The following is a 288,358-nucleotide window of genomic DNA, read 5'->3' on the forward strand; positions in this document are numbered from 1 at the left end:
AAGACACTGAGACTACTTCCAGCAAAGGGATGAGCTTTCCACATGTCCTTGGGAAGTAAAATTTCCTGTAACTTCCACTGAATGTCTTTGGCAACCTGTGAGCCCAAAGGCACACCATCCTGATATGGTTTTCTTTTTTATCAGGAGTCTGACTGGCTGTTTTTGTGTTCTAAACAAAAATCCTCCAACCCTCTACCATCTCGCCTACATGCAACAATCTATACAGTACCTACCTCCACCTACCATTAAATAAACATCCCACCATCAGTCTCATAGAATGCTGACAAGCTCTGGAACAACAGATGAGTAGACACAGCTGTTTTCTACTTTGGAAACAAAAATTAACCATCTTGACATTCTATCCTTAAATAATAAATAGAAAATATTTATTTTACAGCATTTTCAAGATCATTTTGACAAAAAGGCAGTTCTCATCAAGCATTTGACAGACAAAAGAAAGAACTTTTACAGGAAGCTTCATAGCTCATACAACTACATACACAATGTGAGTTCTTACTCCTTAGATATATTTATGTGTATGTTTCCAGTTTTAACAATTACAAACTAAAAGCTAATATACTGAATTTCAAGAAAACTCCTACTTGTTATATAAATTACATTACAGTAATAAACTCAGTGCTTAATATGTTCAAAATAGGTAGATATGAAAACATAATACCTTGCCACATAGTCGTCTCCCCATCTATACAAGCCTGTTATATGTTGTTTTTATTCTTTCATCATTTCTTCAAACATTGGCTTCCTATTACTAGCCCTGTGCTACCGACAAAAGACATTTTTGGAAAAAGCAAAAGAAAACTTATTTTAAGACTATAACAAGACAGAATTAATTGCCATTGCAGTGATCAGTAAGGAAAACATGGCATTTTCTCGTTGTCATGAGTAATCGGCATTATAAAAAGAAGAAAACAAAACATAAGCAACAACAAAAAATTCCCCCTAAATGCTCCAAGCAGACAAAAGTCAACCAACTGACCCTCAGGTGGCTTTAGTTCATTATAAAGTAGAAACATCAATCTATTGACAAAGACATAACTGTGCCTTTGGGTAAGGTCAGTTCATGCTTTCCATATCAGGAAGACAACAGCAAATGGCTGCTAGTCATACTGAAAGCAGCAAACAATGTGAAAAGAGGGTGAGGAAAAGAAGACTCCATCCCATTTTGAGCACCAGCCAAACCTCCCAATACCACTTTATTTCCACCAAAATAAAGAGCTTTGGATCTTAGGAGGAGAATTGATGACTGGCACCAGAACTTAAAATTCAAGTGAAAGAGGAAAAAGAAAAAAAGAAAAAAAAAAAAAAAAAAAGAAAAAAAAAAAGAAAAGAGAAGAAACATGAAGAATTCAGAAAAATTCTGATAGAATATTCACAAGCATGGTTATAAACATTCCTTTAAAATATCTTTGGAAATAAAGTTTAGAATTATGAGACAGATCCTCATCTAAATTCAAGAGCGCAAAGTTCATAGCAGCTAAAATCCTGTCCTGAATGTGTGTAACATTCACAGTTATTACTATCTGATTGATAAATATGTTCAAAACACAGCAACCAAAGCTAGACTTTGATCATGCCAGCCATTACGGAGCTGTGGATTAGGTCCATCTCTAGGAATTATATGAAGGGTAGAGGAAGAGGACTGAATGACAGAGTACAGCTGCCTACAATTGACCTTTAAGATAAAACATACTATTCTACAAAGAAGAAATGAAACTGTATGGAAAAAGCCCTAAAATGAACGTAACAAAAAGATTAAAAGAATGGTTTAGAATAGATGTAGGGAACTGATCTACATGTTAAGCACTCATGAACGTTCCTGCCTGAACGTGATTTTATTTTTAACTATCTGAAGCAACAAAAGTATGTCAAGTACATTTCCTGTCTTGGCTTTATAGACTTATACTGGTATGTGCAAGATTTCAAAAAACAGACTTTTTTTTCCATTAGTAACCAAACGCACAATGTAACAAGTTCTCAATGCACTGGTTATTAATACCATAGGTCTACATCGTAAAATATCTGCAAAATAAAGCACCCTATGATAATAGGAACTACTGTCTCAGCTCGTATTTCAAAAAACACGTATTAGCAGAGCATACAAACCTCCAAAGATCTATTGAATATTTGTAACAATGCAATATAAAATATGATTGAAACATAAAAATATTCATAGTATATTTATAAGACAATCTTCCAGTGGTAGTTATTGGACATTACATTTCACACGTACTCTTCACACGCATACAAAGACACAAACATACGCCCATTCTTGCTTCAAGACTGACTTTAAAACCCCCAATAAGGAACTGCCTTTCAGAGTAGTAGTTGTTGCTCTAAGTATACAGCTATATTCCAAAGCATTTGATTTCATAGTAACACAAAAGAATGATATAATCACATGGCAAGTGTGTTGTATTATGAAAAGTCAGTCAATAAATATTGTTCTGCTACAGTAAATGTTGTGTAACAGTTTAGCCAACATGGTTTGCAATCATATACAAAAGGGCAGTTTTCTCAAGCCTTTATCATATTACAAGTACTACAGCAAGAACCTCTCAAGTCTTGGTAATCTTCATCACTTTGTTCATAATTGGCCTTAAAAAACCCAGATCCCCCAAAAAGCAGCCTCATACAAATTTTTCCAACAAAAGTCATTAAGAGCCACGTGTTTTCACATTATCTCAGTTCCCCTCACCCAGCAGGTTACACATTTACACCTGCAGAAACAGGAAGAAATGATCTATGCATATATATCTTGTACACAGGCAGTTTTGCTTCTCCTCACCACACTGCCCCTTCCAGCTCCTGGACCTGCTGGCACAGCAGGCAGGCTGCAGTCACCATACATGCTAAGGACTTCTTCCAGGCTGCACTTCCCAGAGTCCTCTTCCAGCACTGCCAAGAGATGGTGTGACTAAGTGTATTTTCTTTTCCAGTGTGTTTATTCTTTTTTTTTCTTTTTTTCTTTTTTCTTTTTGCTATGGAAGTTGTCCATTGGGTTTGTGCTTTGATTTTCCTATCTTTTGCTCAAAGTACAATAATTTAAGAGATAGAGAATGTTAAGCCCTCAGAATGTTTTTTTTTTCTTTTTTTTTTTTTTTTTTTCCTTTGTTCTTTTAGTGCAGGATAAAGTTTTTGCTCTGTCTTGTACAACTCTGCTCTCCACTCCTTCTTCAGCACCCCTGGGGATACACCTCCCCAGGCCCTAACAGCAGGCAGCTGCTAAAGTCCTTCGAGCCACGTCTCCTGCAGCAGCATCCGTGCTCTATAGGGTGGACGAGCTCTGCTTATAATCCCTCAGGATGACAGAAGCATAGGTCATGTCTGGGGGCGTACAGAGTACTGACTCCGACACTGGAGAGCTGGGCACGGAGCTGCCCGAAGCCACTGAATCCCGGAAAGGGGATGGAGGTGTCAGTGCCGGCGAATCTTCCAGGGTGAGCTTGCTGGTCGCCGGCTCCTCCTCCTCCTCATCTGTGCTCTTCTCGTAGACATATCCCTGAATGAGCTTCAGCTTCTCGCTCTCCGCTTCCTCAGCTGGAGGAGACAGGGGCTCCCCACTGAAGTCATCTGCCTGGAGAGGCAGCAGGGGTGACTGCTGGGGAGGCCGCGCGCCGTTCCCCGAGCCACTGAAGTCAGGGATACCAGTGGCCAGCTTGTTGACCACCCCTTGCAGCTGCTCCATGAGAGAGCGGGGCTGCAGGGGCAGGTCCTTGGGGGATTGCTCGGGCAGGAAGAGACACGTCTCTTCTGCTGCAGCCTGCAAAGGCGGGGTGGTCGCCACCCGCCTGTGAACCACCATGGAGGGGCTGCTGGGCTGGTTGAGGCGGACGGGCTCTCTATCTTCTTCCTCCTCCACGTTGTACAGAGTCTTGCTGCTGATATCGGTAAAAGTCAGGCTCTTGCTTTGGCCGTGGTAGCTTTTAGTGAGGGGTTTGATCACAGCTGTCTGATTGCACCCTGTCTCCTGGTTCTTCACATGCACTGAGAGTCTGTGCCACATGTGCTCGCCCTTGGAAGCTTGTCTTCCACCTGGTTCAGACCATGACACAGACTTTCCATTAGAACTATGAATAAAATAAAGATGGGTTTATTTGCATTTACATTACACAGACACAGATAACATAACAAACAAGCCTATATAAATGATTTCTACACCTCATTAAAAAGCCTCTCTTCCCTTCCTCCCAGTTCTTTGTGACCTGTCCTAAATACTACAAAAGGAAACAACAGCATCTTTTAACAGTAGCAATTTTCAGAGAGGCAATTGGCACTGGCTTTATGCCCCACAGCCACCCTGCAAAGCCCAACCCACAGGAAGGGCAATAGGAAGGCTGGCTTTGAGGATTCTCGGCTATTTCACTTTTTATCAACGTTTGCTCACTACAACTTGCAGAGGGGACAAGAAAAAGAAAACTAACATCACAGGAAGAGCTTTAACTAAGCCTGTTTTACAGCTGATAGGAAATAATTCCAAACTGTTGGAAGAAAAATCACCTACAGCTTTGTTCTTCAACACTCAGGATAGCAAGAAGAAGCATTAACAGCCTATTCTTATAATTCCTCATACCCCTCACAGTTAGGGGCAAATTAGCAAGACAGAAATGATAGACACCCAGGGTGTCCATCAGGTCTTGGGCAGCAGCATGCCCTGCTCTTCCACCTGCCCAGCCCATCTGTAGGCTCCATCTCACCTTCCAGTGTCCAAACGAAGTCACCAAGCAGCACTCCCCACTGGCATACACTGCCACTGCAGGGATCTTTCACTGCACAGCCAGGGCAGACAGATCCAAGCTCTTCCCCGGTAGTCATTATTTACAAATCAGGATAAAATGTTGGGATTGAAAACAGTTGGTTTGTGTGGGTGGAGGAAAGAGCAACAATATGACCACGGTGAGTTGAGCCCTCTGACTTCTCATGTGGGCTGAATTCCAAGACCTGGGTGTAGAGCCAAAGAACCTGAGAATCAGGTTCACAGTGTAGGAATGATGGTGCCTTTACATTTCCTTGGGCCTTGCAGAGAGCAGCACTCAAAGCAGAGCAGCCTCATTAGCAGCTGGTGGGACAAGGAGCTGAGTGGTGTTTCAGTTGATCAAGCTATTACTTAATTGCAGGTCATGCAGTAGGGATCATTCAAAAATTATAATATGCATCACCTGGGTGGGAACCAAAGGCTAAGGAGAAATACCGAGATTCTTAGTAGGAAGCAGCCTTATCTCAGGGTTTCAACCCTCAGGGAGCAGAAATAAACAAAGGATTACATTTCAAGCCCCATGATTGCAGCACAGGTGGGAGGCAATCTGAGTGGGAGGCTGGCACTGCTGCCTGGTGGTGCTGCACACACCAGAGGAGATCGCTTCCCTTTCATACCACCTGCAATGTTGTTCTGAGTATTTTGCCTTTTCTTGTTGTGAATCCTGCTCTTCTGTTTCTCAGGCAGTAAATAATTACCAGTTAAATTTAGTAAAAGTATTATTGGCCAATCTTGTGGTAATTGGGAAAAACTGGGACAACGCAGATAAACGTTATACTGGCAAAAGGGAAAAGGAATGTATGTAATAACATGGCACTTCTTTTCCGAATGGCAAATAATGCTAGAGAAAAAAAAGAGCATTGAGGAGGAGCTCAACTGTGATGTTCAGCTCCAGCTCCAGACTCCGGACCTTGATTCACCATCTCAGTGGGGACTGGCTCGCAAGAGCAGACCAATCTAAAAAATTCATAACTCCGCCAAATGTGTAGTCAGTAGAACCTGGAGCTGCTCATGTTTAGAGCTTTGACCAGGGGGGAAAACAAAATAACCAAATTCCCAGCTGAAGAAAGTAACCTCCATATAGTGATTAACAGAAAGATAAGAATGTTTAGAAACACTTTAATTTTGATCAAAAAGAGCCTTGATATGACACTTTCTTGAAGTGTTATTGAGATAAGAAAATGAGTCTAACTATTGGGCGTGAACGAGTTTTAAAGTAATATGTTAACATAGCAAGATTTGCAAACTCTTCATACACAGAGAAGAAAATAAGTCAGGTGCTCAGATACTGTGCTTGGATACACTAATTTGCTCATGCTGTAGCTCACAAATACTTCAGAAGGTTTTTCTGAGAAAACTTGATGACTGTCTGTAGGCTCCTAAGCTAAGTCCACTTCTGCAATATTTACTTCTTCGCATCTAGCTCTGGTGCATCATCTCACTTCCAAATTCAACCTCACACCATCTGTTTAGTATCTATCTAACTTTGTTTCCAAGATTTTGTATTTTACATCAAAAGCAAGTGCTGTTATTTTAAGGAACTTGCTACCTCTATCTCCTCCTCCTCCTCCTATTCAGATGATTTTCTTCCCTCCCCCCCTCACTCAGATTCTGCTCTTGTTTCTTTTGTAGCACTCTCCATAACATACTTAATGGAGCCCAAGGCAACAGCTGTACTTGAATCAAACTGTGCTGGGACTACAATACCCACATATGAACAAACCACTTAATCAGGTTTCATCTGTTACCAGCTTTTTGTGCAAGGAGAGCTAGTGCTGTTGAAGTGCCTTGCCTCTGCCTGCTATGCCTCTGATAGCCCTGTGACAAACAGCTTTAGAGACACAGTGGCTCTCATTGGGGTTATTCAGGGGATTTCCACGGGGAAATCTCTTTTCAATTACTGTTCTCCTCAATCTCTCACTCCAGCTCTCTCTCTCTCAACTTGCTCTGCTTGTTGTGCCCTTGCACCATGAACCTGCCAATGAGTTTGAGACCATGTCACCACAGTGCCATGGAGATACATGGGCTTTGTCTTGCTGGGCAGCTGGCTGGTAGTTGCATTTAGATTGATGTGTTTGAGCAGAATTAACAATTAACCTGCAAGAAAAATGCTTGCTACCCTGAAATAAAGGCCAGTCAATTTGAATGATATTAACTGACATCTAGGAAAGATGTAAAGATAGGGCTGGAACTGCTCAGACCCAAACTGCGTAGTGGTTTGACAGAAATCAGTTCACCGATGTGAAGAGGTCATGGCAATCCTGACTGCATGGCCACCATTTGCTAAGTGATCATTACACCTTTTTTGAAAGAAGCCTTAGAGGCAAAAGGTAAAAAAATCAAAGGTTTTTTCCCCACTCATATAATGTGGGAAAGATTGCTTTTCCACACAAAGTCATGAGAGAGCACCAAGCTGAATCATGGTTATAGTATTGAAAATGTAGTATTCTGTGCCCAATCTGGAGCTGAAAAGAGGAGTCTTCTTGCTTTTACCAGTACAACAGTTATCTGTTTCATGTATGGCATGCATTTATTTACCTTTCCTAACATTATCTATCTATCATACAATTTACTATAGGATTTAGGCTTCACACTTAGTGCCTGTAGCAAACGCCTTGGAGTCTCAAGAGATCTTAAGGTGTGCAGTGTGACTACCCAGTGTACTACTCCAAGTATTATTCCTTCAAATCTTTACACCTAGTCTAGATGTCCAAATAGGTCATTGGGTCTCCTATTAACATATAAAATGGGCTTGATTTTTCTTTATAGGCAAAAACACACAAAATTCAGCTACTGTTTCTCAGTCTTCAATCACAGCTTTCTATGGATCTTCTGTAATTTAAAGGGCATAGGCACTAATACATTTGCTGTGTGAATTTTTATTAGATATATGATCTCTGTGAGCAATTCCATTGCTATTTTTCATTGGTAATTCAAACATTGTTTTTAATACATTCATCAACCTTTACAATGCTTTCTCCAGGTGACTCTGGAGTAGTTACTATTCAGAGCTTTTCAGCTGATGACAAGAAATAAGCCAGAATTTCTGACATTAATAGTTATTTGCAGAAAGTCTTTAAAAGAACTGATATGTCCAAATCTGAGGCAGTAATTCCTGCTCAGCAATTCCTCACTTGAGGACATGCCTACAGCTTCTTAGACAGCTGACTGTTTCCATTGCTGCCCCCCAAATCTTATACTTGCTTGTGAGTAGAACCGCTCCAGACTGGAGTTCCATCACAAGCAAAAAAAGAGTTCTGTTCCTGCCAGTGCCTGCGGAATCTGACTTTGTTGTCTTCCTTGATGCAGTGTCAAAACTGGGAATGTTCGCACAATAGGTGGTTCCTCCTCATATGGTAACACCCTGAAAATGTTTTACTTCAGCCATTGGTCAGATGAAATTTCTTCATATCCTAGAGACTGAATGTACATGAGGTGAAAGGCAATTGCCAACTGTGAGAGCCAGTGCTCTGAGGTAACCTAGCCAATGCAGCTCTTAGAACCTATCACTTCTCACCAGTGAAGCAACAGTCTGAAATCCAGAGTGTAGAGAATGATGTCCGTTCCAACCTATATGGCTGAATCTTTTGTCTTTTTTATTTTGAACTTTTTGTGCATTAAAAAAAAATATATCTGTAAATGACACCACGCAAAAGAGTTAAACTGAATAGTATTCCCAGGTTGCTTCAATGAATTTCAGTTCAGGAACACACTGAGAAATGGCTCCTCATCATATTAACTTAATGCTTGTCACTGCCAGCATGAAACAGCTGGGCATACAGTCAAGCAAAGTCCCTGAGAACAAAAAGAAAGGGAGTTTTTTTGACCTGTTAGACTTAATTCCCCTCCTTCCTTTTGGGATGCTGGAGTTGCATAGGTTATTATCTTCAAAGGGCAAGTATGTAAGATTAATTTTTTTTTTAAAGCAACAGCAGCACTCAACCAGCAGAAGCAGTTACAGAAGAAATGATATGTTCACTTGATTTCGCTAACAGACTGAAACTTTGTCCAAACCTAACCTTCTTGTAATCACTACAGTAACTGTTTGTAAAGCCACAGATAGAAGGCACTGGGATAACCTAGTGGTAACTTCTATTAAACTGAAATTTACAGAAGGGACATGAAACACAATGTAACAAAAATCCAATAGATTTTATCAACAGGAATTAGGTTCTGACCAAAGTTTAAAATATTTGATCAGCAACCAGATGAGGTGTCAGGTACTGCCTAGTCAACAAATGATGTTTTACCCTTCACGCGTCATGGCACTATTACCCCTGAAAACGTGCTGTAGAAATCAGCACGAGCAGGTTTGTCCCCACACACTTCTACAGAGATAGTTAACCTGTGGAAGCAGAGAAAGAGAACAAAAAAGAAAAGAAAAAAAAGAAAGCTCCCTCCAAAGGCTGTGCATGGGACAAAGCCTTTCTCAGCCCAAATAGGAGATGTGAATGCCCTCCAAAGCAGGGGAGTTCCTACTGCGCCTACAAAAAAGCAGTTAGCCATCAACTAGCTTTCCTCAGCTCTGCAGCAACATAAGCAGCAGGAATAAACCCAATCAGAACTCTGCCCTGCTGCAGCCTTACCACTCCCATGACTCAAACATATTAGTCCAGAATTGAAGATTAGTACCTCCACTGCAGCACACTGTAGGTGTTTTGCATCCATTTCCAAGGTCTCTTCCATCATAGTATCCATGAACTTCAATACAGCCTCAGTAGCATGTAATTTGGTTAACAAGGGGAACTGGTTTTCCTCCAGGTTAGTGATCATCCCCTGTACTAAGGGAATCATCTCCTCTGAGCTTTTTAGCAAGCAGAAGCAGGCAACCCCACCATTCACTGTCAGACCTTGGCACATTGATTAACACGTTCCTGCAAGCCTGATCTTTCTAGCACAGCTTCCAGGGCCTCATCTCTTTCCCTAACCCAGGTTTAACTTTTTTCTGTCTCACCCAAGAGCAAGAGAATCATCACCCACCGCACTCTCAGTCTGATGTATGCTCAGGTTTCTTACCAGACAAACATCACTTTATATCACCTAGAGGGAGGGGGCCGGCTGTTTAGAAAACAAAATCTCAAACCAATTTCAGCTGTACTCTATTTACAATGTAATTTCCACATCAGTGATAAGAGAGATTACATCACTGATAAGATCAGTGAAGAGGATCTTGCAGTAGTTCTCATAGTCTGACTCCAACTCTTTTTGTAGTGCTGTGTAATTAGAGCAAAGTTTAACCTCCCACTGGTATTTCTGGAAATGTAAATGACTGAACTAACTTTCCTTTGCCTCTCCCCTCGTTTTTTTGTTGGTTTTTATTAGGGCAAAATAAATTGCTTGCCTTGTACGTGGGACAAAATGTTCCATGTTAATTAGAGAGCTACTTTAAACGTGTTATGGAAACAGCACACAGAAAGCAGGAATACAGAAAATGCAGGAGAAAATAATGCTGTCAGAGGCAGAGCCTGCTGAAGCCTGAGGTTGTGGGGAGGGGGGGCAAAAGCCCAGGGCCTCATTTCTAATTCCCTGCCTTTCCACTGCCTTGTATCAAGTAAACCTTACCTTGTTACTCCTTCCTTACTTACTCTGCTGCGAAAGTTAAATGTTTCTTTAATCAGACTCACACACGGGCTTTCTAATATACACAACCCTATTGACAAATTTGGTTTGTTTGTTTGTTTGTTTGTTTGTTTACTTTTGACTTTCCTTCTCTCTTTTTAAATTTCAGTGGTAATACTGTAGAGCTAGAAGTTGTGTTTGGCCTGAGCATGCTCTGATGTGATCCATGATCCTACCCACAGGATCCTGGGTTGGGTCAGAAAACTTTTGGTTCACCAAGCTGTGGGGTTTTTTTGTCATATCAAAATGACTTAAAATAAATTAGTGCAAATAATTTGAAGAAATATATTTGCAGAGCTCTGTTAGCTTCGGCAATATGAGGGTGACCCCAAATTGTAAAGGAGAGTTGCAGGTCACAAACTGCTTATTAAGTATTTTCAATAGAATAACGAATAGGTACTGCAGCGTTGCTTGGAAAAAAGAACTTATTCTAATAGATAATGCAAAACTCAGGATAATGAACAGTTTGTCCCAAGTCACAGACAAATTATTGCAGCATTTAAGAAATGAAGATGAAAAACCTGCAAATCAAAGTGTAATTAAAAGGTGCTCTTAAAAGTAAAATAATAATATAATATGTTTATTTTTGTGTTATTTAAAAGTTAAAACAAACAAACAAAAAACCACCAGTAAATATTCTAAGTAAACACATCCTTCTGGTTCCTATTATGATTTTTTAAAGGATTTCAAAGTTAGAGCACAGGAAGTGCATGGTGTCATACTTCACTGGTATCAGTGAAGTACATCTGTGTTATCTGAAGATGTGCCTCATGCTGCACGTTTGAAGATAAATTCACAGCAGTGCACTCATTGACAATACCTGAAGTGAAACATTTTTTCAGACGAATGGTGTTTTCCTTGGAAAGGAACACAGCTAATACAGCTTGAAAACTGGCAATTACCATGTATTGTGCAAAAGAACCTGGAAAGCTTAGGAACATACAAAGAAAATGACTGAATTAAGTTATTGTATGATAAGTTTATGTGAACGTAACTAAGACCAAGTAGTCTGTAGGACTGGCAGGCTGTGATGATCAACACCCTTCAAAAATATTCCTTCAAAAGAATCACTGCAGAAAGAAATCTAGAACTGCTGTTGAATAAGAAATTAATGGGCTTAGAGCATAATAACCAATGAATTTTGTGTTCCCCACTCAAAAGTATTCACGCTACAGAGATTCCTTTTGGAATTTATAGGAAATAACTTCTCTTTAAATGCAGGTTAATTTTAATTAAGATGGTGGTAGGTTTGTCCTTGCTTTCTGTAATCTTTCCGTGGTTCTGTAGGAACCACATTTTTAATGAAGAAGATACTGATTAACTTAGTGCTATATAGAGAATAGCAACAAAAACAAAACTAAACAAAAAACCATAAGGAATGAAGCAGAGCATCCGAGGGAAAGCTGAAAGAGCTGAATACACTCAGTTTGGTGCAACAAGCCAGTATCAGATTTTAAATATCTGAAAAGGAATTAACACAGGGGATAGAAGATACTTCACATAATATTTATGTGCAAAGTGAAAACCTTAAGCTCTGTATGGCAAAAAGTGAGTGGCTCTTGCAGTTTTATAGCAGTAGCAGTCAATGTGGTCTTTCTCTCACTATCACTCTAAGAATACTCTGATATAAATTCCCAGCTGTTTAAATAGTGTTCAAAGAGCCATCAGACTTGCTTTAACATGCTGCTAGTGGTAGGGCAGCATTTTGAATGCAACCTTAACCAAGTTGCCACAGGAAGCTTAGTCTTGAGGCACCCCATTTGTGATGTAGAGCACTAATATGCTGTAGGAGATGAACCAGCATGTCAGGGCTGTGGGTTTTCTGGGTGTATCTGAAAGTTTCCATGGCAATAACTGCAGCTTCAGAAGAAAAGAGCCCTGGAACTCAAAGCTAAGCTTCCTGAAATTTTATTGTGGTGATCAGTTGTTGTTATTCTGTATTTTCATGGCTCTGCATTTCTGGATATCCACAAGACCATATGGAGAATAGAGATTGATGTTAACACAATAATCCTAAGTACTGAGTGCACTGAAAAAGTGAGTTTCAGGTCCCTACACCTGTCTGCCTGAAACTGGAAGGCAACACCCTTGCTCATTTCTAGCACACTGGGGCAGCAAAGCATAGGGCTTCCACAGAAAACCCTGACTGATGAGCTCCAGACTTGCTGACTGAGGCCCAGCCATTATGTCAGTTGGCAGTGATGGACAGCTGGTGCCATGCCAGTTAGGTAGCTGATTAGGTCAGCCGAGCTGCCTGGTGATGGAGAACTCAGGCATCCCTGGTGGAAGATGCACCCTTCACCACCACAGTACAGTGCTGCCAGACCTCTGAATGCATCCTCTGGCTGGAGGGAGGGGAAAGCCCTAGGGGCAGCAGAAGGGAAAGAAGACAAAACAAGCTCCATGTTTAGCAGGTTTGAAAAGGTCACTTTTTAAAGCCTTACTTGTCTGTATAGCTACCACAAGTGTTTGAAGTCCCATTGAATGCTTGGAGTTGCACCAGAAGTGTTTCTCAGGACATCATGTGGATGAGGATTTTTTTTTTTTTTCTGGGTTGAAAAAAAAAGAAATCCCAAGCATTGCCATGCAAACAGCAGGACCTTCAACCTTCCCCATGCTCAGGAATTTTCTTTGTTGTATCCACTCATTTTGAATACAACTTGTTGCATTCATCTTTCTTTGCTTCCTAATGGTTTGATGCAGATTTCATCACCTATTTCTCCAGACAGACAACTGGTAATCTGTGCCCTGAAAATCTGCACCACTTGCTCCACGTCAGAAAATGGCAGCTTCTATCCAACAACAGAATTCTTGTACTGCTCCTTACACTTCTTTTAGAGAGGCAAACTTAGCTGCTACACCAAGTATGTTGTGCAATGCAAATATTTCTTCTGATCTGTGAACCAGAGGGGCAGATTTGACTTGATTGACATAATTGCAACCTGCCCACAAGTAATGTAGCCTGTCAAAGGTAGATATGGGGCTACAGTGTTCTGTGGCTGACTAGGTGAGCTCTAAATGCTGGGTATGTGTCTCAGGAGCAGACTTGCACCTCAACACTGCACAATCTTCCCTGGGGCAGGGAGCAGGACTGCTTCACATCTGCAGTTTATCAGATGGAAAGGATCATAAATCTGTCCTGGAAAATATGGGGTGAGGCCTTCCTGTTTCTGCAACAGCTAGCATGTTATCTTCACTGGATTTGTGTTTGCTTGAGAGAGGGCAGCATTTGCACTTCCATTTTGGATTGGCTACACTTTGCTACTGTTCATTCAATGGAGAATATTCAGAATCTGAACATCTTTCAATATCTGTAACAGCAAAAAATCGTCTGCTTTTCTTTAGAGATATGTTAGAACAACTCTTTGTTCCTAGGTCAAATTCTGCAGCTTTTATTTACACGTGCCTGCACATCATTTCCCTGCTCTCTGATGCCACCAAACCAGTGTTTTCTGTGTTCCTTCTGCTGGCTCTGCAGCTGCAGCTCACTAACCAACCCGGTTAGCAAGAGCTATGCACAGCAAAGGTGTCTTGCCATGAGACAGCCACTAGATTGTTGTTTAAAGCATGCAAGGTAATGTCATCTCCATGCATAACCGCAAAGAAAATAAGATGGCTAAATGGAAAAAAAGAATATAAAATTAGTACAAAAAAAAAAAAAAAGAAAAGAAAGAAAGAAAGAAAAGATATAAAGATGCAAAGTTGTAGGCATTTACAAATAAAAGTGACTTAAAAAGAGTAAAAGCTGCAAAAAAGTTGTTGTCTCTTCATCACATCTGGAAATCAGACTAAAGGCATTGTTTGAAACAGGGGACATAAGCAAATTTCCCATCTTTGTTGGCATGCACCACATCTGTCCCATCATTAAACATGATAAACCAATGAGAAAGAGAAAGCAAGGGGTAAAACCACTCTTTTTCATGCAGCTTCTCTTACACATTCATTGCAGTGTGGGATTTTTCAAAGCTGCACATGTGCCGACGGACACTGGCTGGTGGGCGAGAACTCTGGCTGCCTCTTCCTGAAGATTGAAAAGAAAAAGACACCCAGTGAGTGGTTATACACATGCGCACACATGGTGGTTATACCACTCAATAGGGTGCCTGTCCCTGCCCTACATCTAAGGTTCATTGTGGTCTTTCCTATATTTTCTCCTCTCATTCCTTGGGCTGGTCATCTCAGCCTCCATCTGCGTTAATCCCTGGCTCCAGCACGGTGTTGTGTAAAGCGGGTCCTCATGGCGTTTGTCCCCATGGTTTTTGCTGAGCACTGTTGTGTTTTACAAGCCAGATGACAAGGACACTCAGCTTCTGTTCTTTTTTTTTCTCCATGTCTCTTATTTCCACAGCCTGCTTTGCTGAATGTTTCCTTTGTCAATATATAGCTTTCGTTTTATGGGATTTCATTGTATGTGATTCATTTTTCTCACTGACACGTTGGTATTTTTGAAGTGGACACAAAACAAAGTGTCCTAGCTACTCTATCTACAATGGTAGTTCCAAAAAGGATTGCAGACTGCAGCTTTGGACATGAATGTAAGACTTTCTACTTTCTACTACATCTTCTCCTCTCCCTTGCCCTGTAAAATGGATGCAAGCTCTCATTTATCTTCCTAAGCATCAATAAATATATATATGTACACATGCGTGTGCTTTGACAAAAGTGTAAGGTATTTTTGCACATGGAATGTATCAATGAATTTCTGCAAAAAAATAAAAGTTGTCATTTTATTGCAAATAAAATGCAAATAAAATTCACCATTTTTCCCCATCAAACAAACAATTATCGTGCATGCTTGCCAGACTTCTGTTTACCTTAAACAGCATATTCATGGATGGTATGTGCACGCACTACATACTCAATACAGCTGCTAATGAGCCAAAAAAGCCATTCTTCTCACCACATACTAAAGCACAGGAGCACAGCATGATATACACAGAATACATGCATACCCATTTTGGAGAGGTAGATGCCTTGAGATGACTTCTGAACTATTATGAATAAAACAAAAATAAGACATACTGCTGAGCAATTCTGTAAACTTCTGGAATAATTACATTCCTTACCAGGAATAATGATCTCTCTGAGATTTGACAATGTAAAATTTGGAACTTAGCTACTGTGCTCTCTCCTGCACCCTTATTGAAGTTACAGAGATTATTAAGCTTCTTATTAAATCCCGCATTTCTACAGACCTTTTCTTCACCTACTGTCAAAACGAGAGTTTTCTACTGTCTGTGCTTCCTTTGTAAAAAGTCACAAATTAGTAGTTTATTCAGACATGGGAGCTAATTTGACAAGACATGTACTACCATGCAGTTGATTTTATAAGAGGAAAATATATATCTGAACGTATTCCACACACACACAAATGCTGTAGAGGGCACACAACCACAGACAGCCTTGCTCAGGGACCCTGGAACAGGTGGGAAAGTGCTCTGAACCTGGCTCTTTGTGAGACAAATGCATATTACCTCAGCTAGTAACATATCCTGTTGCTTCTGGCTTTCTTAGCTGCATCCCTTGTTTCCCACCCCATACTTGTTTTTATGCAGACATTTCCCCAGAGTGAGTCCACAGCATTTTGGTCTGTATGGGCATTTCTAGGTCTTGCTATGAAATCCTCATATGTGAAAGGAAGAAAGAAGTCTGCTTCCTTAGTCCAAAATACCTCCTAACCTTTAAAATGCAGTGAACTCTTTCCTTTCTGCGGCTGCAGATGTGCTCCTCAGTCAAAATAAAAAACAGATTACATGTATAATAGCATGCAAGCCCCTAAATGTCTCAACCAGATTTGCATTCTGCTGGGGCTGCTTTTGAAAGTGCTGCCATGCTCCATTAAAGCAGTGTTTTGCCCTTTGTTTGGGGTCAAGGGGGATCCTCATATCATGATATAAAGTATATATATAATACAGATGGCAGCTCTAAATCTCAAGATTCACACTTCAGTAGAATTTGGAATCATAGTGAAATTTGGATTTATAGTGTTGTGGGAAATGTAGTGCATGTGTTAATTATAATTCAGTGAATTATTCTGCAATTATAAATCCTTGTCAGCTGCATAAGTAATAAATGCTTTGTTAGGATTCAATTTGAAGCACCCTCATAGGCTTGCTTTGCCTGTCTAGTAGTGTGTAGCAATACTCTATTTTTTTTCATTCTATTTCTAAATATTATAATGCTTTCTCCTTTCTTCCTCTATGTTTTGTAGGCAGCAATGGCATTTCACACACATTTATGCCATTACCAAAAATTAGTTAGCCTGCCTATCTTCAAAAAATGATGGTGAAAGGGCCTTTGGGGATCCATCTTCCAAACAATAAGTTTAATGCCTGATGAGCCAATGGCACTTATTGACAGCCTGAGCCCAGAGACAGGATGGATCTTCTGTGTGTTTGAATGAGGAGTTGCCATACCATAATCAAAAAGTCTGAATGGCTTTCTGATGAAGTCCTGGGTGCAGTAACAGGGAGCCTGTCAGAGGAAGCAGGGTGGCAGTGCAGGGGCTTCCTGAAGGAAGAGGATTCATTGCTTTATTTTCTGTTCTTTGAAGCAGATAAATATTTCTAGCAAGTTGATAAGAAATCAGGCTATGTAACAGAGCTGCTGAAATCTGCAGTGAAGAAAGTAAAGGATGTGAGAGAAGAGTCACTCTTGCTACTATTTTTTCTCTAAAGCGTAAATGAATCACACAGTGAAGTGAACAGCTGTGTCAGGATTGTAGGAAAGTGTAAATTGCTCCCTGTAACATTTTCTACCTGAATAGCTACGAAAAATTCACCTTCTGCCCCGGAATTACTCTCTCTGTCCATTCAGACTCATTGAACGGACTCAAATTGATGAATATGTCTGGCATCGAAGATGATATAAATGCAGGATTGTGTAATACCTACTGTCTGAAGCCACAGCCAGAGATCTTCCATGCTAGATGTTGCCTGAGCAGTAAGAAAGGCTTATATATTTTCCATAGTCAAAAACAAAGGAAAGCACACCCTCGGGTTTTATGCAATCTAATATGAAAATAGTGAGCATCAATTACATTAGGAAGATAGCAAGGGAAGGGGACATAAGAGAAATGACAAGGGCAACATACTGATACATTTCTTAGTTTTTAATAATGTATGTACAACCCCTAGCCTCACTGCAGGGAGGGAAAATCCCTGTGCCACCTGTCCTGTGGCAGATTAGTGAAGTTCCTGCTCCAGCATTCGGACTGTCTGCCCTCCTCAACCCCAGAAGCAGCTCAGTTACAGCACAAACCTTCCAGCCTGCTGTTTCCTTCCTTGACCCTCTGGCAGCCTACAGGGTGACTGGGAAAGTAAAAGTACTCTGTACATTAAATTGGATCAGTAATTGCTCAACAGAACACACATCCCAAATTCTCTTCTCTCTAAATCCAGCTTCTTTCTCAGTAGGAGCATGTTCAACTTCTGATGTTTGTGTCCTTGAGAGCTCAGGTCTTACGTATGGTTGTCATGGCTTGATCAAAAGATATCATTTAAAAAAAATAAAAATGCAAGCCTGTGTCCTTCTCTTCCTAAAAGAGGACTTGAATTTCAATGCCTTTTGTAGGAGGCATGATCTGACAGAAAAGTTCTGCAATATATGTCATTAAGGCAATAGATGAAGTCAGGAAGATAGACAGGTTTTCAGTACAAATTAATTTTTGAAACAGAAGGTTAGAAATAATTGCTCTGAGCTTTAACTTAATTATCCTAATCAATTGGTCAGTGGCAGTTTTTGGAAAGAAATCATTAATTGCTGTGGAGCAGAGAGAGCTGTAAGTAGAAGGGAGCTCATAGGGTCATTTGCCCTTGCCAGGCACAGTGAGACATGCAGGTAATTATTACCCACAGAGGACTGTGGGGTGGGAGGGATCCTTTAGTGTGCTTTTTCTGAAGTGTGGGCATCTGCTGAAGAGGGCGGAAGGGTCACTGGGCAGTCCCAGCAGGATGCTCAGAGCAACTCAATAGAGTTGCACAGCAGAGATGCAGCTAAGGCTGCCCCTGGTATCACTGCAGGCCAGCACAAGCCAGCTGTGTGCCTGGAAGGACATCCAGCTCCACCTGCCCCTCTGCGCCAGCACAGCCCTGGGTCGATTGCTCAATGAACTGGCAGAGCATGATGGGGACAAATAATATGGATCACAACTGAGCCTAAAAAAGCAGGAGGAAAGATCAGTTCCCTGCTACAGTTCACAGCAGCCAGACACTCCTTCCTGTGTAAGTGAAAGGGTGATGTGGCATAAAGAAGGCTTTGGATATCATTTCTGGCTTAGAATAGCTTAAAGCATTTGTGGATTTACAGGCTATGATAGCCCAAATAGCCACATGTAAATCTCTTGGCTGTCCAGGACAGCAGCAGGAAGCATTTCTGAGGTAAGATATAAACCTAAAAGCTGAGCTTTGTGTATATATGAGATCTTGGAGAACATGAGAAAGTAAAGGAAGACTGCTTGCTGCCTGGGGATTGCTGATATCCCTGGGACCACACTTCACATTCACTTGAACCCCTGTTGCACACCTGTGAGCCCAGCCTGTGCCCGTACAAACCCCTGAGAACCTTGCAGATCTGCTGGCCTGTCCCTGTTCTCCCACAGCTTCAACCTGCTTCTGGGGCGCAGAGCTGGGGGCACTTCCTACTTGCTTGACCTGCTCATCAGGCTTCTCCTGAACATCCCTTGTCAGATTAATTTAGGGGGTAGGGACTGTGAAGACACTGGGATTTGTTCTGTTTTTGTTTTGTTGGTGATTGTATTGGTTGATTTGGGGATATTTTGCTATTTAGCTTCTGGTTAGTTGGCTGGCTTGGGGTGTTGAAGACACAGACGCTAATGGGGAGTAAGTTCCATTTTTTGAGTAGCCCTTAATCTGGGAATATAAGACTTGTAAGCCAGCCCAAAATGCCTGGACCAAACCATCTGAAATGATCTAGCTTGTGCAATAGAAAGAAATGGCCAAAAGAGAACTTGAAAAGGACATAGTCTGCAGAAGTGGAATGAAAGCATAACCAGAGCGTGAAGCAAGAAAGCATCAAAAGCAGAAATTCCAGGCTATAACACACTGTGAATAAGGAAAGATTTACAGTTTGCAAATGCTCTGCTAGGTCCAAAGGAGAGGGATGTCCCAGCTGGAAGGCAGCTCACGGATGGGCACTTACACTGAGCCTGTGATTCTCTGGGGAAACCTGGGACTAATCAGAGTGAAACTGCAAACAGCAGCAAGCCATCAACTAGCAAAAAGCTGCCAGAATCAGATTGGGGGCACTTGTTTTGCTAGAGGTTAAGATCAGCTTTGACATCTCCAGCTGTGGTGCTGCAACAGAGCTGAGCTAATCTAACGGCTTGCTGCTGAAAGGGACAACTCACACCCTGTTTCCCAAACTAGGGACAGCCTCCCTGGTGCTGACATCAGTGTTTATCTGACCTCGATGAGACTGAGCTGAAGGACAAACCACCAGACAATGATTTGGTGTTGTTTTTATTTTTTTCCTTCAGTAAGGTTAATTTTGTAAGCTGGAAGAAAAACACATCCTGCACATCACAAAGGAAGAGCTGCAGAACAGAGAAGGGGAAACAGCTTAAGAAAAGATAGCTGAAGCAATAAGCTAGAGATGGTAAATTGTTTTTAATGCAGTTATAAGGATCCTGGAGCTTTTAGTTTTCAAGTGGGCTTTAAAGTGACAAATAGTGTGATTACTTCTAGCCTGCACAATTGTTTGCTGCTTATAGTGATAATGTCTTTTAACCTATGCTTGTCAGGTGTGGGAAGCTGAATACCAGAGAACATATATGCTTTGAAGAATTAGCTGACTTGCTATTTTGGAATTAAATGCCCTTTAACAACTCCAGCATGGAGACAGAATATTCTATTGATACAGTTTACTTTGCTTTCCTTTTCAGCCCACATTTAATGTTTCTTAGAGCCCTGTGGGAAGCTAAGGGGACATAAACCACATTGTTGGACACAATTATTAGTAATGCTTTGACAGTGAATGTCTGTTCTGTGGAATTCCAGAGCTGGGACTGGAAATCCCCAGCAAATATCTGGTAATGCTAATTTTGCCCATTTGGAGTTCTGATGATGCTGATCTAATAACAGGGAGAACATAAAAGAACGTGATCAGATCTCTGCTCTGAATGTGAACGGTACTTAGTGCACTTGGGGCAGATGGAAAACTGTATCAGGAGATGGGCGAAAAACACATACAAACCTACTGGCTAAAAAAATAACAAAGTCAAGCAGGAAGCAAAGATAGAGATTTTGAAATTCCTCCTTATTCTGTTTCCAAACTCTCAAAACACCAGACAAAAACAGAACAACTTTCTGTTCTCTTCAGAGAAAACAGCAGTGGTGTAGGCATTTAGCAAAGAATACATCCAGATTTTGGAACAGTGCAGCAGGAGTCAGCCTCGGCTTTGCCATACACCATAACAAGTACCAGGCTCTGCATCTCCATCTGTGTTTCATGAACATAAGGAACGTAAACATTTTGGATGGCATTAAACGTTGAAGGAGGTCATACAGACATTTGTAAAGAAAGGTGCCTGTATTTTTTGGAGTATTTTGTGGAAAATGAGCTTCTGCATGTGGCTGGTTAATCTGCAGTATTCTGTAAAAGCTGAAATTTAGATGCTGATAAGGCAAAAATGTGTGAGACCACAACCTGAACAAAGGTTGATGAAAATGGTAAATATTCATACATACTGTTGGGTATACACAAGCTGAGGCAGCTTGGCTTTTGTTTCTAAAGCTTATTAAGACTCCCATTTGCCAAAACTACTTGTAGCCCCAAGAGTACAATAGTGGGAGGGCTAACCTGGGCTACTGTTGGTGAGAATTCTTTTTCTAAACCATCCCTAGGATAGGGAATAGCCATGGAGAGCATCCTAAATTTATAGAAATCATAGAATCCTTAGAGTTGGAAGGGACCTTTAAAGGTCATCTAGTCCAGCTCCCCTGCAATGAACAGACTTGCCTTGAAGGTGTCCAATGACAGGGAGCCCACCTCATTTCTGGCAGCCTGGTCCAGTGCCTCAACAACCCTACTGTAAAAGGAATTGCACAGACAACATAAGTCAGGATGGACAGCTTTTTGTGCCTAGGTGACAACAGGTATCTTGAGAAATTTGCTCCCTAAAACATCAACTATCAAGTCAGCATGTGGGCTTCATCACACAGCACACAAAATGTATATGCTGGTGTTTTCCACCAGGGGCTTCAAAGACGTTTCTCTAATGAAACGTAGAGCGATATAGAGACTAATATTTTATAATCAGTACTAAAACCTGCTCAGAAGATTTTCTTTCTAACTGTGTGGAAGACTATGCATGCCTGACCAGGGAATTCTAGTTCTTTATCCGAGACAGACCACTGTCTCTCTCTGGGCTTATGCCTCACCTAAAGTTACAAAGGTTTGCTGAAAACCAAGTGCTTTGTCACCAGGAGTCTGCTGCATCTGCAGTTTGGCTTGCAACATTTGATTATGTGGGGTAGCCCTGAGCTAAGAAGTGCTCACTGCAGGCAGGCATGATCTTGGTAGACAAGTCAGAATGTGAGATCCCTTACACATCAGAGAAAGAGGTGACATAAAAGAGCACTGTCCTCTTTGGGACATGTGTTTTTGTGTCCCCAGGCACAAAAAAAGGATTAAATAAATTAACAGCAGTTCTGCATTTCACACTAGCAACTTTGTACTGAATTCTTAGTATGAATCAAGAATATCTTTCAGACTACATCTTAAATTTAGGGGAAAAGAAAAAAATAACAACGCTGCTTTATCTGTATATAAGAGTTTAAAGTGCCTGTATCTCTTTATATCTTTACCTCATCCAGAGAATATCTGAGAGAGAAAGTTGTACATCCTTTGGAACCTGAATTATTTTTCACCTCTAAGTTAGCTCAGAGCTGTATGAAATCACAAGGCTCAGAGATCCCCACAGAACAAACACATACAAAATATCTCGTGTTTATTCTTGCCAGTATCTGTACATAAACTATTATGTGTTCACAAAATTTCACAGCTCTATTTGCTGCTGACGGAAAGTGAATAACTGAAGCACACAGCTGACACATCATACCTTTGCTGAAGGTACAAAGGAGGTAAAATACAATGTTGACTTAAAAATCTTAAAGTAGCCTCTCAGAGACTTTTCATGTTAATTCTTTATTCTGTTCCCATTAAAAACTCAAAAAAAGCTAAATCAAGTAAATAAATGGCAAATGCACTTTTAAAATGCTATTTCATATCTTCCAACCTAAGGCCTTTTTGTCCTAAGTATGCTGTTGTGGGAGCTGGAGTATAATACAGGTAATGTAAGGAAATATCCAGGCTTTTGAGTACTTAACAGGATGCAGCCTTGAACACTTATTTATTTGACACTCCAAACAGGAAAGGATTCCTTACTGTTCTTACAGAGAGAATTCTGACCAAAACAATGTGAGATAATGGTGCTAAACAGATAAACAGCATTTGCTTATACCTACATGCTAAGACAACTGTTTTTATCACTCACTACTGAGTTGGTGCGTTTTATAGCATCCTAACTGGATTGTTTTGACAGCAATTCAGAATAAGAATGCAATAAATAATATACACAAATTCAAAAATACAAGGAAATGTAATAAGTGATCCAGTCAAGCAAGAAATTAAATTACAAGTGGTGTTCCTACTCTTGTGTTTTATGCCAAGAAAAATTCCAGCCTCCCTTAGGCTTTCTGTAGTAGTGTGTTCACTCCCCTTATGTCAGGAAGCAGAGAAAGTGGTACATAACCATAAAGTTCCCCTCTGACATGACTGGGTATCTATGCATCGTTGTGTTCATGTATTGGGATTCATTATAAAAGCTGTGTGGTGCTACAGCAGTGCCCCAAAGTAAAAAAATTTTTATGATTCTGCATCCTGAGAGCAACAAAAGAGGAGAAGGTGCTGTATTTAGAAGTTCCCCATTACTCCTTTGGTAAGAACCATTCAGAGATCATTCCTTGGGTTTATTTCCTGTTAAAATCCCCCGGATGAGCAGAGTAGAGAATAGCCACGAAAAGACAGTGGCAAAAGCCCAGGAACAGAAGGTTCTGAGAAAGAGAGGGAATGATGTAAAATCTTACACAACAGCCCTTTCACCTAAAGGGAATAACCAAATAAAGCCAGTGATGAAGAAGAAGCAGCAGAAGTATGGCTGGCTCTCAGAGTACAGATACACTGCCCCGTACACTAATTCAGTATTACTTGGGTTTTATCTGGAGGGGGGCTTGTGGGGGGAGGAAAGACTATGCACACTGCCCTTACTAGGAGACTACAGAAGAATCTCACCTCAACATTTCTATAATTTATTTCTTTTCAATGTGACCTTGGCTACCTATGCTTGATCATAGGAGGAAAACCAGATAAATAAGCCTAAACTGCCAGGTGTCTTGCACTGCATTGCATGTAAGCTTGTACTTCATGAGAATCATTCCAATGGCATCAGATACTCGATTGTGCTCTCTTGTCTTAGGAGTGACATATAATTGGCTATGCATGTGCTGGGATGCTCTTTAGGTGGGCTAATTGGCAAGGAAAACTTACAGTGACTCCTTCAGCATTTTCCTTTATTCCTCTTTAGAAGAAAAAGATAAGTTCTGTCTCCATACTTGTTATATTGCACAAATACAAGCAGACATGCATCTTGGTGTATAATTTGGTGTACACATTTGCCATGTCTGGTTTTTAAATGAATATAATTTTTAGCATTTATTAAATCACTAGAAATAAAAAGTGTGGAAGTGACATCTCAGACTTATCACCTGTTTTATGCTTTTTCAGATACTTAGGACTGAACTACATTGTTTATATTACAGCAAATGTAAATTCAAGTTGTGTCACACTATTAGCTATAATTGGATTTCTCAAACTTAAAGGACAGTTCTGCAGTGAGGCTAGAAGATACAGCTGTTAGATTCTTAAGTTTTAGACTCCCTTACTTGGTGTTCCTTTCCAATTCTTTCACATCAATTCTAAGAACCCCTTTGGAAATATGTAACTGTCTTCTGGGAGCTTTAAATATTCACTTAAATCAATATGCTGACAAGGACTGAACAGCTTGACTGAGTTTGTTAAATTTTCTCATTTGAAATTCACATCACATCTATGAGAGATCAGGGTAAGAGCTGCTGCCTGTCACAGTGCTGTGTCCACAAAATCATTAATGTTTTAAGCCCAGTAAATAGCCCAGCAAACTTACCAACTGCTGAGAGAGAGATGCTTGGCATTAAAACCTTCAGTCATCCCTGTAAGCATACAAGATGCTTTCCCCAAAAGGTACTGCAGCCCCAGAAAAGGGTGAAGGACTTAACTACACACAGAATCTAGACAACCACTGGGAAGGGGTTCAGCAAGCACAGATAGAGGGTGACTTGGACAGGGCCAGGTGCAGCCTGCATTCCTTATGAGATCTGTGGCACCAGGGAACCAAACCAAAGCTACCACTTCTGCATCTGCCCAGCACCAGGAGCAGCTGCCCTGTGATATACTCTGGGGGGGACCAGAGACCAACAGATCTGTGGTCATGATACCCTGACATGGGGCTGAGAGCCACACAGACACACATGTACAGCTGAGGACCAGCACTGTGATCTGTACCTTGCACCAGAAGCGAGGCTTAGACTTCACAAGTTTATTGCTGAGTTAATGAGGAGATCAAGCATACAATGACAAATGAATAATTTAAGTAGACGACCTAACCTGCCCTGTATTATTTTGTTCCACTATCTTTCACTCACCCCCCCCAACCCCCCATTTATTCTTTGCATTAATTGCAACTAGCAGGAGATCACAACATCTCTGCTGCTTCAACAGTCTCTTCCATAAAGCCTTAGCAGAACAGCTGTGCACACACTGCAAATATAAATCTCTTCTTGAAAGTGTCTTGAATTTAGTGTGCTCCAGGTTCTGTAATGGTAAAAATAAAGGGCATGTCATTACTGTGGATGCCACAGTACTTGTGAAGTTTGCCCACTGCATCGATTTAATATTCTAAACTGTAAACAAGTTAGTTAATTTCCTATTAGATTCAGTGACGATCTCTATCCTTATTTGGATGTGCCATTGGCAGATAAAACTACATGAGAGATAAATCTGTAAAACAAATATTTAAAGATAACTCTTACATGCTGCATGCTACATTTTGCAGGTTAGGACAGAAGAAAATATACCATATTGCACACTTCTCAGATTTGGGCTTATGTGCTAGAGTTTAGAAATATATTCTCTTTCATAGGAGAAGATGCAACGAGTAATATTAATTCTCCTTGAACTTTCCACTAAGTCCTCTTGTTTCAGATTTTTCAATGCATTTTATCCAGAATGAAATATTCTCTGCACAGCTGTGCCAAATTGAGATTGTTTTTGTTTGATTTCACAGAGGTCAGGACAAAATCTATTGTCTTCCCTTCACTAAAAGTTTTTTTCTTATTATTTTCTGTTACCACTTCTCTCCCTTACCCTTTTGCCTCCATAACCCCTTACTTAAGATATCGACTGCCTGGAGTAGTAACTTGAGAATGAGAAAAAAGAATATTCCCAGCCATTTCCTTCTGTGATGAGACACTTGATTTGGATCAACTGAGAGGATGTAAAAAATCTGCACTGATTTGACTGAAACTGAACATGTTGAACATTTACTCTCTGTTTCTGGAAGCTCCAACTCCTGCCATGCTGCACAGTACATTTGCTTCCTCCCACCACCACAAACACAGTGAAACAAAATGTCCTACCTTCTGATTGTAGTTATGCTAAGTATCCCCTTGCTGTTTGTCTGTGGGAGGCTTCGAAACAGGAGGTGAAGTCCAAAAGCCTTTCTGGACTCTGAGTTGCCAAGTGAAGTGAGTACCAGAAAAACATGGCATACTATCACAGCTTGTTCAAGATAAAATAGCAACTCAGCAAGTCTTTTTAAAGAGGAAGAGTAATTCATGAACACCTGGAGATAATTTTATAACTGGCAGGACAAAGAAAAGCAGATGGTTCTATAAGCCCTGTTAAGGGAGTATATGTATTACTAGAGGTAGCTGAGAAACTTGAATCTCAGCTAAATTTCACAGTCCACATGGAGAATGGATAAAGATCAGAAACAGAAAGTCAGGGGCAATGTACTTGGGGATGTCAAGTTGTTTGAACCCTTTTATTGGAGAAAAATACAGTCCTTTCGAGAGACCTTTGGCTTAGGTCATTCTCTGGATACTGCTTAGAGAGCAACCTGGAGGCATGGACAGACAAAATGTCAAAAAACAACAACAAGTGCTTAGAAATATTTAAAAATAGTCATTCATTTTTCAGCTTAGGCAGCTGGAGGAAAAATAATTGAATGCAGATATATTAAAGTTAGAAGGGGGTGTAGAGATGGCTCAAACAAGCGCTGACCACACAGTGAGTCTTTGCCAGCTGGCTTTCCCATCATCTCAAATTTTGCCAAATTTTGCCAAATCCTTACTTCTTCTGATTCAAAATGAACTGTCCAGACCTGGAAGAATTTGAACAACTTATACATGAAAACCAAAGCAGTTGCTTAGCATTACCATCAAACCTATAGCCAATTACCCACAGAGAACTTATTCCATTTCCCCACGTAACAGGAAGTGTGGGAAAGAGGTGAGCCTTGTTGTAAGCCTCAAGCTCTATCTAAAGTGCACATGTGGACTACAGAAAAACAATGCCAGAGATCCCGCTCCAGCCTCCTGCATGCCAAACAGGGCCCATTTGAAGCAATGGCTAGAGAAGGCTGGAGAATCCTGAAGACTGGCATCTTCAGTATCACTGGTTATTTTTTCTACGTGTAGACCAGAAAGGAGCACCAGTTCCTTGGTGATTTATGTTGTAGAAGAGTTCTGGAGGCAATTATGGTGAAGATGTAGGGAATACACTTCCAATTCTGCTGCACTAGATAGGTAGGGCTGCATTCCTCCTTAGTCCTCCCTCCTACATATCTGCCCTTGTTTCTTACAGGCACTTTATAGGAATGCTGCTCTTCAATATGACTGACCTTCACAGACCAAAGTAGCATTTGTGTTCAGTGATCAATGATCACAGCAGGATCCACATCACAAAGTTACAGTCTCACAGCTTGAAAAGAGATGAAAAAGACTCTCCTAAAAAATGCTGCTATGTCATCATCCTGTAACAGACAGGATGGATCTTGTAATGTCACCAAGCAGCACACTCCAGCAATAAATGCTTCCACACAGCTCCAATAAAAGCAGCAGAGATCACTCTCTCTCTTCTGATGGAGCTGTTCCATTTTTAATAAATATTTAAATATTCATTTGACAAGAGGAAGAGACTGACAGTATCTTAGTACTGACGACATTCACAAGGGATCTCTCAGACCCAGATTCAAACCGTCTCACAGAATAATACAGAGCATATCTCCAGGGTTTGTGTCAGAACTTTTTTCTTTTTTCCAGAACACACTGCTGGTCAAGAATGGAGAGAAAGGGGGAGACTTGCCCTGGAACAGAGCAATGTGGAGCTATAGGGTATTCACTTGGGTTCTGAAGGAGATGCTCTTAAACTTACGTGAATACCTTGACAGTCCTAATAACTGTTGTGGTATAATTCCCTCACAGTTTCTAATTTCATCATTCCCATGTAGGGAAAGAAAAATAACAAAAATAAAAGTCTTTCTGGCACAAAGAGAATCCTTCCTGTCAAAATCCAATTCTCTGAAACATTTTAAGGGGCCATCATTTTCTGATGTACCCCACTGGAAAGTTCCCAACCACCTCTGTTTAAATTAGTGCTGTCAGTAACTGCTCACAGTTCAACTCAACCAAATAAGAGAGTTCATACCCTCAGACAGCACCTCCAGAGTGCCACAGATAAGGAAAGGCAACAGACTTCCTTATGTGAAGATCAATGTTACTGAACATCTTCATTGGAACTGTGCTGGTAGTTCAGCTGAGATAGCCATTTTCCAAAAGGATATTCTGACCTCTGTATCAGCATTAGATGTAGTGGGAGGTATTCTATTGACTAACAGATCCCATGTTAATAGACTTCCTTAGTTAATTCTTCTGCACTACTTTAGGAATGAGAAAAGAAAAGCTGGTTGGTTTGCTCTGCTTCCAAAGATACACTAGCTAAGCTAACTGCACAACATTGCAGGCAAGTGCAAGGTTTATATCTGTTTGACTTGCCTCTGTAAACATAAACGGGTTTCCATTTTTAAAGTCAACTCAATTTAACTCCACTTCTACGCACTAGTTTAATGTAAGTGAATGCACTTTTCCATTTAGGGGGAGGGACTGGAATTCACTGGATAAGCACACAGGATCAGTGCAAACAGGAAAAGAGGGATGACAAGGTAATGAAAAACATGAAAAATTTTCCTGGAGACAGCTCCTGCTAGTAGTTTCAGTTGTTTCAAGTCCAATTTCAGGAAAGATGCAAGGATACATTTGAACTAGATAGATTCTTTTAAAGTTCTAGCAAATTGGTTTTCTCAGTATCTTTTTGCTTTGCAAAGGTGCTGGATCCTGGACATCAGACAAAAATAAAACTCAGAGCAAATAGGTATTGAGTTGTTAGTCCAATTCTGTGGGCTTCCTGGCTACTGATCACTCACACAGGCTCAGCAGAGGTCAAGAAATCCTTGCTAAAATTTTGCAACAAAGAATTTTCCTAAAAGCTCGGGGAAGATTTGTTGTTCTATAAAAGTGACAATGATGAAGAGAAGCATGGTTTTCAAAGAGGAAGAAATATTTTCTCATATTGCCAACTGGATTCTAAGTATAATATCTTTGGATTTTTTAAAGCATAGTTTTCTTTCAGGAAGGTAGAAGAACAGTGAGTACAATAAAGAATTAGTTTCTAAGATACTCATGATGTAAAATACTAAATAGATCTTTTTTGACAGACATGCCTTAAAGCATTAGCCAGAAGCTACGCTGCAGACACACCACCCTAGTTTCTTATAGACATGTTAAGATCACCTCCAGTGTTCACAAAATGAGAAGAAAGCAGATGAAGCTCCATCTGAGCATGGAAATCAAGCTAATGAATTAGAGATTTTTAGCAGTGCACCACAACAGCAAGTCTGTTTCCTTGCAAGGGGGCCTCTTATAAATGCCTTCTACTCCCAACTCTATCTCTGACTGGCCTGGGAGTTGAAACTCCATGGAACAGTGAGTTGTGTGTTTGGGTTGCATATGTACCCACTCATTTCTTTGCCAATGTATTGTATGCTATTATTTTCAACCTTGCCCTTCCATCTCCAGAACATGCAAAAATCGTTCTTATGCAAACAAAATCAAAACCAGTGCATGCCACTCAGAGAAACCTACCTGTCCCAAAAAGACAGAAATTAACTGAATTTAATTCAATCAGGAAACTCAGAAATGTGGACTACACTGGTTCATTATTATTTTGATATTTATTTTAAATTGTGAGGGGGAAAAAAAAAAAAAGCCTAAGTTCATGTCTAGCCCTGCTGAGCTTCTTTAAAGATGAAAATGGGATAAGATTATAAGAAGCGTAAACATTGAGAGCGCTGCTCACGGGGAGATGTTGGAAGCAACAGTTGTCTCTCTCCCTCTGCTGCAGTCTGGCTGTTTTCAACTTTTAGCAAGGGGAAAAATAAGCTTAACAGATGAGAATGCAAACCCATATTCACCAATAGTGCAACTTTACACACAAACACTGGGTTTGGGAACACGGACAAGTTTACACTGCTGATGATTAAGAGACTTGCTCATAATTCTGAATATTAAATAGAGCATAGGAATAGTATGAAAGGTGCTTTTGAATGACAATCAAGTGGACTGTAACAAAACATTACCTTACAAACTAGTCTTGACCTCCAGCTTTCACAAACAAACCCCAGTGGCCTCAGACAACTACATGCGATTTGCAACCACTCAAACACGGATTTCTGGTCCCCTTTCCTAAAAGGCAGCACTTATACCTCAGTTTGGAGAGTAATGCAGAGCAACTGTTCATAGGGGGTTGACTCCCCTTTTATATGCAGAAAGAGATTGAAGAAGATTAATTTGAAAGTTAGTTACTCTCCCACTGCCTGACCTGTGCTAGAGGTAGAGGGAGTTGTATACAGAGCTGCCTTTAGAGCAGTGCAGAAAATGAGAAACAACATATCAACATCCATCCAAAATTTAGGTCTAAGGGATCATTTCTACTTTTTCTGCTACATGTGAGATGAAAAACCATTACATACCTTACTATTCAGCAAAATATGGTCAACCAAGATAGGATGGCAAAGAGAGTGACAAATAATACAGAGAGATGTATACCTGCAGTCAAGCACTTACTTTGGATTTCCAGCCCCTGGTTTCTTTCTCCGGAATATGTTGAGGAAAGTGTTGGACTTGCAAGGTGCCTTGCCATCCCCGACATGCATACGCACCACATCTGAGGTGGTAAAGGCACTGCGAACATTCCTTTCAGGCTTGGCTATGATGATGTACATCTTAGGAGTGAACATGCACCCCAGGGCGACCGTCACACTCAGGCTCACTGCAAAACAAGTGGTGATGATCTTGTAGTTGCTCCCAAAATAGATAGGCACAAAGGCCAGCCAGATGATACAAGTGGTATACATGGTGAATGCAATGTACTTGGCCTCATTGAAATTTGCAGGCACATTGCGAGTCTTGAAGGCATAGTAAGTACAGCTCATGATAAGGAGTCCATTGTAGCCCACGGGAGCCACGACACCCAAGTTGCTGGTGTTGCAGATAAGGTAAACTTCCTTAATGCTGGGGTAGGAGAGGATGGGCATCGGGGGCTCCAGGATGATCAGCGTGACCACCAGTGTCAACTGCACACTGATCAAGATGGAGGCAATGACCACTTGGGCCCATGCACTCATGAAGCGTGGCTTACGGGTACAAATCTTCTTTTTGCTACCTGCCAGAATGCGTGCAATGCGGTTGGTTTTGGTCACAAGGGCAGAATAGCACATGGCAGAAGACAGACCCACCAGAAGGCGCTGGAGGTAGCAGGATATCGTGGTGGGTTTAGCGATAAGGGTGAAAGGGCAGACATAACCCAGAAAGATGCCAGCAAGGATTATGTAGCAGAGCTCCCGACTGGAGGATTTGACAACAGGAGTGTCCCTGTAGAGCACAAAGATAAGGGTGACAAACATGGTGACCAGGATCCCCAGGCAGGAAAAGACCACAGCCACAATAGATTCTATATTGCTCCACTGAAGGTATTTTACAGGAATGGGTTCACAGCCTGCAGTGTACAGAAAAGAAACAGAGTATTAGAAAGTTATCTGCTTGAGGAGAGAACCTTTATTTCTGGCTTCCAGTATAATCCAAACATTAACTTTTGCCTATATGTCATGGATTATTAAGACCACTTTACAAATGAGTGAACCACAACATAGGAGAGATTAGACAAGAGACTTTTTAAAAAACAGCCATCAGTTCTGAGTGAGTCAAACATTGGCTTATGATGCTACAAAGAGAAATGAGATTTACAGCATTTCTTCTAATATTCATTGGAAGATGTGCTGACAAGCCCAGTGTATCAAAGGCAGGGCTGAGAACAGATCACAGACAAACAGCACCATCACTTAATTTCAGCAGGGACAGGATTATTGCTAATCAGAATGACAGTGTTTAGCCTCCCCAAATTAATTTAATATTTAACAAAATGCGAATAAAGACACAACACATTTTTCTGAGGATGATTTTGTAAGAAAAAAATAAAGTTGTCTTTTTTTTAACTCGTTGCTGAATCTCAGTAATGTCCTGATATTGTTAAGCTAAAAGTCACACATAGCCCTTCCTCAATATGGTGCATATCAGCAGAAATCATGCTGTATGAATTAAAAGCTTCTGACACCCAGAATTCTTCTCAATCTAGGTATATCTTCCATGTGATGACAAATATATATGTACATATAATCAGTGTTACTCATAACAAAATGTAAAGTCATCCCTTTTCAATACAGAATAAGTAAATTGAGGTATAGATTGGGGCTGAGCAAACAAAACTTTGTAGTGACATCACTATCAGAAAGAAAAAGGAAAAAAAAAAAGGGTTTAGTTGAAATTATTAAAAAAAGATTTAAAAAAAGAGTAAAAGAATCAGCCTGAGGCAAAGTCCTGACATGGAAAATTTTCGGCATAGAATTTTAATGTCTTCCAATGTCCTCTGCATAGAAAGAATGCCTTATTCTGAACTCTTTGTATCTAAAAGTACTGTTCTTTCTCAAATACAGGTAATGCTATGCATTACCTGTAACATCAAGAACAGTAAGAATGACGGCGCATGCATCTGGAAGTTGTATTTTATAAAGGGAAAGAATTTTGCTCAGGATTCAGGCAGGCAGGGAGAAACTGTTCTTCTAACCAGTATTTTTGTGCTGAAATGTAATCATAGAAAAGATTTTTACTAGAAGTTGGAGCCTCTGACCACTGGCTGCAGCTGCCCAGAGAGGGCATTGGCTCTTATTTTGATGTAAAAGTGAACCAACTGTTATTTGATTAATACATGCAAAGCTCTTTCCTTTAACAAGAAGCAAATCTGTGGTTGCTGGAAGTCTTACATTTTAATGTGTGCTTAGCAACGTAAGCCATACTCATTCTGTCTTAAACAACATGTTCAGAGACATAGCCCTGATTCAGCATGTGGGTAAGTATATTGATCGCTTTAAGCTTATCCAGTGCAAGGTTTTAGAAACCTGTTTTGTTATATCAGTGAAGTTCCTGTGCACCAGCAAGCCCCAAGAGCCACATATGCTACAAGCACTGCAAAAAAAAAAAGTGCCTTCACTGCTTATATCAGCGAACAGTTGTCGGTTGTCAGCATCTGTGAAGGTGGATCATTTGCCAGCTTGGAGACAGTGGGCTCAGCAAACATGTTGAGATATCTGAGTATACTTACAGATTACATACATTAAAAATATCATGAAAATTTTTAAAAGCAGATGATCAGCAGAAAAAGCTTCACTGTTAAGTTTCTAGTAAAAAGCTGTTTGGTAGTTTTCATCTATTATTGCCCTTCAGTTTAACTATGAATCATTTTCCTGAGTAGAAAACTAATCCATTTTCTTTTCTTTTTTTCTTTTTACTTTTCAGAATTATATTCATGCTGCAAAACCAATACAACTCTCCAAGATGTTTTCTGAGGTCATTAAAGCATCCCAGGTAATTAATTTCACAATAGCTTTATAAAACTTCCTCTCCTATCTTGTTTTATTGCTTGTTCAAAGTCAAGAAAACTGGGTTTACTAGCATGATATTCCCTGTTCTTATACAGCTTATGATCTGTAAATGATAGCCCTTCTTGCCACAAGACCTTAAGGTACTACTGTTAGCAGCTTTCTGTCAAGTTAGGTTAAATGTACAGTTTATGTTATTTATGGTGAGAAGTTCTTTGTGTCTGCTGACTCCACTGATGACTTTTTTACGGGAAGCAAACAAGAAAAAATATATTTAAAAATAAAATTTAATGTCAGGAAAGGAATGCTGAGCTGCATAGATTGGTTTCAAATGGAAAGAATGGGCACCTTGAAAAGCATGTCTTCGGAAACAGGTTAGTATGCAATTCATGTTTCCTAAAAGGTTGAGTAATTTCAAAGTCTATCTGTAATGGAAAATTGTGAATAAAACAGCATACATCTTTAGCATTTATGATTTAAGGCAAAGGGAAAAACAATCTGGAATGTGAGATGTTAATGTCTGTGTCTAGAAGCTGCAGTCACTGGCAAGGTATGAATACAACACACACAAAAAAAAAATAATTATAAAAACATATTTGATGGGGGAAAAAAAAGGGGGGAAAAAAAGGAAAAAAAATAATAAATCTATAAAGAAAAAAGCATTTCAAAGTAAAAGGTTCCAGTGGAGAGCCCAGCAAAGCCCAAAAGCCAGAGTTTGTCTAGTTCAATTTCCCTTTGCTAAAGGGCAGGATACTAGGAGTTTCTCTATATAACTTCATAATTTCGACTGCAATTAAAGTAGATTGTTTAGGGCTTAAAAAGAATCTTTCCCCTCAATTAGACAAAGTAAAGAAGCTGTACAGAAGCAGTCTGCCATTTTGAAGTTCTCTAGGAAATCAGTCAATGGCTATACCATCATTTGACTGATGCTACTGCAATTTTAGGACAGCAGCAGCCCGGTCTCCTTGCTGAGCAGAAACACAAATCAGCAGGTCACTTACTGGTTTCATTAAAAGTTAATAGATTGCAACATGCCCCTGAGATTTTTTCCAGCACTCATGTTTTCTTCATCTCCTTTCAGCAGTGCCTGTCATTTTGACATGCCCCCTTTTGAGCTATTTTGGGCAGCTGGTAGCACTGAACCATATTCACTCAAGTGCACATTGATCTCTCACCATGTTCTTGTTCTGCCTTATTGATTAAAAAGAAGTTCAAGCTTTCTTCCCTGAACAGTAGATACAAACAATTCTGCAAACTTCCAAGACTAACAGAGCATGGTTCTATATGGAAATCCACTTTAACACTAGCAGATATGGGTGTCCTAGACTGTGGCACTGAATCTCATCTTTTATAGCAATCAAGACGTATAAATCTGTATACTGTAGATTTTCTACAGTTTAGAAAATCAAGATTTTTATCCACAACTGCAACCCATACAGAAGGTATTTTTTAAGGACTCCTCTCCCTACAATACATTTACATGAAACTTAAAAGAACAGAGTGATCACTGAGATCTCTGTATCCTGACAAATACTGCTATAAGAGGTTCACTTGCATATCACAGTAAGAGAGGGCGAGGGACTATTGAGTCAGTTACAGGATATAGACACACACATCTGGGACATGACCACAACTTATTTTCCATTTAAAGACACTAATACCCAAAGCAACAAACACACAAACAAACAAAAACAAAGGAAAAAGAAACCTAACAAGATAGGCAATGGCTCATTTTTTCCAGGTTTTTGTTAGTTAGTTAGTTTGTTTTAGTGTGTGTGTGTCTGTGTTTTATAACACATTTTTAGCTGGAGAAGTAGGCAGTTTTCCCTTCCAGAAGAAATCCCCTGGAAGTTCATTTGTCTTCAATGAATTTGCTTAATATCACTACACCTATCTGTAATACTGCAGTAACATTTAGTTGCCACCCAGTTATATTAAAGGACAATGATGTGATAAGTTGCACAGCTGCTCTTCAGCTACACAGTCATATAGTTTCTTTGACTGTGATACCCTGGCAGTGAAAATCTGCAGATGCAACATGGTGCAAGGTCTTTATAAAGCAGCTTCCAAGGTCAAGGTGGTACTTATCAGAGCATTACATCTATTTCCTAGAGGTAATGGTTACTATAAAGCTCAGAGAAGGCATGGGCAGTTCATTCTAATGGGTGCAAAATAAGAGAATGATGCCATAGCATATGACTCATTTAAAGCATATACACGGGGAAGACAAATTCTTGCTCTCCCTTTCCAAATTTTCTCTTTCTTTTGTCTGTCTTTCTCAGGGTTATGTTGATGTTCCCTTTGGTGGTTGGCGCAGTGAGAATGATCTTTATACCAAAGGAAATTCTGATAGTTATTGAAAGCTCAGAAATTCCAAATAAAGTATTACTAATTGCATGATAGAATGAGCAGAAAGCGTATCAAGTCAATCTGACAACGATGCTCTGAGCTCTTGTGATTATCACTGCTAAAATTGAAGCAAATTCTGCTACGTTCATTACTATTTTTAGCAGCTTTATTAATACTTTTGTTAACTGAAAGGGAGGAACAGAGAGAGTACATCATTTTGTCTTGGTACAGATTTCTCTGTCTTTATTGTCACGCTGTTGTGCTGAGCCAAAAGATATGGCACATTGCAACCTAATCTGCCCTAGATTCTGTGTTTAACTTTTTTCCTTTAACATCTTTGCATGTTAACATCTTACTCTTCAATGTACACTATTCTTATGGTACTCTGTCAAAAGGGAATGAATGTTGAGGGACACCTCCATACCTGTCAGTTCAGCATTCGGCCACCAGCCAAGTTCACAGGCTTTACAAGTGAATTCATCCTGAACAAATTCATTCTCTTTGCAGGCAGTACAAATCCAGCAGCAGCTCACTTCTCCTTTCCTGATCACCTGGAATGCAAAACATACCCTCAGCAAGGATCCTGTATAAGACAGCACAGAACTTCCCACAGTAAAACTACGTACTGCCTGTGTTGTTTAAAATATGACAGGATTTCTGCATGTGGGACATCGCAAACAATAAGAAAATATTTGTCCTTATTCTGTATCTGCCTCTCTGTGTTACAAATTGTATTCAAGGATAATACCTTAGGACAATCTCATTTTGTTTTGTGCTGGTATTTGGTATTGCGGTGTGGGTTTTTTCCCTGAGTTTGAAGTACAAAACCATTTTTCATTTTGGTACAGTGGCACAGTGTTACATTTCCAATCCAACTTGAGAGGAGGTTTAATCTGGGAGATGGCTCAGGTCAGCACAAGTCATTCAGCCAACACTTAATATCTACTGCATAGTAAAAAGCAGTAAACAAAGTCAAAGGTTAGAACAAAGAGTGATTCATGCATTTACATATATCTTATTGTTATATATATGCACAGATACAAGCACAGGCACTCAAATTCTAATTTACTATGGAGTTTCTTTGGGGTTCATCACATCAGTGTAGATAGAAATTAAAATATGAGCAAATTAAAAATTAAACTAAAAAGGATGTATTTTGTTCTAGTAGAAAATAAAACCAGTATGTGGTGACCAAGGGCATGGTGCAGAACAGCTTTTCTAGATACAAATGCCCCCAAAAGCTGCATCTTTCTCTCATGTGAATGCTGCTAAGTGCAATGATTCAATGTCAAAAATTGTTTCCCCATCTTGTCTGCTACTTTCACTACACAGGGGATGCAAGAAAGGTTAAGGATGTCCTGAGTTCCAACGAAGACTGCCTGTGTCAGAAAGGAGGAATCCAACCTGCGCTCCAGGATCTTTGTATCAATCAATATGAAGAGTTAAGTGAAATGAAAGTTTTTGCTTTATTAAATGATGGCTTTGTGGGCTTTTGTGTGTGTGTGTGCGTGTGTGTGCGTATTAACATTTCCTCCTGAATTCTGCGGAAGCTGTCCAACAGATTTCAATGGGAGCTGTAGCTGGCATTTTGTACGCATGTTGTTTACATATATACACGTACACAAACTGCACAATCTCAAAAACAGAGAAAAGATGTTTTGGAGGGCAGTAAATACCAGTACTGCTTCCCCGCCAGGTTTGATGGAGTATTTCACTAAGCCTTTGCCAAATAATCAATCACCAATTGCTTATAGCAGCAATATACAATTTTAAAGCTGCAAATATGCCTAATGTACAAAATTAAAAAGAAAAAAAACATATCTAAGGTGGTATTTCTGAATGGGCTTCTTGCTGTTTAAAACTTACAGCATCCATAATATTTTGATAGTGATAGAACATGTCTTTATGTCATCCACACACAGCAGGTGGCAAAATATTTGTAGCATGATTCAAATGTTACTGTTTGTAATTTCATTTTTGTTTCCATACCTCCTGTTGTGAACATGAGATACAAACAGGGCTTTTCTTTTTCTTTTTCTTTGTTTTTTCCCACTTTTTGTAGATGCTATTGTTGAAACAAAATACTGAATTCACTTGGTTTACATTATTTTAAGGATTGGTCCCCAAGTGAATCCCAGCCACTGACCATTATAGACAATGACTAAGTGAAAATTTTCCTCTTTCTCACATAAGGTGAAATTTAATTCCTGTCTTGTTATCCTGGAAGATTCTGCGTCATTACAAATGGCAGTTTTAGAAAGCATAGGCCTTTGCATGCGATGGTAAGAACAAAACATTGGTCTAAGAGTTTTTCTGTACTTTAGGTTTTCTCACAGAATCAATCACAGAATGACCCGGGTTGGAAGGGACCTCAAGGATCATGAAGCTCCAATCCCCCTGCCTGGCAGGGCCACCAAACTTCCATAAAAGAAAAGAAAGTTCTAAGTAACATGTACTTTGTCTTGAAAAATGATTGCTTGAGTTTGGTGAAAGATCAATGCCAGGTAATTCAGATTTTTTATGGCAAAAACTGTCTAATGCACACCTTAATCTGCCCCTTCAAGCAAGGCTCGCTGCACACTGATCGGACCATCCCACTTTTGTTCATCTGAATCCTGTAGTCATCAATGTTGAGGACACCTTCATGCCAAGTTCCAATAAGGACATAGTCATAGCGGTTGGGTTCTATGTACTGGAGGTTCATAATGTCATACCTTCAAAGGAAAAAATAGAAAGAGCGTCACTGTCCTGCAATATGAAAGATAAAATTTTACTATGGACTAGAGTTTCCCAGAAATACCAAATGCTTTGGCATTTCCAAAAGAATTGCTGTAAATAGTGTCTCATCTCCATGTTACCACTGAGTGCCTGTCCCATTTACAGAGAACTGTGGGTAAAAAAAAAACCTATGTGCCCAGGAGGAACTGTACACCAAAGACAGCAAACTCTGCTAAAAATTCACATATAAGCACTGTTTGGATGGTGCATTGTTCAGCCATTTTCCAGAATCATTATCATTCACTTGTTGGCTACATACAGGCTGTCTGCAGTATAGCTCCTGCTGTGAACCTTGAAGTAATCCTCCAGTTAAAATACTAACAAACTGATAAGTTAACTGTAGGCATAGTTGCATTATCCAGTTCAGTGAAATTGATGTGAAAAGTTAGCAACTCAGCCACAGTATTAACTTCCTTCCCATGGGCAAGTAGGACAAAACTTCCAAATATAAAGGAAACATAAAACACTGCTACAAAAAGCATTTTGCTTCCCTACCTCCATCATTGCCTCCCATTCGTAAGGCCTAACAAGTATGCACAACCTTTACTGCTAAGAGTTTGGTTCCTTCTTTTACTAACAGAATGTGGTTTGGGCCAAGCAGTGATTAATTGTGGTGATTTCATAGTAGGAAATAAGCAAGCATTTGAGAATGTATAGAGGAGAAAGCACAGAGAGGAAGAAACGCAAAAGAGGATGAACAAGTCAGATGGCCTCTTAAGATGAGAGTTAGGTGGGAGATATGCGCAGGGTAGGTAAAAGAAGGCTGCAAACCAGAAATCAGCACTGGAGCTAAAAATCACAAAGCATTTTCAGTTTTACAAGTCTGGAATTCACTGTTTTGTTTTTCCTTACTGGATTGTCTCAGGACAGAAGATTCTTTAGTTTACAGTGAGTACTGCCAATCTGTACGCACATTTGGAATAGAACGTAAACAAAGTACGAGCTGCAAATAAAACTGGAATGTTTGGTTCAGGGCAAACAGGGAGAAATATCCAATGATTTCTCTTTTCCCTGTTGAGGTTCAAATGTGAAAATTTCAACTCAGTAGTTCACAGAGGAAAGGTGCTAGAATTACTCTCTAGATGTCCAGTTTTGTTAACTGAATCTTTGAGATCTCTCTAGTGAAAGATAACTTTAAAAAATGTCTACTTAAAACCGTACTTAGATCTCAATCTTGCAAATACGCATGCGCAGACAACGTTGGTGCCACTGCACAGATTCACTGATTCACACTGCAAAAGGAACTCTCACCACTGAATTCAATAGAGCTCCAAACGGGTGCAGAAAACAGCTCTGCAGCTGTGTGGTTGGCAATAGGCTCTTAACTGAGGAGTTGCTAGGAGGAGGAGTAAATTTCAAAGTCAATAGAAAAGAATTCTTATTTCCCATCTCTTACAGAGGAATAACATACAAAAGCATGCTTTCTTCAGCATAGCAAGAAGCAGTAAGAGCAGGGTGCTTTATAACGTATATTCAATAATCACGAGTAATTGAGCAAGAATGTACATGGTTCTTTCTAGCAAGCACAACCTACTTGGTTTTTAGTGTGACCTTGAATTAGACCAATACAAAATAACTTACTACAGGCTGGAAAATGAATACCAGAAGGAAAATAAAAGATTACTAAAACTTCACTTTCTCTTAATGAAATTTTCAAGCCTTTACAGATTGTTTTCTTTTTGACCAAAATATGAGGCATAGATTAGCATTACAGTAATATCAGTCAAGAGCTCGAAAATTCAAGGATAATATTCTATTTTAGGTTGAAAGTCATTCTTATATTTTCTGATAACGCTGTTCCCTTTTCTATAGGTTATATGTCAAATAATAAAGTATGAAGACCACAAGATCTTAAGTGGTCTTGCATATAACAAGTTGTAGTACAATGCTTGTAGCTTTGATACGTAGCTTGAATTTTAAGTGGAAAATGTAATCTAACAAATACATTTGCTACGGAGACATGTGTAAGTTCGTCATCCTTCTTTCTTTACTTTAATAAAAAAATCCTGCTTTGAGTAAGGACAAATGCAGTGTTTCAATACCTCCTCCTATTACCATCCCCCTGAGTAGACATATACAACTTCAAGAGTTTTTACCTATGTCCAAGTTAGAAATTATTATCCCAAAATAAGTGAGTTTGACAAGAGTTGTGATCCTCAGAGAAAGTGAGGATCATGGAGGCAGCTGGATATCACACACATACGTCTGTATTTACAGAAGGTATAAAAACCTTCTGTACATAAGTATATGTACTGCTTTTTTATGTAAGCGCAACCTCTCACATGTATTGGGAAATGCCATGATCAGTGAGTTGGGATCATACAAACAAGTCATTTTTGAGTTGAACCAGACTGAAATAAACTCTGGTTAGCCTGAGATAGCTGAAGTTAGCTTGCTCAACAGACATAACATCCATGTTGACACTAAGTTTGGTATCCTGGAGGGCAGAATGGCAAACAGCAAAGCTGAACAACGCTAGGATGTAACTGGCCTAAACAGCTACCCATTGAGCCATAGTATGTGTAAAAAAAACACCTGTCTCTGCCCTGCATTCCTTCATATATTTTGATTTCCACATTGTCATGGTTTTGAGTGTTTGTACTATGAATTGATAATTTACTCAACAGCTACTGGAGAAAGATATATGAGTCTACAACTAAGTTTAGTTAGGGCAAAATGAACAGCAGTGTTTTCCTTAGCTTGTGAATGCATGAAAGGCTCAGTGTTAGGGCTAGAGACAACTCCTGTCGTATGTCCCATGGTGTTTTATGGTCAGAGCTCTATGCAAATTGTCACTGTGAAGTAGGTTTCTTCATAGTAGCCATCAAGTAGGAGTAGGCATACCAGAACAGACAAGACCTCAAGATGTCATGAAATACATACATCTGCCCTCCGCCCCTTGCAAAGGCCCCAAAACAGATGTGGTGTGGACTCCTGCATTCCTCATTCCTTCTGCTGCCATTCTGAGAATCTGGGTGACATGATTAGTTTTGAGAAAGTAAATGGGATGTACTCAGTGAATGTCAAAAGTTCAGCAATTTTATAAGCGTATTCTTAATAGCAGTAGTGGGAGCACATACTGTTGTCTATTTTCTGGAACTATATCCAGGTCATTTTTACTGGAGGCAGTATCGTCAGTTAAGTGACTGCATTTGTGACCTTCTGATAAAGCTTTGCTTCACAGTGTTGCATAAATGTTCTCCAAAGAAAAGTTTCCTCACAGAAAAATAAACCTTTCAAAATCGCCTCATAATTTCAAATCTCACTTTGATAAAAGCTTGAAAGCATAAATTGAACCTGAGAGAGAAAAAAAAAAAAAAAAAAAAAAAAAAAGTTCTATAAAAGTTCTATCTGAACAAATGGTTAAGCTTTGACAGATCTGTAAGGGATTCAAAACAAGGAATTGTATGAATGCCAGGAAAACATAACTGCCGGCATCTCTACCTTTTCTAACCATGATTAATGTAACAAGAGGGGTTATGAGAGACTGTTGCTCAAAGAAACTCACAGATCTTGCAAACAATTGCTGGCTTCTATGAGGGAACATTGCCTTATTCCATCTTGTGGAGTTGATTTGTTTACATGATACAGTAACATAACCTCAAAAAACTTATTGCATATTTATGATACCTTCTTGCACTGGCACAGAAAAGCCGACAAATCATGCAATTTCAGATTGGTCTACTTCTGATTTATTCAGGTGCTGTATGCGATGTGTGGCTTTTCATTTTGCTTCGGTATAAATGATCTTTTGGTTACATACAGTGGTTTGTTACATTCACTTGCCTGCAAAGACCTTTTCTTTGTAGGGCTGTGGCAACACTACTATGAATCGAGAGTCACATACACATGGGCATAAACTACTGCTGGAGCATAAAGATACAACCTGCTTTTCAGATCACACTGCATGTATACATCATCATTCATTAATATGATATTGCCCATGCCATAAATACTACAGAATGATACAAGGATTACAGGGTGAATAACAAAAAGATTGATTGAGCTTTCTTCACCAAACTGTGAAAATATAAATGGTGAACAAAAATTACCTAAATTAACTCCTCAAATTCTAAATAGGTGAGGGAAGCAGAAATAAAAAAATTAAAAATGAACCATGCCATAAACTAAGGAATAAATTTTGTCATTGAGACTTTCTCAAAAAATACCCCAATATAAACCCTTCTATATTTTGAATTCAGTAACAGTTTGTTCAAATTCTGGGATTTGTACTGATGAGAGCTGTGAAAATGTTCTCAGGTGACAAGATAATAAACAAGATTTGAGCTAAAATTGGAAAATTACATTTAACATCAAACTACATAGCTAAAAAGTAGACAAAACAGCATATGCAAATGCTTTTATGGACATAAATAACACATAATAAATTTAGAGTTATACTAAGCAGTATTTTCTCAATGTTATCTCAACTCCATGTGCTAAGATATGATTTATACATCTGCATCAAACGTACAAGTATGTGTAAGAATATAAGGAACTGCTTGCCCATTACTTTCAAAATCTGGCCTGGCTCATCTACATTTTATCTAAAAATATGGTACAGTATGCAGTATTCAATGAGAAACAAGACCAAATTGATGAGCTTTTTCTTATTCTAAATGTAATAAGCCGTTTAAATGCATTTATTACTGAATGCAACAAGAATGGAAAGAACAGTAGAAAAGTTCATTAGTTTTGATAACAAAAGGTAAGAATAGATAAAAGGGTTACTTTAAAGCTACCATGTCTTGCAAGTATTCTTTGAAGGCTGCAAATTCTTGTTTATTCCAGAGCACTGCTTTTGTGCAGTATTGGCACTCAGATGCATTTATGCAATAAGCCCAAAGATGGAGTGAGAGAGTCTTTTATAACACTCAAATAACTCAGTAGGAAAACTAACTTAAATGAAGAAACCTCTGAGCAGAATTCAGTTAATAATGAATCATGTGCACCAGCAGCTGAATTATATTTATTTTAAGTCAACAAATAAATTTGTCTGGGAGGTGCCTCACTTAAAATAGTTGGACAGAGCCCACAAACCTAAGTAAAGTGGGAAAGATTTGTCAGCTGTCTTCCACGAGAGAAATCAAGATGATGACCAAGTCCATAAAGTTGATGTCTCTCTCATTGCTTGGGTGCACACTGTGTCTTCCAGGGGGAGAGGAAGGAGGGAGCGTTGACAGTAGCAGCTACAGAAAGTGGAATCTACTGGACCCCACTTGAAAGAAACACAGTACTTTCTGGCAAACACAATTACTTAGCCTGCCTGACCTATCTTTGAATCCTGAGACAGCTGAATTTATCTGAAGCTAGTTAAGGAGAGCACACAGTAGTTCAGCAAGCAAAACTACATACTTTCTAGCATGGATGCACCACTGTGTCCTGGGGCACATGGAGCAGCTGAGTTCCACTTGGAAAAGGATATGCTTTATAGACCTAACATTAAAATTTCAGCAAGCAAATACTTCATTAAACTCCAGTCACTTGTATTACGCACTGTCCATATTAAAGCCCTACTGCCGAGCCCATTACTAACTCAGATACCAAAAATCTCTGAGATACACAGTCTGTCCTCACCCAAAACACTAGAAATATTACAGGCTTTAACGTAACTCTTATCCCAACAGAAGCTGCAGTTATCAATATATCACGTGTTATCATTGTTATTCCTTTCTACTAGTAAGACTCACCCAGACTGCTCTGTTTCTGTCTCAGAGTGTACTTGCTGTATGCTTTAGCAAAGCAGCCAAAGAAATTCAAACCACTAACAACACCCACATCCCAGTATCTGCTATAATATGTTTAGATGAAACTTTTCCTTACCTTCCTGGGGCATCTCCCTTTTCATCAAACCAAACTTCTTCTCCAGAAACACCAATGAATGTGGACTTGAGGAGAAACTCCAAGAGTTTGCTGCCATCAATTGGCTTCATAGCATCACACAGCCCAACATGTCCTGGACAAAGGGAATGATGCATATTTTGGAGTCCATGAGCCATAGCATATATAGCATTGATGACAAATCCCATTTTACTGTCCTGAACATAGTTTTCTTCTAGGCTTTCATTACCTAAAATAGTAAAAATAAAAACATTATTATAAACATGAAAACAATGTGAAAATATGAAAAAGCAGTAAGAGATTGAAAGGTTTTCATAAAAGCTTTAGAAGAATAAACAACTTGTAAGAAGGAGATTAAATTTACATGTACATATTTGTCAGAAATCTTTAAATCACTGAAAGTGAAATGAAATGGCTTTAGAAAAAAAGCACAACTTAATGAAACTGTCAGCTTTAATTTGCTGTTATTAGAATTATTGTTTTTCATTAAACACTGTTATTTATGCTAAAAAGGGTTAAACAGCTCAGCATCAGAAGGATGCAACTTGCTTAAAAGTTTGGCTTTTCATCACATTTGAAGATTTTTTATTTTATTTTATTTTATTTTTGGTTTTGAGGACCAGTATAACAATGTCCTTCCAGTGGAAGTAAACAAACAATGTAAGACAGCACCACTTCTCAAGTTATCAGAACTATTTATGTTAGTTGAAAGTCATAGAGAAGCCAATTTCTTGTTTGCTACAGAAAGTCTAAGGAAGTTTGTAACACTAAAAGGAATTTTACATAACTGCAGCTTAGAAGCCGGCATGAGCAGACATACAAGTCTCTGTCCACTGACCAGAAACAATGTGGCAGTGAAGTCTTTCCTCTTGTGTAGGTTTTAGCTCCGATCTGCTGATGCTCAGGCTCTGCCAGAGGGTGCCATTTGTGGTTGCATCTCAAGCCAGACCCCGTGGGGGTCAGGTTGTCCCCTATTTCCCGTCACAAGCTGCTGCACGCTGCCAGTACTAACCCTGAGTCACAGAGGCCTGAACCACACAGGTCCTGAGGGCTGGGGGAACAAGAAACCTCTCTGTTTTGTTTCCCATCCCCTGAGTCATTCTCTCTCAATATGCTCCAAGTTGCAAGATGCTGTTGTCTGTGGGCCTCCCACATTACTCAGTGTTAACAGGCGTTTGCAATCCAGTCTCTGGTACTTAGACACAGTAACACCTTGTCTGTGCTAGGGAAGTAGGATGTGTGAGAGACTAGGTGATAACTGACACTTCTCAAGCCCAGGTTGGAGAAGGTAGCTGTCATTCTAATACAAATAAAAGAGGAAAATCTACAAGTTCACAGAAACTTTAAAGTTAATAAAACAGCTCCTTCTCCTAATTGTGTATTGTGTGTCTTTCAAACCAGATAATGAAGACACTTCTTACACTCATCCTTGGGAAAAGCTGCTCTGGAAGGACTTCTCAGCTTCTTTGCTTACATCTGCTGATTAGTCCCAAAGGACTAACACACTGTGAATTTACCAATCTTGCCTTCCTGTAGACAGAGAATGAACATGGTCTCCATCCTGATGGGACAGAGAGGTGGAAAGCTCCTGAGCTCAGCATTGCAGTTCTCTTTGTCATGAAGCCTGTCAGTAGCAAATAGCTGAAGAGCAGACTGATGTAGGTTACAGCACTCAACTTTTTTCTGCCCAAGAGTTTATTTCAGTTGCCTCCCTAATTTGTCAATTAATTTCAAAAAGTATAGAAACAAACACATCAGTGACCTTTGCAGGAGATAATGACAGTATCCATGTACTTTTTCCAAGACAAATGTTCAGATGGCTGCCAGAAGTAAAAACCTAAATGTAGCAGAACTTGACAGTTTTTGAAATGAAACTTCTATCTTCAAGTATGTGTGAACACAGCAAAGTACAGATTTGGTTTCTCATATTTCAGTATAATATGTGTACCTCCAAAGAGAATAAATATTTGATGGTAGGAGGATTTGCTTTTGAACAATTAGATGTGATCATCACGTTGGCTTTGAGGCTTGAAACGCACAGTGATCCACTGCAGAGATGACTGCTTTTCTGCACTTACAGAAATAGTCGTACTCAATTGAAAAGTAACATGCAGAGCCTAATCTGGTAAGGAATTGTCCCCATATCAGTAATATAAATGTCCCTATGTGTAAATAAGAGATTTTACAGTAAATTTTCTATGAGAAGACATGCTTTACCTAAACTTAGCTTCCAGCTGGTAAAATCAAATTTATTTCATTTTCACCATCACAAGTTATTGATATACTTATGTGTATGAGCTTGTAAAAATTCACTTATAAGAATCAGTAGGAAACAATATTTTTAAACAAGGGAGATAATGTAATTATGTTAAGTCAGAGAAAAAATAGAGGCAATCAATGTTCAATTTGGTTTTCATAGAACAGCTTTTTAATAAATGTAAGAACTATGTTATATTTGGTGCAGGGCTTCTCTGTAAAGCAATTATTTTTCCTCAAAAGGTCTTTGAAAAGTAACAAAGAGAAAAGCAGAACTCTGGACTGAGAAATTTCTACTTCTCTTTTTCCTCTCGTCCTCTGGAAGAAAAAAAAAGATCATTGATCTACAAAAACTACTCTGAACACTGTGGTAAAGTAACATTAAAAACATTAAAAACAGAGAAGTACTTTATTATCTTTCTTATTTTTTTACTTTTTTGGGGGACCTCAGTTTTCACTAAGAAAATTGTAACTGGATTAACTGAAGTCACTAAAATTAGGTCATTAACTTTCTGAATGACATTGAAGAATTCAGGTCTCCTACATTTCATGCTCATTTTTATATTGCATGCAATGCAAATCTTCCCTTAATCGTTTCCTTTTATGAGTTCCTCAAAACTTTGGGTCATCTTATTTTCTTTGTAAGTTAGATGAAAAAGAGGGATGTGAAAATAAAAATAATCTTTAGCAACAACACACTCTGGCTGCACACAATAGAAAAATGCTCCCAGCACTGCTAGAAATAATAGCCTTGGTAAATGCAGAACAGAACAAATTTCATGAAACTCAGTGCATTTCCTTTCACTGTAATGTGCCTCAAATGTAACTAATGTTATCTTCAGGTGGGCTTTTAGGAGGAGCTGAAGGTAAAGCAACCATTAATGTCTAGTGCCTTTGCTGTGAAGCAAGTATGGTGCTATCAGCATTCTCAATAGCAGAGAGAGTACTCATGCAAATTCCACCTGATCAACTGAAATTAAGAAAAACAACACTATCAAAATTACAGCTAGAAGTGACCTAAACTTACAGGCATAAGGTAATGGTAGGAAAAGTCTATACTGGTGTTCTCAACAAGAGATTAAGCAGAAAGGGCTTCTTGTTTGCAGTTCTCAGAAAGGTTATGGCAGGAAGGAGGATGGAATAGAAAGAAATGTAGAAACATTTTGGTTGAAGAATCAGATCAATAGCTAGCCAGTTGGTAAATTCTGAACAAACACACACGTTTGATAAAGAACACAGTCTGTTCACAGATGACTCTTGATTAGAATAAAAGCCAAAATCTGTTGAATAAAACTATTATAAATGATAATTTCTGAATTAGACAGATATTTTTTTTTTCCCAGACGTCCAAATGAAGAGAAAATTTAATGTCACATAAAAAGTGATTTTTTCCATTGGTCCAATTTGACCAATTATGAAAGTAATCATCTTTTCTGACAGTCCTGAAAAAGGGCTGAAGGCCTTAGAAGTAGCATACGTTCCCTTCCTTAATTGTAGTGGTCAGTCCTAGGATTGAAATGCTTTCTGGGTATGCAATATGAGATTTTAGCTTTGTTGCCAGCAGCATGGTGATGGGTCACATTTAGTATAGAGCTCATTTAGACAAAGAAATTGTTGTGGAAGGATAACTAAGGCTGAAAAAGGAATGCTGAAAAAATGAAAACTGCCATACTTGGTCTGTGTGCACAATAGCCTGGCATAAAACCATGCCAAAGAGAGACAAGTGTTCCCCCCAAGAGGATGCCAGGGGACAGAGCACAGGTTATACCATGAGCTAGTAGAATAGCACCCAGGCTTGCAATAAATTTCCCCTTGGTGTTAAAGAAACCAGGAATGCAGATTTCCTGCCTTCTCTCTTAGTTTCAATGTGCACTGCCTTAACCAGTGACTTGGAGCAAACATGTCCATCTGGCTCTGTATAAATTTGTGCAGAGATATGGTAGTGATATGACATGCCCTTGGAAAAAAAAACAGAAGTCACAAATCTTGTGGTGTCCCACATTACAGAAGGCCTGACAAACTTGGATCACAGCAAATTTGTGTCATAGGATCTTGCAGGGGGAAAGGCAGAAGGCCAATAGCTAACCTGATAGGTTATTTGAAATCTCAGTCACTAGAAATTATTTTGGTAACTAAATGGCACACGAAAAGTGATGAACAGACTGATATCATTTTGTGAAATTCAGAGTACTTGGCTCCTTGGAAATATTTGGCTACTTTTATTTGGATGCATAACCTGCTAATTACAGTTTTATCTTTGGATGTATAGGAGAGAAAATGCAATGAATTCTATATTTCTATTTTGTCACTGAATCCTTATTTTTTTATCTATCAGATTTTTTTTGTTTGTTTGTTTTTATTTTTTAAATCACATTATGAAGAGCCAAAATAAATTCTATTCTTGCAAAAGGCTTCATTTTCTAAGCTCATTTAGCAGTGCAGGTATTTTACAAACGTTGCCAGTTCTTTCATTCTTACACTCTGTTTATGTTATCTAACATCTCTTGTGTTATCTAACAACAAGGATAACAACATAATTATTTAACGAATTTCACCTTAAGGCATTGCAAAATTAGTACCACAGATTATAATGCCTCTAAATGCAATTAGTACAAACATGATATGTTCACTACCTGCACAGTAAATGACTTGTTCTCTTCATACTATCTTTTTAAAACCAAATGCATTCTGTTCATTAGTTTTATATGGCAATGGAATCTGAATAAAATCCCCATCTTTTGATGATTCTTGTTGGCTCTTCTGCACTCAGTATGTCCAAATGTAGTCAGAGGTAACAAGTTAGATTCACAGAATTTCATTATTGTATATGAAAACATCCAAACACCCACCTCTTTCAGCCCACAGTCAAGTAAGCACTGAGAATAATTACTAAATCTGTCTTTTCAGAAGCAACTTCTAGTTATCCAAGCAATTCCAGCTGTATCTGCCTGCTTATGAAAGTGAGGCCAGAAAATGTTACTGAGTGACCAGAACAAGGAACTGCAGATGAGGGCTGTAGGCTCTGTTTGTACTTTTCTCAAAGGCTGTGCAAGCTAATAAGACTGCCAAAATATTGTGGAAAAGTAAATCTTTTTCATAGCATCATAGAATCATAGAATGGCCTGGGTTGAAAAGGACCTCAAAGATCATCTAGTTTTAATTCCCTTGCCATGGGCAGGGTCACCAACCACCAGACCAGGCTTGTTTTATCTTCTTACCTGCAAAAGCAACTCAGAAATAAAAAGGCTTTGTTTCAATCTGAATTTAAAAATTATTTCAGTTCATTCAGTTTTCATGACACAGAACAATGGACTGAAAAATTTGTCACTGACCATAACAAGTATTTCATTTAATCTACAACAAACAATCTCAATCATGCTGAATCATTTTTTTTTTTTTTTTCCAGTATGGTTTCTACTCAAAAAAACACCAGCTTTTTTATTGTTTTCCAACAAAGGTGGATCATGTGTAATGGTCGCTTTCGACTTCGGTGTATCTTTGCTGCAGGGAGGCAAGTTCAAGAAGCAACTACATACAGAGAAGAGTGGGTCCTGACTGACAGCACATACAAGAGGGATGGTAGAAGAGCTATCAAAAAGACATAAAAGAGGAACCTGATTCCCACTGTAGTATGAACTGTTTGTTGGAATGGATGTAACTCTAATGCTTACCAGGCAAATATGAGGAAGGATGTATTATTTAAGAAAAGGGATCTTTCCCTAACTTCCTCCTGAACATCATGTCACCAATCTGTACAAAATAATGCTGTGCTTTCTGTAGAACAGCAGGTGGCTCTGCCATTTGGCAAGAATACAGAAATCTTTTCCTGGGGCAGATAAAAGGAAGAAATATCTCACAACATGTGGATTCTACACCAGATTTGAAAACACACTGATAAACATTTCAAATTGTACAGTACTCATGAAGAAATAAATGGAGTTCACAGGGTTGCACACTTCATTTTCAGGATGTCATTAAATCAGAAAAGGTTCCATTTCCACTCTTCAAATGTTTTTCTTTCTTTTTTTAATTCTCCTAAGCAAAGAGATTCTATTCACACAATTATATTTGATGTACAGTTCCAGTTACCAGTTCAGACACCCTTCTATTTTCTTTCTGAGCACAAAGAAGTCTATGGGTCTCCCAGATATTACTGCAATGACTGATGAATGCTGCTTTTTAATTGAGATTGGTTTACTTCTAGTTTTAGATAATTCTACAGAGAGAAATTAAAGCAAATCAAAGTGTGAGCATTCAGCAGAAGCTCCTCACATATTTTTTTTTCTCTAAATTGTCTACCAAAGGCATTAACTGGATGCTTACTGACTCAATGTTTATATGCAAGTTATTATATATTTTCACTAATAAAGTAAGACAAATAAATAATGACTCTCTCCTGGAGAAGAAACAGATTGTGCAAATATATGAGGCTGTTCTTTCCTTACTTTCACCTACATTTTTTCTTTCACAAATGACAATTCAATGGCTAAAGAAAGCTCAAATATTAATCCAGCTATCAAGAGACACAGGTTTCTATTCATCCCAGGTGTCTACTTCAGAAGATCAGTTTCCTTTTTAGATACACTATGCACATACACTTTCTGTGTCTTCAGCTTCCACGCCTGTTTTTGTGAGGATGCCACATAGTCCTTCAGTGTTCAAAAAGATATGTCTATCTTTTGTCCCTCCCTGTGTGTTAGAAGCAGTAAGGAAATCTTTAATTAAATTTACTTTCTTAGTTCTCCATATCATGTTATGTAAGCACATTAGGGCTTTACGAGCTTAATGTCAAGGAGGCTGACATACACAAATACAGCAGTGCCACAGTAAAGCCGAACTATTATGAGTGGAAATGACTATGCAAGCTGCTGATTCACTCATTAATCAGAGGCCAGAGAGTCTCAGAGACACTAGGCTCTGAGCAATAGAAAAGGGACTCAGCAGTGCTGCCAACCCTGAACCACGATTAACTCGCAGATCCAGACCACACACAAAGCAACTTAGGAGAAAAAAAATAGGAAACAGATGTCTTTTTAACTGCTCCTTTCTTCCCCAGTCTGAAAATTTGCTTAGCAAACACAGGAGCGTGGAGCCCACCTCCCAACCATTTCTGCTTCCCCCCTTGGACATTCAGACTCTCACACAAAACAATGACTTCAGGAAAAGAAGATTTAAAACATAAACACCACATGATAAACCACATAAGTCATGTTCACACTGTGGGTGACAACAAAGTTATGTTCAAATGTGCCAGCACCCCAGAGAGTAGAGCTTTTCTTTTACATCTTCTTTCTACTTACACAAGGACATAAGCAATGGATGAGACTGTCATTTCCCAAAGGCTTTGTGACTCTTGTCAGTAAGAGTCAATAGAAAGTGGTCGCAGTTGAAAAGCTGTATGGATATGTGCCTACAGAAAGTGTATATAGCAAGAGCAGGAAACTGGAAAAAAAGGAGAGAACTTTCACTACAAGTTAATATATGTGGCACGTGGTCTGTAGGTCTTGGTCTAAGTATTATTTATTTGTTTGTTTGTTTTGGAATTAATAGACTGGAAAACAAAAGAGGAAAGTAATGATTCCTATTTGAGATAAATCTATTTCTGTATCTTGGACTCTGAGGCAAACATAGGTCACGTTTTTCAGTATCAGTTCAAATGGTTTGAAAGAAGCATCACTTTGTACATACAGGTTCTCCTTTTATCGTCTGCCTTCATACATCAAATTGAGACACAAGGCTGCGATAATGCATGGAAAATTATGAATTTCCATTATTATGTGCATTCTAATAAAGAAGCTTGGAATTCTATCATGAACAGGGTAAGTAAAGGGTTATTTAATTTACTTTATGAATAGAAAACCTTCTGTATCTGGCTGCTATCTTGTAGAAATTCATTCCCAAATTAATATTGTCATTTTAAGACTCATAGAACTGACCAGGAATCTGGAATGAAATGACAGTGGTTTATTAGTACCTAAGCTCAGATATCCAAATGTAAAATGAATGGTCATATTCAAGTTTTTAAGCTATAAATCAGTAAAACTCTACTTGTGATTCTGATCTTGGGGAATCCATCAGTTCAGATGCAGTTTAACCTTAAATTCTACTCTCATTCTCATTAGAACACTCACTAGAAGTATGTGCCTTTTAATAACATTAAATTGCCTGCTTATTCCAGAAATACGCAGCAAAGGAGATAAACTGGAGTGATTCCATTGTCTTTCTCAGAGACATACAATAATTATTGTGAGGACTTGACAAATAATTATTATGATTAATTTTGTTTTTCTTAAAAGCTGGACTGCATACAAACTGCCTGTAAAATGACCACAAAACTTTCTATTATTTATTTGAGATTATTATTTAACTTCTACAGCAAGTCATTAATTCTCAGATCCTATTTTAATAAGAAATGAATATTTCATCTTATAAACAGGAATAATATATGCCTACAGATTTTTGTTGTTGTTCTCTGATTGAATAGCTTGTACATGTAATCAGCAAAGACACTGATTTCAAATCCAGATATAGCATCTGATATCCATCTTATTTTTTCATTAGCTGACTAAAATGTAATGCCAACAAAGCTCAATCTTTGTGTTTAAAGGATGTAGGCAATAACATGATTATTTTAATGGAAGATTCACAAAAGGTGTGAATGGAAAGGAGGGCTTTTATCCTGCCTGATCCAGAACAGGCCATATTCCAATCTGGCACTGCAATCCCCCCATCCCAAGATATTCTTTGACAGCTTTTTCTTTGTTTGTTTCAATTCTTTTCCCTCTGTTCCCTTGCTTGGAAATACGATAGCAGGGAATTCAATTTGTTACTCCTACTGCATATACTGTATCTGTTTCTATCATTCTCAGTCCATTCAAAACTCTCCCTAAGCCCCTTTTTGAGATTCTGCAGTGTTCTACAAATGCCCTCAGAGTGTTCTTAAATCCTCAGGCACTATTTAAATATGATTGGTTATTATTGCAGTGACGTTGTTCTTCTTGCTTTCTTTACAAATTGATTAAGCTAACTTCTTCCCCCAGTGCCATCCTGCATACCGATCCAGTCTCTCTAAAGGCAGGATTTCACAGAGGACATTTTCTATATGGCATGTAAAGAAACAAAAAAAGAAAATTCAACCTTCAGTCTTCCCCTTTCCCTCAGGTAACTATGCAACCTTGCTGCCTTACTTGCACACTTCATTAAAGACATATTTAGAACTACTATTCTTAACGTATCTGTTATTTGGAACAAGTCTAGCAGATAATGAGTTGCTGCTACTCTTACAAGAGGCAGGAATGAGCACACTTAAAATCAAACTCAAAAATGTAAAGAAGTATTTGCAGCTTTTGATGTACTTTAGCTAGCATCAATCGTGATTTTCACCATTAATAAATGAAATTTTTGAGTCAGATACCCTCACAGATATTCAATTATAACACGCAATGATGGAGAAAATAAAAAGCAGAGAAAATAGGACTGATTAAGTTTCAAGTGTCATTCTATTCATATGAAGCCTCAGACTTTATCTGAAAGAGACAGAACTCAGTTATTGTTCTGCAGCTTCCAAAGCATTAAACATCTTGGATATTTATATCAGGAACCTGAACACATGTTCAGGCCCCTAATTAATTGCCTTGATTAATACCTGAACTTCTCTCGTTGCTATTGACTTCCATGGGGATAATGGGAGATCAGTATCCTTAAAAATCAGGACAATCTATCTAGGTCTCAGAGCATGTTCTTCAGGAGCCTAATTTTGAGCTTCTTTGTTAGAAAATGCTAGTTTAGAGTTGGAAAATAGGCAACCTTCATACAAAGCATATTTATTTGCAGATAGATCTCTGGAATAATTACGCCAGTAAAGAAATGCTATAAAACTGCTGGCTGAGTTAAACAGCATTCTACCTCCATGTAAATGAGAAAAGGAAAGATAAAATCTAACAAAACACTATGAGGGTGCATGAAAAGCAAATGGCCTTGTTTCCTGATCACTTACCAGTGTTATTTCATCGCATTTATTTACAGATTTGATTAAATGGTTATATCTAGGCTAATTGGTCTGATAGGTGACCTGCAGACATACACATGCACAATGATTTCTAAGACCAAGTTAATTCATTTCAATTATGTGCTTTTCTTCTCTCCATGCTACTTGCACAAGTTCAAAGCAGCTGCAACAGTCCAAGCAGCATGGACTGCCCTGTTGCTCCCCAGGCACACCAGACAGGAGCATGGAAGAGACACGAGGGACCATGATTTATGTTTTGCTCCTTTTCAGCTCTTGTTGGTTCACTCATGGAATGGAGAAGGCTGCATGTCACAAGCCTACCTGAGGATCCCAGTTGACTCTGGCTGTTACAATCCACAATGGAAAATGTAGATCTAAATACTACATTAAGAAAACTTTTGTTATATCCCACTCTAACATGAATATATATTTTTAGACTGTCTTCTATGCTGTTTTCAACAGCACGTGTAGAACAATTTTTATGGATTCCAAAAGAAGAAAAACAGATTTTTCTTGACAAACTGTTTAAAAAGTATTTTTAAAAAATGAAATATTGGATCAATATAGCTACTTTTTCCAAAACACAGAAATAAGAAGCTAGGAACAAAAACCAGACAGTAGATAATGTCTTCTCTTAACAATGCCTATGATATATCACAGAAAAGAACATTATTAACAGTCCTCTTCATTAATCCTTATAAGTTGTCTGTAATTGTGTCTGGGAAATAAAATGAGTCTACAGTTCTCCAGCCTTACCTGCTGTAAGAAAGCCTTGGCTAAATAGTGTAGAAACCAGAGTTCTTTCAGACAGTTGTCCCATACACATTTTATTTCACATGCCTGAATAACTGATATCAGAGTTTTCACCCAGCTGCGGGATGAAGCTTAGAATGTCCTGTGTCATATTGAGGACATAAAAAGTGACATAGGACTCAGCTTATTTTCTGCTCCAGAACCTAAGAATTTAATTGGAACCCAAAATAGGGGCAAAGGAGGGTGAGTCACCGGAGACATAAGGACACATACTGAGAAGTTCATGCTACGTCAATATTTTGATTTCTTCTGTTAATGAATGTGTTTAATATATACTGCATCAAGTAACTTGCAAGCAGTGACTATTATGAAAGAGTTGTCTGCTTAGACTCTTTCATAAGAAATTTTCTTAAATCATAATTTTCTTAAATTTTCTCTTAATTTAGTTTTATGTATCGTACTATAATTAACTCCCACTGTAGATGCTTCTGCTAATGCAAAGTCTCATGGCACAGGGTTCTCTGTGAAGCAGCTTTGCAGATGTCAAGATTAGAGGAATGTTCTATGGACTCCATCACCACAGCAGAACAAACCCTAATAAAGTCTGCTGGATTTGATTTGTCCAACACACAACATAACCTTAAACGTTCTGAAAACCACTCAGATCAGCTCACATTGGAAATTTATTAATTCTTTAAAGAAAAGATAGAAACAGTCACGTACGTGGCTGAAGTGCTCTGTCCTCTGATATGACTAAATCAAGATGCAATGCTATTTCATATAAATTGGTCAGAATTAAAACACATCTTAAGAAAAAAGACCATGATTAAGAAAAGTCCTGAACTACATTACTGGTGGACAAGGATGTACACTGAAAGGGGAATTATGTAAGTACAAAGCTGTCTAAGAATGGGAATAGGTCAGCCATCAATTTTCTATTTCCCCATCCAGTGTAGTAAGTGAAGTCACAGAGAACATCAGAGAAAAACAAACCCTATGACAAACTTAAGTACAGGCTCTGCAGACCTTCTAAAAATACATTATCCCACATCAGAAGGAAAAAAAACAAACAACAAACCACTCACCTCACTAAAACTATACTCAATCTGTTTATGTCTGAATGAGCTAGGTCCTTTTTTAATAGTTGGTGGCAAAAATGGCCAACACTTAAAGATGCTGTTTAGAGACATCTTAACTGATCTGGCTATCTTGTTGATTTAGTAGTTTGGGCATAGCATCCCACACACGTAACTATGCTGCTCTCCGACATAAGCAAGTGTCTTCACATAATGTACTGCTCTGTGTGTTCTTGCATTTGTCTTTGATTTCTAAAGCATCTCTGCATTGTGCTCCCTATCTCTTTTAGACCAGGTCTATACAAAGCCATTTGAATGACACAAGGTCATCATGGTGACAAAGCAAACTGCAGTTTTTTAATAGGTAATTTTTGTCTCAAGTCAGCATTAGTCATGTCAAAGTATAAACACCTTTTCTGGAATATCTACTTCTCCTTATAAACTATTTTCTGCTATCATTAGTGTGTTCTGTCCCTAACTGGGCATGATTTGAGGATGAGAACTGCTGAGGTATGATGTAGTCTTATGTCCTTTCCAAGAGAGCGTGATGAAAGATCGAAAAAGACACAACTTCTCAGTACCGAAGTTGATGGAAGAAGGTAGCAGCCTTTCCTTGGCAGGAATGAAGGCCAGCAGCATCCTGAGCTGTACTGACAGCACTACATGCCTGTTGGATACGATCACTTCACCAAACAACCATTACTTCCACCCTAGACTTTTCACTCATTAGGCTGCATTTAAACTGTGTACAGTTTAAGGACTTCCTAGTACGGAAAGACACTGATAATCTGGAGCTCATTCAGCAGAGGTCCATCAAGGCAGGTGCAATCCCTGTCCTGTGAGTTTAGACTGAAGGACCTGAGCTTGTTCAGCCTGGAGAAGAGATAGCTGAAGGAAAACCCAACAACAGCACTCTCATATCTCCAGGGAGGATATTAAGAAAAGAAGGACAGGCTCTTCATAGTAGAGCACAGTGGGAGTATGAGAACGTGGACATACATCTTGAAACAAGAGAGGATGAGATTGAACATAAGGCCAAACTTTTTCAAATCCTCGCTGTGGAAAAGGTTTCCCAGAGGACTCTGCTGCCTTCATCCTCAGACGTTTTCAAGTCTTCGGTGAATAAAATCCTGAAACCCTCAAAGCTAAACTTATGCCTGATCTTTCTTTGTACAGGAGGTTGAACTACAGCCTTCTTAAGCTACCTTTCAGCCTGAGGGATTACATAATTCTGTGACTTTGTCTGCACTCAGTCTGATTGTTTGTCTTGTACCCAGACACGAATTAGCAGAAAAAGTAATCTTTATGGCATGACCAAGGTATGAGTAAGCATCCAAGGGAACTTGACCTGCAATCTCCTTTGGAACAACAAAAAAACTACATTTCTTGTTCTTGTCCACCACAAACAGGTTCACTGATAAATAATCCTTCTCCTCAAAAATCAATTAAATCAATGAATGAATCATTGAATTGCCCACTTTGTACCACTTCACTCTGTAGAAAAATATCTGTGCTGATTGCTTGTCAGTGTATTCTGATTTCCCAGCAGATGAACTGCTGTGAACACAGTCTGATGTTTGTATAAGTTCCATAACAAATTTCATAACTCTCTTGTGGTGCAGAGGAGTATTCATCCTATCTAGTTCACATAAGCTGCAGCCATTGTATTATCTGCCAAGAGGTGAGTAGGCATTCTATAAATGAGCAGTGAAACCTCCATAGATGTGTTTGAATTGCACTGCGTTCTACATCATTTCTGCATACATGAGAACTGGATTTAATTTATGCTTATTATTCATGCTTGTCAGGTCCAACAGAAAAACATTCGTAACTGTAGTTTTGTGAGGAGAAAAGGACTTCTATTCAGGCTATTTCTATCAGCTCAGAGAGGAATAAACCTCCTAAAGAGCTGCTGGAAAAGTGCTTGTCATTGACAGTACAGTCTATCACCATATCTTGCTGTCAGCATACAGTCTCCTAGATGTGGAAATGGCTGATTAGTCTGATAAATAGACACAAGTAGTGACTGCAGCTTGGAGCATTTCTGGAATTGCGTGCCAAGGGAGCACAGCATCAGGATTGTTCTGAGATAGGTATTTTCTTAACATCTCAAATTCAGAAGCTTTTTTTCTGGTAGTGTTAAAATGGACTACACTGTTCTGATTTATCATCTGAAGGCAACGAAGAATGTTGTGAAGTTCTGAAGCTCCCTATGAGTCAGTGGCCCACACAGAGATGCAGGACATTCTGGGTTTCCTGAAGAATGCAGTTAGTCACAGAAAACATTGATAATTCAGTAGTGGACTGTTTATTTAAGAAGAATAACTCTAAACTGGAAGTGCTTTTGGCCTTCTAGAAATCAAGCAAAGAACAAAAAAAAAAAAGCACAAGAAAAATTCTAGACTTCAATATTATGTCGTTGGGAAGAGTATATGCTCTATATCCATGAAAAAGAGAAACAGCAAGGCAGTCACTTATGAGACTCATTTGGCTATAACATTAGCAAAGAATGAGTCAGAAATAGATCCCACTCATTTGGTTGCTACCCAAACAGGAAAAGTAGGGTGCTTCTTTTTAATTTTCACAAGAAATAAATAAATGTTCCCAAAAGAGCAGGTTTTCTTCTCTTCCCAATAACTTGTGCTACTACTATATAGTACTAGTTCATCCAAATAAACTATCTTGCAAATGTGGTCAGTCTTAAGATAGATCTCACAGACTGCTTTGCAGACTGGGATGCACTTGGATTTTCTTCCTTCTGGCTGTTCTTCTTTCCCTCTTAAAATATACACACAGTCTTCAGTGTAACATGAGAATTCCTGAAGGATGACATCAATCTCCTCAGTAGCTGAGTGAAAGAATTCATACAATAATTTCTGTCATCAAGGAAGAGGAATTTCTAAGAACTTGCTTTTGCCTTGTTTTCTAGAGTCTGCAATCCCAATCAAGTGCTGACTCAGTGTCCTAGAAATTGCAAATGCAGCAGCTGTAATTGCTTGAAGAAAAGTCCTTGCCTATCCATGAATGCTGAAAATTGAACTTCACATTCCAGTGCCAATTCTGAATGAATTACTCAATAAAATAATTAGTTTGTATGTGAGAAAATTATAATGGGCAAAAAGTAGTTGAAGATACTCAAATACAAACTGTGTAATTAATCTTCTTTTCAAACTGGATAGGACCAAGAATTCTGAATCTTTCTGAACAAGGTAGTTGGAGAAATACACTGTCTTCTAGGGCTTATGGTTTTTCTTAGGGATCCCACTGATGGGTAAATACAAAGACACTATGCTCCCCTAGACAACACAAGTATCTTTTGCCCTTGGTATTCTTTTTCATTAGAGAGCTTCCTGAGATGATGTCTCTCCAGAGACTGAAGATGAATCTGAGCAGACTACTACCTTTGAATCAATTTCTGTTTATACAGAAGTGCAGGTGTGCTGTGTTTTCAGTAATGAGTACCAGTGCACTTTCAGAATACAGAACAGATCAGGACCAAGACTTAGTCACAATGAATGCTAATAATGTGCAAGGAGTCCTGTGAGCACAGGGGACTCAGCACTTTCCATAATGCGAGATCCTGTGTGCCTTGTTACAGGAATACTGATGGCATACTGTGAGATAAGAATGAAAGCTCTCAGCTATAATAGAGTTGAAAAGCTTAATACCAGGGTTCAATACTTGATACCTTTCCTGGGGCAATGGAGTAGTAACAACAAGATTTTAATTTGTGGTGTAATGAAGTCAGAATGTAGTCTATTGGTGTTTTTTAGTGGATTTCAAATATTGCTGTTTATTTTTTGAGCTTTATGGCCCTCCTTTTCAAATCTGTGCATTCAGCCTTCTTTGTGAAGAATGTGAGAGGCAATTCAGATTTTTCTTTCCCCCAAATGCTTGTAAAGAGGCCTGTCTCCAAATTTGTGAGCGGTAAAAAAAAAAGAATTTTTTTTTTTTTAACACTGCCATACTAAATCTCCTTGGAGAGGAAGGCTCCACAATCCAGCTTTGGATCTGCTAGTATTTTAAGTGGCATCGTTAACCCTGCAGAAAATTCAGATAAAGATATATATGCGGAAAGCTGTTGTGAAGAATTTGTGTGAGTGTGTGAAGTCATCAGTCAGCTTTGTGCTGGTAAAGAAAAATAATTTGCCTGCACACTCTCTGGGGACATGCAGGTCTATTGATTCTAGTGATATGCCATTATTTGGAATAGATACCTGGTGGTGTTTTTCTTTTGTGATTTCAGGCAATTATGAACTTCTCAGTTCTGCATGATGATCCTGAAAGTTCATCCTCAAGTTTAAGAGACGACTGCTTTTGAGAAAAAGTACTATATATTTTGAAGCTCCATGCAAAAAAATTTAGAGGTTCTTGGAGGAGGGAAAGATGTTAAGAGTGCCTGAATTATGACAATTAACTATCCGAGTGTACTGATGTTTTAGTATTTCACTAATACTATTAGAATGTCTGACACCTGTTGCTTGAGGAGCACAAAGCACCGCAGCAGGTTTGCACCTGTACCACAGCAGAGGATGATAACCCTAGGACATCTTCTCTGATGTTTAGTGCCTTCAGCCCTGAGACGTCCTAAAAAGTTTGTTGGTGCTTGTTTGTTTTTCCATAAAGCAGCCCATTATTTTTTCCTATGAATTTTGTTTGTCGATTTTTCTCTGAAGTACAAATCTGTAGCATGCGGCCTGTATCTGACAACTCATCTACATGCAGAGAAGAAGTAACCCATTTAGTCCAGTTTGAAATCACTAGCTGATATTTGCCTTTGATGTGGCAAAGAATTATCATGTCAGTCCTGTCTACAGTTTGGTTTTATAACTAAATGGAGACTGAATAACGCACTACCCATGCTTACAGCTGCTGAGATTCAGCAGAAATCAGACATTTTCTTAAGTAACAGCCTGAAACTTTTTCACAACCAAAGCAAAACTATTTTAATTCTAAGTTTCTTAAGAAAGAAATCTATGAATTTGCTTTGTGCGTCCATCATTCATTCTTTCCTTAGTAATTTCTGCCCTTGTTGACCTATGTTAACTCCTTTCTATGAAGTGAAGCAGTCATAAAGAAATATAGATAACACAAATGAATATTTTGGTAGAATGCAAAGTTAATAATTACTCTGAGTAAAAAATATCAGCATAAACTCAACTATTACTTAGTCAATATGTCTTCCTACTAGCTCCCGAGAGCTCTGATTGGACCCAGTCAGTCTGCCAGTCAGCACATAATGCCAGTTGAGTCAGTCACAGTATTTGTTGATATGACTCATTTGTTAATAAGAGAACTGAGGGGAATATAAAGGTAATGTGAAAGATTGGAAGGTGTTGTTGGGAAGTACTGATGGAAGAGATAAGAACTATAAATACTGCAAGGAGTTAGCTTGCAATTGAACAAAGCAGTTAGGGACATAAAGTATAGGACAAAAATCAATGTGAAGTCAGATTTCATTATTACTGTTCATCACAGGGTAACTTCCTTATTAAAATGTATTCTTTTGACTGGAAATGAAATATTTATCAACTACAATTAAATACGTCCAAAATTATTCAATAATTATTTTATAGAATAGCAATCACATCCATCTAAATTTACCAGTACATTTAATCTTCCTAAAAAATAGTTAATTTCTCAGGTTCTGACATGAAGGAAAAAAAAACTGTTTATGAGCAGATACACTTCTCTTACTCATGAGCTAAGTATTGCTTCTGTTTGTAGGACACTGATGTTTAAATAAGTGCTACGTAGTGAGAAAAAAAAGTATGTGTTTTAATGGGTGAAGAAAAGAAAGTGTGAAACAGATGATCTCCCAGTTTGAAGACACACTGATTTTCCTTAGTATCATAGTATCGTGCGAGTTGGAAGGGACCTTAGAGATCATCGAGTCCAACTCCCGGGTTTCGAGCCCTCTGTGTAGCGAAGTGGCACTTCTACCCCTGCGCCACAGGGGGGATTCCGAACCCGGGTCCTCCAGTGCCGCAGGCAGCAGCTTAAACCACTGCGCCACTGGGGGCAAACCCTTAGGTTTGTTTTTTTTTTCCCGTATAGTATTTTCTCTGAATTTCCTGATTGTCCTGATGGTTAGAAAAGATGATTTTGGAACAAAAGGTTTCAATTTGTTTAAACTTTTCTTAAAATTTAACTGTTACTTATTTTATTCAATTCATGGCCATGCAGCCATATTACAAATTTAGGCATTCATCTCAGCCTCAGTGTAGACATAAAACCTCAAAGTGGAATGAGCTGCTTTTATGACAGAGCAGAACTATATTGAGAGGAATCTGTGCTAGAAATTTTCCTCCCAGAGTTCCAATTTCTATATTTACAATTTGGTTCTCACTTTTCACCATGATTAATAATTTATAAGCAAACAAATAAAGCTTTCCCCCCCCCCCTGCCCTGAGCACACATTCAAATACAAAAAGAGCTGATAGGTTACCAGTGCAGTTCTTCTGGAAGTTGGGATTCTCCAGTGGGTGTCCAGGGATGCGACACTGAAATCTATGCTGCCAGAACTCAGGAAACCAAGGATTGCGGGTATTGGTGTCCAGACGCAGTTTCAGATAGTAGTCATCAAATGACAAGACCTCTGGAGATTGCAGTTTGATAGTGATACCTCCATTTGCTTCCTGTTCATAACCTTCAATGACTTCATCTCTGTCTGCCCAACCATCACTGAAAAGAAGCAAAAATACCTTATTATCCAGAGACAGAAAACTTGTTTTGAAAAAGCAGCTGGCCAAAGGCAGACCAGAATCCTCGGAAGCAAGTAATTAGAGGAAAATCTAAAAGCATATCTAAATTCAGGCAGATGGAGAAAGAAGAAAGCGCAGTAATAGAGACTTGGAATGAGCGGTCTGACTGATTTCATGCCAAGCCCTCATTAACTCATCTGGAACGAAGAGGATTTATCTTTGTCCCCTTGGAAAGAATTTTTGGGTGTAGTTTCAGGTGTGATGTCTCCATGACTGAATCTCTTCCTTTTTCAGGCTATCCTGTGATGGTGGAAACTGAAAGAATTAATATCAATTGAAAGGAAAGTACTCCAGGATCCTGGGATTTCTTCTCAGCATGTGTGGACTGTATAGCTAGCAGAATAATTTAAATCAAATATGAAGTGAGAAAGTGCATTGTGTGTTGGAAGAGAGTAGAATATTCTATTTATCAAGAACTTAATAAAGCTGAAAAAATTCAAAAGAAAACCACATGCTATTCTCATACTGTATGGGATCCGTGATAACATATTTTTTTATTTTTATTTTTTTTGTCTTATAAATTTATTTATTTTAAAACAATGTATTTATATTTCACTTCTCTGTTTATTCACTTAAGAGACATTCTTCAAAACCTGAGGTTAAAACATTCTTGGAAAAATTATTTCATGGAAAGTCTATTTTAACGGGTTTGAACAAAGTCAGTTTTGCTTATCATCTGAGTTTTAGATTAGTTTTGTTTTTTTTTTAACTAGACATCTGTTGATTTTATGTCATTCTCCAGCTTTTATTAGGGTCTCCTAAGAATAGTGGTATTATAGTCTAATTTAGATGCAAATTTAAGTCAGCCACTGCTTAATTTTAATGCATTGGTCATCTCATGAGAGAAACAGGTTATTCTGGCACCTCAGATCCAGCTGTATCCATTCAGAATCATGTTGAAGTACTGCTGCTGTGAAAAGCAGCACTTTCAGAAGAAAAAAAGTGACTGACCATTGAAAAAAAAGTCCCTGTTTCACCCAAAAGTGACTTCATCCTGACCTCTCTATAGAAGACTTTCACTCAGCCTTGAGAAGAGCATTAGAGTGCAGAGCAAAGCCAGAGACATTTATAAAACGCCTGGCATAGATGTGACTAGGATTCCAAAGTGGAAAACATACAAGATCATAATCAGCAAGCTCTGTCACAGTTCTAGAGAGAGGTAAAGTGACTGCATTGGTTATCTGCAAGTCTGGTTCCCAGCCACCAGACTGAACAGTTGCATGATTTCGCTGCCATTTATATTGACTGCTGAATCTGGGCTGCAAGCACTTGGAAAAAAATTCAGGTCTCCATGGAAAAACAGGAATGCTCAGTGCTGAGTACCTTTTGTATGGGACATGGAATCCAAACCTCTATTACAGAAAGTAATTTCAGACAGGAACATCTGGCAGCAGACCTACTGAGCAACCAATGGGCTGGAAACTTGCAAAGACGCACTGAAGACCTCTCCTATGAAGACAGGCTAATAGAGCTGGGGCCCTTCAGCCTGGAGAACAGAAGGCTGCAAGGTGACCTGATAAAAGCCTCTCAGTATCTAGAGGAGAGCTACAGAAAACAAGGGAACAGACTCTTTAGCAGAGTCTGTGGTGACAGAACTAGGGGAAATAGCTTCAAGCTCAAAAAGGGTAAGCTTAGATTAGATAAAAAGAAAAAAATCTCTTACAGTGAGGGTGGAGAGGCACTAGAATAGGTAACTTAGTGATGTTGTCAATGCGCTGTCCCTGGTGACTTTCAAGGTGAGGATGGATAAGGCCCTAGGCAACCTGATCTATCTGCGACATCCCTGTTCATTGCAGGAGAGTTGGACTAGATGGCCTTCAGAGGTCCCTTACAGCTCTAAGGTTTCTATGATTCTAAGATGGCATTACATAACTAGTTTGAGCCAGAGTTTCATCCTTGTTTCCCCTTTGCCAAAGCTTTGCAGTAGAAGCAGCTGAACTATTTGAACCACTGCCAAAAATCTTCATATAGCCAAGCAGCACGAGATACATTCACAGTATTCATGTTGTATTCCATATGTGGTATGAGAGAGAAGAGCAGAAGGTGCAGAGAGTAGCTCTCCTGCAAAGGAGGAAGCAACCATTTATGAGTCCCTTTATGCAATGGTGGTGGACATGACATTGAACACCAAAGACACTCTACACTGTGTCTTCAGTGTCCTGTTCTGTCCAGATCTTGTCTTCGTACCACCATAGCCCTAGGGATAACAGCATGGTATGATCCTGACGTGACAGCTGCCTTTGATTTGCCACAGAACTGCACAGAGTCAGAAGGCTAAATTCTGTCCATTCCCGCTTCCTGCCCCACTCAGCTATACTGAGTTTTAGAGAGCGAAAGAAACCACAGCTCATCTACTCCTCACTTATGCTCAGTGCAACTAATAATACAGAGCACTCTTACTGCCTCATAGCAGAACACAATCTAGGCAGCCCTAGAAAGGAGAGAAAACTTGCTGGATTTCACATAATGAAAGCTATCGCCTAGCACCACAGAGAACAAAAAGACACAGTATTTATTTCTCTTTATGTGGGGGAAAAACAAGTAAGAGGTAACTGTCACAGTATAAGTAATTGAGTCCTAATTGCATGATTACTTCATTATTTGTCACAATGTTTACGGTTTGCAACCTGTAGACTCAAGCAGAAATATTACTGAGTCAAGCACATTAAGTAACCCAGCCATTTTTTACAAGGCTTTCTAGAAATGAGGTAGTTTCTCTTGTGCTTGGATTCTTACCAGCCAAACTCTGCAAGTGATTTATTCTCACTCCTTTGCAAGTTTGCCTTGGAAAATTGCCACATTCACTCTGAAAAGCAAAGAAAAACAATTCTACAAAGGTTATTAAAAAAAAAAAAAAGCAAACAAAGAAAAAAAAAAAAAAAAAAAAGGTGTATTTCAAGTTCTTTGAGTGCAGCTGATGGAAAACTCACAGATCATCACCTAATATTCCTTCAGTCTCCCCCAAGAGACCTCAGCTGAGGTCTCTTCGTAGCTCCAACTGTTTTTGTTCCTTCTTGGACTTCCTCAAACTATTAAGTCAACCTCATAAAGTTTCATTCCTAACCAAACGTGAAGAAAAGTTTCTGAAATCAGGAAAAAAAAAAAAGTTCATATGTGTTGAACATCATATGGAAGCTCTGCTCTAATTTCAGAAATGTCAAGGAAGCAAAAAGAAGCCCTCTGGTCTCTGAGGAGACCCCTGCCATTCTAGCAGCCTCAGGCTAGCAGTGCTGAGAGATGCCGTAGGGCCATGCAGCCACATCAGCATCTTTAGGAGAGACCTAAGATCTTTTTACCATATCTAATTAAATTTCTTTTTCCTGTGAAAAAAGGAATTAAAAATTAATTTAAAAAAATAGTCTAGAAACTGCATCTTCAGTGCTACATGAATAAATGGATGGTAATGCAGAAGGCAGGATGACAAAAAGACTTTTCTAAAGCTGAGCAACACCTTGATTCTGAAGCTCAGAGTGTGCACGTCAATGTCAAGAACATAAGACTAAATTGAATGGAAAAATGAAATTTCATTAAAAAAATAAAATCAAAACACTGCATTCTATTCCTTTGTTGTCAGAATCTAGTACTTCCCATTTACTTTCCTTTTCCATTTGACTGAGTACAGAATAGCACTCCATGTTACAGGCACATCTCTCCAATGTCCCTTTAGTGAAAATTTCAGGGTGTAGCCCAATATCCATCACCCGAATTGCCTTTCCTACTGACTGTGGTTATTGTGAAACTATCTAGCCCTAAAACCTGTTGGATACCTTTTGTAATAGCTGATCAGAAACTCTGCAAGGGGGTTTTAAAGCATGAAGACATAAACACTGAGGGAGGGACAAGCATGCGGATGTCAAACCAGCAACCAGTCTGTTCACTGATAGGAGAGAAAGAACCAACAGCTTTTGTTACAGCTTTGTGGAGTTTATCACAAGTGAAATGGCCATCAGTATTCTGTAAGCTTCTCTTTGTTTAAATGCCGATTAGTGGCTAACATTCATAATGCCAAATCCAAATTTCATCACTCAGTAACAAAATCAGGCATGAAGCGAAAAACTTCAGTTACCCTGTCTAGCTTCAGAAGTCCCATTTCCATTACCTCTGTTTGAGACTGAAGAAACAAAGCTAATTTTTTCTTAACCAATTTACCATTCTGTTACTATGGACATCTCTGAATTATGGTTAAGCACCATCTTTCTCTGTTTTCTGAACGGCAGTCATGTATATCTGTGTGACTGAAACACTAGAAGAAACATAATGAATTCCCAGTTTCCTCTACTCTTCCAAACATGAGCACTGTTAGCTGCTTTTCACAAGGGCTGATGAGATAACCAGCAATCAAGCATTCTATTTTCACCTCCCCAGGACTCAACTCTGCAGTAGCAGTTTGGCTCTGCTTCCCAGCACAGCACTTGGAGTGTTACTGCTTCAGATGCTTTTCCCAAATAGACAAACACACCACACAGAAACATACTATTGTTTATGAAGGTTACTTGGAAGTTGCTCTTTGATGATTGTGGAAAGTAGCATTCTTTCATAGGTAAAGAAAACAAAACATATTTGTCAATCAGGGAAACTGACTGGCACTTTAAACACTGCACCCTTACAGGTTTTGATTTGACAGATTGCAATTGATTTGTGCCCATGTGTCTGGAGCATTGAGTTGCTGGTAGATTTGCCCTTTAGATTTACCCTTCTGTACTACCTAAGGTATTGTTTTCTTGAAAAGTTTGTGTTCATGGTAACTTTTTTCTTCTGTACTGGCCAAGTCTCATAAAATAAATAAATTAAGAGCACAAAGCTCTTCATAAATTCCAGGTGAATTATTTTCCTTGTAATTCTTCTCTCTGGTACAAATATTCTCATGACTATTATGAGGTGAGATATAGCAGATATTCCCCTCAATTAAGACAGCAGGATCTCAGGTAACCATAACTGTCACACAGACCAATCAGACTTGCTGTTGTATCCACAAAACTAAAGCACATGTCAATATAGTTTCCTTGCAAAGTACATACATAGAGTCACAAAGCACATTTTGGAAAGCTTTCTTACCATTGCTCTCAAGGCCACCATAACCTGCTGCTATATTAAATTTCTAATAGATTTAAATATGAGGACAGTTCAACACTCAGACAAAATGGCCAGGACATTTTACATTTATGTCAATAAATTTACTCTTAACGAAAGTCATTGTATGCTGATATACTTCCATGTTTTGTTTGGAAAGTGCTTTTTGCAAAACCATCTGAGTAGTGAGAAGACATTGCCTATTTAGAAGAAGCTTACTTAGAGGCATTTCAAAATACTACAGCCCTTCGAAGAATGGTAAATGGAGTTTAACTAATTTCTAATCTGGTTTTGATAAGTGCCAATGCTCTTGGTGCCTGATCAGACCCAGAAGACTAGAAAGACTATTTCTCTCTCTCTTTATAAAAATTCTCTTCTGACAGTGCCCTACTGGAAAATTCAGCATGGATTCTAACCTCTGTCTTTGGGATATGACTGCTGTGTATTCTTCTGACAGAATGTATGAAAATACAGAGTTCAGCATAAAACCAGCCCTGAAAATACCTGTTGTACTAGGTGGAATAGGCATCTCCACAAAAGGGGCAGTGCTGCTACTTGATATGAGCAAAGATAGCAGAAATTGGCTTAGAGTCATTAACAAACATTATTCTAACTGGCTTCTTGGCTACCCAATTCTGGGAGTAGACTTTAAATAAATAAATAAATAGTCTTGCCTGTTTGGTATAATGGAAAGAAAAAAAAAAAACACATAACTGAATATGAAGGAAGACAGAACTCTTCTCTGGCAAAAATGAACTCTATAAAAACATTCAGTGTTTGTGTAATACAGGCTTCAGACAGAGGACATCACGTAAGGAAAACAAAGACCATCTGATATTCAGAAGTCATCAGCTAGCAAAGTGTTTTTCCCTCTTTAGCTTACACATTGTAAGTCAGTCCTACTGACCACCATCAACTGAAAGGTGCTAATCATTACAAGCATTAGGTCAAACCTGAAAAGCAAAAGGCCATTTTTGCACTCATTCATTAATCTAATTCAGCAGAAGTACATACTTGCATTAAAGTTAGAAGAGCTTTCCTCAGCCACAAAGCCATAAGCTCTTTAGCATAGTTGTACATGTTTGATGAATCCTGGCAATCTTATCAGATTAGTCCATCAGCTAAAAATATGCCTATATATCACTGCCAGCAAGATCAGGCTGAAAGGCTGCATGTTGTTATGCTATAACCTGAGTCTTGCTGAGCATTGTCCAACCTCAAAACAAGAAGAATAAAATTCACTACATCTTGTCAACTGGAAGAAAAACGGGATAAACAGGCCAATACTCTCACTTCTGCAAGCACAGGCAGGAGACCACAAAAACCACTGAAACAACTTCTTGGAGAGCAATGGAAAGTAAAAGGGAGAGAGATCATGGCCTTGACAATTTCCCTCACGCACAAGAAAAGAAAAGATAGAAAAAGAGCAATTAAGGATCATTATTAAGTGCCAAACTATGCAGTTACTGATTTTAGACTCATAATTTACATAGGGCTACTGTGTCACTGTGGATTGTAGTCCTGTTACAGAGTATTAATTGAAGAATATGTCAAAACTTGCAGGGACATGATGAACATCTCTAGAGAGACCTAATGAGATTTAGGAAAAGCCCAGTAATATTTATCCATTAACTCTGCTGCCTTTAAGACAGGTATGTGTTACCCATCACAGTCGGAACCCAAATGTCCTACAGGAGGTGCTACTTTGAGTGAAACTGAAAGATGAAGTCTAAAAAAATCCCCAAGGCTACCTTCTGTAAGCATTTAGTCAGAATTCACAGTACATTTTCTGTTCATGTCAGTTTCATTTCATAGCACTGCATATGTAATTTTTCACTTCCTACCTATGGTTATCGATGTTGCACAGTCGTAGTAGCATATTAGTTCCTATATTTTCCACCAGCACAAATTGTTGATAAGAGCTTCCAATTTTTATGTAGTGAATCAGTGGATTTTCTGAATGACACTCTGTATAGAACCAGAGTTAAAAAATGTCATGTCATTATGTTTCAAATTATTATTATTCCCTTTGTGTGAATTTTCAGAGGTATTACTCTGCTCATATTATAAACAAAAAAAAACAACAACAAAAAAACACCCTTAGATTATAACCTCATGGACCATGATGGATTGCCCATTTTGTAAATATATATTTAGGAAAGGAAAGTTAATTATCTGATGCAGTGCATATATTTGCATGCAATTTGCATAATATAAATTAACTGCCTATCATGATGACTTTATCTTGGGGAGTTTTTCATGTGAAGATTCATGACACGGTTGGCACATACACCTTTTTGTAAATGCAGTGGCTTTGTTATTGCAGAAAATGTTTTCCCATTCTCAAGGGTGCACAATGGTGCGTATCTTGGAAAATCAGCAACCATACGTGTATTCTCTAAGGCAAAAGCTCATTTTGAAAAGGTGTACACATGCTTCCACCCCAGAATGTCAAGGGGAGTGAACCCTTGCTCTGAGTATTTGAAATTCACAACATGAGACATCATGTATGCAGTGCCTTTTCCAAACAAAAGTATATGTGCAGGGAGGAGGAGAGAATCTCATTTAAAAAACAAAACAAAACAAAAAAAAAAAAAAAACAAAACGCAAATTTAGGTTGCCTTAATCTTAGTACGTGACATCATAAAATGTCATCCTGGGCTCCAACAAGTGCAACCAAATCCAAGACTTTAAACAATTTATTATTACACTGAAATTTGACAACAAAGTTTTATCTTTTATTTTTGTACCTGATCATGGCAATATTTTTGTCCCCTTGCTGTTACTGTGCTGCAGATTGCAAGCAAGGATACTTCACAGCAGAATGAATACTGGTAATAATAGGTTGCTTCTGCCACAAAGAACTCAAATGTTGCCCATTTTCTGGAAGTACAGTTAGAAAGTGATATTATTGGTAAGACTTCCATTCTGTCTAAAAGTCTAGCAGATTGAAGTTTTTTGCTGTGCAACCCTGCAAAACAAAGCAGAACAGTGTGCTTCCTACCATTGATTCAGTCACCTACAAACTACTCGTGTCTCAGGGCTAGATCTGAAAGACTGGGAAAAAAAAGAACCAGTATGGAGGGAAAATAGCCTAGAACTGCATGGACAGGTATACATGCAGGAGTGCAAACAGGTATGGCCCTTTCTGCTCCATTCCACTCAAGCAGACTTTGATGGATGCTTGGATGTGATTCTGTTGTTCTTCCTACAAGATCATCATAGACATTTTCCTTAACCACAAACCAAAAAAGTAGACACATTTTCTTTTTTCTCCCCTTGCTTTCTATTTTGAGGTGCTGAGGAGCAGAACAGGAAAACATCTTAGTGTTATATTCTGTTTTTCAGATAAACAGTGTTCAACCCAAATAGACCTTGAATTCCAGACTTTAGATTTCAAGACATGTTGATTTTTTGTACATTAGTCCAGAATTTTTCTTCTGTGGTGAGTATTCTTATGTGAATCCCTCAAGTCACCCTCAATGTAATCCTCCTATATGACAATGCTTAGGAGAAACATATATGGAGTTTATAGTCTTTTTTTGAAATCACATTTCAAGTATGCAAATCTAAAGAAGACATCCTACGTCTAGTATCAAGTTGCTTTCAATGGTTCGTAGACACCCTATTTTAAAACCTTGTCCTACAAGATTTCTGGAGTGGCATTTCCACACTCATTTACACACATTTATGCAAGAACTGCTCATTTCTTTGGTAGCTCTTAGAGAAATAGGTAGTGTAGATAAAAGCACACTATCCACTCTATACCAAAGTATATTGTCAGGGGTTTCAAAACATAATTCAAACAAAATGGAAAACTAAAGATGAAGCATGACAGAATCACAAAACTTGTGAAGCGATTAAGCAAAGTTAGAAACAAACACTGCTACAGTGCTAGGCAGCTCAAGAACCATGTGCAAATCAAGAAACCAATGAAAGATCTGAATGATGAATTCTCTTGAAAATTAAGCAATTTGTTCAAAAACAGTTACTGAATGTAAAATCAGTTTAATATCATGAGCAATATTTCTTAAATAACCCACTTTGTTCAGGCAATGCTGTTATGCTTGACCTAAACTGCAATTGTATAGAGCAACTGCTATAGAGCACTTGGAATATATTTAAAAATATTGATTAATTCGTCTGCACTTAATGCTTTCCTAACATCATAAATGCTTATTCAAGTAGTAGCTACACCATTTGAAATAAGAAATCTAGGTACAAACTAAGTACAATGCACCAAAAATCACCCAATCATCCTCTACTCCTTAAGATTATTTGCCTTATCAAGCAGAGGTACAGCAGAACACTAATAGCTTTTTAAGTATTTGGGTGTACAGGATCCAATCCATACTAAATCAAAATATGCCCAGAATGCACCCAGAAATGATCAGGTATTTTGCTCAGAGGAACCACTGAAATGCACAATCTTGCTTAAATGCTACTTATAAACTGCTGTTCATATTGTTCAGGTGTGACACATTCTAGGGATCATGCTGACATCCAGAGGGTCAGGATGGCAGATAACCACTGATGTAAGGAAAAAGTTCATACAGGCACCTGCTGAAGCTGAATAGCATTACCATTACAGTGTGTCCTACAGTAACCTCATTTTATGGCAGAGAAGGTACAGAATAGCTGTAGTGAGATGCATGCTTAAATATAGACTTTGCATACAGCAGTTCCTGTCTAGCAGTCTGGCTATCTAGGAATTAGAAAAAGCACTTGGTGAATCACTTCCTTCCATTTCAAAATAATGATTAATATGCAGATCTATCCAAATGTTTAAGAGAACGGCAGAATATTTTCTAAAAGCTAGAAGCTAAAAGCTTTCACTGTAAGCTATGCTAATCAGAAAAGCATATTGAACACAATCACAAAAGAGAAAAAGTATTATTCTGCTATAAGCATTAATAAAATTAGTGAAGTCAACAGAGGTACATTTATAAAAAGAGTAGTGGTTTGGCAATATCTTGAGCAGCCAATGTGTTCTTACAAGTATTTGAAACATGCTTAAAATTGGAGAAGTAAACTGGCTGATTATACTTTCTATACGGTCAAGACAACTTAAAACTAAGCGAGTGTACCATTGTATAAACTACTAACATTTCATTATACTAATCATTATGTAGAAATGCAACAATCAAAATAACTTTGAGAACACCTCAGTTCTGCAAGGGATCTAAATTTCCAAATCACCAAATGAGTGCTCAATATAGTCAGTTTAACCTTCTGGATGGATGAAACAAAGTATTATTCTTTGTTAATTTTGGACTGGATTTCGGGAGTGTAGCTGTTTTTCCTTCAAGTTCTCAACTTACATCTGAATTGCAAGACATTTTCTAGGTGTCTTTTCCATCAAGAGATGGTACCAAGAAAGCTGTTTGGCTTCGTTTTAATCCCTGAATCATAAAGAAACTGCTCCCCGAGTTAGTTTGTAACTGTGTATCTCCCTCTGCAACAGTTATCTGATGTCCTGGTACTTACAGTACTTATAGAAAAGTTTTACTTTTAGAAACTTTTAACAAACAGATATATATTACTGATACTGTAATTTTCCAAATAATGTAACTACCAATACAGGTGGGGGGAAAGAAAGAAGTATATTGCTACAGGATAGTCAGTACTATTTGAATATAAATAATTCATAATCTGTTCAATTGGTATTGATCCTACTTGCAGTTGTAAGAAAAGATTTATCAAAATGCTGATTTTGAGAATATTTAGGAATACTGATGAAAAAAGAATATATATATATATTTACAGTATCTTTATGAAATGCAGTTGTGTGTTTTTTAATTTACTTTTACTCTTACATTGGAGTCAAATTGTAGTGTTTCAGCAAATAAAGGCTTCTTCAAAATCAGAGGGGTTTTTTGCTACATAATTAGAAATAGTAATATGTTTTCAAACTTTGTACACTGAAGTCTGCACAGTGGTTATGATATGGGGTGAAGGCAGGGAAGCTGAACAGATATTAAACCTGTAATAACCACAGATATAAGTCAAAAGGGAATTTGCATGAATGGAAATGAACTCTATTTGCCAGACAGTTTTCCTCATGTGACACTTGCCCCGTAAGTTTCCCACTTAGGGCTGACTTACTCTCTCCTGCATAATGACTCCCACTATGGCCAAGCAATCTGTTTTCACTCATACTTTTCTGTCATGAAATCACAAAATCAACAAGGTTGAAAATAATCTCATCTACTCATCTATTGTCTCCTCAGTTACTTTTCCTTTCTGCACTGCATGACCTCTGGAGACTGCATTTTAGTTCCTACTGAAATAGTGCAAAAGTAGAAAGATGCCACATTATTTACAAAGAATTAACATTAAAAGAGTGGAACTGCATTAAGTAGTTTTGAGAGAGGAAGAACAGAACTATTCTGCAAGACTGATCTAGACTGAGATCACAACAAGAATGTTACTCTTTGCTACACTGACATCAAGTTTAACTGCACAACACGATGCGTGTACTCCAACAGATATACTAATTTTAGATTGGTTTATTGCTAGCTTTAATCTTATAATAAATACATCTGCATTCTAAACGGAAAAACAAAAACGTAAGTACATCTCTAAAAGAAAGGAATTCAGTCTGTCACTGGTATAGCTAATGCTTGAACTGTCTAAAATATGAGTGGTAGAACATCACAGTGTTTTCAGTGAGAACTCTGTTAGGACTCAGTAACTGCATTTTTGCACATGGAATGGAAGAAAAACTAGAGCTCTGGAACTAAAATATAATTCCCAAAAAAGCCACCCTTCTGTCATATTATAATCAAGTATAGTGGTTATATACGTGTGCCATGTAATTCCACCAATCAGGAAAAGAGCAAGGTAAGAAAGGGCTTTGGGAAAAAGTGCTGAAGTTAGAAGACAGGAAAGCAGCATTTGCTAGCATGGTTTACATTATTGTTTTGGGTAAATCTCTACCTCAGGACTGAAATTCCACAGGCATCACTGAATTCAAACTTGGGAATATAATTCTTTATATCCAAAGAGAGGAGAGGCATTTCTTTGTTATGTTGCTGTCCAACCAATGGCCGGAAAATAGTAAAGATTATTTTGCAGGGCAGGTTTGACAGGGAACTGTCCAATGGGAATTCTTTTAATAATATAACCTTCTCAAACAGCATATTCAGGAAATCCTTAGAGAAACACAAAAGAATATAATAATGAAGCTCGGTAACAACAGATTCATTTTTCCCTTTCTTTTTTTCCTTATTGTTGTTTTAAAATGTAAGCTCATTTAAAGCTAACAAGCTCATTTAACAACAGTGGGGAGACATACTGCTACTCCTTTCTCTACTCCCAGACCTTTACCAGTCTCCCTTTCCTAGCATAAACCATCCTGTATTTTTTCACTTTGACATTAGGTGCTTTGCAAAGAATTTTTGTCATTTATTTGAAGTAAAAACAAAAATATTTGCTAGTAACCCCAACATTTGATGAGAACAGACTATGAAATCACAAGATATGCTTACAGATTAAGAGATATTGGAATACACGGTATATACGGCTTTTCAAGTCTTCACAATGTATGTATTTCAATCCTCAGATATTTCTTTAAAAAACATTAGAGCTACACAATTTACATTAAAGGAAAAACCATACTGTAACATGCCTTCAAGAAATAGAACTGAATAGAAACACAAATAATCTATAAACCAGATATACACAAAGAAATGCACTTCTACTTCTCCTACCAAGACTGGAGAAACATTTCAGGTCTAGCAGGTCTAGGAAAAACTACAGAGTTTTATTCCATAGTTTGCTCTAGTCAGTTTTCCGGAAAATCTATTCACAAAATAAATAAATAAATAAATATTCATCTAACATACACCTGCTTCTCTGTGCTGTATTGATAGTAACAAGTCAAGTTTTGCATCTTCGAAGTAAAGTCTCTTTGATTTCTTAGGCTGGTTCTACAGTTTTGCAGGCCAAAAAGCCAGGAACCCATTTTCTCCTTACTTATTCAACATTTAAATGGAAACATACTTAAAGCATCTGAAGCAGCCACTGGTGTGCTGGTACTATAAAGGAACAGATTCCTATATCCCAAGAACAGCATGGCCTTAGGAATAGTGTAACCATATTTATTTTCTCAAGTTAAAAAGAAAAATAAGATATTTTTCTTATTTCTGAAAATTTCTTTAGTACCAAGAATACATCTGTGATCTGACATCTAAAAATTATGGTGAAAAAAAACACAAAACAAAAAGAAATGGAAATACTGACAGTGAGCATTCTTACTCTTCAGAAAACTGCTTCATGTTCATGTGGAAATAATTTTGTTGATTTTGAAGCTTGTTGTTCACGCAGAAATATATTCAAAAAACCTTCTCATGACTTTCTTTCCATGGATTTGTTAGAATGTTATTCTATCCTTAAACCATCTCCATCAATATATCTTTATTTAGTAATGTTCTTACACACAAAATATATACTTGTGTCTCTCCGTCTCCTGCCTAACAGTTTATATTCTTAACATGTCTGTTCATTCATTTCTACATTTCATTTCTTTCCCTTATATCAACAGTTATATTTGAAATGCCCTTCAATATGTTTTAGATTTGTGCCTCATCCTTATTTCCCTTGAGACAAATTTAAACAGCATCTAGTTTACTCATTTTAAACTCGTTATTTTCTATCTTTATTCATGAGTTTATTTCCTTCCTGCTATTTATTTTTCCTCATTGTAATTGTATAAGCCTCTCTGATTTCTCTTAACACACTAGCTATCTCTTTCTATATGTGTTGTAATTTCCTTTCTTCGCTCACTGCTCTTGTTTGGCTTACTGTCACATCCTTCTACTTGGCAGAAAACAAGAATGCAAAAATAGCCAGGCTGAACAAATCATTTTCTGCAGAATACATAGCACCTTGTTAATATGCATTTCTTACATACATTTGGAAATAATTTCTCTCGTAATTTATATTGCAATTTCTAAGAAAGAAAAAAAAACAAACACAAAAAAACCACAAAAAAAACACTCTCCTTGGAATTTCAGTATTTAATTTGAAATAATGCAAATTAGAAACAGTTTCTCTAATACATGTTTGATTTAATCATCAGATACTTAGTACGTGAGTGGTTGGAAATGCTGAGCTTACAAAAGATGTAGAAGCAGAGTAGGCATTAATCTTTAGAGGACTTAACCTTTTTGTATTATTACTTCTGTGTACTTTTTTGTATGCATTTGGATTATATATTTCTACACACTTGCATTTAGTAAAGAAAAATTGAAAGTGTGTCATTTCTTCCAGAGCAGTCTTTATGTTCCCCACCTGCACAGGGATCTTTCAGGCCTCTCCAATGAGCTCTGCTCCTCTTAGCTCACCAGTACCTGCCTCAGCCTCTGCAGAAAGTCATCAAGCCTTGATGGGTGCCAGAAGAGCAGGGGAAGACGAGAAACTTCTGGACTGAATATTGCTGTGTGACACATTTTTAGTAGAGGTACTGTACATGGAACCAGATCACTGCCTTCACCTCTTGGGTTTTGTGAATTTGGCTCTTTTTTAGTGTAAAATGGCTTAGAAAAATGAAGTGACTGGCTCTGAATATTTTCTTTTCAGAACTTCAGTCATTGAGCCAGAAAAAGAACCCCAATGCATTAAGATAGTGCTGTGCTTGGTAGAAAGATCCTTTCACTCACTGTCTCTTTCCTCAGAGAGATGGCAAGCTGAGGGTTTTTTTCTGTGGGGTTTGTAGGGTTGTAGATTATTTTGCCTCTCTGCCCATAGCATCTTTAAAATGTGTATCGGCACACGTCACGTTATCTAGCGTGGCTTTTGGATAAGTTGTGATTAAGTGCATGGTCCCAAGGCTTCCCTGTGACACTCCCAGTCCTGCTCCTTCTCAGGTTTGCACTCATCCCCATGGTGAGGTTATCTGACCTGGAAGGCGCATACAGGGACTTTGAAATGGTCCAGTGTTTCTGGTCCAGTGTTTGTAACTGAGGAATATTAGTTGGACTCAAATAATAGGTAAACTTGTCACTACTATTCAGGTGTTTTTATAAACTTTTCATAAAAGAGGTGAGAAGAAAAAAAAAAAAAATAGAGTCTGAGACCAAAATCCTGAAAGTTGAAAGTCTAATAAAATAGTGCATTTGACAAGACTGTGAAATAGAATCCAAGTCATAGAACAAGTGTTAATCTGCACTCTCCAGTATATGTTCAAAAGAATAGCTAAAGAATGTAGTACAAAGAAAATAATCATGCCCAGTCTATTCCAGACTTCAAAAATTAGAAGACAAAGTAGTATACAAAATCAGAGAGATGGTAAAATCTCTGGGAAAATTTGTACCAAACTTGACAGTCCTTATTAGTAGCTGTCAAGTACTTGTAAAGAAGACCACACAAAGATACTCAAATGTCAGCTTGGATGGAGACTTTCAAATCTTACAGCACTAATCGTGTTCTTATCTATCGGTACGCAGATGTAGACATTTTCAGATGCTTTGGAAAATGGCTAATGGACAGCATTCTTATGGAGTATGCTAAATAGCAGGCACTTATAAAATTGCAATGACCTGTGGATCAGCAGAGAAAAAGAGTAGGTGTTAAAAGTTTCACATAATCATTTAAGAAACACTAGCAATAGCAGGAACTATTCATACAGCTTTTGTGCCCATAGCAGAGGTAGAACTGGTTTTGACTGCAACATAAAAGGGTTTTCTTCAGTTGCAATCACAATATTTGAAAATATAGCATAAACCAGGAAAAGTACTGATAGAAATTTCCTAAGGATTAGTTAATTCTTGAAAATAATGAAGTATAATGTGCACAGAAATACTAAATAAAGTTCATCTCAGAAATTATACTCCAGAATTATTATTTGGGTACCATAAGTCTACATGAAGGCATTTATCTCAAAGTTTTCATGGGAAGCATTACATCTGTATTTGCCAGATAAAGAGTCAAAATAGTTATTTCTGATCATGTTTTACCACTCAATAGGCAGAAAAGTTGCAGAAGATTGTGGATTTCAGTGAGTGCCACATCAAGTCTCAAGCAGTCCAAAACAGAATAGTTAGGTAAAAGACTGTTCATGAGCAGTTCTACAACAGATGCACAGTTAATGCTGATGAATGTGTGAGATGACAAGGAAGAATTTCAAGTATTTACTGGCTTTTAGTTGCCAAGTGTCTGAACCTGGCTTGACCCAGTAAGTGCTTCTTTTCTTCTCTGGTCCAGCACAATACAAAAGTTTAAACACTTCAGTATGACAACAAGTGAGCTGTTTTCATACTCTACTAGAAATATGAGTGAAAGCTTAGCAACTCATTTTTTGCTGTTTCCCAGCAAAACTCTTATACTTTGCCCTCTATGTAGCATACTTGACTTCTGCCTCATGAATATAGCACATCAAAACTCCAAGAGGGAAGACTGTATCTGTATGCAATGTAAGTGTGTAATTTTGTATACAGCTGTAGCTGCAGAGCCACCTGGACCTCAGTTACAAGTAGATGCCTCACTCCCCAGCAGCTAGAGCAACTGCAGCCACATCAGTAATTTCTCCAGTATGCCAGTACAACCAAGCTTCACTAGGTACTACAAAACATGCTACACTGATGTGACATTATTGGCAGTGATCAGACAGCTGTGGAAATGTGAAATTGCTTGGATTCAAACAATTCTGCAATAATTATACAGTTAATTCTCATTCAGAATTTTGGGAAATACAAAATTTCCACTATCTGTGCAACCACTTTAATTTTGTGGCCAACAAGGAAGGTGATTCTCACCTCACTGAGTGAAGCATAAACCACTGAAACTAATGAAGACACAGAACAGCAGAGTATAAAAATCTGTATCAGTATATCTATCTTTTAAATTCTTTTAAATTTAGGCTTCCAAAAGCTCCTCGAGGTAAAAGTGAAACAACAAAATAGAATAATATTTGTCCCTACCATTCACCTGCACTCAGCATTAACCTGCTTTCTAGTCTCTCTCTCCTCAGAGCAGTTTAGAGCCAAGGGGTTACATAATACGGCAAGTTGGTATTGAAGTACAGTAAACAGATACAGGGCAGATTATGATGGTTGCAGCCAGTGTGCCCTTTTGGCTTGAACAGGCATTTTACAAAGCCTTTATTTCCCATGAGCACAACATTTCCCCCATAGAGAATGTATGCTTAGATTGTATAGGGGATACAATACACCTTAATGCAAAAAAGAGTAGAAGAGCAGGGACACAATCATACAGTCTTGAGAATATGCCTATCCCTATCATGAAGAACTGCACTGGAACTTGAAAGAGTAAAAATTAAGATGACTAAAACGGAAAGACCTGAGAATATGGAATAGTTTAATCTTAAGACAAAAGAAGAATCTAAGGCCATGTTACTTGTGGCATTATGAAAAATAACTACCAGGCATGAACAAAAAAAAAAGAAAAAAAAAAAAAAGGGGGGGGGGGGGAAGCACTATAGCATTATTGGGCCATGTCAGGATGAGTAAATGTCAAAAAACCACCCAGTCTTCATCAGGGATCAGTAATAAAAAAAACATCTCCTGAAGGCTGAAAACAGTAGAAGTAGTAGAATAACCTTATAGGAATAAGTGTCCCACTTTTCTGAAAGTGACCGGTAGGATGATTTACTAAGATCTTAGCACAGAAAGCTGAAGATTAGAAAGACAGCATGTAGCCATAAGTGAATATGAACTGCACTAAAGATCTTAAAATACAGGATTGAGGAAAGTCAAAGAGTAAGTCATAATTCATTCAATAAACTTTAGATTTGAAAAGACAGTAAGCAAAGTATAGAACACCTATAATGTGATGGCATATTTAACTATCTATAACAAGTGCAGTAAGTTAAGAGGAAGTAAATTTCTTTCCACATTTTTGTTTCTCTATGAAAAAGATCATGTAACACTCAATTCTGTTTCCTCCTTCATTCAGCTGGATCTTCTTTAGCCTGTGGATTTTGTACCTGGAGGAGCTTGCCTAATCCAGTTCTGCAGCATTTCAAGGAACTCTGCTGACTTTGCTATCTCAGAGCAAGGCACCTATGTTCCTATCATTAAAGCCAAAGTGCTTCCAGGAGGCTGGTAGGAGTTTGAAAAAACTCACCAAATCCCTAATTATGGTGTCAAGGAGGAATCACACTTTTAAAATGAAGAAGACCCCAGTGTGCCCCCAGTGGCGCAGTGGTTTAAGCTGCTGCCTGCGGCACTGGAGGGCCCGGGTTCGAATCTCCCCTGTGGCGCAGGGGTAGAAGTGCCGCTTCGCTACACAGAGGGCTCGAAACCCGGGAGTTGGACTCGATGATCTCTAAGGTCCCTTCCAACTCGCACGATACTATGATACTATGATGATGATGAAGACCACAAGGTATGACCACCTCATGCCTACCTGCGCAACCTGCAGTAGGGAACCTGCTTTGGCAGGGGGTTGGACTCAATCTCTGGAGGTCCCTCCCAACCCCTATTATTCTGTGAAATTTGGAATTAAAGAACTTAACTTCCACAGTTATATTACATCTTATCAGCAGAAATTCCAGGGAAAGGAAGGAAAAATATATCCACTGAAAGAAACTTACAATGTGTAATGATCTAGTGTGTCTTGTCTGGTACCAAGAAACATCACACTAGGTTATGAAATACTGCATATGTTCTTAATCTAGCCACTGAAATGTGAAATTGAATAGAGAACATGCTTAAGAAGGAATATGTCCTTGTTACTGGTTATACATGTTACTATGAATTTATAACACATAGAACATCACAGAATATTTTCAAGATGCTAGGACAACATGTGATTATTTATTTACTCATCTTTAAACGGAATAAATTCCCAGAAAGCAAAAGTGTGAGTTCTAGCTAGGGACAGCATCAGTGTTCCTTCTGCTTTCTCTGTTTATTCCATAATACATGCTCACACTAGATCTTTTTCTGAAAACCAATAGTAACCACTTCACTGTGTGAAGAAGGAAATTGCCTCAATTTTCAAGGCTGCACTAATTCACAGTCAAAGATGAAGCCCTGTCTGACAGCCCAAAGAACCAAGAAGAACACAGATGGTATACATAGCAGTTAACTAAAATCTCTGGTAGCTACATGTTATGAAAGCATCACAAGTATTTCTTTGGATTAAAGTTTACTAAAATAACGCAAATCTCATCAGGTAGAAATGGACTTTCCAGACCTATTCCAGTACACATGCTTCAAACATAATTAAATGACTACAAAATATTGTAAAATATGATAAAAATTTTCTGACATTTTGTGATTATAGGCATTATTGCAGAGACATGCAATTGTCTCTATTGTTTGTCTGTGTGCCTCCGGTGGCGCAGCGGTAGAATTCCCGTTTGCAACACCAGGGGGCCCGGGTTCGAATCCCTCCCTGTGGAGCAGGGGGTAGAAGTGCCGCTCTGCTACACAGAGGGCTCGAATCCCGGGAGTTGGACTCGATGATCTCTAAGGTCCCTTCCAACTCGCACAATACTATGATACTATGATACTATGATGAATGTATTGTTTAAAACTTAGAGAGATAGTTCCAGTTTGGTAAGGACAAAGATTTCTAACTGTTATTTAAGCTGAACTACTTTACCAGTCTCAACTCAAAATCTGTAGCAAATATCTTCTAATTTTATTTATTTATTTATTTTTTTCCTTGGGGGTGGGGGGAGAGCAGGGGAGGAAGGGGAAACAACTCTCTGTGCTTATGATGCTAACGCAGTGCAGCTGACTTAGGACTCAAATCACAAAACAGAGCAAGCGTCCACAGGTGTGAAGTGATAAAATCCAGTCAGCTCTTTGAAGCATAACTCCTAGAAGACTTTCGGCATTAGTAATCTCTTAAGATTAATATGAGATTTCACATCAAATCAAAGCAAAACTTCTAAATAGATGCTAATGTATTAGGACATCCAAGAGCTATTAAGATTTTCAGATATGGTCATTTCATGTAAATAGCATCTGATAAACAATATAATCACAAAGACCAGGCAAAAACAGAATTGTCTGACCCAAGGATAAAAGAAGGTGTTAACTGACTCTCAGTGTTGCTTTTGACCAGCAGGGATCTTGATCTCTAATTCTGGTTCCTTATGCACACTCATTCCTGACACTTCTCTTGCAAATACTGAGCTTATTTTTCCTCTGTATTAATTATCAGTAACTTTTCCTATTCAATGATTTCTCATTTTAAGTAGCCGTAAGGTGAGAATAATACAAGTATGGTGGTCATAAGGTAGAAATAATACAAAGATGGTAATACAGGAATGATGTTGGTGATAGATACCCAAAAGGTTATCTATAGGAAAAACTCACCAATATGGATGCCTTCAGTCTGGCTGGAAAATGCTGAGGCTGGTTATCCAATCTCCACAAAGGAGCAATCTCAAAGAGATGCTACCTTAGTGGTCAGCCCTTAAATGAAGTCTAGAAGAGGTGGAGTCAAGCTGCACCCCTTCCGGGAGCACAGCTGAATTACCCTCACCTGTGCTCCCACAGCTGACCCGACACTTGCCTCAGCTGATTAATCAGAGGTTCAGGCTGTGATTACCATTTTCCCATACAGAGACAGAATAAAAACTGGTAAATAAACCAACCAACCAACTCATCCAGACTGAACATGAGAAAGCCCTACTAAATTGATCATCATCATTTAAGAATAGAGATTGCTTGAATTTTCTCAGTCTTCTTAATCCCACTAGAAACATCTTCTAGCAAATCCTTCTACCCACCTAGTACATCTGGAGCATTTACTAAAACTTGGACTGATATCTCTGCTTATTACTAAAATTGCTTGTTTCTTCCTATGGTAAGATTTTTTTATATTTTTTTTTTAAACAGTAATTTCTAACTTGGAAAAACAACTGCATGGACAGAAATTCTATTTGCCTGCTGTTTTCTTCCAGCTCTCCTTTTAGTTATATATTTTTTAAATGTCATCCTGAACAGTTTTGTGGTATAATAGTTGAGGAAAAAAAAGATAGTTTGCAAACTCCAAACTGGAGTTTGCAAGTAGGTACATTAATTTTACTGAATGGTTGTCCAAAAACCTGCCTGTAGTCAGTGTTGATGGAGGCAGCTGGGTGGTCAGTGATCTGTGTGCTCCAGCCCATCCTCCTTGCTGAGGTGCCAGAACAGGCTGAATCCCGTGGCAAGCAGTGATAGGATCAGAGCTGGAGCAGGGAGAATGTACAAGCAGGAGACTTCTACAGCTGGTCAAAAAGCAGAACAGGGGCCTCCATATAGTCAATGTTATTTACCTGAGATGGAATCACTGCTTCTGGGATTTGCTGGTATAGATACCTACAAATTAAACATCTGTCTCCTATGAAAAGATTTTTTGAAAGAAAAGCTCTTACAAACTCTAAACGCATCCCTACCAGTTATAGGATGCACTACTGAAACCTGCTCTGAAGGCAGAATTATGACTTTTCTCAGTGGTTAGACAATGGCAAAACAAATGCATGTCTGTTGTGTTTAAACTCTAGAAACAGATTCCTTTCCTTCCACTCCTTGCCCTGGCTCTCAGATTTTGCACAATAACAAGACACAAATGTAAGATCAGTTGAAGATGCTGTTCATAAAAGTTTATTTCAGTTTTAGGTTAAAGGTTGTATTAATTTTTTTATCCCCTTCTCACTAGGATTCATTTAAAAAAAAAAAAAAAAAAAAAAAAAGCCTTTTAGATACAAAAGATGGAAGACTGGTTTAGAAAAAGCTTGAACAAAAATAACACATTTCATAGGAAAGGCATTTCAGTTCCAATTCTACTTATGCATTTTTCTCATTTGCATAAACTACAGAATATGAAGAATTTCTTCACAACAATGAAATTATCTTCACAACACCCTTGCAAGAGAAGGGTTCAGTTCTCTTTTTTTAATAGAAACTGAGCTGAAACATAAAAGACAGTAAGTCAGTAGGTACAGACCAATATAGACACCTGATACAGACACCTAGGACCTGATTTTCAGACTACATGGATATAAATATATAGATACATATTGTCCTCTGTTTTCCATTGATTTTTATTACAGTTGAATGCACTCAGCACTTTCGCAATCTCATTCCAAGGGTTCAGAGCTCAGCCACCTGCTAAAATCTTATTCTAAATTACTCAGTATCACAGGGAATTTTGATGGATATGTGGTGTACTGGCAGATATATGGATTTTTTAAAAAATGTATCATAAATGATGGCATTGAACTGTCAAAAGCAACAGACTCTCAATCCTTGTCCTATTGTCCTCTATTTACTACACACCTGATGTTTTCTTCAGTATTCCCTGGAGCCAAGTTATGCCAAACATCAGTTTCCTCCTGACACAGCCTTGCTTGTCCCCAGGGGAGATCTGAAGCATGTAGTAAATAAGGCAGCATCTTATGGAGGAAGAACCTTGTGGTGAAGTAATTAAATATTGTGTTGTTACATATCTGTAGACAATCTTAATGTTGGCACTTCTCAACTTCCAGGTGATTTACTTTCTGACTTCAGGGTAAGCTTTTAAATTAATCCTCTGTGGGTGAATCTGTTTGTGTATATGTGTACACATTATGGATACTTTCTTCTTCCAGTTTCTGTACCTTTTCAGGATGCATTTTCCAGAAATGCTTTATAATAGACTACAATAAGCTTTATGTTATCTCCTCTTATGAAATTTTATCAGGAAAAGAAAAAGGGATGTGAACACAGCTTTGATGATTCATACATCTTCTTATACTTGCACAGTTACATCACAGATCCTCTTCTTGCTTTTCTTATTTTTGCAGTGATAAGGAAGGATTCTCATAACTAGAAACCAGGCTAAGTATATGGAGGACAGCATTAATAAGTATGTGACACTGAATATGTAGATTTTGCCCCATATTCCACGGGGAATCCATTTGATCTGTAAATACAGTCATTTGATGAACAACATGAGTTCTGGCAGGTCACAAAAAAATAAAGCAGAAAGGCCATATATAATGAAAATAACTGTCAGGATCAAATAATAATCCCTTCTTTTTATTTATTTATTTAATTATTTACTAACATGGATGAGATGCCTCCAGAGGCAATGACAAGTATTGATATGCCTAGGGGAAGATATAATTAGTAACTAACCCCTATATTGTTGGATAACATTTGCCCACTGGCCATTAAGGAACTTCTAATGGATTTGGTTTTGCTTCGGTGTTATTAAACACTGGGAATTTGACTCTATGCTAGCATTATTAACCAAGTATTAATACACTTCTGTAAGTGCATTGATTTGGTCTTAGGTAATATGATGCCTCCTAAGGATTCTTCACAGCCCTGATTATACTGCCTGCCAAGAGATACAAATTTACTATAGATTGTACCTAAATGCAGGTTTTATCAGCATCTGATTTGCTTGATATGCTTCATGACATCGACATGAAATCCCTTATCTGTCATTATGAGGTGAATGTTTATTCTGCCTTGTTATCAGCACAAGTGCACCTACTACTCTCTGCTCTAATCATCTTTATTATTTCTTTACTCATGCCAAGGGGTTTCTTCAAACTCTAAACAGCATGAAAGAAAAGTTGATGATGATAGAAAAGAGTAAATTTGGAAAAAATAAGTGAAATAAAATGGGAAAAAAGTACTAAGCAGAAGTAAATCACAGCTCTTAAGCTCAGATTTAGTTTTGTGTTCTCAGACATTGAAATTCTCAAGAAGAATGGTGTGGCTTTTTCCCCTGAAAATCTACACAATTTAGTAAAAGCCTCGACTCTAATTATCTCTGCGATAAACACAGAGGATAATGCACCATAGACCTATTGCATTCAGATAAAATCTGATTACCAAAGAAGTTAATGAGCAGATCATTCTAATAAGACATATGCACTAGAATACTCCCTGAGATTAGGAAGTTTGATTTCAGAATTCTATGTACAGTGTCTGCTGAGGCTTCCCTGGCATTTTCTGCTGTTTTACATGTCCTTAATGAGTTGGGCTTTTAAAGAATTGCTTCAGGAAGTGGCTACAAAATAGACTGTGCTTAGGCTGATACATTCATAAATTCATACTAAATATTTATCAAGAAGCAATGTCCAGAAATATTTTTTCCATTTGTCTGGATTGACTGTTACAGGCTGTTTGCATGACTTTGTTGCTATGTACTTCCACCTCTTCAGCACAAATTTAAAGCTGCTGGTCTTGACTAATAGTAATATGCTGAGAAGAAAATAAAATTGCATCCACTTTCACCAGTACACGGATATTTAAGGAAGGGATCCAACAGGAAATTACAGCAGATAAATGAACACAACTTTGACACACTGCTTACGGCTATGACAAAGAAAACGGTGCTCAGATAAGATGTATGAGTGAACAACCTTGCTCATTTAAAAAAATACACAGAATTTCTTGCTTTCTTTTGTTCATTATCAAGCAAAGTCATAAAAATCCAAGCACTCTGTGTGCTAAGTAACACCTTGTACCACTATCGGTTGTAAGCATCACCTTCAGTACTCCAACCTTTTTCTAAATAACAATATGGACAATAACTGATGTATTTAATACTAAACAGTGTCAATATACATAATTATTTTAATTTTACAAAACATTTGGAACGGATAAAAGTCAGAGAAGGATGTGACTACCAGACTGAACCGCTTACCTAACAATCAGAACAGAGCTTATGATTTTTTTTCTCTTGCTGACCTTTTCTTTTCTTACAGTAATGGCCACAGATCTACTCTGGATAACAAGAGTAACAAAGCCTAATACTTTGAATATACCCTATCATCTAGAAAATAGGTTTCCTCCCATGTTTGCTACTCAGTCTGTAGTGTGGATTTTCAAAATAACTTGGAAAATAAAGAGAAATTAAGCTATTGTACTTCCATTAAAATCACCAGGAGTCAAAGAGCTAAAACCTTGGGCACTGCTTTCAAAATGTCAGGGTGAGAATCAATTGAATAAGTACTGCTGCTATCTGGCAAAAAATCTGGATTTCAATGTAATTGAGACAGCATGAGTTCTCTCAACACTCAATTACAGTGGATAAAATCAGAGATCACCCAGTGCAATAGCCATCCCTCAAAATTACCTTTCAGGATGATCCCCAATATATGAACTCTATCTTCTGTGAACTGCCCTCACCACTCAGCAATCAAATGACTAAAACATGTTGCACTGTTGTACTTTCTGCAGTGGTCTTTGTGAGCCAGAATCAATTTATAAAATGGGATAAGTGTATAGAATTCTCAAGCTGATGAAAATGATTTCCTGATAATACCAGTACAGAGAGAAATTTATTGCTAGTTATTCCTTTCTTTATCTGGAGAAAGAATAAATAGAAAATAAAGACCCAGGAACCATTACAGAGTGATTTCCAATGAAGACTTAGCCCTGTAAATTTTTGTTACACAATTCCTGGAAGTTACTGTCTGTGCTTGAAAGAGAGAAAGAAGCCCACAGCATCTCTTTCTGGTTGAATCTGAACATGTTACAAACTTCAGACAGTTACAGTGATGCATGAGTTGAGTGTCAAGGTATATGCAATAGTGAACAATAGCATAACTTTTGTGTGACCACAAAGCACACCTCACATATGGTTTCAAAATGCTATGGAACAAAAAATAAACAATACATCTGGCTGAAGTTAGTTCTGCAATATTCTAAGGAGAGTCATAACAGCCTGTGTGCCTATCCCACAAAGAACTTAGTCTTCCTATTAGCCATTTTAACACATTAATCATTGAAATACCGAAATCTATAAATTATGTGGTTTAAATAGCCATTTTCTAGACCTTTCTCACTGGGAGTATATTAGATCTCTCTCTTAGGGAAGATGTTCTTCCCTAATTTATATAAGTAATGAATTTTTTAAATTTGCTAGCAACAACCTCTATATGGAGAAATCTTGACAGCAGCATCTAATCGAAAGCTAAAGAATTTAAGACGGTGAATCTGATTCAAAGCATTCATGAGTTTTTCTGGTCATCTCAGAGAGGTCTGGAACAGCCTGAGCCCAGGATTAATGAACAGAAAGTGACATTCCAATTATAGAGCTGCTAGTAAAGAGCGTGAAGTAAAAGAAATCAACACCAAGGTCATTAAGATGTGGGTTTTTTTTTTTTGTTTTTTTTTTTTTAAAAGTAAAATATTAACCAATAACCAATAATTATAGCTTAAAATGTGGATGTATCTCTACAGATTTCTCCCTTTTAACAACCGTTGAATGCAAAGTGTAAAAACTGAATACTAAAAGCAGAGAACTCTGCTGAATCAAAGTATGCCACAGCCACAAAAGTACCTATCCTACAGCAACAAATTCAGGAATTAGAAAATATTAATGAATTCTCATCACAAAATTTCTTCCAAGTATTAGCAATTTAGGACTACAGCAATTTTAAGACACATTTCCAAGTATGAATACTAAGCCATCTTTACATCTCATCAAGGAAGATGAACACTTGTCACTTCTGTTATAGGTCTAGTTCTGCATAAAACCTCATACAGACAGACATTTATGGCCCTGTAGAGACTCGCTGATTTCAGTGGTTTCCCTACAGACTGATTCAATAGACAGTTATTGCATTACAAGTTCAGGTTTCTGTTCAGCAGAATATTTAAGAACACACTCAAATCTGCACTTTTTCATTAGAGCACTTACCTTTAGGCATATACTCAAGCCCCTCTGGAATCAATATGACTTAAATGCTTTACTGATTATAGGTAGGTATCTCAGCTGTAGCACTGCATGTATATGCCAGCACACCACATTTCTCTTCTGTAGCTAGTAATACAGAATATTTATTGACACTGTGACTCAGACTACTAACAAAATGTGGGATTTGGTTTATATATATATATATATATATGTATGTATATATTTGACATAATATGTTTATATACATCCTTACTTTCCAAAACTTTGAAAACATTAAAATCTAATAGAGCATTTCTGTGATGGCTTTCACAGAAATTCAGTATGACAAAGTTTTCTATGGTATTGCTGTGCTGGACAAATTTGCTAGAAAAAATAGAAAGATGACCCATCAATTTTCATTGTCCACTGAAAGATATGCCAGCTCTCACATTCATTTAGACAAATATGCATGGAAATAGTTAAGAAACTCAGTAAATCTAAGATAGGATTTTTAAAGCTGATTCAACTTACTCCAGTTTTAAAGTAGAGTAACAGTTTTGAGAACACAGCATAGCTGGGATAGAAAATACAGTAAGACTAGGAGCGCTAATTTGAAAACACTGCCTATGACCAGTTAAATACAAAAAAATAGTTTAAAAAAAAAAACAAACACCAAACTTAAATTGTCTAATTTGAGAGATACTCCTCTGAACCTGCGGGTTTGAAGAAGTTGTAATTTCTATTGGTAAGGGAAGTGGAAGATACATAAAATACCACAATATTCATTTTGTGGTTTATATATTTTTAATAAAATTGGTTTGCAGCCAGAGGATAAGGATGCTACATCAGTTTGTGAAATAGAAAGAGCTTTGGAAAGACAGATGAAAACATACAAGAACTTGAAACAAATAATCCATAAGCCACTCAAAATGGAGGACTCTTTAAGGTGAGTCAGTTTTAAATTGAATAAATACACAGTGCAGTCAGGGCAAAACAACTGCCCTTTGTTCAGAATGAAGAATGTCAGAAGCAGTCATACTTGTCTATGTAATGATAACCTACATATCTACAAAAATCAACTGCATGTCACAACATAAACCAAAGGCCATGCCAAAAAAATTCTATTGAAATAGTTTTCCAGACTCCTAAGATTGCTATCAACATTTCAGTGTATCCTTTAATTATGTGGCATGTCATTTATGCTAGTGTTTTGTTTTATTTTGATGGTGTGTCAGCTGCAGCAGTAGTTGCATCAGTGAATAACACACAGAACTACAACTTACCTGTTATTGTCACAACACCCTAACTAGTATTTGGAATAGCTGAAACAGTTGGAAAAAGCCATTTCAAAACAGCTATGGCCCATTACTTGCTAATGCTGATTGAAGGTTATATTCTTGTGTCTCTTGCCTGTGTTGTAATGAACAGGGGTGACATTCAAGTGAAACAGGAGATCCTTTGCTATAAGTACTGACCAGCAGCCAGGAGGAGAATCCAGCACTCACACCAGGCATTGCTGTGTGGGTATCTGCAATTGCTGTTTCCCCTTCCCTAGAGCATACAGATAGCTTTTAGTAAAATTCGTACATAATACTTACGCAGTCTTGAAGACAAAAACATATTTGTTTAGGTTAATGGAACACATTTATGCATTAAGACAGCGTGCTTCAATGTTTGCAAAACAGAAAACAGTATGCAGACATCGCAAAAGACACAGTCTCTATCATTACACTCCATGAGTACCTTTCCTCTGCAAGCCTGAACAGTTAATTAACAGTTCTGTAGTCTGCAGGTACAGCTGAGAAGTCGTTAAGAGACCAGATTTTCTAGCCAATCACATTATAATCACAACAGAGGGAAAAACCCTTGTTTCTCTTAAATAACATTAATAGCAGAAGTGAAGCAGTTCAAAGTCTTAGCAAAGGGCTGAGACAGTTCCTAGTTGTGCATCAGCACTACTGGGGGAGCAGCCATCATCTTCTTGCTTCAGGCAGCTTGGCCTGCAGCAATCTTACCAGAACTGTAGGAAACCCTACAGTTAATAAAATCATTTTCAGTGGCTGAAAAAATAGATATCAACAGCTGATTTAACCCTTGAAGAGATAGATGAATCTCCATATCCACAGATTGGTTTTGACATACAACTAGCAACACTGAAAGTCTTTTTAAAAGTGTTTGTTTTGAGATCTTTGTGAGTACGCCATTACAGAATACAGTTTCCGTAGTCACAGAAGAAATATTTTTTTCAGACAACTAATATTAATTTCTTTGTCTTTTCTACATTACTTAACTTCCTAGAAGACTTATTTTTATTTTTCCTAAGTATTGTTATAATGAATAGAAAGGAACTAAGTAATCTATACAGTACATTCTGAAAGGATATCAGTACTTCCTGCTCTAAGTGTCCCTACTTAATCAGTGGTTGGACCAGATGGACCCAGTGGTTTCTTTCCACCTCAGCCAGTCTAAGTCTAATTCTGAGATAACTCTTGAATTTATTGGCTTTCTTCTTCTGCTCTTAATCCATGAGTATTCCACTAAACTTTTCTGAATAACTCTTGAAAAAACCTATTTGTGCAATACAAATTCAGTCTTTGAATATTACTTGGTGTCCTCCTTTTTCCACTACACAGGAAGCATCCAAAACCTACAGATGCTATAAAGAACATGAGATGACTTCTCAGTCTCTTAAATTGATTTTGTACTGCTGACAGCAGGAGGTATGTCAGCACAGTGCTTTCTCTGTGTTCCAAGAAACCTTACTATTAGATTGCCGTGTAAGCTTGCACAGTTCCTCAGGCTCACATCTGGCTCTTCCCTGTTATTATTTGTTACGTGTAGATTAAGAGAAGAACAAGCTACTCACAGAACTCATTTGGAGAAGATAATAAGAGCTTTGTTTAAAGTGCAGTTCATCTTGAAAGGACTGCAACAGTATTCCAAGTGAAACACAAGGACGCACCAAGACAGTAAGGTGCTTTTGCTTCTTATATTTTACAGATAAAATCCTATCTCAAAAGAAGGAAGTGTGATGAGCTATGTCATTCTGGCCATGCTAGCCTAAGCTATTCTTAGTCTTAAAATATGCCAAGCAAGCCCCTCAGCTTCATTGTTGAGTCAGACAAGAGCAATCCAATAGAAGTGTGTCTTCCTCTTCTGAGGCACACAGAGAAAACAGAGAGGACCAACAGTGAGATGAAATTAAGACAAGAAATGTTCGACATAGAATACCACTGGTATCAATAGAGAGTACTGTGCAATCAAAGGATGTAGGATCCTTGTAGCCTTCTATATACATTATACTTGTTTCCCTTCTTGTATTCTAATGACTCAAGGCCTTGCATATCATCATAGTTGATTAAGTCCCAACTAAATCAGTTGAGGACATCTAAAACTTGTAATACATTCCCTCCTAACTTCTACAATGCAGTAGACAGGTTTTAGTCATACACAGAAGCATTACACAGCAGTTTAAAAAGAGAAAACAGAGAAGGAAAATTACACTCAATAAGAAAAATCCAAAGACTTAGCTACACAAAATGTTGAAAATTAGGTAAACAGGTTCAAAGGAGGCTCTACAGGCTCTGTACAGGCTTGTTTCATTCTGCATGGAGCAGCAGGGAAAAGGCAGATCAGAGCATAAATCTGGAACACCTAAATCTTCAAATGGACTGTGTTCTCCAAGAGTGCCGATCAGCTTTGAGGCTCAGGTCAGTGAATCCTGCTCCATAATGGGGACAGGGGCTAGTGTGGTCTGCCACCAGTTTAGGCACAGCCTTAGCTGTCCTGCAAGGTGTGTTGCTTATAGAACTATGGGACAGAATAATTAAAACAAAAATAAACCAATAACCATAAAACAACACTGATCTCAGGTGAGACATGAATAAATGAGCTCTAGAGGCTGTGCTGTGGCTGAAATAAATTTCAGAATATGATTCTGGAAAATTCACGATGATTCGGCAATGAAGATGTGGCAGGGTGGGAACTGTTGATCCAGGCTACTAAACAGCTGACAAATCCATCAAAGAGCAATCATCAGCTGGTGGAATACATATAGGAAGAAAAGAAATGAACTTTGTCCTTCTGCTCTGCCCTTTGGAAAGGCAAGAGCATACAGACTAACATTTTCTTCTTGTCTTTTGACATCTTTGTAAAATGCAGAATCGAATCACCACGATTACAAGACTGGATACAGTAACTGTCTGCAAACACATCTGCATCAATAATTTCTGCTCTGGAGTACGCAGGTTCTCTCGGAAGTGACAAAGTCAAACACTTTTCTCACATTATTTACATCTCACCTGTTTATGTTTTTGTCTAGAGCTGTGTTGAAAAACTCTCCATGCCAAAAGCATCTGAATTAGTGGAAAAAGCAGTTCCCTACCACTGATGGCTCTCAGCCAGCTCCCTTGTAGCATCACAGAGCACGCATGGTGCTTAGATTTGGCATTGGGGGAAAATGTATGACCCAGAATTACAAGCTCAAATACCAAGAACTGCTCAGAGTGTACAAGCACTTACAACTCCCAGAAGTTGTGATTCATGGCATTTCTTGGGCATTGGCATGCAATTTTTATCTTTTCGGTATTTGACTGGAAAAACATCAGCAGTTTTTCTGCTTCCACTCTCAAACTTGTGGTAAACAAGTGAATTTATGAAAAGAAAACAATCCTCTTTTGTCAAACTGAATGTGTTGTTCCATAACATAATTGGTTGCTCCACAACAAGTATCACTATAACAGAGACACTCTGTGGTACCAAAAATGTGCTCAGCACTAGAATGACTCGTGGTCTGCAGCTCCAACTTTATTTTGTCTTAGGGCTGGAATTTGAGGGTTCACTGCTGTTCAGAGCTCCATACAAATGCAGCAGCCCACCAAAACTGTAAAGGCAGGTTGCTTGGCAACTGCTTTAAAGAGTGTTATTTGCTCTCAAAGAGACAAGCTGTTATTTCTTCCCTTTTAAAACAAAAACATAAAAGAACTAAGAAAAAGGAATAAAGCAATTACTTCACCAAATAATAAGGCTCCATTATACACACGTGGTGGTGATCTACAGGCTCTTCCTTGCTCCCATAGTATGTTTTCCAAAGGAGAATCTCTAGCAAATAAGTTGTTTTTAAGAGAAGTGCAGTCAAGTGGAACTACTAATTCATTCCATCTCAAAAAAAATAAATTACATGCCAGATGATATGCCTGACTAAAAAAAACCACCAACAACAAAAAACAGCTGTTAGAGACCAGTGGTCAAACCAGTTCAAAAATCTCCTTGAGTGCTTGATAGGAACAGCATCTGGAAAAGCTACAGCTCCCACAAGTCCTTAACACCTCCCCTCAATTCTTTATTGCCTAGGAAAGACAGTTGCAGGGTGCTCAGCCCAGCTCTGGTACTGAGCCCACAGCAGAGGCTTAGAAGACTGCAGCCAGAAGTGCCCTCTATGTGGTGTACACAGCTCCAGAACAGGTGCTGTTGGTGTTATGAGGGCAGGAAGCATTTACATGCTCTCACATATCTTTTGTATCTGGACTTATTTCCACATCTGTTTATATGTCACAAAAATAATCCAAACATAAACAGACTATAGCATTTTTTTACTCTGCTCCAAGCACTGCTGTGGAGGTGGCCCTAACCCTGTCACAGCAGATACAAACAGCATGCAAGTAATGCATTTAATGGAGCAGCAGCTACCAGTTGTACATCAAATCCTAGTATCCACCTATGTTGCCTGCCTCAAGCAATCATCTGACAGCAGCAATAGCAGTTCTTAGCTTGATGTAAAATGTAATAAATAGATAGCTCTGTTTTCTGGCTTATCAAAATAATCCAAAGACTTTACACAGGTTTTGGCATATATGATATTTTAAAAACAGGTTAAAGACACTAAAACACGAGTATATTTTTAAACACTTCCACTAAAATGATCTTGTCTCTATTAATGGGCAATTATCTGTCCTTTTCTATAAATATTAATTCTTTGGAGCTCACTGGAATTCTTGCTTTTGCAAGTAATAAGTCATAAGTCTCTGTCCTAATTGCATTTAACATCAAGAGGAAAAAAATTAAGCAAAATAAAATGTATTTTCAGTAGTATCATTAAAATAATAAGAATAAAGCAATACTTGCTTCCAGATCTTCATGATAAAAGCAAGATATTGGATAAAGAAAAGGATCTAGGAGAATTACAGAGATGCCAGTATGTGATTAGGACTCTTACTTGTCATGGAAAGGCTTAGATTCAGAATGTCATCCCACCCGGTGCACGGCTGGAATCTGAAGCAATATTCAGGATGTTGCCATGTGCAGTAAGAAACTGCATCATGCTGAGCTTTTCTTTTTTGTTAATTTGTTGTGTTTGTAATGTTCAGTTGAACTTTAGGAGTCAATGCTCACTGAGTAAACAAGATTCACAACAAAGGCTGATAACTGTATCAAGAAATCAGATGTCTTTTTAATTTATTTTTTGTTGTAGGTGTTTATATGTAATTTCAACATGGGAGAGCGAGAGGCCTGTCCATCTTATTGCCTTCAGGACAGAACATGCAAGTTTTTAAACACTGCAGAATTTTGTTCTGAAAATCATTACTGATGTAATGATTGCTTGGCTCTTTGAATAGTGGCTAACTCTCCAAACATTTTAGTCAACCTGAAATTACCAACCAAACCTAAATTAATTCTGTGTTGACTGAAGTTCCTCTTTTCTGTTCAGCTTATAATTTGCTTAAACCTAGGAGAGACTTTCAGTGGCTTATGCTCTGCACCATCACTATTTCAACAGCTGAAAAACTCTAAGTCGCTGGTGTCAACAACTACTGTTCTAACAGCACTTTCTCGTATATTTAGTAGGAACACCAATTGCTGGTTTGCAGAGGCTGAACTTTCTTGATAGTAAAAATGTGTGTCAAGGGAAAGACCACGTTATTGTTTCATGCTTGATTACTGCTGCATTGATGCTGGAGAAACAGTGAAGCCGGACTCTTTCTCACATCCCTTGTGCTCAGATTATGCCCAACAAAATAACACTTGAAAGCGAAGTTAGAAATGATTGCCTAAGACAAGCATGTCACGTCCATAGGTTCTACTACTTCCATCTGCTTCCCTTTCTTACTTAGCAAGTAAACGACATCTTGAAAATGCCTTAGCTGAATTTCTCATGTCTTACTGTTTTTCATCAAGCACCTTAACAGCACTAATATCAGCTATTACTTCAATGTGTAAAAAGATAAGTTACAGAAAACAGCCGCGTTGAAGGGACCGTAGAGTGATTCAAATAAGATGTTTACAGATTTGTTTGAGATACTCAGTTAGCATTGCAGAGTGGCATGAAAAAGAAAAAAAATAAATAAAAATGTGCAGTTCATAATGCAAATGCACTTAATTCTCTTGGAGAAAAGTCTTTGTAGGGTATAAGTTCAGTGCAGACTATATTCTAAAAGAAAGCACTCAAAGTACACATGCGCTTTCAACTGGCCTTCAGCACAAGGATATGTAGGTCACTCAAAAAATAATTTTTCCTGTTTATTTCCATGGAAACTACAATAGATACGCAGCACAATGACACTATTTGATAGAGCAAATTCTTAGCTACAAAACACCATTTTTCAACATACCACCTTTAGCTATACATTTTCACAAGCAATGAACAAGAGTCTGCATGCTGTGCTTGTAAAAATCTGCTCCAGCAGAGGTACCCACTATCACTATTGCTAAATGCACCAGCCACCACCTCACTGTGCTCACATTCACTGTTTGGTCTCCATAATGTCCAGCAAGTGTCAATGAGTGCCATTTTTTTCCCCACAGAGGAATTCAGTGACATACTATTGCTTCATGTGCACTTCCATGTCAGACTCCATTTGTCAGACAACCTCTGCTGCCATCTGTCACTCAGCAACAAAATGTAATGGGATATTGATGGAAAGGTTCAGCTACTACTGCCATACCACCAATATCTGTCTCTGATGTCATAAGCCAACAATAAATAGGAGGCATTACTTTTGGAGCAGTTCTCATACGTGGTTGGGGTTTTTTCCTACGCTTAGCATGCAAGCAAGAGTCAGCTATTTGAATGTCTCTGCACAATAAGTAAGGAAGAAAACTGCTGATAGAATTCATCTGTATGTGCAAGCAAATACATTAGAAAGGTTTACATTTGTGGGCTACTGCCCTTAAATATACAAGCAAGAAGATGGAATATACTGCAGCTTAGTATCTTTCTAATACTGACAGATGATGAGTGGTTAACAATAATCAGGTTTCTGTTAAGTATACCCTGCAGATGGTGAGAGTTCCCAAGTCTAAATGCAACAACCAGCCCAGCTTGTCTTCTGAAAGACTGAGTCACCTGAAAACACTGTATGACTAGAGTTAGCAGATTTCATTTAATCTACCTAGAAAGCTTTGTGCATGGTGAATTTTAATATCTGCTATCTAGCAAGGAAAAAAAAACAGTAATAATGGAGGCAGAGGTAGAAGTCAATACAGAGGCCAAAACTCATCAATTAAATCTGTCTGAATACACCCTATTACAAAGTACACAAATTGTGCTGCACCGCAGAAAATCTGTATTCAAGCGATGGACCTGTACCAATTTCAATTCTAAAGCTGGGCCACTGCAGCATAGGTCACTTTGACTGCATAAGAATTTATCTTCATTTATCTTTCTTTTCCCCCCCAGTAATTTTCCTGTGTAAGAATGCAGTACTAGATATGTCTTAAATATTTTGTACTTTCTTTGACGATAACCAAAACAGAGCCTATTTCCCATGTATTATATTCTCAAAGCATATGTTAAAATGACATTTTTGCTTGAAATTTACTCCTGCAGATGGGAACTAAGACGCAGTAACCTCAGAAAATAAATCATATGAAATGTCTTTCCTGATCCTGATCTGGTTCCAATAGAAGAAAGGAAGTTTTCTGATACACATTAGAGAAAGTTCTTAAATCACTGGTCCTGGAGATCCGTCATCACTCTTTGTATGAAAAAAAATATGTAAAGAAAGCCCAGCATCACTATTAAAGTCGCATAAAATGTGCATTTTTGCTCCAGAAGAGTGATATATATATATATATATATATGTATGTATGTATGTATTTGGCTTCTCATTTGGAAGTTTGTTTTCTCTCCTCAGAAAAATGCTTCATGTGATGAGAGAGAGCAGCATGGGTAGGCCTATGAACTTTTATAGCTGCGATTTCCCCACCAGCAATAACATCACTAGAAAAGCTCTTCACAGCCCCTGCTAATAGCACAGAATCTGCAATCATCACAACCAACTTTTAACTTGTTGAGGTGTTTTGTAAGGACTTAATTGTACCAGACATCAGCAAAACATAATGGTGCATATGCATCAGATGGGAAACCGAGCAACTGGCAGGCTGCCAGCCTTCTAAACACAGCAGTAGTAAAGTTACAAGGACATTTCAATTCAATTTTGTCCTAATCTAAAGCAATATGCAAGGGAGGTGCATGAGAGACTGTGGTGAGAAGCAATAACCTGCTTTTCCTTCTGTGCAAGTCATAACTGACTCCAATAAAGCCAGTGGCGCTTCACTGCTGTGATTCTGGTGTCAGTCAATCAGATGGCAGGCACCTTCATCCCTGGACATGTGTTTTTTTTTCCCCCATATAACAGTCAATAACTTTAGGAAAAACAGAATATGTGCTGTAGTTAATTTTTTTCAGAAAGTAATTTATATTTCAGAGCGCAGTTATTCTCAGAATCAGCTTGAACAAGTTATAGAGCCCTTTCCCAGAGCTGAAATTACAATGTAAATATGCATCTCTTTCAATTTCTCAGCTCTTTATAATGCATATACATTGTAACAAGGGTCAAATTCAGAGAACTTATATTGGTCACTCAAATTCCCTTCAGCAGGGATGGAAAAAACAAAAAAACAAAAAAACAAACAAAAAAAAAACAAAAAAAAACACAAACAAACAAAAAAAAACAAAACCAAAAAAAACCAAAACAAAACAAACAAAAAAAAAAAAACAAAACACAAAAAACAGAACAATTTAAGTGCCCAGGTTAGACTCCATATAGTCAGCAGAGGCATGCATACCACTGGTGAGTAATGGGAGGCTTCTTGGTGCATCCCAAAACAGCAAACCAGGAACAGACATCTTGATCCTCTTGGAGCACTCCTGCTTCAGGCCAGGGACCCAGAGCACTGCACTTGGAGGGCAGGGCTCACACTTGGCAGGGCATCGTGCACCTTTGCCCATCAACCTGCTGGTGAAGCTGTTTATGCAGGCAGCAAGCAGTGAGAGAAACTTGGGTTCTTCTTGTTTCTCAATCCTATATATTTTTAATGCTGTACGTATTTCCAGGTGTATCTCAAGCTGTGGGTGAAGCACATGAATGCCCTCAGTTGGAGTAGCTTCAGCTAGATCAAAACGTGTAGAAGAAATTAGAAGGAACCCACAGAGTTCTCTGGCGGTCCAGTGGCAGGGTGGGCTGCTCTGTGTATCCTTTGCTGTTAGCATGATCATCTCCAAAGCAAAATAGCAGTGCAAGATAGAAGTGTTTGGACAGAAAGTTTCAGAAACTTCATTTTCCTTTTAGCTGGAAATGAAATATCTGAATTGATCTGATGATGTATTGCTTCAAATTCTTTGTTCTGCTGTTTTTTTTCCCTATTAAACCAGAAGTGTTTTGACCCCCCAAAACACCTCAAATTGGTAGACATTTGGTTTTGCCTAACACATGTGTACAGTTGGTAGCTTTTGTGGGGGTTTTCTGTAGCAGTTTTCTTACCACAGAAGGCATGTCTATTAGCAAACACATAATGTACTCTTTCAGGAATGTACTCTGATTCCATCTAAAGCTTAAATCTTATGCTTTGATACTGTTTTGACTTTAAATGACACTCAATTTAAATTAGGTACTTTTTATTGAGGTACTATCCCTGGCTCCAAAATAGCTGCTGTACTTGCTGTCTTTCCAGGAACAGTCTGTATTTAACATAGATTTTTACTTCAGCTTAAACAAAAGGTAGCAACTGGCACTATTTTGTCAATAACAAAAAAATACATGTAAAGAAGAATGCTTGAGTCAACACAATGCATGAGCAATGATCTAAATAAGGTATGGTTCCAAAATACTGACTGCATCATTTTCTGCTGTAAATCAAATCCTTTGATTTGAGGGATGGAGAGGAAAAGAAGGCTGACACAATCCTGAGCTGATCAGATCCTGAAACGCACCCAGCCCCTCTAACTTCATACTGAAAATATAAGAAAAAAACAAACAAAACAAAACAAAAACCAAAACCCTGCTTCCATCCTCCCAGACTGATGTTTCATCAGACCATGAGGATGCTGGCATGGTGGTATGGCCCCCTATAAGACAGGAGAGTTCTGAATGCTGGACCAGGCTGAGGGACAGATGTGAAAAGAAGCTTCCCTGATTCCTGTCTCCTTGTAGATACCTGTTCTTTTTCTTTCCTTTCCAGATCAGAAGATTTGAGTTGTACTCTAGCTTGAAACAGAACCTACAGGGACCCTACTCTCTAGCCTTTCTTTGAATCCTGATATCACTTCTGAAGGCACATCCCAATCCTATTCTGCTGGGGCATCCCATTCTATTGGGGCAATTCCAGATGCTCCTCCAGTACTCAAAATGTCTATTTCTGTAAAGCCTGGATGAAATATCAGCACCACTTTGCTCTCTCCTACTCACTTGCCATTTTAATAGTGCCTGCAATACACAGCTAACTAGAAGCAAACAACAGAGCATAGACTTCTCAAGTGGACATCAGCGTGACTGAGTGAAAGCACCTGGATTAAGAAAGTGTCTGTAAAAGAATTTGAATCAAAATTAAATACTTGGCAAATCAGAGGCATTTCATCAACCAGCTGCAGCTCATTCCTTGCTGCTCTCTGGAATGAAAAGATGCTGAAGGGCTCAGTCAAGCAGAGTTTCTCCTCTTTCAGTCCACTACTATGAAGCTAATCACCAGAAATTCTGTTAAGGTGATACTGCAAAAAAGACTGCACCAGTTTTTAACTGTGCCTTTTGACTTATCAGGATGAGGCATTCAGAAATGTGCTGCTTCTGCTTCTCTTTTCAAGGATTTCTCCTGTTGACAGGAGCATTTACATGAGAATACAGAACAGGCACTGACTGACATTGTGTTGAGGCTCATCTAACTATCAAATTATGCTAGATTAGAATAGATGTCACTGGCATACATGAACATAGCACTCTCAGTAAAGCTTCTGCACTAACAAGTCTGAATATTTACAGAAGACTATTTAAAGGTAGGATAACAGTCTGCTCAAAATGAAGGATTTTTTTGGTTTTGTTTGTGTATTTTAGAAAAAGAGAAGTTTAAATTATTATGCCAGGTGACATCTGATCAGTTTTGTCCCATCTCACATTTCTGCTGAAAACAGGATTGAAAGTATGCTGAAAAAAGTTTTCCAGAAATGAGGGAGGTATTTTCACTCTATACTTTATTACTTCCTGTAAACAAATACACCAGTAAACACAAACAACATGGTGTGAGTGAACTTTAAAATAAAGGGATCAATTGTTAATAAAAATCTCGGTTGTTTTGGACTACTTACAGTCAAAATGCTATATGGCTGAATATTAAATTTTTAAGAGATGAGGGCAAGATCTGCAAATGTCAAAGCGACAAGCAATTCCTATTCCTGGCAAGGCTGGAGATGGTATCTGAAGTTCAAGAAGCAGTGAGGGGAAAAACTTGCCCAATATTTGATGATCATATAAAAGAATCTGAAAAATATATATACAACCCACCAACTGGAAACCATTTGATCCAAGGATAGTAGCTGATAGTTTTGTGGAGGGCGATCATACTCTTTGCATGGGAAGTTGGAAGAAGACATTCAGCAAATGACATTTTAAAGTTGTTCCCAGCCAGAAATGAAGAATTGTTTGAGATTGCAGAGATAATAAATTTGGATTAGAGTGTTCATGAATTGATATGGAGGGCTGTCACATCACAAGGATGGAATGAAAGTTGTCACCAAAGATAGGGTACTTAGAAAAGCCTTAATCAACTCAGGGAATATTTAGGTATCTTGGTAGTATAATGTGGAAAGTGCCAGGTACTGAGACACAGCATTAACTGCAGAATGGCACAATATCAATGTGGTGAAACACTCCTGAGTACTAAGGAATGAATGGAAGCAGTCCCTGCACAGTTAACAGTTGTCTTTAAGATCATGTGAAAGAACTCAAGAAGTCTCAGGGAACTAAAGAAGGATGAACACTGCATACTCTGAAAAGGGTGGGAGTAATAGGGAAGAATTTAGGGACTTACAAAACTGTCAGTCTAGCTTACTGCCCTGAAAGACACATGAACAAACTATTAAATGGACTACATGTAATCACGATATATGGGCACAAAGAAATAACAAAGTGACCAGAACAGACAATATACGTTTGTTAAGAACAAAAATTCTTGGACCAATCCATTTTCCTACTTTGACACGTTAGGTTATATTGGCAAACTAGAATGAAATATCACGTGTAAAACGCATACACTTTGTTCCCATGCAGGAGACTTTTAGCAGCCTCCTGTGAGAGACTCTTATATGCAAACTACAAGTATGGCCCAATTAACATTGTAGTCAAGAGTACATACAATTAATCCAAATATAGTACTTTTTATTTTGTTTGATTTTTTTTTTAAACCAGAATGCTAGTGGTTCATTATTTTATCTTCCTTCAGCTAAAATCTCAGGGAATTACCCACAGAACAATGACAGTTTACTGGATATGATGTAAGGAAGACAGAATCAATCATTAGGTGGATTGATGCACTTTATACAGAATAATGTCACCTTTACAGAGCAGGCAGAAAAAAAAATCCATCCTACTTCAGCTTTAAAGCATCCATCCTTAGATCTCTGCATTTAACACAAATGAACGGGACAATGTGGAAAAATGGAAAAATAAATAAGTAATGATAAAATAATGAATAATTACATATGAACAACTGGACTACTAAATAACTTAAGTTTTGAGGAAAGGCCCAAGAATATACTCAATGTATAAATACATAAAATATGCTAAAGACTCTTACCAGTTAACTGTGGAAATGAGAAGTGAGTAGCAGAAAGAAACTGGCAAAAAGAAAGCCTGAGATATGCATCACGAACCTCTGACAGTTCAGCCCACTTGGCTGTAGAACAGCTCAAAGTCAGTTGCAGAAACCAACAAAGCTACTGCTTCCAATATTTCAGCCCGGTCTGGCACATGCAAAAAATGTGCTTTGAAGAACATTTCCTTGCACTATCCAGGAAGCAGACTGCATGATTAACAAAAGTTTTTCAACTCTGAATTCTATGATAAAATGTACAGTCCTTGAAAATGCAACAAAGCCTTACCATTCTTGGAGCAGGTATTCTAACTTCAGAGAAAATTTTGCCTTTTAAGATTACGTGGGACCTGATGAGCATTTTTTCCTCTTATTGTGTTTATTATGAGAATTAAAATTTAGAAACATTCTATAAATAATGGTAAGGAAGAAATTCATGACCTGTGTTCCTTAGTCAGAAGAAAGGTGATATCTCGCAACTAATCTCAATATAAGCTTATTTGAAAACCAAAGATGAAAATCAAAGTATTATTAATGTCTGGTCTCTGATGGCAGCCATCAGATATGGAGAAAACCCAGAGTCCAGTCTGATGGAAAGCATGTATATAAGACTGATTGATAATTGACATTGCCAAGGACTGATGAGCATCTTAATTCTCCTTGAAGCTCTACAGAACTTTCCAGCAGAACCTGGCTATTTTAACACTGTTTTTTAGTGCATGAACAAGCAAAGATGGAAAAATATCCAACACTCAAAACTTCTTTCCATGAAGGGACTGTATGTATAGTATAATTGTTATCATACTTTTGGTAACTTCTGAGCATTATCAGTTTATTTTGGAAATATCCTTGAGCTTACTTATCTTGCACAGTTTTAAATACAGTAGATGCATACTGTCTATTCACAACATTTGCTGTGTTTTTTATTCAGTGCCATTTGTCTTCACTGTTATTACTTGTTCTGTAACAGTACAAGGTTTGAGCTTTCACTTTATGTGAATTAGCATTCTAAGTAAAGAAAAACTCTGAAATAAGCAAAAGTTGAAGGATATAACCATTAATTATGAGTTACCAAAACCAGAATTATTCTTTTTTTAATTGTTTAGGAACATACATGAATTGTCATATTATGGACACTTGATGTTTAGCATTTCATTGCTTTAGATTTTGCCAGAGATCAAAATAAGAAAGTATAACTGAAAAAATATCTTCAAGCATTGCAGTACACAAGGTGCAATAGCATAACTATTGCTGCAAGTGATATAATTCGAAATACCAGAATACTCATTAGCCAAAGCAACTAGAACAGGGAGGATCATTTTCAATTTACCAGATGATTTAACCCTGTTCTGATTTAGAAACACAGCTATGCATCCTACTGCACATAAAAATTTTGGCAGTGGTCATGAAGCACATAGTCTAGATCATCAATTTGTCTTTAAAGAGGATAACAAACTTTTCTCATCTGAGTGTTCAGATCCATAAAGACACTAATCTGAGATTTCAAGTGTAATGTGTCTTTCAGTGAGAGAGATAATCTCCTCTTGAACATAAATAATAGCAATGAAGAACATAAATCAGTACTTCCCCTGATATCCCATGGACTGAAGCACAAAAAGCATCTGCTGAAAATAAGACAGTAGCCTTAACTGAAACTATAAAGTGAGTATGGACAATTTATATCTTGGGTTTCTGATACCTTAGACACAAAGTTCAGTATTCTCCCAACAAGTTGGAGTTGTCTGATGCTTAGCCAAAGAAGAAATGTTTGCTCTTTTGGCCGATGCAGATATGATGATGTAATTAAAATGTCACTACTAGGAGTAATACATCTGTTATCTATCTTCAGCTTAAGGTCAGAGCAAGTGTAATGAATTTCAGCTGGGGAATACTCCCATTTTCAAATAAACAGTGAGAAGAAGTATAAGACAAGAGATGTACTGTAAAAGATGGCACTCTTTCATTTCTTTCAGAGGTTTAGTCTGGGACATACTGTAAAGAGCATTTATGATTTTAGAAGACTTAAGGCTATCATTTGGATTTAAAATACTTATAAGGTATCTGGTTCTTCAAAACAGAGCATATAATTTTAGAGAGCAGAAATAATGGCATAAAAAAAAAAAAAAGTGAGACAATTGCTGAAAAAGAAGTCAAACAAGAATTTTTAATTTTTTTGAGACATGAAGTTGTTATCTGTTTACATATACATGATATGACGGAGAGCTGCTATTGTTCTAAATTTAAAGTCCTTGAGCTTGTTCCCATTTTAGTGCATACGTCTGGTAAAGTTCATCTGGAGGACAACAGAGGGTAGCTTTTGAGAAGAGTCAGACTGCTAAAAGAAACTCTCAGACAGTTTGGTTTGAGGACAAGAATTAACCTGCAGCTTCAAGAGGGATCACATGAGCACCCAACCAACGGGACAATCCAGGCCCTGTTCTGCTTACCTCTCATTCTCTGAGGACAGAGAGGAGCAGGCAGCAGTTTTATTTGCAAATATATTCTTAGATCAGTTTGATTTTCATAACTCTATGATGCCAGACAGCAGCAGTATAAATGTGTATCTGCAGCAGAAGTTGATGAGCAGTAGCTGTCACTTGGAAAACAAATCCAAGTGCTGATGAGATACAGTTAAATATTCTGAGGGCAGTGAATGAAAAGGAAGTGAAAATAAGCAGCAGAATGGATTCCTGTTTTGAGTGATTATCCTGTTGATTTCTTATTTTATTCCCTCTTTCCTTTGCTTTTCCCACAACATTCATACAGATTCAGTTCACATCTTACTATAGAGCTCAACTCCTGGTCTGTCTGTTGCTCATCTTTCTTTGTTCCGCTAAATCAAACTGGTTTGATATAAACTTTCTAGTCAGTTGATTTAACTGTTTTAGGCCAAATTTTTTCTGTTGGTTACTCTACACAGCACCCTCTTGATTCTCCTTGGCTGTTTTTCTGTGCATTCCTTGTCACGTTACTTAGCTCTTTCCCCTCCATCAGACTCAGTACCCTACTTTCCCATAGCAAGAAACTTCACAGTTTCTCACTCTACCTATCCTCCTGCTAGCGTGCTGTCCTTGCCACACACATATACTCCCAGCAGCCCACTTCTGGCTTAACAAGTGTACAGAACGAATAGTAAAAGTTTTCAGGATACAGGAAAAGAAAAAAATTCTTCCACTATGCTGATTTTGATAAGCAACCTAATTTTACAGCTTTAACATCTTCCCTGTGTGTCATCTCCATTCTTCTGATTGCTTTCCCTATAACAGCATTTTTTTCATCTTTTATTAAGAGCTTTATATCAAAGATCACATCATGATGTTTGCATTTTGCCATTCCTGCTTGTATTCTCTTCCCTGGCTAGTGCAATAATAGAAATTATGATGGCTGAGATAGCCATCAAAAAAGTTCAGAATCACAATGTTAAGGTGTAGGTGGGGTCATCAGATTCAATATTAAGAGGAGACCAAGGCAGAAGAAAATTACTGAGCAGACTGAGAATATCAGTATTTGACTAGCAAATTGATTTTCTCAGAATGGGTATACTAAGGGAGGACATATCTGGAAGTGTCAAGTAGGCTTTTTTTTATTATAAATACTAAGATTTTTCTTAATATACTTATAAGAAGAGCTGAGTCTCAGTCATACAAAAAGTGTCTGGAGATCATACCCAACTGGGACAGAGAAAATTAAAAGACAAAACCCCATTGTTTGGGGGGAGAAGGAAGCATTCCTAGTCAAAGTGTTACGCAGCCCTTCCACATAAACTTAGCAGAAAATTATTCAATCATCTTGCTACAAAGTTAATAAAGTTTGATAGATTTTGTTCTAAATTTTGACCAACTCTTTCCACTTGTCAATGGTCAATGATAAGAGGAAAACGACAGAATTACATACCAAAAGCAAATTAATTCCTTTCAAAATCTGGAGGTAACCTGAACTTTTCATTTCAAAAGTATCTGGCAGAGAACAATACCACAGAAATTACTGTGTCCATTACCAGCCTCACACACTGTTTGGAAAGCTCCACCATCTTAGAGAGCCAAAAAGGTGCTAATGTGCCAGTGACTTAGTTTGAGTAATTACTTTTATAGGTCTTTACAGCTAAAAGTGTCTCCTAGTATTTACATATAGCACCACAAAAGGTTTTTAAAGTTCACTACAAACTCAAAAAATGCGTTCAGTAATTATTGCACATCCTTGAAAAGAGTAGAATTTGACAACAAAGACTTTTCTCCCTCTTCCAAATTACCACATACAGTTACTATTGTGACCAGTCAGGTATGAGTCCTTTTCTTCTTTGTAGTAAATTGTTAAAGAAGGTAGGAGGATTATTCATACTATCAATTAGATGATTCAATGTTTATTTGTATCCAGTATTTTCAATAAGGTGATATACATTTTAGCTGTTTTTTGAGTGATAACATCATTACTGGTCCACTGCAGTTGCTATAGAAACACAGCTGGATATTTCACAGGCCAAGCTAATGAAGATTTCTCCTTTCAAGAAGACATTTAATTATGGTCCGCATATTTTGTAGTAATTCATTTTATAAGTTGCTTTGAAAAGAGAAAATAAGAGCTTATGATGTCCTAGAAGGTATAAAAGTGCCATTTCATCCTATTAGTCTCTTCAAAAAATTTTCAGAAATACTTTCATCAAAATTGATTCAATTTCAATTATATACATTGTATTGAATCTACACAATCTCAGTGAAACATACTGGTTGGGATTCCATCTCATAGACTTTATTTGTATGTGTACATAGAGGTATGGTTCCTGATAGGCCTGTATTTAACCGAAGTGTCAAAGCTGCCACTGCAACCAAAACAAACTTAATCAGATGTAGACAACAGAAACTAGACGGTGGTTCAGACAGCCAGGAAGCACGTGTGCTGTAGGGTGACTGAGTGAATTTCTAGATTGTATTGGCTTGCTCTTCAGAAACTATGATGGCATCACAGACAAATGTCACACACTCACACAGGCACTTAAGTAGTCAAACTGTAGATATATCTCTAGCATATATAAGAAAAATATGATTTAATTCTTCCATATTAAAATAAACACAATAAAAGGGGCAATGGTGAAGGCAGTAGGAACAAAAATAGCTGCTTATTCCTGCCCTGCACAGTAAAGTACCACACGTTCAAAAAGAACTTGGGTTTAAATATGTGAACTCCCATGCGAATGCTCATGCACAAGGGTCTGTAAAACAATGGCCTTGCTGTGGCCTCCTTCCTATGTAGGAGAGAATTTAGTGCCAAGGACAGTGTTACTGCACAGAAGGCTTAACTAGGCCATGCTCTTAAAGGTATTTGTCACACAGCGAACAAGCTACTGGAAAGACTTCCTCAGCCCCACCATAACAGCTTTGGTCAACTCAGCTCAACCTTGGGTAATTTCCTTGGCCTAATTCAATTTGAAAAGAAAGATCAGTAGAGAATCAAGCACTATGTATTCCAAACTATTATGCCTTGAACAATTTAATCTCACTGTTTCACTAAAACAAACATTAAACACAATTGCCAAAGTACATTTATTTTCTGAGTTAAAAGAACAGTTCCAGCATAGACACTGACTTTTGTCTGTTCCAGAAATAGGTACCAAACCCACAAGAAATTTTTGCAATTAAAAACATCTGCACTATCGTTACTTAGCTCAGAAACCACTCAAGTAAAGACTACTGTTTCTTTTTTATTAACAGGTTTAAACACACATTAGGGACTGAACAAGCAACTTCATATTTCTTTCAATCACTTGTTACTAGAAAGCAGCTTATCAGTATTTTAAAGTGGGTGAAAAAAAAAACCAAAACCTTAATACAGTGTGATTTGAATGCCAGGGTAGTAGTACTTAATGGTTTATTAAGGACTCTCAAGCTTTAAGCCATTCTGCAAAATGCATCAGGCAATTATATCCCTTGCTTAAGGAGATTATATGTGAACTTCTATAACTGTGAAAAGAAATATATCCTACATGCAGTTTCATTGATTAAACTTGTCATTCTTGGACTGGTGAACAATTACATGAAATGTTTTGACTAGACTCATCATGACCACTTCAATAATTAAATGATTACCTGGACAACTGATGAAAAGACTGCAGTGATTTTTTATTGCTTTAGTATAAATGAAGCCTGGCAATTAAGATTCTCTCAGACTCTCCTACTGCGGAAGTCATGCAACCACTTCTATGTAGACACACAAATGAGAAATTCTGAACAACAGAATTTCAAAATTTAAAAAAAAAAGTGCCTAAAAAGACAGATTTGGAGAAAATATCAACTCAGCCTTAATTCCAAAAACGTGAATCCTGTATATCCATTTATTTACTATAGTGTTTAAGCAATGCTGTCTCCCAAAATGAATAGCAGGGAGTGACACAGCAGAACATGGGGGGAAATAAAAGCAATACCCCATTCCAAAACCTTTTGCAAAACATGTTTCTTCTCTAATTTAATTATAATCATCCAAATCCTGGCATTTCCTTTTTTACATGTATTGAAATATTTTCTTTATAGAGGCTTCTGCAGGTAACTTTTTTATAACAGGGGTTATTTAACTGAGCCACCAATGAACAGTGTTTGAAAACACCTGTGTCTGCAAGCAGCTTGTATGAAGCCACTCACATCCCACACAGCTCAACAATCAATCCAAATGCGCCATCTTTTTTCCTTTGTGCTGCAGTCCATTTTACACAGAGAACAAGAAAAACTTATCTATTACATTCAAAAACAACAGCAAGCATCAAAATTCACAATTCTAGAGTTAAACTAAAGCTAAACAAAGTAGGCAATAGTTACCTGATCATTCAATAATTGGATAGTTAGATTTAGCTGTAAGGTATAAATTTTTCAGGAAGAGAAATCCAGCAAAGCCTATGCCTTTAGTCAAGCATTAATCCTATGGCCCTTTACAAGTTACAGTATCACAAAATTTACTGAGCTAGCGTTATGCTTGACATCTGAAAACACAGAGGTAAACATATCTGGTAGTCTCTAGGGCAAAAAAAAACTTAATAAATGCTTTGTTTTCTTTAGTAAGTATGGATCTGAAACCTACCTATGAATGCCATACAGTACAGTGATAAAACAGTGGAGAAACGTACTTAAAGTTAAGCCTACTGACATTGACTTTTGCATATAAGAAATAAGATATGAGTCATGTCTGCATATATAGGAGGTTATATTTCTATGCTTGATTATCTTTTCTCAAAGCAACATGCCACATTTGTATAATATATGCCTAGTCTCTTTCTATCCCTTTCTGACCCATTTGCTCAGCCAAGTAATCCAGCAACCAAATCCCAAAGGAAATATCTAAAAAGGTATTTTGAACCCTGTCTTCAGAAATCTCAAAGGAGACTTGCTAATCTGATCTTCTATTTAATGATACATAGTCACTATATACCCAACACATTTCACTGTAAGATGCCACCTAAGTAAAGGGAAAGCTTTCATTCTACAGTCTGTTTTTTGAAGAAAAAAAGGCATGACAGTGCTGTTAAAGGCTCCCCCTTCTTGTATCAAGTTCTTGAATATTCTATTCACGCTACCTGAAAGAACTAGATTATTTTCACATTGTGGCATTGTCCTTCATAATACAGAAAATTCACAGGTGATATTAAGAAAAGTGAATAGTAAGAACAAAACACTCAGAGGAAACATCTTCCACACCCAAGACAGCTATCACTAACATACTCAAACTTTCAGGTATACTGTTGGTATGGCAACAAAAGCATTCATTGTTCTAAAGTAGAACTGATAACGTGGGATATGCTGCCAAGATAAAATTTCAGAGCCTCTCTTATTTGATTAGTTTTAAAGGTTGATGCACAATGATATATATTTAATAAAAAAAACAAAACAAAACAAAAAAACAAAAACACAACAACAAGAAAACCCTACAGGTAATTACCAGTCCACATAAAAGCAGTAAGAAAAACATAAATTATGTGGGATTGGTGAGGAAGCTAAGTTGCTCATACACATTTATGAACAGAAGTTGTATATAGTGTTGTCTTTATTTGGTGCAGATTCTGAAATTTCACAACAGGGGAATCCAACACTAATGTAACAAATCATCAAGTGCACAAATACCTTGTAGGTACAAATATTTCTTTTTAAGTATCAAACAGCAAAGTCATTTATGAAGAACAGTCTTCACCTCCAATTAACTTCAGTTATAGCCTAACATGCAAAATCCTTCTGAAATGATAAAACAAAATGTTCATGTATGTGTTCTCTGAAATATATGACACAAGAGAGACAACTTCATGTGCCATTAGTCTATCTAGCTTGTCTTTGCATGTCATAAACTTGCTGAACTAGAAGACATTAAAAACATTATCAAGAATCATTTAGCCCTCTTGCATTAAAGACCAACAGTCATCTTCATGCTTTGAGCTATTCTAAGCACACACTGATGCTTAGGAAGTTGCATTCATTTTCCCCACACAAAATTAAAAGCTTGTATAAGGAACTACCTAGGAACATCTCCCTCATGTTCCTCACATGACAATCTAATAAAAAACATTCATCAGTGCTGAGCAGAGCACATTCAGCATCCTGTTTGAGAGAACTATACTGTTCCATTTCTCAGGACGATCTGAAAAGCTGTGTCACCATGCTGATTCAAACTGGGTCAATATATATTTCTACTCAGTGAATGAGAGCAGTTGCAAGATTAAAACACAAAGTCCAGGGTAACCTTTTGTTCATCATACATCACCAGTCACTACTTAGCTCATTTTCATTCAACAGAAAAATGCTTTACTTCATTGATATGTTATTAAAGCATATTAGATGATGCAGATAATGTCAATTTGCTTTGTCGACTACTCCAGCAATGCAAACACTCCATGAAAACTGGCAAAAATATATAGCCTGTGGTGTTTGGTGACATACATCAGTATGCAAAGTCAACCTATCTTCACAGAAAATAAAATAATAGGCATTTCATCATTTTCAAAATTCATTTTCCCAAAGGAATTTAGTTCCATTACCTGTACAGCCTCAGTATGCGGGTGGGGGAGTCATTCTAGCAAGCTTTCTGGTAGGCTGCTTTAAGCGTCACTTGATTCTACATTCTGCAGTTTAGCCAAATACTTTTCTAGGCTCCTCTGACACAACACCTCTTGAGAGTAATCAACCACTTCCTTTATTAAATCATATAGTAAACTTATCCCTTAGTGGGCAGATACCATTTGTGAACAGTCAGTGAATCTCATTTAATGTGGCAAGGTCACATCTTCTACAGTGAACTAAATCATCCATCTCTTACTTCCTATTAGCCAAGGCCATTATTGTGCTTGACTTCACTTTGTATCAGCCTCTGCACACACCAACATGTCTCCTTCAGGTTTAACAGGACTTAAAGTCTTTAATTACTAACTGTAAAAGGAAAGAATTCTCCAAATTTTTAGAAAAGTTAAAGGTTTTTTGCAAATCAGTTCAGCATCTTTTTTTTTTTTTTTTTAATGTAAATGCAGTGTTAGAAAGCTGAAGCAATAGCGAACTCCATTTGCAATGCTAATTGTGTTACATTAAAAGAACAATATCACTTTCATCTTTTCTTATATCCTCATTATGCCAGAACTCTGCATTTTTTTCAGTTCATGCAGTGAAATACTCTTTTGTTAGTGGGTACACAGTATTAAGTCAGTTACATCAATTTATTCTGATAACAAACCAACTCCATGAGCACAACAATTAACAGAGGATCAGTTTCCTATATGGTTTCTGCATTCCTAGTTAACTTCCCAGTGAACACCTGCAAATTTTATGCTACCTCTTTCTTTTCTTTGACCTCACACTCAACAGAAACACCCCTAGTCAACCTCTTCCAAGCCCTTTCTTTGTTTCCTCAGTTCTTCCCATAGCCCTTGCCTACTAGCCAGGAAAGAGGGGGCCCGGTGCCATGTGCTGCTTCCAAGCCCCATCCATGCTGCCTGCCAGTCCAGGGGAGACTCCTCCTTGGAGAAACAGAGGGCAGAAGCGACGATCTGAGATTTCACTGTTTTTCCTGCAGTAAGGGCATTGCTTTGGCATTTCCCCACTGCACAGGGTACTGATTGGGGTCAGTCTGGTAGGGATTGAGATCTTGAAGAACTCTACTTCTCTGATAAATCTTTTTGAAACTGCCAGGAGTCTCAACGCTTTTTCTAGGCTGCCTGTTAGGCAGGCAGATGGCCTGATCAGCCAGCTTTTTTGTTTTCCTCACATAGAAGCTAGGTCAAGAAAAAGAGTGAATTTCTACTGCATTCATTCATTTTCACACTGACCTTTATGTCAGAAATTTCATAACTAGGCAGGATTGTCCATTAAGTAAAAGCTAACCTACCCTTAGTGCCTTCATCTGAACATGCACTAATGCACTACTAGCAAAGCTACTAACAAGGGCTGCTTATGGGAGCACAGAGGGATGGGCACTGCAAAAGCCTATTTCAACAGGAAAAAAACTACTTCTGCCTTCAATTTACTACCTTCTCAGAAATGAAGATTGCCGTGAACCAGTCCCTTCTGCCTCACCGGGGGTAAAAACAAGCTGCTGCTAGTCACAGACTCTGCTGGAATTAAACTCATGTATTTTTCACTGAACTAGAGCAGGTCCTAAATTCTAAAAAGCTACTCAAGGACACAGTCAATTGCTTTTTTAATTATTATCTTTTTCTGTAAGAATAAAAAGGTACATCTCAAAATGTATCTATCCGCATTCTCTTGCCCCAGCTATTTCCTTTGATGCAAAATATACTTATGATTTGGTATCCTTTAAACATTGTCGTGAGAGGCAAAGTAATCTTAGGGCTTTCAAGCAATTTCTTTTCAAAACCAATATCCATAAGAATCAGGTGAGGATATGAAGCTTTCCATCAGCAGACAAATCCAGTCTTCCTGTCAAAAGTGAAAGCTTACTGAGTAGATCATCATATAAATGGTTATTACTAAAGGTTTATTGATGTGAATCCAGTGGTCCTAATGAACCACAGATGCAGTTGATATTTTCTATCACCAAATCAGCAGGCCAAAGATAAGGGTCCTCTTTCATTTTGAGCACTATTATTGTTCAGTGTTGCACTAGATCTGTTTATTACATAAAGAACAGATTTTTGCTGTTTTCCCTCTGGTTTCTTAAGTGACAACTAACTTCACTTAAAAAAAAAAAAAAAAAAAAAAGGTTAAAAAGTAATATTAATATAATTATAATTAATATTAATATAAGGTATTAATATTAATACATTAATAATAATATTAATATTTGCAATTAGATTGCAAACATTTATTCCCTGTGATCTTCCATATATAACCAAGCTATCATTTGACTTTCAGCATGCTTTTACTTCAGGACAACTGAAGAAAACATACAGAACTAATCAGTATGCAGAGTTAACACTTAAATACACAGAGATCTTCTAATCTAGAAAACAACAGCAGATCATAAACACATTAATTCTCTCAATGGTCTTACAGATAAGACAAGAAAACATTACTAGATCCAGCTTTCAGACTGCATAAATAATAATAATAATGATCAGGCATTTACAGGAGTGATTTTGTCAGGGTCACAAAATAGAAACAATAGTGATTTGCTTCCTATGAAACTTCAGGTCAAAATGACCCTTCCCTAAGCTGAAAACACACAGTCACCAGTTTGAAAAACCAGTCAAAGAAAAGAAGTGGTATGGTTCTAAACTCTCTTGGGAAAAATAGGCCAATAATGTAGCACACATCCTGGTACAGCTGGAGTCATTGAAGGTTACTGCTTCAAAAGGTGCTGGATGAAAAAACAATGAACAGGTGTTTGTGTTGATGGGGACAACAGTGAAATCCAATATGTGTTTCTGTTCTCTTAGTAACCCTTACACAAATATTTTTCACGTCCAGTTTTAATGACCCTAAATGTTCTGAAAGTCAGCTATGCTAGAAATGCCAAGCAATGATTCAAAAATGGACTTTTTTTTTGAGGGACATGGTTTAGCGAGAACTATTGGTGATGGGTGGATGGTTGGACTTAGTGAAGCTGTGGGTTTTTTTCAACCTTGGTGATTCTATGGAAAAGTGTCCCTGGCTAACATAACAGCACCCTACAACAAAATTCATGATTCAGACAGTGTCTCATAACTTGGTTTCACAGAACAGAACACACAGAAAACACTAACCATGCCAGAGACATATTTCAAAACGTTAGAAGCCACAGAGCTTGAACATAATCATAAAGATCAGTCTTTAAAGTAGTTATATCCTAACATATTAAGAGGTTTTTCAAACATTCGATTGCATGTGCTCTCCATTGTCTACTTAAATGCTACATGCTGCCATAAATGAAATACCTACCAGACTGTTAAGAGCTAAGATTCATCTTCATGAAACAAACATGCATTTAGCCATGCATTTTACTTTGTCATAACCAACCATAATTAACATTTCTGAGCCTGTACTCACAGAACAACACTGCAATCCCTCCCCCACCCATATATGCTGACACATCAAATGTATTATCTGGGCTCAGCAAATCTTGCATCAGCTCCTGCTTACACATAATGGCCTGGTGAAAAAGAAAAGTTAAGCAACAACTGATGTGAAATAATCACAGTTGTGGAAGAAACTGATTGTTACCTAAACCTCCATGTTTGAGACTCCTGACAGGCACATTCCACTATAAGAACATGCTAATTAGTACATACTCTCTGGTTTTATCCCTGATACCCTTCTCAGCATGTAGAGAAGAGAAAAAGGAGTTGAAAATAAGTGTTAATTCACCTTATAAATTAACACATATGCATTGGGAAGTTGGGTATTTGACTATCTTCATAACACTTAGACAAAAACTAACAAAAAACCCCAATCTTGTAGCTGCATAAGAAATTAGTAGCCAATTAGAAGCTTGCATCAAATATCACATCTCTAAGGTGCTGATGATCAAGGTTTATTTTGCTGTAAGTATGGAGAATGTCAGCTGGAAATCAAGGAAGTGCTTAGCGTGACTTTCTTATACTGAATCCTGAAAGAGAAGAGAGATGTCTGGTGAGAGACAAAGAAGGAAGAGATAGGAGAAAGTAAGTTCTTGCTGTTTAGCAAGCCAAAAGTCCTGAAAGATGCAGTAACAGTAGCTGTTAGAGTTTGGCATTTCTTTCACAACTGTATTCCTGGTGCTGTGTATCCAGGTACCAGATTATTTCTGGATTCTTCTCGTAGCTGTTAAGATTCTCACTTAGAGCATGACATTTACAGAAGACTTTCAAAAGAGCTAAGCTCATGGAGAAAAGTCTAGCTTTACTTAATGATGCTGAACAGCCCTGAAATCTTTCCTGCATGGCTAAAATCCTGACCAGTGTGACACCGGTAAAATGGAAAAAAGAAATGATAGCTTTCCTCCTCAAAGTAGAGCAGAATCATTCTGAAGTATTTCTGAGCCAGCCATACGTGTCTACCAGACATGTATTTTGGCTCTAGAAGTTAATCAAAGAACACCCTGCAGAGAATCCCAATGCAGGGCAAGGGAACCTTGCCTGGGGATGTGGGATCTGGCTAGGTTCTCAGCCACTGACACTTTAAAGGGCATCAACAGCTTTTATGCTAGTGGCTGTCTGAAATATACTATTATATATATACACAGACTGAGGTATTTTCAGTACCAAGAAAAAACATCAAGCATTCAATATTTCCCAGACTTTGGTGAAACTGTAATACGATAGGACCAACCGGAAAGAGATGCTGCTAACTACACAGATAATGACACTGATGATACGCTGCCTTTCCTGTAAATATCACCCTTTGTTCTTCAAAGTAAAGGGCTGCTATTTACTTTTTTGTTGCAGCCAAGCTTCAGTTTTTCTTGTAGGTCAGAGCAGAAGATTAGTTAATTACACCCTTTATGACAGAAAGTCACTGATTCATATCTTCCTTTGTATTAGAATATATCTGCCTTTCATTAATTGCATCAAGTATGCACAGTCTGTATGCCGGTGTAAACAGAAAGCATATCATCTAATTTTCTAATACAAACAATAGATTCAGGAAATTAGTCATACTTTAAATTGATAAGTTAGGACACTGTTCTGTTAAGTAATTTGAAATGAGTATTCATGTCACAACTGATTGTCAACACAAATCCAAATTACTTTTCTATTACCACAGATATGAAATTAGTTCTCAACTCTGTAATATATAAGAATTCATTGTAAATCTACATACTTCTTTCTCTCTAAAATAGCTCTGTGAAAGCCAGTATGAAACATCTTGAACTTTTCAAATAAATATAGTGAATTCAAGAAGCTTATCATACCTCAGTAACAAGCTTTAGACCCATTGTTTGAGAAGCTTAAGGAGGGCTCTAGTTTTTAAACATAAGCCAGTCATTCAGTGCCACACCACAGAAATCATGATCAAAAAAGAGTCCAGAGGTATCAGAGAAAGAACAGCAGAGCATCCAGTTCTGCTGACTCTCATTATGGGAGTACCCTTGGGCCAGTGGGCCTCACTCCAAAAAAAGCAAAAAGAAAAAAACCAAACCCCTCACTCAAATTCAAATTCAGGCTCTGTTTTTCCTATTATTCCCAGTTTCAACTTCTTTTTCAGAGATTCCAGTGTACAACTTCATCTCCTGGAGACTCATATATGTCTTCAGAAAGAAAATACTCCCATCTCAGAACTAAATCCAATATTATTCAGGAGAAGAATATCTCGGCATCATAACTTTTTGTTTCTGTACTGGTAAAGAACTTGTGTGATACAATAGATAAAATAAAGATAGAATAATGAAGGGGTGTGAATTGCACACATTCATGCTCTCCAACATTAAGCTCATTTTTTTGAAGGAGCTTAAAAATGTGGATAATATGAAGAATGAGACTGGAGAAATGATGAAAAAGAACATGGCTGCAGTGGATATTTTCCTAGCAGAAATGTATTTGCTTACTAAAAAATGTTTTGATGTACAGACATTCTCTTCTTTCAAACCATCATCAGGTTTTCAGCCACAAGACACTCTGGAAACACAGAGAAAAACTGAAAGTCCAATGAACTTACCCTCAAAAAACAAACAAACAAACAAAAAACAACACAGCTCTTAAAATGTAAGACAAGAAAGAACTTGAAATCTTAAACATACCATACACTGAGTAAATTAAAAAAAGAGATATATAACATATGTTCTGCTTGTCATGAAAGACAACAGATGTCAGCACTATGAAATGTGATTACATAGATACTATAAGAGAAAGGAAAATGGCACACCAAAGTCAAAGTCTGCCAAGAAAATAATAAATAAATTTCCTACTTACTACAAAGAAATGTTACCTCATTTACATGAATTCATAAATCAAGTTAAAAATACAATTTTGATGTACTTGTAAGCAGGGAGCAAGGTACAAATGCAGTTTTAGTGCCCAATGACTACTTATTTTCAGAGGCCTCTTAAGATACTAACATTGAATTCTATTACTCTCTCCCATGGCTACTGTGTAGTATGAATACTTAGTTTTGAAAGTATAAAACAACAAGCCTATATCTAACAGAATTAATTTTGTGTTATACAACTATTATAAATATCTACCAGCTTTTGGATCAAGCTGATTTTCTGACCTTCATGACTGGAAAGTCTAAAGCTCATTTCTTGTTTATGAATTTTCTTCCCTTCTGTGTTTTCCAATCATCTTTAATTAGCCTGATTTCCCAGAACAGTACCCCTCAGCATTTTATTTGAATTTAAAAAAAAAAAATAAAAAAAATCAGCGTTATAGAAGACAACAAACATGAACTGACTGTTCTGAAAATTAAATAAATAAATTAGAAATTGAATTGATTTAATTTAAACATTTCAAAATTCTTCCAATAGTACATCCAGTCTTCAGGGGGCCAAATACTAAGCATGAGCATCTTCACAGCACCACAACCTGGGGAAAGTACTGCTCTGTAACATATTTCATTACAAATGCTATAGTCGGAATTAATTCAAATACTGGTATCATAAGAAGGCAAAAATTAGACCAACAGGGATATTAGCTTTGCCTGTCAACAGTCTCCACAGGTTTCCAGTGGCTGTAATCATTTCAGAACAGGGCTGTGAATCAACATGGAAGTTTAGTATGCAGGGTGCAGGCTCGTTGGGCTGGATTTTGTACAGTGAGACTATAGAGAAAAAGACAGGTAGTTGTAACACAGGAGTCCTGCATGAAGTAGAGTACAAGAATCTGAGGGGAAAACAAAGTTTGTGAAGTAGAAATGAGACAGAAAACAAGTGAAAAATCACCACGTTGACAGAGTATACAAACAGGCAACAAAAGGAAGCAAAATTGAATGTGGAAACATTCAGGGAAATGAAAGACTGACTATGTTGCCTAACAGTCTTTTAAAAATAAAGTTACACAGAATAAGAACATTGCTTCTGCTCCAGTATGGACAGCCCCAGTACGAAATGCAAGTATAGATGTGGGAAGCCCACCTGGGAGAAATAACGGTATTTCACAGAAGACTTAGTTAACCAAGAAAAAGTAAAACCAAGAAAAAGTAAAACTACACTAAAAAGAGACCTTCCAGCTCACATTTGCATTTCTAGGACCCTCATTCTACAAGAGAGTGGGTAGAAATGAGGTTGTTGCCTCCTCACTGACAAACTTCTGCCTCTCCTCAGCAGATGATGTACACAGAATCTTTCCCTTCACAGACAGATGGAAGTTTTTCATGAAAATCTGCTTCATTCCTATTCTGTAAACATTTTCAAACCTTCATGTTTGATACAGGAATCAGAGAGCCAGTTTTCTTTTACTGAACTTTGGGCACATGTTGCTCCTCTAGCCAGTAGAGTGCAAGCATGGGGAAAGAGGGATGGACAACCACCCCTAGGGATCAGCTCCAATAGCTGTAAGGAGCTCGTGGTGACTGCCACCCATCCTCAGGCACTGCTAGAAAAAGGCAACATTTAACAGAAGGACTGTGAGCCTGAGCAACCTCTTCTGGGTCTATCCTCTCTCTGATAGAGAGCTGTACATATCTTGAAGCTTTTCTGTTACAATACATGTTGGCAGATGCTTGCTAGGGAGATTTTTTTTTAGGAGTTATGCATTGTGCTATCCTCATGCATATATTTTTATGAGTGTTGATGAGAGAAACCAGCAATGAAGTATTATACATTACATTACATCCTCAGGCCAATCTCAGCAGCACTGTGTTTTGCACAGAACCGCTTCACATTATTACAGAAAACACCCTTTTGCCATTTAAGCCAAGGCATTGGATGCATCTTTTACCCCAGAGGGTTTGGACGTCTTCTAGATAGCTTTGTCATGGATCACTGAGCTCCTTAAGGATAAAGAAAAAGCTGACCTTCACTAAGGATTTTGAAGCTGTGTCACTATTCTGCAGGGAGCCAATGCAAATAGGAGATGATGGATTTGATGTGCCCATGGTAACCCTCACTGCTGAGGAAGTGTGTTGCAGTGTCTCTCACTCCTAAGGACTTGAATCTATATGATTATGGTGTGCTGCAGTAATTCACAAAGAAAATAATAATAATAATAAATAATAAATAAAAAACACAAAGTTTTGTATCACTGCCATTACCCATGAGAAGAGAATGGAGTCTCAGGCTACTGAAAACAGTGGGAGATTTTGGGATGTGGAACCACTATTAACAGGGATTTCAAAAGCATTATTAAAACTACAAAGAAACTGATGAATAATACATCTGCTAGAAATTACACTTGTGGGGAGATCAAAATTATTCACCAGCTTGGAAAGCACGGAGGGTTAAATATTATGACAATTTATTTTGACATTCTCTAGAAGAAATAGTTTCAATATTTTCAAAACAAAAACATTCAGACTTTCTATTTTGAAATAGCATATTTGTTTTGAAATTGACAACATTGTTCTGGATTTAACAAAAATGTTTCAGGTTGGCAAAGAATAATTTTTCTTCCTGCTGGGAAAAGAAGACAAACTATTAAACTCATATAAAGTTGTTTCAGCTCGTCATTACAAGCATTGCTTCCAGAATGCTTAGTTTAGCCCCAAAAGTTTCACAAAATGGAAGTATATCACTCCTACAGCTCTTTGATAAAACAAACCAACCAAAACAGCAGAAACTAGGGATGTATATCTTGCAAAGATTCTAGTTCTGTGGCTTCTTTGCCTCTGAATACTATCCCCCTCTGTCATGGAAATTGATTTCCTATATTGTAGAACCAAGGTAAGCAGATACAGATCACCTAGAGTACTGTACAGCCACTTATCCCACCGTACATTTGCCCCTATCATTTACCTCCCAGTGATCTCTGTAATGATCAAACTCCATCTCCTCTTAAGAGTTACATAAATCACTACATACTTCATGGGAGAATTTCAGCTGCACTATAAGGCTCCTTCTGCTGCTCAAACTGAAAATGTTAGTTTCATTTAAGTTTATCACAGAGCTGTATACTAAATTACACGCAACATAGGATAAGACAGTCCATACAACAGTCAATGTCCTATTTTTATGTTAAATTCAATTTCTTCTTAACATCTCCACCACTTCAGCTTTTTAACAGACTCAGGCATTAACAATGTATGAAGCTTATTCTAAAGGCTGCCAGGAGCAGAGCACTGGAGAATCTGGGCAAATAAAAGGCAGCTACACAAAGCTCTCCTACACCTAGGGAGGCTTAAAAATGATTTGGGGTTAACACAAGTAGTACATTTGAATCTGGTAAAACAGTTGGCAGATAAACTATATGACTCCTAGATGGTAAAGCTGAGATCTGCAGGGAATCTGCAGTCTCAAATTCATGGACTATATAGAGCCCCGGATATTACAGCTGACTCAAAAAATTGTTTTTTCTGACTCTGACATAAGGAAGACTTGAGATTTTTAGAAGACTAAGGTAGATTCTGTTCTCCAACTCTGACTCAAGCCAGGCAAAGGAGAAGGCTGCCGAGGTAGTTCTTGGTCACTTTGCAGTATCTGTTTTTACAGCTTTGTCAGAGAAACTGAAGCTTTACTTAGTCTCCTCATACAGTCTAAAAGAACCACACCACTTTGAAATAGATGCTTTCCCTTCCATGCTCCTAGCATAAATCCTTCCAGGGTCATCAGGACAAGCGGCACAGCTGGTTGCACTGCTCCTGAACCTTCCCTCACTGAGACAGATGCCTCCAAGCCAAATCATTATGGGGATTTTAAAAGTAAACTAAAAAGCATTCTAATACTGAAGAAAATACCTGTTTTAAACTGATAACAGAGAATGAAAAAAATATATATATATATTAACAGAAAACCCCTCTCTTCTGCTTGTTTTTTTATCTTTCCTATGCATTCCTTCTCAGGTTATTTTTGGTTGAGATTCATGTGGGGACCAGAAACACAGTTATGGTCTGAGGTTCCTCCGCCTGTGCATGGCACTGTGCGCAGACCTAAATGACTGTTTCTTCCCCATAGCATTTGAGGTCTGCAAAACCTTAGAAACAAGGCAAAATAGTGAGATTTAACATGACATTATGGATAACAAACAAAGAAAATGAAACTGGGTAGACTCCTGTTCTCATTCCTATCTGGAAGACTTGATTTAAGCTAAAAGCCTAACAAACGTAAAGTACACTGAAAACATACTTTTATGTTCAGACTAACATGTGGAACTCATGGACATCACTGAGTTTTTGTGCAAATAAATAGCCTGGGAAGATCCAAACAAGAATCAATCATTAACGAACAGGCACAACATCTCTATTTTCTGTACTGAGGATGAAAATTACAAGGAACGTCAATCATCCAACTTGAAACAAATCAGCCAGTCAGCAAATACTCTCAGTAAATGTTTCCTCACAGAGGGAAAATAAATAAATAAATCTTTATTTGAATCACATAAATCACACATACTAAATATTCACCACTAATAAAAACACAGTCCTAGAAGACATGGTCAGTTTTAACAGGTGAGCACTGCTAATCAGAAAGTTATTCTCAGTTCACACTCACTTCAGTAGCACTGCTGTCCAGATGGCTGCATGAAAACTGAATTCAGCCCTCAGAGCTGGAGGACTGTAGCAAGAACAGAAGGAAGCATTCTTCTATTGAATCCTGCCGGGCTAACTGTCCAGTGCTTTCTCTAATTTAGAGTCACAATTGTGTTTCCATTACACAGAAGGGCAATTTATAGACACTTGGTTTCTTTCATTTATCTAACAAGTTTCAGCTGTGATCAGAATATACAATGCATGCCTGAATCCGAAATCCTATCACTATCGACTTCTTACTTACAAATTACTGTAACTCATCCACTCCTACTTCCACGCTTTATGTGTCTTATTCCCTAAGAACGTATGTTTTCATTCTCACATTTTATTACCACCTCTTCCTCTTCCTTAGCCTAGCTTTTATGATTCTGTCTTCTATGACTCTATCTTCCTTGCTTGTAGGATTGCAATTCTTAACTTTGCTGAAGTGGCAGATTGTGCAATTACTCGAGTTTATGCTTTCCACATACGAAGTTTTCCAACAAACCTACTGGGAAACTGATAAAAGGGAATCAATCATATTTCAACAACAAAGCTCCAGAGAGAATTTATTTTTCTCTGTTGTATTCTCATGCTTACCAGAGAAGCGTTGGCAAGTTTCACAAAGGCTTTAAACTCTCCATTCCCATTTTGAGTTCATTTAACATACTTCATAATCACACTGCTGAGACAAATTTGTTTGAAATGCATGCAGATTAATGCATCTAATTTCTTACTCTAGGTGTTTCAGTCTTGGCACTGGCCCTCTCAGTGGCACTTTCAACAGCCTGCAGTGTCTCACTCAGTTGCTTGCATTGTATCACCTCTCAGTGAGTCCACGCATTTACTCCATGTGTGACTCTGAAAATGATCAACTGCCGGCCTTCAAAACCAGAACTGCCTAATCTTCCCAATTATCCCATTGCCTACCCTCTTATGTTAACATTTTATGATAATGTGTGAGATCAGATTGAAATCATCCACTCACACAGCATTTCAGGTCTGTAAATGCAGTAGTGGCTAAAAAGGCCAAAGCTCTGTCCTATATTTTTTTCATGGCAACAGTGATACAAAGTCCTATCAAGGACGGCTTTGGTCTTACATAGCTGCAAAGCTGCATAGGTACTCTTTTTTTTTTTTTTTCCTTCTGACTGCTACCATATAACCACAAACAAAAACTGTGCATATCAATCCTACATTGTTATATTTACTTAACTGTGGCATTGTATGAGATTTCTAAGTAAGGATGTCTAACATAGAATATGAACAAATAGATAGGGCAAATGAGTTGTCAAATCAATTTCTTCTGCAAGTGTCACAGAACACGGGTAGGATTTTCAAGAGCACATTTTGCTCATCTCAATTCCTGGTGAGGGGAAAAAAAAAAGCTAAAACTCCTCCTGGCTTTGCAGAAAGCTATGACAACAGTGCAGAATTTTTACTTCCAAAAATAAGTCCCATAATGGTTTCGGGTACTGAAGAGTTCAGACTTTAATTGGTGGGGAAGTCTTAAGATTCAGACAAATGTAGATAGGAGGAATAAGAATGGATGAAAATGCAAGGAACAAAATGCAGCACACAAGGAACAGCCAAAGAATGTAAAGAATATAAAACAGTAAGGAGAAGCTGAGAAAAAAATGTATATTCAGAGACTTATTAGGGCAAGATTAGAGGAAAAAAAACAGAGATTTCAGATTTCCCATCAGAAATAGCATCTTACAATGATTCAACCCGCTGTGAGAAATCAGCAGAAATGATAAAGTCACATTCAGGTTGTCATTCCTGCACACAGAAGTGCTTAAATCAGACCTATTATGCGGTTTTCCTAATCCTCATGCTAACATGCAAGAGCTGATATACAGCATCTTAGCAATGCCTTCATTGGATTGAAATCAAGGAATTCAGTGTTATTTTTAAGCAGAAAAATAACACATGCCATTTCTACTAAACTACAGGAATACATTGTTCTTTTTCTACTTAATCTTGCTTTAGTTTGTAATTAGTTTAGTATTGTATCCTTTCAGTCTATTAGCCAAAGAGGGACAGGAACAAAACAAAAAAATAAAACAACCTCACACCCCCCACAGAATAAACACAGCTAAATCACTAGCATGGAAAATAACTGCATGAGCCCTGGGTACCAAAACTTACCCACAAATAGCTCGTAGTGAATAATGCACATGGTTTAAAACCAGTTGAAATAAGTACCAGGTCAGTTATCAGACAGCAGTGAATCTGAAAGGCTTTGAAACAAAATTCTTTCCTTGATTTTCCCTCTCCAAAGCACAACTAACTGAACAAAGTCGCAGACAGTAATGACTAAAGTGAAACGTGGGCAAGTGTTGGCCAGCTCAGCAGAACTGGAGTCTTTCAGTCCTACATCAAAACAGATGGTTGGTGCTGAAGATGCAATCGTAACATGCAAGTCAGCTTTCAGTCTGAATTGAGTTCTTGACATCATTTTGAGTCCTAAAGCATTAGTTTATCACTGAAACAGAAGGGATTTGTCTTGGCTGAAAGTTTCAGCAGAAAAACAACAGACTAAGTATCACTGTGGGTCAGCTGCCTTGATTCCAAATTGAATTTCAGCTTTACAACACTTATGTACTTGTCTGCCAGACTACAACCCTTGCACGACCTGAAGATCCCACTTCTTGTGTTCATACCAATTGTGTCCTTTTGCACAAATTCAGCTTCTCCAAGTGCTGGATATCGAGCACACTTTCCAGTCCTAGAAAGGTACCCAGATCTGTCCTGCAAAGCGAGAAGGTTGAGGACATTCATAAAAGAAAAAGGAAAAAGGAAGAGAAGTCAGGAAATATGTACTCTTTTTCCATAGCAACGTACCGTGCCACTTATTCTACCTTCTCCCTAAGATGTATCTCTGTCTGAGCACTGAAACAGCACCAGAAGTAAACCACAAAAAAATCCCAAGTCCACTGCTCACAGTCTTATTTTAACTTTTGTAATTAGAAACACAACTGCTTCATTTCCTAACCATCCATAAAGAATCCTAGCCTTACTGAGACATGCCTGAAAAACATCTGGCCTCTGGCAAATTATGCAAAGATCCTTGATGTAACATTATTCTGTATCACTCACTCCCACAGAAGTGCAAAATATTCTTCCAGGTGAGCAGCAACAATCCAGCTACTGATTTCCATATGTGCCTCGTAAAACATACCTTAATAAATAAACCATGACAGCATCATAAAATACAGTGTAATAACTCAGTGTTTCTAATACCCATATTAATTCATATGCAAAATGCAAACATTGAACTGTTGCACTTCTTCAGCACTTCCAGTACTTTGCTGAAGTAAACATCTGCCAAGGTTGTTCTGCCTTTACATTTTGTTGGACATCACTAGTATAGGTAACTCTCTAGAAAATCTATTGCATGAATCATAAAGAATAATTTTTTTACTGCAAGTATGGAAACAAGATTTTTTTTTCCCCTATGAGTTTTAGTGTCATCAATATTAAGTCTCATGTTTTGTGCCACCCTTCAAGATATAATATAGTCTGCTAAGTAAACCATGGTCTTATACTTAACTCATCATCATTATCACCAAGCAACAGCCAAAAAACTAATAATGAGTATTAAATGCAAGCTACAGAGAAACTCAAATCAAATGTGGTTCTGTTGTAATATAGTCCTATTTTACTGAGGCTTGACATGTAATTTGATTATTTTAAAATAGACTGATGTTATTTTAGATTAGAGAGTAAACAAAATATGCTTGTTCATATTCTTCCTGAATCATGGAACATTTTAATCCACATTGATTATAAATGATAATCACAGTTAGCAGGTGCTAGACTGCAATTGCTAATTGAATCATGATGTAATAAGGAACAAAACATGGGGTGACTGACATGTGCTAAAGTTCTAGACTTCAAAATTAGCAATGGATCCTAATACCAACCTTGATAATGCTTAGGAAATGGGCTGACTTTGCTGTCTGGCATTAGCTTAGTTGACAATGTTTTCCTTATCTGCCAACATCAGTTAGAGTTTGAAAGTATTTGATGATTAAAAATGAGTGATTTCTGTGTTTTAAGGAAGTTATCTGAACTTTAATCCACACAATCTATTCAACTGTTTAAAAACAGTCTCACACTAAGAGCCATCAACAGTAACAACAGCTTCATTAGTAAAAATTATTCTGAATATCTTTAACCTTGGAGGCACCACACAGATGAATTAGTTCTCTAACTACAGTAAACAGAGTGAAAAGCAAGCCTGTTGTTGCTTAAATGACTGTCTTACTATTTGTCAGTATCCCACTTGTGTAGTTTTATTTTTACTTCAGACTTTTGAATCCCTAGTATTTTTCTCACTCAGACTACCACCCAAGTAAAATGAGCACATTGAATTCCAGTGGTTTGGATTCCATTATATTTATTTTGCTACACTGGACTACTACTAGTTTTCTGAACACTGTATCTCTGCTTATGGCAGTTGGCAAAAAAACACTAGCATGAGCAGCACTCTATTTTGCCTACTATTTTTTCCAGACTTACAAGGCCCAAATCTATCCTAGACAAGCTAGACTCACACAAGACAGTTTTTCTTCATTGCCAGCTGTACATTACTTCTCTGCAATCACCTCCTTAAAAAGTGCTAGTCATATTTTTTGCCCCCACAAAACTCTTCAAATCTTTTGGGAGGAATAGACATTTCTAATTGATTTTTCATAGTGATAGGACCAGAGGGAATGGTTTCAAGCTATGGCAGAGGAGATTCAAGCAGGACATTAGGAAGTATTACTTCTCAGAAAGGGTAGTCATGCACTGGAATGGACTGCCCAGGGAGGTGGTAGAGTCACCGACCCTGGGGGTGTTCAAGGAAGGACTGGATGTTGTGTTAAGGTACATGGTTTAGTGGGAGATATTGGTAATAGGTGAACGGTTGGACTGGATGATCTTTTAGGTCTTTTCCAACCTTAGTGATTCTATGATGCAATTCTATGCTTTGATGGTCTTTGTGAAAAACCTTCCTGATCCAGAACAATATAATCACAAGCACCTTGGAGGTAATATCTAAGTCACTTGCGCCAGAGGTTCTCCTGGAAAGAAGAAACAAGCAGTCTTCTTATCCAGATAAGAAAAGTGATATCAGTGATATTTGCGCTGGTAGATAGGGATGAAGAACAGAATAAGCCCTGCATGATCCATGATGAGATGGTTTTGGACTTGCTCAGAGAGCTGGATGCTCACAAGTCCATGGGGCTGGATGGATTGCACCCTAGAGTGCTGAGGAAGTTGGCAGATGCAGTTGCCAAGCCACTCTCCATCATTCTTCAGCAGCCCTGGCTAACTAGGGATGTCCCAGCAGACTTGAGGTTGGCAAATTTGACGCCCATCTTCAAAAAGGGCCAGAAAGATGATCCTGGTAGCTACAGGCCTATCAGTCTCACCTCACGGTCCTGGAAGATTACGGAATGGATAATCTCAGGAGCATCATGAACAAGTTAAAGGTCATCCAGGGGATCAGGCCCAGTCAGCATGGGTTTACAAATGCTAGATCCTGCTTTCAAACCTGATTTCATTCAAGACAAGGTGCCCCTCTTAGTGGATGAGGGTAAGGCTGTCAACGTAGTCTTCTTGGAATTAAGGCCTTTGACACTACGACCCACAACACCCTTGCAGAGAAGCTGGCTGCCCACAGTTTGGATGGGTGCACACTCTGCTAGGTGAAACACTCTCTGGATGGCCAGGCCCAGAGGGTTGTGGTCAATTAAGTTAAATCCAGTGGGACATCCAGTCATGACCCAGTGCCCACCAGGGCTCACTACTGGGGCCGCTTCTTTTTAACATCTTTATTAATGAGGGGATTGAGTGCACCCTCAGTAAGTTTGCAGACAACACCAAGCTGGGAGGGAGTGCTGATCTGCTTGAGGGGAGAAGGGCACAGAGGGACTCAGACTGGATCAATGGGCCAAGGCAAACTGTATGGGTTTCAGTAGGGCCAAGCATCAGGTCCTGCATTTTGGTTACAACAACCCCAGGCAACCCTACAGGCTTGGGGAGGTGTGGCTGGAAATCTGCCTGATGGAAAGGGGACTTGGTGTACTGATAGACAGTTGGCTGAATATGAGCCAGCAGTGTGCCCAGGTGGCCAAGAAGACCAAAGGCATCTTGGCTTATTTCAGGAATGGTGTGGTGAGCAGGACTAGGGAAGTAATCCTGCCCCTGTACTTGGCATTGGTGTTCAGTTTTGGGCACCTCAGTACAGAAAGGACATTGAGGTGCAGGAGCAGGTACAAAGAAGAGCAACAAGGCTTGTGAAGAACTTGGAGAATATACCCTATGAGGAGAGGCTAAGGGAACTGGGGCTGCTTAGCATGGGAAAAAGGAGGCTGAGGGGAGATCTTACTGCGCTCTTCCAATACCTGAAAGGTGCTTACAGCAAGAGTGAGCTTGGTCTCTTCTTACTGGTGACAGGACAAAGTGAAATGGCCTCAAGTTGCACCAGGGTAAGTGTAGGTTGGATATCAGGAAAAACTTCCTTACAGAAAGGGTTGTTAAGCACTGGAATAAGCTCTCTAGAGAGCTGAGTCATCATCCCTGGATGTGATGGTCAGGTACATGATTTAGCAGTGGGTTGTCAGGGTGGTGTGGTTAGGTCGTGGTTGGACTTGATGATCATTAACATCTTTTCCAACCTGAGTGATTCTATGGTTTTTTAATATTTGTGATTTCAGAACTGAGTGAAATAGAGAACTATCCATCATCACACTTTTGGCAGTACTGTCCATGTAACCTGTGGTGGTTTAGCCTTGGCCAGAAGTTAAATAACCCCCACAGCCACTTGCCAACCCCCCTTCTCAACAGGGCCAAGGAAGAAAATAGGATAAAATAATCTCCTGGGATGAGATAAAGGCAGGGAGATTTGCTTAACAGTTGCCATCACAGGAAAAACATAATAAACGTATAGCAAATTAATTCAATTTATTGCCAATTAAAATTGATTTGGATAGTGGGAAACAAAGAGAACAATTAAAACATGTTCCTCAGTGGTGGTCTATTTCCATCAGTAATTCACACAGCTATCTCTGAGGGGATATCTTTTTCATCACTCTCTAAGATCCACTTCCAAAACTGTTGATTATTGTCTCTTACCTAATTTCTTTGTCAATCCCCTGTCCCACAGTGAGGGATACCAGCTTTCCTATCTATTTTTTAATTCCTGACAGTCATCCCCAGTATCTCAGCCTCAGAGTTACCAAGCTGAATGCCATTCACCTGTGTGGCAAAAGTAATGTTTCCACACATCTCAAAATTAATTCAGGGTTAGGGACCAGGTGATTTCTCACTGTTAGGCAACTTCTATCATTCCCTCTCCTCATTTTCTTGCTAAAGGACAAGCTTCCTACTTATGCACTCCCTCCTTTTCCTTCCCCAATGGATAATATGGACCTATGAATCCCTGCTTCCAGTTTTCCTATTGACTATAGAAGCAATTTATGTAGGTAGGGCTTGGGTCTGCATCTTAACAGTGGCACCCTCAGATGCAGAAGCCCTTCTTCCCCTGCTCCTGTGATGGAGCTGAAAGAGGACTCAGTAACAATGGTCCAAGTCCCAACTAAGTGCTTTGAATTAGCATATCTCAGTGGGCTATGCAGGGCATCCTTCTGACAAGAGATGCCCTCATTCAATGGGATTACATGCCTGTTCAGCCATAAAGCTGCATCCTATCAGTGGTAGCAACTGCCCCAGGCACTTGCTCAAATCCAGTCACCTTGACATCCAGGGATTGACTGCCTCAGGGCACATTTCTCTTTTGCCTCACCAACAAGTTGTTTACTCTTAAATCAGGTTGATGAAATCAGATTTCATATACTCAACAAAAAGCCAACAGAAGTCAGATAATGAGGCCAAACAGCTTGCATAAGGATGTACAAAAACCTTGTGAGCCCATGCAACAAAGCTAGTGATGCCACTGCCAGAGGCAAAGAGGAAGGTGTAATCCCTCATTCTCTCCACAAGATAGCTCAGCCAGCAAAGGAACATCATCTGCCAGGGACATATGCCAACCCAAGTGCATGGTCACTGTTTTTATTGACACATTCACAGGCACAATGAAATAGAACGATAAGCAGCACAGAGAACATCAAGATCCAGAAGTGGCTTGTTGACAAGCTCTACACTCATATACAGTAAAGCAAGCAAACTCCATGACCAGCGTAGAAGCATGGCCACTAACAATAACGATAGCTACAGTGCACTCTACTCACACTTCTGTCTCAGGCCACAATTTTGGCATCAAAAATGACCCTGGCCAACAGACAAACACTCAGCAACTCTAAATCACCTCATGAACAAGACAGAGATAAAATGAGAGGAGAGAAAACTTGTGGATTAAAAATAATGAGAGCTTAAGAGGGAAAGTATAAACTGCAGGTATAAGCAAAGCAAAAAGAGGAATTAATTCCTACCCATAGACAGGCAGACCTCCAGCCACTTCCTGAAAAGCTGGATTTCTCACACCATATGTAACAGTTCCTTTAGAAAACAAGCACCATAACCAGAAATGATTTCCCGCAGTCTCTTTTTGCTGCCTTTTTATCTCTGAACACCATGTCACACGGAATAGGATATCCCTTTGACCAATTTCAGAGAGAAAGCTTTGATGCTGTGTAAGCACTGCTCAGCAACATCCAAAACATTTGCATTATCAACATAGTTTTATCCAAAAACGCAGATTATAGAACCATTAAGGCTCCATTCCCACCAAATCCAGCAACGTAGCAATGACAGCATGGTAGCAAAGTCCTAGGCTGTAGCAAGTGAGGATATGCTCAGGTGTGACAGCCATAGGCACAGAAACTATGGAAAGAAGCTGCTTACCTTCAGAAGGCCCCAGATAGGCAGGGATCCCCAGCAAGATGCCTGCGCCTCCACTGCCAGCCCTTAAATGCAGTCTCGGAAGGGGTGCATCCTGGCTCCACCCCTTATGGTCACACAGGCACATTGCATGCACCTAAGCTCCTCTGGGTTGGCTCCGAGTTCCTACCAGGTTCTGAATCACTGGTATGAGCAGTAGCTTAGCATTTATGCTAACCTGCATTATGTGCATTAGTGATAGCTTATACATTACATTTTCCTAATGATGCGTCTCCTTCCCTAAGAAACCAGAAAAAAATACTGTCTCCTTCTGGCTGTCTCTGTCTTTTCTGAAATGTAGAAACCACTTTTATTTTTTCTTAAACCATTGATCACCACTTCTACATCTTAAGACTGATTTACCTTGGTCACTAGTGTCCTGTGACCATAAAAACTGATTTTTCCTCTGCTCAACATGAATACTTCAAACATTTCAGAAAGTGTAAAGTCCAACATCAAGAACACCATTGCTAATATTGGCATGCAAAGGGAGAGCAGTCAAGCAAAACAACATCACGCCATGTACTCTGAAACCTTTATCACCCTATGCTAAAAGAGTTTTATTAGATAGGGGAAAAAAAAATTGATATCCCTCTGAAAATGCACTAGGTTGACAACAGGGACACGAAAATTGTGTCATCACTACCTAGTACCCAAATTTTTCACCACTCTACCAGTACATAAAATTCATGGTTATGCAACAGCCTACAGAGCAGTACTAATGAAAACCATAAAACATTAGAAACCCTACAGAAGTAAAGAGATACTTATTCCATTACCAGGTGTTACACTGAAAAATAGAACATAAATTGACATTATCTGTTCCTTCCTGAAGTTCCTTATATTTACAAACTATTTCATGTACAAATTTAAGAAATTTTCAAACTGCAAAAGAGAATTTTCATTTCCAAAAGTTCATCTAACATCACAGTTCTCAAATGATCTCCAAGTAACCTCTTAAACTTCAGGGATTTGTTTGAATCTTCCATTTCCATTGCACGACCCTTATAGATGCTGGCAAGTCAGTTACATGCTTTGACGTGGCACATCATTTCAGAAGACATACAGGAGTTTGATCTATCTTGCAAGATTCTCACAAAGCCTAACTTATGCTTATTAAGTAATATAAGATGTAGTAACCTGTGTAAACTTAATGAGAAACATGGTGCTAAACATCTTTCTACATAGTCACTTCACAGAACTAATTATTGTTGAAAGACCTATCACCTGAATTTCCTTAAGGGTGCAGCTTATTCTTTTATTACAATTTTTGCCCATGGTTACTCTAATACAATTGCAATCACTGGTTTTAAATAAAACCATTTTCTTCTTTTCCGTTAGATTATTAGTTTTTGATCACTTTTATTTAGATGGTTGGTGTTTTATTGCTTTTAAAGCTTCATGATCCTTAATTTCATATTTTAATCGTTTTTTCTTACTGGATTTTCCACTACATTTGGATATTGTATCAATTTCAGAATCATTTGCTATTCCCCCCTTAGGGAAGATTATAAACTTTCCACCTGTCCTATCTCACACTAGCTTCCTCCAGAAACAGGAATTGCCCTTCTTCTCATTAATACTACAGATTCCCACTTCCAGTAGCAAAGTAGTCTGAATTTCTTGTCAAGATCTTCAATCTGAGCTTGGGAAAACTTGCTTAGGTATGGCACAAATAGGATTCTAACTCCATGCCTGAAAATGAACTGCTCATTCTGGAAAAGGCTCCACATCATAACAATCTAGTCTTGGCTCAATGCAACCTCCGAAATTCCCATTGTATCATTCCCAAATTAAACTGAAGCTAGATTTTTCTTATAGCTTTCCTTCTGATATTATTTATTTATTCTGAAATTTAGTTGAGTGCCTGTCTGCTGTGATCAATAGCAATACTGAAGAATTCACAGGAAAAGCACTACTTAGCCAGGTGTCCTTTTTGTAAAGGCTTCCTCCCTTTCTAGTGAGTCAGAGCAAATTGTGGAGCTGATACAGCACAGCTGATAATAAACCTGTGAGTAAATTAAAGGCTTTGTTTAGGCCCACTATTGCAAATAAATAAATCTTTATTTCACATTCAGTCCTGCTTCTGTCAATAAAAAGAATGCTCTTTAAAGGCTTTCGGGTTTGTTTGTTTTTGCTTAGTTGGAAAATTAAATAAAAATAACTGAACAGCATGTCAGAGCAATGTTAATGTGTGCTTCAGCTTCTGTTCGTATACAGATGACCAAATTCATAGCACTGCAGTTTCACTGCAACTTCCTTGTGAATAAGTTTGCTAGAATTGACATTTTTTAAAGTCACCTGATTAGGACAATTCAAAGAAAAATGTTTTTTTCCTCTAGCTTTACATGCACTTTAAAACATGTGCTAGTCCTATAATATTTTTTAATTCAGCCAGCTGTTGGGCATAACTCAATCTAAAGCAACAGTCTGTTTTGTAACCAGATCACCCCACCCACCCCTAAAAATGGTTCTCATACTCAATCACCAGCATGAAATAAAAATGCATGAAAACCTGTCTGAAAAATGCATTGTGATTTCCAAAGAAAGTCCTTTATTAACATTTAATAGTTGAGAGATTCTGACAAGCTCAGAATAATGCTGTTGGGCAGACTCTGAGACAATCAAAACAGAGTATCATAATATTTGGTAAAGGCTTAAAGTCAAACTTTGAAGATAAAGCATTTAACATATTCTCCATGGAAAAGGGAATCAAGTAAGCGGCCTAATAGGAAACTAAGATTTATACTACAGATATATCTAGTTTTGGTGCTTTCTGTAGAAGACTCATTTTCTTTAGCTCTTTGGATGGCCAGTTATCAGAGCAAGTACTGAAATCAGGTGAGGAATGAGATACTACTACAAAGCAACAATACATTCATTCAATACACCGCCTAAACCTTCCAGGGTATTTACAAAATGACCAGGGATGCGGTGCTCAAAACTAATTTTATTATATATAACTTCTTCAATTCACTGGGGGGGGGGGGGGGGGGGAAGAAGAATGAAATGTTGCATTATTCATTTCAAATTACATACAGTGAATGATACAGATGAGAGGTGCATGCACAGTTCTAAGGCAGAGCATGACTCAGTACTGTTGTTTCACTTTAAGACCAATGGCTTCCAAATGTGCCATGTTTTGTCTATGCATACTTCTAGAGATACAGCCTCTGCTCCAAGTTGATTGTCATCAAATATTACCAACAACAAAAAAAGTAATGATTAAAAGAGAATCATTGATTGTCATTGAATGATTACATAGGCAAAGTAAGTTGTACAAATCATAACTGTAGGCTTTGAGTAGTGATGCTGACAGGAAAATATTGTATCACAGAGCTAAAGAGAGCGTTCTAGACACAACACTGACAGAAAAGCTTTAGGGACAGAAAGGAACAAAAAAGTTCTATAGAAAAAGAATGAAAACAGAATAAAAAGAAAACAAAAGCAAAGTAGGTAAGTAGATGATTCTCAAAGGCCTTAAATGAATGGTGTTTAAACAATAGATAAAAGAGAAATGGGAGAGAGCGAATAAAATGGACATTATCAATCCAACAGGCAAGACAGAAAATGTCATCCTTCATCATCAGAACAAGATTCATTGAAATGGAAAACCAGACATAAACACACTAAAAAAAAAAAAATCAACGTTAAATATAAGAAGCCACAAAATAACCATCAAAAAGGAATGAGGTTAGATCATATCTGATGGAACTAAAAGTTATTGTAGTTCAGTGAATATCTAACAAAGAACTGAAATCCTAGAGAAAATAAGTCTTTCCCCATTCAATATATAGTAGCACTGTTTATTCCAGTAACATAAGTGCATACATATGTACTGACCTGGCTGTCTGCAAATTTGATGCTTAAAAAAAAAAATTCTGTGCAACAGTGTCCTAGCTTTCTATAGCAAAGATCAGAATCAAGTGTAAAATTGAGACTCACAAGACTGTAACTACAGTTCAAGCAATCTAAACCATTTGATAATTTACAGTTTCAAATTATCAGGGACCATTCATTCTCTCCTTAGTAGTATCATGTACCACACTTCTAGATCACATTCTGAAATCAAGATTCTTCATCCTATGCTTTTTCTCTACAATATGTGTATGAAATATTCCTCTAGAGTATGTGAGAACACAAAAACACTAAGGTCATATCTGTTAAAAAAAACAAAAAAAAACCAAAACCAAGCAGGCAATAATTAACATTTACTTCAGCAAAAGATAACACTACGAATTAAATGGTTACATAGTTTCATATTTTCTCTATCATCAAGTCACTTCTTTTTATTCATTAGAAAAGTAAATTTTGTAAAGACGGATAGCCTGAATTGCACAGTTCTGAAACAAAAGGGCAGCCTTAAGAAGGGATGCAATGTAATGCAATCCATTCACAGCCTTACCTTCCAATTAGCAGGAACTCCCCAAGCACTCCCAGACGTCTCATGGCAATGAGGATCCCCCTCACAGTCATGCCCTCACAGAAGCAAACCACCACTCTCGCCTTGGGTAATCTTTCGCGCAGCTTGCGGAGCAGGCGATCAAAGCTCTTCTCCCCAGCATTGCTATAAATCTTGTCAGAATGAGCAATGCAGAGACCCTCTTGGGCAGCCAGCTCTTTGAAGGCCTCCATTCCACTTTCACCGTAATTTCCTGTTTTAAAAGAAAAAGAACAGTTGATTTTATGCATTTAACCAATTAAGGGAGTGAGTGTGGTATGGTGAGAAAGGAAGTTTTCCCTTAGAACTCAGCTAACATCAGCAGAAAGAGCAAAGGCTCAAAGTAAACATACTGAGTGGAGCGACGAGATAACTGTATTTCTAGTTCCCAGTTGACCTGGGGACTGCAGGTTTCTTTCCTTACATTGATTTACTGGCGAGTATCAAAAGCAAAGAAGGTGGAGAAGTAGAAAGGGAAGTAGAAATCCTCAGACAGTGGATTCCAAGTTTTATTAACAGTTCTCTGGTAACAATCACAGTTGATCTATTCCAGAAAGACAGTTACAGGAAAAAAAAAAGGGGGATTTCATTCTAAGCTTTTCTGTAACCCACGTTGTCCCTGTTAGTAAAATTACAGAATGGATCAGATTAGATCGAACCTTAATGATCATCTAGTTCCAACCCTTTGCCATGGACAGGGCTGCCACCCACCGGATAAGGCTGCCCATCCAACCTGGCCAGGGAGGGGGCATCCACAACCTCTCTGCACAACCTGTTCCTGAGCTTCACCACCCTCTGAATAAAGAATTTCTTAATAACATCTAACCTAAATCTCCCCTTTATTAGCTTAAGATCATTCCCCCTTGCCCTATCATTTTCAGGCTGTGTAAAAAGTTGGTACCCCTCCTGCTGGTAAGCTCCCTACAAGTACTAGAAGGCTACAGTGAGGTCTCAATGAAGCTTTCTCCTTCCAAAGCTAAACAAGCCCAGCACACTCAACCTTTCTGCTTAGGAGAGGTACTCCAGCCCTTTCTTAATTTCTGTGGCTCTCCTCCAGACCTTCTCCAACAGCTCCACATAATTCCTTGTACCGAGGGTCCCAGGCTAGGAAACAGTACTTTAGATGGGGCCTAACAAGGGCAGAATAGAAAGGGACAATCATCACTTTCTCTGCTGGTCACCCCTCTTTTGATGCACAAAAATGAAGGCAAGATGAATGTAAATTTAAAACCATCCTAATCTGGTAAAATTTTAGAAGCCATGTGCAATAATCTGGCTGAGGACAGTCAAAATTTAGGTCTGATGTTTCTCTTGAAATAGACTATCTGCAAGACCTTCCAAAATAGCTCTTCCTAACACAGAAACATTTGAACTTCATGGTTCAGACAATATCAAAGATGATTCTTAATTTTTCTTGTGTATTCCTACATTTTGGAAGCTCTATAGCAGCTTTGTAAAACTCAAACTGCCTTCAGCTAAGTGAATTCTTGATTGCCAGTGAATATTTTATATGTCATGAGCACAGGATTTGTGATGACAATCAAGCAGAAGGAACAGACAGATTACAATAAATTGTCTATTAAGAGTAACAAAAAATAATAATTTAAAAAAAAAAAAAGAGAAGCACAAATTTTATGCTATCCATGTCCGTAATAAGTTTACTTAACTTCCTGAGGGAGTTACATGAGATATATGGAGCATTTCTAGACACAGCCTGTTGCAAACCAGGGGTAGCTGAAGGGATCAAACTCTCCTCTTTACAGAGACATTTTCAAATACCAAATTGCAATGAGGAAAACTCAACAACCTAAGTTTCTTCATCCAAAAGTTTAAAAAAAATAAATAATAAAGCAATTCGAAAGGTACATCTATCAGGAAGAAAAAAAAATAAAATAAAAAAATCAGCAAGAAACACATCAGGCATTCTTTATAAATCCAAGAAAAATAAGTGCATTTTTCCAGAAATCTTAATCACTTGCAGCATACAAGACAAACTTAACCGTAGTTTCACTTAGTCATACTCATAACGTAGGCCCAAACCTTCCACACTTGGTGTCAAAAACCCCTCAAGTTCCAAAGCCTTTTGCACTACACTGCCCTAGTTGCTTGCAAATTTGCAGCACAGCAGTATGGCCGCTTTTCCAATCTGTTACTCGATGACAGATACAGCAAGCAAATTTGTCTGCTCTTATGCCTGTCAGACAGAAGTACTCTAGAACAGGTGCAAGGCCCTGGACCTGCTTGACCGCAGGACAAGGACTGGAAGAGCTGTGCCTAGTGGGAATGTATCATCAAGCAGCCCTATATTGCCCGGCCCCCATCCCATGATTCCACACTTGAGATAATGCTTCATGTAGAGTTGGTTGCAGGAGAAGCTCAGAGGAGAAGCTGTAACAGCATTCCCTTTTAAGAATAATACATCACTCACTGCCACCAAGGGATTTTCTCTTGGACCTGAGGCTGGGCAATTTGAGCTACAGCACTTTTAATACCTGTCTTAGGTCATAAACTGCAGCAGGACAGCCTTGTTGCTGATTAGCCACTAACAAGTACCTCAAAAGGAAATTGGAATATATTTTCCAGTTTCACATGGAACCTCATGCAACATGTAGACACACTGGAAATCAGTGGGATTCATCCTGAAGTAACATCTTACCTCAGAGGAGTCCCCTAGAGAGAGCAGTCTTAGATGTTCTGGAAATGCACATTAGAAAATAAATACAGTATGCTTTCTACCTCAATTCATATCTCCCTAAATGTATGGTTAGGAAGGGATTTTTTCATATATCATAATCAACATAACCTGCTGTGGCTGAAGTAAATTATTAAAAAAGAAATCTTCTTGCAATGCTTTTTCCCCAATTTAATATAGATGGATTTAAAATTACTTGAAACATGCAGCCACACCTGTTCCAGTAGTAAAACAGCCGACCATAACTAGGAAGAAGTTGGATTGTTGCCTATAAATTCAATAAAAGCAATTAAGAGCCTAGCAGGTATAAAAACTAATTAAAATCAAGAACACTGACAAGATCAAATAAGCAAAAACAAGATGGAAAATTTAAGACTAAAAATGAAAGCTTTCTAGCCCTTATATGAAGTAGCAAAGCAGCTTTCCAAAAGCAGTACAAGAAAAGAAATCTTATTTTAGAAGGAAGGTGGGTAAGCTCACAAGAGCATTATATAATATAGATACCTGCAGCAGCCAAACATGAGACATGATGACCCTGGAGGTCCCTTCAAAGCCTGTTTCCTGCAAACCCAAAGAAGAACAGCATTCTGCATTCCTTCTCCCTCCAGCAGAAAAGATTAGGAAGAAAATGAGCACATGACAGATAGGAGACACAACAATCAACACACTCAGCTACTGGAATAAGCACAATGTAAGGACACATATAGAAATCACTAATTAATTCTATGCAACAGTTAAGAACATATCCATCAGTACCATCATGCCAGGTATATCCACGTCACTCAACACATGCAACAGCTGAGAGGAGAAACTTGTAACGAAAGAAATCTGCATAAAATGGAAGTTGGTGAAGAGTTACAACAGGATCAACAAATACAGCAGGATGCTGGGCTGCAGACCATTTTTTATTTGAAAGAGCAGTTGAAGATCCAACATAATTTGTAACAGCCTTTTTGTTACAAGGATAACCTGGGAAATGCTGAAGTTTTTATTATCTATTTATTATCACAAACAACCAGTTCTCATTTTGACCCTGTAGCAGTTGGACAGATCAATACAATGGGAAGGGCATTGCAACAAAGGTGTGATGACAAAAGAACAAGCACAATAGAAAGGTGCTATAAAGAAAGGGAAGACAACTGGAAGACAACTGCTCACCCATATCAGAAGATTCCAGCTTTGCAGGGGAAAGCTTCATCAAGGAGTGATCTCCAGAAAGAAATCCTTCCCAGTGGCAGTCAGCCATTAAGTGAGGTCTGAGAGAGGTGCAGCCAGGCTCCACCCCTTCTGGTCAGAATTAACAGATTAATTGCCTTCACCTGTGCTCCCAGGGCTGACCCAGTCCTTTCCTCAGGTGATCAATCAGTGGTTCAGGCTGTGACTAAACAGCTCCTATACAGACCTCAATGCTAGTTGAACCAGTAACATACTTTGAGCCTCACAGTAACTAGCTAATTTTTAACAATTTTGTTGGTTTTTTTTATCCCTTTTAACAAATAAATAAACAGACAAACACATAAAAGCTCTGCTCAACTTGTATCCTGTTCAGAAAATCAGACATTCTCCCTTCATGCTTCAGTGCTTTTATACAGCTCAGTAAGTTCTCGCCCTATCACAGCTGTAATTTTTCTAATAGGTTTTTGGTTTTTTTTTTTCCTCATGGCACTGTTCTCTCAGTGCCAAAGACAGCTTTGCTCTCCAGGACTCAAAGAATCATACTTAAGACCATTTCTTCTGAGGGAGCCCCGTATTTGAAGACAACTGAAGAGGGATACACACAGTGGGAACTGTTCTAACTCACTGCATTCTGTGCATTTAAATAACAGAAATATTAAGATGGTGCTTTGGTAAAAATCAAAGATGTCACGTTGATGAACAGAAGACATTTTCAAGCATATACTTAACGCCAGACTTGCGTAACACTTTGAAACAAAGTCCCCCAAACTACTTCAAAAATCTAGCCTCATGAATTGCTCCTTTGAGACAGTATTACATTCGTGTCACAGCTGACAAAGGAAGTTGAACTATTTGCTTTTATTAGCACTTCAGCAGTGTGGGGAGCAGAGCCCAGGAGCTTCATCTAAAAGGTTTATACCGTTCTTATTACAGTTGTTTGGCAATTTTGCTTCCATTCTGTTTGTCAAGAGAACCATTTATGCTTTATTTCTGAAATGAAGAGAAAATGTAGCCTCTGCAATTAGATGCTTTTGAGAATCCTGGAGATTGTCTTTTTGAGGGATAAACAGAGTAGCTGTACAGGTCGTCAGCCATATGACCATATAATGACTTTTCAGAGCATCCTGAGCATCCTGTGTAATCCAGTGTCTGATTTCATTCAAGGATAGGAACTATTTGTGGAGCAGCATAAGAGTGCATGAACTAATTGCATCTGTGCTGCAGAAAGCATCCTGAAATCTCTCTTCTGGAGACCAGCTCAACTGTCCATGGCTCCCCAGATGCCTGTCACTTGGTCACCTTGTTCCTCAGTTATAAAGTTGCTTTTAGCCTGGTGTGCTCTCGGGTGTTACAGACTTCCTTAACATGACCAATTTGCATCCCAGAACAACTTACAGCATTGCTAAAGTCAGATTTTCCTTTACATTTCCCTGCTAACCTTTCTCTGACTGATCTGGGGAGATTTTACATCTGATAGAAGTCTCATTGTCTCCTAATGCAGAGGGCAACTCGTTAGTAGCAATATAAACATCCTACATCCTTTTAAGCTACCTTCACAAAGTTTTCGCTGCTCACCACAGATTTCAAAACAACAGCAGCCTAGCCTGATGAAAGCCAGAAAGATGTGTTAAATGAATGAATTGAGTCATCTCTGGTACAACACAAAACTCTACCATCTGTGTTCATAGCCTATTTTCTTTGAAACTTCAGGCCCTTACGGAGATGCAGAAAGAGAACCACACTGGTATTTTCACTTTCTGAACTCAAACGGCACTGACTAAAAAGAAGAAAAATAAAAACAGAAAATGAGAAGTTACATAATTGTTACTAATATGAAATTATACAGCATTCCTATCATAGTCCAACCTTCAAGAAAAAAAAAATATTTTCCAGATAAGGAAATGCACATTACTTTATTAAATGCTTGGTTACCTTCTAGCATTAATAACAAAATATGCATACTCTGCCAAGAACTCACCATAGCAATATGTTAATTCAGCAAAGCAGACCCAAATGTAACTGTAAGATTACAGTCAGATAAAGTGGTTGCACTTAAGCCTTCATCTTGAATGAGCCAGGTGCATCATCTTGAACTAATAACTGATATCTTATCAGAAATACAAGCACAGGTGAAGTCAGTCCTAAAACAATGAGACCATTAGTGCTAAATTACACTCATAATAGGAAAAGGATGATAGGACTTGAACTTGTGAGAGCCTCCATAAAGAGTCAGTAAGATTAGAAATGCTTCCTGATAACCTGCATCGCTAGTAGTTTTAGGAAGCACTCAGAATGTGTTAGAAATGAGATTACTCTTTGAAGCATGTTTTCTATTAATTTACTCATTAAGGAAAAGTTATTACTTTTCTATGTTCCCACTGAAATCCTTTATTTCAGAGGCTACATCTGATGCTTATTAATTTTTAAGAGGGACAAACTATTAAATTTTATTATTTGCTGTCTCTTAGAGTGCATCATTGAGAAAGTATCCAAAAAGCCACGTAAATGAGCTATAACACCAGATGTAAATGTTCACAGTCTTTAGAGTGATTTAGGCTTATAGATGATTTTAGAGCCTTCCTGTTTAGAGCTGTGATCTACAGCTCTGGATGTTAGTTATGTCAGGTTTGGAATAACGCAGACAGGATGAATCCTAGTGTTTTGCCTGGGAAACTATACCTAATCATAGCTTATCCATCATTAAATAGTTTATCTTAGTGGAATAAATTTGAGTTTTACTGCAATTGAGTAGAAAGTGTGTTTTTGTATTTTTTTTTTTTGTTTGTTTGTTTGTTTTTGTTGTTGTTGTATGCTTAATCAAATCCCTGGATATTTTGATATTATTATTCAGAAGAAAAACATATAATTTTAAAAAGAACTGTGTTTTAATTTAGACTTTTTGTTTACAAAATAAAGTGTCCGGTTTGACATTTAAGAATGTGTCCGGTCCATTTAAGAATGAAGAAAATAAATATTAGTTCCTAGTATTACTTGAGCTGTTTACCCTTTGTCACGGGGTTCTCTCTAGAGCTCGCTCCGTGCCAGGGGAACAAACCCAGGGGGGCAGGAACTAAAGTACCTCCCTTCCCTAACAGCGCGGTGCGGCGCGGCCCGGCCACGTGCGCTCCGCTCCGGGAGAGGGGAATGGAAAGGAGACCGCGAATGGGTCTAGGAGGAAAAAAAAAGAAATGAAGAAAGAAAGGATGATCTGAGAACGAACGGCAGTTTAATAAACCCAGTAACACTAAACAACAACGAGAGAGTTTCAACAAGGAGAAAACCAAATCTCACCGACGGGCTGCGGGAGGCGGGAAGCTCCGACCACGCTGTCTCCTCACAGGGAGCCGGGCCAAAAACCCCGTCCCCTTCCCGACCTCCCCACATGCCCATTTAAGGCAGTCCACAGAAAATAAAACTTGTCCCCTTAACTTCCATTATCCTGCATGATGTTCTGATGTGGAATACCAACACCAACCAAATTACAAAACCATAACACCCTTGCAGACTACTTTGTATTTTGATTGTTTTGAATTATCTTTTATAATAAATAATATCAGAATAGCAGGAAGATGCTCTGAGTAACTTATTAAACAATTCTTCCTTTTGAATTTGTACATAAGAAAAGTAAGAAAGCTTAAAATGGTTTAGATGCTGAATCTGAAAGCTAGAGACAAGAAGCAAAAGCATATTTTTACTAACTTAATAACAAGGCCTAGGTAAATAGAACTGAGAAAAACAAAATTATCTAAACAGATGGTTTTCTCTTTTAGAGAATCAACATGTTCAAAATGACTGAATTTTACCATGTCAATATTTTTCCAGTAAGAACCCCGTACAAATGTCATTGAGCCAAAATATTTCCAGCTACCCCTAAGCTGAAATCCCTATTCTGCAAACACTGAATCATAGGATGATTTTAGTACTCACAGAGAGGCTTTAAAATGCTTACACTAGAAGTGTTACACACTTTGCACAGGTGTCTGAGGGATTTGAGCCTGGCAGAAGTAAATTGAAAACAACAACAACAAAATCAAATCCAAATTTTGAGCAATTCTCCCTTTGATAATACTGAGGTGTGATATTGATGCCAGCATTTCCAATTGAGTTCATAACCTCAAGGATTAACACAATATAAATGTTTAAATCCCACAGTGCTAAAAGGCAGATCTGATACTGATCAGTGAGATGTTTGAAATACCTTTCCCCGCAGGCTACTCTAGAATCTGCAGGTGAAAAGGTGGCTTAATGCTCAGAATCCAGGCAGAGCTGGTACAGGAAATGAATGTAAAAGCTGGATTACCACAAGAAAAAAATAATTAGTTTACTTTGTGTAGCTCCCACAGAGGTAATATAAAAGATGGAGCTTCAGAAGGTCATGCTTGTGAGACAGAAAACCTGGCTAAATGTAAGTAGGACAAAGTTAAAAAGCTTAAAATGTGAGACATTATACAACACATAAAACACTGCTTGTGAATTAAGAGCAAAAATTAACAGTTTGCCATTAAGCTACAGAATCACAAACTGCGATTGAGCGTAGGCACTGAGTTAAACGAGTCCTAAAAGAACAAAGCTGTCACAACTGTCAGAACATTGACAACAAACTCTATGACTGATGGTCTTGCTTTCTTGATTGGTTTACTTTTAACTCTGTCTTTGTATCTCTCTATTACGGCTAAATGAGATCAGAATAACAAACCTAAACTGCTAAGGAATTCTAAAAGAAAGACCCAATTTTGAGCTCTTATTCTTTGCTAATGAAAAATAATAAATAATATAAATAAATAATAAATGAAAAACAATCCTAGTTGAGCAGCTAGAAGACTTGATGCAAGTCAAGTTAGCCATCATTTCCAGCAGAGCATGCAAGAATATGTGCCATCCATTAGCACACATCTCTTTGAAAGAAATTGAGCATTTCTGTAATTCACAGCTACTGATTTCTGAAGGCTGGAAGCAATGTTTCCTTCCGAAAAGTTCTTGAAGACAGATTCAGCTGTCATCCCACAACTCTTTTATTAAGGTGAGTATCAAGCAACCGTATGGATTGATCCTTTAGTAAAGGATGAAAAAGAGGCAAAAAAAATATTGCCACATCCCACTGGACTTTTTTCTGCCTTACAAGAGAAACAAACTATTTTTTGTGCTGGGGGAAAAAAAAATGTACACAGATTTTGTGAAGACAAACAAGAGAATGTCACCTCAGCAGGTGCCCCAGATCAATCAGCCACTGTGTATTCTATGTCCTTATGCTGCCTCTTAGCTGGGTTTTTGTGCACTGCTATTGGTAAGAAAATCAAGAAAGTGCTAGGGAAGCTAGCTGTGGAAGCAGGCAGGCCCTACAGTTGAGGCAGAACCTCTATGCAGAGCTACAGGACCGTGCAGCAGAAGCTAGCAGCCCAGTTGCCCTGGATGCAAAAGGCATGCATGACTGGCAGCAGGGCAGGAGTTATTGCCAAGCCTCATCCATGTTGTTGCTCCAGAACCATGAGACAGGCAGCCCCACATATACCAGATATCCTTAACCTGAGTCTATATCAAGGATGCGGAGGAGTGATGGGGATTTTCAGGGTATTATGCAAGTCTGTCTCGGCCAAATCAATAAGTGATCACATAGAGGTGTCTCAGTCTTGTGACATCAAATGTGGTGGATCTAATTTGTGCATGCACAGCATTAAATATTCCATATATTTCTATCTGGCTTACTTATGATGAAGAGGAGTGCAGCAGTTCAATGGATGTGCTTCTATAATTTGGAATATTAGGAAATTAGTCCCTGAGATCTTGCCTAGACCACCATGGTGTTGTGACCCAAAAATACTAGGTACTACAAACTCTATTTTGTCATTGTATAACACAGCATCTGTAACACATCTCTGGTATGAAATAACAGAATGCTCTGTGACAAGATGTAAGCAACACAGAGTGAAAAGATTTTCTGAGTCTTTCAGAAGCAGAGAATGTTTTCAGGCCAGATATCATCTGCCTTTTGTATCGAATCCAAATATAATCTACTAAATTGAAGCTGATACCAAAACACGTCAGTTCCAAAAATAAATAAATTTGCAGTTGCTAATACTGAATAATTTTCTTGCTTCCCTGTTCTTTATTTTTCTGCAAATGCCCTCAAAATTCACCATCTCTTTACTGCACTGCAATTAACCTTCTTAAGACTGAAGCTTCTGGACTTCAGTAAGGTATTTGACACAATCCTCCACAAGATCTTTTCTCCAAATCGGAAAGATATATATTTGATGGCTGGACCGTTAATTCCATGGATGAGAAACTGGTTGCAAGATTGTACCCAAAGATTATTGGTGAGTGAACCAGTGTCCAGATGAAGATCAGTGACAATGGTTGTCTTTCAGTGGTCAGTAATGGGATTGATGCTCTTTAATACCTTCATCAAGGACACTGATAGTGGGTTTAAAAGCATCCTCAGTATATTTGTGGATGACAACAGCTGTGTGGTACAGTCAACACACCCAGTGCCATCCAAAGAGACCTACATAGGCTTGAGCAGTGGGCCCAGAGAAACAACATGATGTTCAACAAATCCAAGTGCAAGGTCCTTGGGTTGTGGCAACTCCCACTATCAATACAAGTGGCGAGTCAAAAGGATTGAGTGCAGCCCAAACAAAAAAGGAGTTGGGACTATTGGTGGGTAGAAAGGTAGACATGAGCCAGTAATGTGCCCTCACAGCCCAGAAAGCCAAAGTATTCTGGGCTGCATGAAAAGCAGCATGGCCAGCTGATCAAGAGAAGTGATCCTGCTCCTCTGCTCCACACTGCTGAGACATCACCTGAAGTACTAGACTCAGATGTGGATTTCTCAGCACAGGAGAGATGTGGACCTGTTGGAGTGACACAGAAATGATCCAAGGGATGGAGCACCTCCCCTGCAAGGACAGACTAAGAGATATGGGGCTGTTCACCATGCAGAAGACTCTGAGGAGACCTGATAGTGGCCTTTCAGTGTCTAAAGAGGGGCTAAAAAGAAGGGGACAAACTTTTAGCAATGGTAGGACAAGGGGAAATGGTTTCAAACTAAAAGAGGGTAGATTTAGATTGGATTTAAGGAAGCAGGTTTTTACAGTGAAGGTGGTGAGGCACTGGAACAGGTTCCATTAGAGAGTTGGTGGAAGCCTCATCTTTGAAGATGTTCAAGGTCAGGCTGGACAGGGTGCTGAGCAACCTGATCAAGCTGTAGGTGTCTGTGTCCCTGTTCATTGCAGAGGAGTTGGCCTAGATGACCTCTAAATGTCCCTTCAGATTCAAACAATTATATGACTATGATGTGATGATTCTAATAATAAATTAGCCTTAAGCATAGCTTGTCAAGTGTTCAAAAAAAAAAAAATAATAAAAAAGATGATTGTTATTTATGACAACAAGCTCATAAAAGACTTATAATAGTGACAAATAAATGGAGATGAGAAACAAGTTTTCTTAGAAAGAAAACAGAAACATTAACTCAAATTCTGTAGTACCACCACATCTGCACATATACTCCTCTCTGTGTCAAATCATACCCAGCATTTAAGTGAAGATCTGGTAGTCCTTTGTGTAAGTCTTACACAGCCTTCACTCCTCCAAGATAAGCAAGATATTTCAGTTACATTTGGTTGTTTTTAATACAGTACAAAGATTTCAGAACAAGAATATGCTTCTCACACTTTCATAGTAAGAAGCTAATGATTCCTTTTAACTAAGAGATATGCCAGTCACATTCCACTTTGGATGGCACTGATATGTCCTTTTCACTCATTTTAAATTTTCTCTTTCTTAGCACTATTTTTCATGCAATTGAATATTTTGTGTGGCTTGTATGCACTTGCCCATGTGAGAAACTGGTTACTATGCAGCAATCCTATATGACACCTTCAAATGAGTATTCAATTCAATATGTTTTCTGATTACAAAAAAATAAAAAAAATCAACATAGAAAGGAGAGATAAAAGATTACTACTGATAAATAAAATTATAAACAACCTCTGGTCACTGATTTCTGCATATTTCCTTTAGGGATTCAACTCAGACATCTCTGGGATGCTTACTCAGTAAGTAGATGAGAAGCTCCACTATGTGCACAGTTTCCATGAGCAATGCAAAGCAATGCATTCCAAGCTGTTTCTTTCCCATATGGAGAAAGTGCAGAAGATGCTCCTCAAAGACCATCTTCCCATATTTCCATCCTTTCAATGCAATGGCCTCTCCACTGCTCTACAGCCTCAAACCAGGGGTTTTGTTGTGATTTTGTCGCATTTGAGAGGGTGAGTACAAATGCAGAAAGCTGCTCTTGAAATACCAACCTGATTATAGGCATTAGTGGCACAACTGTGAGCATGGACATTCCTACAAAATATCTGGCATCAGTGAACATAAGATCACAGATAGACTTTGCATTACCACAGACATCTTTTGGACTTGTGACAGATTCTTATGTGGACTCTCATTCATAGCAACAGTTAGGTTAACTATTGAATTTAACGTGTATGAAATTTGCTGTCTAAAATTAATTTTATCCATAAAAACATCTCTCTCGTTGCTATGGCATATTCAAAAGAACTACAGTCTTATCATATACATCTGTCCAGTTTTTAATATAATCAGTAAAGTACATGATTATTCATATTAACATATCATGAAAAGGAGACAATTTTGGTAGACTTCGGTTTTCAGCTTTAATAATTTGACTTTATGTGCCACTGGAAAGCACACTAAACAGTAACATGAGGGCTAAAATTTGCCCCATGACACTGAATTTCTATGGATTTTGTTTTTAAAAACAAAGGTTCAAGCAAATGATTGCTGATAAAATGACAATCACTGGCTTATCTAATGCCTCTAAGAATTCTTACAATATAGTAAAACAGTATCTCCAAGTCATCTTATTGCATCTGCCTTAGCTCACAAAGAGGGCATATCAAACCAATACATTTTACTAGAAATGAAATGATTAGAAAGCAAACAAGACAAGATCTGATAAAAACTGTAAACCACTAGATTCTTCAAGAGCTAAGTTTAATTGTTTTGCTGTAGATACTGTTTAAAGATAGTGCTTACCTGACACTTCCTGGAACTATTAAAAATGAAAAAGAAAATGTAAAAAATGTATTTCATGAATGAATACATAAGATCTTCTAAAATAAATATTTTTTTGCATAGTGGTCCGTAGCAAAAGGGGTCACATCTGAAGACTTTTTTTTTCCATCTATGTTCTAAAAGCAGAGAGACATTCAGTTGTCTTTGGGGAGAGAAAGCCACACTCAAAAAGACAATCAATGGCCAAGTTCTTATTGGCACTAGGACCATCTTTGCTGATAGCATGCTGCTAATACATATGCCCGAGAAGAACCACCTCTCTTCATTGGTCTCTAAATGGTGCAGTGGCTTTTTACCCTGTACAAATTGCCAAAGTAGGTGTGATTGTTATTTTTTCATGGAATTACTTTCGGTCAGTATGTATTAAAAAAAGCCTCATCAGAACATGTAAAGAAAAGCTCAGAAATGGTGGGATCTTGATTGGGACTTAGACGCTTTTTGTATGATGAGTTTCACTGGGTACTTTTTGGCTACAGCAGAGATTAGAGTTAATTTCAGTGATAAGCAAACAAGGCATCATGAATGATAATTATATCTGAAATACATTGCTGAAATACATTTGAAATATCTCACTGAACCAGAACTGCTAACCTTGTTTTCAGCCTTGCATCCAGACAGCTACAGCTGAAGTTTTACAAGAAACTAACTTGCAAAAGCTCTCCCGATAGCAGTCCGTATTCTGTCAAATCTTATTAATGTGTACAGTAAGATGATATTGCATCACTGATCAAAAAAAACCTCCAGCTTGAGACAGAAAAGACTGTTAACAAAAGTAATCCTTTAACATGTCACCTCATACATTGTCTAGGAAATGAAGTTAGATATTTCAGCTTTTCGTGGCAGTGTTAATCAGAGTAATTTTGCTTGTAATCTAAGAAGCTACTGTTTTCACCACTTCTGAAGGTAAATATCTGCTTGTAACAAAAATTAGTGACAGCCAAAGATAAATGGATTTAAGAAAACAAACTCAAATCTGAATTATGTATGTTGCTGACATCATGGAGCTAGGAAAAAAAAAGTAATAATTAAAGCATTGCTTCCTGAATTGCATCCACTTTAATCACATTTTATCACAGGTGTCAGCTCTGTCAGAATAATATCTGTCAAAATGAATTAGTGGAAAATCTAGTACTTCACTTTTAATGAAGAATAAGATTGTAATGCCATTTTAATTTTCCTTCATCCTCTTGTTAGCCCTTGATAAATGCTCTCTCATAAGTACTGCTGCTCTTTTGACATGATGCCTGTTAGAGTACAGGCAAATCTAAAGAAAGTCAAGGACAGAAAGAAATCTGGTTTTCTTAACATTTTATGAGGTGTCTACAAGCTGTTTTCATCTTGATGACTTTAAGTGGTTTAGTTGTTTTTACTCCTCTCCTAAATAATACCTTTGTTTTGAGAAGACATCCATGTTAGCAGAAAGTAATAACAGAAAATATATGTAAATAAGAACATGTGAAGCAATTCTGTATGTTCACATGGGTATATACAAAAGTAAGTGAATTAACTATTCTCTCTTTTTTCAGAGTTGAGATTCATCATAACACTACACAGGGAACAGATGCTTCTTTTGAGATATTTATTGCACTTACAATCAGTGAGAAATAAAATGTTTCTCTTCAGTGCGAAACCATTTGGGTCCAGTGTCTGAACTGGTTCAAATACTGGCTGAGCAGCTTTTCTGAGCAATGACATGAGATATTTGCCATCTTCTGACTACACTCAGCAGCAGCCTCCTGCTAAGGAGGTAGCTCCATCACTGGAACTGATTCCAAATTATTTTTCACAAGCAGAAGCAAAGAGAGTCCCTGGGACACAGAGCTGGAGGAAAGTTCTGGAGTAACAGCATGATTGTTCCTGGCAGTTTCTAAGATGTGCAGCCCAGGAATCCTGATCACTACCCTCAGGAGCTGATGCTCAGTAGCATTAGCTTATTAGTCTAATCCTCCACCTCTTGTCCTTAAAGATATCAACCACAGCAGCCTGCCAGACTCAGCATGGACAAACTGGCTAGTACACCTGTACCTTCCTATCTCAAAAAGCCTGTCCAGACAAGTTCCTTGCTTAGAACTGATTAGATTTAGTCTTTGAATAAAAATATGACTCTGCCACTTGGCTACAGTTGGTGGTGTGAGAGTCTAAAAGGTAATACAGAAATACAAGAAGCTGGGAATTGCAGAAAAGAAAAGAAAGAAAGAAATGCTGATAAAAGATAATGATCTTGAGTCACTGCTAGAAGGGAATGTGCAGAACAAGAAGAAGCATTCAATAAGTTTCTATGCTCTGTGTTCTAAGAAAGAGGCAGATAGTGCATACATACCAAAAGATAATGATGATGTTGATGGTGAATGGGTATTTCCCATTTCCAGCTCAGAAGGAAATGAAGTAGCAGCTCCAAAAGGCAGGCATTTTAAGATGGATGTGCTTAGATAATTTTGAAAGAAGTGGCTGATGAGTTCTCTAGAACTACTAGAAATGATTTTCAGTAGCTGATAGAAGTCATAAAGTGCCAAAAGACTACAAAAAAGGCAGTGTTGTGCAATACTTTAAGAGGAACTAACCTGGAACTTCAGTGATAAAAATAAATAAATAAGTAAAGGAATGGTATAATGTAACAGGTACCAATCACAGATAGATAGAAACAGACCTTTCAAATTCAGTTATCTAAAATAATGAGTGGATTTACAACTTTGGGTATTAAAAGTAATACCCAAAATGTCAGGGAAGTAGAGATATATATTCACAAGAAAAGAAATCTACCTTCATTTTCTGTTATGTATTTGCTATGGACCTGAATTTATAACAATCAGTACTGTATACATAAAATAGATTAAAATCTGGATGTTAAGTTTCGACATATAGTTGCAGTGAAGGAGTATTAATTGATTGAGAGTCTTTTTATTGTGTCCTGCATTGACCTGTTCTTAGATTAATCTAATTAACACTAATCAGTTACCTGAAAAAAAGAAAAATACAAAAGTGTTACCAATAATATTTGCAAATGACAGAAGGGCTGGAAGTCAAGTTACTAACATAGCAAGATCTAGACTATTCAGTAAACTGTGAACAAGCAAAGAAACATAACATAACATAACATAACATAACATAACATAACATAACATAACATAACATAACATAACATAACATATATAACTATATATAACTATATATAACTATATATATAAAACTCTCAGGAACTAAATGTGCCACTCACAAGATATTAAATCTCATCATGGAATAAAATTATTGTCTTGCAGATTATAATATATAAGCACTGAACATAATGCTCTGATTAAAGTTGTATATATAATTGTTCTTTTTATTTATGTAAATAAGTGAAATACTGTAGTAATAGTGAGATCATACTACCTTCATTGTATTTGCAACAGTATGACTGCTTATGTAATACTATCCGGCACTAAAAATATTTTTTAAATGGTGAAAAACTGGTGTAGCCATCAAAATGATGCTAGATAGGAAGACATTACTTAATGTGAGCTATTTAAGAACTCAGATGTACTCAGATAAAAACAAGAACCAAAAGCATGAAACCCAAAGCATCTTTTAACAATAGAAACATTAAAATTCTAGGTCAGTGTTCCAAAAGAAGCACTCTTATTAAGGAACTTACCAGCCTGGATTTTAAAATGGGTTGTATATACCTACCATTATATCATGTGGGAAGTCTATTAAGAACATACTTGGAAAAATCAAATGATTTTGAGTTGGACAGTATCTTGGGAAACCTTTCACTCAAATGGCACCAAAGGTACACCTCTGTCTCTACTCTGTATTCCTGAAATATGTATACTATTTTGAAACAGTTGCATTTCTCATGTAGACAGTTTCTAAAACACTTAGTAATATCTTAAAATGAGCAGTATTTCAAGCTTAATGTAGCAAAATATCACTTAGCTGTAACATGTCCTGTTAACTAGTCAGCACAGTTGTTAACATGGATATCCAGAATACTTGAGAAAGCTCTTCAGAGTGCTCTATGTTGTAAATCTAGATTAAACAATATCAATCTTCTCACTATTTGACCATTACCTCCAGTGTGTTAGTTTTGAAAGTTGCAGTATGCCAATGTTACAAACTTGAGGCCTCTGCAGATACAAAAGTACAAGTCAAGCAGTTCAGTGTTTAGACCACTCATCAAAGAAGCGAAAAATATAGCTTCACTATTGACATAAGAGGATAAAAAAACCACACCTTTCTCTCAGAAGAGTGAAATAATTACTGAAATACAATATTTACTGAGCTGGTCTGTGCTGGGTCTGACTGAGATAGTGTTACTTTCTTCACAGCACCCTGTATGATGCTGTGTTTTGGATTCATGACTGTAACGGTGTTGATAACACATCAGTACTCACCTATTACTGAATAGTACTTAGGCAGAACCAAGGCTTTCAGTTTTTCTCACTCTGCCCCTTCTTTTACCCTAAAGAACAGTCTGGAAATGAGCAAGAAATCCAGAGTGGACACAGCCAAGACAACTGATCCAAACTGGTCAAGAAGATATTCCATACTGTGTTACGGCATGTTCAGAAATAAAAACTGATGCTGAGTGGGGCTGGAGCTTCAAAGTTGGTTGCTGTTCATAGACTAGTAGAGCATGAGTCTGCCTCTTGGAAGTAGTGAGAAACTGCCTTTGTTTCACTTATTTGTTTTAAAACTCTCCGGCATCTATTAAACTGTGTTTGTCTTGATCCACGAGTTTCTTCACTTTTGTCTTACCAATTTTTACCCATTGCCTTGGCATAGGACAGGGAGAAGCAATTAGTGGCTGTGTGGGTGGCTGGCTGCTGATCAGGGTCAGCCCACCACATGGACCAATGAACCTTAAAAAAATCTTGTGAAATGCAACAGTGTCATGTTTGACAGTAATGATTCCCTAATGGAATTTCAAGTCTTCTCAGGGGATAAGATAACCCAGAATCCCCTTGAGTTATTGTGATCAAGAGAGACAACATAAAATAAGAACACTAGCTATTATTAAGACTACCACAGAAGAATATATTTTTAGTTCTAAAATAATTTATTTTCTGATGTCCAAAGAATGTTTTTCTACAATAAATACAGGAATCAATCATCCTGTTCTACAGCAGATAAAATTACAGTTTTAAGCTGAGTGAGGACTAGGGGAGGTTGTCCCGATTTCTTTTGTTTCTCTTATATAACTGGATAATATTGGTATCTCCACTGTCTATTGGATCTACTCCCTAATTAGCAGTGAAGCAGAACTCCTTGCTGCATAACTTATATGCTCTGAATAAAATCACAGCTGAAGAAATTAAGGGTAAAACATCTGTGTTGGCAAAGTATGTCATCTCCACCTTCTTTTTCATTAAAATATTTCCCTTTGCTTATTGGTGCACCAGATTACAATACACCAAACACCCCATTCCCTTTCTTTGAAGCAACAGTGGCCTTGTCACAAAGATAAGTAGTAGCAGCATAAAGTCAAGTTTCCCCGAGTCTGAAATTCAAATGTGCATTACCATGAAGAAATTCTTTGTAAAGATTTACACTAATATCATTTCTATTAGTAAAATATGCAGGCTTTCTCTCTGCACTTCTCTTTTCCTAGACTTTTCCCTCACATATATAGGCACATACATTTGAACTGAAAGTCTGTAATAATTGTATCCAAAATTGCTTCCTACAGAAATCAGTGGCAAATCTTCCACTGACATCAATGGAATCAGTTTAAAAGCAACTTCTACTTTTATATTAAAATACTTACAATAATAAAAGGTTAATTGTGATCCAATTGTAATGACTGTTCTCAAATTTTTACCTTTCCCTGACTGAAAAATAAGTTTTCAGGTCAGCTCAGATGGATTTTTTTTTCTAATCTAAAGAAAATGTACTGCCCACTGACTGAGGATAGAATCATCAGTACTATATGGTTCAAGGATGCCTACATCTAGTGTTTCAAATTAATGGCATATGGTGGTTTACAACGAAAACATGAAAAGAACAATACTGAAGAAGAGAGACTGACAGATATGTAAGTTCTTTACCAGAAGGCAATGGCTTTTGAAAAGAAGAGTCAACTGAGATTTTCAGAAAATGTTTTTGTTGTTGGTATAACTGGAAGAGGGAGCTGAAGGAAAGGCTAGAAGAAGCTGATACAGAAAGGTGCAGGCTGTGATTTTTATGAGAAGAGTGATGAGATGCTGCTAGAGGCAGAGCTACCCAGAAGATTCCAACAGAAAGTTCTCTCCCTTCAGGAGGTGTTGATTCAGCAAACAATCAACAATTTCTACAAGAATCTCTTCAATAAATTTCTCCTCAAAACAAGACAGACCACTGCTCTTCTATGCCAGCCCCCCATCAGCCACCTTTTGTGTTTTGCTGTGCATGCAATGTAACCTGCATAGTGACCAATGAAGCATAGACAGTGTGTATTCTGAATATGACCTGCAATTTGTAATTTTTTGTATGATCTACAAAAGACTGTGTGTTCTGTAATTTGAGTTGGGTTTTTTTAGAGGCTATACAATTTAAAACAGCTTTCTTGGAAGATGAGAGAATTGGTATTAGTGTATGGAAGCTGGAAATACCAAAAAGACGGCAGCCTTCGACAAGAGAAATCTTGAAGATAAATAATTCCTTTTCTTTCTCCTTTGTACGTTATTTTCCTGCATGTATTACAACAAATGTCTTGTATGAGCTTGTGAAACTAAGCAAATACAAAGCAGAACACAGTTAATGAAAAGTATTCATTAAAAATGGGATTGGAAAAAAAAAATTAAAAAAAAAAATAAAAATCCAGGAGAAACTTACCCTACTGTAACCCAACTACTAACAAATGGACATAAATCAATCAATCAATCAATAAATAAATAAATAAACACCCCAGTTCTCACATGGGAAGGTGCAGTGAAGTTTCAGCATTCAGTTCACTGTCTTTTTACCTTGATCTTTCATTTACAAAGATAAAAAGATGGTCAAGCCAAGCTAATCAATCATTTCAGTATTCCACTTCAAATTAAGAAAGAGGGCAGAAATTAACTTCTACCTGTTTCTTCAGAACAGTACATACAGAATATTGTCCTTTTTCTCCAGTGGGCTGCAGCCTTCAATAAATCCACACATCAGTTCTCATAATCCTATGAAATTCAGAATTCAGAGGCCATATGGTCTCTCTATAGCCTAACCCTGTACACAGATCTTTACTAGGTTTTAATATGTTATTTTTTTTTATGGAAAGCCTGTCTTTAATGTGACTCAAAGCACACTGTACCTAAACTGGTTATGCATTGAGCAGTTCTATGAAGTGAGCAATCCTCAGAAAAAAATGTCTTGTAAGTATACAGTTAATTTTTGTCTTCCATAATTCATGTTCCTAAGGTTGAGTCAGTGTTCACATGTCTATTTGGATCACACAAGAGTGTTCTGCACCTTAACGGATCTCCCTGTAGAAACAGATGTATGGCTAAATTTCTGTCCAAAGCCAGTCTCCCATTGACTTCATTAAAGCAGAATCATAGGTCTGAGTGTAAATACAGATGTATAGCCAGAATCTTAAAGAGCGTTTTATTATCCATATATCCTTAGGGTATGAGCTATAAAAAGCAGTGATGTGTCTCGAGATATTTGTAGCACCAGCACATTTCTGCTTTACACTTCAAAGGCAACTCCACCACAGCTATACCAACGGTGGAATACACTTTTTCATGTATATGGGACTCAGCAGAAAATGTGCAAACAGGTGTAACAAAGATGTTAATTTTTCAAACATGACAGTACTCAAAATCGCCTTGTAAGAGCCCATAAATGTGTTTCTTGCATGAAACAATAGCATCTCTAATACATTAGCTATGTTAAGAAACATCCAGAAAACATTATTGTCTGTTTTCACAGCAAATCTTCACAAAATGCATTACTGCTTTCCTTTCTAGAAAAACTGATGGGTAAAAATATTCACTAACCCAGTTGCAAATTTCCTGTTCTCTTCCACACATTTTGGTTTGTTGTTTATTGTGTTTTGCATGTCCTGTCAGATGGATTATATCATTTTAGAGTCAAAGTAGTGTTCAAATTAATGAGATCATGAGAAAAATGTCACTGCATTCTTTCAAAAAACTTGTTTTCTTCAGTCACAAGGGACAACTTTTCTGACACAGGAAAAAGAACAAGGGCAGTATAAAAACTGCATGAAAAGTGGAATTTTTAGCCAGCAAACAAAAGTAGTATAACAAAAAATCTCTGTAAACTAACAGTAAAATACATTAAAAAATTATCAATTGCTTGTAAATGAACAAATATACACTCAAAATAATGCACACAAATTGCAAAAATAGACTATCATTGACTAAGGAGGTAGTTTAGTCCTGAATTTCTTTCCTACATAATTAGTATCTACAGCATAAGACAATTATAATTTTCCAAGGCAACTGAGACCATGAATGTACGCATGAATGTTAAGCTACTTTTAAAATGTTTTTCCTCTCTGCTTGCATAATCAGAAGTATTAATAAATAATTAAAATTTGGTGCTTGGAATGACCTCAGCTCTTCTTATATATCTGACCACCTGCGTAATACAAGCCCATGGGTTCACTCAGAATACCACTGCACTGGGTAAAGTGACTTGCATCTGAATAAAACTGCTCTGGAATGTCTGCAGCATGTTTTGGTTAGACAACATCAAAAGGCTGAACATGCATCATTTTCCTTAGTCATTTGTCCCAGCGGTTAACCATCTTCAAAAGTACACATTTGTTCACTGAGCAGCAAATGACACTTGCTATGCTTTTAACAGTTAAGATAAAGAACGCTTTAGTTCTTATTGGTTTTGTTTGCTTGAAGGAAATTAAATACTTTTTAAATAAAATAGGTTTCTTTTGACAAACCATGTAAAATAAGCTGTTTTGGATTCCTTCAATAAGGTGTTTTTTCATCCCACAAATCATTTTATCCTAACCTCTTTCCAAGACAGCAGCAACATTCATGTTGCTTATGTGGAGGTAAAGTTCCCAGTCTCACAAGAGTTACACAAGCTTCTCATACTCTGCAGTAGATTTTTTAGGGTTTGGTGGGTTTTATTGTTTGTTTCTTGTTGTTGTTTGAAGCAGATCCTCTGTAACTGCATATTGTATTTAAGACTTAGGTGCAAGTGGCACACGTGCCTCAGTCTTCGTATGTGTTTTCCATTTGACTGTACTAGTAGATTTTCTCAGGCTGGGCCTAGTTTACCCAGAGATTTGAATGCTTCCTCTTTTCCCCAATACTTATCATCTCACAGATGCATATCTCATCAGCAGAGATGTGTTTCTTATTGTTTATGAAGACAGTGAGGTATTAGACTCTTTGTTGATCTCTGCCTAATGCAGTTAAAACAACCTCATTTGGTGGTTGCTCCCCACTTACTGAGATTGGAGCTCTGAGTTGTAATTTATTTGATGTTTGTTTTGCCAATGTTGTTGTTTATTTTTTAAAATCAAAATAACCTTTGATACTAATTAATCACGTTATAGAAGTCCAACATACTCAATCTGAACAGTTACATTTAGCTACCACAGTTGTGCTTTCATCAGAAAATAAAATCAAGTTGTTATGTAAACTATTTCCCATCGAGTCACTCTGATTGGCTGTAATTTAATTATAGCTTTTTGTCAGCTGAATCCTAAATTACCATCTTATTATTTTTCTGGAGTTTGCTGTTGTGGTAGCTGGAGTTATCTGGGATAGCTCACTTGTCTTTTGCTTTTGGATTTTTGGCACAACCCAATGCTGACCATTTTGCCTGTTCCATTACAGTTTTAAATCAATATTCATCACCTCACTCAGCTTCGTAACACCAGTTTTGAACTGTCTCCTCATGTGGCAGACTCAGACTCTCTACATCTTTGTGCCACCTTTTTGCATGATACCAGCAGTGGAGGACACAGTTATGGGCATGTCTGGGGATAGGTTTAAGAGAATGTTGACCATCTCATTCTGAGGTCAGTGACAAAGTCAGAAGCTCCTGGAAAGTCTTCTCATCATTCCTGTAATTCCACTTGAAGATTGGCACTGTTTGGGAAGGAGGAGGAATTCCAGCCCTGTGCTGGATAACAGGCATAGGCACTGTCCCTTAATATGTGCAGAGAAAGCTGCTGGATGTTGGAGCAAAAATCTGGCAGCAAATTGGTTTGGCTCAGGCAGACAACCACATGAAAGAGAAAGGCTAATCCTATTTTTACAAGAGAATGAGGTGACACCTGATAACCACAATCCAGGTGCCTTGAGGAGGAAGAGAACAATACTAATGAAAAGGCACATGATTATTTAAAGTTGCTAATTGGTGTTCTGTGGCTGTGTGACACCCAGGTCTATGAGGTTTCTGCCTGCCTCCTTCCTCCATCCCAAAATCTTGAAAACTTCTGTTCTAGCAGTGACTAGTCCAGCTCAGCACTTGAATCTGTGGAATTTTTAATCTGATCCCAAATATATATGTTCATGCTCCCATGGGATTGTGTCCTGGAAAATAAGAGCATCATCTGAGAGAATGCTGTTGGCCTGTGGCAGTAACCTATTCTACCCCCTTCAGTGATAATGGATTTCAATTTTTCAGTCTCTCAAAGCATCCCACCAGTTTCAGCAATGATGATAATGTACCATTCCTTTGCAGCACTGTCAATATTTAATTTCTTGCTGCTCAGGCAAGAGACTGAAATTAAACAGGTAAAGCCTGCAGTCAGAGAAATATGTTCTCTCTAAGAGGATTACCATCTATCAATACCCAGTATTTAATACAACTGCTACAGTCTACATGCCAAATTTCCTTGTACTCAAGCCTCTCCACCAAGCACGATGCAGGGAGAAAGGAAAGGAAAGGAAAGGAAAGGAAAGGAAAGGAAAGGAAAGGAAAGGAAAGGAAAGGAAAGGAAAGGAAAGGAAAGGAAAGGAAAGGAAAGGAAAAAGGAAAGGACCCCTTAAATATATGTCTGAAATGTTTTCTCAGTTCCTGACAAGTAATTACAAATATATCTTTTATAATCTACTCTGTATTGGAAAAGACCTTCTGTGAAACCTAAACTGATGTTAAAAGAATGTTTTTATTAACATCTACTCAGATTTCCAATGACTTTCACAATTTTCATGCCTAGTTCTTGTTGCCCAGATGAATTTTGTTTGAATAAATGTGTGGGAAGCTAACAGCCTTTACAAATACACATGGCCACAGATGAATAAGTGTGAAACTTCCTGGTCAAACTACAGATTGTGATGGTGCTGAAGAAAATGAAAGTCTTCTCCACAAACAATGTGTAAGGGGAAAAAAAAAAAAAAAAAAAAAAAAAAAAAAAAAAAAAAAAGTAAATTCATTGGGGAATTCATGTTTAGAAGTGAACTAGATCCATCATTCTTCTAGTTGGAAGGAAAAAATTATGTATATTAATATCTTCTAACATCTATGCAGATCCAGCAGTTTGCCTTCACACAATTTTACACCACTTCTGATGAGATGCTTCTAACTAAGGATCCATAAGCCCTGGGGATTTTCAGCATTCTCTGAGGAACATCGCTCCCATAAACTGAAAACAAATATATGACTGCCATGTTAATCCCCATTCAGGATCCACTGATCTCAAACAGAGGACCAACAGCTAACTTCTAACTTGAAGCTAACTTGAGGACTGTGTCCTACAGCTACACTTACCCCATACACCAACACAGGATATAGTCTGCTCTGTTCTATCTTCAGAACTGTCAAATGCCTATCCTTACAACATTTCCATCAGGTTATAAAGGGATTTATAAATCACTCCTGCAAGTTAATAAAATGCAGGAATCCTTTAACCAATTCATTTGTTTAAAAGTATCCAGCAGAGAACACAAATGGAAATTGTTGAAACCACTGCGTTGTATAACAACATGACTTTTCACCAAAATGGAATATCTGCCACATTGGTTCTTGGCAGACACAAGCCATCCAGGTAGTGCCATAGAATCATGTCACAAGAGGAAACGAGACTTTATCACACACAGTACATTTCATTAAAAAGCACTCCACATGTCACAAGCTGCTATTAACACACATTGGTTCTGTAAGTTGTACTGCCAGACTGCAGGTTAGATAAAGGAAAATGAAGGTAACTCTTACATACTGTGTACTGATTTCCTTTTTGTGTGTGTGTTGCCTCATCTTCTCAATGAGATCACAAAAAAAGAGTTAGCCTGGAGCAGTATAGAAGGCCTTATTAGAATGTAAATATAAAAAAATCTGTAATTGTGACCGAAATTCAGACATATTTGGTATGAAAAAGCTGCAAGAGAAATAAAAATTGGTAATGGTAGTATTTCACTGCAAACAAAATAAATTATCTTTTTTAAAAATTAGGAACCCAATCGCAAAGAAATTAAAAGGAGTAGCTAAGAGAACAAAATCCTAAGAAATCACGTGGAAATGACTTAGCTACACATAAGAGACTGTGAGCAGCTTTATATACCACTGCTCAAAAACATTCACCACATTTCCAAAAAGATCAAAGATCCAGCATGATAAAACAGAAAAGTCAGCTCCAAGCTCCATAAGGCTATTAAAATCAAACTAAAAAAAACCCATAAATTAACAAGTGGAAATTTTGTCCTTATGAGGGAATGAGAACAGAGAATACCTTGGCAAATGAAACATAAAACCACAGTAAGACAATGCGACAATATGAAACAATTTTGAGACACAAAGACATAAAATATAATTATCCACTATTCTCCAAATATTCCAGAAATGAGAAACTTGCCTTATATCCACTGATAACCAGATACATAAAGAGAGCACTTGGGGAAGATAAAATCAGAGCAGAAAAGTTAAATTAGTTGTCTGGATCTACACTGTCTGTGAAGGGAGATAGGATAGTCCTCATAGAAAGGTCATTTCTTCCGTAGGACGAGTCTAAACAGTTGTCTCAGAGTATCAATATTTTATAACAGACCCACAAGACGGATTTAACAAACTGCCGAGACCAGCTAATTTTCCAAGAAGAATTCTGCTATGCCAATTAAATTGGCCTTAGTACCAAAACAGATGGCAGTGGTAAAGTGGAAAAAGTCATTTTATATTTTCACATATCAGATTTAGTCATTAAGAGAATTTATAGAGTGTTTAAAATGTAGAGGGTGACCCAATGAAAAAAAGACTTGCGACATTCCCATATAAAGCTAATTGGCTGAAAAAATAACAAAAACAGTATTGATACACAAGTAAATAAATACATCATATCAGGAAAGAACAAACACGGCTTTTACAGAGAAAATACAAGGACTATTGGTCCACAGCATTGGAGGCAGTCGGTGGTGGTACAGCAGCAGAGGTTGATCCTACTCACCCATATTCTGTTACATTATGTTGCTGTACGACAGACAGAAGCAGAGGGGCATTCATCAACTCCTGCTGATCGCTGCTGGGGACCAAACAGTGGATGTGAACACAGTGAGGTGGTGGGTGGTTCTGTTTCTGCAGTGGTGACAGTGGATACCTTCACTGGTGCAGATTTTTACAAGTATGGGATACAGGTTCTTGTTCACCACTGGCAAAAATGTATAGCTAATGGTGGTGACTATACTGAAAAATAGTGTTTTGTAGCTGATATAACTCTGAATTTGATCTACCAAATTCTGTTATTGTGCTCTATCTATCAGACATAGTTTCCATGGAAATAAATAGGAGGCACTAATTTCAGAGTGACCTATGTATATACCTCAGAAGCTTACTAGATTGGCTTGATGGAGGAAATAGCCACATGAATGATAAAATAACTATAAAACGTTTGGTATTTAAGAGAGCTTTTGATGAGATCCCTCAGTAGTTGTTCTCACAGAAGCAGAAGAAATACTGGATTAGACAGAACATCTTGCTATGGATAAAGAACTGTCTAACAGATAGGAACAAAAGAATAGCAAATAGATTTTGTGTTAATTAATGCGGTGTAACACACATGAGGAAACTCCTGTGTACAATGGCCTATGAATTAGACTTCACCTTTTAAGAAGAAGTCATAGTCATTTAAAAGTATTTTCTGATGGCATCCATTCGGTGCATTGTGGGAGCTGAAAAGATGGTGGATGAGTAGAATTTTATCAGGAAAGATGCAAGAGAAGTACAGAGCAAGTTACTTCATGACTGAATTTAACCATGGTGTACTCTACCTCAAGCAATGCATACAGCTGTTACCCAAAAATTTCCTGCTAAAACCAGAAGATAAAAATTATGATCAGGATTAACAAATGATTAGAAGTTTTGTACAAATGTATGAATGTAATGCAGTCAGTAAGGAACAAACATCAGTAAATAAGAGGAAACAACTTGTTCACGCAACATACACTTAAATTATAAAAATCACTGTTAAGACACCAGGGAGAAAGGTATACAAATAGGTGCAAGAAGGTATTAGTCAAATTCACACAGGAAAGGTCCATTGGCAGCTACTCACCTGGGAGCTGTGAAGGTGTGCCCTATGTGTGCCCTACTCTTACTTCTTTTAATATGCATCCCACTGATGAAGGACTAGTATAAAATATTTCCCTAGATGTTAATGGAGTTCTCAGCTAAGAGGTTATTTTTCACAATAAACAATTCCCTTAGCAAAGAGATGGAGAGATAGCTTCCTTTACTGAAAAGCTATTACAGTTCATGTCCGATCAGTGTTTGGCCGTTCCCATCAGACTGCCAGCACAGGTGTTAATTAGTGCCATCTGTGAGGGTGGCCTATGCTGTGAACACCTGCCACCCAGAAAACATACTGAAATCGCAGTGGTTTATCAAGCAGGTCAGTGAGCACCAGTTAGTAGTGACTTCCATCGGTATTTTTCTAGGTTGCGTATAGCAAGTGCAATCATTCTGGTAGCTTCTAATGCAGCTACAAATTCAGTGGCTCATCAGACCCCTGAAGATTCCTTTTCAATGGATCACACTACTCCTACTTACAATGCTTGATACAGGTTTTATTTTTCTGCCTGAGAAAACCAAGAATAAGCACCTTCATCTTGTGAACTATAGTTCAAAGGAATTATTATAGAGGCATTTTCATGAGGTTTTTGAGATCATTCAGGTTGTTTTACTTTTTCTTTAAACAGTTTTCACTGAGACAAGAATCCTGCAGGAGTTTACAAGGAATATGGAATATTCAAATCTGAAAACAAGGGGATAATTCAGGAGAAAAAAAAAAGAGCCTAAAGTGAAGCACAAATGAACCCGTGGTGTCTACTGATAAATATGTACTCTGCTAATATTGCTGAGAAGGCAGGCACAGATATTAGATCAGTATTTTGAGGTGATTTAACTCACGTAGCTGCCAGTTGTGCAGTTGAAAACTTTGATTATTTGTGAATTTAGGAATACTGCAAAGCAATATATATTTCAGAAGGAATTTCTCTTGATCCTCTGCAGTATTGGTTGCACACAATAGTTTTGTCAACATCAATCAATGTAAGTGATTCTCCTAGCACAAAACCTTATAATAAATATAATTAATGTGTCTAATACAGGGAGAATTCTATTCCTTGCCTGTTGTTAAATTACCATTTGTCCTTCTTAGGACATTTCTCTCTCCTTTTTCCCTATCAGGAAGCCTCTCTGATGATAGGTGAAGCTACTGAAATGGAGAAAAAATTAGATAGGAGTATGTATTTGGGAACGAACATGTCAAGCACAGTTCACACTTCATGAGGTTATGAAAATTTTTATGGCTGTTGGTAGAAATATTGATAAATTCTGAAATTTCAAGTGTAGGAATTGGAGTTGCTGTTCATTGTTGCCTGACCATAATTTAACTGAAAAATACCAACCATCTAGTAACAACAAGAAATTAACAATATATATCATTATTAGAAATAGTTGTAAGAACAGCTTGTGAGAAATAAAGCAATGTTTTTGTATCTAAAGTATTCCTTTGAACCATCTGGTGGATATTACCCCACTTACCTTTAATCAGGAGCATTATTTTCTAGCACATCTATAGCTACTTCAGTGAGTTCTACAAAAGAAATCCTCTCTTCTGTGAAATCTGCAATGAATAGCAAGGTCCAGTCCTTGCTATTCTCATTCCAACACATATATATAACCATACATATGAGTTTCCTGTGTGTTATTACAACGCAGTGTTTGGTAGTTAGGATATTAAAAAAAAATCCCTGTGAAGATAATGAAATACACTGCTGTCTACTTTGATAGGAAACTTTTTACAGTTTTGCCATTCATTTTGTCATAGTTTATTTCAAGCCTTGTGATACAAATCTGACATGTTGATCATATCTTGGTGCTATCAGTAAAATAAACCTATAAATAATCAGAATTTGGTGTTATTAACTAAATGGTCCATTTCCAAAGATATTTCTACCAAATCCACATGTTAACCTGCTGGAATTTAGATGTTGTTTGAAAAGGGATATTTGTATACTAAAATGCAAGAATGGTCCATAAATAGCAGATGGTCAATTGTCAAACAGATCTGTTCACAAAACCAAAAATCTTATACACATTTTGTGAGGCCAGAGATTGAAAAGAAAATCCAGGCACAAGCATTATCTATTTCTATTTTCTTTTTCCAACTTGACCTCCTTGGAAAATGAGATCATATAAAGGCTTCTGATACCATCATCTTTCCTGCCTGTTGGATAAAGATGAGGGATTTTTTGGATACTCTGCTGAGTACCAGCTAGTGTGTGGGCATCTTAAGGGTCTGGGAAGGTTGTGTAATGCACAGCAATCTCAACAGTGCCCTGTGCTTTCAGGAAACAGCCCTTATCACATTCGGTATGTGTGAACATGACCTGAATTCAGAAACACCTATAGAGTTGTGCCCAACTTCATACACGTGTTTTTAAGACCTTTGATTTGCATACGAAGCTTTGGCCTGGAGTTAGACACTTATCTGCATTTCTAGATAAGGATGACATCCAAGCCCAAGAGCTGAGAAGATGTACCCATGCCAAGAACTCCAACACTGAAGCACCTTTGAAGAATCCTTAAAAAAAATAAGTCTTGAAAATGCCTTGCAGCTACTCTATAGTCACACAGCCTTCTGCAGGCAGACGCACAGATTTCTCACATCATTTCATGACTGCTGCCTACTCTGAAATAAATGTGCTCTCACCATGTGTAAGTATGCTCAACTGAGATACATAACAACCAGACATAGTAACTTGCCTTTGTTTGTTCTGCAGCGTGGAGCTGTATGTGTCAGTTTTAATCTGAAGGGAGCTAAGCAAGCCTTCAAAAACAGATTTTTTTCACTAGCAAGTTTCTAATCAAGTGCAGCATTTATATGCCTTAATAAGCAATGGTGCAAAAGAACTCCATGTAACATCATATATTAGTGTACAGGGACTGTATACAGGTAAATGTGGTCACCAGTAATGGCATTAACACAAGAAGAGTGGGTCTTCACATCACACACAAAGAAGGATACTGGGAACTATTTGAAAGACATCATGCCATGGGCTGAGTGACTTTACTCTTTCGATTCTTTTGGCTCCGTGATAAGAAACATTGGCACCAAACTGTGCAGCATTTATTTCCAATTTCTATTAGAAGTACACTGCTGCAGACCAGTATTATTTGGGGCACTCAAAGAGCTCCATCCAGTGTATGTGAGCAGAGGAAGGGGAATGGAGGAACCAAGATGTTCGGGTCATCTCTGGGATGTCACTGACAGAGCTCTGCTGGCTGCCACAGGCCATAGACTGGTGAATTCATGTCATATCCTTGTGGCTGGCTGCCTGCAAGCACTGAGCTGCAGGGCCCCATGAGAGTGAGGGACTGGGCAGAAACAGCAGCTCTGCAGCTCTCAAGAAGTGATCAGATCAGACCTTAAGTACTCTGAAAATGAAACTTTTTTGCAGCTTCAACCTGCATGCTTCCTAGGAATGGTCCCATTTTTCATGGTCCCCACTGACATCATTCCCCAACCAGTGAGACCCCAGAATGGTTTGCAGCCCACTATTAAGATGGTACAGGGGCCAGTGAGTAAGTGTGGAGGAGGATTGTTTCTATCTACACTTTATCTCTCTATTTCCAAACATAGCATGGATGGAGCTGCTCCTGTTCACACAGAGTATTACTCAGAATGACTCTGTGTTGTCTGTGCAAAGTAATCCCACCTTTAACATACCAGCAACCAGCTCCCACTGTGAATGCATGGGATTTCAAGAAACAGGATTGCAGTAACTCACAGCAAATTCATGTCTGCTAATTTCAATTCATATGGGAAGGAAAAAAAAAAGTCTTTGGAACCCAACCATCAGCAATTGCCATGGGGTTAGTCACATCTTCCTGGAAGGAACAAAGAAGTTGAGGTTTGTTATATACATTTGCAGTGGGATTTTGCAGCCTCACTCTAACAATAAGGGTATGGCAGATACAGATTTGAAAATAAATAAATAAATAAATAAAAATGTAACTTGAACTACATAATCTGCAAAATCCTCATGATGTTTCCTAAGAGGAGACTGCAACCTCGTGGGGCAGAACTGATCCACTATTTTCAGACGTATTACTCTAAATCCTGCAAAAACATCTTGCAACAACCATTTTTCCTCAGTCATCACCTACTGTAAAAATAGATACGGAATTAAAAATTCTTGCAAGCAGTGGGTTAAATTGCTACTTACAACGATCTTAGAGAAACGAATGAGCAAATAACCTTCAGAAGCTATAGTTTTTTCCTAAAGAGATAAATCCTACCCATGTTAAAGGAGTTGCATCTGCAGAAAGCGAGCGGATCCCCTCAGGCAGCTCTCAGCCAGGGTGAGCTCATAGCTCCCCAGAAGTGCACGGAGTGGAGATCGGCAGTTTGCATCCACACATAATTCACCCCCTCAATGCTTATTTTTCACCCCAGCCTGGCACAACATCTAATCCTATCTGTCAGCAGTAAGAAATCCTAACAGCTCGTGTTCCACTCCTTCCAGCAGTTCATTTTCTCATCTGTGATGTGGCATAAAATGAACTGCAAATGTCAGGTCATTGCTTCCTGCTCTTACGTATGCATTTTTTCTTCCAAAACTGCAGCACTTTTATGTCTTAAGTATTCAGCCTAATCAGATTCATCTTTGCGTGTTGTATATGCAAATCTTACTGGAGATTTCTTTATTTATTCGTGACAGTGTATGCTCTTCACACTTTTTACTGAGCCATCTCTGTGAGAAGAAAAGGTGTGGAGTCAGCTCTGTAAGCAGGGGGAATCATAAATCAAACCCATAGCAGATATATGCTCAGGTAAAGAGAACAGCTGCACAATTACAACAATAATAAGATCAGCTTTGCAATTTTATACTTGAAAATCCCATTTTTGGGTCCATAATTGGACTATAGAAATGCCACAGTAATCTATCACAAGAGTTCGCCTTCTATAAGAAAATATAATTTCTGTAATTTATGTTGGTCCACCCAGCCCGCCTATGAGCTGACACTGCTTTATAAAACAGCCTTTAATTTTGATATAAGACATTTAAAATGAAGGAAATCTGTTGACTGTGAACACATTGTTCAGGTCAACATCTTTACATTAGAACCCCACAGAACTGCCTTGCTTCCCTCTACTTTCCACAGAACCCCTTGGACAGGCACCACAGGGTCCCCACTCAGCCCAGGCAGAACCCATCTGCTCCTGGGCAGTGGATGGGCACTGTGGGCTCCCACTTTCCCCCCGGACCCACCTTCAGTGTGCACGGCAGACACATAAGTCCAGTTGTAACGCTTGACAATATCGAGCATGGCACGGGCTTGGAGTGTGTCAGAGGGGACCACACGGAGGAAATACTTGTAGAGAGTCTTGTCACTCAGGTCGATGCTGGTGGCAGAGTAGGCAATCTGTGGGATGTCAAAGAGCTGCAGGAGGTTCTGCACCTGGATGGCAACTGAGCTGGAGCCAGGGCCAATAACTCCTGCAATGGGCTTCCTCAGGCGGCCTGGGGGCTGAGGTTGGGAGTCGGAGAGGCAGCGCCCACCACCCTCTCTGTCATCCCTGATAGAGATGAGTGAATCCCGAATGAACTCAATGCTCTGCTCCAGGGCCACTGAGGAGTGCCAACAGGAGTCGCGGATCTCACTGCCCAGCGTGATGTTGGGCAGCAGCACCGGGTCAGCATTGATCTTATCCAAGGTGTGAAACATGGCCTCCACCCGCTGGATGCCGTACTGCTCCCGGATCTCCCCACACTTTCTCTCAGGCACCTTCTCAGCTGGTGGTTGGTGGTGGACCGAGAAGAGAGCACCAATGATGACATCCCCATCCATGCGGGCCACCGAGCGCTGCGCAGAGGCGGCAGCTGGTGGCAGCGCGGCACCTGCCAGCAGCAGCGCAGGCAGCACGAGAGGCAGCACAGCGGTCATTGCGGTGCACGGTGCTGTCCGCGGCCGGGCTACGGCTCCGCTGGGATCCTCTTGGCTGCGTATGCTGTGAGCACATGTAGGGAACGGCATCCGCTGCCCCCCGCCGGTTCTCGGATTGCTCCTAATACCATCGCAGCCACGTCTCACGGCGCCACTCTCGAGGGTGCACAGGCAGCTGTCATCCTAGTGACTTTTAACCTGGTGGCACAGAAACAGGGTATGAAACGCTCATTGGGGATTCAACATCAAATCAGAGCTCAACAGAGTGGCACGGTTCGAGGAGGTCAATGATTTCGTAGGGCAGCCGGCTCCAGTAAAGGCTTTCGGAAGCACGTTTCAAGAGGAATGAAGCTGTGTGTTTATTTGCCTCTCCACACTCCCCTGTGCGTGTGTTTATGGGAACGGCTCCTGAGCCCGCCTCTCCCGCCCAGGCGGCAGCGCCTTCCCGCGCCCCTCCTGCGGCACAGCCGAAAGTTTGGCGGGACACCCGGCGCTCGGGAGACGGCACAGCCCGCCCCAGCCAGGGACGCGGTGCCGAGCGCTGCCCCTCTCGCCTTCCTGACGTCCGAAGGCATCATTCTCGGGTCCTCAGCTCGGGAATTTCCTCTCCCGAGATAAAAAGGGGATGAAGAGAGAGCGAGAGCTCTGCTCCGCCACCGACGGGAAATGTCATTTAAAGGTCAGCCGAAAGAGAAGTAAGGGACACCTTTTAGTTTAGCTCCTGTCAGGAGCAAAGCTGTATTCCGACCGGGGACACACACCTGCCCCGAGGGAAAACACTCCAGTTACTACGGCAACCGCGGGCAAAGTCCTGCTACGCTTTGACAGCACGCCTCGCAGGCAGCCTTAGGGCGAGGGGAGCCGGCGAGCCCCGGCGACTGTGCCTGCAGACTCTTGCCGTGCCCGGTGCCAGGCGGCGCGGACACCGCCTCCGGCACCGCTAAAACGGCCTCCGCCGCTCAGCGGTCGGAGAGCGGTCCCTGTTGCGCGGCGGCGCCGTCAGCACCGTGGACAGCGCCCGGCGGCAGGCTCTCTGAGCCCGGCCTCTGGCTCCCGCCGCCCCGGCATCCTCGCCGCCCGCGCCCCATCCCGCTGCCCTGGAGCTGACCCCCAGGCGTCCCGCCGTCCTCACTGCCCCATCGTTCCTCCGTCCCCGGTCCCACCACCACCGACCCAACCGCCGGGTGCTTCCCCCAAACTTGTGCCCCCGCCTGGAGCCACCGTAGCGGTCTTCCCGCACGCACAGTCAGACACAGCGACACGACAATACGCCGACACCCCGCCACACCGATACCTCGCCACACAGACACGGCAACGCAGAGCCCGAGGCACGCCGGCCGCCCTCCCGACCTGCCCTCCCAGCATCGTGCAGAGGTGCGGGTGCCGCCGCAGCGGCGGGGCTACACGCTGCGGGGCAGCCGAGTCTCGGGGCAGAGCCGCGCTGCCCGCGGGGGGTTTCCCCGGCTGCCCCTCGCCCTTTCCGGTCCGCAGCGCCCCGCAGGGCTGGTAGCCCGGGGCGTACCTGGCGAGGTGAGGCTGGCGTTCGCCGCCCGCTCGAAGCAGGCACCAGAGGCTGCCCGGGCGCCCCGAGCTGGCGCGCTGGCTGCGGGGCGACGGCTGTGGGCTGGGCGCTGGTGCCCTCTGTCTTCAGCACCGCTCCACCGCAAGGAAAAAAACAGGTCACCCCGCGCTCATCCATTATCTCACACGGCGGGATCGGGCATTTTCTCCCCCTCCTTAATTTCTTCGGCTATTGTCTTGGAAGCGAACGAGGAGGCGTCACCCGGAACACGCAGCCGCCGCGGGGAGGTGTTTGTCTCTTTCCCCGCGGCTCTTTATTCGTTATCTTCTCGCCACAATTAGAAAAACCCAAAGCAAGGGATTGTCACTCGGAAAGGACTCAGACCACGCTGGGGCACCCAACAGCCATGCTGTCACTATGAGAAGAAATGTATACATATGTTTATAAGCGTATTGCAACAGGACAAATCACCTTAAGGAGAAAGGCATTGAGATTACGGTTTTCAGGTCAAGATGAGCCTCCATAAAGGCACGTGAGAGGCATATCAGATTAAAATAATACCAGATTGAATAATCATAATTCAGACGACCTGCTTGCATCCCTAACGCAGGTCTCGGGTGTTTTATTTGGCTGTGGGAAAGTTAAAGTTAGATTACCTCCCCGCTGGGAACTCTATAGATATTTGTCCTACTTTTGAAAGAAAGAGGCAAGGACAAACATTTAACTATTGCTTGAATGAGAAGGCTTTGCAACGAATGCTGCCTCAGAGCTGCCTCTGTCCCGTGTCAATATTTGCGATCTTTTTATCATCATGGGGCTGTGACCTGGCATGTTCATTATGAAGGAATGGCCCAGGACAGCATTGCCAGCACCAGGCCTAAGGGCAACCAGGTGTGCCCTTAAAGGGGGAACAAATTCCCTTTTGTCCACACTTTAGTCATTAGAATTTACTCTCTGTCCTTGGCACAATGATCCTGCAACACAGCATCACAGAATCGCAGAATCATAGAAATACAAAATCATAGAATGGCTTAGTTTGGAAGGGACCTTAAAGACTGCCCAGTTCCAATCCCCTGCCATGGGCAGGGTTGCCAACTCTGATCAGGCTTCCCAGGTACCCATCTAACCTGGCCTTGAACACCTCCAGGGATGAGGCATCCACAGCTTCTCTGGGCAACCTGTGCCAGCAAATGATTCCAATGATGGCATAATGAAAAGGCTAGGAGGGCAGATGACAGGGATGTGGAACTCACGAGAAGACACCTGGGATTCCTGCAGGCATTATGAAGGGCTTCTGGAAGCCCAAAGAGGCAGAGGGACCTCAGAGCCAACATGTTGCCTTTTCCTTCTAGTGGCATTTCCAAGTGTCAGTCACGCGGGCAGCCTGGTATGCCTCATCAGCACCAGCAGACCAGACAGAACTGCCATTTTGTTGTTGCTACTATATGAACATAGGCTCACACCATAGGGAGGTGTCACCACGTGCCATCCTGAACATGTTCCATGGAAGGTTATGTAATGTTGACTATATTCTTCCCTGAAATTGAGTGAATAATTTTCAGTCTCCCACGAAACACAATTCAAATACATAAAGATTGACTGAAATATTTTATTTTGATAGTATAAAAATGTTTTATTTCTATTTCAGTTGAAAGATTTTATATTGTGAAGCATGGTGCATCGTTATCTTTACTTCAAATCAAATCAATAACCAGCTTAAAATGGAGGTTCTTTTCCAATATTTCTCCCAAAGATTTATTTTTTTCTTTCAACAACAGGCACACTCCTGTTAAATGTTTCTATTTGAACAACATGGCCTCTTTCATCAGAGAATCTCCTGTTGGGAACGATCTAGTCAGCTGTAAAGAGGTAAGAGCAGTGTATTGTACAAAACTATTTGAAAAGGAGGTGGTTTGGAGAGGCAAGGACAGAAGGCTTGAAACCAGACTTAACAAGCCCCTACTTTTGGTTGTCAAAATAGTTCCTCCCCCTGCCACCTTCCAGCAAGAGGAAAGTCAGGTTGGCTTTTTAACTGTGCAGCCTCTCTAGCTACAATATTGGGCAGGTTTAAGTCTATTCAGTGAGGATCAATGCCTCTAAAACCGTAATTTTATTACATCTTGAAAACAAATGCAAAGTTCACGTTGTCCTGTCCGAAGTTGGTTAACACACAAACTGTCTATTGTATGAGCTCTCAGTAATATTTTCTGCTGCTCACTCAAAGTCTTCCTTTTCATGATTTAATGAAGCCACCTTCTGTACATACACAGACAGTATGCATACCAAACGTGGGGGTATCCTGTGTCAGACACTGAAATATTTGCTTGTGAACACAGGTTTACAGTCATCATGTATCAGGCTCATTCAGTTGAAACAGGTATTTTAAGCTTCCTAATATATTTGGTATATTCTCTCCTCCTCTCTTAGCAAAGCAAATGCCTCTCATTGGTTTTCATTTAAGGAATGTGCTAGCTACACTGTCATTTCCACCCTTTCTTATATTTAAGCTATTAGGCCACTCTATCTGCTAAGAAACAAAGAAACAGCATTTTAAACAGTTTTTAATACTTCTATTTGCTTCAAGAACTAGAAAATGAACATTAATGGATTGATGTCATCATACACAGAGCTTCAAAGAGGTCTGAATGCTCAGCTGTTTCTTGTACCAGGAGATCCAATAAAATTAAATAGGATTAACCTGTGAAATTTAGGACTCAATTCTGTGACACTCTGAGCAATAGCATCTACACAGACTTATGGCTATAACTGTCTGCGCTTCTCTGCTCTTTTTATGGCACGTATATGTACTCGTTGGCCACAAGTATCCCCAGGAATGTGAAGGCTTCCACTGCTAGTTGTCCACCTCCTGATCATGCCTTGTCTCATGTCACAGCATCCTGAGTGTGTTTCACAGACTGAGGAGATGCCACGTCTTTTCAAAATAACCAAAATACCCCCTCAGAGATTAAGTCAAGAGAGAACTGTCTGCCTTGTTATGATTTCAAATGTTTCTCAAATAAGTGTGAGATCCAAATCAATGCAAAATTCAGCATTCAGGGATGTCTTGTGGATTTTCGTCACCCTCTAAGGATTATAGGATCCATGACATGTTGAATAGGCTGGGTTTATTCATACATTCAATAGTTTCAACTTCTTCCTAGCAGAGCTGTTAATAAGCTGAAATTGATTCTTTTAACTTTTTTTTTTTTTAATTTATTTTTATTATTATTATTTTTAATGAACAACTGCTTGCTTTATAAGATCATATTAAAAAAGAAACCCTCAGTAGATGATCTCTGTGAAGACTGCCAAGGAGAGGGATCAGACTGCTCCTGAACGGACAGAGCCTGGATTCTCATGAAGAAAAGCTCATCTCCCAAATGATTCCTCTTCCATGAAAACATGCCATCCAAACAACACACAACATCTGAAAGCACCGCATTTCCCATCACCACAGAAAGAGGCACGTGCCCTAACCTGGGGCTCCCCATTGTGTGGCTGTCTGAAGAGTTTTGTCTTTCTGGTTGTGGGGAAGCACTCACTGGAGTGAATGAGAAGCCACATGATTGTCTTCAGTGTAAGACAGGGTGGATATTCACTCCTGGGTAATGTTCCAAGACATTCCTGTATTTACTTATTTCTTAACTGCAAAAATGTACTTATGGTGCCCTCTAGGCCAAAATGCTGAACAGTATTTATGATGCATTCTTACACACGCTGATTCTATCCAGCTCAATTACTTTTGATAAAGCTAGCTCTCTTGCCTTGAAATCTCTGATTTCCCTGAAATAGTCCCTTAAGCAGCAAGCTGAGCAAATATATAAATCTGTGCTGGAACCTGCACACCGACAAACTTGTTCTATATCAAGTCAAAGAGGAAAAAGTATTTCAGATTCAAAGGACTACCATTTCTGAGTTTCAGACTCCCTATTTAAAACATACAGACTCCCAAGTTCATTTGGAAATGCTGGTATGAACATCTCTGACTAGAGTCACCAGGCAGGGACTTCCATTGTATAAGTCTGAAGGGAGATATGCTACCTTGGCTACGTGGTTTGAACACAGGATAACTAGAAACATCTACTGCAATTGACTGTAACTAACAGGATGCAGAACTTCACTAGAAGTTCATGTGCTCTTAATTTAGAAATTTGTTGGTGATTTTCAAGGACAGCTCTGTGTAAAGCCACCTGCAGGAATCCAATCTGGTACCGCAGAAAACTGATAAAACCTGCATATGGAAAGAAAGTCTTCGCTGTGCAAATGAGGGAAAGATATACCTGTTCCTTCTGCCCCTCAGTCTTTCATACCAGAGCTGTGGGTCAGTAAGCCCTTACACTGCAAAACTTAGTTACAAAAGGAAAAGGTAACTCAGGAAGACCAAAAGTTCACTCTCAGACTGCAATGTGACAAAACATCTCTGCACCACTCAGAGGGGAACCTGTAAGTATACGCTAATCTCTGAAATTTTCTCCAGCAACTACAGTCATCACTGAAGAAAACAGCTCTGTATTTATCAGCTGTTATTTGTGTCCTTCATTTCACCACGTATTTCCCTTCCGGATATTTTGTACAACAGAAAGAGAGAAATAAAGTCACATTTAAAATCCCAAATGTCAGAGACAGGAAAGGCTAGTAGCCTTCCACAAACATCATTATTATTTTACACTTGATTAAAGAATCTACAGAGGTTTTGCAAATGCCAGTTTAGCAATCAAACCATGTATTACAGAAGTCTGACACATTTCAAAGCACATATCTCATTCTCAAACAAAACAAAACAAAACAAAATAAAAACCCTCCAAAATTTATAGATCAAAGTGGTACACTGACTTAGGCAGAAAGTTACTTCTGCCATTTACATTCTTTTCCCATTCAGGTAATACTGTGTGCAAGACACATTATCAGCTTCCATAAATACCTGATTTTGAAGTCATTGGGATAGTAAATAGGGGATGAGAGAATGGAAACCCTCAAAGATAAGCAGGATTTCATAGTGACCTTTAAATGAAATTATCTCATTTTCTACTTTGCTTTACTTCTTTATGCATTTACATTTGTTCTGAGCAGATAGTATGCCTGAAAACCGCTAACATCAGACAGATTCCTTTTATTCCTTCTACTCTCTCTATATACACTTGTAAATGAACACAGAGAAGGAATGATTAGAAGAACAGGCACATCTCAGAGCAGATCCGTGGTTTGAGACACTGTAAGCTGCAGAGATGTGAGTGGCTTCAAAGGGACTGTGGTGTCAAGGCTTTCCCTTCTGAGATTGTATCAGTCTTGCCTTCATTGTAGTATAAACACTAAGGATTGAGCAAAGTGAGTAAACTGATTGACAGAATGAAGAAAACTTGGTTGGTTTGGATTCATATTAAGTTGACACAGAAATAAAGAGATACAGAAAATGCACTGTATACTGTAACCAGCTGTAAAAAAATTCTCTGCGACAAAAACCAATGGTACAGTCAATGAAACATTACATAAAATATTAGACAGTATTTATTTTTAATACATAGCTCTTACTCTAAGAAATTAATACACAATAAAGACGCTAATATTCAGGTATGACATGCAAACTTTAGCATTTCATAAAATCATAAGGTGGCTTGAGCTGGAAGAGACCTTAAAGATATCTAGTTCCAACACAGTTGCACACTATTTAATTCTTACATTCATAATACCAACACATAAAAAAACACACTTGCAATATAACAGTCTAGTTCAGAGAAAATCTAAAATAGTTCTTAATAAGTGTTTACATATGTTCTGGCATCTTCTTTAATAAAAACAAGAACGATATCTGAGTACATATGTTTCTTTTAAGTACTTATTTATAGTCCTCATGAGGAATTGCCTTGATAAGAGCATTTCCATACAGACTTTATCACTTTGACTTTCTAGCTAGGCAAAGCGTTTCTGGAAGCATTTCATTACTTCAAGATCTATTAGGATCACTGTAATAACTCTCTTTTGTCTCACTTCCCTGACAGTATGCTGCTGTGGTTTGGTGACACATTAATTGCCGTTTCTCTGTGATTTCACTCTGGTCAAATGGCTGCACTGCCTCACTGGCCCACAGCCAGTTGAGGGATGCTGAGAGCCTGCTCCTCACCTGGGGTACCTGGCTCCTTAGCCACAAGATGTAACTACCTGGGCCTTATGGTGCTTCAAATCTGAGTTTCTCTGGAATCAGATTTTTTTACACTTGCCCAGCTATGCAACTCTACTTAATGCTGGATTTATCATCAAATTACCATCATTAAGGCAGAATAAGAAACATTAAGCATAACACCAGCATTGCTGGTGAAATGGCTAAGGTCCAGGTGATCCAGCAGCTTGAACGCATTGATTATGCATGCTGTTTCAGTATGTATAATCAGATGCTTTCTGTCTTGCATTTCCAACAGCTACTTGCCTTTTGACACACGTTAGATAACTAGGTAATATTTTCTTTATTTCTCCAATCCACTCATGATGAATGGCTCCTATTTGGTTGATGCATTAGGTCACAGGCCTTCAAACACTATACTTGGGTGCTTTTTCTCTTGCATGCTCTTCTTATATGACTGATAATCCTCCTTTTTTGAGTCTGATATGGGTCAGATCTCAGCCAGTTTCTGTATCCCAGATCCCAGCAGTTAATCCTGCTGTGATTATTGTAGGCTCAAGTACTTCCCTGAAGCACCTCATGACCATTACAGTACCACGCTGGTACTGAAGATAATGTAACTGGCCTTTAAATCCCTGTAATGGATCAGCAGTTCTTTGCTGTGCTAGTTTGGTGTATAATTCTTGCTCTTATGAATATTCTGTTTTGATAGCACATTGAAAATTAATACAGCTGGAAACACAGCTATACATATCTGCCTGAGAGCAGGCTGAGGCTCTCTCACTTCCTCAGGCAGACCTCCTCCTGGATGAACAGTTGTGGTAACTCCACGGGAGGGACCATGTTACACCACTGATCAGAGATTTTCAGACTGTTGGTCTTTGAAACACATATTAGATGTTGACCTACAGGTCTTACAAACTGCCAAATCTTTTTTCTCTATATGCTATGCTACACTATGCTACACTGTGCTACGCAATGCTACGCTATCGTGATCAGGAAGATGCTCAGAATGTTGGTGAAACCAGGAGCACTCTGTAGATGTGCTGAGACAGTAGAGCTTCTAATGCACCATTAGGATGATTTTCAACTTACAATGCAGAAGACATTTGCTTGTCACTGTCTTTGGAAGGGGAATCATAAATAATGAAGTAGCCAGGTGGTAGCGTGGGTCACCTGCTGAAGTCCTGTGGAATCAAAGCTCAGAAAGTCTACCTTTACTTATTGAATAATTGGTGATGCTACAGAACCAAAAGCATGGACATGCATCACTATGCTAAATTTAAACATACTGAACAAAATACAAGCTATTTCCATTTTTTGCATGTCACTGGTAGCTGTTGATAACAAGCAAACCTGGTCGTTCAAAACCTTCATAGCAATTTTTCATGTCTTCATACTTTTGTAATTTAAATTATTCACCTAAGACTAAAAGCATATTTGATTTCACATTTTGCTGTTACAAATTTTTTGGTTCTTACAAAGAAAAGCGTAGCTATGAAACACAAACAGGCCCTGATATTTTGTAAACACTTGAGTAAAAATGACCTGAAATTTCAGATTCTCTCATACACTTTTATTAGGACATTAAGAAAAATGATGCGCCTAAGCCCATCTGTTTCTTTAGAAAATCATACTTGATGTCTGTAGCCAGGGACTTAAACTGAAAATAACCAAAAAGGAAGGCCAGAAGCAATGAATAAAACCCGCAGAGACGAACTTCATGTATGGTTAATTACAGAACAATTTATTTTAGTTGTCTAAGGAGAAAAAGCTGCTGTGTTTACTCTACCTACTGATGTAACACCCCTGTACCACCCAAATACCAGAAACTATTCAGTCTGAAAACTAGAAAATAAAATTCAGTGAAGCCTGAAAAAGTGTCAAAGATAAACATATTTGTTCAACTTTTTGAAGGTCTGTGACTGAATAGATGAAGTAGGCCTATATAAATAACCACACTGAAGAGTAGGCAAAATAATCATCAGTGACAACCAGGTGCCCAGTTGGCATAGTGTTGGGCCAGCCATGGGATGGGATGTCTTTGCCCTAGGGTCTAAAGAGATAACAATCACCAGAGGTGGAGGATGGAGTGATCATTAGGCAGATGGATTGTGTGTGCATAACTACCCAACTTGATTATGAAGGTGGGCTCCTTATGGAAACGCTAATCCTGTCTTGCGTGTAAATTGTATTTATAGGCTACTAATTGTAGCTCATAAGGTGATTAGTGAAACTTGATTTGCAATGAATGGAGAAACAGGAAGGACATATGGCTGAGGTGTTCTGCCATCACCCTGCAAATCAAAAAGTATATATGTAATCAATACTTACTTCACTGAATTAAGAGAATTCACCTAAGGAGAAAATTCTAAATAGCAGTCAGTCATATTATTTAGAGAACATCATCTGTATATATGCAATGGCAAGTTTAAAGTAAAGTGTCCTCATGGTTTTCAAATCATTCGTACACTCATGTTGTGTGAGACCATATTAATTTAATAGCATAGCCTTTTATTTTTATTCCAGTAGGCTTCATAATGATAGCAACAGCATGCACTTGTTTTCATTTTTGTTTTCTACTTTCTTGGCAACAATCTCTAAAAAGGCTCTTTTTCATTTTCACTGCACTTTTTCCCTAGCTGCAAATCTAAGTTACCAATGAATTATCCCAAACCAGCTCAATTGATTTAACAGCTGCTAATTGTCGCTACAGGAATGGGCAGAGATTGATTTCCATGTCATTATTTAAATTCAGCAGACACTTGCTAGTGCTACATAGGAAATATCTTGGTTCATATTGCATTTCTGATTTCTAAATGGTACCTGCACTGATTTTGTCTTTCTTGCGTTGTGCTCAATCACAGGAAAATGTATTTTTCAAATGTATTATTAGATCTCTTGGCCTAAATGGACATCTTATTCCCTAGCTGGCTTTTATTTTTCTCTAAATTCCAGCCAGTGTCAACAGAGGAAACAAATCTGCACATCACTCCTTCTTGGTATCGCTTACCAGATAATTGAGTACGTGCTATTCAGATAATTTATCCAACATTTTCAATCTGTTTCCTAACTCAGCCTAAATTTGCATTAAAAATCTATCTTTCGCTTCCATTTTGTGGTTACATGCAAATAGACTAATGGCACAACATGTAGAACCTAATCCCAAAGAGTATTTGGACATACGCTTAATTCCACTCTCATTAAACAGAGCTTTTAAGTTTGTGCCCCCAGTTTTCTTCTTTAGAAATTGAGGAGGAGGGTAAGGTATTCAGGGATATGAGCTCAGAAGATAGCCTTCAGCTTCAGTTGTCTACTTCATTTTTAATTTTGTTTATTCATTTCTAACGCAGTAAAAACTTCATGAATAAATAACCCCTAAAAAAAGATCTGCAGAGTAAATACTCAGAAGGAGTACCACTCCATTAAAGGAACACCACATAGGTTTTCTGTGCATTACAGCTATGCTTTCTACTAGTGTACATCCTCCGTAGCTTAAGACCCCCAAAGGTGAAAAGTGAGACATAAGGTCTATTTGTTGCTGCAAGGAAGGCCTGATGCTGCAGGAGCAAGTTTCACCCTGACTCCTTGTGGTGACAAACAATATTTTGAGAACGTGGAAGATCTCTGAAGGGTGTTATGGAAGTCTCTTAACATTTCCTAGTTGTAAATGTTGAAGTTAAACTTTCTTTTCCCTCTGCACATTTTAACTGTCTTGGATGGGGATATGCAGTGTGGGTGAGAGGAAGCTGTTATCCAGTTTGGGGCTATTTTTAATTCCATAGCATAGATAATATATTCAGAAACCTTTTCTTGAAGGCAGTCTACATTCAAAGCTGCTGAAGAGTATCACATCTTTATATAGTTTATGGGACAATTTTCATTAGATTAAGTTCTTCCTCTGTAGACAGAAATGTATGATACCTACACTAATTACAGTAATTGTACATTGGAACATGGCTGTTCTGGAGAAAGCACTTGCTTAGCATGATAGCTTTAGGACTATCAGACAGGAAAGTGTCAGGATTTGTAGAACAAACAGTAAGGACCACTTTGGAGCAGATGGTATCTTGTATTACTTTACATTACAGATAGCTTAGTGATCATTCAAATTGGTGTTATCTTGCTTGCCACAACATTAACTTCACCGGAACCTTTTGGAAACGCAAGTCATAAATGGGAAAGCATCAGCATGGCTCCAGAGAGAGCTGCACTGCTTTTGCAGAAGCAGAATTGGGCAGAACTGGACAATGTGACTGCCTGGGCAGGAGCCTCCTGGGAAAGCTCATCCATCACAAGAAGCTGGGGCAAAAAGTCTTGGGAGATTATGTAGGTTCACTTCATGCAGATGCTGCCCCTGGTTTTCCCCATCACTCATCTCTAACAATTGTGTTTATTAGACTTAAGAACAAGTAGCAAAATTTTGAAATAACACCAGCAGTTGCAGACAACTCTCCTGGAATTACCAAAGTAGCAAAGAAAAACAAAACTCTGGGATTAAATCCCTTTTAGCCGATAACTTCTAAATGACTCTCTGAAATTAACACTGCCTTTAGTGTGTTACCACCAATATTCCTCTGCTATTCTCAAGTCTCCTGACACCTTGCTGATGCACTGAGCTCAGTGTGGGGCTGGCTCTGCCTTGTGAAGCTGGGCAGGGGCAGTTCATGCTGGCAGTACTCCCAGTGCCCTAATATAGATGGTTCACTTTGGGCAGGGACCAGCACTGTTGAAACTTATGACAGTCTATAAACAAGATACTTAGAAGCATTTCTGCTTCTGCTGACATCTCTACACACAACATGATAGTACTGTTATTTATATCCTATAACATCTTAATCATTTATCACCCTCCATCTGTGCTGCACTCTCAGGGCTTCATCTCTTAAGAACATCCACAGGTCCGTAAGCATCTTACCAGAATATTTCTGCAACCTTTTTATGTTCTGTTTCTATTGCCTAGAGAAACAAACCGAAGTAAGTGAAAAGTAAGACTTTGTTGGGGTGGAATGGGGGAGGCAGAGGGGAAGTAGTTAAAACATTATTTTGCTCAGACCCTGCTATTTTCTCACACAATCATTTTTCAAATAAAAGCCTGTTTTCCCATCTCTCTGCACCAATTACCTTCTCAATTACAAAGACTTGCTTTTGTTCATGCAGGGCTGTGAGAAGTAATATTTCATTGCTTTATTGGGTGACAAGTTGCTTTTCCCCCGAGACTGCATTCAGCAATGCATGGTCATTTCTGCTGACTCACTTCCTCAGTCAGAGATGGGGGATGCCACCAGTTCCAACCAAGAGGTAAGAACAGCTCATAGATGGGACACCATGAAAAAGAACACTTTAGAACAAAGTAAATCAAAACCAAAACCTCTCAGAGCACTTTAGGCCAAAGACATGTATAAACACGGTTTGATTAATAAAAGCATATGTGTATACATTATTGGAAGCACAAGGACATTTATATCCAGAAAGATTATTCTTTCTCATTGGTTAAGGTTGCTGCCTTAGCAAGTTAATGCTCCAGGCCAAAGTAAAAGGTCATATCCAGGATACCTCAGTCTCCTTTTCACCATACCAAATACAAGATCCAAGAGACTTGCTCCAGGGGTCCACACTGCACCAGGGGACAGGAGGCTGGAAGCTTAAATGCTCTTGACATATATCTCAACTATAAGTGACCGGATTCCATTGCATAAGCAGTTCAAGGCAGCCAATTCTGATGCCTAGGAGAGAACTGCTTTGCTGAAATTCCCTAGTGAACTGCGTAGCTCCACGTGAGCTTCTTTTATCTCACTACACAATCCACTGCAGTTAGAAACATCCTTGTCTTGTACTGCTTGGCACTAACAATGTGGAGATACCGTAGAACTACTCTGAAGCACTGAGTAGTCTGCTGACAGCTTTGTAGAATCTCCTTGGCTGTTTCACAGTCTCCTCAGTACAAGAATCAACACTACCTCTTTCCTAAGCTCAGAATGAGAACAAATACTATATGGTGCAAAACACACCTCTTACCACTGTATAAAACTAAACGGGTTGCCTGAGTCAGTGCAATAATCCAAGCAGATCAAAGATGCATTCTGGACAGATAATTAAGTACAATGGTACTCTGAAGAGAACTGTTATTAATCTTTCATGAAGCAACATCAATCTTTATGAACTAATTTTAAGGCCAAGCCTTGTTTAACTTAGGGAAAACATTTACTGGCAGATTTTCATGTGCGTTATTTAAATAGACTGGTTAGTGGTCTGAGTACTGCGGATCTTAGTGTACCTCTCAGCTTATAAATCAAGGAAATAACAACCTGATCACTGGTGAAATTCATATTTTCTTTGGCAGAAGATGCAAAGACTGCTTTTCACTTCTTTATAAAGGGAAATGGCCAAAGGATAATTGTTTCTGAAGTCTGCACTTTTTGCCTTCAGTGTCACTTTGAATTGTCTTTTAACCCACAGTGCAGACCACACAGAAGAATTCTACATAAAAGAGAGTTTTGATTGGTTTAATATCCATATCAGAGTCAGCTGTGAATTCAAATCCCCTCTTGCTAGAGTGTGAAAATTAAGATTTTTCTCAGCAAAAAAAAACAACTGTGGAGAAAATGTAGATAATGTCTGAAATATGAGCTATGAATGTCCTTCAGCTCTTCTCTAACCCGGTGTCATTAATCATTTCATAAATGTCTATATTTTGAGTTTACATTTCCAAATGCCTTTAATGATTTTATAATAAATATTTTACTTATTCAGTTTCTGTCTTATTGGAGGGGTTGTTTTATCTCAGGAACTGCAAACTATTCATTTATGCAATTTTTGTTATGCAAAAAAAACAACAACAACAAAACAACAAAAAAAAAAACCCAAGGCTCCTAAGAGTAATATTAAAGCAGTGAAATAACCTTATTATGTATATATTTAAATAACTTCAAGAACTGGATTCTAAATCCTAGATTGTAACTCCAGCAATGTCCTAGATGCAATGACATGGTTATTTTTTTTCTCCTGCTCTATATTTAGATAGTCTTTTTAACCGTCCTCTTCTCTTGGAAGAAGGGAGATGGGCTTAACTCCCATCAGCGACTGATCAGCTGCTCCTATCAGTCCTGAGGTCAGGTGCGTCACCTGCTTTCCACAAAACCAGCACGCAGCTCAGCTGTGCGGCAGATGGACAAGGGTGCACAAGAACTGTGTGTACACGTGAGCTGAGACAGATGGCCCGAAGAGCATTATCCTGTGGGGTGTAGATGGGCTCCTCCAGGAGATGCTGTGTTAAGAGGTAGAAGGACATGAGTGATATATTAAACTTTTTTCTTTTGATTCCTCACAACCCTTCCCCACAGAAGTGAAGCCCTGAAGATGAAGTGAAAAATGAGAGGCTTGTAATCCCATGGCTACGTGGTATTGTTTTGTGCATGCTGGGGAGTTAGCCTACTGGCTTACATGATTGCATTTGGCAAACAAAAACACTCCCTTCCTTATAGATCTCTGAAAAATATTTAAATCTTCCACTGCTCCCTGAAGCAGTGTTATAGATGTGAATGGCAGCAATTCTACGACAAACACTTAGAAAACCCCACTATGATAGCTTTTTGAAATACTTTTACTTTGAAATACCGAACACCATAGAAGGTGGGTAGAATTGAACCTACAATTTCCTACCAATGTACAGTATCTTGACTGTTAGTTTACTAATCTGGAACAGATTGAAGCCTCTATAGACCACAGACTGTGCTTCTGCTGTGGTTCATTTTTTCACTTCCTCTATATAGTGATTTGATCTGTAGAACTCAAAAGATTTCTCTTATTACTTAAGTAACCAATTAACACAGCGAGTGTTCCTTTACCTAATTCGCTGAGGCACACAGAGGCTCAGTTAGCTCTTCAGCATAATATACAGCCATTGCTGCACAAGGAACACAGTACATCTACCCTCCATTTTATTCTCATACTGCAACCATTCACACTTCCTTCTGCCACAGCCAATTTGGAGAAAAGTACAATCTAGATTTCTTTTAGAAAACTTCTGCTTGCCTTTTCAATTAACATATCAGTATATAGAATTCTAAAATATTGTATGCTGACTACCATGTTGCTCTCTATCCACCCACAAAAAAGAAGGTTCTTGCAAAGTCGCACGTTCACTGCTTTTATTTGCTTACTCCTTCTGGAATTCAAGAGTTGATATTGAGAGCAAAGTGGAATTTATTTCCACAAAGAAGAAAGGCTGTGTTCTCAAATGTGGTCAAAAAACCCCACACAGTCTTCTTTTATGTCACGTTTTCCTCTCTTTATACTGTTCCTTTCTATTTCATTAAATTAAACGGCAATTATCTTCTTTCATGCATTCATGTTCTATAGAACAGGAGGGAAATTACTAGGTACTAATCACTGGAACCCTTAGTTATTAGCCGCTGAATACAAATGGGCATTCTTCCACTCGCTCTTGACCCTTATTTCAAAATAGAGCTCGTTTATCCTGAGAGCAAAGATATTTCCTACAGAATGGGACTGATAGAAAAACACAGACTTTGGAAGAAATCCTAATGCATAACAGGCACCCTCTTGGTGCCATTGTATTTTCCCCTTTTTTGAAAGCAGAAAGGTTCCTCTCTTGCTTACTAATTTTATGACGACACCCAGATAAGGTGATAAATGAAGTTCACTTTCACAAGTGCTTTTTATTTATAAAAACACAATCATTAACAAACAAAACAAAACCAAAAAGTGCAAAAAAATGCCCAGCAAACCAAAGCACAAATACAAAGCCTGGAGAAGAAATGCATAATAGAGAAATACAACAGTTAATTAAAAGATGAGAACTAAGAGATTCACAGCTGTTAGCCTGTGAACAAAGCTAGCTGAAGCACAGATTGTTGCCTGCTATTTCTACGTGGATTCTTAAAGTGTATGCTGTTTGAAGAGTTTCTAATAGTGGGTGAGTGACTTGACTGCAATCTGTGATTTTTGTGTGTGGCTTATTTTTTCTTTCCTTTTTTTTTTTTCCTACAGAAAATTCCTACAGAGAATCTGGTGTGATCTTTCGGTTTAAGCATTTCTGTCTGCTACTGTTTGTGCTGCCATATATTTCTGTCAGAGAAATCTAAGTGAAAAAAAGCATTCTTTGCGCTTTTAGTGGGAAGGATTTTAAGTTTTGATGGTCATCATTTCCTGGGAGAGCTAGAGTAAGGGCTAGGTAAACGGATACTGCTAGAATCTCTAATGGGTTTTTCAGTGTGAAGAAGACTAGAAAAATTTCTCTGGATGATTCATCACCTACCGGATGCAGAAGAGAAGCCCATGCCAAAAGTTTACAGTTCCTTCAGAAATTAAAAATAAATAAATAAATAAATAAATAAATAAAAATTAACTTAACAAAGAGCTTTTGGATGGCTGAAAATCCTGAGTTGTAAAAATACAAGTTGGCAGGATAGATCCATCATGTTCAAGAAGGCTTTGCAGATTTATAATAGTATAAGGCATAGCAGTGTTCATTGTTAGCTTTATAGCTAGTTGTAGACATTAATAACACTTTCCTGTTACAAGCCTTAGGATTAGATTTGACAGCAGTTATGGATCCTTACAGGTAGCCCTTTAGGCTGCACACAAATAGTCTCTATCAGACAAGCCAGAGGATACAGGCCAGTTCCTGGCCAAGTGCCACAGCCTATATTGTACCTGAAGACTTTAAGAAGGAGATACAGCCAGTTTGCATTTAAGCAGGACTGACCTTCAGCGTGAGAAGTATCCTGAAACATATTTTGCCCTTGTTGTGAATGCCTCTGCATTGTCTTTATAAGGGTACAGACCTGATGTAACCTCAGGTTTCTAACCTCAACAACTGGACAGTCAGGTAGCACGATACTACTAAATCAGAGGCAAAACTTCAGAGCCATCCAAACTCAAAATAAAAGGGCAAATGATCCACAGTGAACTGAGTAAATTATATATTTCATGTATTCTCACGTACCTTTGGTTAGGGACTAAAGAAAAGAGGGTTTACTCCAGCTGGAAGGTTTCCCTTCTCTTTCCTGTTTCCCAGTGCTGGTGTAATCCAGATTTCATCAAGTGGAGGAGGAAGAGCAGCACTCACAGTGGGTCCCAGTATCTCATGCCAACAGCAGGTGCAGAAACCTTGTATAAGGAGTCTCAGGTCTGAGGTCCCATGTCGGAAATCTCCCCAGTCCCAGACCGACAGCACAACACTTCTGTGCCCCATGCATTGCAGTAGCCATTAAGGAAGCTGTTCTCTAACTGCTCGAGCTCCTTTTACTGAAATGAACCACGTAAGAACTGGAAAACCTGATGTTAACAACTTACAGTGTGATCCTGGGTGTCATCCCTCGGTGAGAACAGTCTATCCAGGCATATGGCTGCTTGCCATGATGTGGGAGTGAAACATGGCAGCTTCAGAAATTCCTAAGGATGCACAAAGCGGGAATTGCTCGTCCTCTCACTTACTGAGTCAACAGCTAACTCCCAAAGAGGCACATCCAGAAAATCAAGGCCTCCATTTAAAAATAATAACTAAAAAAGATCATCCAATGAGACCTTTTGGTCACGAAAAGACAGAAAAGCTCCCAAGGCAACTCCAAACCACCAATGTGTGCAGCAATGCCCAGGCCCCATGTGAGGGCAGGTTCACACACACTACTTACAGGGCTGGGCAGCATTCTCCCAGCCAGAGATCAATCACATCATGGATACTGTGGTGAGTTGCACTCATAATTATCCAAACTTTCAGCTTTTCAGACTAACAGGACCCCCACATCAGACTGGGACCACTAATTCTTGTCCCCAGCAAGGTGACAGCAGGGCTGGGCTACAGCTGCCCACAGCCCTGCCCCACCACAAGCCCATGCCCAGGCCTTAGCCCATCCCAGCCCCCTGGTGCCATACTGCTGGTGACTGGGGGGGAGGAGGAGGGACAAGGTGGGCTGCAGACCCTGCCCTGATGGAAGCACAGACAGCTCTGACATCTCTATTTTCAGCTGTTAGAAGGAATGTTCCCAGCAGGTTATTTCCTCTTCGTCTCCCTTGCTATCTTACTCTGGTTACAGATGTATAATGGGGAGTATGTAGTAGTTGTCCATTTCACTGTAAATTTACAGTTGTAAAATGTGATTAAGTGATGACTTCGAAGCTAGTTTTCATGCAGGAGCATCTAGTGGCCACACAGCAGCCCATGCACAGAGGAATAAAGCAGTCAACCTGCTGCCACAAGGGTGCGAGCATCCCAAATGCTCCTTCTGTGCTGCCTACCCAGTGCCGGGCAGCTCTTCTGTGATCGCAGAAGCACTACGGCTGGGAACAGTAGAGAATCAGTCACAAAAACAATCCGGTTGGCTTCATTTGTAGACTAGCAAATGGGCTGAGCAGCTGCTAAAAGAAGTTCCGATTTTAAATGACTTCCCAATGTCTTTATTTACAGCTCTTACAAGCACACGCGGGGATCTGCTTATTTCAGAAGAAGATAAACGTGCGCCTAGTTCTTGCCGAAAGAATATTTGCCACTTAACCAGCCCCATCAGCAATCATCCCTCCCCCCACACGCCTGCGCACTCCGCCCCGGAGGCCTCATCCTCCTTCCCGCTCCGCTCCGCCCCTCTGTGGGCAAACAACAAACTCCCCGCCTCCTTACCCAGCGGGGGCCGACTGCGCATGCGCAGCCTCGGCGCTGTCACGCTGCCGGCTACGTTCGTGGGCGGAGCGGGACGAGCTGTCACCTTCCGCGGATTCCATTGGTTGCCCGGCAGGCCGGGGCGGGTGCGCGCGCATCGCTGTGCCCACCTCCCCCCCCGTTCGGGGTCGTTCCTACTTCACTGTAGGCTGAAGCGCTCCTCCCCTCCCTCCCTTCCTCTCCCCTCCCCGGTCTTCCTCTGCCGGACGTTGGTCGCACGGCCCTGCTCTGAGCGGGGAAGGAGCTGCGCGAGAGGGCGGAACGCCGCCTCACCCTGCGGTGCGTTGGCTGTTGGCTCTGTTCCGGGGCCCCTCCCGAGTCCCCGCTGTGGGAAAAGTCCGCCTGGCGGGGGCCCTCCTGGGAGCCTCTGGGGAACGGGCCTATTGGGCTCTGAGGGCGGGGGGGGGGGGGGGGGGGGGGCGGACCAGCTGGGGAATATCCGGTGCGAAGGAGCCGCACCGATGGCTGCAATCTTCCTGCTTCGGTTCTGATACACGCTGCCTCTTGGGGCTTGATTTTTTTAAGTGTCAGCGACTCTCTCGTCGCTCCTGAGTGCTATGTTGGAAAAACGGAGGTGTTTCAATCCTTAATTATACGTCTGAAATTCAGACGCAGCAATTGTTGAAGTAGTTTGTAAGGAAACCCTCCATTTCAAACGAAGGATGTTTGGTTTTTATAGGTTTGTCAAAAGTCAGGTGGTTTGGTTGCTTTTCTTGGGATTACCCCGTAACGTTAGAGTATGGAATACTGGAGTTAGTAGGTTAGATCCGCATCATCCAGTGTTTTGTTACCAGCTGTGACCATGTTTCATATACAGTCATATGCAGAAGCTGAATTGGCATGAACGTCTTAAGTATTTTTCTGTCTTTACTGTTGAAGAAAGTGCTGTAATGTGAGGTAAAAAAATTATTACTGCATTCAGGCTCTTTAGAAAAACCACTACAGCTGTCAGAAAGTAGTATTTTAAAAAGGTGACTCCTTATTTCTGTATTTAAGCGTGACCATGTAGTCCTGTGTATGTAGTTACTTCCCAGATAAGTCTAATATTCCTTAATTTGCTTCCTGTGCACATTAATTCTTGTTCAGCGTAAACAGTTTACATGTTAAGCATACATTATTTTCTAGTACTTTATCACTAAAAAGGTGTTTAGTGCCCAAGCTGGAGGAGTACCTGGATGTAGCTTTGTGGTTAGTCAGAATTAGTAAGGAGATGTGTTTACTTTGCTTATTGGTCCCACTGAAATGCACATGGAATAAGTAAGTGCTGTGCTGCAAGCAATTTGTATGTTCAGGTCTCAGGATGTACAGGTTCTTGGGAAGGTCGTGTCTTTCATACTTCTAGGAATGCCATTAAGGACTTCTAAGGACAGTATTTGAGAGTTTGGGCTCTAAACTATAGGCTGGAGACGAAGCCCAATGCTGAGTTTGCTTAAAGTGTACTTCCCGTGCAATTTTTGAAGGAAAAGGAAAAAATATGTCTTCTCTCCACTCCCGCCTCCAAATCTCCTGTTCATCCTTCATGCTTGTTTGTGATGTCTCTTTTAGTGTCTCCCACCACCCCTACCACTGAGAGATTCCAGTGCTTCTGTTTTTATATCTGTCCCACGAGAGTCTCAGTAACAGCTTTGAAATGCAGCATTCTTGTTGATCTTGCTCTGTAACTGTCTGGCAGAATGAAACAGAGCTCAAAGAAAGTGCTTGGTGTCCACTTTTTTTTGCATAGGAACAGGAGATGCTCTGTAAAACAATCTACTAATGAGTTTGGCAGCTCCTGCACAGTGAACTTTCAGTGTGGGCATTTGATTTTGCAGTACTTATCACTGACTAATATTAACTTATCTCACAGAGACTGAAAATACCGTTGAGAGAAACGACAAAATGAGTAGTCGTCGAAAGCGTGCGCCTCCATCAAAGATAGATGAGGCGGAGAAGAAACTGCTCTGTTGGAACATGCATGAGGACCGGAGAAATGAGTTGATAACATTAGATGATGAATTGACTACTGAGGGTGATGTTCCAGGTCCCAGCACTTCTTCTGCATCCTTCTTTGTTATAAATGATGATAGCATTGATGAAGATCTCATTCAAAAAGATGACAGTCATTCAAAATCTGAGAAGTTTTTGACAGCTAATGATGGTGAAGACTCTAATTCCACCTCAACTCCCATGTCAGTACAGCTAAATATTGTAGTCTTGCCATACCGTGCGGATGGGTCCTGGAAAGTTTTATTGGGAGAACTTGCTTTTTATCTTCCCTCTGAGCAAATTGCAAGTGAGGAATTCCATGAAAGGGGCTTTACGTTAATCAGAGGAGACTCTGACAGTCACCTGCTGGTCTGTGTCCATAAAAGAAGTGAAGAAGAGTACAGTAATGGAGCCAAAGAATGCCTGGATGCTTATGGGCAAATTGTCTCAGTGGAACCAGCTTTAGGTTGTGAAATATTGGAAGGCCTGAGGTGGTTGCAAAATAAAAAGATAATTGGACTTTATCAAAGACCTGGAGAGGGTCAAGCTCTAAAGGTATTGATTCCTATATTCATTTGTATTGTTTTCCTTTTTTTTTTTTTTTTTTCAGTTGGAACTATATATCTATGCATGTATAAATACCATATACATAAATGCATACATATACATACACGCACATGAAAGTAAAGCCACTAACAAGTCTGGCAGCTATTGTATTTTTATAATGTGATGACATACACAGTTTCTACATGCTTGTGCAGATGTTTTTCACGTCTTTTTTTTTTTTGTTCCCCTAAAATTACCTTTTACTGTTGCGCTCCTACTTTTATATTACTTAAAGGAATCAAGGGAACTTTTGGCTATGACATTTTGTATCTTTCACAAAGCTAGTTTGGTCAGTTCATCATACCTGTTTGCTTCTGCTGATTTTGAAAATTTGGTAGTTAAGGTTAGCACTATTATTTTCATGTTCTTCTGATTATAATATTCTTGGTGTCCAGCTAATTTATTAAATGATTAATTTTATAAACATTTCTTAGGTTGGAATCTACCTTCTGGAAGCAGGGCTAAGTAAACCAGAGTTTTTCAGTGATGGAGGTGGAAGACCCAAAAAAGCTAATCAGCTGGTTCAAAAACTCATGGAAAAGTTCTATAGTTTTATAATTCCAGGTAATGTGATTTTATTGAATTTTGATGAATAATTAGAATTATAAAACTGTCGCTTTAATAATTTTAAATGTAAGGGACGTTTTTAAGTTATTCCCGCCCTCTAGAGCAGCTGTGTTTTTAGGTAATATTGTTAACTGTTAGTCTCCCTGTGCTAATATCTGGTCATTAATCATATATTAATTAACTTATGGTTATACATATAACCTTTCTTCTCTGCAGATAAGGCACTGAGGCATATAGAAGCTTGAGACCTTGCTATCTAGGGAGTAAATGCAACTTTCACGAAGTCTTATGAATTGTTTGACTAGATTTAGGGTGACTTATCCAAGTTACATAGGAGCTGTTTTAAAAAACAGAGGAACTATACTCATTAAACATTTGTTCCTAGGTCAGTGCCCAACACAACAACTCTGGTGGCAAAACTTTCATTCGAGTTGTATTCTAAAGTCATTATACTGAAAATTGCATTATGGATTTACACACAAATGAAGGAGATGTCTGCCCTTATCCCTACATTTTGTTTTTAAGTACTTATTTTCCTCAGTGTACCCATCCTGTTCATGTCCTTGTAGATGGTTTAATTTTAGTTTTCTGAGAAGAATGTTACACAGTGGGTTTCTCTCCAGTTCTAGAGGGGCTTTGTATCTTTCCTTGAGCTGCAGAGTTGTACAGCTGTTCCTCGGTAAGTACTAAAAGCTGTTTTACTGGTACCATTCCTTTTATTTGAGACCTAAAACATTGTTGGAACTTGTCCTTTAAGTCGTTTGTTGCTTGATCTTACTTTGGTTTCCTAAAATTTTGACCTTTGAGTTTCTTCATGAATATTTGTTCTACGGTGCTGAAGTTCTGCATATGCCCATACATGCAGATTTTGTTTGAAATACAAGACCTTTCTAAGTCTCCTAGATGTACATCTCTTGAAGCTAGATTGTAATTCCTGAAGTATGATTTGTTGGATTTCTTACAGTGATGCAAAGGGTAAGACTCGCGTGTTGTCACACTGTTGCCATTTTTTCAACCAGATAAATAATTTAAAAATAACACTTAGGCTGATTGAGTAGATATTTCTTGATGTTTTTAATATGTTCTTTTATCAAGAAAGGGCTTACTTCTTGGGAAATGTACAAATCTTTTGCCCACAGTTATTTTCCCCTCTGTCCTTCTCTAAGAAGACGAACACATTTAGGGTACTATGGTTAGGCTGCTGTTGGACTTGATGATCTTTGAGGTCTTTTCCAACCTGAGTAATTCTATGATTCTGTGATTTAATCTGAAATGTAAGTTATTTGTGATCCTGTATGAGGTGGAAGTGTTTAGGAGAAGGTGCTTATCAAATAAGACCTGGTCATGCTATTCCTGAATTCTAAGAATAGAATAGAATAGAATCATAGAATTGCTCAGGTTGGAAAAGACCTTAAAGATGATAAAGTCCAACCACAAGCTAACCATACTGCCCTAACTCTATCAACCTTCTGCTAAATCATGTCCCCGAGCACCACATCTGAATGGTTTTTAAACCCAGCTAGGGGTGGTGACTCAACCACCTCCCTCGGGTGCTTAAGGGAAGAGCTTTACTGGTTATGTACATCTCTGTAATGGCCATAGTGTGTTAACATTAGCTTTTAGGAAACTGCTGGTAGCTTTGTCAGGTGCAATCATGACTTATGTTTAAAAGAGGTTTTGAGGTTTGCTTTCATTTCTTATTTAGATAAGTTGCAGCAAAACTTACTGAAGAGTTGACCAAAAGTGAATGATAATGCATCTCTTGTGTATGTAGATGTGTTGGAGGAGGATGAGGAAGAATCTGACATGGAGCTAGAGCGGCAAAATATTGAAGAGCTTTATGACTTTGTAAGGCATACGCATCAGCAGGATGTCCAACTACTGAGAGAGGATGTGCAGCATCCTGCCTTAATTCCCATTCTAAGGCCATACCAAAGTGAAGCTGTGAATTGGATGCTTCACCGGGAGAACTTCACAAGCACTCCAGGTGGTGGCAAGTATACAGGACTTGAAAACTTGTATAATCAAGGAAAATGGCATTGCATTGTTAGTAGAATGTCTTCTTGCTATTCCATTAGAAATTTCATTAATTGTTTTATTACTATTTTTGTAAAAGCTGTTGGGTAGTGCAGTAGATGAGAAAATAAACCTGCTTTGAACTGCAGGTGTTTGGTCTTGTTGCACACCAAGCATGGTGAAGGTATATGTCTGCCTTTTGTGTTTACGTGTAAGTGGTTCTAATTAGTGTGCTGTTTGTGGAGAAATCTTTGTCATAGTAACATGAACTCTTTCTCTATAGAAAATGCACTGCATTTCTTATGGCGAGAGGTCATCACTCTGGATGGAGAGAAAATCTACTATAATCCCTTTACTGGGTGGTATGTTTTTGTGCTTATCTATTTCTGAGAATACCTCAAGGATTTTATATATATTTTTAATTGTTATTATTATTTTTAAATTATTATTATTTTTAAAGGCAAACTGGCTTATATAACATGTGGCTAAATAAGTAAATATTGAGGACATAATTCTTAAGCTGCTTGTCTTAATTTCAATACAGATGTATATTTACAAGATCATTGCTCTAATTTAAAAAAAAATGCTAGTCTTCAGCCTTTTCTTTCAATGTTTCTAAAAGTTAAAGGAAGGAGGCAATATAATGTTTTCTGTTAATGCTGGATGTTGCGTTTATGAGGACTGATCTGAAAGTAATGCTTCCTATTTTATGTTGGCCCATTATGTGGCTGTAGAGATTGAATTTCCCACCAGCGTTCAGTTAAATTTTGTTGCCACGGCCAACATGGTGTCTGACACAGAAGGGTGGATGAAGCAAAGATGTGGAACTGAATTCCTCTATACAGAAAAACTTGCACCCATTGACATTCATTGATGCTTGCTGGACACTAATGGAGACCAAACAGTGGATGTCAGTACAGTAAGGCAGTGGGTTTGCTGGTGCAGATTTTTGCAACTGCTGCATGCAAGTTCTTTTTCATGGCTGGTAAAATGCGTGGTTGTGACTGTGCTGAAAAAGTGTTTATGGCTGAAAATTTCTGCTATCAAATACTGCAACTGTGTTCTTTGTATTTGTTACATTTTCCAAGGAATCAAATAGGAGGCATTACCTTTGGAGCAACCTACATATTTGCTCTCTTTTACTTTGGTTAGGAAAGAGTCTTGCTAGTTTGCTTCTTTGCTGTTGTAGTAAATTTTTGGTTTTTAAGTAAATATAAACACAGAGGGAGAGACTAATGCTATAATATACTAAGTTTATCAAGATGGTCTGTTCAGAGGGAAAAATGCAAAAAGACATGGCATATGCATTCATCTCTATTAGGTATGAAGACCCAAAAAGCTTGCTAGCTCTTATCAGCTCAGCTTTTCAAGGAGTGGCATCACTTGTTAGTGACTTTGCTTTACTGAAGCTGTACCGTGTGTTTGTCTCAAAACATGCTTCTGTCACACCTTTCTGTTGGTGATTTTTCACTTGGGAATATACTTGAATTTCAGTGTTATCCGCGAATATCCATTTGCTGGACCTCAGTGGCCTGGAGGTATTTTGGCAGATGAGATGGGTCTTGGAAAAACAGTAGAAGTGTTGGCTCTTATTCTGACTCACACCCGACAAGACGTTAAACAAGATGATCTAATATTACCTGAGGTGAGAAAACTGTGGGAGTGTTTACAAAGAAAATACTTTTCAGAATTAGTGAAATTTTGGGTTGCTTTTTTTTCTCTTGTGTTCACTGTTTTCTGCTTTCTGTAAGTCCAAAATGAAAGCTGGATTCAAATACAGTGGAAGCTTTAGCTCTGTGGTGTGTCCTGCTTGGTGACATAAATACTGGTGTGGTTTGCATGAGTAGCAGTTCCCATTGTTGAAAGGGACTAGCCAGCAGTTGCTAGAAGTTTATACACAGGCCAGGGGCATATAAATATGGAACTGAATCTGCTATGTTGGAAAACCCTCCCCTTCCATTCATTCTATTAGTGAGTATTAAACATCTATTAGACACAGCTTTCGTGCAGAAATAAGGATGATTTAAGATCATCATTGGTGGGCCGCTCTTCTATTTCAGTTACCAATATAGAATGCTGAACGCTATTTACCAAGAAGCTGAATGGAGTAGGATATCATTCTGGATATTTAAAATGAGCTGAGCAGATTAGTGAGTGCAAGTCATAGGGTTGTGTACTTCTGTAGTAGCTCAAGCTTTTTTTCAAATCTAAAAGGATAAATTGAGATTGGAATTACTGTGAAAAGGTGTGAGCCAATAACAGTTTGCTGTTGTCTGCATTAGGGTAAGCTTGTGAACTTCTTTGTTCCACCTCAACCTTCACAAGGAAGTAAAAAGAAAAAAGCAGGGGAAATGGAACTTAAATTGAAGGAAAAAATACAATATCCCAGTAAGTATTTTTCATGACTTAATACATTTTGCTCTTGGCATAATTCATGGCCATTGATTGTGAGTTCAGGGGCACTCTTTGCTTCTGCAGAATGCAGTGGTTCTTTTGCAAAGCACTGCGGTGTAAGACTGTGTACTACAAGTAGGTGATCTGCATTTAAAGGCTAAGTTACTGACTCAGATGCTTGTGCTACAGAACTGCATGTACCTTGAGGTCATTTTTTAAGAGTTTATTCGTTAAACAGAAATACATTGTCTTAATAAACTTCAATAAGAAAATTAGAAAGGACTGACTTTATTGTTACTCAGTAGTGTCTTGGAGTGCACATGCCTCATCTGAAAAACAGTGCTTTGTAATACTACTGCAAGTAAAGCACATAATCAGAGCTACTGCCTCTACACTTGTTTTTCTTCTGTTTCAATGAGCACAGATAGTGTTTGGAGATCATTTAATATTCATTCTCCAAGGCCATTCTAATTTTCTCTGATCTGTAGTTTTTTTACTTTGATTTTACATACAGGCTTAAGAGTGATGGTGTTAGCAGCTGTAAAGGAAATGAATGTGAAGAAAGGAGCATCCATTTTTGCAATATTTAAGTATATCAGTGCTGTATATAGGTATGATATACAGAGAAATAGACGGCTCCTCAAAAGAACGCTGGAAAAACTGATTGCGGAACAAGTAGTAGAACAAGTGAAAGGACATGGTCTGGCTGGGTCTTTCAAGCTGGGAAAGAATTACAAGGAACAGAAGAGACGAGAGAAAACCAAAGAACAGGTACAACTTGCTTCAGTAGCTACTTGCATGAATGTTGTGAAGGTGGATCTTTCTATTGCTTGCATAGCACTATCAGCTGTGTTGCCTGTGTGTGCCGATTGTGATGCTAGCTTATTTCTAAAAACAAAACCTGCACCACTTGCTTTGAAATTCTTCAAAGAACCCGAGATTGTAAGAAGGTTACATCTGGCATAAGAACATTTGACTACATCTGTAATAATACTTTTGAAATACTGCTGTAGAAGCAGGCAGTTTTGTTGGTTTTTACCATGAAGTTGTGTGGTAAACTCTGATAAGCATTAAATGTCTGGTTTTAGGGTTCAGTTATTTAAAGTATTAAAATCAACATCTTGATGTTATTGTTTTTCTTTCTCTTAATAAAAGGAGAAAGTCTGAGAATCTTGTTTAATTTTACTTTGTAGATAGCAAAGACTTCAGAAAGGATTCAGAAGAAGCAGTTGTCTAATGCTAATACTCAAACCAAAGAATCAAAAGATAGTGATGTCACTTCTACAGGTGTCCTTAATATCCCTCTACAAACATGTATTGCCACAGAAGAACATGATTATTGTGCAACTAACAAAAATGACAGGAAATCTGAAACGGATAATGAGAACTCTATGGAAGAGAATAACACTCAGGAGAAAGCTGTGGTCCCAAAATCTCCTGACTTGCATGGCAAGCTCCTCATTTCCGGTGACGTTAGTAGTCATTCTGATTTTGATGTTTCTAAAATTGCAGCTGATGTCCAGCAGGAAATCCCAAGGTCTTCACATTCACAAGAACATGCTAGCAGTAGCATACAACGGACTAGCTCTGTGTTTCCATTTAATACCTCCGAATATCGTTTTGAATGCATCTGTGGTGAGCTTGGATTGGTTGACTATAAAGCTCGTGTGCAGTGCCTGAAATGCCATTTATGGCAGCATGCAGAATGTGTAAATTATAAAGAGGAGAACTTGAAAATCAAGCCCTTCTACTGTCCCCACTGCCTTGTGGCAATGAAACCAGTTTCCACAGGAGCAACTCTGATCATTTCTCCAAGTTCCATTTGTCATCAATGGGTAGATGAGATCAACAGGCATGTGAGGTCATCATCTCTTCGAGTTCTGGTAAGATGAAATACCTTCATATTCTGGAGAGTTTTTATCAAGGTTCAGTTTCCTATCTGTATTATGTAAAGTGTAGAGGTGACTGTCTTCTCTCCTAGAAGTCTGTATTTCCTTCTATTAGGCCAACACTTCTGTTTTGGCACCACATAGTGTATTTGTTTCCAGAACAAACTGTGATTGCATTTAGTTGTTCTATTTTATTTTATTTTTTTACTGGTTGATCACTGGGAGACTACACAGCAGACTGGATGTCTTTATGTTATAGAAGCAAATTTCATGTAATAAGAACAACGTGAATTCTATGAAGGAAAGCTGTTATATCTTTTTTTTCCTAGAGATTGACTTAGAGAGGCCTGACTATAGAAATGTTTCAGCAGTCAGCTGTATAGGTATGCCCGTAGCTCCCTCACAGTTGCTTCTCGTTTAGTTCCAATTTAGTTCCTAGTTTTTTGTGTTTTTTCTTAATGTTTCAGTAGATAAGGAGTGTACTTTTTTTTTTTAATATACTTAAGGCAGTATTCAAGAGTAGGCATCATCTTTTACCAAAATTAATTTATTTCTAAATCAGGCAAACAATTGAACTGAAGATCTTGAAAGTCCCTTCCAATGCAAGCTATTAGATGGTTAATGATGTAGTCAAGTCTTGTCCATCGTGTTTATAATAAGCAAGAACATTTGTAATGGTTAAGTGCACAGAGAACCACAGGTCCCTTATTTTTGAATAAAATGGTAGTAGTTGTAAGTTGATAAAGAGAGGAATCCGTGTGTCTAGGAATATATCTGATATCTGCATGGACGACCAAAGTACAACTGAAATCTAGGCCAGCTGTTTGTGTGAGTAGTCTATAACTAGCTTAGACAACTAGCTCTGGTGCCACAGCTAACAAATGCATAACCTGTGCAGTTTGCCTGGGACCCAGTCCAAGTTTTATACTGGCTTTGAAAACTGTCAGAATAGTAGCAGTAAAACCACTTAAATACTGGATGTCAGCTGTTTAAAATAGTGTTGTCTTGCATACTAAGATGCAGCTTACATTTTCTTTTAACTGCTAACTGTAAGCCATCCACGCTGGCTTTCACTGCTGTTTCCATTTATTATTTTTTTTTCTATGAAGTTGGCATGAAAAGAGCTGAGGCATTTCAAAGAACCACTTTCCCATCTTAACATGTTTTGTACTGCTTATGACCTGTATAAATTGTAATGATCTTGTATAATAGAATGAGGAATTATAATTTATCCTTAGGCCTTGTTTTGCAGCAGGCTGTCTTTTCCTGCTGCTGTGGAAACAGCCAAAGCTTGGTGATATTACAGACCTCCAGAAAATCTGTTCACGAATGCTGAGATCATTAGACTTTGATAGCTGTTTTTTTCTTAGTAGTTGCTTCTGTGAGTATGCTGTGCTTCAGCATTTTGGTTTTAGTCTTCTTTCTCTCTCCCTTCTTCATGTGCATTAACCTGAACAAGAATTTTCTGCAAGAATTAATTTCAGTTGACAAAAAACTTTGTTGGCATAAGCAGAAATGTGGAACAAGGAGATTACTGCAGTGTGACAGTGAGAATAAACAGTTGAAATTAGCAGTGGAAGGTAAACAGATCAAGGGCTGAAGAGGGAGGGTGAATTAATGATTCATAGGATCAAATAAATTTTGGTATTTTTAACTCTTTGTTGTCTTAATAGCACATTGAAGTTTTGTTATGCTTTGAAGGACTAGGGAGGCGGTGTGGTATTCTTAATAAAAACAAGCGTTCATAGACAATTTTAGATGAGAACAAACTGTCTTGATTGAAATGTTTATGTAATCATAAAGTCTCAGAATGAGAAGTACAAAAAGGTAATCACTGTTTGAAGATGAAACTGAGTTGTAGATTCTTTCTAAGAAGATGGGGGAATATCCCTATATCTGTGAGAAGAAAATCTTAAATATTTTGATATTGGGATTAATATACAGAGGTCCAGGTGAATAGCAAGATGTACTCATTGCTAACATTTTGAAGTAAGCAACGGATATCTGTTATTTTCAGGTACATTCGTGAGATAAATAGAAAACAAGAGGAATAATGTGTTGGTTTTTTTCCTTTTAACAAGTCAGTTGCTATGCATCTCATATGCTAATTGCGCTTAGCTAGAAGTGCTGAAGATGACAAAATGTGTTTCTGCTAAATATATTTTATTGGTTAAATTGTCTTTTGTGCCACACATTATCGTGCTTTGATATTCTTATATATTGAGACAATATTAGGTGTGTTTTCTATAGATACAGAATGAGATAATGGGGAAACATAGTAGAATGTTTGATTTAACTTGTAATTTTTGTTTCTGTTGTTGTTTTAAACTGCTGTATGTTTCCAAAAGGATTAAACTTAAAATGATGAGGGAGATAAGAAAAACACTGATACTGGAACAAGCACCACTATGAAGGATTTATAATAGAACTCCATTGGTGCACAGGGATTGTTTCTCCCTGGGGTATTCTTTCCGTTTCATGACTCTCTTTAAAGATTGTTTTTGTAGAGAAGGGATTGCCCAAAGTATCATTTTGTTTTGAACCATTTTATTTTATTGCATAGTACTGTTTTTACCTTCATTTCTGTGGAATTCTTATGGGGTGGTTGATAAGGGGAATAAGAGGAGAAAGGTGATGTCCAGATGCCACAAATGAGAGGTGAGAGCATGTGACACTGACTGACAGAGTACTTACAACATAGTAGAATGTTAAATCTTGCCTGCAACTGTTGCAACAAATAACTGTTGTAGCAAATCATAAAATTGCTTCAAAAGAGAAAAAAAGAATCAATGTTTGATGTCTTGTACATTTGTAAATAATGATGCATAAAATTTGTATCAATGTGTTGCACTTGTTATCTGTATTATTCAAGTTTCTCCACTACGTTACTTTATGAATACAGGTCTTATTTTATGAAGAACACTTGTGAAAGTATGCATGTATTAAGCTATACTGATGTTTTTGCTTTTTTATTATTAATTCTTTTCACTTATACTATTGCATGCTAATCAATGTAGGTGTATCAAGGTGTGAAGAAGCATGGCTTTTTGCAGCCACACATGTTGGCAGAGCAGGATGTGGTTATCACAACATACGATGTCCTCCGTACTGAACTGAATTATGTGGACATACCCCATAGCAACAGTGAAGATGGGCGCCGTTTCAGGAACCAGAAGCGGTACATGGCCATCCCGAGCCCCTTAGTAGCAGTGGAGTGGTGGAGGATCTGCCTTGATGAAGCACAAATGGTTGAATGTACAACTGCAAAGGTATGATGTATGACATTCCCAGTCATCTGTTATTTAACCTGAACCAAGTTGGGAGGGATTATTGATCTGCCTGAGGGGAGAAAGGCACTATGGAGGGACCTGGATAGCCTGGATTGATGGGCCAAGTTTAACTGTATGAGTTTCAGTAGGGCCAAGTGTCAGGTCTTGCATTTTGGTCACAACAACCCCAGGCAACCCTGCAGGCTTGGGGAGGTGTGGCTGATGGAAAGGGACCTTCATGTACTGATGGACAGTTGGCTGACTGTGAGCCAGCAGCGTGCCCAGGTGGCCAAGAAGGCCAATAATGGCATCCTAGCTTGTATCAGGAGTGGTGTGGTGAGCAGGACTAGGGAAGTAAACTTGCCCCGTACTTGGTGCTGGTGAGGCCTCACCTTGAGTATTGTGTTCAGTTTTGGGCACCTCAGTACAGAAAGGACATTGAGGTGCAGGAGCAGGTCCAAAGAAGGGCAACAAGGCTTGTGAAGATCTTGGAGAATATGAGGAGAGGCTGAGGCAACTGGGGCTGTTTAGTCTGGGGAAAAGGATGCTGAGGAGAGACCTTATTGATCTTCCAATACCTGAAAGGTGCTTACAGCTAGAGTGAGGTTGGTCTCTTCTCACAGGTGACAGGACAAGGGGAAATGGCCTCAAATTGTGCCAGGGTACATTTAGGTTAGAAAACTTCTTTACAGAATGTGTTGTTGAGGACTGGAATAGGCTTCTCAGCGAGAAGGTTGAGTCACCATCCCTGGATGTGTTTACAAACCATTTGGATGTGGTGATCAGGGACATGATTTAGTGGAGGGGTACTAGTTAGGGTAGTATGGTTAGGTCATGGTTGGACTCAATTATGAGGTCTTTTCCAACCTGAGCAGCTCTATGATTCTATGAAAAGGTTTTGACAGGCTTAGTGTAAGTAATTAAATAAGCATCCCCCAGCTTCTAACATTCACTGTGCATGGGTCACTTGTCCTTGTATCTTCTTTCGAAGTACATTTTCTGTTGGATATTTTTGTTATTAAATGTTTCTTCTGTTGAAATTTTAGCAGACTGTGAAACATATCCAGCTCAAAAAGGCCTAATCTATACTGACAGTTCAAAGAACTAGCTCATCATATTGTATGCACTGTTTGATAATTTTCGAACAGTGCTAACCTGTTCTGTAGCATGATTCAGAGGCTTAGATACGTAGCTTGGATCTAGAAGCTAAAATAATCTACAGCATTTCTAGAAATTCTTAGGTCTGCAGAGGCAGATAATTTTAAATAGTGCTTTTCCAGTGTTTGTCCAAGACGAGAAGACAAGAACGCTGCTTACATAGTGGTATGTAGGTCACAGTGTTCTTTTTACATACACTGCTTTTGCTAACTGTTGCTTCTTGTGAACATTTGATTGCACTTGATTTCTTCAAAGTGGACATGGCTTTTATCAGCTTTTGGTTACCTTCAGAAAAGCTCAGTAACTTCTTACCTGTTTTCATACTGATGCTGCTTATAGATATGCTTTTTTTTTTTTTTTTAGACTGAAGATATAGTCTGTACAAAAAGAAGTAAGGGAACACGTGTCTGAAAATAGTAATATTTGGGTTTTCTTTCTGCCTTTTTTTCTAGGCTGCTGAAATGGCACTGCGTTTAAGTGGAATCAACCGCTGGTGTGTCAGTGGCACTCCTGTGCAGCGAGGATTAGAAGGTGAGATTTAATGCTGCAATGTCAGCTGTGAGCTTTCCTTATTCTAATAATTAGGCGATTGTTTGAAGCAGTTGAAACGCCTGCAAGTTTTACTCAGATTTTACTCTGATTTTGCAAGTCAGAAACTGTACGTATGTAATGAAGTCATCAATAAATGTATTGATGTAAAAGTTGTAGAGCTGAGGCCTCATTTCCCTGAGTTAGGAAAAATACTTTTAGGAAGGAGAAGCTATGTGACAGGCAGATGTCTCAGGTCTTTTCTTTCCTGTCAGAGTGGGTAAATTTTAACGTCTCTGTTATAGCTGAAGAATTTGCTTTGGTTGTAGAATCTGTCAAAATCAGCAAGTCATGCTGCGTTTGCTTTTGGTGTAGCCTCGTAAGAAGTACTGTGGGCACTGACTGCTACGTACTTACCAACCATTAATACAAATTCTAGAAATCATTTTAAAATAAAGCTTTGTGAAACTGTTTCAAATCCTTATATAAAGACTTAATGAATTAAGATGAGTTGTGGAGTAGGGAGCTATGTTAGGTGTCATTTATCTGGTCTTCGTGAGGCACTTATATTTTGTAGATAGGCTTTAGGCAAACATAGGAGTAAAGGAAAGGAACTGCCTGAATCTTTTGATCTCCCTGTATTCTCTAGTGGATTTAGAAATAAAGGCTACACATTGAGGCAATCTGTTTGAGAGTAAATAAATAAATAAGTAAATAAGTATTAAGTATAAATAATAATAATAAGTATAAATAAATAAGTAAATAAGTAAATAAGCATTTACGTACATTCCTAGTGTATTGTTAAGATATGAAATCATTGTAAAAGTCAGTATTGGATATCAATGCATTATGGAAATGTGTATAAAATCTTTGAACACATATATTAGAGCATTCATAGTTAATAAAGAAAACTCTGTAGTAGAAAGTGACTGATTCAGTTATCACAATTACCTTGATTGAGTCTTTTATGTGTGATAGGATTGTTTTGATATGTATCTGAAACATATTGTCTGTAATACGTGCTGGTCAAGCACTCAGGCCTAGGGGCCCCTACCACACATGAAAACTAGTAATTTGAATCTGTACCTGCCACTGCTGTATTAAAGTAAGAATCACTCTCTTCCTGTGCAGATGTGGCTCTAGGGGTTTGCTTCCCATCCTTTATGATTTATATGGTAAATGTCTTATGGCTCTCAGCTGAATAGTAAGATTGAGCTGAAAGAGCAAAGAATGTAGCCGCTACTAGGTCTTAAAGAAATTGAGAGTACTGTCAAGTATGTCTGTTTCCATGCCTTTCATCTGAAACACTTTTTATTTGTACTCCTGTAGTTTTCCAGTAAGTTTGAGGTACAGGTTTAAAGTTAGTGTGTTCTAAAAGTTTTTCCTCTTAAAATGATGGACTTCAGAATTAGGCAGAATTAGCAAGCTATGTTCTGGCAAGGTTAAAAAAAAAAAAAGTAATTTGTTAGTTTCTGCTGCTGCAGTTGAAGAGTGAGCATCTCCTGAATTGCAGCCACTTTAGGATGGTGAGCAGACAGTTGGTGCACAGCAGGCTGTAAAGTAATAACACTGAGCAATATTGTTTTAGAAAAAGCTGGCAAACTTAGCTAACCATATGCAGTCATGTAATCTCTGCCTCTCACCCTTACTTTTTGTAGGTTTAGATTCACCAGTCTGTTCAGCTGAACTTGAAGTCAGGGAATTGTCTTACAAACAGCTATATTCCAACAAGTTCTGTAAAAAAGAAACAACCAGCAGCTAACTAAAGGAGAGGTTCCTTATCTACACCTAGTCCTCTGCCTCCTGCTAACTATTGTTTTTGAGGGAATGACTGGAAAATAAGTGGAAAAGGGGATAACTAAAATGTAGTTCCTTCATGTATAGTAAACTTTCTGTACAAATTAACTTTTTTTTTTTTTAAGGCATGTTCTGAAGTATTAAAAACATCTAAAACTTCCTTTTCTCGGCAGATCTATATGGATTAGTCCTTTTCCTTGGGATTGATCCTTACTGGGTCAAACATTGGTGGGACCAGCTTTTATATCGACCTTACTGTAGGAAAAATTCCCAGCCTCTCTACAGTCTGATTGCCAAGATAATGTGGAGATCCGCAAAGAAGGACGTGATTGACCAAGTAAGAATGAAAGCTTTTGTTTTAAAATTTACGAAGATGACTTATTGCTTTGTTTACAAATTTCTTTTTCTTTTAATTGCAGATTCAAATTCCCCCTCAGACAGAAAATATACACTGGCTTCACTTTTCTCCTGTGGAGAGGCACTTCTATCATCGCCAGCATGAAGTATGCTGCCAGGATGCATTGGCAAAGCTCAGGAAGATTTCAGATTGGACTCTTAAGCTTAGTAGCCTAGATAGAAGGACTGTGACATCTATTCTGTACCCTTTGTTGCGGCTCAGGCAGGCCTGCTGTCATCCACAAGCTGTTCGAGGAGAGTTCTTGCCTTTACAGAAAAGGTGAGTTTTTAATCAGTTCCTAAGTGGTTGGCTTTGTCTAAAACAAAGCTTCAGTTGTCCCTAACAATGCATTATCTTATAAAGCTTTTAAACAAGCCTATTAATAAACTTCTTTAGTTAACTAGGCAACTATGTCAATGCCAAGCTAACTAACATCAGAAGTTGTATAAAAGACAGTAGAATAGTTAGTGTAATTCTTGTGCTATAAAACATAAATAGTACTGAGAGACAATTGATTGTGCAGTAACAAGTTAAGCTTATGATGCTGTTGCGTACTAGGATGTTGCAGGTGACATATGCACTGTTAAAGAAAACATTATTTTCAAGAACAACCAAGAAAATGAATAAACAGGATTTGTTCTTTAAATTAATTTTTAAATGTGATGTTGCACAACAATATAGATCAGAATGTGAAAGCTGCTTTTTTTTTTTCTGCATGCTTTTATGATCACCCTTTTTATAGGTGTTCTGCAAATAGCAGCCAGCTGGGTCTCAGCCTTTATTAGGCCTAAATTGTGTTACCAGCACTCTCTGAAAGATGTATCTACTTATGTTTTGTATGCCTTTGGAGGAAGTTTTTGAGAGCAAGGTGTTTCTATTCCAAAATATTAATGCAATGCTTATGTTGTTTAAGCTACAAGCAGGGAAGAACATGTACTTCATTACTAGCAATATTATTTCTACTATTTCCTGTGTTTGGTCATCTTTCCAGTTTCTTTCCACCCTCTTGTGAAATTTTTGTTTGTTCCTTCCTGTTCCTCAAACAGGGCACCTTCAGTGTGTCTAAGCAGCTCTGACTTATCAGCTATATTTCACCAGGGACCAATAGTAGTCACTGTGCTGTGCCACTTTGTTTCACATTCTACTAATATGGAAGCAAGAGAAGAGAACGGGAGGGGGGATGGGGGCAGGAAATTAACGATCCTACAACATAATCTGTATTCAGATGTGCCAGTAGAGTATAAAGGAAATATGTAAAACTGCAAGTTGGAAACAGCTTAGTGAGCTGCAGTTATTCTAGCAGAAAGCATGTGGAATGACAGCTGCACAGTAGCCGCGGTAAAAAGAAAACTAACAGGGAAAATTAAATCTATCTCAAGATGACATATACTATGACAAGTTGTTTCTGAGCACTATTTGTATGTATTGGTGAACCAAACCTATTGCTTTTACAATTGCTATTGTAATTTTTCTTGAAGCCACTGATGGTTTTGAGAACGAAAGGGGAGGCAGTAGTAGAAGAAACATGAGCAGCAGGTGTGTTGTATCTTTATTAGTATATCTGTAGAGTTATGCTTATTATAAATTGCCATTTTGGTAATTTAAAGCCCACTTTACTATAACACCAGAATAGAAGCTCAGGGAACAAACTGCATAAATAGACCAGTGTTACAAGAAAGGCATGTTCAGGGATACACCTCCAGCATACTTGGTCAGGGACCGCATGCAAGTGGCATCTCACTTACTTTCTTCTACAGCAATACATATTGAGTAGTAAATAATTCTCCTTAAAGTGAATGAAGTGAGAAGCAGATTTCCAGGAGGGTGGAAGGGTATTATCCAAATTCATAGCACTAATTAGTTGGTCATAGAAACAGCCTCAGATCAGATGTCATAGACTGTTGCTGTTTACTTTTACATCTCTTTACATAATTCCTCTTCCTGCCTGAATTTGTCCCTTGGCCTTACTTCAAGCTATTCCTTATGCTTCCTCTTTATTTCCCCCTCGCTTCTTTTCTTTCTTGTCCCTCTTATCTCTCCCTTTCCTTTATTTTTCTGTTCAGCTAATTCACTGCTAACTAAATTCCTCTGAAGAAATACAATTACAAACAAATGTAGAAAAGGAAGTCTAAAACAGTGCTTGCTAATCATCGCCATTTTCTTTCCACACACACTTTACTTTAATATTTAATATGCTTTGCACATTTAGATTACTGATAGAGAAATGTAGTCTCTCACGACTGTTCTCATTTTTAACTTTGTTCTCTCATCTTCTAGCAAAATGAGTTCTATTTTTGACTATTTCCAGTTCTCTACTATAACAGAGCAACATATTTTGCCCTCTGTTAGATTGTTCTGCCTGGTTTTAATCTTCTTGTCTTACTCCTTTCTATTTTTACTAGATGTCAGTCTCTCAACATACTCAGTTTAGGGAACAGTTATATCTGGAAGAAGAGCTTATAAAATCTATTTTGTTAATGTTTAGTTTCTAATAAATATTTGCAGAGCTATTGCACATATGTAATGTAGTATCTCATGCTACACAGCATGGCAATTTTGTTTTATTATGGTGTGGCAATTGGACAGATCAATCCATTGGGAAAGGCATTACAACAGATGTGGGATGATGGAAGATCCAGCATAAAAGTGTTATAAAGAAAGGGAAAAAGATTGCTCACCTATGTTAGAAGATTCCATGTTCACAGGGGAAAGCTTCACTGAGAAGGGATCTCTAACCAGAGATCCTTCCCCAGTGGCAGTCAGCCCTTACATGAGGTGTAACCAGACTCCACCTCTTTTGGTCACACAGCACAATTGTCTTCACCTGTGCTCCCAGGACTGACCGGGTCCCTTCCACATGTGGTTCAGGCCGTGACTTAACAGTTACCATACATGTGGCTTAATTTCAAACTTGACTCACTTGGTCTCTATTCCAGCACCATGACCATGGAAGAACTGCTTACATCTCTGCAGAAGAAATGTAGAACAGAGTGTGAGGAAGCTCACCGACAGCTGGTGTGTGCTCTTAATGGCTTAGCTGGTATCCATATCATTAAAGGTAAGACTGGATAGCTGTTGTGTATGTAAGTCTTTTAGTGGCTAATAATGGTTTTGATAGCGGTTTTTGAAATTGGAGCTCTTTCCACTTGTGAAACCCTGGAAAAAGTCCGGAGTCTTATTAAAGAGTTTGCAACAAAACCAACATTCCTGGGTGATGGAGAAAAGTACTTCTGATTTTCTTGTGGTGATCTCTTTATTTCTGTCTTTTGTCATTTATGTGTTCTGGGAGGATAAAAGAAATCAGATGTGTAATTCGGCTTAAATTGCTTATGTGTTATCAGCACCCTTCTTTCTGGGCTTCCTATGTGTCCTTTACCATGTAAGAGTCTTAATGAACTCTGGAGTCTTCTTGCTGCATTTCAGAGTTCGTGCTTTTGCTTAGCAGTTAAGTGTGTTCCTGCTAATTCAGTTCTGTCAATATGTCTTATGTGAATTAGGAGGAAAAAAAGCTTTGAATGGAAAACAAAAACAGTTGTATTATTTTTGTATGTTCCACAAAACAAAAAATAATAAAATAGAATGGCATGGACGTGAAGGAAATGCCTCTCTGCCTATTATGTTTTATTCTGAAGTTGAGAAGATGCTTGAATTTTTTGCAGCTCACTTTCTTTGAGAAGCAGATTGATTTAAAATAAATAAATAATTGCATTAATTGAGAACAGAACTCAGCTCTGTTTGCGTAGGTTCTTTTTTTCCCCCCAAGCTTTATTGTTATGCTATGTCTTTTTGGTCAACAAGGACAAAGCATACCTTTATACTTAAGCGTTTATTATTAGTGTAAGTGCGATCTTACGAAGCTAATCATTATTAGTTTGAATTGTTATGGGCAGAAAGAAAGTACAGTTAAAAATGCTGTAGTCACACTTGGTTCCCATTGCTTCACACTTGGTTCCCATTGCTCCTCTGCATTGTGGTGCTGGTGGTTTTATTCTGGTGGGAAGAGAGTTGTGAGGCTAGTTGTCAGCACGTGAAGTTGTCCATTGGAGGAATGTAGTGTGTCAATTTCTCACTCAAGGATGCAGTTAGTGTCTTCTGTTTGCGGTCATGCTTTCATACCTTTCTTTTTCTTCATTTGTCTGTAACTTCACATCAGTACCAAATTTACTGTATATGCTAATGCCTTTTGTTAATGTAATATACTATTTCTCTTTATCTTTGTTGCCCACTTCTAGGTCTGCATTCCTTCATCTGACTGAATTTTTTTTTTTCCAGCCATGATTTCCTTATACACTGCCAAGCCTGTGCATTATGCCATGGCTGTTGGGCTCCTCTATTCTGCATCCTGTATCTCTACTTTACAAAGCCTCTGCTATTGTACTAGACCTGCATTTCTCTGATTTCAGTTGTAAATAGCTCATCCTACACAGACATCAGTAACAAGCCGCTATTTTGTATCAGACTATGGCTGTATCACACAGATAAGCAAAAGAAAATGAAAAATAAAGATAAAATCAGCCATAGAAACCTAGTGACTTAGAGAAATTGCTGCCACTGCTAAGCAAAGTAGAAGGCAATCCAAGAAATCCTGAAAGACTGCCTGACAGTCCTGTTATGGTAACCATTAGTATTTTGAGAAACCCTTAACACTGGCAACTATTTTTGTGTATGGAAGAACAAATATTGTAGAATTAGTATCACTACCCTTCCAGATATTGAGAAAGATGACCTTCTGTTTTTATTTTAGTGTTTTTTATACATCTTATGCCCTTATATGTGTTCCTTACTTTAAGACTCTTCAAATTACTCATTGTCAGTTTCCACTTTTTCCCGCTTGTTTTAATGTTCTTGCTTTTATATACACCACATTAATTTTGTATTTCTTCTGAAATGGGTTTATCTAATCTGTTTTCTGAGAAGCGATTGTGATAGTGGTGCCATCTGTACTAATGCTGTATGCGTGTATGTAATTATTTCTGTTTCTGAAGCATGACCGTTTTTCTTGTAGTTAGTACTCTGAAAGATTGACTAACACATGTAATGCACATCTATTACTAAATAGAATCACAGAATCACCAAGGTTAGTAAGGACCTAAAAGATCATCCAGTCCAACCATTCACCTATTACCAATAGCTCCCACTAAACCATGTCCCTCAACACAACAACCAGTCATTCCTTGAACACCCCCAGGGTCGGTGACTCCACCACCTCCCTGGGCAGTCCATTCCAGTGCCTGACTGCCCTTTCTGAAATACCTGCAATGAGTTGAAGACGGTGGATTTTTTTAGTGTAATGTGTAAGATTTTTTTTATGTAGACAACTGTGGATTCATATTTTAAGATCAAGAAGTTTATAACCTTGCAGTCACAAATGATACTTAGTTTAGAAACTTCCTTGCCCTGTGTAAGATACAATGCTGTTTGTATTCTCCCATTCTAGGGCAAGAAGAATGAGTATGGATTGTTTGTTTGACAGCAAGCTGTTTGTTATGCAGTCTCTCTGAAAATATCTTAGTTCATTTCAAATGATGGATGGCCAGTTCTGGCAGTCAGGATATTTAAAGATCAACACAGTGTTTGTATGTAGATGTTTTTGTTTAGATTACTCTATATTTTTTTAATCCAGGAGAATATGCTTTGGCTGCTGAGCTGTACCGAGAAGTGTTACGTTCTTCTGAAGAACACAAAGAAAAGCTCAAAACGGATTCCTTGCAAGTGAGTGAACATTATAACATGGCAAGACATAGTTAATAATCGGAGTACTCTAGATTTCTTTTTAAGGTTACGCCTTTCTTTCTCCCAAGTGGTGCACTGATTGAGTCTTACAGCCAGCTGTCATTATCATGATCTTTAGATGGAAATCTCTCCAGTGACCTTCATTTGTCTCTTTTAAAAAGTTGTTGTATATCTAAAAAGCTCTTGCTTCTCAGTCCTAATGATATCCCAGAAGCAATGTATGATCTCCACCTGCTGTTCTGTAATAAACTTAACAAGCTGAATTCCTAGACTTGTGTATGTGACCATGACTGCTCCCATCAGTGGTATTATTTTACACACTAGGGCAAAAACAGGATGCTGGGATGACATTAAGAATGATATTAATGTGCCAAATGATATATAATAATAAAATAGTTGTACTGGGTAAGATGTTCCTGAAACAGTATTGAAACATGGAGGAATTAATTTCAGGAAAAACATGAATATACTTAGAATACAATAGGAAAATATGAATATATATTAATATAGCTGTCAGTTACAGCTATAGATTTCAAGAATTACCAGTTCTCAAATGACCAAAATTCTTTTCAGTGTGACAAGATTTCAGGTGTGATCAGTTATCTCTTTCTTTACTTTGCTTGCTCCATTAACCAGCTCAGTCTTTCAATGGCTTTATCTGGTTATTTGATGCCTCCCTTGTGCTTCTTCAATCTCTGTGAAACTGAGGCTCTTTTTTTCTCAGCTTATATAACCATATCAAACTAAATTTATTAAGCAACTTTTAACAAGGTAGTTAATGAATCTGTTTTATGGGATTGAATAGAAAGCTTTTTTTTTTTTTTTTTTTTTTTTTTTAATGTACATTGTCTAGTATTATTAACTCTGTGTAATAAAATTCTCCTTTTATTGTGTGCTTCCCAGTGGTGTAGCTTCAACTCTTTAAGAAAATAGCAAGCCACTACTGTGCTGGCTGGTGTTCTTGAGTGGCTTAATGTAGTAACGGGGCAAAGATGAAGAGAATCCGGGGGAGGGGGCGGGGGGTGAGAAGGGATCAAAAACATGGCAGTGGAGGTTATTAGAAAAAGTTTATGGAGTATACAGGCATAATATTAGGAGTCTGATTTAGGACAGGTAGGATGAACCTGGGATTAAGAGGGAAGAGAGTGGCTTGAAGCAGTATAGCATTTTTCTAGCTTTCTCTTCAAGGAAGGAAGAAAAAGCATTGTTTTATGCAGTCACTGCTTATTTATGAAAAATAGTTAAAATTTTATGGAGCTTTTTTTTCCTTATATTTTATTCTGCTTTAGTAGATCATGTGCCATCTACATATAATGTTCTGAATTATTCCCTAAGAATGTGAAGTAAGATAATTTACTTTTTTTCCTTAATAGTTAAAGGTAGTCTTAATTCAGAGAATGAGTACAGGACAGAATCTGAAGACTTAATTTAAAGAGGGGGAAAATCGTTTTAAATGAATACTGATTTCTTGTTGGATTTCATTACTGATTAAGCATTTTTTGTCACAGTTATTGCAGTGTATCTTTTCATTACTACTGTGACTCTTTTGTTTGTTTAGAGACTTCATTCCACACACAACTTGATGGAGTTGTTGGCAAAGCACACAGGCATTCCTCCAACTTTGCGTGACAGTCAGCTTTCAGCAGAGGTAAATCTCATTCATTTTTACATTAATATGTTTTGAAGAACACCTTTCTATGATCTTTTTATCCTTAAATATTTTCTCTAACTGAAACTTTCAAGTTAACTGCATGCATTCCTTTTCAAGTTGGTAAAATCAAATGATATTTAGTGTGTGAGATGTGAGAGGAAATGACCAGCAAAATGACATCGGTCTTAATGCTTCGCTATTTGTAGTGTTGTGAGTGTGTTTTGTAGAAGTTCTAACTCTACTTCTGAATTATGATTCTTCCCTACCCCTACAATATTCACATGTAAATAACTTGCATAGAAGTTACTGATGGAGAGTGTCTCCTGAATTTTTTCCTCACACTTAACTTTTATACTTTTAAGTGCAGATAGCCAGAGTCTTTTCTATATAGTTGAAGCTTATTTTTCCTGTACAGGTTCCCTTAATTCCAAAAAAGCTCCCTTGTCTTATAGTAAATAAATCTACTGCTTTCTATCTCATGTTCTTAGTCATGCTTTGAAGCTGTTTTTGTACCTATTTCTTTTGGCCCTGTGTGTGAATAATTTGAAATGCCCTTAACTTTCCTCACAGACTGAATTTTTCCAGTGGTGTTTGACCAAGATTTCTCTATATTAATTACATTGTACTGATACACACTGCAGTAGTAAGATCTTTCCTGTCTAGAAAAACTGATCATCTTTGGCCAGATAAGCAACTCACTGCATGACACTCGCTGTCTATGTAAGCCTTTTTAACTGTATCCTTATCAGGAAAATCTCTGATAAAATAGCTGGTGCCATGTGCTAGTCTGGGAATCTTCTGTATCAATTTATAGACGTTTTCTTGTGTTTCTTGCCATGTTGACTCACAAATAATAAAGAGATGCTCAGGCTTTCTTTTGGGTTCTGGGTCTAATCACACCCCATCAATGTAGGTCAAATAAAACAAAGGAAACAAGGGGAGGTGGTAGGAAAAACAAAGAAGAATTAAACTTCTCCTTTTATGTAGCTGGAAGGCTATTTACAATTAATTCTTTAGGTCCTTTCTCCAAATTACATAGATGCAAAAATTACTGCTCCTTCCCATGTCCTGTAAGCCATCCTGCTGATAATGGTTTTCTTCTGGGAAAACAACCTTGCTGTGTTTAATCGTTAATCCCCTAGCATTTAGCAGAAGGGTCCTCCCTACTGATGGGTGGGTTATTGGCCCAGAGGCCAACTGAAGGTGAGTCTGAATCCACATTGAGAATATGTGACTCCTTCTTGTTATGCCTTTTCTTACGCTATGCACTCAGTCCTTTCAAACTATCTGGTGCTTGCAATGAGCTCACACTCAGCTTATGTTCCAGTTAGTTTCTACCATATGTCATTATCCTTGAATTGATGTAGCACTTTGTACTCCTTTGCTTCCTTTATGTCTGTTTGTGAGAGTTTGTGGTGTCAGTGCAAGTTCCATAACGTTTATGGGGTGGGGAGAACACCAGGCTTCAGCCTGCCATTGTGTGTTGGTCAACCTACATGGTGCAGTAATTCAAGCTGTGATATGCCCAAGGATGCTTTGACTTGCCTTAGATCTCTACCAATTTATTTATACTACCCTTTCTTGATATCAACATCAAAATATTTCACTTATAAAGCACAGTTTATTTTTCCTAATACAGTTATGAACAATTATAAAGAGTTTTCTGTTTATCAGGTTTCAAGTAAGATATTAAGTAATTGGGTACAGTTAATATCACAGAGATAACAGCATGGACAATATCATGCATATCACAACAGGTTTTCACTGTCAAAAATAACTTATTTACAAAAAAAAAAAAAATTAAATGCACGTAAAAATAATAGGGTTTAAACCTTTAATGTTATTTTATTTGTAAGTTCTATATGTTGGTGAAGTTAAATTTTGTGGTTCTCATTATTCTAGGATCTCTTTACTGTGTAGCCTGAACAAAATCTATTCTAATATACAGAGAAGTAAGAATTATGAGTTAAATTCCCATTCCTTTTATAATTCACTATATTTTTAGTGTATATTAGTATATTTAGTGTATATTAGTGTATATTTTTAGTGTATTATTAGGGCTTGTCCAAAAGCAAAACGGCACAGTATATTTGCAGTAATTTAATTTCTGAAGTGTTTTCTTTTAGAATTAGTTGTAATTGCTTGATTCTAGAGGGGGGGGGGGGGGGGAGGCTAAATATTGCTGGAGAAAAAAACATGGTAGCTGAGCTGCTTCTGCATTTTTCTACTATACTTCAGAAATATGAATTGTGGATAAGTTAAACTCTCATTTCCATACAGGCAGAACAACTTCGACAGCATTATATGAGTAAATCCAATGCAGAAGTTGCAGAAGCCCATCAGGCTTTACAACCAGTTTTACAGACCATCCGGGAGCTCCAGAGAAAGGCAGGTACCTTGTACATATTTAGTCACTGGATATTCTTCTAACTATTTAAATTAATTTGTTTATCTAGAACTCCAGCCATCTATTGTCTATAAAGGTTCTTTGAAGCTCTGTTTGTAGTGAGACTTAGGCAGATGATACTTCAGTTATTTCTAAAGGAACTCTCCTTTCTGATGTGCACTTAGTCATTATGCTGAAGGCTCAATTACCTTTTAGATAAGGTGCCAGAGTGATGACCCTACTATCACTCCCCCCCCCCACCCCCTCCCCTTCAAACCTAGTTTAAAGCCCTGTCAATGAGCTCAAGCAGCTCCTGGGTCTAAATTCTTTCCCCCTGTGACCCAGGTAGACTCCATCAGCAGCCTTCAGGACAGGCACCAAGCAAACCGCCCCAGGGTTGGAGAAACCAAATTTCCTGCTGTGGCACTAGCCTCTCTGCCGTGTATATATCAGAATGGGAATATAGGATTCTGTGTTGGAGTATAGCTTCAAGAGCAGTATAAGTCTCTGCCACAAGATGTAAATTGTTGAATGTTCACAGATAAATCTGTTTGTTTGTGGACAGATACACTCTAATTCTCCTTGGTGGTTGGATGTGATCCAGACAGCAATACAGTATGCCATCGATGAAGAGCTTGTTCAACGTGTGCAAAATGAAATAACCTGCAACTACAAACAACAGACAAATAAACTTTCCATGGCAGACAAGTAAGATAATAACTGAAATAGGCTAATGAATGCAGTTAATGTCTGCTCAAGTCTTCTAATCAGTTTGTGCTAACAATTGCAGTTAAATAGCAGGCACTTAGGCTTTAGAGTATCTAGGCTGCAATTAAGTTTCAATTACAGTCCAAAAAATCATAACTACCTAAGCTTGGAAAGAAAAACAGGAGAATTACGCTTTTCTCCTAGATAAGCATTCTTTAAAGAGTTCCTTTTGTATTATCATACTGTGACTTTATAGCAACTTTATAGCAACTGCTGGATGGGAGATTGAAAGTTTATTACATTATAATTGGATGACCTCTAGAAGAATCTGACTTGCAGAAATGGGAAATGAACAGACTGTGTCAGAAAGTCTTTAAGTAACAACATAAAATAGCATCACTACATTAAAAAGAAAGAATCTAAACTTAGGAAGCAGTGCTTTAAAGGCTCATATTATGTAAACAAATTCTCATACTGGGTACTCTTTATTGTTCTTGTACAGAATGGAATTTCTGATATGGAAAATCAGGTCAGGCAGTTAGTAGTATTTGTGTGATACTCTGAAGCAATTCCAGTTTTTGTGAAGTTATGTAATACTGGATTAGAACGACATCTGGAGGTCACCTTGTAGAACTCTCTGTTTATAGATTCCAACCCTTGCTCAGAGATTAATGTTGATTAGCTTGCGTGGAGATTTGTCCCATGTAGTAAAACTGGAATATTAAATAGCTGATTTTTATTACTAGTAGAGTTGTGACTTCAGTATGCGTTTAATGTTAGGCTACCTGGTTAGGCAAACTCATATTTGCTTAACTAGGTTGTTTTAAAAACCAAGCTTCAGTAATGTTGGCAAGCCTTTGCTTTTTTCTGCTCACTTTATGAAAAGGATGTTTTTGATCAAACTTCCCTTGTGGCACAGAAGCACGGTCTTGCAAAACACTTTTTTTGATGTGTCAGACATTGTATGAACAGTGCATCGCCAGTAAAGGAGCCCACAGGAAAACACAGTATGGGAAGTGCTTTAGTTCATGTTCCATGCATAATCTAGAAAGACAGCTAAGTTTTGGGAAAATGGTTCACTTTAATGTCCATTTTTAATAATTTTGTTTGTAAGCCAAGTACCTCAAGAGCAGTGTTCTTGTGATGAACACGTGCTTGCTGTGAATTGCTCAGCTCATTGAAAATAAGTTTGTTGGCCAACAGATGCAAATGAGACATACGAGAATGCATAGTTGCTTGCATTCAGTAGATTCGTAGCATGGCTCAAAATGTTGCTGGTTAGTATTGGCTACTAACATGTGGTCAAACTCAAGCCTTGGAAAAGAGTCTTTTGTTCAACAAACACCAGGCATCATCTCAAGGGATGCAACAGAATGATTCCTAACAGCTAACATTAGATTTAGAAGCAGTAAGCATTTGTTTGAATTTGATGTTGTCAAATACCATTACTTATCTTCTTCAAAATACTGAATTAAATTTGGATTAGGTGACTGTGTGCTATTAGTTCCCTTTTTCTTTACATCAGATTCAGAGACTGTAGAGGCCTTCAATACCTGCTCACAACCCAGATGGATGAAGTGAAGAAGTTCCAGAAGATTGTAAGAGAAGCAGTGAAAAACTTAGAGGGCCCTCCCTCAAAGGAGGTTATTGAGGCTGCCACTATCTGCCACTTGCGACCTGTTAGACTTCCACTTAACAAGTATGTCTAGGAAATGTAAAATATACTTTAGAGATGTATTAGTGAGTTTTTTTTTCCCTTAATTTGAAATGAGAATAAAAATTAAAGTCTTCATTTTGTATTCAGGATTTATACTTACACAGACATCACAGGTTCGACTGTTAGAATCATTACTTTTGTTGTTGTAGAATATCTGAAGTTAGAAGGAACCCCTGAAGGTCATCATATCTGGCTTCAGTCTCTACACAGGACAACCTGAGTGTTAAATCATATATTCAAGAGCATTGTCCAAATGGTTCTGGAGCACAGACAGACATGGTGCCATGACCACTTACTTCCCTGGGTAGCTTGTTCCTATGCTTGACCACCCTATCAGTTGAGAACTTTATAAAATAATAGAATAATGCTATGCCTATAAAATGTTTTGTCATCAGATGCTATACTGTGTAAATGTAAGACTTAAGTTGATTTTTTGAAGGCTCTCTGTGGTTTCTGTTTATATTTTCAAATAAGAAATTACAGAAATTATGTCTCCTGATCAAATTCTGAGTGCTCTTTTTCGATCTTCTATATTGCAGCTGTGTCTTCTGTAAGGCTGATGAGTTGTTCACAGAATATGAGTCAAAGCTCTTCTCTCATACGTAAGTACATCACTTCATGAATTTCTTATTACAAAAAAAGAAGTGAACTGGATTGTTTTATTTTCTGCTTTACTTTTTCTGAGATACTTTATGAACAGATTGCAGCAACTTCTTTCCTGTTGTCTAGATAGCAATTTCTTTACTCAGACTTAATTTTCTGTGTAAAAGTAATTTGAAAAAGTTATGTAGATAGAACAAATACATGCCACTTTTTCTCAGTCTGCTATAACTTGGCAGTACGCTTGAAATGTGGTGTTGAAGTGTTCAGAAAGTGCATGTTATAACTACAGGTATGCTAAATGAAGGCATACCTGTAAAAATGAAGGCATTTCCTGTTTGTACCAGCCCATAGTGTGAAATAAATAGGCATAGGCAACAGTGAGATGTGGATTTGAAGCCCTCTGAGTCCTTTTTGACTTTTCTCTCTTGTATCCTGTTATGATCAGTGGAATCATTAAGAAACATTAGGGTGTTTTCTGAATAGGCGTTGTTTGTTAAGGAGGGAGCAGAGAAGCTGTGCTGTTCTTCTACAGTGCAATGCACAGTACTTTATTTTGCTTCAGAATTCACTTCTGCTGCTGATTAAAGAAGTCAATTGTTGGTGTGGTTTTAGAATCATTATTAACTAATTAAAGTAATTAAGATGCCTAGGTATATACAAAAAGCTATTCATAAATCTGAGCTGAGAAAATAGCACATACAGTGATTTGATTGCTGGAGCCTGGTTTGCTTTGTTCAAAGTAAGTTTCTCAGGGTGTCAAATAGTGAAATGGATGTCTATACTTATTTGTTGCTTTTTCCTTTAATCAAATATTAGAAGGCTGAAATCTATGATGAATAGTTAGAAACTGGTGTGAAGTTCTATATCAGTGCTAAGTTGCTGTTTTTATTTTTAAGTGTTAAAGGCCAAATGGCTATATTTGAGGAGATGATAGAAGATGAAGAAGGTCTTGTTGATGATCGTTTGCCCACCACGAGTAGAGGACTGTGGGCAGCTAGTGAAACTGAGCGTGCCTTGAAAGCTATTCTCTCCTTTGCTAAAGCACACCGGCTGGATGCTAAGCTTACTGAAGAAGGTAGCATATTTCTGGAACTCTTTGAAGCATGGAAAAAGGAATATAAGGTACAGTAAACGAGATAGCAAAGAAACAGTTATATAGTTCATTTTATGTAATACAAAGAAATATAAACTGTGGGTGAATAATTATCTAAGTCGTGCTTCTGAAATTCTTTCTCCACAAAGCATTTTCATGGTTCTTATTACACAGATTGATTTAATGATTTATATATGATTTAAGGATTTTTAAAAGAGCCATACTGGTAGCTAAGCAATTTAGTAAGCGCTTTTTTTGTTTCTCTTAGGGCAGTGTACACAGATATAATTAAATGCATTTTTATATTTAGTTAAATCAGACTGTAGCAAGACTCGCAAATCAAATGTTGGTCAGTTCTTTAATTCAGTTTAACTCCTGCTACTGACAGATGTCCCTTCACTATTGCTTTTTTTCCTGGATATTGTTTACCAAACAATATAATCTAAAGCCTCTGATCCTTTTTGAGGATACTATGACTCTCTTCATGCGCGCTTGCATGTCTGCGTTTACTTGCAGTAAACAAGTGATGGAGTAAGGGGATGAGCTTTTGTTCACAAAGGTGTCATAAGATAGATGCAATCAAAAGTGTTTCTTCTGAATGTTTCACCTTTTCATTTTTGATCATTAAATAGTAACTTTTGGCATTTGCAAAAGGTCTTGGAATTTCAGTAAGGTCAATAAGGACTTCTTGATATAATGCATAAATTATGAAAAGTTTGGAAGGTGTTTTACAGTGTTACCAGAAATTTGTAAACTGATATGTATTCTGATCTTCCAGTCCTAGTCATTCTCTTATAGGAAGTCAGCATTTGCTTTTGCTTAAGAGATCTGAATCTGATTTAATCTTCACCTTTTGTTTGCCTGTTCTCTTATGGAGACCACTGCTAACATACTTTGCCACTTCACTTTTGATCTTTGTGCTGTAATGCAAACTCTTCAAAAACTGGTTAATCATTTCCCTTTATTCAACAGTTGCTTAGTTTTGCAAGGCTTTTTGTTTCTGTACTTTTAGTTGTATTATCTATTGTAGTAGTAGTTGTAGAAGAAATGAGAGATACCTTTTTTATAAAGAGACTGGAGAAGAAAGCAAGCAAAAGGTACAGGAAATATCTTGTCGTCCTTCATAGTTTGTTGTGGTGTCTGAATTTCTGTAAAGCAATATCATCTCTAACTCCAAAAATATTTTCATAATATGCATTGTACGGTGGACTCGTCTAAAGGGATCTCAACTCAGTTCTGCTGCTAATTTGTTTAGGCTTTTCTTATAGTTACTTCATGAATATTGGATGGTACTAAGGGATCACGTGTCTGCTATTGATGAACTAGCGATGGCTACAGAACGGCTGAGGGTGCGTCATCCCGATGAGCCAAAACCAAATCCACCAGTTCTCTATATCATAGAGCCTCATGAGGTAAACAAATGTATAAGAAAGAGATTTTTTTTTTTCCCTGAAAGAATAAATGAAGACTCTATCTCAAAAGAGCAACAAAACATATCAGAATCTGTATGTAAAGTCTATAACATGGATCTGTTTCAATTTTAGAGCGTTTGGGAGGAACAAAGAAAAATAATGTTTTACATGAAATGTAGGGACAGTTCATTCATGAACATAGAGAAAATGATGGGTTAATGTAATCTTTTTTATTATTTTTTTATTTATTTTTTTTTATTTTGTAGTGTTAGATAAAAGAACTTTTTTTTTTTTCCTCTGTTGGAAAATAGACATTTCATCTGTGTGTTCTTTCTGATTGTTTTATATGTATGTTTAATACTGTTTCCATAGGTAGAGCAAAACCGCGTGAAACTTCTGAACGATAAGGCAGTTGCTAAATCACAGCTTCAAAAGAAATTAGGACAGCTTCTATATCTCACTAATCTGGAGAAAGTAAGGTTTATGGTTCTTGCTCTTTACCAAACTAAACTGATGTTTATTTCCCTAGCTGAAAAAACTTGCCATTATTTTCATTTAAAATTTTCGTTTAAAACTTCCTTTACAGAAAGCATGTTTTCTTGAGAGTGCTTCAGTATATGTCGAAAATGTGTGCTATTCTCCATGTTCTCATTCTCTAAGGGTGGTTAGGTACTGGAATGGGCTCCCCAAGGAGGTGGTTGAATCGCCATCCCTGGATGTGTTTAAGAGCCGCTTGGATGTGGTACTCAGGGATATGATTTAGAAGAGGTTTGTTGTTGTGGTATTGTTTTGTGGTTGTTTTTTTTTAAGAGATAGGCTACTGGTTAGGCTGCGGTTGGACTTGATGATCTTCAAGGTCTTTTCCAACCTGAGTAATTCTATGATTCTATGATTCTATGTTACTGTATTGTCATAGTTACTACATTATTTGTTTTGGCCATTCACTTAATTGCACAAACGTAAAACTATGAAATACTTATAGACAGTTAAAATACTCACTAAATTAACTGCACTATGTTCAGTAGAAGCCTTGTAAAATTACGTACTTCTTCAGGTACCCTCGCTATTTTACCAAGAGCTTATCTTCTTAAACAGGAAAAGCAGCTTCATAGGTTGAGTGAATATAAAAAAAGGCAAATCAAACTCCACGTATGTTGTGGTGTTAATCTTACTGTTCAAGTAAGTACAATTTTTGCTTAAGGAAGCATAATTAAGTATATTTGTTTTCCCACAATATCAAACTGATGGAAAGTATAAGGAGCATCTCATTTAAAGCTTTTATTTTGCTCAGATTTTTTAAAGCTGTAGTGGAGATGCAGATGCCATCTGAAGGACTGTTGCATGAGCAGCACTTCATTTATTTACTGTGAACTGTGCTTTTTTTATTCTTCAAGATGGACTTAGGTCTTCTTGTGTGAAATTTTTTGAATGTATGTACATACTTCAAGGATTTCAACATTCTTTTTTTTTTTCCTAGAAACTTGTTGTAAGTATAGAGAAACTTTTTATTTCTTGAAACACAAAGTTTATTTTTTGTACTCTGTAGTCTCAACATAAAACTACTGGGGGAGTTAATCCAGAACCGTGTCCTATCTGTGCGCGTCAACTGGGAAAGCAGGTAAGATGCTTCAGTCAGCAGTTTTTGCTTTTATGAGGTCTTCACCTGTTGCTGAGTCAGCTATATATCAGTTTTTCAACATATAGCTTTAACTGAATGCTATGTTAGAATGGGAACTAAACCCTTTCTTCTAATGTACCATCCTTTCCCCTGAAATAACATCTTGCTCATTTGTCAGCAGTCCGGATTGCACTCACTTAATTGGAAAAACCTTGCAAAGCCTAAAAATACAATTTTCTTGCTTATCAGTCATTCTGTCAGTTCCCTCTACTACCTGGACCTGCAAAAACTGTTGAGACTCTAATTGGTGGCACTTAAATGTTGTTTTATAAGTTACTTCTCTGCTAAGGGAGGTCACAGATGAGGTGTAGATCTAATCCCTCCAATGAAGAACAGTTTCTGTGCTAGAAGTAAAAGGTTGTCGATAAAAGGTCTGTTTTCTCTGTTCAAAGTCTTAAAATCCAAAGATGTTCTAATTCCTTTTGTATGTCTGTTATTAAAAAAAAAAATAAACGTAGTTGAAGACATTGGAATAGGTAACCCAAAGAGGTTATGGATGCCCCATTCCTGGAAGTGCGCAAGGTCAAGTTGGATGAGTCGTTGGGCAACCTGATCTAGTGAAAGATGTCCCTGCCTGTGGCAGGAAGGTTGGACTAGATGATCTTGAAAGGTTCCTTCTAATCCAAACCACTTTGGATTTCACACTGGGCTTTTACAGGCCAATGTGAACGTTTGCATAATCTTTTTTAAAAAGGTTGTGAGTTCTTGCTCTGTGTGCCTGTGCATTAGAGATCAGCATTTGTAGTAAATGAGACTGTACAGTCTTCTAGTTTAACATCCTGAAAATGTTTCTAAAATTCATTTTCAATCTGATGACTTCAATGAAAATAATTTTGCTATGAAAATGTAATTTAATATTTATTAAGGAACTGCTTTTCCTTTGCATTTATGTGAAACTGTTGCTCTTTTTCTCTGTTCCCTGTACAGTGGGCTGTGCTGACGTGTGGGCACTGTTTTTGTAATGAGTGTATAGCTATCATCATAGAGCAGTACAGTGTTGGCACCCGCCGGAGCTCAATTAAATGCGCCATTTGCAGGCAGACAACATCTCATAAAGAAATATCATACGTCTTTACTGCCGAAACTGCAAATCAGGAGGATGATATTCCTGTAAAGGTAAAATGTTTATATAAGTTTGTGGGCCCAAACTTAATACTGAGATGTTTTGTTTAACAAAACATTAAGTGATGCGAAAGATGATATCAATCATCATCAATCAAAGATATGCTTCCTGAGCTTCCTGTATACAATAGTTATTTTGCATTTTGATTACCTATGAAATGTCTGCTGTACAAACCATTGTCAGGGAGGAAAAAATTAAACTCTGTAAATATGGGCAAATGAGAACTGAAAGCATGAAGGGAGGCTCTGGCTGTGCTGGATTAAAAATCCAAAGGTAAAAGACGTAATATTTTGATTTAGGTGATGCTGCTGTCTTCTCTGTGATTATCCATTATCTGGATGTAGCAATCATAGTTTTTATTTGGTTAGTATAGTTAATAGTAATAACATTCTAAGAGACTTCCATATTACCTATGCAAGTCTCCACTGAACTCTGTGGGTATGCTAGAGTTGCTGACTTTTGTTAATGCTGCCATACTTGTGCCAGTTACATCAGCCTTCCTGTTGCACTGGAATTTCTTTTGAAGTAGATGATTCCTAAATCAAATTATTAGAGCTGAGGTAGTTGACAGCATGTAGCACCAGGGGGAGTAAATAGACTGTGTTTTTGAAGTGCTGGTTATGAGGACCTTACTTGATACGTGTTTGAGAATACTGTTTATTAAGTGCTTAGACATACCATCTTGATTCTAACAAGAAAACTTCAAATACTTTTTGTAAGTTACTTAAATAAAGTGAAATAACTAATTTCTTTTAGTAAAATGCAGAAGGAACAGTTCATCTACCGTCATGCATAAAAGGCTGCATTGGAAACTTGGGGTGTATGAATTTGCATTTTGTATTATCTCATTAAAGAGGAACGATTTGTATTGTAGCTTAACTATATCTACTATCAAATCAGACAGAATTATTTTTAGTAGTTTTTCACTTTATATTCCTGTAAGGACAGTTGTTAACAAAAGATAACTAACTCATTATGGTTTCTGTCAAATGTTGAGGGTAAGATTAGTATCTTCAGCTACATGTATAACAAAAGTCATTTATTCAGCACTTACGCTTCCATCTGAAGGTTCTCAGTCATTCTGGTCTCTCAATATTCAGTACTTTTCTTTTTGCCATGTGCATCTTGCTGCTTTTTACCAGCATTAACCATGTGAAGTTACTGAATTAGATGTGAAAGGACTACTGTAATAGGGAGTGTTTTATACTGAGAGAAAGCTTTTCTGTGTGTTTTGCTTCTGTTAAAGGCTTCTTGTCTCTGGTTAGTGTTACAGTGTGTACTGTTAGCCTGTCATCTGAGACGTTGTTTGTAGTTTTGATTCAAATGTGTCGTGTTTGGTCACTAGAACTGTCTAATCTATTTATATGTTCTCATCTGGATATTCAAGAAAATAACAGACTTCAAGGTGTATGAACAATGAGTTGGGTAACTTCTTGTAAATGCTAACTGAAATTCAAGAGCTCATAATTGGGTTTATTGCTATCACCACATTGTAAATATTGAGAGCAAATTTGATTTTGTGTGTGTGTGTGTGTGTGTGCGTTTTGTGATCCAAAGCTGTGTTCAATTGTTGGTTTGATAACAAGTCTAAAATAGTTTTCTAATATGATGTAAGCAGTGGGATGAAAACCTTTGTGTACTTAGCTATTATGCTTTAAAAAATAGAGCAAAGAGTGTAAGCACTTTGAGTGTTGTACTGTGTTGGCTTCTTGCTCCATCATAGTTCCTCTAACTGATCTTGTATGAAGTCAGATTTGTAACGTGTGAGTCACAGGAAGTCTAAGGGTTGGAAAAATCAACAACAGTGACTGCAGCTACTGTGTCTTTTAGCAAGGAAAAATTGGACTTGATAAGGTTGTGGGAGTTCTTTTCTTTGGGGGGGTGAAGAACTTACAGGCACCAAGAAACTACTAGAAAAACAGTGAAAGCTGACTTGTTTCTGTTGTTCATTCTGGCAAAAATACTTGAGTATTAAAAGCTTGGAAAGATTATTTACACACTTAAATAATGGTCATCTGAAATGTGGTTTGTGCCCTGCCTGTGGAGAGGGTATAGGACTTCAGTATTATAGGAACTTACACCTGTGAAATGTATTCTCCACGAGTGTCCAGCTTTGAATGCTGAGACAAGTAATCCCAATAAAGAATATCAGCAGGAGAGATTGATACTTGAGGAAGAGTCTAAATGTTACTCTGTCTACACAGGAACATAGGTTGAGCACAGGTGGCATTGATTTGATGCATTGGCTTCCTGCAAGTAGTTTTCTTATTGACAGAAGTTTACAGTTAGTGAATTGCTTTTTGTTTCTCAATAGATTTGATATTGTATGTAAAAAATATATATATAATTGTTTTGCAAACAGTGAGAGAAAGACAATGGTATTGCTTATTGCAGCCTTTGATAAATCAGCCTACAGTAGGTCTCCAGGAGCATTCACTTAACTGCATAACACATGAATGATCATGCAGGCAAACATTGGCTTCCAGCTTGTACTTAGACTGCTGTTATCCTTCCCTACCAGTTCTGCAAGCAGCATAACTTGAGTGAATTTGATCCATCATTGTAGCAAGCCAGCATAGCTAATCCAATGTTCAGAGGACAGGTGCAGACAGAAATAAAACATTATTTGTCCAGTTTAATCTTGTGCAGCTCAAAATTGCTATACATGTAAGGACTAATAAGCAATTAAGCAAGGGCTTCTTAATATATATGTATTTTTTACATTACATGGATTTATATGGTAAAATTACTGTAATACAAAGTGCTTGCTGAAAGAAATAGAGGGGGATACTGAAGAATTATTATTATTATAATTTATTTTTAGAGTCATTTTCCCAGCTTATTGGGAAAGGGAAGATTACAGAAACAAATGTGAACAAGGAGAAGAATGTAGTATTGAGTTCATTAAGCACTGAACTGCTTACCAATGCAGAATCTGTTTTCATGGCGGTGCACAATCCTTCAATAGTTACATTTGTTGTACATACTAGTTTCTTGTTTCTTAATATTTTGAGATCATTAGCAATATAGTATTGAATGTAACTTTAGTGTTGCCAGAATGAGAAACAAAAGCAACAGAGAAAAGGTTCATGCTGGTTGTTTTTGTGAAAATCTTTCCATAAGTTTGAAGGGAGGGAAAGGTCAGTTTGGAAAACTTTGTGAAGAACATTCTGATAATTTAAACCTCAACAGGCCTAGCTGTCTTGGTTAGTGCAATTGCTTTACTTGGGCTATCTATTCTGCTTCATCCAGAATTAGGCAGATGTATCTGTAGGCCTTCCTTCTTCTACCTACTGCTTGTACAGTACATCACTGATCCTATAACAATGCATTACATGAAAAGTTTGAAAGCGGTTCAGCGCTGCTTAACCTATTCCTCCTCCAAGATGGCAATGTTTACATTTGTCCCCTGTCTCTACCTGGGAGGACTGTAATCTAGATAGGTCAGGAATCTTCGAAACTTAAGTATTATCTCTTTTCTCTTTTAAAAAGCACAGCTTTATGAAACAGTTTGCCAATGTCTTTTTGAGATGCAAGACATGTAAGAGTCCTAATACAGAATTATTAAATATAATAATGGATTTAGAAGGCATTTTTTAACATACTACTCTGCTAATGTTGTTCTTTTGTTTTCAAAGGGGAGTCATTCCACCAAAGTGGAAGCCGTGGTTCGAACACTGAAGAGAATTCAATTTAAAGATCCAGGGGCTAAGTCCTTGGTTTTCTCAACGGTATTGATCATCATTTTCTATCTTGCCTTTGTGTATGTGTTTTCTGTGAGTTTAAAATGGTCATAATACTCTCAGAGATTTAGTTTAGGTACCAGAATGTTGAGTCATTCTGTGCAGCCTCTTGATAGTTTTGAGACTTTGTAGGACGGTTCATTTTCTCAAGGCATGATCAATAATTCATGTCAACAGATGTAACAGTTTGTCAGCAAACACTTGAATGGGAGAATTTAGAAATTAGAAATTCTATATATTTTTAAATTTGATATCCAGATATTTTTGATAGATCGTAAAAACCACTTTTGTGTTGACTGACAGTTTCTTTTATTCAAGCTGAATTTTAGTTACCTTTCCTGTTTTGATTTAGGGAAGGTATGGCTTCTGTTGCACAACATCTTTTTTCTTTTTTTTTGTTAAACCCTAAGTGTTAGTACTTTTATTAACCTTAGTATATTTAAGCTGTCATTGCTGTTTGTAATAGAGTTACTTCTGTTGTGTTGTTCTTTTTTTTACAGTGGCAAGATGTATTGGACATAATTGCAAAAGCTTTGTATGACAACAATATGACTTTTTCTCAAATCAATGGAATCAGTAAATTTCAGGTACATAAAGGATATTTTTCTTAGATTATTTCAGTGGGAGAGAATTACAAGTCACAAAAATTAATTTGATCCTTGTACTTCACTGTTTCTTTTGTGGAACTGAAAGAGCAGGAAATGTGTTTAGCAGAACCTTTTATCTCCAAATGGTTAATTCTAAAAATTGTGTTTACCAAAATCCACAATTTAAAACCTTTGGAGATAAAAAAAACAGTAATTTCTCTCCTGAAAAGTAATGTTGGCATATTCGTGCCAGTGTTGAAATGTTAAGGATGAGATGGTGGTCAGTGTTGCTTGCCTTCCTGATAACCTGCCTCCATCTCTTCAGTTATGACTGGTCTTGAATCAATCACACTGCAAGGCTGTCAGTATGGGGTTTGTCATATCTGCTATAATTACTTGAAAATGTAAAGCTGTCCTCCACAGTCTTTATTCAGGAGCTCTTATCACGCTGTTGTGGTCTTTGCCTTTCAGGAAAATCTCTCTGCATTTAAATACGATCCCAAGATAAATATTTTGCTGCTACCTCTTCACACTGGTTCCAATGGACTAAACATAATAGAAGCAACTCACGTTCTGCTTGTGGAACCTATTCTGAATCCTGCACATGAGCTTCAGGCCATTGGCAGAGTTCATCGTATTGGCCAGACAAAGTAAGTGTATCTTATTTGAATAATGCAAGTTACCATTTCTGTAAAATAGCTTTCTCATTTTATTGCTTTAGAGTACTAGTCATCTTATGGTAATTAATGGAGAGTTCACAGAATCAGGCTATTTCAAGTTGGAAAGGACCCACAAGGATTATTAAAATCTAACTTCAGGCTCCACGCAAGACTGTCCACATCCTCTGTCTAAGAGCATTGTCCAAATGTTCCTTGAACTCAGTCAGAATGGGGCCGTGCCCACTGCCCTGGGCAGCCCATTCCATGCCCACCAGTCTTGCCAGTCTTTCAAATTTTTATGCAATTTTGCTGTCTTCAAGAATGCTGTTAAAGCCTCTGGGATTTGAGCTTTAGTAATCCAGTACACTGAGCTCCATCTCTTGGACTGACTTGTGACAATGTAGTTTAAACACTGCTTATAGAAAGTGAACCCAAGCCATTTCTCCAAACCACACAGGAGACTCTCAATGACTATTTGTTAGAAATAGGGACACAGAAAGTGAAACTTTGCCCAGCATCTGCTTTAACACTTTAGTTAATACAGCTTATGTTAATTTAGTATCTGATCCAGACAGGTGAAAGCGTGTGATGTTAGATAAACTTTAAATGTCAGTGGAAATTATTAATTACCTTGTACGATTTGTGTCTTAAAATACAATGGCTATTTTTGTTTGTTTTTTTTATACAGGAGTCTTAAAAATAATTAGTATGAGACAAAAACGGTCTTGAACTTTTGAGAGTAATGATTTATCTAATACCCACTTTGTTTTATTTTTCTTTTTTATTAATCGCATTCAGGTCTACCATTGTCCACAGGTTCCTGATAAAAGCAACAATAGAGGAAAGAATGCAGACTATGCTAAAAACTGTAGATAGGAGGTATGTGTTTAAATCTTTAAAACATTATTATTGCAATGAGCTTGAAAAGGTGATGCTTGGACATACTTATGTTACAATTAGATATAAGTGTCTTAGAAACGAACACTCATTCTTCTTCAAATTCCTTTTATTGAAACAAAATTTCAGAGCTTGAGAAATTGTTGTTTTTTAACTTGATTTGGGGAACTGGAAGCTTAGGGTATCCTAATTCTCTGAAGAATATTTCGTTTACATTTTGCATATTGTACTTCAGAAAAGACCAGTTAATTAATACGTGATGGATAGGTAAGCCTTTTCAGCTTACCTATTTCTGTTACTGTAAAAGCATTGAAACAAACGGAATATTACTAAACATGCCAGTGGACCAAGTCTTTGTCTTTACTTATGAAAGGTTTCACCTTTAGCTCTGAATGAATGGTTTTCAGTTTCCATATCTGTGAAGCGACCCTACTTTTGCACGTAAACTTCAGATGAATATACACTGATGTAATGATCTAGTTGGTGATAATGTTTTGAAAGTAGTATCAAACCTTATGCTTGGATTCTGAAGCCAGCACCTCAGATGCTAAGACCACCAAGTAGATTATCCCATCTTCTGCTGCCTCCAAAGTATTCGGTCATCACCACAGTTAAGGGCAGTAGATGGACTCAATCTGTACAAGAGAAGTGGCTGTTCAGTGTATGTTCTTTCCCTAGTAGGAAGGGTTTTCTTCTGCTGAGCTCATAGCCAGTTATCGGGCGCTGAACCACGTGGCCTGTCTTCAGTGAATACTGCTTGTTACTTAAGTTGATTCTCTTCTTTGATATCTGAATGTAATTTTATTCCTACAGCCACACAAGCTCTTCCATGAAACAGTCAGAAGCTTCAGTTCTGACGGTGGCAGATCTGGCTGACCTTTTTACAGAGGAAACTGAAGAACTTGAGTGAAAACATTGGCTTGCGAAATCAGAAAGTACCTTATCTAATAATCTCCTGTATATAACACTGACCTGTTGTTCCTTTAAACACTATCTAACAACTGCCCTAAAGAGAGCTATTGGAAATAGATAAGTCTTTTAATTGTTAATATTTTATTCTGTTGTCACACTCTTAGCAGCACACTTTTCTGATAGCACTGGAGAAAACTTGCACTTTACTCTTTAAACAAAAAAGTGGATTTTATTCCCAAAGAGCATTTGAGCTGGATGCTGACACTGGGACTGCTGGATTTTTACCATCAGGTTTGATTGGCTGGTGGTTCAGTCTGAGATCAAAACTGTTGGGTGATGGGGTGGGGAAGAGAAGCAGAAAAACAGAAATATACTTTTTTTTACTGTACAAAGAATTATTAGGAAGAATGACTGTAAATTAATATTCTTCTGAAAAGGGCTTCTAGAGTTGTTAGCATTTATTGCCAAGTTCTTGAACGTCTTACTGGTAATACTTTAAATAATGAATCTTTACTAATTATTTGGATATTTGTATTAGACTTTTAGATATTCATAAAGATTTGTGTGACAAATTTCATTGTTAATGCTCACTCACTACAAAATCATGTTAAATTAAATTATGCTTTTTGGATATGTGTTGGTCTGGAAATCAGTAAAACACGTGAACTTAATGTACATGTTTTTCACTTACTAATGAAACCATTACTAATTTACTGCTTTGGGCTTTTTTTTAATCCCTTGTTGCAGAATTTTAGAGTAGTAATTAAGCAGCTGATAACTGAATGATTTGGTGTTTGTGCACTTTTTCTCATCCTGATTTCTGTCTGTTTCTGCCCCTCAAAGATGCAGCCATCTAAATATTCAAAATATTGTTAGTCAGCCTAAATAGTAGGTATCCAGTCTAAGTTAGGTAATCAGAGAAAAGAAATGAAACTTTTATGAAACTTTCCATTCTTAGATGTGAGATCACTCTAGCCAATCTCAATTCACTTTCTATAGGGAATTTAGAGAACAAATCTAGGCTGACTTTTAGACTACTGGAGGTAGGCAAGCTAAACTGAAAACTTTTTGGTGCAGGTCATGGACACGTGTTTGCTTAGCATCAAGGAAGATCAGTTACACAGTGGTAGCACCATTTTATGTTTAGAAACTGGGAAGCAACAGGCTACTCGCCTCAGATTAAAATATTTACTGTTTCAGCATTCTTTTTTTGTGTGTGTACTTGGGATTGAAATTAAGGATTCTTTAAGAAATTTAATTAATGTTAGCATTTTTTTTATTTGTCTGCTGAGTAGACTTGCCATATAATTCTTGTTTACTGTGTTCAAGCATGCTATGTTTTAAGTTGCACAATGCTGCCCTCTGTTTGCTAGGCCTATCTGCGTGGCAGACAGATTCTTCTCTGCTGACAACAAATGTGAACTGAATTACGTGAAAATGTTGTACCAAGAAGTTCATCTTTGGCATTTTCGGTTGTTCATCTGGGCCAATTAGATTATTTGTTCTAAAGACTATTTGAGTAAATTTACAGTCAATACATCCTTATTTCCTGTGTTTGTACTATGTACTGAGTATGTGTATATATTTTTGTTATGGAAATTACTAATATTTTGCAAGTTACAGTTTGTAATAAGGGAAACTTGGTGGGTAACAGACTTATATTTTCAGTGATGTTGATCAGAGAGTTTACTCAGAGACTGTGATGTCTCTGTCCTTGAACACATTTGGAACTCAAATGACCGTGAGCCAGCTATCTAACTTCAGAGCTGGCCCTGCTGTCAGTGGTGTGTTGGACCAGGTGACCTCCATGGATCCCTTTCAGCTTCAGTTATTTTACAGTATAGTGAGTATCATGTTGTACAGATACTCCTGGAACCCTAAGGGCAGCAACATTCCAGTTTTCTCATCATCCTCAGAGAATTTTAATATCTACAATGCAACATGGCTGAACAAAGAGCTGCTATTCACTATGGGAAATGATGTATCTGTGTTTATGTTTATAGCTTCCTTTTTAAATAACTGGATGTGGGAATAATAGTTGTCAGTGAATGTGAAGACAAACCAGAGTGATAAGTCTTCTGTGAGAGGTTTCCCAAGCTTTGCAAGTTCTTGTTGGCTTGCTTATATAAAGATGGCTATTTGAATGTTCATTCACAAAAATGTGGGGTTGGGATTCCCGGCCAAAAGCATAGCTTCTCATCAACTGGTGCATGAGAGTTTCTAGTCCTGAGTGGTTTTTAATGCTTATGTAACAGCATGCAATGCCAGAGACATAATTCTAAGCAATTTTCAGAGGACTGGAATATGAGCATGCAGGGTCTGGAAATACAGCATTAATGCACTTCTTGCAATAGTAAAGCTGAATCATTGGAGAATACTGTCAGTGTCAGTAGGAAAACAGTGTCTTCAAATGTCTCATTACATTAAGTACATAGACTAAATATGAAGAATAATATTGGAAAAGAAACTGAGAAGTAAATAACACTTTTTGCAACATTTAACTTATTTAACAAAGATTTTCTTTCAGATGCTTTTAAGATAGATCATGAAATGAACCAATTTTCTGTCAAGATTGCAGCTTGTGCCTCTGCAGTGCTTTTCCTCTTACCAGCAACAGAGTAAGCTTCATTTCATGGTGCTGTGATGATTTTGCTCTTTATCAGGAGCATTTTTGAAAGACAGCATCTTAGTTGGGAATGAGCGTTGTCCTGTCTTAATAACTCCAATATGCCCATAGAAATGGTGTTACCACAGAAGGCAGAAATCTGGAAATACTGACTGTAGTATGCTGGTATTATGGGCTTATATCAATAGATCCATAACCTATACTAAAGTCTTGTGTTCTGTTAAAACATGTAAATATGGGTTGACAGTATTGTTTATCCAGAGAAGTCCCTTTAAAAATGATGATCCAACTGACTCCAAAGAACTTAGTCCTGATCTTTCATCTCTTTCAGTTCTCCATCTGGAAAATAAGTTGGCTTTTTTTTTGTCTATGAGATTTCAGGACAGGGGTTTAGCACCCAATATGTAAGTTCAAAACCTTGACAAAGAGAGCTGTCATCTCAGTTATGCATCAGAATCTTGATGCAAACAGAAGACTTCCTTGATCCATGGAAAATGATAGTGTTGGAAACTCAGAAGTGCATTCCCTCATGGTGTTAAATTGGTTCCTTCAATCTCAGTGTGGATCTTTAAGATGAGTTTATCTCTAAGTCAAGGGCCATTTTGCTCTCTAAATCAATATATACTGGGAAAATATTTCATCTTGACTTGTTAGATAACTAGCATATAAATGAAAGTCCTGGACGTTCACTAGTTTCATGCAGGACTAGTGCGGAAAAAAAGAGCATTTACCTCAGTCTTCTCATGCATATTAAAGTTGTATATTAAAGAATGAACTTAAGACTTGATGATGCTTCTTCTGAGTTGTGTCTTCTGGAACTATTCGTCTGCAAACATCCGTAGATGCATTTAAGATCACAGAATCATAGAATGGTTTGGGTTGGAAGGAACATTTAGGATGATCTAGTTCCAATCCCCCACTGTAGGCAGGGACACCTCCCTCTAGACCAGGTTGCTCAAAGCCCCATCCAGCCTGTCCTCGAATGCTTCCAGGGAGTGGGCATCTACAACCTCACTGAAAAACCTGTTCCAGTGTCTCACCAACCTCACAGTAAATAACTTCTTTCTAATATCTAGGCTAAGCCTACTCTCTTCCAGTTTAAAGCCATTTCCCCTCATTATGTTGCTACAGGTCCTTGTAAGAAGTCCTTTCCCAGCTTTCCTGTAGGTCCCCTTCAGGTACCGGAAGGCCACTATAAGATTCCCTTGGAGCCTTCACTTCTTCAGGCTGAGGAGACCTAGCTCTCTCAGCCTGTCTTTATAGGGAAGGTGCTCCAGCCCTCTGATCATCTTCATGGACCTGTTCCAACAGCTCCATGTCCTTCTCATGTTGGCAGCCCCAGAACTGGACACAGTACTGCAGGTGAGTTCTCATGTGAGCAGAGTAGAGGGGCAGAATCACCTCTCTTGCCCTGCTGGTCCCACTTTTCTTGATGCAACCTAGGATACAGTTGTCTTTCTGGGCTGCAAGCGTGCATTACTGGTTCATATTGAGTATTTCATCAACTGACATCCCCAGATCCTTCTCCTCAGGGCTGCTCCTAAGCCAGTCATTACCCAGCTTGTATTTCTGCTTGCATTTGCCCCTACCTATGTGCAGGACCTTGCACTCGGTCTTGTTGAACTTCATGAGGTTGGCATGGGAATGGCGTTCCTTCTCTCTATCACATCAGCTGCACCACTCAGCTTGGTGGCATCTGCAAACTTGCTGAGGGTACTCTCAATCCGTCTGTTTACCCTTACCATGTTGCCCATAAGGATGTTAAATAGCACTGGACTCAGCACCAGTCCCTGAGGAACGCCACTCATCGCCAGTCTCCACTTGGACAATGACAAGCTGTCAGCCAGCAAAGTGCCCTCTGCTTTAAAAGTAAGTGCACTTCAAGACAAGTGTGAGCTGGATTGTACAGAAGTTTCTTGTTTAACACCATAATTAGACAAACTTTCCCCTGTATGATTCTGCCTGAATTAGTGGGTAAGGACCAATTGGCAACTTTCTACCGCTGTCTTTTCCAACACAAACAGTGCAAACACTGGATAGAATATCTACTGTCTTCTTTCCAGCCTCTTTATATATATATATTATATTATAATATATATTATATATTTGCTACAAATGAAACCTCTTTTGTTGAGGCTTAATCTAAAAATCTTCTGCATAGAATCTACACGATGAGCTTTTCTGTAGACACTGAAGCCAGCTGCAAAGACGCTGTACTTGTGTTTTTCTTCCTTTTTTGGTTGCCTGAAACAGGTATGTTCTTTACCAGATTATGTTCTTTAAATGTAAGTTAAAAGAATTTCAAACTGCGGAAAAAAACTTGATCCAAGAAATCCAAGTCTCCCTCTCTGCCTCTCACAGCTTGCTCAGCTTATTGCACACAATGTGTTTGCTCAGTGGAAGTAGAGTCGGTGAGTCACAACCCATGAAATGGCTACAGTAAAACTGGCTGATTGTGTCAGAGGAAAAGCGTCAGGCAGGAAGGGAATTTCAGCCTGGTGGGTTTTGTTTTCATGGGGAGTTTTGCTGGGGGTTTTGGTTGCTTGGTAGCTGTAACGTCTTTATTTACCTCCGTTTTTCACTGTAGATGTTGAATTTGTGTCTTAATTTTTATATTTCTGGATTTATGTTGTACAACTTGCGTATTGAAAGTTCTAGTAACCTAAATACTGAGCAGTCAGTGAGGCTTACTTGTTTTTAGTTGTGACAACTGTAAGTCTGGGATTAAAATAGAGCACATGAACCATTATCACAAGTCCAGTTGCATTCGGTGTTTTTTTTCCCTTCCTCTTCAGAGAAGGACCAAGAATAGGGAACTCTTGAATCACTGCAGTACTGCATTCATCTCCAGGCAGTGATTTTACATGTTGCACTTTACAGAGCACAGTTAACTGAATTTGTGGCTTTGAAATTAAGTTATGTAGGAAGAAAGTAAATGAAGCCTAAAATAAGACTATTTTGAAAATTAACTGTGATTTCTGACAACTTCTGGCTTTATTTTTATATAAAAGATGTTAACCTGCCAGGTCTGGAATTCCAAGTTCCTTAGTCATATATATTTATCCAATCAAGTATAAGGTCTGGCTGATTGTTAACATAAACTGGCTTAGACTGCATTCTTCATTCTGCTTTTCCTCCAATGCTGTCATGGGTCTAGGGAGTTAGGATTCACATTATGTCACTGTGAATTGCCCTCTTTGCATGCCAACCAGTTGCCATTAATTGTCAAAGAACTTGTGTTGATGTACCTGGGTTTTTTTTCTTTATGGCTACGTCAGTAGGTTAAGGAAGGAAATGTAGGCTGCCATGCTTGTTACTTTGGTGGAGTTTTGTCCTGTCAAGTCTCCAAGCATGAAGTGGCACTAAGCCATCAAGGTGCATTCATCCATCTTTTATGGCTTGTTCTGAACAAATAGAGCATTCATATATATATATATTCAGCATATGGTCTTGGATAATCAAGTGTTTGCTTTCAAAATCATACATTGATATGGAACCACTACTTCAGCGTTTCCTTCATATGCAGTCAAAGCCTTACAGCAAGTCCACTTGACAGGCTGTATTTCCACAGGAAGTGGGCCAGCGGCAAGGAGAGGATGTACCTGTGTTATCTCTTCTGGTATTCTAGAATGTCGTATTAAAGCAACACATGACTTTGTGGAAATGATTATACAGCACTAAGTGCTGCCAGCACTGTGAGATCCTGAAAATGTTGGATCTGATGAAAAGACATTGTCACATAGCTCCTCTTACAGCAGAGCTCAGAGCATTTCAGCTAGCCTGAAAGTACGTGTAAATCGTGGTGATCCGTTCGTACCTGCTGCTGTGGTGGTATCTGCCGCTGTGGAGCAAGAGCCTAGACTGGTTGGAACTGGGGGGAGAGAGGAGGTTGAAGGAATAAAAACAAATAGCCAAAAAAATCTGAGTGCCCTTCTGCTGATTTTCACATGGCAGGAATGAGTCACTGATATGAACAGTGAATAAACAAAGGGTGACAGATCCTGTATGTAACTTATTCACTGGAGGTCAGCATTCGTCTAATGCAGTGGCACATTTGTGTGTTCATGGCTTGAGATTATAGCTGTTTTCCTACTGAAACCTTGGGATATGGGCATACATGGCTTTGTGGTGACTGGGAAAATAGGAGTATTGAAAAGTTGTAGCCCTGTGATATGTGCTTTAATGTGCGTGTTATAAAGTTTATAGGACACCATAGCCAAACTTACGGTGTGGATTTGTGAAGGATAACAGTTTGAAGTCAAATTACATGAGTGCATGGGCCTCCTGGAACAAGCTGCTAAATTGTATTTAATAAATGAAAGGCAATTGGTCACTTTTGCTGTAAATGTGCAAGTGTCTCTGATAGAGCAAGACAGCAGGCTTAGTAACTGCAGAGGAGGTGGGAGGCAGTAAGTGCAGTGCTGTCTTTGACCTACAGGGAGGTGGTGCAGAGGCACCTTGCCAAAGGTTTGAGTCTGCTGTGTCAGTGAGGGCCATCTCAAAGATGTTTTTGGGAATCTTTTCTTCTTGTACACTCTAATCATCAGTCATCTTGTAAGCATAGGTTTGCTGTAAATCTGCAAATCTAAAATTTCTATCATTCCCAGTGTTTACTATTGCTATTTCATTTTTCTGCTCCTTCTTAACCAAGGTGGGTGCTTCTGACTCATCTATAGCTCTCATGAAAAGCTTACATGGCAGAATTGAATGACATAAAGTACCAAAGGAGCAGATGGTGAGTGAAGTGAGAGAGACTCTACTTACACTTAATAACGAACACACTGTTCTGCTGCTGTTGCACGAGAGGAAAATATGCAAGTGGGGGTGAGTCCTGTCCTGGGGGAGCAACTCTGGAAAAGGCTTTCTGAGTAGGCTTGGTCTCCTCTGATGTGGCTCTTTAGGAATCCCATAGGGCACCGAACACATTTTGCTCATTTTTGAGATGCTTCTTTCTGTGCAGAGGTTTTAAAGACCAAAACAATGACCCTGGTCTTAATCTGGTAGCTGGAGCCTTTGTCATGTTTTACATATAAGTAGAAACAGATTTTGAAATGCCACATTTGGTTATCTTAAGTGTCAGCTTTTCTGGTTCTTCATTTATTTGTTATGATTTGGTTACTGTAATAATGTTAAGTTTAAAGTATGTTTGCAAATTAAACCTTTAAATTACACTCTCTGTATTTGTTAGATATTATCAGTCATTAGATTATTATAAAGTCAGTACATTTTTTGACGGGAAATATTTTGTTCTATGTAAATAAATGTTATGAAATATTTTGTCTGCTATTTACGAGCACTTTTCTATTTTACTATCTGATAATTACAGATTTCTTTGTGGAAACAGGGTATGATTGTCCTATTATTAGGATACTGAAATTCATCACTTATACAGTGATAAGTTAATGTCTTCTAGAAATCAACCCATGAAAGTGAAAGCAGCAGTTTTCAGATGATGAGCCAAGAATGATTATTTGGATTACCTGACCCGTTTCCTTGCATCTAACAGAACATTTTACTTAAGGAATTAATTTATCTACAAAGTAACAAAACTACTCTTTTTACTTGAAACATACCAGTGGCATATAAAGGTAGAATGTAATCTTCCCTTTGTCTCTGAATAACTTTACATTCCTGCCAATAGCCTTCACTCTGAATCCTCAGTTTACTTTCCAAATTGCATCACATCATCACTTAATGGTTTGCAGCTATTTCCAAAGTCTTTGTGAACACAAATTTTTGTCTCGTTGCTGCTGATGACCACAGTAATATTCAATGAATAACATTTTCTTTCCTCCTTTCTGGTTTGTGGAAAAGTAGCTGGTGCCTCTTCGGTAAGACTGCTTATTAATCTGTATACTTTTCCTTAGCATGTCACTGAGTTGCACACCAATGAATAGGAATGCTCTGTATATGTAAATAATTGTTTTTCAGAACTACAGTTGTTGTGTCTGTAGAAGCCCAATAGTCTATAGTTTTCCAGCATGTTTTTCAGTATGGGTAACCCAGCTCTAACACTGCTGCCTGCAGGAAGCAGCAAACATTTCTCTGTAGTATTTCTTCAGTGTAGTCCCCTGCTCCATAGAAACCAGGGCTGAGACACCTTTAAGCTGTCTGTTGGATCCACTGTATCATGTTTGCCTTCCTAGAGCTGAACTGTAAGTCACGCTTGGTTGATCTCAATGCACTGTTTTTTAAGACCGGAGTGTAATAATGATCCTCCTGAGCCCACTGCTGCACTGCAACTCAGGTATTACTAATTCCTCTCAACATTTTATGAAATGAATGAGAAGTGAAAGAGCAGCTCAATTCTTTTTAGTTAGAATGAGGAAAATAACTGAGTGTTACAAAAAAGAGGAAATTTTGACAAAGCATGAGAAGCTATATTGACAGTAAGGTGTCTTCAGATAGCATTAAGTCAGCACTCCAACAGGTCCTTGTTTCTGTGGGCACTGGGCAGATGCTTGGGATGTCATCCAAGTTCTAAATCCAAGATAGATGGAATGTTTTCTGTTAAGTGTCTGCAGAACTGCCCCCGTGAGGGAGGACTTGCAAGCAAAGTGCACAGAAGCTGTGAAGGACACAGGAGGAGTTCAAGGACTCACCCAGAGTCAGGCACTGGCAGAGAGGAGCTCAGCATCCCGGCCCCTGCTTGCTGTGGAGGAAGGAGATCCCTCACCCATGGGAAGCCAGGTCAGATATGTTGATGTTGGAATGCCTCTCATACAGTGCTGCTGGCACAGTGAGTCCTAGAGATGTTCAGCAGGAGCTGTTGCACACTGTGCCTGCTGGCAAACAGCAGGGCCCTCTGCCTGCTGTTTGTGTTATTGTGTATGGATGCAGCTCCACAAAGGCTCTCAGTTGTTCCTCACAATGCTCCCTGCTGCTGCATGCAGGCAGAGCAAGGTTGTCTCCTGTGTTCCCACAGCTTAGTTTACAGCTTTTGCCAGATGGTATGACTTGGTAAAAACACATCTATTAGCAGAACAGAGCATCTTACAGTGTGATGTGCTGAAATGGTTCTGATATAAATAGGCAGGAGGTGAAGGTTTCGTGTCAAAGGACTGCAGCAATCAAAAACACTGCACTCACTGGTCAGGTTTTTATAGATGTGTCGTATGCTGAAATAAATATGTAACTGAGTGTTAAATGTGATAGAGGAAGGCTTTGAGGCTTTTTGGAGTCTGGTTGTTGAAAGGAAGTTCCTGTAGACAGTCCACACTGGGGGGTCTCCTTGAACTGAAAGGAAAATAGCTGGTGAGAGTGACAGGCAGACAGTGTGATGACAGTATCTTATGGTAGCTGTCTGTACCAGCACTTTCACTGAGGAAGAGAGGGTTATGAGTTCTTCTCCCACCTTTTATTATTATTATTATTATTCCTTATTTTCATAAAATCGTGGAATGGCTTGGGTTGAAAAGGACTGTAATGATCATCTCATTTCAACCACTCTGCTGTGTGCAGGGTCACCAGCCACCAGACCAGGCTGCCCAGAGCCACATCCAGCCTGGCCTTGAATGCCTCCAGGGATGGGGCATCCACAACCTCCTTGGGCAACCTGTGCCAGTGTGTCACCACCCTCTCTGTGAAAAACTTGCTCCTAAACCTCCCCTGTCTCAGTTTAAAACCATTCCCCCTTGCCCTATCACAATCTTCCCTTGTAAACAGCCATTCCTTCTCCTGTTTATAAGCTCCCTTCAAGTACTGGAAGGCCACAATGAGGTCTCCCTGGAGCCTTTTTCAAGCTAAACAAGCCCAAACTTTCTCAGAGATCCATTTAATCTCAAATACTGAAGGATTATGTAAACGAGGAGAAATGGAAAGTAGGATTTCAGTGGATTACCCTGAAATCATCCATTTCATACCCGGTTTTTGCTCTGAGAGCCAGAAGGTGCCTCTGATGCTGGGAGACATACAGGCCAGGTGTCAGCAGCTGGGGCTGTGTTGCTGCAGAGGCTGTGACTAGAGGCTGAGAAAGCAAAGGGGACAACAGATACTCCTGAGTGCTCCTGCAAGGGCTACTCTTGGTGCTGTTCCCCCAGCTTGGCTGTAGTCAGTCCCTGCCTGTAGGAGACTCAGGAGCACACTGGGGATTACTGATAGCTGCAAACTCTGACTGATCAGAGTGTGGGAGGTTGTGAAGTAGAGCAGTAATGAGAGAAGCAGGAGTGTGCAGCTGACGCTTTGAGGGGCAGTATTTTCTTCCTAATGTAAAAAGAGAAATTCTGCTAAATCTAGTTTACCTTTGCTTAGGTGTCCATGTTATTCTGAATAAAGGGTATGGTATGTAAATGGAACAAAAGTTGTTAGGTGTTCATATGGTGTGGGGAAAGGGAAAACCTGCATTTCTGATACAGCTAAAAGCTGAACAGGAGTCTCAGGAGGAAGGAAAAATGGAAAGTGAGGGTGTGTCGGCTCCAGCAAGAGGTTTAAAACAAGTTTGTTCCTTGGAGTACATTTCAGTATCACGGGACACGTTTTGCTGTCAGTCAGTCCACTGTAAATCAGGGGGTTGGTGGAGTTTCTGTGCTCCTCCTGCCAGTGCAACTGTGAGAGTAAACTTTGGCTCTGGTTACATCCATCTAGAGCAAGCCGCAGCTTGCCTTCTCCACAGAGGCATTCCTGTTGACTTCATGAAGTTTTATATGAGTTGGGACATCTGGATTTGGTACAGTAACACTTAACATTGGGATGTTGCTGTAAACACTGTGATGTTTATAGAAATGAGAGAAGAATCAGGCCCCTGCTAACCATTTCACGGGAGCATAAGGTTTCTTCTAAGAAAAACATCTGAGAACTTGAGGACAGCATCTGCTTTCAGTGTTGTGCAGGAAAACCTACATTCAGGAGGATTAAAATTAGCTTCTCTCAGTTCATGTAGAAAAACACCTGCGTGAGAAGTTCCTCTGCCTTGCATTTGCTAATTGAACTAATGCCCTTAAGTCTATGAAATCGCAGTGGGAGCAGAGCCTGGGTTTCTGTCCTTAGAGAGGGCTAACTGAGCTACAGTGAAAACTGACAGTGATGCTGAATGTTTAGAAAGGCAGTGCTGGCTTTCAGATCTCCCCTGTACTTGGGTCTAAAGTTCAGAGACGTTCTGAGTTACAGATCAAGTTACCTCCCTCAGCTCCAGGACGCAGCTTTAAAACCAATAGCCACTGTGCCATTCTGGATGACAATGCCTACAGGCCTCCATCAGCTGCTTCAGTTACAGCAAGAGCTGCTCACAAACCAGCAGGATGCGGCAGAAATGCTGTAGCTCTGTGCCAGGGGTGAGCTGGCAGCGAGGAGGAGCTGCCCTGCTGAGGCAGAATGGAGAGGACTGCTGTCTGTGGCTGCTGGGTGGGTGACTCAGCACTAAGCAGCGAGCAGAGCTCTTACTCTGTTAAAGCGAGAAATAATCAGCCCTCTTTTTTTCCAAAATGCCAGAGCTTTTATGGACAATTCAAAGGTCACATGCAAAGCACAATGTTTTCCCTGCTCAGAACAATTAAAGTGTTTCCTGCCATGGTTGCCTTTGTGGGATCTGAGCAGCAACCTTGAGCCTGAGGTTCACCTGGGGCTATGCCAGAAGGGGAAAGGCCGCAGTGCTTTCATGCTGAATTCACCAGCCTTAGCAGCCTGTGACCCAGAACGTGAGTAACAGCCTCCCATTGCTGGAGGTCATCTCTTGCACCAACTGGATTTGCCGTAACAGTGATAGGAAGCTGAACATCACCTATCTATTGATCTACCTATGCAACGCATGATTTCACTGTTACTTTTCTTACATACTCATACATATCCTCATGGAGGAAAATCACAGCAGAAACTTCTCACTATCGGATTATTTTTCAGTGCTCCTCCCGCATTGTGAACAGTCCTCCAGTCTGCTCTGGACAAGCCTGTGCCTCCCTGTTGCAGGAGTCCTTTTTCAGAGCAGGCTTTCTGGTAGTAGGCTGCAAGTGGCCTCTCTACTGGTTCACCTGTAAGGCAGATGACGTGTGGTTGGAAGAGGGCATTTCAGGGCAGCGCTCATGGAGTGGTGCCAAGATGTCATTTGATGTCAGGGTGGATGCCTCCAAAGGCCTCTGGTCCCAGCAGCCTTACTGGATGTTCATCAAAGTGAGCGTCTCATGATGAGGAGCAGGAATGTCCCCTCAACAGCACGGTCTGCTCTCTATCCCATCCAAAGCTGTAAGTACTTGTGAACTTCCCTGGGTCTCATGACTCCTGTTCATGTACTTAAGTCAAGTCCTGCACAGCCTGTCAGTGTGTGAGCTGCCACACACTGCCTTCAGCACTGGTACTAGGAAGAACCTGCAAAACAAACCACGATTCTCACCTGTTATGAACTCCACGTTATGAATAGTTCCTTGCACCATTTGCTGAGATCTGGACACAAGTGTCCTGTGTCTGACCCGGAAGCCCATGGGATGCTCTTCACATTCCTGTCTAGGTTCAGAGTACACAGCGTCCCTGTGTTGGGCACAGATGTGGGCAAACGAGTGCTTGTAACTATTTAACTGAACATAAACACACCAGATCTCTCCAAGCTAATTTCCAGTTCCCCAGAGTGTATATTTAGCAGCGCTAATGAAACTGAAAATAAACACCTTGGCTTACATCTAGCAGATGATGTTATTTTTCCTTTGGCCACTCCTCAGGCTGCCACACGTCTCCATCTTGCACTCTTGGGCCACTCAACAGCTGAGCCAATTCTTGGCTGCCACTCTGATCCTCAATGCCACCTTCCTCTGCTGTAGCGTAGGGCCAGCCTGGCGTCTTGATGTCTGTGCTGCAACTGCTGTCTGAACGAAGGAGAAGGTTTGTGTTACTTCAATCTGATGGACAGTCCTTTGCTAAGGAACTTGCCCTGAGTGGTTTGGGTAGGGAGAAAGAAAGTATCGGGTCTAAAAGTTTCATAAACAGTTCTCAGAGAAATCTTGTGCTGTTACAATTGGCCTAAAGATCATAGAACTACAGAATGGTTTGAGTTGGAAGGGACCTCAAAGATTATTGAGCTCCAGCCTCTCTGCTGTGGGCAGGGTAGCCATCCACTAGATCTGGTTGTCTTGGGCCCCATCCAACCTGGCCTTAGAAAAGATGAACAGAACCGTTTTGATGATGAAAGTCATTTGCTGTTACACATAAAAGGTTTATTTTGTCTCTACGACTACCAGTGGGTTGTGGCAAGGTTTCAGTGATCATTAACCTCCTTGTTGCGATAAGGTGTGAGGCAGTAATTACTGCTTTCCTGGCATGTTGTGTCAGCGATCTCCTAGCTAGGGAACTGGTAGGTCAGGGCAGAGCATGGTGAGGTTTCAGACAACAATCTGAGTCACCCACTCAGGCAACCTGGAGCTGCAACTGCAAACCCAGTGCTGTCCCACCCAGCTGCATAGGCGGCCTGAGCCATGACCACTGCCAGGAGGCAAAGCAGACCACAAGGAAATGGTGCTGCCACAGCTGGAGTTACCCCAGAGTTGTGATTGTCATGGCCATTTCCTGAAAGTAAAACCTGTGCTGGAGTTACTTGTATCAGCACATGTAATTAGGAACTCATAAGGTATAACCAGTAAGTTGAGACTAGAGTTGTTACTCCACTTTTGTTTCTAGAGCTGATATGTAATTTCTAGGTTAAATACATTTTCAACACAATACCCTGTTCCTTCTAAAAGGGTATTTTTTTTTATTTCATTTTTCTTACGGTTTTGTTTTGTTTTATTTTTCAGTTGCTTTCCTTTTAAAGCACTGGATTAAATACCCCCATATGTACTATGAGGCATTTGATTGGACAAGAGGTAATGGCCTCAAGTTGAACCAGGGGAGGTTCAGATTGGATATAAGGATAAGCTTTTCTCAGGGAGAGTAGTGGTGCATTGGCAAAAACTGCCCAGGGACATGGTGGGGTCACTGTCCCTGAAGGTGTTCAAGAACCATGTGGATGTGGCACTGAGAGATGTGGTCACTGAGTGCGGTGGGGGTGGGCTGGTGGCTGGATTGGGTGATCTTTGTAGTCCTTTCTAATCTTAGTGATTTCATGGTACCGTGAGCACATCTACATAAAATAAGTGTTTGTATGCCTTCAACTGTCTTGTACCTTGTAATCAGTATATTTTCATCTGACATCAGCGACGGCTGCATATTCTCACAGTCAGAATTACTGTAATATGTAAAACCTCCTGAGTTTTGACAGACTGTGCAAGGCATTTCTGAAGTCATGGCACACCTCGCTCTGCAGTGCCCTCTAGACTTTAATCTGGATGTAGAAGTCTCACTGGCAGTGTTTGTGTCGGAAGAACGGGCAGAAAGGATGAACCAACCCCTCTTTAATTTTTTGTCTAGAGTTCTTCCCCTTTTCAGTAATAAAGAAAATAAAAATAGGAGGTGGTGTAGAGAGAGCTCCAGGCTATCAACTTGGTGAAAGAACAGATGTTAAAATAGAAGTGATAAAAGATCAGCAGCCCCATTGCTCCTGAGTTCACTTGCAAACCTCTTAGTGTAGTCTGATCTCTCCACAGACTTTATAGGGCACAACAAGACCAGTTTGCCATCTGGTGATAATGATAAATATGGTGAAATCTGTTCTTTGCATGCATTTTGCTGGTGTTTACTGTCTTCACATGGCATTTACTGTCTTGCTTTAATCTCTTGCCTAGTGCTGGGCAATTTGTTATTCTCTCATCAATCTAATATGGCTGAAAAGGTGGATTTTGTCTCATAGGAAGGAATGGGAAGCTGAATTTTAAAGTCTGATTCAGTCAAAACCAAGGGAACCAGAATTGTGATAACACTGAAATATTTTGCTTTCACATTGTTAATGACTTGTCCCATACAATAAAAGTATATATATATATATACACACACACATATATACATATATATATACATGTATATATATAGATTATTTCTAAAATACACTATTTGCCTTTAAAATCAGACTTCTCATTTTGGAGTTGACCTGAGGATAAAGAGAGCATTTGAATTGGTTCAAAGTGTTCTCATTTGTTTTTCTGCTTCTTTAATCAGGAAATAAATCTATTTAATTCATATACAGATGATTTCTTCTTGTTGGTGTTTTTCTTTCTTGGGTTTGACAGAGAATTAGAAAAGGTCTTTAATTGCTCAAACAAGCTGATAAATGGAAGTTATTGGAAAAGTCATCTGTTATTTAAGAAAACTGCTGGGTGGCAGAAACCAAACAGTAAAGAAGGAGCAAGGTTTTTGCTGGAGCTCCCTAAATCAAGTTTAGAGGATTGTGTCACGGCTGTCTTCCAGTACAGGTGATCCAAGCAGATGATGAGAAATGAGAGATTCTCCTTTTTGCAATTCAATAGTAGAACTGCATTGCTCCAGGTCTGTACACTGAGCCTAACTGTGTGCTCTGTGCCACTACTGCAGGAATTCTGAGTTGAATGGTCACTTGCTGTTCTCTGCCAGTGCAGCTCTAAGTCATCAGCTGTACATCCTCTGGTTCTGCAAGCCACATTTTGTCTCACAGTAGTTGAGAACTTGATACTAAGGGGAGACCCAAGCCCCATTTCAACATTCTGGAATGATGAGGGGCTTTTTCCTCATGTGCCTAGCTAAAATTAATAGCTCCCTGTTTGCTCTGTTTCTTAGAAATGAAGTACTCTGTTGCAGAGGCTGGAATGGGCATAAATAAGATAATGACCATTTAGATATAAAATGATCTGATGCTAAAACATAACAAGCTGTTAAAAATGATTGTTTTATTCCGGATGTCTGATTTATACCTGAGCAGTGCCTGAATGTTGCGGTACTGAAAAAGGAACCATTTACGTGTTCAGCATTAAAACCAATCTGACGGACTGCGGAAGCAGAGCAGTAATGTGTACAAAAGGCTGCTGTTGGAAAGAAACCTTTTTTTCCTAAATGCCATGTTTATTTCTTCTGGTGCTGCAGCTGGGGCTTAAGCTACAGAACAACACACGTGTTTGATGCTGAAGCAAACAGTTGTGCGTTTTCCCTGTCTTCTCTTGCCGCTGCCGATCTGTAATAGTTTCTTAGTATTCACCCTAACATCATGAGAAGTGCTGATGTTGCCAGAAAATTCAGCAACAAAGAGAAGATTGCATAAACTCAATGCGTGGTTTGAATAACATCATTAGTACGATCCTGAAAGCGTTATTCTGCAAAACTCTGTTTTTTTTCTTTAAAGAACTGACAGACAATAATCAAAAAGCTGATGTTCAGTCGATGGGAACAGATCTTCCTGCAAATAAGAGCTTGCTGTGTATGCGCTGCTTCAGAACATACAAGTAAAGAAGGAATCTCAGCTATAAAAAGGTCTGCCGTAGGTAAATATGAAGATCAAATGAAGAACTGTTTTCTCCAGCTACGTTCCTTGAATTAACAGCCATAGTTATAATTTGCAATCTGAATTAATGAAATATGTTAAACAAACAAACAAACAATCAGGATAAACAGACTTGTGTGTGCTGAGGAAGCAAAGAGAAAAATATTCTCTCAGCAGCTACTTTATAGGGGATCCTTCATATAGAAAGAAAGGAGTTTTTGAGAGTTGCTGAGTTTTAGGCACCTATCACCAAAAAGGTCACTGAGTTCTTCTGGCTCTACAACCAGTCTGATGTGTGGATTTAGTCACGTCTGGAGCCAACAGTTAGCCTGAAATTACTTTAAGGAATGTTCATTTTTTTTCTCATCTTGAGCTGTTCTGGTTCAAGAATATCTGTCTCCCTCAGGATCTGCATCTTATCTCCTGCCTCTGCTGCACTGCTGCAGTATCAGCTCCTGTTGCTGCCTCCACCACAATGTTCTGTTTTCTTTCAAGTCTTCTGCATCTTCCACCCTCTGCCAAGTGTTTGCTGAATTGACCACAGGGCAGCAGGGCTGGAGGGGCCTGTGGAGACCAGTGGTCCCAGCTTCTGTTAAATGTCAGCCTATAGATAAGGCTCTCTGGGTTCTCATCTAGCCAAGGCTGCTGCCTCCTTTTCCTTAGGCCCTTGTGCAATACCCTTCAATCCCCCTCACCTCCTTTTTGGTCCCTCGAAAACTTGCTCCAGTATTTACCACCCATCCTGCCATGGGCTATGGCCAGTCAGTCTGGTGGCCGGTGAGCTCAATGCTAGCCAGGCCAGCAGCTCACTCAGGGTGGAAAGGAAAGAGAGACGTGGTACTACTTTCTGTCAGCACTAATCGGGTTTTCTTTCTCCATCTACTTGTTTTACATGAGGCGTGTGCAAAACCTCACTGTCTCTGGGAACTATACCTCTGTCAGATGTGGCTGAACCTGGCTCAGAAGCAGCCAGAACTGCACTGGCAGACAGGTGGTGTGATCTGTACTACTCCCTAAGTCTCGTCTGCTACTTTGGGTGCATCACTGTGTTGAGGTGTTTGGGGGGGCTGGTGTGAGGGCAAAAGCAAGCCTGGAGTATTGGTCTGCGGTCCCCATCTAGTTATCCAGTTCCTGGGGGGGTTTAAATGACAAAACACTGTCTCTTTCTGCAGACAGAGCCAAACCTGAACATGAAGATGGGAAGCTTTCCAGCACAGGCTGTCTGCAGTCTGCGCTCTGCACAGTGGGAGGAGAGCTCTCTCTTTGTGTCTCAGTGCTAACAAAATAAACGTAATTGTTATTAATGGTGATTACTTGTAATGGAGCTCTGTGGAGCGCAATGATACAAATGTTCCCATTATGATGGTTTCACATAAGCAGCAACTGCTGGCAAGTCTCCTAATGTTTCTTTATTAACTTTCAGACTTCTGATGATGCACATGTTGTCTTCACAAACACAGTACAGAGTAATTTCTCCAATGTGTTTGCAAGAACCTTTGTCAGTACAATACTTGTTTGCCAATAATCTTCTATTTACGTGCAATAAGGGCCTAATGGGGAGAACAAGGTCGCTGTTGACATCGGGTAATTTTTTTCCTAACTGGTGCTACTGAACTGTTCTGCTTAGAGATTTCCAAAGAGAGACAGCCAAGTGAAGTCTAGTGATGTTTCTGACTAAAGAGTGCCTTTCCAGCTGAGCCCATCTGGAACTACCTGTCCATCACCCATGGATAGCTGATGTTATCCAGGGCAGACGCGGGGTTTTCAGGCTTGGACTGACTCAGTCCCACATCTGCTGTCTGACTCTACCCGGCACCTCCTGTCTGGCTTTGAGCAAATGGCTTCATCTTGCTGTGCATCATCTGCCGTAATGAGGAGCGAGGCTAACAGTGTTTGCTTTGGTCTCTTTCAGATTGTAAGATCTCTCTATTGCTTTATGCGCTTCTGACGCTTACTTTGTGCACTGAGGTTTTAACTTCCATTGTGGCCTCTATTTAGGCCTCACAACCCTACAAATTTCCTGTAAATCTTCCTGTAGATCAAAGTCGCACAGTCAGAAAGTTCTTGGATTGCTGCAGGGAGCATGATGAACACTGGACAGACGTATCCCCTCAGGGGAGGACAGACAAGTCCTAAGCCAGCCATAAAGCCTCCCCCACACCCGTGTCCTCATGACCTGAGTAAAGTTTGGGTTTTAATTTATGGCTTTGCTGAATGGGGCTCTGGAACAAACTCAATTTCACGTATCATCTGGCAAATGAAAACAGCAGAAGCACAGTGTGTCTGGCACTATCCTTGTTCATTAAATATGCTGGTTCACATGACTTTAGAAGCAGTAATTTTGGATATTTAAAGTAAGAGGCTCTTCGGCCACCCAAGAAACAAAATCTGAATTAAAATGTATAGTACCCAGGTATGGAACAAGCAATTTTATAGTTCAGACACGCTTCTTGTAGTCCATTCACAGGCTGTCTAACGCTGTGGTCAATCTGAAATGTTCATGGAACGGTTACAATAAACACAGAAGATGGGAATTTCTGTACCTCACTGAAGTTTGAGGGTATGTGGGCTACTGTTTTTGAGTATGGAAGAGGATGTTTTTGTTAAAATCAATTTGGTATCTTCTGTGACTAATTCTGTTTTCAGATGCATTCGAGGTGAGGACTGGAGGAGAGGCAGTGGTGCCAAACAGCTGATACAGCCAGTGCGCTTCACCATGAGTTTGATAGAGCTCTCCCTGGTATTTAGCCAATATTTAAGGGAAAAGGATCAGGCATTATAATGAAGGAATATTGTCAGTAGTAGCCAAAACTAGTTGCAGAACTGAAATGAGTTGGTTTAGCCTCTCTCCAAACTGATTTTGAAGGTAATGTTTCATAAAGTCATATTTTAAAACGTGATTATTATTATTATTATTATTTTTTTTTTTTTTTTTTTTTTTTTGCCCAGAATTTGAGACTGCATTATAATAGTCACCAGCTAAAGCAGATAGGATATAAAACTTAGAACATGTTAAGTAAATACAGATTTGCACTGTGTAAGGGTGGATTTGTGTAAATGTAGATCTGCACTCCGTAAGTCCACACAAAACACCAAGTTCAAAAAGGGGCTTGCAATTCATCTCTGCAAATTAGATTGGTACTAATTTAAATGTATTGCCTTTTCACTGATGATAATTTGAGTGGAAACACCAAGCAATGTGTTTATCTGCCAGTAATGAATGGAACGTCAAGCAGCAGATGAGCAATAGTTGGTGCTGCAGACTGCAGGGATGTGGGCTGTTGTTTGACTGTGAGCTGCTCTTGATCCAGGTTAAGATATTGCCGTTTCCCAGCTGTTCGTCACTTATTCTTCTCCAAAAGCTCCTCTGTGCTGGTATACCAGCTCAGCTCAGACCTCTGGATTAAAAAAAGAAGTCAAATGTTTTAAATAGCAGCGAGTCTTAATGTGGACCAGGGTGCAGAAGCAGGTTACTGACTGATGAGCCAAATAGGTAAGCTTACAGAAGCTGTTCCCCACTACAGACGTATTTGTGTATGCCTTTTCCCTTAGGGCCTGTAACTGAATGCATATAATCCTTAATGGAACTTCTCGGTGGCTGCACTCAAATGATTTGCATTCCAGTAAATTTAAGATGGCCTGTCTTGCAGTTTTATCATTAAACCTTTTAACACACTGATCTTCACAGCTTTCACTTTAGTGGATGATTTTATTAAGAATGCTAAAAAATAAAACCTGACATCTAAAACATTTTGATTAAGGATGGCACCACGTTTCCTGGAGTTACTTTATGCTCCAATTCTCTGTAGCCAAGATCTCCTGGCTAACAGAAATCTGAAAAAGAAGAAATGTTTCAATAGGAATGGGAAAATGCGAAGTACTTATTTAAAGATGACGTGCAGATTGAGTCTTTCTACAGTGAAAAGGTCTGAATGCCATTTTCTAAACAGCCTTCTGAATAAGAAGTCACTTTATTGATAACAAATCAGCAAACTCTCACTCGCTCCTACTTTTCTCAATCTGATTTTGGTTCCTTTAGTTCTAATTTTGATCATTTTGTGGGATCAAATATCAGGTCTAGTCACTGGATCCTGTTTAGTTAAATCTCTTTGATGTTTGATAGAATCAGTTCGACAGTACAAGTCTTGTGGCCTTTGGATCCTACTGTGCCATACCTTTTGCTTTATATAGTTGCCAACAAGTTGTCAAGGATGAAACACTTTCTGTTTTAATGAATAGAGAAGGAGTGGAAGCAGTGTTTAGGATTCAGATGTCCAGATTTGTTGGTGCCTCTTACAACGCCATTTTTCTACACAGCAAAGTTCACATGTGTCACAATACTGCAGCTGTCTGCAAACCCATAAGCTTTTCTGTGCTTGTGATGTGAGGATAAAGATGAAGTTATTTTACTGCCGACCTTATAAGTTGAGGGCGTGTTCCTCACATAGGAGTTTCTGAGTCCCAGTGGTCATCACTGAATTGCTGTGTAGCCCTGAACAAGGCATTCAACCACAAAGCCCTAGTGTCCCCATTTTCAAGAATAATAATTCCTACTGCAAGCCGACGCAGTGACTCAGCAGAAATGCAAACAAGGAGCAATAGCAATGGTTTTTGTTTTAACCTTAAACTTGTAGTTATGCAGCGTATTATTTAACCATGATCAAACAGGCAAAAGTCCCACTGAAATCTATTTGTGTCTTGTTTACATTATTTGGACTGATACTCAATAGTATTTTTAGAGCAGCATGTCCACAGCATGCCATGCATAGAAAAAAAGATCTGGACTGATGGTAGGTTACATCTTAAATTATACATCTGTAGTCCCAAGGGAAAACAAACAGCAAAGAATTTCTCTTTCTCTGATCGGACAATGTAATGTGGTACCAGAAAGCACAGATTAGAACTTGCTTGTTGAGTTCCAACTGGGTGACATTTACAAGCATTCAGCTAATGAGTTATGGGCTCTTGAAACAGGAGTTTTCTAATAGGAGCAATATAATATTCCATCCAGAAAAACAGATTCCTTTAAAAGTGTTTATGCTGTGGAATCCTTTTCATTACGGTAACTGAGATAAGATTTATTAGTCAGAGCACAGAAAGGAATATTCTGTAGATTAGAGCATAAAATGCTATATTTTCAGCTTTTGTAAGATGACACAAAATACAGTATATATTTTTACTGGTTTCTGGTGGTAGAAGTTTAGATGTTAATGGCAGCTGCCTTGTGACAGCAAGGTTTTATGAGCCAGCTTGTTTTTTAAAGGGAAATATGAAATGCCAGCATGCTGGGTCTGAAAGTCATAAGATTGTAAATGTACCCAACAAGAAAAGTCTGACAAAAACAACACTAGGGATTGCTTCTCATTCTGGATATAAATGTATTTTATTGCTTCAGACTTTGTTACATAAGTTGTCCACTCAACAGCATGGACTTCCTCTGAAAAGACAAAGCATAAAACCTTCAGTAACATGTGATCCTGTTACATCACTGTTTAGTTCATCTCGTGATTCAAAAACTTGGTAATTCAGTGTTACCAGGTTTTAATGGAATACATTCAAGGGCATAAGGGCACTTATTATTGCTTCTGATTTATTTGTTTTTCCTGGTAGGACCTAGCCTAATCCAATCCAGCATTGAGGTAAGGAAGGATGCTATGGTACCATAGCAAGGAGGGCATACTCCATAGTGACCACCACTAAGGTAAGACTCAAAGATTCCTCAGCTTTCCCCACAGGATTCATTTGAAGACCCATTTTTGATGTCATCACAGCGACTTATCCAGTAGCAGTCATCTTAAAGGGACTTGAATCTCCTTTCATTTGTATTAGCATAAATAAATGATAGCTGTGTTACATGTACAAATGAGCAGAATTTTCAGAAGACAAAAATAAAACCCCACAAAACATGAAAATGTATGGCCAATGTTGCCTCTTTTTCAAAGTATGCAGCCTAATGTGGTCAACATTTGTAGCCGACTCCATTCTCTTTGTGGAGTAAAGCAGATTTTTGCCATGTCTATCTTTTTGTTGTGTTGTGCTTTGGAACAAAGTAGCATTGAGGTCTTAGTCTAATGTATAAGCACAGGCCTTCTTCAGTCTTAGCCAGCTGTCAATGCTTGTAATATGTCCAGAAGAAGCAGTATCTCACTTACAGGAAAGAAAGTGGCCAGCTGTAGGAAATCTTACAGCTATAAATGAAGTCCTGTGCACATTGATTCACTCTGTAGACCTTTTTCTTTGGTACTGCACAATGCCTTTAACTGGACAGTTCCAAACCTCCAGAATTTGTGTTTATGAAGGAGAGGGGACAGCTAGAGCCCTAGTAAGTCCCCTGCACAGCTGTGACTGGAGGGAATTATGGGCTGAGAGCCCAACCAATGAAGCAAAGGTTTATTTTCATCTCTGCAGCTGACCTGGATGTCCAGTCCTGGGTATGTTGCAAGGGTGTGAAAGGGGTAGAATTTCTGAATCCTGATATGTTTTATTGTGGATAGTGAAAGTTCTTCCTTAATCCTCAGTCTTGGTTTTTGAAATTGACTCTTTTTGAGAACTGGGTATCTCTGTACCAGGACAATGCCACGAACATCAAAGTCTTTCCCCACATGACTGAGCACTCTGGGAATTCCCTGCCCTGATCCAAGCAAGATGCTAAGAGATTCACTGGCATTGCTCAGAGGAGTTCCCCGGTATCATTCTCAAGAACTGGATCACTATGTATGAGGCTTTGTTCTTGGAAAATGGGAGTGTGCAGGATGCCAAATTTGATCTGTGGTTACAGGCAGAAGCATTTAATATGAATAACTGGTCTATCTTCAATATGCTGGGAGTGTTGCTTGAGCCAGCTTGTTCAGGAAGAGAGAGCAGAAAAGAGGAAAATTACTACTGAATGCCACGTTTGCAAATAACAGTCACAGATACAGTACCAGATCGATGGCTCTTTGCAGTGCCAAAATTGCTTCTGATTTGTCTGCTCACAGCAGAACTGTTTCAGTTTTGTCACGAAGAGCAAAGCATGTACTAATCATGCCCTGTAATAGCCACAGAAGTTGTCCTTGGGTCTGCTGTTCGCCAAAATTTAATCTTCATTGCTGAGAATTTTCATTCCATGTAGAAAGTTGTCCCACGTGAGAGCAAGTGCTGACAAAATAAAATGATATTTCTTTATAATATATATTAATAAATATATGTGTGTGTATATATACATATACGTGCTAAAGTATCTTCTAGTATGTCTTTTAGCACCCTAATATTTCATAATCTAATACATAGCAGTGACCTTTCCCATACAGGATGTGACCAGCAAACGTATTGGCATTGCTGTTAAGAGATCTGAAATGTAACTGCAGTTGGAAGAGTGTGAAGTGTGATACAAAAATGTACAGGCTTAGACCCCATACATTTCTTTTGTTGTTCTTTTTGCTGAGTGTACCCACCTATATGACTGAGAGTATATGTGATTAGGAGTTCATTCTCAGACGTAATGCTTCTATCTCTTTGTGAATTGTACTGAGTTCTTACAAATCTTTTGATTTGGAGAGGCAGAAAATGAACTGTGGTATAGCTATACCCATGCAAGCTGCTGCAGGCTGTCTTGCAGCTCCTTGCCCCGGTCAGCAGGCTCAGGCCACTGCTGTCCTCAAATGACTTTGAACCAGCCTGTCTACAAAAACAAAGTTAGTGTTCCACTTCAAGTCCTCTCAGTAGCAGATACTCCTGCTTTGGCTTCAGGACAAGTTGTGTCTTGTGTCTCTGGTGTACGTGATGTATTGGTTTGCATACATAGGTGTTAGAGCTCCTTCTTGAAAGAAAACAGTTTCTCTGTAGGGCCTCCCGGAGCTGTGTGGTAACCTTCTGGTGACCTTTTGTTTCTAAACAAGTGTTTTTGTGTATGAATGCAATTTTTTTCCCCTTTTTAAAGAAACATATGCAAGTCTGATGATTTTCAGTCTATCACAATGCTGCCAAAGACAGAAATAAGCTACAGAACTGCACAACTGGCAGCAGCGTGTGTTTGATATTCTGACCCTTGCTTTCCCTTGCAGCCCTCCATGGTACTCCCCAGTTCAATCACCTGATGCATCATTTGATCCTTAGCTCCTTTCCCCCTCAGATAAACACTGAAGCGGTAATTCCTGCTGCAGGAATGTTCTTTCATAAATGCTTTTGAAGTGAGGAAACCTGATGTCCTTCAAGATAATATATTATTAGTTAGATTTCATTGGAAGAGGATCCTCTGTAAACCCTGCCTATTGTTTTCTCTCCGGACTAAAAGTTCAGTCAACTGAAACCTTCGTCCTTGGGAGTGCTGGTGGTACTTTTAATCATATGTGGAATATTAAGAAAACTTTTCTTTCATCTAATCAGACCATCCCATTCTCTGCCAGCTCAGCTGACTATAACTTCCACAACTTGGAAACAGCCTCACAATCTGCTGATTTCTGTCACGTCTACCAGTATTTGGTTGAAGTTATCACTAGAGATAATCACAAGAAAATCTAACTAAAGCTTATTTTGCTGAAGTCTACGGTTTTTACTTCCATATAAAGTTGAAGGAGTCAGAACTAATGTTTTTGATGTTTCAATATTTACTTTAGTTCTGACCCATGTAGTTCACTAAGACCAGCTGAAGTATAAATGCTATAATTTATTACAGCTATAGTGTGGTAGTTTTTAATTTTCTTTTCACCCATAAGAAAGGTATCCAGAGATCACCTGATGGTTTTCACTTTTGTTTTGATCAAAAAGAGTTTCCGTGCAATAACATTATTTTTTTGCTCTGTGAAAAAGCATTGATCTCTTCTGTCTTGCTACTCCATAGGTCTGTGGCTGGCAAAGGGAGTACAGTTGGACTGATTAAAATCATACTGACTTGAAGGTATTTATATCCCAGTACCTGGGCTGGAGCACCAAACATTCCCCAGAACATATGCAGTACCCACCTACCTCAGCTTGTATGGTTGTAACCAGGTAGGTGGGCAATTATGCTGAAATTGAGACATTTGACCCGATGCAAACATGGACTATCCTACCATAAAAACCTTCTCATGCTGAAGACAGAATGATACAAAAACAACCATCAACACCAAAATTCAGAAGAGCTTTTGTAGCTGATGCTCTTACACAGTCTGTATAGCAGAAGTTCTAAAAGCTTAAACATGGTTACTATCAAAAGCTTTGCAAAGGAGAATCTGACTCCTACATCACTTCAAGTTTATAGGTTATGTATGTGTGTTTTTTAATGACAGAAGAGATGCCTTGTTGAAGGGGAGAGGATTTTAGGGGAGATTTATAACCATAAAGGTATTAAGTAGAGTTTCAAGTCTCCTGTTGGGCCTAAGCTGAAAATGCGAACTCAGGAGGTATAAAATAACTTCTGTTGAGGTCTCTGTTGTTTGGAAATATTCTGCTCTCAAAGCTGTGCAGTGTAAATTGCTTACGAGGCTTTGTGGGCAGATCTCAGCTGTTTATTTTGCACACTGCTAAATAAGAACATTTAAGCATTAGTAAATCTACTTGCAAATGCACTTCAGAAACGTTTGTAATTTTTTTTTCCCTCTTTACCTCCACGTAAAAAGAATTTCCAGACACAAACAACTGTCAGAGAAAACAACTGTGGTTTGTTAGGATGTGAAACTAGAGCGTGCCTAAATTATTTGCCTTTATTAGAAAGCGTGTTGGCAGATTGCACCTTTTATGACCACAGGAAGAAATCTGCTTTATTTCATGCATAGTTAGCATCTTACAGGAGATAGTCTGCACATCTCACTGACCGCTTCACCATTTGATACAGGTTTTGCTTCAGACTGGGGGGAGAGAAGTGAATTACACCACCACAAGAATCAATTTACACTTCGCTCTTCTGAAAACCTCAGTGTCAGTGTCACATAAACAACAATACCAGACCAGATGAAGATGCTCATTTTCCATTTATGAACAACCAGAATGAAGTTTCATTCATTTTGGACTTAAGCCAGCAGAAAGATGCCTCTACAGTTGTTAACTGACGGTATCCTCCAAGACTTTTTGGCTTGTAGGGGAATGGTACTAAGCCAAATGGTGAGATTCCAACTTGCTGGATCCCACTGAATGCCAGAATGGGCTAGCTCAGGGCCGGCTCACGCCTATACACTAAAGCATTACAGAAGCAGCAGACTCTTCCCTGAATAGACCAAATGACTACATGAGATTCAGCTGAGTCATGAGGGAAGTCTAAACCACAGAAGTTCATTCTCTTCATTCAAAAGAGACGACTAAAATAAATAGGCTCATAGAAGGCTCCATCATAGGAGCCCGGTAGTTACTGATGGATTGTGCGTAGCAAAAGCTTTACAGTACCCTATGTAATTAATACTGTTGCAGCAGGTCGATCTGTCAATCACAGAGTATACTCTGCTGTGGGGAGAAGCAACAGCAAAGCAGATTTCATCTGTCCCACAGGAGACGTTACCAATAAGCAGCAGCAGTTGCAAAAACCAGTGAGTGCCTACATGGATTCTGCCCAGCAATTTGTATAATTGCCTGCTGAGCAGATGAAATTATTTTGCTTGGCTTCTGTGAGTCACCGAGCTGATCCCTACCATTTTCTGGAGCTCACTTGGCTAGATGATTATGTCCCGGTCCTATAATCAAAATTATAAAGGAAATATATGGCCCGTCCTCAGGATCAAGGATGATCAAGGCTGTAGTATAAGGGTGGAGCAACCCTGAGAATGCTTATTAAAGGAAGAGCTGGCAATGATGCTTTCTGTTGAGGTCATCCTAGGTTTTCTTACGTTCCAAGCATTAACGCAACGGCTTCTTTTACATCTATCTTTCTTCCACGCTCTCTTATTTTTAGAGTAAGAAGAGGTGAAAAGTTCCGAGGATTCTAAACGTTCAGACTTGCATCTTTCATATCTTTTACTTGCTCCCACACTAAAGTCATGTCCTAAGAGAATCTGACAGAATCTGTCAAGCTTGCTCTTAGAACCGGGTTGAAATGGCCCACAAAGATCATCCGGTTCCAACCCCCTGCTATGTGCAGGGTCGCCAACCACCAGAGCAGGCTGCCCAGAGCCACATCCAGCCTGGCCTTGCATGCCTGCAGGGATGGGGCATCCACAAGTCAATAAAGTGGCACAGATTCTGTATTTCCCGAGACACGACCCTTAGCGTTCTAAGCACGGCGTGGCCCCCACCTGCCTGCAGCAGCCATGTCATACAGTCGGTCCGGCAGCGCCCAGAGCCGCCGGGAGCCAGGCCAGGTTTCTAGGAAATCAACCAACCAACCCGTTTGGCTCAGCGGGGTTCTGAGAGCCCGGCCAGACATGCACACAGAGAGGCGCTGGGCGGTAACGCCACGAGGCACGCTCCGAGCAGGCCGTCAGGCAGCGCTGTGCAGAGGCGCAGTGCTCAGCGCTGCAGCACACCACACCAGCTCCGGTGCGAGCCGCGGGGCTGCTCGGGCACAAAGACCCCACGGCTACGCACGCCTGCCGACCAACCGACCGCAGCCACCGCCGCGCATGCGCCTTAGATGCGCGCTGGTGGGGGGGGGGGATGCAAGGAAAGCACGCGACATCCGGGCATTTCGCCCTGCCCCGTGGCCACGCCCCCCCAGAGCCGGGAAGGAGCGGTCTCTTCGCCTCGCGCGCGCGTGCCCGCCCGCCTAGTGCGCGCGGCCGTTGGGGGCGCGGCCGGCAGCGGGGCCGCGCGTGAGCCCGGCGCTCGGCGAGATCCCGGCGAGGAAAGGGCGAGGCGCGGCGGCGCGGCCCTCCTCCGCTCCCTGCTGCCTACCGAGCGACGGCGACGGGTGAGCCGCGGCTGTCTGCGGCCGGAGAGGCCGGCCGAGGCCTGTTTTCCCAGCGGGGCCGCGTCCCGCTGCCTGCCGGCGGCGGCCGCCTGACAGCCCAGGGGTAAACAAACGGCGGCGGGACGCGGGGGGAGGGACGGCGCCCCTGTCAGCGTCCGGCCGGCGAGGGGGCGGTGCCGGCCGCAGCCTCCCGGAGGCGACGCGGGGGCTCGGGGTGCGCTTTGCCCGCGTCCCCTTCTCCCTGCCCGCCCGGTGCCAGTGAGAACGGGCCTTGTAGGGTGCCGGCCCCGCCCCCGCGCTCGGCCCTGCCGGGGCCCTGCCGCCGCCCGGAGCGCAGCGAGCACTGCCGCCTGCCCTGCCACCGGCACGGACGGGGCAAGGCCGGGGCTGCCCGGTGAGGTCGGCGGGTGCCCTTCCTGCGGGCGGGGAAAGCGGGAGTAATCCAGAGGTATTGCCGAAAGCCGTCTGTAATCCCCCGGGTTCCCGCTCTCTGTGCTCGGATTATGCGAGAGGTTGTGCTTTCTCAGAATTTTTGTCTCTCTCCGTTCCTTTTGTTACCGGGTTGTAGGCCCGTGCTGGAAGCTTCTGTCTGCCACGTAAAGGCGAGGAAGGCTGCGTAGCTGCACTCGTGTGACCCCGCAGGTCGGTGATCGGCAGCGTGTCGGGCTGTGACAGGGGCTTGTTGCAAGGCACGCACGCTGAAACGGTGCTGTAGCCTCTCTTTCACAAGTTGTAATGCTGCCGCTGTTTGAAATCTCTGGGGAGAAATCCCGTGGGCTGGAGAAAGGGCTTTCTTTTGTTCTGTGAAGTTCTGGGCAGGTTTGGCCGAGAAGCTTTTCATAATCCTTGCTTCCCTTTTGCTGATTGTGTTGTTATTGTGCCAAAATCAGAGTGTGTGTGAGCGTGCTGATCCTAAACTGGGCCTGTACTCCTGTAACAACAGCATCGCTTTGCTTTTGCTACTGCTTAAGGAAGGAGATCTCCCTCTGCTCTCTCTTGTCTTCCTTTTTTTTCTGGAGAACACTTCTGGTGCTCAAATCCTTTCCCTCTGCAACTGCTGCCATCTGATGTATATCATACACCTCGTACCGTGATTTGGAGGGCTAAAGCTCGTGTATCCCCAGTGCTGTGTGGTGATGAGAGTGTAGTGATGCTTTTCTGTGGTCTTCATCTCTACGCTTCTCTTGCAAAAGTACAAAAAGTGTCATTAAGCTCTTTGGTTGCTAAGCAAAGTAAGCCAGAAGACTGAGAAATACACGGGCAACTTTAGTCTGTCTTCTGCTCTGTGTGCATCTAAATGGCTTGGAGTGTTTTTTCAGTACTGGTCTGGCTGTACTTGGAAAGGAAATTAGATTCACAGGGTGAATTGAAGTTGTATTGCAGACTGAAACTTTTTGCGGGGCCACTGCCTCATTCTTTTCTCAAGTGGGAAGGTGTTAGAGAATAGGAGAATCCTTGCAGAATGGGCAAAGTCTAAGGAAAAGCAGTGTCTTTGCTGTGCTTCTTGGATGTCCTTTCTCTTTGGAACTGAATCATTGGTTTACTCAGTTAACTTTGTAATTTGCCTCTTACTTTGATGATAGAAGTTTTATGAGTGATAAGTCTAACTAGAAGTACCTGGTTGGAAAGTATCTTGGCAAGGTTTCTGAACATTTATAGGCAACCTGTGTTTTTTTTAAACCTATGTCCTGAAGGGCTTTTCCCAGTACCTGTGTTAAGCACGTGGCTGTGACAGCATAGGGATGTCAGTCTTTGAGTGCTCTTCTACAGCTGCTGGGGATTTCAGCATCATAACAAACACGTGCTTTTGTGTTCAGCTGAACTGAAAGAAAACCAACGCAACATAATTTCCTTCTTACTGATGAACACGTTTCTTTGGTGAGTTCTGTCTCAGATGAGGCAAATGCAGTTTGCCTCTGGCAATGGGATACAGTGGTCCGGAGATGAGCATAGACAATCACGTATGTAATGATGATTTGTGCTGGTGACGATTCTCTTTCAATTTCTTTATCTGAACGGTATGAGTAAAGATGAGTTGAATTTCTGTCAGTGAGACAGCTTGATCGTGCAGTGGTTGGATATTCCTGGGAGGACCACAAATTGTTGAAGACTTTAAAGCAAGAGTTTAAAATTGAACGAGGATTACAGAGAGATCTATGTAAGCTTTCTCAAGTGTTTGCACACTGTTTTCCAGTGTGGATTGTGAAGTCTTGTGGTATAAAACAGACCAAGGAAACTGAAACTGCAAGGGAGTTTTAGATTCTGACTAACTTTGTGAGCTGTTGTTTTTAATAGTCTTTGGGGTGACACCCTTTTTTTCATTTCATTATAATCTCTAAATGCCATCTGCATGTAAAATACTATGCAAACCCTTACAGCCTGTAGGACATCTAATTGAATAGACTGCACTGTTGACCAAATGTCAAACATTGATCTCTAAGCTCTTAACGTGAAACCATGATGAAAACCTGATAGGTTTAAACTTAAGGCATGAGAAGGAGAGGCTCAAAGAGAGGAACTCTCAGTTTGTGTGGTTACAGCATTCTGTGTGGAACTTATGTTATTGGTTCAGCAATCTTTGTGCAGTGATACCTGGTTTGGACCTCGTCACGTAGGTGCCAGGAGACAGGTGATATGGTGTTTGTTTTGGGGAGTTTAAGCTTTGTATTTGTTTACTTAGCAGCATCTCTGGCATAAACTGTAGTGCTCCAAAAATCCGGTGGGACAGAGAAATTTGTTGGAATGGCAGGTTCTCTGCAAATAGGATCTTTTCAGGAGTGCTTTTGTAACTGTAATGTTCTTACAAGAACAACTTTTAGCTGAGTCACTATTGTCATCAGCCATGGGATGTATTTGGATGGGAATGTTCAGCTGGAGTCTGTGGAAAAAGTAATAGCTTTGTGCCCACTGACATTTGGGAAGGGCGGTTTAAATTATATTGGAGATCAGAAATTGATGACTTGTAAGTCCACAAACCTTGCACAAACTTATAGTGCAGATCTGTGTGTTTTCTAGTTCTAGATTGGAGTTACAAGCATTGAAAGATCAGCATACGTTCACCAGGAGATAAATTCCCAGCTTCCTGCCATAGACTGAGATAGGTTTGGTTTAGTTTAGAAAATGGTGGGGGGTTTCTCCTGCTTCTTGTTTGTTTGTTGTGGGTGGTGGTTGGTTGGTTGGTTTTTGTTTCTTTGAAACTGGATATTGCTTTTAAAACCGAGTAGTGTAGGAGGGGGGAAAAGCCAAACAGGTGTTGCAAAAAGTTGAATACCTGAAAATGTAATAGGTTGATGTTCCTAACACCATTTCTGATCTTGGCTTCCCATTCTTTCTCATCTACTTTAAAACGTTCAAATTATTTTAGGGCAGTCTTTGTATTTTGCTATTATCTGAGGCGGTATGGAGGAGGCAGGTGGGACATTAAGACTTTTGTATATATATATGTATGTATATATATATACAAATGTATCTTATAAAGTGATCAGGCTCTGTGCTACTATCAGGGGTATATGTTTTAATAGTGAAATACCCTTATGTGTGCAGAGAACACTACATCTTTGCTTTGGTTTTAAAGAGCAGTTGTGTTCACGTTCCATTTGGCAGTTGCTTTTTTACATTGCCACGGGAACTGGTTCAACTTGTGTAGTAAGACCTGGAGCAGTATAGTAACAAGATTTTTGGCCTGATCTCTGTAAATATAAGGACAGGTATTCTGCAGCAATGCGTATGAATTAAAATATTATGTAAAGAGAAGAATAAGAATTCAGTTTTGGTTTCTTCTGGATGTACAACTACCAGCTGTAATGAAGGAAGCATTACATTTTAGCAGTAATTACGGTTCTGATTTCTTAGGATGGTTTAATTTCTGTTTTTCTGTAAGATTTGTGAGTTGATATCTGAGCATGACATTGTTTATTCAGATATATAACCATATATAACCTCTGCTCCATCGCTGTCAAGTTTTAATAAGCGCATGGGTGTGAGCACATAGAAGAAGCCTGTTTAGTAAAGAACTAATTAATATTAAGCAACCGTTTAACAGGTTTTTAAGTCTGAAGAGTGGAGCTGGACAAATTCTAACTTGAGTAAAGAGCAGTTTGATTATTTTATAAACTTGGGATGCTTTTTTTAGTTCTCCAACCGTTGCAGTCTCTAATTCAAGTTTCATGCATATTTTTCCTGAAAGATTCCTGGTGAGCCAAACCAGAGAATAAAGTGAAGCAGGTTATAATAATAACTTTGAAGTGTAGTCTTTTCTAGCCTTAAATCAAAGTAACCATCTAGCGTGACTAACAGCTAGCAGTAAGCTAGAATGGCATTACAGTTGTAAAGTCTATTAAAGGCCTGTTTATTTTTCCCTGAAAAAATGCGATAATGTTTAACCATTTGTAGCTACAGGTAGTGTAACCAAACAACCTTTGCAGAGGATTGTACATATGGAAAGCAATCTGTACCCCAGAAATCAAACCTTGTTTCTGATCTTGTTTTTTGCAGAGTTCGCAGCAATCGAGGAGTCGCGCTGAGCTCAAGTTCAGAAGTACTTTACACATGAAATCTGCTGGCTCTCTAGCTGACTCTGCCCTGTCACCATCTCAACAGGTAGAGTGCTTTTGTGCCTGAGCCATGCGCCAAGCATAGCTGTTCCTGGTGTGATTGTCCTGTGGCAAAAGGCACATTTAGGCCTTCAGGTTTCTTCTTTGGGGAATGTGTCAAGAAGAATGCATGGCAAATCTGTCACAAAAGTACTCTAAGGAAATCCTAGTAGTTTGGGGTTTGATTTTTTTTTTGTTGTTTTTTTTTCTAACATTCTTGGAGCTTGATAGCAATAGAGAAAGTGTTCTGTTGTAAAATGGAGGCAGTCCAGATACACAGGGCACCGAGTGTCTGCTTCAAAGCAGTATTTTGTTTTGGGTTTGGTTCTATTTTTTTTCATCTGCAGTGATTTGAAAGGAAATATCTCAGTGAATTCTGTGAATGGGAGGAAGATGTTTTACCACTGGGGAAAAAGGAACTCCTGAAGTGTTGACCAAAAGAATGCGAAATACAGGTCAGCTAATATAATAGGATGGATTTTTTCAGGAGATAGATACAGAAAAGCTCTTCTTTTCAAGGTTGACACATAAAAATTTGCACTTTTTTTTTTTTTTTTCCTCCCAAATTTTAATGCTCAGTATTTTTGCTTTGTTAGTAATTTCTAACTTGCTTTGTATTTTTAAGCGGATGGATAACTTTAAATTATGCTTCATAAACAGTAGGTAGCGAGACTTTTGATTTATCCTTTGTGCTGTATCACTGATAAAAGCAGGATCTTGCAGAAGTATCTATGCTTATGTTTTCCCTTGCAGTAAGAAGGCGTGTTTTGAGCCTGATTGTTTTCTGCCTCTTTTATGTGTTATATGTGAATTGCTGTAGCCTGTGATGGTAACAGTGAAAGCAGCATACTACTTGGGTAGTAGTTTGGGCTTTAGTTAATTGAAGCTTCTTGTTCTGTATTCACTAATTTTGGAATAATCTAGACTCAATCTCATGTATCCAATATGTGCACTCACTACCAGCCAGGGATGGTGCTGTTCACATTTTTATTCTGGGAAAACTCTTTAAAACTACATTCACAATATTTGGATTGACAACTGTGATGCACCTGGTTGTAACGGAAGCTGGGGTTGTCTTGATGATCTCTGAGAAATAGAGGAAAAGGGTCACTTGTATCGAGTTGGGGTTTTAAGTGTAGCATCTGAGAGGACTTTGTTTTGTCAAAGTCTCTCTCATGTAAACCAATTTGAAGACATAAGGCTTCACAAAATCCCTGTCAAGAACTCCTCTTTGAAACTAGGAAAGCTGTATTAAAAAAATATATATCGAGATGGCTATATGTACTACTCTATTACCTGCACAACTGAAGTACATAACTTATAAATTTGTCACTTCTTTGTAATGCTATTCCACGTAAGGATCTAGCAGTTCATAATGTTGACTGCTGTGCTTCAGAATTTGTCATTTGAATGAGTAGCTGGAAATTAATGTAGCATTAGATTAAAATCTATTCCTGCCTTCCTGATGCTGCAGATACACATTTAAGTAGGATTTGAAGTGACCTGCTCCCTAATGTGGGGGACAATGGCTGCATTGGTTTTGAAGAAGCCTCAAAATAAGGCTGTTTAACCTTGGTATTTGTTGAGTCTAGGTGAGCTGAGTTTGATGAGTTGAGTTGCCTTATTGTCATTTACCTCAAGCTGGGATGGCAGCTAGTGGTGATACCTGTCATTCCCCCTATTGGAATGGTGTCAGAAGACTGAACATCCTGTTCATGTTATTATCTGTAATTTGAAAACTAATAAATCAGAAAAAGCCACACCAAGCAACAACAACAACAACAAAAAAATAATCAACAAATCCCCAAATCAACCAAGCAGATAAAACTTCCACCAAAAAACAACCCACAACCAAAGAAAAAGCAAGTGTAACACACATAACACAGCTATTCTGTCTGTTCTGTAAGTATCAAAGTTGTTATACTTGTGCAGGACAACTGAGACAAAGTAGAGCTTACCTTCTAGAAGACTATGACATTTGTTTGTAGCAGTTTTTCTAGTCAAGATTAATGATGCTCTCTTGTGCATGGGAGGATGTAGAAGAAGAAGATAGTTCTGTTGTTTTCTGTAGTAGTACCAATTCTATTTTTAGCAGAATATTCTAAAACGTTTTTATATTCCTCTCTGTATTCTTCTTGCTATCTAATCTTGGCCACAGAGCTGGTTAAAAGGTGGAAGGAAGATTCAGGAATACTGTGTTGTCTTGTTCAATCTTCAGAACAACAGGGAATTTTTTAGAGTAATTTGCATTCATTTGGTTGCTTGTGGGTGGTTTTGGATGCTTCTGGGAGTTTAAACCTGTAGTACTGCTTGTGTATCTCTGTTCTTCTACTTCCTTGAACTGGTAATTTAAGAACCTGTTGGCCTATTTAATCAAATTTGATAGAGGGAAGAGTCTTGAAGAGAGTCAAGCTTTTATAGGTTTGTTGAATAGAAAGCATCTGAGTAATGGAGGTTCCAGCAGTGGCAATAATTGCAGTGATTTCCTTCTTACTGGAACCCAAGAGTTCATGTAGAGGGGAGTAAGTAACCAGATTGCAGCTTTGTTAGAACTAAGTACGCTTACGCTTTGTTCTATAGGAGACAGAGCTCTCACTTCAGCTGAACTATTGTGCAGTGACTGTTCAAAAGTCCTGTTATGCTATTTTAATGTTTGTGTTACAACAGCAACTGAAAATCATGTGGCTGTAGCAGCTGGAATTTTAATCCTTTTAATTATGACAGATTTTCAAAGCATGCTCTGGCTGATTTGGTCAGCTGACTGTATAGTATGTACAATAACATCAAGTGATTGCACAAATTCTGAGACCAGTGGTCACCTCATTGGAACTGGATGTATTTTTAGGTTTCTCTGCTAGTAACAGTCAAGTGTGCGTACTTAAGCATCTCATATGAACTGAACCTAGTTGCTGACAGTGTGCTATCAGAAAAGAACAGCTGTTCCTTCTTGCTATAGTCACTGATTTGACATTTTGTCTTCTCACCAAATTGTGGCAAGAAACACAATGGGGTATAAACACTGTAAATGTGATTTGTATGTGCTTTAATGACAGCTGTTTTTCTTCTTGTCAGCAATGTGTGTGTTTTAGGTGTACTTTGCAGGGTATTCACTTTTGTCAGTCAGAGTAATTGATAGCACAGCTTCAGAGTTGGCTACATCCAGCAAGAATTTTCTTTATCCTTTACCCAACAGTTTTTTCTTCGTCAAATAGTGTTTGGGAAGAAGGTGTTGGCTCATGCTCTGCGTGTAGTACTAGCAATGCCTCATTTGTGGAACTTCAAAGGAAAATGATTCATGTGTGGAAACACTTAATCAGTGAATCAAAGAGGTACTAAGTTCTGCAGCAGGTGCTATGAAGTTAAGGTTTGTACAGAATTGTAGTGAGTGTCATGCTGATGCTCTACTAATGTCCAAATAGCTTTTAGGTCATATATTTATATATATATATATATTCACAGGATTTGAATTTTAATAGGAGAAACATTTAATACCAATAAAGCTTTTATAGGTGCCAATAAACTTGTAATTTACAGGTACTGAGAGAATAGATTTTTTTCAGCTACTTAGTTGTTCACTTGCATAACTGCTTCTTTATTAAACAAACAAACAAACAGAAGAGCTGCAAACATCTGCTATCAGAGTTAGAATCTACCTGTTGGTAGCACATGATATTTTAGGATCTGATGTGGTCTTCATAAGCCATTAGTGATATTTAATGTTTTTACCAGGTTCTGTCTATTTCTCACACACTTCAAAATTCACTTGTTTCTATGAGATTGTTAAGTTTTGGTAGGGGTTAGCTTGTGTGAAGGGAGTCTTGGAGCTTGAGAAAAGCTAGTGTAATCACACAACTTGGGTTTCACAGTCTGACTTGTAAAGACCAAGATAGCGTGCTAGGGAGGAGGATGTTTTACCGTCTTAATAGAATGTACTTCTGTGCAAGCTCACATGGGCTATTTAAAGGTAGTATTTAATGGTAGTTGACTAATTTAGGGTATGTCTACACAAATGGTGCAGGCAAACATGAGCTCTGGTTAACTGCATTCTGAGCAGCCTGAATGTAAGCCAGCTTTGGCCTAGAAGCAAGACAGCAGTGCTAGCATAGCTGTGTGCTCTAGCTAACAAACTTGCTGTCTGGTCTAGAAACAGCTTGATTCTTAAAGTGAGCCAGGGGTGCAACTTTTTGCAAAGTGGGTAAACATACCTTTATTTTGAAATGTAATTGTGGCTTACTGATCGAATTAAGCCTTGCAGAACCAGACTGTTCGTTTATTGGAAGCCAGGCTGTGTTTAGGCATATGGAGGACTGGGCCCTATGAAGACATTTTCATTATCAGCTAACATTGTTCTTTTTCAAGGCTGTTTCCACTGTGTGTCAAGTGCTTTAAAATACGCACATAATCCAAGAGAATCCTTCTGATCTCTGTTCTCTGATTGACTCCAGGAAACCTGGAGTCTGGTTTTAGTACTGATGCAAAACTCCAAGGTTGTTTTGGTCTTTCAACAGGTAGACTGTTGTTTTTCATGGGAATTACTTTTAGCTTTGTTAAAAGAACTACAAATAAAACTGCATTCTCTGTCCAGTAATGTTCCGTTTGATTGTGTACTGAACATTTGTAAGGTCTTTCTGTTAGATGCCACCAGTTGTGATAGGTAAGTTTAAAGTATGTTGTGTGCCAGAAAGGTTTGCTGAAATGTTCTGCAATCCATTAGTCATAGAGTTTGGTGACTGATGCATTGGATAAATTGTGATGAGGAAACTTCTTACTCAGTATATACATACAAAGGTGCAGTGGGGAAATTCAGCTGTGTTTTGCCTGCTAAGTGTAGCACATATGCTTCTTTGTTAGAAGTGTTCGGAGAGAGTGGGTGGCTGAAATATTTGAGTTATCCAAATTACGAGGGATGGAGGGATGAGAACTGATTGGTACATAAGTTGGCATGAATTTCAAAGTCCTAAAAGAATACAGCTGAGTGACGTTGGACAGAACTCTATTTAAATACTTTAAATAATTTAAAGTGGAGTGTCTGAAAAGCTGTTTTGTTTCCCCTTATCTTCAGTTTGAAGAAAAGGAATAATACTTATCATTCTCGTTTTTAGAGTACTTTTCATTTAAGAAGCTTTAATGAATTAAAGCTGAAGTGTTTACTGAGCCCATTTTTTAGCCAGTAGAAAACAAAGTAAGGAACCATTTCTGTTCTATTAATCTTAAGTTCTGCAAGCACTTTATTTTTATTAAAATGAAACAAAACAAAACAGAAAAAACAACAACAAAGAGCTGAATTTCATTTGGAGCTTAGGGAGTGAGGAAAAGATGGAACTGAGCAATATATTTTGAGGTTTGGCTCTGTGTTAGTCACTCTCTGGTATCTCTGAACTGTAATCCCAGTGGTATCGCTTCTGCAGGGGAGCTTTTTGGAGCACGTGGGAGGGTTTGGTCATTTATGCAGGCCTGCACTGAAGTTGGTAAGCAGTTTCAGAGCTTCTGGAAGTATGATATAAAGATCCAAAGTTTAACTTTTGGTAATTGTTACTTTTTTTCCAGTTAGCACAGGAGAGAATTGGGTTTGTGTATGTCAGTGTGTTAAAACAGATTATGCAGTCAGTTCTGTTTGGATTTCTATTGCTGTTTGTCCTAGTTATAGAGAGTTGCCATGTTACCCCCACACTTTGAACTGGTAGTATTGTAAATAGGATGAGTGGTAGAATGCATTAAATAAATTATCTTTATTAAATCAGTGGGTTGAACTGAAGATGCATCAGTAGGGCTGTTTTGGGTAGTGTAGTTGTAATGTCAAAATTTTCAGTGAAATAAAAGAAATGAGCAATTATACTATGCATTTAACTACATTTATGGAAAAATGTAAAAATGAAAGAGGAGCAACAGATTAAATTAGTAAGAGTGAAGAGCTGTTACAGAGGACTGCTCTCTGTAGGAATGTGTGTGGAGACACATAGGGAGGTTGCCATCAATGCTGAGGGTTGCAGGTTGCCTTAAACAGACCTGTATGAAGAAGGTGCTGCAAGCTTAATTGGTGGCAAGTAGCCCAGGCAACTTTGTTTAGTTGAGAGAACTGGATGTTTAGTGCAGATGAGGGTGAGTCTGGCTTTATTTTGTCTCCTTTCTTTGTAGGTGGTATGTTTTATGGTTTTAGGTAATAAATGGTAGTTGATGATTGTTGCTTTGGTTTTAGTTGAGTCATCTGTTTAGAATGGGCAGGGAAAAAGAGCTCTTCCTGAGAGATTATTCAGTGTCTTTATCTAAGTTACACATTTAATATCTGCTGATAGTTTGTGACATGTATTTGTGACATGTATCTGGTGACAGTTGGTGCGTGTATTCTGATACAAATATATATGTTTAATTTTTGGGTGAACTTGTAAACACTGTTTGTTTGAAGTAAAATTTCACCTACTTGTTCTCTTAAAATGACTACTGATCAGTTTGTGTTATTTTAATATGCATTTCTTCATGCGTATGGAGAATGAGAAAATGCAAATAACTGTTGGTAAATATTAACAATGTTAATATTTTGTGGGTTTTTTTGTCTCCTTTCTCTTCATTCAGAATTGGATTTACAGTCATGGAGGAACATCAGCAACATTTGCACTGTGTGAACTGTGTCAGCCGTCGTTGTATGACCAGACCAGAACCTGGCATTTCGTGCGATTTGATAGGCTGTCCACTGGTCTGTGGAGCAGTTTTTCACTCATGTAAAGCTGAGGAACATCGCATTTTATGTCCACTTGAAAGAGTGCCTTGTTTGAATAGTGGCTTCGGATGTCCCTTCGTAGTGGCCCGCAATAAAATTGCTGATCATCTGGAAGTTTGTCCTGCAAGCGTGGTATGTTGCACCATGGAGTGGAACAGATGGCCTGTCAGTTATGCAGACCGAAAATCTTATGAAAATCTGAGTAAAGATGTTGATGAAGTGGAACAGCTAGATATGGCTTTGGCCCTTCAGGACCAGCGCATGTTACTAGAATCACTTAAAGTAGCAACTATGATGTCAAAAGCAGCTGATCAAATGTCAGAATCCAGAGAACAAACATCTGTCAAAACAAATGCCCCAGATACAGTGTGCTCCAATGGTTTGATACCTGTAGACGAAGAGTCTTATGGAGCACTTTATCAAGCTACTGTGGAAACAACAAGGAGTTTAGCTGCTGCTTTGGATATCCTGAACACTGCTACTAGGGACATTAGTATGTTAAACTCAAGGCTTTGTGCTTCACCACAGGAAATGAAAGAAGATACTGAGATTAAAGAACAAGCTTCTAATGGCATTATTCAGGATAGTAAGTCTGACCACGAATATCCAGATGAAGAAAACACTGGAGCAGTTGGGGGAATTAACTTTGATAGCCTGCATCAAAATTCTCAAATGGAACAAAATGGCTCTAGTGATATTTGTTATGATGCAATACAAAGTCGTGACTTAAATCTAAACCTTAATAACTCCTCGCTTTTGTGTAATGGTTTTCATGTAGAAAATGAGTGTTCAAGGGTGCTGGACCAGAATGAAGATCTTAGTGTATCTAATTCAAAATCATCCAGTGTAGCAAATGGTGAATGTACTGCATCTCACGATGATGAAGCATTACAGTCTTGCAGCTCCTTCCCTGTAACAGCACAACCTAAAGAAGTAATACCACCTGATCACTTAGTTAATGGCAATGTTAATCATATGCTGCTTCCCCATAATGCTAATGAAGAAGAAATTTTAGAGAGGCAAGTGGAGCAGGAAAGACTGAGAAATGTAGACGTGTTTTCAATTATGCGGCATCGATCGTACAAATTCCTTTGGTCAGCACCAAAAGAAGACAAAGCTGTTGATACATCAGATTTGGAGATAACAGAAGATCCTATGGGTCTTCAGGGAATTGATCTAATCACTGCAGCTCTGTTGTTTTGCCTAGGAGACTCTCCTGGAGGTAGGGGAATATCAGAAAGTCGCACTGTCGATGTGTATCGTGTTGACTTTGGGACCCAAACGTTTTCTCTCCCATCAGCTATATTGGCCACAAATACGATGGTGGGAGAAATAGCTTCAGCATCTGCATGTGATCATGCCAACCCACAGCTCTCAAATCCAAGTCCATTCCAGACCCTTGGACTGGACTTGGTATTGGAATATGTGGCTAGATACCAAACAAAACAGCGTTCAATGTTTACATTTGTTTGTGGACAGTTATTTAGGAGGAATGAATTTTCTTCTCATTTTAAGAATGTGCATGGTGACATTCATGCTGGCCTTAATGGCTGGATGGAGCAGAGGTGTCCCTTGGCATATTATGGGTGTACATATTCTCAACGAAGGTTTTGTCCTTCAACACAAGGGGCAAAAATTATTCATGACCGCCACTTACGGTCATTTGGAGTTCAGCCTAGTATATCTACAGTATTAGTAGAACCAGCAAAGAGCTGCTTAATTGGACTACACAATGACCATTTGAGTAGTCTACCTTTTGAGGTTTTGCAGCACATTGCTAATTTTCTAGATGGCTTTAGTTTATGTCAGCTTTCAAGAGTGTCGCGTTTAATGAGAGATGTGTGTGGAAGCTTGCTTCAAGCACGTGGAATGGTGATACTGCTCTGGGAGAAGAGAAAGTGCCCAGATGGAAGTTCTTCTTGGCAAATAAAAGAAAAGGTAAGTTATTTATGGAGGTAAAAGGAAAAGTATTAATTATGGTCATCTCTGCTTTTCCGTTACTGTTTTTTTATATGACATACCTTCAAGAAACAGATTATCGTATAGAATAATTAGCAAAAATGGCTAGTAGGTTGGTTCGATTTTCCACATGCTTCAAGAAGCAGAAGTGATGTCTGCCCTTTTTATTTGGTGTAAATTAACATTTGAAAATCTCAAGGAACCTCTGGGTTTAAGCTTTTAGCTCGTTATTTTCTTTGGTGTTGAAATATTCCATAAAAGTGGGAAAGTTGCCTACAGAGTTTGCACCTCTTGCATTTATTCTGTTTTAAGCAATTTTGATCTGTTCAGATCATATTTGATGTCGTGATTGAGTGCCTTAAGCATGTAAATTGTTTTTAAAACTTTCTAGTGACCTTTGTAAATTGTTTCTCAGTCTTCCCACCCTCCAAAGTGCAGAGTATCCACAGCAATCATTTGGAATTGTGGAAGCTGATCATTTCACAAATGGATAATATTCTAATGAAGCTACCAATCATGACCATTACAGATGATTATGCAGCACTTTATCATTTAACTTCCGATAGCACTTACTTTGTAGGCACACACTAAAAATTATTGTTTGGCTTTCTTTCCAGTGTTCAGAGCTAACTGGTGTAATCTGAGTCAGCCTGGAACTGACTATCCAAAATTTGGACTTGTGTGGTTTTGTCATATTGATTTTTTTGTAGATCCAAAACATGTCTTGAAAGTATAGCGCATTTAATCGTCTGAGTTCGGGTATCTTAAAGCATTTTGAGCCTGTGTACAACTTGTTTTCTAGGTTTGGCGGTTCAGTACAGCCTTCTGTACTGTGAATGAGTGGAAGTTTGCTGACATCGTAAGCATGGCTGACCACCTGAAGAAATGTAGCTATAATGCTGTAGAGAGAAGAGAGGAGGCTGTTCCACTGCCATGTATGTGTGTAACACGAGAACTCACTAAAGAAGGACGTTCACTGCGTTCTGTTTTGAAACCTGTACTTTAAATATTGCAGCCACTCCAATTGCACATACACTCAAGCACCTGATATAACCTCGGTAATATTACGTGACACTTTATTAATGTACTAAAGATACTTTCTAGCTAAATCTACTCTGTCACTGTGTATATAAGGTTTGAAGTGACATTTATTTTTTATAATACTGTTTAGCTGGAAAGTAATGAAAGTTGCCTTAACGTTTGAAAAATTTGGAACTTGCTGGACAGGGTAGTTTTATCTAACTTATGTAATTTAAAAAAGGAATCCTAAGGTGTGTTTTTTTTATTCACTGGTGCCCATGTTGCTGTTGACTAATGACATTTCAGAAATGGCCTCTAAATGGTATGCACGTTTAGATAGGAAACTGAATCGTACTGAGACAAAATCCTGACCAAATGCACCTTCTGCAGTTGGTCTATTTTTCTTAACAAATTATAATCCAAATATTTGAAAGATGAGGAAGAATTCAAAACTTCATGGTAGATATCTCAAACACTCAGCATTGAAGCACATCTTTAGTCATGAAATCAGTGTTTTACTGCTGTTCCTAATTAACAGGTGACCTAGGATAAACTTTTAAACATTTTTTTAGGGATGATCTAAGTGAGCTCAGATTTGCAGCAGCTTAATTTTTAGTACAACTTTCTTTTGACATGTCAAAAATGATCACTTTTCTTCTGAGCTATTAGCAGCTACGTCACTTCTGGGAGCAAAACTTTTAGAGCTAAAAACATGGAATGCTAGTTTTTATTCTCGCACCTACAGTGACATCTGATTTAAAATGTTTCTCCTTGTCCTGCAATTGGCTGAGGGTTAAATTGCTTGAGCAGTTGGAATTTCAAAGTATGTGATGAACACTTATGAACTTATAATGCAGCTAGTGAAAGGGCTTTACTTGTTTTCTGGTGTTGTGAGATGTATTGTCTCCTTTTCTGTTAATTTGTCTAAAAAAAAAAAAAAATGCTGCTTTTTTTTTTGAGGAGCATTTTAAATTACTGGTATGTATATCAAATGTATCATCTTCATAAGATGAGACATGATTTGTTAATTGCATAAAGCATATCAGAAATGTCTATTCAACCACACCTGTTAAATGAACAACTCCAGTTTGTTTCCAGTCTTCCATAATAAAAGATCTTGCAAAGCGTTTGTGAATAGGGAATACATGCTATGAAAAATGCCCTGGTATAGCAAAACTGTAATTACTTGAACTGACTTTCCAACTTGTTTGTATTAGTGTTGGTGTCTCTAGCTTGTTGCACTTAGCAACTGTGCCACAAAGCTAAAACAGAAACAGACCAGAGCTTAGAACAAAGAAATACAGTACGTATTTCCATTGTAGGAAAAAATAAGAGATTAGTAAGGAGGAGATGTTTACAAAAATGGCTAAATTTATTACTTGTAAATTCTGTACTGGACAGTTGTTTATGGCTAGCCTGGCTGCAGTTCACAACTTTGGTATCTGCGCATTTCCCATTCTGGGTCTGGTCCAGCTAAACATTCACTGCCTTTTTCTATCCAGAGTGCTAAAGGTGCCCAGGAAAAAAAAAAAATAAATCTAATCCTTTAGTGCCATGAGTTGAAATTACCAGAGCTCAAACAGAAGCTCTGCCTGGATCCTGAGTTCTCTTTCCACACTTTATTTTTTTCTGGTTGAAGGGAGGAATTGAGTAAACCTACCAGAGAAGTCGGCAGTATTTGTGGTAATTCTTAGCTGATACTGCAGTTATGTGGAAAGGAGAATCAGAGAAGGAGAATCTTATGTACAGAACTGACCAGCAGGGTTTTAGGTAGGAATTAAAAAATACAAATAAATAAATAGCAGTACAAAATAAAAACAACAGCCCTGTTCTCTTAGGACATTGAAGTGCTTATCTACCCACAAATTCTTCAGTACAAGGCAGGAGAGAGACTGTAATCACTTCTTATCTTTTAGCTCTAATGGCTCCATGCTTCTGCTCTCCAATGCTTAAAAGTAGTTGTGATTGGAGGGATCCTGATTGCCGAGGAGCTTATGGTCAAGTTTATGGCAAAATCTACTTTAAAACATCTGTCTTGGTCAGCAGTGTGGTGGTTTTGGTACTTGGCATTCTTTGTAACTACCCAAAACCCTGGTAAGTGATGGTAGGCAGGGGTGTATCTTCGTTCCCTAGGAAGAGGGTATCCAGTTGTAGGAACTGGTGTTGGTAGAATCTCACTTGTAGCACAGTGCAGATCTACATCTAAAGTATCTGTTGTTGATTTATTAAAACGAACTTTTTAAGTACTCAGTGTTCTTCTTAAGAAATAACACTATTTCTCGATTCATGCACTTTTGTTTTCAAATGTAGATACAGGCTTTTTTTTGTTGTTGTTGTTAAATTAGTTTTATTTTTTACAAGAATCCAGAGCTATTAAAATTATCGATGTTGTAAACAAAATCTCTGCCTTGTAAACTGCAAATGCAGGAATACAATATAGCTAGGATAAAACTGTTGTGTTTTTTTTTTTGTTTGTTTGTTTTTTTGTTGCTATTTTTTTTTAACACTGCTATGCAGTTCATAAAACATCTAAGGTATATAGTCAGTCTATCAAAATGTGGCTTGTTCACATTTGCCCTTGAATTTTAAAAACGTTGTATCCCTATTCTGGTACATCTTCCTTACAGCGTACATAGACAGCTGTTCCAGTCTTTCTTTTACTTGATACCACGCTGCATCTTTGTTTAAAATGTTTTCAATCATTATGCAATTTATTTTTTTTTTAATTTTTTTTTTTTTCCCCAATGTCTGTTAAAATCCTAATAAAACTTTTGGAGTTTCTCTTTTAGTATGGCTCTTCTTCTTGAAAGCTTTCTACCAGCATTTCAGTGTTCAAACATGGTGCTCAGTATCCGCCTACAGGATTTCACTAAATACTTGAAAAATCAAATTACATCAAGGAATCTGTTGATAAGTATTGAAACATCGCATGACTTGCAAGAAATTAATACGCATCCACTTTGCATTGAAGGTCAGCCATTTCTTTTTTGACTACAGACCCGTTTCTCTTGCTTTAGACTCTGAAATGGTATTGATTTTCTTCCACAATTAAAGACTCAACTACGTAGAGCTGACTCTTACTGTCCCTGCAGGTTTTTTCTGAATAGTAAGTTGGAAAGATTACCTGATGAAGATTATAGAGTTTCACAATATTTCTTTGCAAAGAACATTTTCAGTGTGTTGTTTCATTTAGACTTCTTTTGTAGAAAGCTCTTGCTTGAAGTAGTCAAAAAAAATCTAGGGTGGTGGCTTTGAGAGTGTAGTTGTAGTTCTGATTGACTGTGAAATGGCACAACACAAAACAAAACGTCAGTGAAGTCATAGAATCATTAATGTTGGAGCGGAAGACTCTGTCCAGGAATTGATTGTTGGCCCTGCAGTTTCCTAAAATGAATAAACTGATGATCTTAAAAGACAGAAATGCACCTATCCTACATAACTCTGATAAGTGATAAATGAATCTGAACTGTGCTCGGTATTGTGCTATGGCTCACATTTTTTTTAACCACTGTTACACATTTGGAGCTATTTTACTTTTTGCACAAGTATACCCCAGGTGCCATGTTTAGCCTTTTGTATTTTCCTCTCCATAAGTGTATTTGGGCATACTGCTATGTAAGAAAATCAGTACTGTCTTGCTTTACTTTCCTTGATGCCTCAAGTATTCCAGAATATTTGCCTTTTTCTAGTTTTTAAATGTCCTTACTAAAACTGTCTTCATAGGGTCTTACATAATGAATGCACTTTACCAAATAAAGATTTAAATTAAATGGAAAGTTTGATTCTTGCTATAATAACAGAAAGGTGATTCAAATTCTTACAGTCAAAAGGGCTGTTCAGGTATCTTTGATCATCTTCTGATGAACAAAGTTCAGTGGTTGTTAAGAGCATGGAGGGAATACTACATTCAGCTAGTGGTTATAAACAAGTTATGGCATGTAATTAGAGGCAGTTTGAAGAATGGGGTTTTCTTAGCATGGCTGTTGTGCGTGTGATGAATTTTGTAGAAATCCAAACTAGGGAATAAAACTGAATGGAGAAATGGGCTCAACGTACTAAAAAAGGCATCCATTTCCAGCATAGAAAACTCTGACTGTTTCTGAGAGTGCAGAGTTTCAGGCTTGTACATTCTGCAGCTGTTTCTACTAATGGCTTATCAGTCTTTCTATAATAACAGTAGTTACCCTGCTTCTGTACCCTGTTACTTTAGCTCTATGCTACGCTTCAGTTATAAGCTGTCTTCAAGTGCTGCCTGTATTCTCCAATTCAGTATTAGCTATGTTGATTGCAGTTCTCTCCACTGAATACAAGTATTTATTTGCTGCAGGTTCTACCTGCTGGTGGTGTCAGAGGCAGTAATTCATAGGAGTAATAGGACAATAAGATCCTTCTGATACGGAGAATTTACCTGCATTCTTTCATCAGCCTTTCACAGAAGAGGGAAACAAAGATGTGGAAGAAGCAAAATAAAGAGACTGATAGCTGTCACTTGCTAAAAACTTGCTAGTAGAGTAACAGTCTAGAAAACATCTTTAGTCATCATTGTATGCATTACAGTATGTGACAGCAGAAGTCCATGCCTCTGTCAATTTGACAAACCAAATTCAGCAACATGTACTGGTGGATACGCAGACTGATAAGAGGTGGTAGAAAAATGTCTGCAAAATGGACATCAGTTGCAAAATACAGGAGGAAAACACACACACACACACACACACACACACACACACACACACACACACACACACAAACAAACCCCACAAGTAAACCAAACAACTGGCACTTCTTGAGGAATGTTTCACTTTAAAGCTAGATTTGTAAAATCAATCAGAAAAATGTGATTTGTGTCTTACTGATGTTTTAGTATTCTGGAGTTTAGTTTCATCCTAAAATACAGTGACATTTCTTATGATATATATCTTATACATCATGATATATATCTTATGATAGAGCATTACTTCAGTTTGACAGTGTCATGAAGTGGTATTGAACTGAGTATTTTACAATGTTAAAATAATGGAATACAAAATCTAGATTGTAATAGATGTTTTTTAATATTTGGTTTTTTTTTCCTCTAAGTTTTCAAGCAGGTAAAAAAAAAAAAAAGGGGCTGATTTCAAATTTATTGTAGTTTAAATGGACAAAACTCTACTAGCAACATGAAAGGTGAGATTTGTTACTACTTTCACATGAACATCACAGCAAAAGGGTAAGCAGCAGAACAAAACTAATCTGATTACGTGACCAATTAGCAAAGGAGCAATCAAGGACCTGACATTGATATCTGTTGGACTTTGCTCAGAAGTGTTAGTGTTTGACAGTTATGTACTGTGTTATTGTTTGAATATTGTGTACTTTTTTTGTATTGTGATTACATTGTTATGTTCAATATATAATTCTGGAAGCCTTGGCAGCAGATGAGAAGTAATGCGTCAATGAGATTTGAACCGTGGCTAAGGTAAAACATGGCTGTTATGTACAGCGGCAGCTGTTTATGAGCCTCAGCTGTCAGGGAACACTTCATTGTGTGTTTCTAGTGTGAGGGAAGGGATGAGTGGGTACCTCTTTGTCTAAGCAAGGTGGCTTTACTTCTACAGAGAGAAGAATTTAAAATGGGATGGCACTTTGCACGTGGTTTTTGATGTAGATGAGTAGGATGTTTCTTATCACCAGTTCAATCTGATCTGGTCTCATCACTGGACTTTTCTTATTTTGAGCCAGAGGCCATCTGTTTCCCTCTGTTGAAGCTGACAGTCTTTTTGATTTTAGAAAATTCAGCCTTTATGGTTGATCTTTTATTTGCATGGTACCCTACCTTTCTAAAGGAAATGTTTCTCCCTGGGATTCTGTTATACTGCAACTGAAATCAGGAGATCTCTGCCTAATTCACTCTGAGATATGTGTATCCAAAATTGAGGCTTTCCATCTTTGGGGTATAAGGCACACTTTACTCTGAACAGGACTGTATTGTGATTGTGGCAAATGTTTGGTAGTGAAGAGGCAGCAGCGGTGGCCTCTGAGGAGACATGGGGCTGCTCCAATGGCAGACAGTTGATCCCAGCTGGCTCTGCAGTTCACCTCCTACTAGCCAAAGCTCAGCCTGGCAGCAAAGCTAGTGGTCCCTTTGTGAAAACACATTTAGGAAAGGCTAAAGAAAATTACACTGTGTGCAGCTGAGGGAAAGAGGAGCGAAGAATAAATGCAAGAAACACCCTTATAGACATCCTGCTATTTCCAATTGGATTTTGAAGGGACATACAAGGGCTTGGGAAGATGAGAAGCAAGGTTTACTGTTGTTAATTTGTACCATACATGAGACTACAATATCCCATGACTTAGGAGACAGATGAGTGCTACCCCTACTATATGTGAGGAAGAAGAGCCTGACCACATCTATCTTCAGATTACATGAAATGTTATTCTTTGTCAATTAGTCAAGATAAATGGTAAACTGCTGTGACTATAGAAGTGTTCTCATTAAAAATGTATTTCTGAACCCCCACTCTAGAGAAACTTAGGGCACAGCCTGTCTTCTGAATATTCTCTTTGAATTTTAAGGCACTTCTGATGACAGCAGATAGATTAACTTAGTGTTAATTATGGTAGTTACTGAGATCAACACACAAAGGGTATGAGTAGACCATGTTAGTTGTGACCTAGCAGAGATCAGGAAAAAGTTAACAAACGGCCAGCTGAAATGTATTGTGCTATTTACATACCCAATGGTTACATTAAGATTACATGAGCATGTTTTTTCTTCAAAGTGTGATGCAGTACATCAGGTTAGAGTGACTACTTGTGTTTGTGTAGGTAATGATTTGGAGTTGTGATCAAGCCAAAATTAACTTGTGGAAAGACTGGAGAAAATACAGAGAACGTTATCAGTTGCATGCTGTTACCTGGGGACTCACCCATGATAACGGAGTTACCTGCTTCCAGACCCATGTGACCACATGCAACTCAGCTAATGACATGTTTCTCCTCAATAATGTGAGTGAGGAATTGCAGCAGGATGTGCTAGGAGCCAAACTCTAGCCCATGACATCAATGATCCCATCATAGCCAAATGCACTCCCCCAGCAGTTTTGTCATTTCTCATCCTTCCTGTGGCATTAAATGCCACTCTGTTGTTGTTGTTGATTTTTACATAAGTGAGATTAACAATAGAAGACTTTCTTCCCCAAAGCCAGTATTAAAGTGATCTGTAAAGTTGCTGCTATGTTTTAAGTGGATGTTCTGACAAATTCATCCATAGTACAGCTTGGGTGAGGGGACAAAGAACTTCATTTATTTCTTGCTCTCTGTGGACCACATGGATGCAATCACATTAAAATGAAGTGCAATGCTAAAGGTGTGACATTCGTGTTAGTGCACTTCATGCTTAGTTTGATCAATATGTCAGATGTTTGTCAGTTTCTGTTCCCTTGAATTTATGCAGGTGGTAATGTTTGAACAAAGATATGCTACAGCAAAGCATGTATTAATACAGAAAATTAAATGTAAGACAAAAATAATTGTTCACCATCAGTACGGACAGAAATCTAGATAGAATTTGTTTACTTGGGAAAGAATGCTAGCAACTTGTTTATCTGACTTTGAAGTACTTCAGTGGAAAATGATGCCAGCTGGATTTGTTATGTAAACAAAACTTTCGACAGATTTTTTTTTTAGTATTTTGGGCTCAGAAGAACAGACTTTAGACTGCTAGCAATCAGAATGCTTGTGCTGTACATTTTCGTGTTCTGGCATACGGTGATGCTAGTAGTAAATTTACAGAAAATAGGCGTTCCTGGAGAAATGAGTGGATTCCATTGTCTTCCATGCAGTTTTCAAAGTGTTCTAAACCAGGTCAGACAGGCAGCTGCTTTAAATGTCTCTCAGTTCTAGCACAAAGTAGTAATTCTCTAAGTCTGAAATGCACTCTTGTAGGTGATAATATGCAATTCATCCATCACCCTAGTCAGCTGCCAAGTAACAGTGTAGTAGCTTTCTCTTTATACTTCCCTGCTTGATGATGTGTCCTTAAATAAGAAGCTGTTCTATTTGTAGGTGCTTGTGAAAAGCAGAGATTTGCAACATTCATGTAGATGTATTTAATACCCAAATTAGTAGCTGAAATCTCATTAATCACTTCAAGTTTTTAATTGATTTTACATGGACTTGAATGAAAACCATATTTCTCTGCAGAGAACTCAGTGGAGAAATACTTTGCCTCTACAAGTCTACGTAGTCCAAAAAATGAACTATTTCTTTTTGTTGTTCCCTTTATTTTTGTCCATTTCCTTGCACTGTTCTAAAAAAATATCCCACTATCTGTCCCTAGTCAGACACCCAATTTGAAGTCATATTAGCTTGAATTACGTATGTAAAACACTATTTCTTAATAGCTTTAAAAATAGCAATCAGTTATATTATCAAAAAGTTGTTAAATCCAGGTATGGGGTAAAAAATAATAATAATAATAGAAAACAAAAGGTATTCTGCTAAAGGCTCAATCCTTTATGTGCTGATAAAATCAATAGAGGGTACCGTTTCATCTGTTGCCTTTAATAATTGAAGCCTAGCTTTAGTGTTCTAAATCTGAACACTTCTCCTAGAGTCACTTTCAGTATTTTTACCGGTGTAAGGTGAAAATAATACAAAGATAGTAATAATACAAGAAGGATAGTGATAAATATCCAAATGGCTACCTATAAGAAAAACTCACCAGTATAGAAGCCTTCAGTCTGGCTGGAAAACACTAAAGCAATCTCCACAAAGCATCTCAAAGAGATGCTGCCTTAGTGGTGGTCAGTCTTTAAATGAAGTCTAGAAGAGGTGAAGTCAAGCTCCACCCCTTCCAGGAGCACAGCTGAATTACCCTCACCTGTGCTCCCACAACTGACCCAACACTTACCTCAGCTGATTAATCAGAGGTTCAGGCTGTGATCAAACAGTTTCCCATACAGCTGGTAAGTGAAGGCGCTGGCAGCCAGTGTTCTGCGTTTTACATGTTTTAAGTAAGAGGAAAGAAACACCCAACTTCTAAAGCTTTGTGTTTTTAACATATTGGAGAACCTCACATGGCAAGACAGATTGGTTTAAGATTTCCTACAGAGACAGTGGAGACCAGGATGATACAAATACTGATCTGTGCTCTCTCCTTAAAGAATACAAAAATGGGGAGCATTAGAAGATAATTTTAATTCAGCTGTTCCAGCAGAAAACCCCACCTTGACTCAGCTCTTTTGCCAGGCAAACACCACCAGGCTCAGCTTTTGCAGTATTAAGCCTGAAAATACGTAGGGTTCAGTGCTTGTTCAGTAGATGTTCTGGAATAAAAAAATATTGACATTCTCTTACAGATGGTTGGTGTGTATGAGTGTGGTCAAGTCTGCGATTGCCATCTCACCTGTAGTGCTTGGCTCTGAGCCTTCTGTAGCATGGATTATTTAACTGGCCACACAGTGCAATGCGCTTGATTTTTTTTTTTCCAAGTACTGAAATCGGTAAGTTTGCCAAACTGTTTAGTTCCCCCCCCCACAGCCAACTGGTAGATAAATACCAGCAAGTATCTGTAGATGGTTACTAAGGAAACATGCATATCAACATGTAAATATTAAAGATGCCTTTCACGAGCATAATCACTTGTTGGAAACACAGTTGAAAACACTCTCAGTTATTTTAGCATGTTTAAAACTTTCTGTATGTTGATAAAGCATGGGTTGAGAGCAAGGGTAATATAAGTAGTCTGTTATAGCTGGAATACACAGCCAGTAAGTACCTCATTTAATTTACTGCTGTTTCTGACTGAGCACAAACTATTCAGTATCACTGCAATATTCACTTAGTTGGGACAGACATTCTCTGAAATTCTGATTATAGAAGCAACAGATGGAGTTACCACACCTAGATCTTTTAGAAGTGCTGAAGGATACAGTTCCTATTCTATGTCATGTAATGCAATTAGGTTAGTGAATGTTTACAATAGTAATTATATATACATATTCAAACCTACAGTGTAAATGAAAATACAGGCTTGCTTGTTGCTTTCAGTTTAAGTCAATGGAACTGCAGATGCTTATAAAGGAAATATAGTAAAGCCAAATCTAGCTCATCATCAAATGCTCTGTTGTGCTGCAGGTGCCAGTTCAGACTGTCCATTGTAGTAGCTTGATAATATTATTCCCCTTTCCTTTTCTTCCTTAAAAAATATTTTAACCTCTGGGATAACTTTAGTTAGTAACAAGTCAAACATACTGATAAATGCATACAGTATAAGTAACTTTTTTTAAAAACAAGATTAAGTTCTTGAGAACTTGGAACACAAAATTCTACCCCATGTACAACACGCTACAAAGAAATGTTGGTTGGCTGACAGCAACTCAAGCGCTCGGAGTTTGTGCTGGACTAGTTAAAATGATCTATACATCAGCACGTTAAAAAACTAAATTTCACTGTTTTGTGGGCATGACCTTGTGCATTGGTAATCACAGCCGGAACCTCTGATTAATCAGCTGAGACAAGTTTCAGGTCAGCTGTGGGAGCACAGGTGAGAGTAATTTAGCTGTGCTCCTGGAAGGGGTGGAGCTTGACTCCACCTCCTCTAGACCTCATTTAAAGGCTGACCTTAAGCGCACTTGGAGTTTGCTCCTTGGTGGGGATTGCCTCAGTGTTTCCCAGTAGACTGAAGGCTTCTATATGGGTGAGTTTTTTCTGTAGATAACCTTTTGGATATTTATTGCTACCTCTCTTGTACCATTGCCATCTTTGTCACTATACACCTTGAAAAGTAAAAGATCAGAGCAGGATTTATTCTACATGTTTCCAAGACAAGGAATTTGCTGTCAAGCATGGACGAATTCTGTTAACTTAAGAAATCATTTTCACTTAAATATGTGTCAGAATAAGGAATCAATAAGGTGTAAAAGCATGTGATTGCAATAGCAATATGTTTGGGCTCATGTGACATATTTAATAGTTAAGGAATATTAAATGTTGGTCTGTGAATCCATAGCTGTTTCTGATCATGTTTATCTCAGAACAGGATGAGCTTTTGGCAAAAATATTTTTGTAGTACCAAGTCTTTCATAATAATCTTAGCTTGGGATTGTTGTGCCTATGTAAGTATACAGATAATGTAAAATAATGCAAACAAGGAAGGAATCTAGTTAACTCTGTGTGCTTTTCCCTGTAAATTTCAAAGTACTGGGGAAGATGGAGGGAGGCACAGCAAATTTCAGGCTGCTTGTACGACTGTATTCTTATGCAAAAAGGATCAAAAAGTACTGACAATGATCTTGTTATTTGAAAATATATGTGCTCTTAACTGTTTGAGGCAATGAAATACATATGTGTAATGGACAAGTGTGACTTTTCAAGATGAAATCTTCATATGCTTACAATGAAGTACACTTTCCTGTCCTTCAGAGGCTTGTATAACATTGTTCATTAACAGGACGGACTCATTTTTAGGTTCATCTCCAAACTTTTATTCCTTCAAAACAGGTGTGGAGTGGGAGAAATCAATGACAAATGGTCATCTGCTGACTTACAGTTGCAGTACTGCTCCTGAGAAGCCACCCGTGGCTCCTGTTGCTGGAACTGCCCTGAGGGGACTGGCTGTGCTAATGGAAAGGCAGCTGTGGGAGGGCTCGAGCTCCAGTGGAAACAGGTCACTATGATACACAGCAACATACACATGCCAAATTAAGTAGTAGGAGTCCCCTGTCTATGACCTAGTCTCCAAACTATGCCATACACATCTTCTGGCTCTTGGCTGCGCACTGTTGCCATGACCTGTGGAAAGTTGCTATGCTTCAGACTGTTTATACACTCATTCTTGACTGCACTTCATCTTTTCAAGGTGCTTTTTTGTTTTGTTTTTAAAGCTGGTTGAAAACAGTGTTTGTTCCTCTGCATGGGTTATTTCTGTTGGGTAAGTGAATTCAGTACAGCTTGCCAGATTAGCTGTAATAAAGTTTCTCAAAAAGAGAAATGAGAATTCTATAGCTGAAAAACTGGCAAATACAAGAAACCAAGAAAATGAGGAAGCTACAGTGTATGGGATCAATACAGCGGGTATAATACCATATTAATAGACGGAACACAGATGATGGAGTAGATACTCAAGATCCCCGTACACTGTTGTCTATTTAAGTGTAAATCTACTTCTTTACTAGCTTTGGCTAGTGGTACAATTGGTTCTTCTTGTGTGGTGCGGTAGGACAGCTGGGTAGGTAAGGTGATTTCTGGGGGTTTTTAATTCCTCCTACCACTTTACCTGTGTTTTAAAGACAATTGCTTGATCTGTTACTCAAGAGCGGTTGTTAAAGGTCACTTTCAAACAGGGTACCTTATAATGAGTTTAGTATTACAACCATTTACTGTTACATACTAATTTGCACTTGAGAACATCAAGGTACTTAGCGGTCATTAAATCTTTACTATCCAGTAAGCATTTACGCAAGCCCTCTGAATAAATCCTTGGCCTGCCTTCTGCCTGTTTGTGCCAGGCAGAAGGGCCCCACTGATGAGAGGGCTGCCAGAGCTCCAGGTGGGCTTGGGATGCACCTCATTTGCTGAGGCCATCGCTCCAGCACAAACGTGTTGTATGGGGATGGTGGAACTCAGGGGGCCCCTGAGCCAGGGACACCCCAGGGGTGGCAGAATCCCACTGGGAGCTGGCAGCACTCCAGGCTGTGAACAGAAGCACTGCCCACATGGACAGAAGCAGCCTGGGGAGTGCTGGGCCAGAGTGAGCAGTGAGGACATGGGTGGGAGGATGCCATTTGGAGGGGCAGGTACTGATCTCTGGTGACAGAGACAAGATCTGAAGGAACTGCATGGAGCTGCATCAGGGGAGGGTCAGGGGTCAGGTGGGAGCTGGGAGAAGGTTCTTCACTAGAGTGAGGTGGGCATGGGACAGGTCCCCAGGGCACTGGTCACAGCCCCAAGCTGCTGGGGTTCAAGGAGCATTTGAACAATGCTCTCAGACTTTGAATTTTGGGTGGTGCTGGGTAGAGTCAGGAGACAGACTCGATTCTTATGGATCCCTTCAAACTCAGGACAATCTACAGCACAATCTGTGGCTGGCCTAGAGCATCCCTCCAGGAGCTGTGTGAATAGCTTTGCTTGAAGCAGGAACTGAGCTGCGTTCTGGATTATCTGCAGCATTTGTTGATGTCTGGGCGTTGATGAAATTGATACAGCATACTGAAAGGGCCCCCTGGTGAAACACACTGGGACTTTCTAGGGCTCCTCAAACATTTCAGGGTGGGAAGGATGCAGAGCTGGCTTGTCATTTATACTGGATTTTGAACAACAAACCCACTAGAACAGTTATTTCTCTATGTGTTACTGTAATGTTATTGCACATTTATGCTACCCAGTTACTGTTAAAAATAAGAAATTATTATTTTTAAGGAAATATGCTACACAAAGCTGTAAAAATGGTAAAAATCTCCTTCAGTGCCCCACCTCTCATTTCAATATTATTTTCCAACTCAAGTCCTAAAGTGGTAAGTCACGCTATGTTTCTTAGCTTAGCTTGCATAGAAGGCTGCTATTAGCACTAAGCAGCTAAAACAGTAAATGGAGTTATCCCTCCTTTGAAGCAGCAACTAAAATGAAAACGTTGGAATAGCAGCTTTTATCTGATAATAGGATCTCTTAAGTATTTAAAATTCTTTCTGTCTTCAGATTCTACCACATAACATATATGGATATCTTTTTACAGTGTGCTGCCTCTTTTCCATAACTAGAGTAAACATTTAGATATCGCAGTAGCTCTTTCTCAATATCTTCACGAGAAAGAAAATGACCAAAAAAGGGAGTAAAATCTCGTCTAGGCAGGAGCGCAGCTGATCTA

At 38.8% G+C, this 288,358-nt stretch overlaps 3 protein-coding genes across 16 annotated transcripts; 2 read left to right on the forward strand and 1 right to left on the reverse strand.

The window, feature by feature from the left end:
* Positions 1-300: 300 nt before the first annotated feature.
* Positions 301-172,502, reverse strand: GRM1 (glutamate metabotropic receptor 1). 8 transcript variants are annotated; one of them, XM_072331559.1, is made up of 11 exons: positions 172,225-172,502; positions 170,027-170,900; positions 137,375-137,624; positions 63,067-63,302; positions 44,508-44,754; positions 38,452-38,620; positions 36,331-36,457; positions 30,691-31,621; positions 15,346-15,384; positions 14,330-14,414; positions 301-4,053 (listed from the first exon to the last, which is right to left on the reverse strand). In XM_072331559.1, the coding sequence occupies exons 2-10, from the start codon at positions 170,790-170,792 to the stop codon at positions 14,354-14,356; spliced, it is 2,826 nt and encodes a 941-aa protein (XP_072187660.1). In that variant the 5' UTR covers positions 170,793-170,900; positions 172,225-172,502; the 3' UTR covers positions 301-4,053; positions 14,330-14,353. The 8 variants fall into 8 exon arrangements, with proteins under 8 accessions (XP_072187660.1, XP_072187659.1, XP_072187661.1 ...); XM_072331558.1 differs by having other exon boundaries at positions 301-4,088; positions 172,225-172,501; XM_072331560.1 differs by lacking the exon at positions 15,346-15,384 and having other exon boundaries at positions 301-4,088; positions 172,225-172,501.
* Positions 172,503-190,138: 17,636 nt separating this feature from the next.
* SHPRH (SNF2 histone linker PHD RING helicase) lies at positions 190,139-233,051 on the forward strand. Its single transcript, XM_072331809.1, has 30 exons — positions 190,139-190,298; positions 191,866-192,539; positions 193,025-193,154; positions 194,932-195,144; positions 195,457-195,535; positions 196,668-196,818; positions 197,456-197,561; positions 198,082-198,338; positions 198,761-199,450; positions 202,474-202,725; positions 204,336-204,414; positions 206,382-206,545; positions 206,628-206,884; positions 209,542-209,663; positions 212,229-212,317; positions 213,897-213,986; positions 216,270-216,377; positions 216,941-217,083; positions 218,609-218,782; positions 219,340-219,402; positions 220,300-220,525; positions 221,765-221,908; positions 222,281-222,382; positions 223,455-223,526; positions 224,514-224,702; positions 228,348-228,440; positions 228,953-229,039; positions 229,511-229,689; positions 230,497-230,577; positions 231,409-233,051. The coding sequence occupies exons 2-30, from the start codon at positions 191,898-191,900 to the stop codon at positions 231,503-231,505; spliced, it is 5,079 nt and encodes a 1,692-aa protein (XP_072187910.1). The 5' UTR covers positions 190,139-190,298; positions 191,866-191,897; the 3' UTR covers positions 231,506-233,051.
* A 26,990-nt stretch (positions 233,052-260,041) lies between these two features.
* On the forward strand, positions 260,042-277,296 carry FBXO30 (F-box protein 30). 7 transcript variants are annotated; one of them, XM_072333047.1, is made up of 5 exons: positions 260,042-260,326; positions 260,792-260,865; positions 264,718-264,822; positions 271,386-273,468; positions 274,292-277,296. In XM_072333047.1, exons 4-5 carry the CDS (start codon positions 271,402-271,404, stop codon positions 274,493-274,495), a joined length of 2,271 nt encoding a protein of 756 aa, XP_072189148.1. In that variant the 5' UTR covers positions 260,042-260,326; positions 260,792-260,865; positions 264,718-264,822; positions 271,386-271,401; the 3' UTR covers positions 274,496-277,296. The 7 variants fall into 7 exon arrangements, with proteins under 7 accessions (XP_072189148.1, XP_072189149.1, XP_072189150.1 ...); XM_072333048.1 differs by having other exon boundaries at positions 260,042-260,223; XM_072333049.1 differs by lacking the exon at positions 260,792-260,865.
* Positions 277,297-288,358: the final 11,062 nt, after the last annotated feature.

This window comes from Excalfactoria chinensis, chromosome 3 (genome assembly GCF_039878825.1).
Source record: "Excalfactoria chinensis isolate bCotChi1 chromosome 3, bCotChi1.hap2, whole genome shotgun sequence".
In the NCBI taxonomy this organism is placed as follows: domain Eukaryota; kingdom Metazoa; phylum Chordata; class Aves; order Galliformes; family Phasianidae; genus Excalfactoria; species Excalfactoria chinensis.

Coding starts and splice junctions, on each gene's coding strand:
- GRM1 (XM_072331553.1), bottom strand. CDS start 170,792: ATGCCGTTCCCTACATGTGCTCACAGCATACGCAGCCAAGAGGATCCC. Junction 137,625..170,026: donor GTCTGCCGTGCACACTGAAG/GTGGGTCCGGGG, acceptor CTTTTAAAACAG/GAAATTACGGTGAAAGTGGA. Junction 31,622..36,330: donor GCCGAATGCTGAACTGACAG/GTATGGAGGTGT, acceptor TGTACACTGCAG/GCTGTGAACCCATTCCTGTA.
- SHPRH (XM_072331809.1), top strand. CDS start 191,898: ATGAGTAGTCGTCGAAAGCGTGCGCCTCCATCAAAGATAGATGAGGCG. Junction 197,562..198,081: donor GGAAAAAATACAATATCCCA/GTAAGTATTTTT, acceptor TTTTACATACAG/GCTTAAGAGTGATGGTGTTA. Junction 228,441..228,952: donor AGTCCTTGGTTTTCTCAACG/GTATTGATCATC, acceptor TTTTTTTTACAG/TGGCAAGATGTATTGGACAT.
- FBXO30 (XM_072333047.1), top strand. CDS start 271,402: ATGGAGGAACATCAGCAACATTTGCACTGTGTGAACTGTGTCAGCCGT. Junction 273,469..274,291: donor CTTGGCAAATAAAAGAAAAG/GTAAGTTATTTA, acceptor CTTGTTTTCTAG/GTTTGGCGGTTCAGTACAGC.